Raw genomic sequence first — 222,500 nt, 5'->3', positions numbered from 1 at the left:
TTCAATACAATATTAAAATATTAAGCAGCACAACTGAAACAACATTGTTTCTTGAGCACAAAAATCTGCATATTAGATTATTAATTTAATTTAATTCAAATGGATGATGCTGCATTAAATGAAATTAAATGAAATTATTAATCATTTATTTTATTTAGTAATACTTGATTTGCACTCACTATTTTACTTTATATGTGTGCCATACCTGTGAATTAGAAAAATGTGCATGCCACAAATACTTAATGCAAGCCATAAAACTGTATTTTGCATTATTTTTAGTAATGAAGGGAATATTCCACATATGTTCAAAAGGCAAAAAATAACAACTTTAGGAGTAAAAAAGCATCCTAAATAAACTTGACTATCGTTTTTACTGACATTTTGTGCTTGACGATCTTTTAATTTTAGATGCTGCGCACATCTATGGCACAAATGCTTTTGCAATTAAAATGCATGCCAATAAACCAATAAAGGGAGAGAAAGCACGAGAGATGTTTTGATAATGGCAGAACAGATTAGGCTGCTGTGGTGACATTTTTAAAGAGCATACGAGTGAGGATTAATAAATGGCATTTCGGACTCGGATAAATCCCAAGATATTAGAACTTAAGGTCACTGTGTGCACAAAACACTCTATCAGAACTCACTCTAATCACAGCTGACTTCATGCCATCTTGACAGATCTCTGCTGGTGTGAGTATAGCGTGCACGTGAGACTGACCTTCGGTTAAGCTGCTCCATCTGTTGAATGGAGTTGGATCTCTGTAGGATCTGAGGTGCAGCTGGAGCAGTGGGCCGCTGCCAGGTGGTGGTTCTGTTCACGTGATCCACATAGAAAATCCTGCCGTGGCTGTCAATACGGGCTTCCCAATCTACAACATACATGTTATAATGACCGTGGGCAATTATAATGTTAGTCAAAGGCTTTGTGTTATGCTCATTATAGTATGACTACATAGGACAGTGGTTGGGTGAATCTCACACAAAGACAAAAAATACTCTCTCACTTGGCGGAAGAGGCTCGTCCACTCTCTGATAGCGGCTGATGTCATGACGCGCTGATTGAAGGGAACGCATTGGCTGGAGGCCGTTCACTTGAGCACTGGCTCCTTCAAAAGGGCAAAATGAGTTTATGAATATTAAAAAAAAAATCAATGTAAACATCAATACACAGATAATTCATAAAGTCCTCTATTACTCCGGTAGATTTATTCTGTAAAGCCAAACAGGAAATTAATTAATTATATTTTATATAAAACATACAATAATTCAAAAACATATTGAATTATTATTTTTAATTTTACGCAAAATATTTATTTTTCGTTTTATATTTTTATAATTGATGTTCTGTTACACTATTTTATATTTTAATATTATCAAGATTATTTTAATATTATTATTCATGTTTTTAAATATTTATATAATACATTTTATTTTAATAATAACAACGAATAATGATTTTATTTATTGTAATATACTTATTTTTATATTATCAACAACAAATGAAAATCAGATTAAGTATGTTATATTTTTTAAATAAAATATTATTTGCAATATTATTCATGCTCTTGATATTTATATAATATTATACTTTAATACTAACATAATTAATTATTGTTTTTATGTAGTTATTTTAAAAATAATCTATTTTTTCTTATTATTATCATTCCTGTCAACAAATGTGATATACTATTTAATATTAAAATAGTATTTATTATAATAAAATATTATTGTTATTATTATTCATGTTCTTAAGTGTTAATATTTTAAATGCATTAAATCATAATATAATATTATTTATGATTTATTTTTATTAATGTGCAGTAAAGTTAAAATTGATGGGAAATCTAAAGTAAGTTTGATCTCATCTCTCTCATTAAAGTTTCCCGATGCTGATTTACTTCGTAAATAACATGTATCGTCACACAGTTACCTGTCTCTCCATCTGTTACCGTGGCAGCCTGTGCTGCATCAGCTGGCCTCCTCGCTTCATTGGTTAATTCCATCCCTTCAGCCTGTGATGCGTTCCCTGATGCTTGCAGACTCTGCCTCCTCTGCCAGATTTCAGCATCTTCTTCCTCCTCATTGGCTGCCTCACTGGAGTTCCCCTGCTCTGCTGTGGCTCCGCCCCCTTCACCAGCTTCATCACTGCCAGAAGCCGAGGGCTCTGTGACTGTAGCAGCCTCTGTTGATCCTTCATCAGCCTTCAATGCAACTCCTTCCTCATCCTGTGACAAATGTTTTAGGTAAAATGATACAAAGGAAGGACTACATAACAAAACATATTTTTTGCAAATTATTTATATTAATTAATTACTATCATATTATTATTTTTGTTATTATGCATAACATTATGAGTATATCATAAAATACTATTTATAACATAGTTTAATTGCCTAACTGTAGCTGACAACACATCTATATATATATATATATATATATATATATGTGTATATACATATTACTAAAAATAATATTAATACAAAATATTATTATTAATATTTTTTTACATTTACAAGTTTAATGTTTACAATAAATGTATTGGTAAAACTGTATTTTAGTGTCTTTGTTACACATTACGTGTAGTTATTACTATGGTAATTAATTACTATAAATTGTGCTTAATTAAATGTAACTAACCCTAAACCTAACCCTATAGTAAGTACATATAGTTAATTAATATTACTCAGTACTTAAATGTATAATTGAAGAGTTCAGATGCAAAAGCCTCTAAGTGCCATCTGAAATTTTCTTCTAGAATGATCATTTTTATCAAGCTCGTATATTTGAGTTCAGTAATTTCACTTAAATGGCAATGAAAATTACCTATTAATTGTAATTTAGGTGAAATTACTGAACTTAAATATACGAGCTTGATAAAAATTATCATTCTAGTCTAGAAGAAATTTTCAGATGGCACTTAGAGGCTTTTGCATCTGAACTCTTCAATTACACTGTAACACGGACACCTTATAAATAAAGTGTAACCAATTTATTGAAGTTTACATAAAATTTAACTACATAACTATAAAACTGTACTGCTAACTACTTAAAACCTGCATGCAAACTGCGGTAATACAACATATTTCCATAACAGGTAAAAACAAACAAAAACGGCAAACCCTTCAGACCTGTATTTTGAAAGCTGGCTGGTGAGAGCTTCCCGTGCCTTGTGTTGAGTCTCCAGAGGCAGAAGCTTCTTCTTGGCCACCATCAGCACCTCCATTTTGGCTCTTTATGGTGCCACTGCTTGACCCTGACGCTGTGGCTTCAGTATCTGTGGCGCTGCTTGCAGCTTCCGACTCCAGCCTCTCCCTGGCTTTCACGGGACCCTTCCCTTTGTCCTGTGCAGAGGAGGTGTGTCCATCAGGCCGAGGAGCGCCATTGGTCAATGCCGTATCCCGGGAGGCGTGTCCCTCCTCGTCTTCATCAGAGTCTATATGTAGCATGGCATTGAGCCGCGTGTCAGTGGGGAAACTAGAGCGTAGTTTAGGTGAGGCGGCCCTAAGCAGTCTGTCTCCGGGGCCCTTCGGGGCCTCAATGGCATCCAGGTAGTCGTTAAGCGAGGCCTGGCGATGAGTATGGGCCGGGGTTACTTCGGCCATATCTGGGGCTCCTTCTCTCAAGAGCAGATCCTCATCAGGGTCCATCATGCACTCGTCAGTCCTAAAGGCGTCCCCGTGCAGGGACCCTTCGGAGCCAGTGGGCGAGGGGCCCCGGGCCATGCGGGAGGAAGGATGCAATACGTCCTCGTCGTCTGATGGGCTCCCAGGATCTCCGTTCATAGAGGAGGCTCCCAGCAGAGAGCCCATAGCATCTACAAAATCACATGACACTGCATATTAAAAACAATAAGTCACAAGTGATTTTACCACGATTAATGGATCTTGCAAGGCATGGCAAAACTAACTAAAACGCCCCCAAAAAAACACTAAAACAAGTTATAAGAAATGTTTCTTGAGCAGCAAATCAGCATATTAGAATGATTGCTGAAGGATCATGTGACACTGAAGACTGGAGTAATGATGCTGAAAATTCAGCTTTGAATCACAGGAATAAATTACATTTTAAAATATATTCAAATAGAAAACAAGCTCTTATAAATTGTAATAATGTTTCACAATATGACTGTTTTTACAATTTTTTTGGTGAGCAAAAGAAACCTTTAAAAATCTTAATGGCTTTTGAACGGTAGTGTATGTATTGATAAAGATACTGTGATTGTTACCTTCATGTCCGTTGGAGGTGATCTCCACCCTGAAGAGAAGCTGTCCGCTCACATGGTCTGTCGGTAGACGCCGGCAAAGCGTGTAGCTCACATGTAGATCACTTTTTTCCAAAAACAGTCATACAGAAAACAATAAGTTTAAAGCAAGCAAGTAAGTTTAAAAAAATTAATTTGTAATATATTTGATAAAAAACACATATAATCTTGTGAAGCAGCAAAAAAAGTTTTTTTCCCCCCATTTTATTTTATTCTTTTATTTTTACATTAGTAGTGACTATTATTATTATTGCACAACTTATGTTTCCATAAATGTCAGAGGACAGAAATGAACTGCGAAGTTCCAGGAGGAAATTACTCTGTTGTTAATGGAAGCTCATGTATAATAGATCCTCTCAGGCATATTTAATAGTGAATACTGACCCCGCTGTATGTCTCTCCAGCAGTCTCTGCACCGGCATCGTCAGCTGACCTAAAAAGCGTTTGATGATCGGGCGACTTTTTGCAAATTTGTCCTTGACCTCAATTTCCAAAACGTCCGTCATCAGAGCAACAAAAGTGTACTTCTGCAGGGGGAAACGAACAGGAGTATTAAAGGGGAAGTAAAATAACATTCATTCTTATGTTCAATCTCATATATGGTAACAAAACTTTACTCTTATTTACTTACCATGGCACTGTGATATCATGACGTTCTTTGAAATACAGTGTGTTGGGAGTACCATGTAAATACATTGATATGGCTTATCATTTCTATAATTCACTAGGTTTTTTTTAAATTAAGAAAAATATTTAAGTTTGAGAAATACTACCAACTTCTAGTTCAGTAGTTTCTTGGAAAATCTGAGGTTAAAGCCTTGCTCAAGGACACAAAGCACTCACTGAAAACTAGTTTGAAACTGGTCACCACTACTTGGTTACCTCATTAACTGCCCCAGTCCGAATATGATTTACCTCTCCGTGCCACACAGGGTTAGTGGTGTTGGATATGATGGAGCTTCGTCTCTCTTGGCCGTGGTGGGTGAACGTAGGGAAGCCGTGTCTCTTGCCTGGTTGGATACTCATCTTCAGATAGGGGTCCGGATTAAAAAACATGCCCTTCTTCAGACCCTGAGCCCTGATATCTGCAATATACACACATATATTACTATCCCAGTGTGAGCTCTATCTATCTATCTATCTGCACTAACAGCTCATTACCACAAGAGGGCAGATATATAGCAGTTTTACTTAAGAAGGCAACACAACAATTTATTTGTGAGATTGTATATTCGGGTTAGGATGAGATATTTGAAATCATTGTGAATTAGTCAGCTTGTTCACCTTGAAATAAAAAAAATCTGTCATCGTTTACTCACCCTCATGTCGATCCAAACCTGTATGACTTTCTTCTCTGGAACTTAAAAGAAGATATGTTGGTAATCAAACAGTTTCGGTTCCCATTGACTTCCACTGTATGGACAAAAAATACAATGGAAATCAATGGGAACCAAAACTGTTTGGTTATCAACATTCTTCAAAATATCTTCTTTAATGTTCCACACACACACACACACAAAAAAGTCATAAACGTTTAGAACAACACGAGGATGAGTAAATGATGACAGAATTGTTGTTTTTGGATGGACTATACATTTAAGCCAAATTAACTACGTAAGGAATAATTGACGACAGGCCGTTGAATTATTAGAAAAATAATGCACACCCGAGGTGGTAATGCGGTCACGACGCGAAGCGGAGTGGCCGTTACACCTCGGGTGTGCATTATTTTTCTAATAATTCAACGGCCTGAAGTCAATTATTCCGCTTATACTACAGTTACCACACCTCGAAACATTGTTCAGATTATGTATTTCAAGACGTTTGTAAAGTTTTTGTCATTAAAACGCTCTTGTATGTAGGACTAATTTCTTACGCATCTAATCCCATGCCTCCGTTGCTAATTCCAAAACGTCATTTCAGAGTTAGTAACGGAGGTTTGAGCCGCTGATAGCAGACTAATGCTGAGTTAGGGTTAGGGTTAGGTAGAGTTAGTAACGGAGGTTTGAGCCACTAATGCTGGGGACACACGACTAGCTGACACATTCTCTGACTGTTTTCATCGACTGCAGCAGATTTTAAACACCGACTTTGAACAGACTGAACGCGCTGAACACGCGTTTGGGCATGATCAGTCATATAAGTATCAAATTACATTCATAACCGGCCTTAAAGTGTGTTCCCGGCTTTATGCAGTTATTAATGCAGTTATTAGAGAGAGATGTTGCAATAATGAGACAGAAAAGCATGTGCGTCAATATTATTATTTATTAATTAATTCAATTCGTTTTAATGAATTCGTTAATTCTTTTTTTCTTTCTATTATTGACAGATGACAGTAGACTAGCCAAATAAATGAAACCCAAAGCCCTTTTAACAAGTAGGCCTATCAATAATTATTTATTTGTTAAATTATCTGCAATAAAAATCCGTGCTGCAGGACTATCCATTTATTTAGCCTATATTCAGTTTAATTTTCTATTGATTATAGATAGGACTTTATAGTTTATTTATTCAAATTAAACTGCATGTTTCTATTGATTGTGAAGCTAGACATTGAAAATTGTTGATCAAGCGCATGGGGCGAAATGCTTTTTCTTGTTATGATTTGTATCCGATTTTCCGTTATTACAGTTGACTACGCGAAGTGATATGGAACTGTAATGCGGTCAAGACCTGCCTGGAACTACTTTAGCCGTGCGTTTCCCTGAAAATAATGCACACCTTAGAACGTTCGTCAACCAATCAGATTCAAGCATTCAACGGCCCTGTAGTATAAAGTATATTATTTTGTGCACAAATTGAATATTGTGGCTATTGTTAGTTTAAAAAAAAAAAAACAGCGTTTTTCAGACCAATCCATTGTTTTACTATAGTTTTATTATCTGGTTAAGGAAGGTTTGGGTGTATGGCCTCTCATACAGCTTCTAACATTATATAGAAATCAGTTTCATAATGAAATATTTGGTAAATATCCACTATCCTTACCTGATAGAGTAAAGCTGACCAATTTCCTGCAGTGTTCTGTGACAGACTGTCCATCCACCTGTCCCTCTGTCCCGACCTGCAGAGGACACCATAACACACATTACACATGCCCTAGCAGCCTGCATAATTAATATCCCTACACAAACATAACAAGCACGATTGAATGCCTGAGCTGAAGCAATGGACAGAGAACCAAAAACATTTTCATTTAGAAACTGGATAGGTGATAGGATAAGCTCTAAAATATACCAATAACCAATAACCAATATACACAAACATCAAATTATATGTCCATTTATAAACTGCAGGCAGGTCATTTCTTTTAATGTATATATCATATAGTATACTATATATATATATATATATATATATATATATATATATATATATATATATATATATATATTCAATATCACAGAAATAAGTTGTTCAAACAGTAATAGCAACGCTATGCGAGTGAATCATATTTCTTGAATGAGATCCCATTTTTTATTAATTATTCAATATCCTCAACATATTCAACATATTTATGCCATATATTTATTCAATTTAATATATTTTACAGCAGTATTTTGGTAAAACTAGGGTGGTTATAATGACTTTAGCAGAAGAGATGTTCAGACAGGAGTTTACATTCAGGATCAGGATCATGGTTATGAATCATTTAATCACATTATAATGTTCCTGCTCATTAATGTGGCAGCGTGATTTATGATTATAGACACTTGTTCAGTGGCAGAGCCCCAAAATGATGGCTTTTGAATGACGGTGAGATGTAATAGGCCTATATAATATAATATACATTTCCATATGTCAAACCGATGCACATTTAACTCACATTTTGGTCAAATTTTTGGTGTGTATTCGCTCAAAACATGTCCTGCATCAATCTAAACCATATAAAATAGCAAGAGGAAACAGTAATTATATCAAAACATCAATTTTATAAAAGGTTCAGTTCAGATTGAATCCAGAAAATATTCCATAAGCTTTAAGTATGCAGACCTCAGACCTTAGATCACAGTCACATGATCAGATGTATTAAAGGGGTGGTATAATGCCCTTTTCACAAGATGTAAAATAAGTCTTTGATGTCCCTAGAGTGTGTATGTGAAGTTTTAGCTCAAAATAACCCACAGATATTTTTATTTAGCATGTTAAAGTTGTCACTTTTTGAGGATGAGTGAAAACGCACAGTTTTTGTGTCTATTCCTTTAAATGCAAATGAGCTGCTGCTCCCAGCACAGGGGGCGGAGCTTCAACAGCTTGTGTCATTTTACCTCACACACACATGCACTGAAAATGTCAAAAACTTTTAGCCTTTTATGTTAAAACCAAAGTCAGAAAGATGGAGACTCAAGAAGAAGTGACAACATGTAGACAAAATTTCTGAATGGTTAGTTGGTGAATTTATGTAGCTTATCTTCTAGTCATTGATTAGCATATTCTGTCTTGATAATCTATAAATGTGTTCCCGGGGGCGGGGTTTATGTAAATTTTTGAGTTGGTGATGTCACTAACCCGGGAGGAAGCTCGTGTAGTCCCTACCAGCCGTTTAGGCCTTAAAAAGCAATTTCTTTAAAATAAAATTTCTCCCTTTGCTTTGAACTTTGAGCATTGTAACTTTGCAGATGTTGTTTATGTTCAAACAGCAACATTACACACTAACTAAAGTTAGAAAAGTGAAATCATATTCAACCACCCCTTTAATTAATTTCCATAGCACAAAAAAAACTGTTGTTCAAACAGCAATAGCAACGCTGTGCGTGTGAATCAATCCGTTAACTATGGGTTCAAGTTCAAGCTCATGTCACAGAGGGTGGAGTGTGCCCTTTAGACTAGTTCTGTGGCGTCGTGTCGGCAGCCGGGCGCTAAGCATATCAAAGAGCGCTCTCTACTTCCTGTGCATTCCCTGCATGCCTGTGAACATGATACGTCTCTGTGGAGCTCAGGCAAACTCCAGCGCCTCGTAATGGAGCCTGCAGATACACAGGCAGAGAAAGACCAAGAAACACATGCAGGCAGAGATGATATGAAGCCGATCGTTCGCACATGCTTTTGCTGCTTTTGTGCATAAGGATGAGCTCTGTTCGAATTTACCAATAGCCAATATACACAAAAATCTAATTCATTTCATATTAATGCAATTAATGCATTGCTTGAGAACCATAACAGACTTAAATTGGGCTAGTGAAATATATTACTTGGAATTAAATTACCATTCAAAAGATTGGGGTCAGTAAGAATTAGTTTTTTTTAACATAATTAATATTAAATTAATGACATTCATAATACAGTTCTGTTTCAAATAAATACTGTTCTTTTAAACTTTCTATTCATCAAAGAATTCTGAAAACATGTATCATGTTTTACACATAAATATTAAGCAGCACAACTGTTTTCAACATTGATAATAATAAGAAATGTTTGCAAATCAGCATATTAGAATGATTGCTGAAGGATCATGTGACACTGAAGACTGGAGTAATGATGCTGAAAATTCAGCTTAACCATCACAGGAATAAATTATACTTTAAAACATATTCAAATAGAAAACAGTTCTTTCAAATGCTAATAATGTTTCACAATTTTAAGTTTTTTACTGTATTTTTTATTTTCTTTAAAAGGCAGCCTCTGTGAACGTTACAAAATCATTATAAAATCTGTTTTAAGATCATTTTGAATATAAATGCCTCAGTGTAAACACTTTAAAAGTGCCATTTAAATATTGCATTTAAAATGATTTATCAATGTATTATTTGTTGTAACATTTAACTATAATTTTAAATATGGAAAAATTTGTTTTAAACATTCTATTTATTTGTCAATATGAAAAGTGAATTATTTAAATTTTTCTTTTATTAATAAATAAATTGATATTTCTAAGAGAAACCCCAAGTTCTCTACAACCATTTTTCGACCCTTTTTGTTCTTTGTAGTGGTGACGTGACAATAATGGAAATATGATAGGCATCAATTGAACCTGCGCTTCCCAAATAAGCTCCACATCTCAGTGTGTTGGAATATATGCATTAATCTCTAGTCTAGGCTATGGCTCTGACATATAACATTGACCTAAACTAACTATTGACCTGACCTAACTATTAAAAAAAAGGTTAAAGCGTTGGGGGTACTATTATGAAAATGTAACGTTATGCCATTTTGATGAGAGATGCATTCAGATGTTTCTCTGAAGTTCACGCGTGACAATCACTTTATGAGTGAAAATATTATTTTCAACCACAATTCAAAGATTTACAAAGGGACCCATCTGATGCCAGCAACTCAATGTTTTAAATCCAACACTCAACAGAGTCAGACACTTACTGTAACTCCAGGGTTCTTGACAGTGATGCAGGAGGTTGTGGCCCTCAACGCTCCACTCACTCCATGGTAATATTTGAAACAGATTTTGGTTTCAGCTGAGAAATATAAACACAGGATCATGTTTCTGACAGATCAAAATTTTTAAAATACAAACAGCACATATGGTATCTCCATCATTATTTTCATATTTGATTATTGTTTCAGCCTAAGGCAGGATGCTCACAGACCATCTGACCCATAATGCACACAAAAATGGAAAGAGCTTTCTCAAAAGGGCAAGCTGTAATCTGATTGGCTGTTACACTAAGCGTTTCAAAAAAGAAATCTTGCCAAAATTTGCGAGATTCATTGCATCTAATATTTAAAAGATATTCAAGAGTTTTGTAAGAGACATAGGGCCCTATTTTAACGATCTGAAACGCAAGTATCAAACGTGAAATGCAAGTAACTTTGTGGGCGGATCTCGGGCGCTGTTGCTATTATACCGGTGGGATAAATGACTCTTGCACTCGACGCAAATCTAAAATGGGTTGGTCTGAAGTAGCTTCATTACTCATAGGTGTGGTTTGGGCATAACGTGAAATAAACCAATCAGAGTGTCATCTCACATTCCCTTTAAAAGCAGGCGCGTTTGTTCCATGGCGGATTTCTATAATAATGGCGAATTTGCCAGGCGCGCGCCAGGAGCGGTTCACAGCCGAGGAGACCGACGTTCTCGTCAGGGCCGTAAAAGACAGAGAAGTGACATTGTATGGGGATGGGAGAAACCCACCCAAATTAGCTTCGGTTAAACAGGCGTATAATATTTTGGGTAAATGTGTAAGCTAGATTTATGCCTATTTTTCACATCTTCATGGACACCATAATGATTTCCCTCGTGTGGTAATATTTTTCCTTGTAATTATGTATGGTTTGCAAAAATGTGAACTGCTGCGTCTGTGTAGATTAGAGAAGCAAAGTGTATGCGCGTTGTGCACACGCTACATTATGGCCAAGCATGCGCCCTTAAAATAGCATCTGAATATCGCGCCACTGACTTTAGACTAGGTTTTTCCTGTTCTGTGGCGGATTTGTTTTCTGAAACTGCAAAATAGCACCAGGGAACGTTTACGCTGGAACACTCCTCCACTTTTCGATGAACCGCCCACGGAGCGCAAGTTCATTCCCTAATTTATCGAAGTGCGTCTGTGGAGGTAGAAGTCCGCTGTGCGCGGGTGCAAAATAGGAATGATACATGCGTCGATGTACAAAGTCAATTGCGCTGGGTGCAAGATAGGGCCCAATAAGTAGTAAGTGAGCCAGATATCTGTATATTTATTTAGCTTGTCTCTCAAATGTACATCTCATTTCAGCTTTACTTGGTCCTAAACATCCCAAAAATTCAACACGATAAATATAGAAATATACACTATACAGGACATGTCTGACCAACATGTAAAGCGCTCAAACATTGTTTGTTTTGCTTTTACATACTGAATAGGAGCAGATTTATCGCAAGTTAATAATCACAGGCATAAATGAAAAATTTGTATTTGACAGAATATGCACTTTTGTTCTCTTACATCTAGTTAGTTTGCTACTAAACTAGAAAACTAAGTTTCTACACTACCGTTCAAAAGTTCTAAACATCAGTAATATATTTTTGTGTTCTTGAACGAAGTATCTTATGCCCACCAAGGCTTCACTTATTTGATCAAATATACAGTAAAAACAGTAAAATTGTGAAATATAATTACAATTTAAAATTACTGTTTCCATTTGAATATATTTTAAAATGTAATTTATTCCTGTGATCAAAGCTGAATTTTCAGCATCATTACTCCAGTCTTCAGTCACATGATCCTACAGAAATCATTATAATATGCTGATTTGCTGCTCAAAAAAATTATTTATGATATTATAATACTATATACTGACCCCAAACTTTTGAACGGTAGTATACCAAACATTAGATGCCAGTAAACTTGTAAACTTTACCAGATCCATTGATTAATTAATGCTTTCACAGTACTGTAGCACAATTATTAAATACAACATTTATTTTAAAAGGCACATATGATTTTCAACTCTCTCACTTACGCTCCATGAAGTAAGGTCCGGCCTCAAGCATCCAGACGATCTGCCCCCTCTGAGTGCCGTTCACCCCGCGGTTCTTCGAATCCCAAACGTTAGCGGGACACGTCTCATCTGTGTCGGCACAAAAACGTGTAAATATTTGCCTTATGCATAAATAAATTACTAAGATGAAGGGCCTCCACCAGGAGTCAACAGCTCTCATTATCAACACATGGCTGTGAAACAACAGGATTGGCTGATCGATCGTGCCATGAAGCCGCCACACCTCAGTCACATTCTCTCAAGAGCTTAAAGTCTTTTCTAAGGCTCTGTGTCTGTCCTGAAGGTAAGGAACCGTGTTCTTAGTTGGTGTTTCCTGTTCTTTAACTCCTCAGCTCAACATGGCCCTGATCAAACAAACCTCCAGCCAGCTCCCATCTGTTTGCCTCTTTCATAGATCTCACTCCATGCAGAGAACCGTAATACAGCTTAATGCCCTATCATGCACGCATAATACAGTAAATACATTATAATCAAGGATATATAATATATATATACATATACATATATATATATATATATATATATATATAGAGAGAGAGAGAGAGAGAGAGAGAGAGAGAGAGAGAGAGAGAGAGAGATGTTATTCATTATGTGTTTATATTTACTGAGTAATATATAAATCTATTTTTAAAATGTTAATTATTAAAAAAAGAAACTTAATTTAGAAATTTTTAAAAAGATTAAATTTAAATATTCTAATAATTTATGATTTTTATATTATTAGTAGTATATATATGTGTGATATATATACTGTGTGTATATATATGAATGTACTATCTCTAGATAATTATATAAAATATGAAATTTAAATCTACATAAACAATTTAGCTTCATTTGATTTTAATACAGAAAATTATTTAAAAAATATACATTTTTAATACATTATGTAGAATAATGAATCTTCATTTCAAGTGGCAGAGTTAAAAGAGTGCAGTAATGAAGTGATTGGCCGATTCAGAGCTACAGGATTCAGAGCACTGAGGGTGAACCCATGAGTCCATGAGCACATTAGCTTCAGTTTCCAGTCTGAGCTTGTCTAATCAATACAGCCACATAAACCAGAGACCCAATGACCCACTGATTATCTCTCAGTGAATCTTCTTCTCCTTTCTGCCCTCTGGTTCAGGACAACCCGTCTCCGAACAAAAGAGAGAATAACATCTAATGACAAATCTCCCAATTAAGCAATCAGTCTGAATTAGGTGGAATTAGGCCTTATTAAGACCCGAATGAGTGAGTCAAATCTGTCCAGTTGCCGAAAAAAAATTATAATAATTAAGGAATCTGATTTCAAGCAGACTTGTTCTGACTACTATTGTATGCGATTTGAAAATATAAAATAAGATGTTTGGAAAGGATTTGATTTCAAGTTATTAATTCGGGATGCAGCATACATTTAACGTCAGATGTACTGGGAAAAAATAAACTTTCCGGATCCGATTTCAGCACAGTCTAGACAGTAAATCTAAAGATTGGATTTGACAAGCAAAGCAGAATTGGATGCAGTGTGACCTAATATAAAGATACAAAATCAATTTGACATAAAGTTATACTTTTTGTTTTTTTCACAAATTTTTTTTAATTTCTCTATTATTACAAGAATAAAAGTGCTTGTGAAACTTAATTTTTACTTTTCTAGCTGCAAGCTATATATTTCATGTGTTAAATACAGTTCAAAGAAAGATTCCATCTATGCATTCAGAAAAACTAACAAGCAGCACAATTTGATCCAGAATCCATTTGCACAAATGTCCATAATAGTGTCAGACTCTGAGGTCACATCCAATAAGGAAAGATATACTTAACTTTAACTCCATTGAATCTCCTGAGCTATGAAAGAGAAACCTTTGAGCAAGACAATTGAAAACTAATTGAGTGTATATCAGAGAATGGACCTGCCGGTATGCATTTCCAAACATTAATAAAATGAATCATGAAGAAGAAAGGGGCATTCAGAAGTGAGATTCCTCTGAAGAAAGGTTTACAGCTCGTGTTTGTCTCTCGGTGTGATAGCAGCCTGTGAGCAGTCATTTCGAGAGGCTCTTTATTCAGTCAGACCCTCAGTGAATAGACCAGCCTTGTCTACTGTGATCTACAGCAGCTCATCTGAAACTATATCACAGCGCTGACACTGGGCCTCTGTTCCTGAACGTCTACAAAACCCCACAATTCACCCCGCGTGTCACATGACTCACGTAAAAATCGATCATCTCTGACTCCAGCAGTGCCTTGCATCATCCAGTTTCCCAGAAAAACCAGCTAAATGCTTTACTGTAAAAAATCAGGACATATTCTGAGCACATCATCAACAATAAGACCAGTACATAATGCAATATTTAATGTTAAATGTAATACAGTTAACACACTTAACTAATGTGACAATAAAAGGACAGAAATAACAGACAATTTACAGCTGTCTATGACTCTTGTTTATCTGAAAGTGTTAAAAGTGTTAAAAATAAATGAATTTATAGGAACCTAAATATATACATATACAGTGGGGAGAACAAGTATTTGATACACTGCTGATTTTGCAGGTTTTCCCACTTACAAAGTAGAAGTCTGTCATTTTGAACATAGGTACTCTTCAACTGTGAGTGACAGAATCTAAAACAAAAATCCAGAAAATCACATTGTATGATTTTTAAGTAATTAATTTGCATTTTATTGCATGACATAAGTATTTGATACACCAGAAAAGCAGAACTTAATATTTGGTACAGAAACCTTTGTTTGCAATTACAGAGATCATACGTTTCCTGTAGTTCTTGACCAGGTTTGCACACACTGCAGCAGGGATTTTGGCACACTCCTCCATACAGACCTTCTCCAGATCCTTCAGGTTTCGGGGCTGTCGCTGGGCAATACGGACTTTCAGCTCCCTCCAAAGATTTTCTATTGGGTTCAGGTCTGGAGACTGGCTAGGCCACTCCAGGACCTTGAGATGCTTCTTACGGAGCCACTCCTTAGTTGCCCTGGCTGTGTGTTTCGGGTCGTTGTCATGCTGGAAGACCCAGCCACGACCAATCTTCAATGCTCTTACTGAGGGAAGGAGGTTGTTGGCCAAGATCTCGCGATACATGGCCCCATCCATCCTCCCCTCAATACGGTGCAGTCGTCCTGTCCCCTTTGCAGAAAAGCATCTTCAAAGAATGATGTTTCCACCTCCATGCTTCACGGTTGGGATGGTGTTCTTGGGGTTGTACTCATCCTTCTTCTTCCTCCAAACATGGCGAGTGGAGTTTCGACCTAAAAGCTCTATTTTTGTCTCATCAGACCACATGACCTTCTCCCATTCCTCCTCTGCGCTGGCTTGAGCAGGGGGACCTTGCATGCGCTGCAGGATTTTAATCCATGACGGCGTAGTGTGTTACTAATGGTTTTCTTTGAGACTGTGGTCCCAGCTCTCTTCAGGTCATTGACCAGGTCCTGCCGTGTAGTTCTGGGCTGATCCCTCACCTTCCTCATGATCATTGATGCCCCACGAGGTGAGATCTTACATGGTGCCCCAGACCGAGGGAGATTGACCGTCATCTTGAACTTCTTCCATTTTCTAATAATTGCGGCAACAGTTGTTGCCTTCTCACCAAGCTGCTTGCCCATCCCAGCCTTGTGCAGGTCTAATATTTTATCCCTGATAAAACCCCCTTACACAGCTCTCTGGTCTTGGCCATTGTGGAGAGGTTGAAGTCTGTTTGATTGGACAGGTGTCTTTTATAGAGGTAACGAGTTCAAACAGGTGCAGTTAATACAGGTAATGAGTGGAGAACAGGAGGGCTTCTTAAAGAAAAACGAACAGGTCTGTGAGAGCCGGAATTCTTACTGGTTGGTAGGTGATCAAATACCTATGTCATGCAATAAAATGCTAATTAAATATTTAAAAATTATACAATGTGATTTTCTGGATTTTTGTTTTAGATTCCATCTCTCACAGTTGAAGAGTACCTATGACAAAAATTACAGACCTCTACATGCTTTGTAAGTGGGAAAACCTGCAAAATCGGCAGTGTATCAAATACTTGTTCTCCCCACTGTATACTGTACATAAAATAATATGTTTCATGAAGAAAGGAAAATGTTGTAACGCCATTTTGATTCTTTTTCATTATTTCAGGACATTTTCATGACAATTCAGCACATTTTGCCCTCAAATGATAATTAACGTAACGTGCCTAGACGTTTTACGAAGGACATTTTTTGGACGAACAAATGTTCCTTTTAGTTATTTAAACCAGCATAAAAAAGCAGTAGAACAATTAATATCATATTTATGCACAGTATAAAGAGATTTACTTTGTATTGACATTTACTTGACCTCTTTTTATTTTTGTCCAATTAAGTAAAAGTAAGGAAAATTTGCTTAATTTGCCACGAATGTTGTCATAATGCAAAAAAAATAAAAAAATAAAATACTAATTAAAAACAGGCTTTAATCTCTTAATGGAAAATATATATTTTTTACTTTGGGCTGAGATTTGACCAAGTGTGTTGTTGGTATAGATTTTGTGATGGACATCTTTTTAACAAAAATGACTGAATACATATAAAACTCATGAGATAAATTTTTGTATTACTGTTTTAAAATAAATACATAAAATCAGCCAAATCAAACTATTGGTCATTGTTTGGTCATTTTTTTTTATCATATAAAACATTTCATATTAAGGCAGTTGTTCTGTTAGTGTGTAGCACAGGTCATGAATCAGGCCTTTGGTCAGTCCCACGGGGAACATAAGACTATGAATGAAACTCCAGAGGATCTGAGTGGATCGATGACGGGCACAATCCCTCAGTGGAGGCCTTTCTCTGGGACATTCCCCCTGGCCTGATCGATGGCCCCATGAAGCCGGCTGTAGTAGAGATCGGCTTTCACTGACCAAGACTGTCAAACAGACCTGTGCTCATCCCACATAACAGATTACTTACGCTTGTATATAATAATTTACATCTATCTTTAAGAATAAGCTAGCAAAAAGCAAATTTTTATGTCAACTAAATCATGAAATCTCATATAAACAATATTTTTACTATTTCTAAATAATCCATGAGTAATGATTGCATGCTTTTGTGGGTGCTTGAGGGGTTTTATGATATCAATATTCGATCCCTAGATAACCCGTGCCCCTCCAAGTTACTTTTTGGCTGTTAACCATTTGCAAAACAAAAGACAAAATCACATAAAAGTAACAGCACACGAGCTGCACAATTTAAGGTATCATTGCTGTAACTTGCACCACTAAATTCCCACTTCCAAGAAGCCAAATCTATAGAGATAGTATTACTGAAGCGGTTTTGATCCATTTGATTCAAGCTAATGCTTTTCTTTAGCTGATTAAATTTTATGAAGTATAATTTTTTCTTTCTTGTGCAAGAAAGAAAACTTCAAACATAACTTTAAAAGCATTAGACCCAGAAAGACAGATCCAAATATTTCAAAATTTACAGCACTTTCTGATCATTTAGTCACTGGTGTTATTTAAGAATATGATGCCAAATGGATTTGCCTCTCACACAATATTTAATTTAATTTGTATGGTTAGCTAATTAATTTTAAATAGCTAACCATCACTACACTAATACAGTGGAAAAGGGAAATCAAATGTGTCCACTTTACCTGCAATTATCCAAAATGATAAAAGAGTAATGTCTCCAAACGTAACAAATGTGTGTATAGTTCATTGCAAGTCAGTGAATGGTTAATTGTATTGCAGTTGCTCAGCTAGTCTGTATCTAGGGATACTGGTGGGTTGAGCTTTTTCATGGTTGGTTGGCATCTCATCATTCTCATGGGACGCTAGTCCTCCCACTTCTCCTCTACAAATCAAAACTACGGCGGTTATGGGCTCTCAAAAGCATCTACAATAATGCTGAGTAATTAGATTCAACCATCAGTGCAAGTGCGGAGGAGAAGACGAGATAAAATGTAGCTGATGACATGGTGCAATTAAAGCCAGTGAATAACAGAGTCAGCAGTTTATCTGGTTTCATTTGCTCATTCACTTACAGTCTTTGTGACAGTATTTACCATGCAATGGTAGAAATGTCTGGTTTCTGCTATATTACTTATGGTGTGATACACAGCTTTGTTGATTATAATGGGAGTAGGGATGCTCATAAATAAATAACTAAATACTCATTTAAGGTCATACAGATAAGAGTAAGACAGATAAGAGTTAAATAAATAAAGTCCAAATAAAGCCCCCAAAAAGTAAATCAAATGATATGAAGAAGCATTCATATGTTTAATATTTAATTTACTTGATTACATCTAAAAATACATATAAATATTCATATAAATTGGGGTTGAAATATTGCAATGTACTATACCGTTACTATTATATAAAATTACTCATTTGACACAATAAGAGTTTGGTCATACCGCCCACTTCTGGGTTACAGCCTGTCCAGCTCAATGGAGCGGCAACAGAGAGAATAATCTTTTTCCATCATTCATCCATCTTTTTCAGACCAGATATGGTTTTCTCTCACTCGGCTATTTCCAAACCCTAATAATGTATCTGTCAAAACAGGATTTAAACACAGACAAATCTGACCTTTAACCCAATCAAAATGAACCCCTGATGGAAAAACTTAGAAGCAAATATCTTTAAATGAAGACATAAGATTATCTAGAGAATATTCAAAGCAAATTATGGGCAAATAACGCATTACAAATTATGTAATGTGACTTTAAATCAAAATTAGCACAATTGTGCTTGGTTTTAGTCAGAAATACTTCAGATTATGGAAGTAAAATGTGTTGCAAACAACATTTCATGCTGACTTCAAAATGTACACTATATGTAGTCATGTTGGCCCAAACAGTGTGCATGACATCTAGTCTACACAAATGAGTGGTGCAATGTGTCAAACTAAGGTCTCTTTTGACACAAAACTGTCTAAACTGCAATCACAATGTCTACAGGCTACATTCTCTGCATGAAAAATTAGGCCTGCTATTTTGAGGAGACAAAGCCTTCTCCACATCACTTCACTTCAAGCTGCAATTCTGCAATTTCTGCACTTCTACTGGCAACAAATGGAACAGCAATCTGCTTGTTTGAGCGTCACAACATTAGCTTAACCAATGCCGTTCGTTTTGACCGGAACGACCTGATTGTCTAAAATGATGGAATGAGGGAAGTAACGGTAAGTAAATATAAGTTTACCTTCCTTAAAAGTAATATAATTAAATACTTTCAATAGAGAGTTTCCCCACACCCCAAAACATCTTACCAATTTGGTACAGCCCAATCCAGTCTGTGGCATCCACCTCCTCCTTGATGTCCCAAGAGATGACCAGGTTTTGCCCTCGCCCAAGTGTGAACTGGTACGTAGAGGCGGTTAAAGAGGAACGACTATCCGACGTCACCAGGTCGGTGTCACTGTTGGCCCGCTGCAGGCCCATCGGTTCAGGTGCTCCTCCTCTAGAGCTCGCCCCATTGGCAGAGCCACCATGCGACGAAAGGCTGCGGAGGTTTTCCGGGCTCAACGTGTAGCGCATGTGAGGGGTGCGCCTCCGCACCACTAGGAGATGTTCACGGGCGGTGGTGGTAGTGCCGGTTGCCATGGTGACTTGGGTGGAGGGGTGGGGAGTGTGGTGTGGGGAAGAGGTTGGGTGATGGGGAGTGTGGTGTGGTGAAGAGGTTGGGTGATGGGGAGTGTGGTGTGGTGAAGAGGTTGGGTGATGGGGAGTGTGGTGTGGTGAAGAGGTTGGGTGATGAGGAGGGGGATGGTGGGGGCGGGAACGGGGAGGGAGGACTGCCGTGGCCAGCGAGGGGCGAATGGTGGAGGTCGGGATTAGATGGAGGTAAGAAATAGGAGCCAAATGGCCAAAAAAAGGGGGGAAAGGGGGTGGGATTGGGTTTGGGCTCAAGGCGTGCCAACAAGCCCTAGATGGTGGAAGCTTTCTCCTTCCTTAAGTTCTCTGGAAGTGGTGGTGGCATCTAATATGAAGTAAAGACACAGAATTTAACTTAAGATATTCATAACAAACTTGGGTTTACGACCTCAAGGTATTTTAAGCACATCTAATCCAAAAGATTGAGGGTTTGCTGGGCCACCAAAACTCAACTCAAAGAGCATCTAATGGCAGTCAGATCTCTCAAGTGTTCATTTTCAAAGTCTTTGAGGAATGGTGGAGGTCATACGGAGTTAGTTTCTGGGTGGAAAATGGCCTTAAAACAAGGTTAGATTTGGGTTAGGCCCAAGAAATACCAACAAGCCCTAGTCAGCACAAGTTCTCTTCTTCCTTAAATTCTCTAGAAGCAGCAGTAACAACTAAAATGATGACTATATAAATTTGATTTCCGAAATTCATAACAATCTTGGGTTTGCGACCTTAAACACATCCAATCCAGATGATTGAGGATTTGCTGGGCCTCCAAATCTCAACTCAAAGAGCATTTAATGCCAGTCAGATCTTTCAAAAGTCCACAATCAATGAATGGTGGAGATCATGCAGAGATCGTTTCTGGGTGCCAAATGGCCTTTAAAAAAAAGCTGAGGTTTGGGTTTAGGCCCAAACGGGCCGACAAACCCACTCACAGCACTAGCTGATGATATTTTCTCCTTCTTCAAGTTCTCTGGGGTTTGGCATCTAAAAAGGCGATTACATAACCCACTTCTAAAATACCCAACAGACTTGAGTTTACGCCGTTGAGGTATCAAATAAGCATCCAAACCAGAAAAGAAAAGCTGCCGGATACCAGTCAGGAATCTCAAAGGTCCATATTTAGAGTCTCAGAGGGATTAAAGCATTGAAAAACGAGAATAAACTGAATATATTTCTCAGTATCATAGCAGTTTCCATCCAAATCATCTGCTATGGGCATTACTACTTCCTTTCGTTTAATGCAGGGTGGATTTTTCCTGTCCATTTGTAGTAGCCAAGATGGTAGTAAGAACTGGATTTGTGATGTAAGGAATCTGATCTCCGCTTTGCCTTCAGGTCCAGGAGATGGATTGAGACAGGGTTCGAGTCCACGCTGGGGTTTGGTTAATGGGACATATGCCAGTGGCCGTAAATGGAGGACAAATGATCCCTAAAAGAAAAGGGAAAAAAGCAAGAGGGGTAAATAGGTAGAAAAACAGATTGTGTTTATAAATTATACATTTATCACAATGAAGTTGAGGACAATGATTCATCAGTTTAACATAAGCTAAACATTTGTTGCATGATCTATCACCAAATTGTAACAACTTGCTGTTGCCAAACCCGCTCCTTTTTCACATATAGACCACTTTTCACAATCCGATCAATTTATGATGGACAAAAGACAGGTACATTTGTATTCATAACGAATCTGCTTTCTTAATAGAGAGCCTAAGTCCCGCCCCTCCGCTTCCGGCTCATGGGACCTTATGTCGGAAAAAATATGTATGGTAGTCAATGGCGAGAGACAACTTATCTTTTTATTCCGTCTGAACTGTGCCCTGAATTACACATATGATGTTTGTCAATTTAAAAGATAATTATGAAAGTCAAGAAAGTCGCAGTTTGTCATAAAACAGAAGAGTAACATTTAGTTTTATGTGAAAATCGCTCAATGAACTACATCTCTCGTCTCGCTCTATGTACGTCACCATCCGTTGCTCGTATGTGTGCAGTCTGGTACAAAACACTCAGGCATGACGGCGTAACGTTACGATTATAACGTAAGACTATAGAAAAAATGACAGACGTTAGCTTCAGTAAAGTTAGCTTCATTCATTGAGAAAAAAGGTATGACGTCACATGTGCGCCTTTTGGGTTTGTAGTCTTTGTAATTACGTATTTTCAGAGTCTTATACCTCAACAGTTTTACATCAAACTGCGACTTTCTTGACTTTAAAATGTATCTTTTAAATTGACAAACATCATAAGTGTAATTCAGGGCACAATTCAAACGAGATCAAAATATTTGTTGTCTCTCGCCATTGACTACCATACAATATTTTTCAGAATTAAGGTCCCATGGTGGTCAACCGGAAGGGGAGGGACTTAGGCTCTCAATATCAGCATCAAAAAAACCTACACTACCATTCAAAATTTTGGGATCAGAAATTGATCAGAATTGACAGTAAAGATTTCTATTTCAAATGAATGCTGTTATTTTAAACTTTCTATTCATCAAAGAATCCACAAAAAAATATAAAGCAAGCAGCACAACTGTTTTCAACACTGATAATGATAAGAAATGTTTCCATAGCAGAAAACCCGCATATTAGAATGATTTCTGAAGGATCATGTGACACTGAAGACTGGAGTAATGATGCTGAAAACTTAGCTCAACCATAACAAGAATAAACTGTATTTTAAAATATATTAAAATAGAAATTGTAATAATATTTCACAATATTACGGTTTTAATTGCATTTCTGGTTAAAAAAAAAAAAAACAGTCTTGTTGTGCATAAGATAACTTTCAAAAACAAAACAAAAATCATACAGACCCCAAGTTTTTGAACAGTAGTGTATATTAAATCTGCCAACAATAAATATATTTTAATTTGGTTAAATTTCAAAATCAATGGTAACAGCAAAAAGATTCATATTGATTGACACAAAGAAAAAGAAAAAAATCTAAATACTGCCCATCGGCATCACTGTGTAATCCTTCTGTAAACCTCTTTCTTACTGTATATCACCATTCTTCTCCCATTTTCCCTCACATCATCTCTCTCACAGTCAGCCCTCCTTTCAAGCTTAGATAAGCGTGCAGCTCCTAAATTAGCTCTTTCTGCTTGAGTTGTCTATGCAGGTTTCCATAAGGGTGTGAAACAGCGAGCGATGTGGCATGCCCAGCTTTCCTCAGCACGTCCTGGCCACCGACCAAACACAAGAGCTTTCTATACCACTGCCAAAATCATCCCGTACACAGCCACAAGCGGTCTCGCTGTGTCTGTAGGGCAGTCTACAGACACTGACCCATCACAATACCACGTTTTAAAGTAAATACCATAGTACATAAATGTGGTAATCGATCAGTCTCATGTTATATACTATATATCAATGTACTATGCCATTGCATCTAATGTACACCACTGTATTTTCCTGTAAAAAGAACATTAACAGTAGATGTTGCATATAAAAAGATCACTTAGTGCGAACTTCTGAAAAATGAAAATAAGTTTGCATTTTATGCTTTCAATTTCACCACAAGTGGTTTGCTTTTGACAGAGTAAAGCCGTTTTGTTAAATTGCTGTGCGATGGTTTAATATGGATCCAATTATCAGATGCAGAGAATGGAGAGAAACGAAGACAGATGGAGAAATTAAGAAACAGAAGAGAAAGCGATGAAACTCGGGAGATAAAATATGATCGAGATCAGACGGTACAGTGGAACTTGCATAACTACAGCGCAGACAGACAGCGAGAGAGAGAAGACAAATGAAAACCATATATCAGATACGGCATATGAACACAAGCAAGGCATTGGATCATAAACATCACATTTTAATGACATCTGTAGAGAAATATTGTTAATACGGCTAGGTTTAGAATTGATTGGTGTAGATATTTCCCCAAAAATGGCATCAGTTACTCATCATGCTATTTTAAACCCGTAAGACTATCTTTCTTCTGTGGAACACAAAGGATTTTAGAACATTTAGGATATTATCAAAGCACATGAGGACTGGTGCTGTCAAGCTCCAAAATGAGAACCATAAAAGTATGACACCCTAAAAGTGTCATAAAGGTGGTGTGATATAAGGGAATTTGGTATATCCTAAGTCCCAAGTCTTACAATAGCTTTGTGTGCGAAACAGAGCAAAATTGTCATTATTCACTGGAAATTTTGACGCCCGGGTTTGCTCTCCTTGGTGCATTCATGATCGTTCAAGAAAGATGTAGTAATTCGTGAACAAATCATTCTTTTGAAAGTTCTTTTCTTTCTATGAATGATTGCAGAGGTTAAAAGCTCACTGTAAGGAAAGATTTTCAGTGAAAAATTTCTTAAATTGACAGCAGAAGACTTGAAATATAGCATTTGTGATAGGAAATGTCTATGGTGCTTTTCTGTCTATTCTGAAGCTTGAAAGCTCCAGTCCCATTATATTGTAATTGTACGGCAAACAGCAATGAATACATTCTTCAGGGGGGAAAAAAGGATAGTCATATGGGTTTTGTAAAAGCATGAGTAAATCATGACAAAATTGGTGCACAGCCTTACTAAATACTCTGGAGAGAAACGTTAAAGCTCAGTGATACTGCAGCAATGCTACAAATAGTCACATGTCAGATGCTGTAAACTAAAATATCTCCTGATCTTTTTTTTCGCCTTTCTTTGACGTGTGGTTATGCTTTTTTGATAGTCCACATTAGACATTCTACTAAGTAACTTTGCATCAACATGTCTACTAACTCTCATTAGAGTATTAGTAGACTGTCTGCTTAATATCTGCTAACATTTTATTCTGATGCTCCTCAACAAACATTCTACTGACTATAAGTAACTTTGCAGCAACATATCAATTAACCTCAACCTGACAGTCTACTAACGGTCTAGTAATACTCTGAGAGTTAGTTGACATGTAGTCTCAGCCTCAGACGTCACGCCCACGGACCGTTGGCTGAACGTTCGATGCATATGGCACACTTTTCTGGAAACACTTCAGGAGGTTCGAAGTCGCGATCTGATTGATTGAATTCTGCAGGATGTCTGGGAGACGTTTGTGTCGAGTTCTTTATTGGTCCGCCTGGAAACAAATGGCGTGACGCCTAAACCCCTAGTGGAAGAAGAAAGCCGTTACTTGGGCGGAGTTGCACCTGAGAATCCCTGTGGTGAGGAGCAGAGAGTTCGCTCAGAGTTGGAGTAAATCACTCCGCAGAAGTAGCAGTGCTTCGCCTTCTGAGAATATAGTTCCCAGTATGTATACGGTTAGAAGATGGCTGTGTCTCATGTGACCTTGTTATTTGTACACACTGTGACTATACAAATCACAACATGTAAATATTGGCATTATTTTGTCACTTATTGGGAGCAGTATGCTAGCCGGAGCCGTTTACCTCCAGTCTTTGTGCTAAGCTAGGCTAGCGGTAGTCAGACACAGTTACGGCACGCACGGAGATGAAAAGGGTATGTATGGACTTAAAGGATTAGTTCACCCCAAAATGAAAATTTCCTAATAATTTACTCACCCCAATGCCATCCAAGATATCCATGTCTTTCTTTCCTCAGTGGGAGAGAAATTATGTTTTTTGAGGAAAACATTTCTGGATTTTTCTTCTAACAATGGACTTCATTGGTGACCATCGTTTTTAAGTCCAAATCAATGAAGTTTCAAAAGTATTTGAAGTGTTTAAACGGGCTGTACGCGATCACAGCTGAAGAAGAGGTTGTTATCTAGCGAAACGATAGGTCATTTTCAAAAAATATATATAATTTATAGACTTTTTACCTTCAATAGTTCAGATTGAGCTGATCAACAAACAGACAGGGAACTACGTCATCACGTTGAAAGGTCACGCCGGCGCCGGCAATACTATTTGAACTACTATTCATATTCATCAGAATGTTATTCATATACTATTCATATTCATATTCACTGAATACAATTACTATATATATAATAGCAAACAATACTATTTGAACTATCCTCCTACGTACGGTCGCGTTGTAAACAGTGGGGCGGTACTTCCGCCGGCGCCGGCGCGACCTTTCAACGTGATGACATAGTTCCCTGTCCGTTTGTTGATCAGCTCAATCCAGAAATGTTTTCCTCAAAAAACATAATTTCTCTCCCACTGAGGAAAGAAAGACATGGATATCTTGGATGGCATTGGGGTGAGTAAATTATTAGGAAATTTTCATTTTGGGGTGAACTAATCCTTTAACTCTGGGGGATACGGTGAATAAGCTAAAGTCCCAAAAAGTCGGCGTGTTCCGTTAAAGTATTTTAGCATGACACACATTACCATTAAAATGTTTGGGGTCAGTAAGATTTTTTAAAGAAATTAATACTTCAGCAAGGATCCATTAAATTGATTAAAAGTGACAAATCTTTTGTAACATTATAAATGTCTTTACTGTTTCAAATAAACGCGGTTTCAAAGAATCCCGAATACAAAAGGATTACGGTTTCCACAAAAATATCAAGCAGCACAAGTTTTCAACATTGATAATAATAATAAGAAGAAATGTGTCTTGAGCAGCAAATCAGCATATTAGAATGATTTCTGAAGGATCATGTGACACTGAAGACTGGAGTAATGATGCTGAAAATTCAGCTTTGCCATAACAATAATAAATCATATTTTAAAATACATTCAAAAATAGAAAACAGTTATTTCTAAATTGTAATAATATTTCACAATATTACTATTTTTACTGTATTTTTGATCAAATAAATGCAGCCTTGATGAGCATTGGAGACTTAAAATCCTACCGACCCCAAACTTTTGAACGGTAGTGTACTAATATTTCTGATACCAGTTTAGTTTACCATCTGAACACGCTGCTGAATAAGTGTTAGTGTTAAAAAAAAAGGACAAGTGTGTCTGTTGAGCAGGAGTTGAGAAGGTCCCACTGGGCGGTCTGGTGCTTATGTAACGGCCATGCTGTTCACTCGCTCTCTCCCACACATTTCTGCTGCATTGTTTAAAAGTGTGACAGCAAGGAACTTTCCTGGGAAATGTCACTATCAATAAAAACAGGAAGAAGGGAGGTTGAGGGGTGACAGGTGAAGTATGTTTACCTTTCCGTGAAGCATAAGTGTTTGTAGTCTTACTCTGAAGGGATCGTTCATGCTATGGTTACAGTCCATAAATACTCCATTTTTATTTTATCTCTTTTATTTAAAGCTTTTCTCACCTATTAATCAGTCAATAATGATTCACAGTGATTCATTTCTTAAGTATATTCTACACTTCCATACACTAAAAAAAGCCAGTTTAGTTGTAAAAAGCATTTTCCTCTCTTTCTGTTTGATATACAGATTACATTCACCATGGTTTTTCACACATCATGCCAACTGGTTATGCTCATGACACCATCAGATATTACATTTTTTTCTGTCCTCACCTTTTCTTACTGCTAAAATTAGCCCTCATCACAGTTGCACAAAGCTTCCGATGAAACTTTTCATCATTACTTCAACAGCTCGTCTGTATGCCGCTGTCAGAGCAAATCCTCAGAGGAGCGACTGCTCCATTTTACAACAGCAGACAGTGAGAAGCGTCGTAACACGTTGAGACGAGTGGGCTTTTATACCTGAGAAAATTATCTGGAGCCAGTCAGTTTGGAAACCCAATTTTATACCTCCATGGTTCTGGAGAGCTCATCTAAAAACAGCATTTTAGGAGAACATTCAGCAATTCTCTAGTCTTGCAGAGCCAGATGTTTGAGCATGACTGGTCCACATTTTCACACAATCTGACCAAGAACTGCACAATTAGGATGTGTTCACACTTGTAGTTTGGTTCACTTGGTTTGTTTGGTCTGGACCAAAAACCTTAGCGTTCACATTGCCATTTTAACACTGAATCTAAAGGCATAGGGATATGTTAACAACCTGATTGGTCGGCTTTTATTATGTATATTTCCTGACAGAACTTACCGAACATCCAAAACAATGCTGTGTTCCCTTTAACAACACAAAATCGTTTTCTTTTTTTTTTCACAAAAAGTATTTTTGTCACTTGATAAACTTAAGGTTGAGCCACTGTAGTCACTTGGACTATTTTAACGATGTCTTTACTAACTTTTCTGGGCTGGCAGATATCGATTACCTACCCGGCTCTCAGATTTCATCAAAAATATCTTAATTTGTGTTCCGAAGATGAACGAAAGTCTTACGGGGTTGGAACAACATGAGGGTGAATAATTACTGACAGAGTTTTCATTTTTGGGTGAACTAACCCTTTAACAACACAAAAGCTCTTCTTTACAAATACAAACACTGACGAGAACTACGGAGGTTAAATGAAGAAATACATACAGTGAACCTTCAAAAAATTCCACTCCAATTGCATCGACCCTCCCATTGTGCCTTTCATTTCCTCTTGAACTCACCAATTAGTCTCGGATTGCTCTGAGAGCATCAGGGTAAGTGTTGGTCCTGGTAGCAGGTGAAACTAAATAAGATCAAGAGGAGATTCACACTACCAGTGTTAGATCTCTCTCATTTATTATTCTCCTCTGATGTGATGGTCAGCAGGAGATCTTCACACCAGAGTGCACTCCCTGCTAAGATTGCTGGGATGCCATCAGAAGGGTGAAGTTTTAAGAAAAACTAGGTCAGTAATTTTCCTGATGTCCCACAAATGCCATGAATACACAGAGCAGGACTTTGAATCTATTTAAAAGCAAGCTACATTTACACAGTTTCTGTTTTTGGTTTAAACACGAGAGTCCACCAATGACAAACCAGCAGTGGAAGTGTGTAACTTAACACTACATATGCTACAATGTTAAAATTTCACTATTTAATGTAGTTTAACTTTGTACCCTTTCGTCGGCGCCGATGGCCTCGTGGTCAGCGCGGCGACATGTAGCGCCGTTGCGCTCGGGCGGCCCGAGTTCGAGTCCCGGCTCGTGGACCTTTCCCGATCCCGTCCCCCGTCTCTCTCCCACCTCGTTTCCTGTCAACTCTATACTGTCCTGTCACAATAAAAGGCAAAAATCACCAAAAAAACAATATACCAACAAAAACTAAAAAAACTTTGTACCCTTTTTAGAGAACTACTGTTTTTTTAAAAACAAAATACTATATAATTGTTTTTTATCATTTATAACATTTTCTACTTATAAAAATTATAAGTAGCTTCAGAATCTTGTAACGTAACTACTTTCATCTAAAGGATGGCACTTATCTTATCTCAGATTAGCTACTTTTCTGTAGATTAGAAGCAAAGACTATTTCATAAGGTGGCCATCTTGGAAACACCAACATGAGGTCAACAGTGCTCACACACTTTTTCAGCTTATTTCCAGAAGTATTTTTCCAACAGGGATCTTAAAAAGTCTTAAAGACTTATAAGCCATGAACCAAACAAACCAGCTAAGGTGAATCACAACATTAGACGCAAAAAAAGTCTTCAACGAGCGAAAGCACTGCAGTCCATGAATAGTTGCATATTTATACAAATATTTAAGTAATTTGAGAGCGTAGGGAAACTGACTCTATGCCACTCGCAATAAGAGTTATTTTGGCGCAATTTACTTCTCGTGATTCTCTGAATGATGTAGATTTTTTTGCAGAATCATGGGTAATGTAGTTTCCCACCAGGCTTACCACTGTTAAACATGATTACTATATAAAAAAATAAAATAAAAAGTTTAAACAATGCTGACAGATGGCTTCAACAAAAGCTTTTTCCATCAATTAACAACCACGTCGCTTACAGAAGGTCTGTCTTTAAAGATGAGATAGATAGATAGATAGATAGATAGATAGATAGATAGATAGATAGATAGATAGATAGATAGATAGATAGATAGATAGATAGATAGATAGATAGATAGATAGATAGATAGATAGATAGATAGATAGATAGATAGATAGATAGACAGACAGACAGACAGACAGACAGACAGACAGACAGACAGACAGACAGACAGACAGACAGACAGACAGACAGATAGATAGATAGATAGATAGACAGAGAGACAGACAGAGAGACAGACAGACAGACAGACAGACAGACAGACAGACAGATAGATAGATAGATAGATAGATAGATAGATAGATAGATAGATAGATAGATAGATAGATAGATAGATAGATAGACAGATAGATAGATAGATAGACAGAGAGACAGACAGAGAGACAGACAGACAGACAGATAGACAGATAGATAGATAGATAGACAGACAGACAGACAGACAGACAGACAGATAGATAGATAGACAGAGAGACAGACAGAGAGACAGACAGACAGACAGATAGATAGATAGATAGATAGATAGATAGATAGATAGATAGATAGATAGATAGATAGATAGATAGATAGATAGATAGATAGATAGATAGATAGATAGATAGATACTATACCTAAGTTTTTTCAGTAGGTCAGAAGGTCAATCTCCCCAAACTTTTAATAAACAAATCAATGTATACTTCAGCTCATTGGCAACATGTCTGCTTCCACATCCTACAGGCTAGCACGCTAACTGGCACACATACAGTAGGTGTGCGTCTGATCGCTGGGCGAGGATTAGAGGGTGAATGGGTGGATTTAGCGGTGACAGAATGCTTCTATTAATCCCTGTATTACCGCGCCGGTCTCATCTCATTTCTGTGGCCTGATTGCCCCTCCCTCTCTCTCTCTCTCTCTCTCTCTCTCTCTCTCTCTCTTCACTAACACAAACACAACTGCACAGGCTCCAGTCGGCAGCATCTCACATTTCATCTCTGCCTCCTCCACCTGTCCTACTCATATTTTTCATTACGCTGTAATTTCTTCCTAACATGTTTTTTCCCAAACTACACCGCATATGTCTCTCTTTTCTTTTTGGATTACTGTCATGCACTTTATCTTTCTCAAATGAATAAACAGTTTATCCTCTTTTGTATGCTTTATTTTGTACAAATTAATTATATTTTAGGATTATATGTCTAAATTTATACCCTATGTATCGAAATTGTGATTTGTAATAGCTGACGTTACAAAGCTAGAGACAGTGTTGTTATTGTTAACTAAAACAAAACTATTTTTCAATCATTTAAATAATGATTAAAAAATATATATAAATATTAGATGAAAAAAATCAAGTAAAAAACTTGCAATTAAGCAATTATTACTCAAATTAAACTATAAAATTAAACCTGAAAATATATATGAAAATAAAATATAGCTTTTATACTAATAAATCTAATTATTGGTAAATAAATGATACTTAATAAATACTAAATAATACTAAAATAACACTAAGAATATTCTGGATGGTTGCTAGGTGGTTTCGGAAGAGTTTCTGGTATCGACAATATCCTGGTAGCTACAAGATATATGACCATATACACACATGGATTCCTCCATGCAAGTTTTGTCATCTGCAAGGTGAAAGTCTTTTGTTTTGTGGTCTGTCTGTATCCCTGCAGAACTAATCCAGATTTGACTCAAAATCAAACCTCCAGTCACTCTCAATCGCTGAGAGTAGACAGATTAGTAAATAAGTTATTGGAAATTATTGGAATGATGAATAATAGAACAGATTATTTTCTTTATAAACTCAGTATCAGTTAATGCTTTCAAAAAAGGATGAGTTATTTTTTTTTATTTTAATAATGATAGTGTCAATACAGCTGGCAAAGTCACGCGACACGAGTGACAGAGACTCTTGACAATGCAACAAAGTCTATTCCTATGAACTACGACTGCACAATATATAATAAAATTGATATCACGATATGGCCTAGTGCTATAATAAGGCTTGAAAAAAAATTATTGTTTACAAACAAGTTCACAAACACAGATGCGAATCCCTGCCAGACAATAAGTGTCACACTGATACCTTGTGTTAATGTGTCGATCAATACACAAATGGGGCAACAAAGTTACCTTCAAATGTCTGAGAATCAAACCACAAATGCTACTATTCAAGTAGATATTAATAAACATGATAAAAGTTCGCTCAACAAGATTCTTATCAAACGGTTGCTCCGCCATGACAGTAGTTGACCTGACAGAAAAAGAAAAACGAGTTTTAGTTTAATTTTGTGAAGACATTGTATAAAGCGCTTTGCACTAGTCTAGTACGCATTGTGTTTGAATCATTTTCCGAATTCAACAACATGAACTCAAGCTTGAGCAGTGAATCATACATAAAGAATGTGCATTAGGTGTGTTTTTGCTTTTTTATGTTTTTATTCAATTTATGCAGGTGCTGTAAATTTAATCATTACTAAGGGTGTCACGATTTCGATTTTAAATCGAAATCGATCGAAATTAATGCTCAATCTCGATTATCGAATAAAAAAATTGAATCGTCGAGGCTGCCACGCCCACGCCCCATATGTCACGTCACCTCGGCTTGCCTGTAATAGATAAAACTCCTTTTCTCGAGAATATTGAAGACTTTGTTTTAAAACGCATTGCAGCTGCACAGCGAGAGCATCATAGCTCGTCTGAGCGAGCTGATTGTCTGTGCTGCGGCAACTGCACGAATCTATGGCGAGTTAGCAGTGGCGTGCGGTTCAATGAGAGCGCTTGGCGCCCAGCTAACCTCGAGCGCGCCAATTTGGACGTGGCTGGAGAGTATAAATTCAGAGAAAACTCGCCTTTAGGACTTTAGGTTTAAATCGACTGAAGCGAAGTACCTGATATGAGCGAAATAGCACGCAGGCAACGCAGTACTCATTCCCTTATCTCTAAAGGCCAATTTATACTTCTGCGTCGGGTGCGCGTAGAAGGTACGGCGTAGCATACGCATTGACGTGTACCATACGTCGTACCCTTCGCCGTACCCTGACGCGCACCTCCTCAAAAATGTAACTACGCGTCGCGGCGACGCGGACCGCAAGATCTGTGATTGGTCGGCTGGATAGCATCGCGTTTCCTCCTACGCATTTCCGGAAGGATCTTCTGCACTCTGCACCGCCCGACCGCCATTTTTAAATTCCGAAGATCAGTGAAGAGCCATGGAAATAGACCAAGTGACCGAGAGATTGCTTGAAGAAGTGCGGAAATACAGCCATCTGTATGACTCCTTCAGTCGCCATTGCTCGTAGAAACCTAAACTCAAAACAGCCGCGAGGAATGTAAACACAGTGGAACATTAAAACCCACCCGCGCCAACTAGCGTTTCGGCGGTGTAACTGCAGAGCAACACAGACATTCGCAGAAGTATAAATGCTCACGACGGCGTCGCCTACGTGCGTAGCCTACGACGTACACTACGGCGTACACTCGACGCAGAAGTATAAATTGTTCCCTTACGAGAACGTTCTCTCGTACTGCATTGCAAACGCTGTGGGAACCCAATTTAAAACGCCGTGCTATTCGCCTGTGACTGCTCTGAGGAGTCCAGGGAGCTCCAGGACTATAATAGGTATTAGGTTATATTGTTTAAGTTTCCAATTGACTGAAGATATAAGTTATTCTTACATTATGTTGTTAATAAACTTTTTAAATTTGACAATGTAGTGTGTGGTACATTGCGAACAAAGGTCAGATATTATTATATTGCAAAAAAGTCTAAAAATGGCATAGCTTGTGCTTTCAATTATTTTTTTTTTAAATCGAGAATCGAATCGAACCGTGACTTTAGAATCGAAAATGTAATCGAATCGAGGATTTGGAGAATCGTGACACCCTTAATCATTACGTATTCTATTGTCATTAAACAATTCCGTCATATTTTGTAACTTCGTTTTTTTTTTTTTTTTTTAATAACAAAATAATTTAATTTCAACAAATGTACTGTCAACAGCAACACTGCGTCCCCCATATTTCGTCCCCAAAGTTCAGAGTATCCCAATCGTAATTTTGTCATGTTAAGAACCTTCCCTCTACACATACCTCTAAGCAAAATATAGCCTATAGCTCATCCCAGATCTCTGCTCAGCAACACATGTACAACATACTCTGACTCACAAAATACATTATGAAATTATTATGAAAATGAATAAAGAAAAATAATACAAAAAAATAACATTAAACAGTAAATTTTTTGTCTTCAGTTTGATTTTTCTGACATGACTTGAACGCACAATTGGAATTCATATTCTTCACAATGCACTAGCCTGGATGCCAGCCGAACTTAGCCCCGCCCACAACATTTGAGGTCAGGAAGTTCAGTCTGGACTTGATCCGTTGTGGAGCAACTATGCTCTAACCAGAGCTGTTCGGACCAATCAAATTGTCAGGGCGGGCTTTATACGATGATGGACAGATGATCAACAGTAACGTAATCATCCACGTCACCAAAGAGCGCTTGGGTTGAATTCGTTTACAACAAAGATGGCTGCCGCTGGAGAATTGAGATGTGTAGATTCCGCCATCGCGTCTGTTATAGAAGATATCGACAGCGCATTAATTTTAAAAGAGGAACAGAGAACCGCGATCGAGGCATTTGTCGATCGGAAAGATGAATGAAGAACATACGTCACTACTCCATTGCTCTGATTGGTTGTAGGTCTATCCAATTGAGTGAGGAGGCATTTTCTTTCCTGGTTTGGTTGAAACACGCCCCATAATCACAGCCCAATGGAGCAGTATCAGATTTTTTTTTTATTTTTTTATATATTAATGAAATAAAAGGCTACTTATAAGTACACTTTTAAAAAGTGCACTTTGTAATAAGGTGAAATAAAGTTTCTAAATCATTGTTTAAATGTTCTTTTGTCACGCTTTAAGAAAGTACACTTCAGGCTAACAATGCACAACATAATCAATCAAATGTAGAAATAAAACCTTTCAAAAGCCAAACAAGCACAGAAACAATTAAACACCCAACCATAAACCTTACCCCTCCATCTGTCTAGTTAGTACGGTCCACATAACTTCAACTGCTGGCAACTGGACCGCGCCAACACGCCTAAAGTAATAGGGGAGGGCGATATGTGCTGTCCACAGCGTTTAGCAGGTCTGTCTGTGGCGCTGACGCCTGTGGCTGTTACTCTGCCAGGAACGGTCAGAAGCTCACCTAAGATGCATTAGCTAATGATCTTATATCCTGTCCCCACCTCAAGGCACTTCCTCCCGATGACTGACTCAGCGCTCCCAAATCCTGTCTAATGCCTCCACTGAAAGACTTTACCTTTGAACCCTCAGAGCACTCAGGCTAAACGCCGGCCTGATGGGACGACACATGCCATGACGCTAACTAGATTATTTGGGTAAATGGGAATATCTGAGGTAGAACCTTTCACCTTAACCTTGACAACATAGTATCTAAATGATCCTCATTATGCAAGTCTTCGCTGTATGCATCCTTTCCTTCAACAAGATTAGCTCTTGGCAGGAAAAGGAAATGACCATTTAAACCAAATGTTGTGACTCATTCCAGAAGAATTGTCTGGGCTCTGCATAAACTAATGGCCACAAAAAATTGACCATAGATTGTCCACCAAAATACCTTACTTGCAGTCATCATTATTACAATATAAATTCAATTGGGGGAAAAAACATAAATTTAAAAATAAAATACATTTTCCAGGGAACATGATTAGGAAGTAGATTGTATTTCTGAAAAAAAAAATTTATTTTCTCTATTTTTGTAAAAGGCTCATTGGTGTGCTTAATTGTATTGCGTGTGCACTTGTAGAGTACTTCAAATCTTAAAAGATTTTTTTTTATTTAGATATAATATTAATGAAATAAAAGGCTACTTATAAATACACCGTTAAAAAGTGCACTTTGTAATAAGGTCAAATTAAAAGCTTTTAAATCATTATATTTTGATTTTAAAAAAGTACACTTATTCTGGTGTGCTGACTGACTAACATATACTAAAGCACAGGACTTACAATTTTAACTGTAGCATGTTATTAAATATATACATTCAAGTTAATATATTGTAAATGTACTAAATTGCTAATGTATCATTACAAATGTGTTATATATTTAAAAAAATAAAAATAAATAGAAATTACATTAAAGTATATTTTAGTTTCCCATAAATGCTTATTGGTATACTCTTTAACCATGTATTTCTAAAGGCCAATTTATACTTCTGCGTCGGGTGCGCGTAGAAGGTACGGCGTAGCATACGCATTGACGTGTACCATACGTCGTACCCTTCGCCGTACCCTGACGCGCACCTCCTCAAAAATGTAACTACGCGTCGCGGCGACGCGGACCGCAAGATCTGTGATTGGTCGGCTGGATAGCATCGCGTTTCCTCCTACGCATTTCCGGAATGATCTTCTGCACTCTGCACCACCCGCCCGCCATTTTTAAATTCCGAAGATCAGTGAAGAGCCATGGAAATAGACCAAGTGACCGAGAGATTGCTTGAAGAAGTGCGGAAATACAGCCATCTGTATGACTCCTTCAGTCGCCATTGCTCGTAGAAACCTAAACTAAAAATAGCCGCGAGGAATGTAAACACAGTGGAACTGGAACATTAAAACCCACCCGCGCCAACTAGCGTTTCGGCGGTGTAACTGCAGAGCAACACAGACATTCGCAGAAGTATAAATGCTCACGACGGCGTCGCCTACGTGCGTAGCCTACGACGTACACTACGGCGTACACTCGACGCAGAAGTATAAATTGGCCTTAAGGCAATAGAAGTAATTACAGAGTTCCCACCCCTTGGTTAACTTCAAATTCAAGGACCTTTCAAGGACTTTCCAGGTCCAATAATACCCTCAAATTCAAGGACTTCATGTGGGGACACATTTCAAGTGAGAGCGAGGTGACATCGTGTTATTACAGTTATAACATTGTTACAGTTTTGCACGTGTGAACGTCATGGCAACGTACAACACAAAATACCTCACTCGGGGAACACTTAACGTAACGCGTAAATGCGCGTAACTAGCGTAAATCAAGCAAGCTAATATGCATAGGCCACAAATTGTTGGCGATATAACCCATTAGCGGACCGGAGGGAATAATATGGAATTTTTTTGCACAAAATAAATTCAAGCACTTTCAAGGAGCTGTATCTATGTAGGCCTGTGTTTATTTTCAAAAACTTTCCAGGGCCTTGGCATTTTTTTTTTTTTCAGATTCACAAACTTTCAAGGATTTCAAGGACCCGTGGGAACCATGAGTCCTACTTACTGTAGGCAATTTTGAAAAAGCACTCTGAAGTTCAGCTAATTGCATTTAAAAAATCATTTAAACTATATTACATTTTAATTTAATTGCAATTAACATGCAATTATGTGTCAGAAAACATTACAGTCAGTTTACACGGAAGTATATTATTTCTATAATAAATCGAAAACTCATTTAAAAGCATGCTAAAGTGCACTTCTTTTTCACAAGGGTATGGCATGCACCTACAGCTCAAATACACCAATGAAAAAGAAAATCTTTTAAAATTGTGTTTTCGACCAAAATAACTGCAGGATCAATAAAACGTAAACGTTTTTTAACCGTTAAAATCATATTACAGGTGTAAACAGCAATGAGAGCACTCACTGTATGGTTATTAAACCGAATCCAGCAACAAAAAAAAATGGAAAACCGCTACTGATGCTATATCTTCAGATTTTCTGCCTGTATTTACATTTCTCAGATCAAGAGTAAGTAAACTTGAGTTTTAGGGGCAAACACTCCCTCAAACTAGACTAGCCCCCGCATGCAACACCTCGTATCGCTTCACTGTTTATTTATACAGCGTTGAGGGTGACTCTATTTATAGATGAGCCAGCACATCCCGGCCACTCAGATGCCAAAACACTGACCCATATCTGAGACGGGTTTGTGCATGCCAGCTGGCGTCCACAGCCAAACAATAGGCTAATGTAGCATGTTAACGTGCTTCCTAGCAATACATCGTATGTCCGTCCGTTTATTAACACATGCTGATGTTATGAGTCACGCTACTGCGTGTTTAGCATGACAGAATGGATTTAACTCATTTGTAAGATTTGTAAAGATTTCTATGCTGCTGCTGCTCTGACAAAATCTGACAATAACTGTGGAGTAGCAAAGGACAAAGAATGAGAATAGAGGGAGAAAAAAAAAATGATATCTCTTAATATCTCCAAGAAAGCATGGAATGTCAAAAGGTCTTTTGCTTCTCAGAAGAAAAAATATGTTAATAATCTTACACATTTATCCACCAGTTTCAAAAACAATCTCAAAATCAATCAAATTGTGCTCATATTTGCCAAAATAAAGTCTGCAATCTAAAGTCAGAGATTACAATATTAACTATAAATATATATTGTTTGCATATTCTCCAAAGACAATTATCTGAGAAATATTATTGACATTCATTTTTATAGCTCAATACTTCTAGATCCACAGTCGTCTCCCACACAGGTTTATACTTCACTGAAAGTTACAAAAAACAGACTTTTGAATAACAAAATTTCTCAAGACTGACTTATTGTGCAAAAGTCATCTGGTTGTTTTATCGTCTGTTGTAGAATAATCCCAAAGGCAATGTGACTAGGGTTCGGTATTGTTTTAATTTTAGCAATTCTGATTCCAATTCCGATTCTGCTTATCGATATAAAAAATATTTAAAAAAGCAAACATTTAGATATTAAACAAATGTATTCTGTCTTTTTGCAAAACATTCTGTTGCATATGAATAGCATTGAAAAAAATCAGCAGCCTAAAGAACTAACTAACAAACTAGACTAACAAATATAAATTTCAAACATTATTAAAGTAGGCCTATACAGTTACAATAAGCAAATTAGCAATAGCACAATGAATACAACTGAACAAAGTTCAGAAATTTAAACAAAATAACACTGCATAGTTTTATTTTAATAGATAACATATGGATCAATCCTTATTAAAGTTACAAAAGTTATTCAGTCAAGATTAGAGTGATTTTCTTTTGTTCTTTGATAAGTCCGCAGCAGATTTATTAGGCTGCTGTCACTTTAAGACCTAATGCATGGATCCAATATACTGTTACACATGCATTTTCTTTCTCAACTGCTTACATTCACAACACAGAAAGCTAAAATTATTGCATCTTCTTGCATTTGAATGGTTTAAAACCACATTAAAATGCACACATGGGAATCGATAAGCAAAGTAGAAATGTAAATTTTATAACTAGTATCCGATTCCTGACCTTAAACGTACAATATGTAATTTTTTCGCCGCTAGGGGTCGCTAACCTCTTACAATAACAAATGACGCAACATTTGCTAAGAATTATGGATCTTGTCGTCAACGTCAAGCCGATCGATCTAATAATGTTTATGGATGAGTAAATACATCGATGTTTTTATCATGACTGTGATATGAAGCAGTTCGGGATTGCTAAGAGACAGCTATCAGCTCCACACGCGACGCGAGTCCCGCGGATATAAAAGGAATATGGACATTTCATTCTACCGAACTACACGCAAGTGCAGAATTACAACTCACAGGTCAGTTTATTAGACAAATTAAACTTGTGAGGTAACGCAGTAGGGGTGGGGGAAAAAATCGATTATTCGATGCATCGCGATGCGGACGTGGACGATTCTGAATCGATTCACAAATGTAAAAAAAGCGATTTTCTAAAAAAAAAATATATATATATATTTTCTAATAACGTAATATTGACGGAACGCAAAAGGCGGAACTATACGCGGACGTGCAGTGCGCGGACAGTCTGTGGCGTGCAAATAACAGAGACGCGCATATAACAGAGTCGCGCACATAACAGAGTCATGATGGCTGAGCGCCAAATTCGAACGGCACCTTCTTCGTTAAAAGCTAACGTATGTAAAATTTACAATTTAATTGTTACCTATTTAGTATTTTTGTATGAGAGCTGCTTTCTGTATTGTTTAGTTTTCACATCAGTACACTGTGTAAACCGATCTGTTACGTACGTTATACTGCAATATGTGCAATTTCAGTCACAAAAAGTTACATTTTAACTGTGCTCTCTGCAGATGTTCATTCACTTTTTTTGTATAAGCTGTTTTTGATTGTAGTATACAGCAAACATTTCAAGTCATAACTCTTTATTATTTAGTTGTGTATAAGAGTGGCTTTGTATGTTACTAATTGAAGCTACAGTAAGTTGTTCAAAAATGTTGATTTTGTCTTCTTAATGATTAAATTGGACAATTTTCTTCTAGAAAGACAAGGTGTTCAGGTGGAGAAAAAAACTTTTTCTTTACCTTGACATGTTTCGACTGCAACCTGCAGTCTTCTTCCACCTGAACACCTTGTCTTTCTAGAAGAAAATTGTCCAATTTCTACAGTATGTTGGTTCTGATCTACTTCCTAAAGGAAATAAGCCTTTCATTTATTTGTTATTGTTTAGTTCAACTTGATGAGTCACAACACAATGTGATGTATTAATTTCTGTGTTCTACAGAACATAAGCTACATACAAATAATTCTGAAGTTATAACTACATGACACAGAAAGTGCTTTGAGTTGTTGTTACTCAATAAAAGAGTTAAGTAATTCAGCAGCTGACTTTTTTTAATACTGCAATCACTTTGTAGTGTATTTTCGTTTACTGTTGTGAAATGGAAAATCAATAATCGCTAATCGAGAATCGTTAATAATCGAAAATCGACTGTAATCGAATCGGGACTTCAATAATCGTAATCGAATCGAATCGGGAAATCAGACAGATTAACCACCCCTATAACGCAGCGCTGTTTCACTTGGTCTAACATTACACTATCACACTAAACTGCATTTGAATGTGTTGAAATTTATGTTATTCTATGTGTTAGTTTGTCTGTATGAGACTAGCAGTAAGCTAGATCAACATTAGAATAACATACAGATCATATTCTAACATTTTATCATTGTTGAACTATATAACATTGATTAGTTTTATGTAAATATGCTCACCTGTTTAATAAAGTACATGTAGAAGCGGTCGAAGTCTCAGACGTGGAGCTCTCGGCATCTCGAAAACACCGCGCTGATATTGATTCTCGTTTTAGTTCTCCTTTTTTATCCAAAGTCTGCTTGCCATGGTCCATAATGTTTGAACGAAACAACAACAGCATGCAGATAGACATTACGAACTACACAGTTGTCCACGTCTGTCGCCTTGGTTACTATCAGAGGGCTCTGGTTACTATGGCAGTACGAGCGGAAACCAGGGAGAACGCGGATATGCCGCGAATTAAATTACAAATTTCTCCTGGTTTGAAAGTTGTTGGAAACAGTCGGGATAATGTAAGTACACAAAAAAAAATATATATAACATAGATATAGTGATTTTTGCTATTTTTAAAGCAAAAAAACTTCATATTGTACCTTTAAGTATCCGATTCCAGAATTGATTTTCGATTCCCAACCCTAGTTGTGACTTTTGACTAATATTCAATAGATGTCATCTGGGTTTATCAAACACACTTTTCAGCCTGTATTGACAAATAAGGCTGAGAAATGCCACATCAGTGTAACCGCACTGTTTGGATGAACAATAGGCCATGATGCATATTCTATTTTGGGTACAGAGTGATGTAAGTGTGTGTTTGCACATGCATTTTGCTCAAGGAAACACCAGGAAAGAGCCTTGACTTCTTCCTGCGATTGCTGCGGAAACACAGTCAAAGTTTAAGCTTACATTGTTACCATTATGACACAGGAACGATGACATACGTTCTTCCCATGATTCACCCTCAAACCTGATCATTGTAAACATACCAAAGCACAAAATTAGAAACAAACAATGCATTTGACGCAAGAAATGTCTAACTTACACACACATTCACAGGGATGAAAACCAGACATCCAACCAGACGCACATGCATTTCACTGTCCTGATCTCACAGGAAAACGCAACTATTTTATGAAGTTGCGATTTCATATGAATTTGTACATTGTGAATCGTACAAGTAAGCGGATTGTACAAACAAATACGACTGAGATCTTACAAATTCACACGAATTAGCCACCAGTTTGCCAAAAAGTTACTCATAAATCAATGCACACACTTCCATATATAGAAGATCTGGAATGTCTAAACTTGAGAGACAAATTGATGCGTCAAGTGATGGTGTCCAAAAAAAGCCATCTTTGCAGAACAAACAGGATTAATAAAGTAATAACTAGTTTAAGGAAAGCAACAGAGACCAAAGCACTCTGTCATTAGCACACAATGTAAAATTATTTAAGAAAATGTCAAGTTATTCTGTAGTCTCTCGATATCCATGGCTAAAATGAGCAACAAGTTGTTAGCGGCAGGGTGTTTAATAAGGTTTATGGGTTAGTAACAGTGCAGTAGTGCGGTCCACAGCTTCAGGTCAAATAAACACCACTATATTTATAACACTTAAAGTCCAGAAGACCTCCAGCGATTAGAAGTAACATACTGCTCTAGAACAGGCTACTTATACTGCATAAAACTATTTTAATACTGCAAAATTGTATGTAATATGAAAACAATGTTAATTTATTCCACAAAGATTATGAATTGTACCTCTGTGTTGCATTTTCACTTAAATTGGATTTTTACAAATGCATCATTTGGGACGCATCTTGTGTCTATATATTTGTTCTTCATTCTTCATGCTTCATGTTTTATGGGCCAGTCGTGGCCTAATGGTTAGAGTGTCAGACTGATAACCTGAAGGTTGTGGGTTTGAATCTCAATACCAGGAGGTAATAACTGAGGTTCCCTTGAGCGAGGCACCTAACCCCCCAATCGCTCCCCGGGCGCCGCAGTGAATGGCTGCCCACTGCTGTGGGTGTGTGTGTCCACGGTTTGCAGTGTGTGTGTGTGTTCACTAACTTGGATGGGTTAAATGCAGAGGACAAATTCCCATACTTGGCCTTCACATGTTACTTTCACTTGCGAGTGAAAGTGACCACTTTTACAAAGGTACATACATAGTCAGAACGGCAGTAATGTAGTGCGATTTGCTAAGACAACACAATCTGCACGCAACCGATCATATGCACACTGGCTGCTTGTATGGATGCAGTCAGTTTTGACCACAAAAGATGAGGTAAATTGATTGGATGTTATGTGTTTGACCTTTTACAGCACTACCATTTTCGTGTTTTTAATCTAGAGGAACCATTTTGCCTGTTAGGAATACATGTTCGGTTTTAATGTTATTTTAAGGCGGAGTAGAGTTAAATGAAGGGCAAAACACAGCATTTTGTTCTCGTACTTAACGTACCCCAGTTTGGGAACCACTGCCCTAACCCTAACCAAACATAACACCATCAACAAAACTATTTTACTCACAGAAAAACCACAGAACAAATGGGGACTAACATCATTAACTAAAGACCCTATTTAAGAGTTATACAACTTTGATAAAAAAAAAAAAATTACGCGATATTTAAATGTAATTAGAAACTTGTCGTCTGGCTTAAAGGAACTGTATAATTAAAAGAACAACATTTGTATGAAATAGACATTTTTAAACATTATAAATGTCTTTAATGTCACCTTTGATCAATTTAAAGCGTCCTTGCCTAATAAAAGTATCATTTTCTTATTAAAAACATCTTACCAACCCAAACTTTTGGACGGTATAGGATCAGATTTACCAAACAGGGAAAATTAGCGTGAAAGCACAATTCCAAAAAAGTGCCGATGGGAGTGGAAAGTTTTGCACAGGATCTACTGACGACGCACAAATGAAAGAACACATCCGGACGCATTTCCATAATGATCAACACAATCTACCAGGAGCAGCACAAATTAGCGTCTGGTTTAAGACATGCTTTTTTTGGGGGCGGTAAATAATGGTGCAAATCCCAGTAAATTGACGAGCGTAAACCTTAGTAAATCATCTTGCATGATTCATTTAAATACTCTCCTCACATGCGTCTGAAAGGGAAAAATCCTACAAATGCATATGCAATAATAAGGTCAGCCGCAAAAATAACCCTGTCCACGGCTTTTCAGCACTATAAATGTGTGACAGCATACCTGATGTGATGTCACACACTGATTCTGTAAGATAATAAGGCCAGTTCAGGTCATGCTAATGAAACTCAGGCTGGCTTAGTGGGTGTCACCTTACATGACTTTGACAAAACACTTGGCATGCCAAACACTGCAGAACTGATAGGCAGAGTGATGGAGTTATAATGATGGGAAGTTGCGATGCTTTCATCGCATGCCACAATATGGCTTGTTTGATCAATCAGTCAAATCTTATTTCTGTTCTTCAAGGCCTTGCCATTAAAAAGGTTTTATCAGTGCATGATTTACCAAATAATTTTTTTATCTTTCATTAAAAATGCCTTAAAAAAAAATTTTTAAGAAAAAAAGTCCAGATCGACATTTTTTTTATATAATTATTCTTTTTTTGTACTTATATTATGTAAGTGAAATGGCTTGTGAATTACTTTACCCAAAGTTTTTCATTGAACATAACTTTTAAAATTATTTTACACAAATTCCTCATCAATGGATGTCAATCTCTTAGTGGAGGCATGCAAAATAAACAATGCAAAATGTGAATAACCATATTCGTGCCAACCTAGCCAGAAAAACAAACACATTATCAGTTAATTTGATCATTACCATCTGGACCACCAAAAGTAAATTTTACTATTGTGCGCAATTGTAACTGCTCATGCAATTAAAAAGTAAACATACCCAATTAACTATTTGTCATGCCAAAGTACAAGCCAAATTAATTCCTTCAGACCCTTATTTAAAGCTTTTATTGTCCGCTCATCTCTATAGCCCTAGCTCTCAAACCATATATCTCCACCCTTACTGCCCAATGATGTCAGACTCGATCTGTCTCCACCTAAAGCTTCTGCTATTATTCATCCAAGACCGTCTGATCCGATGTCCAATAACATCCGTTATCCACAGAGATGAATCAAAACTTAAATTAAGATGATTGGATCAGACTTTGCAAGGCCCAGACGGAATCTGCAGACTTTTCCACATTTTAGGTGTTAGATTTAACAGGAAAATCTGAGGAGTCTATAGCAATTTTATTTTATAAATCCAAAAGAGCACTAGGGAATTGAATGCAAAGCACCCAAAACTTGGGCGGCTCTCAGAAATGAATCTGCATGGATATGTAAACAACTGAGCCTTGTAGAGAGGCAAATATTAGACTTAACGAGAACCAGGCCATCCTGAAATTGAGTCTGAGACGAGGCATTAATGACTGAGCCACCCGCTTTAAACTGTGTCATTTAATCCACAGATCACATAGATGGTCTAAATAGTCCTGAAGTGGGATTTTGGAGCTGCTCTTCAAAGCAAAGCTTCATATGACCTCATTACTTGTGAGGAAAACTATAGCCTATAGTCTTGGAAACTTTCTGCTAGGCGTGTCTGAATTACTTTATGGGACATTTTCAACGCATAATACAACTAAAAAAGCATCTGATTCGAAAACAAAAACAATCAATATAGGAAACCAAGATCTCTCACATTCAGATCTATTAACCAAAAAGCGTTTTTACAGCCCAAAGAGGAACCATCTTAAGATATGTTAATTTTCTCTAGAAAACCACGCCATACTTGTGCTTTAAAGAATCAGGAACCTGATCTGGAATAAGGAACAATCAAAAACTGTTTTCATCTCCACAGAATCATATAGACTCAACTCAAGAACCCTATAGCAAATGTTGTTTTAGAACCTTTAAGAAAAAGAACATTTATTTGCTCCTATAGTACAAAATACAGATGATTGCTGCATCAATAAATATTGTTACACATTTGCATGTTTTTAACCACTACAAGGCAATCGATTTTGGCAATAAAACCAAATCAAATACATACATGCATACATACAGTCAAATAAATCTGATGATTACGTGAGGCGAGTCAGTAATTCACTTGACATTTGAATGCAAAATAACGTTTCTACTTAACACAATATATATTTTCACTTATAATATTCATGATTTTATTTTATTTTTTCCCCATATGGATCAATAGTCTAAGGAGTGCTAATTACCGTTTTATTAAAACTATGGACACGCCACATTGGCAATCAATATTTCAGCAATAAATCCAAATCCACACAGAGATAGATTAACATGTGAATGAAAAAACATCTCGTGTATAGCTCATACACTCGCATACATTAGGCGGTCTTTATGACAAATGCATATTTTTTGATGCACCAGGAGAACTTGTAGATTTACATATACGCTACCTTTGAGACAATAAGAGCAACTTTAAATGTATGCCTAACTAGGATTGAATAAAATAAATTGGCCTTCAAATGTCACAGGTTCTGTGGATTTTGTGTTTTAAGGATATATAAAACAGAAACCTGTGGCATCTGGGGGACCGATTGTCTGAAATGCAATTTTCAAGCTTTAAGGTTGTACATGTATAAAATATTTAAGTAAATTAAACTTTAACATACAAATCCTGTTGTTTAGTTCCCACAAGAATCAACAGCCAGCCAATAAATTAATTTTAATGACTACAATATCAATTCAGCTAATTTAAAATGTTGCCAGTAAATCCAAATTAAATCCACATGCAGGTAAACATGTCACCTACCGTCAAATAAAGGTGATGATGAATTGAGAAAGCTCAAATAAGCACACAGGGATGCACGGAACAGCTGATGTGCGCAGCTGAGGGCCTCCGTTCGGCTCCAGCGCGCTTCCTCCTCCTCCTCTTCTGCCTAAACCATCCGTCTCAGAGGAACCACAGCCCAGCCGAACCAGCCCGAACACAGCCCAGCTGATATTTACTGCGCAGTGTCGGTCTGCGTCCGTGCGCTCGGTGTGCCAGTCTGGTTCCAGCCGCGTTCATGTCTTATTCATTTACAAAGAGCCCCGTGTCCGCGCTATGCCACCTCATACCCACTGAAAACACTCGCACCCGAACAAAAACACGCGCCTGGCCGGGCGTACAGCTTCATCTGAACGCGCGAGAGATTCGTTGTGAGGAATGTTGCTTTGCATTAGTGTTGTTGTTGGATTAATTCCACGGGCTTTGCGTCTGCTTTTGTTTTGAGCAGCAGCTCACGAGAGGTAGGCGTTCACTCTCACACTGTTGTGATGTTCGATTCGCGAACGAGTCAACCTGCTGCTGAACCGGTTCTTTGATTCGTTCTAAACGACTCGAAAGCTGTCTATGCTCGAAAGGCGTATGTAGAGGTTCTGTTCAACACAGAACAGATTCTAGACGCTTTTTGAATACTATGAAAGTGTTACCTTAAAAGTCATAAAAAAATGTAGGATATTAATTAAAAATGCAACACCCATGCTAAAAACAGCAATGCCAGCTTCCGAAAAACATGAAAAGAAAATTGTGCAGACAGAATGCAACACATCCTGAGTAAAGGGGCCTATCTTTAAAATAAGTTAAACAGCAGTATTCTAAATATATTTATTTAGCAAGAAATTATAACATTAAAAAGCCATGCAGCATTTTATTAAAGGGATAGTTCACCCACACATTTTAATTATGTCATCAATTATCACCCTCGTGTCTTTCCAAACTCGTAAGACTTTGTTCATCTTCGGAACAAAAATGATGAAGATTTTTTTTTTTTTTGATGAAATCTGAGAGCTTTCTGTACCTCCATTGGCAGCTACGCAACTTTGACGCTTTCATAAAGAGATCGTAAAACTAATCCATTGAGCAGTTTTACGATCTCTTTATGAACTTTTTGAAGCGTCAAAGTGTCTATGGAGGGACAGAAAGATCTCAGATTTCATAAAAAAATATCTTCATTTGTGTTCCAAAGATGAACAAAAGTCTTACAGGTCTGGAACGACATGAGTATGACAGAAATGTTCATGTTTGGGTAAACTATCCCTTTAAGAAACTCTGTCAGTCGAAATGTTTCATAACGGCCAAAGACTCGTCTGAACCCGTCCGGTATGAACACTTGAGCAAACATATTGTTGAGAAACTTTTGAGTGACGGCTGAATAGTTTGAATAGTTAATAGTTATAATTGAATAGTTTGCTTGGACAAAATCCATGGGAAAGAAACACCCAAACGAACTGATTCAATAAGGTGAACTGAAATTCATTTTTCGCACAAATGGGGTGAAGGGGGATTTCTACTGGTGGCAACTACTATCTGTGGTGGCAACTTATAATAATAATAATAATAATAATAATAATCTTGAGTTGCATTCCCCGAAGGAAGGGAAAGTACTTTAATTTGCAAGTTTGCACTTTGCAAGCACTGTAATAAAATAACTACCAGTACAAAAATGTTAGCACACTTAAGTTGCATTACTTATAAAACAAAGTGTGAACGGAGAGACTGCTTGGAGCTGAATTAACTTTAGAAAAGTGTGTAGAAGAATATAACATATTAGAGATTTCTATATAATGCTTACCTTTGTATACCTGCTACCAAAATGCATGTAAATGCTCAGACTTTGGCTATAAAATTCTGCTAAATATAAGACAACTTAATGAACTGCAAATAGGCTTTGGGGCTCCATAAATATTTGACTAAGCTGATAATTGTATTGTAATTTACATATACATATATATAGAGAGAGAGATTTTTTATTCTACACAAACACACAACTCAAAATCAAACACTGCATGAATATTATAAATTAGTTTATTGAAAAGAAAATATAGTAAAAAATATAGTATATTTTACACATTTTAGGAAGCAACTGTAAAAGGCTCACTGAGTCAGACAATACAGTAAGTATAGATGACATGTCGGGCCATCTCCTTATTACCACTGGACTGGTAAATTAGAGATAAGTTGTAGGCAATCTCTCTTCTCAAATCCACTTGATCATCATCAATCCCCTTGAAATGACAAGAGAAATCATTTGCATTTCACAAAGCATTTTAAACAGCCTATTAATGCACAGATAAATATAAATATTTACAGCATAGAGCCTTTGAATGTGTGTCTTGTTTACAATGTTTTGAGAATCTGGGAGATTTCTGTGATGATTTATGCATGTATGTATAGTGGATCACACAGATATTAAACTGAAAGCGTCTTACCTCCAGTTTGAGTGGGGGGAGGCTGAGGGCTTTCTCGTAGTAGTGAATGGCTAAATGACTGAGTCCGAGCTGGTGTAAAGCCCGGCCAAGATTATACAAAGACTCTTGACAATGACCTCTGAGGTCCACATAGCGCCACAGGAATGAGAAACCCTGAGGAACAACCAAAATAGGGTTATCTATGCAGATATCACACAAATTCATCAGAATAGGGACGTCTGAATGACATCTATGGTTTTAAAATGACTACTGCAGCTTTTTAATTTACTATTACTACTATTCTTAAATTGAAAATACTCTAAATGCAAAGGAAAAACAAAAATATACTAACTTTTGCATAACTAAGTTCACACTTGTTCATTTGGTCCAAAAAATGCAAAAAACGCTTAGCGTTCACATTGGCATTTTAACACCGAACCTAAAGATACCGAATCTAAAGGCATGGGGATAGGTTCACAACTTTTTTTATTACGTATACTGTATTAATGTATATTTCGAAACAATGCTGTGTTCTGGGCTAAATGCACTCATTGTATGTGCGAAGCTACATATGATGGTATTTTGACCAGCTGAGAACTCGTGAAGAGCTTATCAAATGTGTAAAGGAGTCAAAACAGAGTCAGGAATCCCTCCGTCACACACACAAAGAAAGATCTGCAGCGAGGAGATATGGTTCTGATGCCTGTGCTGAACTGTGATGGGAAACATCACGACTGTGACGAGAAAAAACAGGTATGCTTGAGCATTGTGTCCTTTTTAGGGTCACATCTTGTGACTGACATCATGGCCTGTTTTTGGTCCATGTTACGTTCATATTTCATTAGATCCGCACCAGAGTTCGTTTGGAAGCGTACTGAGACCCATTTTGTCAGCGTCTCGGTCCACTTGTTTGATGCGCACCAGGGTTCAGACGTTCACACTTATTCAAATGAACCGCACTAACAGAGCAATCCCACCAGGGTTCGTTTTAATCAAACCAAACATGCCAAGTATGAACACACCCTAAAATAAAGCAAATTTTAAGACCATTGTGAGGTATTGTCATTATTTTCATGACAGTTAAGCACATTTGTCCCACAAATTCTCATTACTGCAGCAAGTCTGGGACTTAAATCTGCAATAAAATGCTTTCTAAAATTTTATTACGCAGTAAATGAAAATGTATGAATATTACATACAAAAATGTATGCTAAATCATTTAACATTTATAAATACTATAATATAGAGAATTTTAATTGTCATAATGCAAAACATACTTTTTTCTAGCATGTTCTAGAAAGCCGACCAGAGGGGAAATTTCAGCAACTTTACACTCAAAAGTGGCTAATTTAGAAATAATACACCTCATGCTGTACCTGTATAACGAGAGGATGCCTTTTCATGACGAACCTCTGACAGGCCATATGGAAGAACGTGAGACCTACAACCAAACTATGAAGAGGATGGTCTTGCTGGTTTCTGAAGGCCTGCATGTACTGACCTACTCAGAGAAGAGAAAGTAGAATAAAACAATCATAATAATTTTAATAGTGCAGGTTCCACCAATTATGCACATAAAATCTATATAAACATTTCAACTAGGTGTGACCCACTCATGAACAGAACCTAGCAATAAACACCAGAATTGTGCCATAGGAAATGGTTCAATGTCTAAACCATACCGAGTGCATGTTTGAAAGTCCCAGAAACCAGCGAGGTGTGTCCATTGAGAAGGTAGAGCGCATGGTTATCGGGGTGCTTGAGCATGAGACGCAGACAGAAACGATGATGTCTGGCATCCTGAGAGTGCAGGGTAACCTGATTAAACACGTTCCACAGCTGAGTCCGATCCACATTGTCCATTAACATCAACCTGCAGTAGATGGGGTATATTTACAGTACTTAAAAGACAAGTTCTCTACTGAGAAAGAAGCACAAATGGTCACTAAAGCCACTTCTCAATCAAATAAAAATAAAAAACATTCACCCATTTTATTTTCCACCCTCTGTTCCTCAAGAAGAACAAGTTTATCTTGAGTTTTACACGTTCCTCCCCTTGTGTGTTTGTTTATGCAGTATTTTGGCTATTTTGATCTTGTTTAAAATACAGAATACCACATTTTCCACTAAAATTTTATTTATACATGTGAAAAATGCATGAATCTGTGTTTTAAAACATGAAATTCTGTATTCTGAGTCTTTAACAGATGATTAAATATAAAATCAATAATAAGAAAAACTCAAGATATATAACTGATATATATCAGTTTTTAAAAACAGAGAATATCATGTATAAAACACAGAATCCCATATTTACTACCAAAAGAATAACATTTTGGTGGATAATGCAGCATTCTGTGTTTTAAGCATGTATTTTAAAAACTCTAATTAGCCAAAATACTGCATTAACAAACAAAAACTGATTAAATGTGTAAGATATTTATCAATTTAATCAGTTTTTATAAACACAGAATAAATAATAACATGTTAAAAATCACAGAAAACTGCATTTCCCACCAAAACAAGTGAAAATTGGTGGAAAAATTGTGATTCTGTGTTTTAAACATGGTATAACAATAAATCAAATTAGCCAAAATACCGCATAAACAAACAAAAAAGGAGAGAAACGTGTAGATTTCTAGAAACGTCTAGAATTTAATTTAGGATGTTCATGTAGACAGACTTAGTATCCAACTGACTGACCTTATATAGTCATAAGCCTTGCGGAAGTTGTGGTCGAGGAAGGCGGCGGACAGGCCGAGGTATTCAAGCTCTTTGCGCTTGACGCGGTCGTCGTAGAAGGAGTAGTACTCTAAAGTGGAGTCGACTAATAACTCGGCCTCGGTAAAGCGCTTCAACTCACACAGCACAGCCAAGCAGCGCAGTAACAGCTTCCACCAGTCGTCTCGAGAGAGGACGCTTGTCTTACCTTAGAGAGAAACACACTGTTAAACCTAAGAAGACTTGGAAAAGGTCAAATGAAGAGGTTAGATGTTTCAGAGGAGGAGCCAGTCATTACATTTCGATGCAAGTTTACAAAGGCTTGGAGCTGGTTTAGTTTCAATCGACTGCTGCTGGGTTGTAGTATGCAAATATTATTGATCATGCAATTCATCGTGTGATCTTAAAGTCCTAGGACAGCAGTTTAATGGCACAATGAATAAGTGTTAATGTGGTTCCATGTGATGTGCTTTACCCGTCACATCCAGATAAGCTGCCTCTTGGTCATCAATCTCCATCAGTTTGTTGCGTGACACTTTTAAAAGCTTCAGATGTTTGACACCGGAGGACGTATCAGAGACAACACACACCTGAGCCCTCACCATCGCCACCTTCACAAAACAAGAAAGCACAACAATGTGTAAAATATCAAGTCTCATAAACCTGGTAATCAGAGAGTAGGAATGAACTACTAGTGGTTGACTGATATGGTCACATTAGATGGGTAATCGACTATAGACTGATATAGGCTGATTCAACACATGTAAAATAATAAACTTTTTACCAGAACTAAATAAAATAAGCATTTTCAAACTTGAAATAAAATAAAATAAAACTTATTTTATTTCAGCTAGTTGCTAAGGCAACATTTCTCATTTTCGTTGTTTTAGTTGAAGTACTAAAATAACCACAAAAAAAAACTATTTAGACATTATAAAAGGAAAAAGTAATAAAATGATAAAAACACAATAAAATTACTAATATAAAACAGAAATATAAAAATAAAATCTAATTCAAAACATTAACAAAAACTATAATAGCATATCAATGTTATAACAATCAATACTAAAATTACACTGTTTCAACAGTCAGTTGTTTATGAGAAAGCATGGTGGCCACAGATTAATCTGCCTATATAAAACTGAATCTGGCAATATAGGTTTATAGCCAATGAATTCCTCAATTCAATTTGATGTATGCTAATTAATGAAAAATAGTCTGATTAATCAGATAATATAGATAAATAGACAATGTATCTAGAGCATGGTGGCTACAAATAGACTGATAAAGGTGTGGATTAATCAGATACAGCGAGTATGGTGCAGTAAATACTATGTAAAATACACTACTGTTCAAAAATGTATACTTTTATTCAGCGAGGATGCATTAAATTGGTCAAAAGTGACAGTAAAGACACGTATAATGTTACAGAAGATTTTTATGTCAAATAAATGCTGTTCTTTTAAATGTTCTATTTATTAAAGAATTTAATAGAAAAATCTGCATATTAGAATGATTTCTGACGGATCTTGTGAGTAATGATGCTGAAAATTCAGCTTTGCATCACAGGATCTATTCAAATAGAAAACACTTATTTAGAATTATCATCATATTTCACAATATTACTGTTTTTACGGATCATAAATGCAGCCTTGATGGGCATAAGAGACTTTTCAAAAAAGTGAGCCCTTAGTGACATCTATTTTGAGTACATCTATCAATATACTGTATCATACTGTCCACACAGCTGTCTTCATATCACCATCACACACTGAGCACAGAATCTGACCTTGAGTAGCATGGACAGCATGGTCAATACAGTATCTATGTAATCATCAGTGCGTCCTTGAGCGTGCAGGAGAGTCGAGCGATGCAACAGCAGCTTCAGCTCCTGAAAAACATCACACACATAATTATACACAAGCACTTCACATTTAAACACAGGCCTATGATATGCACACACCTGCTGGGCGGCAGAAGAGTCCTGTGCAAGGGTTTCGGCATCATACATGGGCTCCAGGGCCTCGAGGGCCATGTTGGGTCGGCCCAACTGCTGCTGGAGGGTGGATAGTGCCAGACGGGCGTCTAGATGCAATGGAGCCATTTCAACAACCTTACTGTAGCTCTTCACCGCAACCTCCAAATGACCAAGTGCCTTCAGACACTCTGCAAACAAGTAAATCACAATCAGATGATCATTTCCTGTTTAAGTAGGCAGTTCTTGACCGGAAAAATACATTTTACTGTAATAACAGCAAACTTTTTTCATTGCTTTTCCAAATTTAGTGCGCCAAAAAAAAGGTGTGTAACCTGCGTGTCGGAGCCAAACGACCGCCAGGTTGTATCTCTCCGAGCAGACGAGGGCGGACAGCAGAGGCAGGGCAGAGTTATACTCGCCCTCTTCCATAAAAGCCTCCGCCACGTCCAAATACAAATCACCCAGCTCCTCCGGGCTCTGCTCCATCAGAGACGTCAACATGGGCTGCAGACACAAGGTCACAGGCGAGAAAATCAAACACATTTATTCTATCAGCGGCACGCTTTCATCTGGAAGATTCTTGAGAGTGTTCGCTCATTTGCAATATGTTAAAATGATCCCTTTTGAATGTTAAAATGCCATTTTATTTATGAATGTAAAACAAACACACATTAAACACAAATATGATGCTTAAAGTGGAAGGCAATGCTTTGCAGATAATGCACTTTCATAAACGTCTCGGAGAAAACATGTCTTAAAAAAAACTACAAAAACGTTTAGCAGACACTTCTAATGCAAGGCGACTTAAAATATGTGGAAAATAATCAGAAACCAACAATATTAGCAGTATTTTCAACAGTAACAAAGCAAAATCAGGGGATGTATGATAGAAACAAATTCCGAATCCTATCCTATTTGTTTAGTAACCATGGTAGCTTCACTTAGGAACTTTCTCAAATCTTAAGTCAAGAATTAAAGGGATGGTTCGGGGTTAATTCAACCTAGGGTCCTTTGCACCATGACCTCGAGCCAAACACCCTCCCAGAAGCCACCGTTACACTACATCCTTATGCATCGCTTTCTGCCAGGACTTTTCCCAAATCACGGAAGTGACATCGACATCCGGGTTAGCGGTAGCATGGCAAGTGTATTTAAATAAACTCCTGATGTACTTACAAACTTTCCAATGCCTCATTTTATGAGTACAGAACCTATTTGTACTACTGTAGAAGTTTGGTACCATTCTGGGCATTATTAGTGGAATCATTTATGAGATACAAATTTGGATCCATTAGCGCCTGCACTAAACCATTCAGCTGATATCTCTAAATAAGCTCTAACTTTAATAATGTTCAACCAAGGGAAAAAAGGCTTCTACGGGGGTGTTTGGCTCGAGGTCATGGTGCAAAGGACCCTAGGTTGAATTTACTCCGAACCATCCCTTTAATTCTTGACTTAAGACTTGAAAAAGATCCTAAGTGAAGCTACCATGGTTACTAAACAAATAGGATAGGATTTTGAATTTGTTTCTATCATACATTCCCTGATTTTGCTCTTGTTACTGTTGAAAATACTGTACAACCGTTAGGTTGAAATTACTCCGAACCACCCCTTTAAGATAGGAAGTTTCTGTAATACAGCTACAGTGATACAAATGAGAGCTTGTGTATGTGTAGGAATCTACTTACATCCAGAGGTTTGAAGACTTGCTGGTGGATGAGACACACCATCATCTTCACTCTGATGTCGACGGGAACGTCATCGGGAATCACCACCTCTAAGATTTTCCCTATGCATTTAAAAACATGTTAGCGACATGTTCATAATGCTTTTCTCTGATTAACAATATTATCATCAGCCAAGTCCTATCAAACTAAACTCTACACTGCAAAGGCAGCACAGAATATATACAGTACACCATGAAAAGATGCCTTTCAATACATTTAATTGCAGGAAACATTTTTATTATTATTACTACTATATATTTAGACACCTCTGTGGTACAGCAATACACATTATGACAGAACAATCATCTCTTTTGTCTCACCTTTTTCCTCTTCTGGGATTTCTTTCTTCTCTTCTCCTTCTGTATCTTGTGCAGGCGTCTGGTCACCAGTCTCCGTCTCCGTTTCCTCCTTCTCTTGTCTTTTCAGAACGATGCCACAAAACTTCACCAGTGCCTGCAGACACATACATTTTAGCATTTACATTAACATTAATACAATAGAGGAAAGGGGAGTCACAAAAAAACTCTTAATCTATTACGTAAACAACACTAAAGCGTGGATCCATCATGTCTTGTATCAGTGGTTCAGGCTGCTGGTGTTGTAATGGTGTGGGGGATTTTTCTTGGCACACTTTGGACCCCTTAGTACCGATTGAGCATCGTATAGACGCCACAGCCGGCCTGAGTATTGCTGCTGACCATGTCCATCCCATGTTCTCATCTTCTGATGACTTCCAGCAGGATAACACGCCATGTCACAACACTCAAATAATCTCAAACTGGTTTCTTGAACATGAACTCAAATGGCCTCCACAGTCACCAGATCTCAATTCAATAGAGCACTTTTGGGATGTGGTGGAATGGGAGATTCACATCATGGATGTGCAGCTGATAAATCTGCAGCAACTGTGTGATGCCATCATGACAATATGGAGTAAAAACTCTGAGGAATGTTTCCAGCACCTTGTTGAATCTACGCCACTAAGAATTAAGGCAGTTCTGAAGTTAAAAAGGGTCCAAAGTGGCCGGTAAGTGTGTGTGTGCATGACTTTTCTATATAACGCTGTTATATCAGCCAACTGGTACCCTGTTCTGCTCTATGTATTTTGTGATTGGCCACTGATCATCCTGCTAGTCTTCATCTGGTCTCACCTCTAGAGCTTTGTCATGTTGATGGTTGGCTATGAAGAGTTCAGAAGCCATGTTGACACACTCATGTGAGACTAGTTCAGGATGTCTGTCCAGAGCTTCCTCCATGACCCCTATAGCAGAAGGCAACTCACTGCTCTCATAGTAACTCCTGAAATAAATACATGCACAGTTCAAAATGTGTGGAATTCAGAAATAGTCATGGCATTGATGACACAACCATGCACTCAAACTCCCGATTTAAATAATAAAATCTAATCATAAGAGTCCTCTTACATATGTGAAGTCATGGTGCAGAAGCAGTAGTAGTGTTTATATATTAAGGGTATGATGCAAAAAACCCTTGGTCAACATAAGATTCAGAATATAAGTGGCCACCGTACTTTGCCATGTCTCGTGAGAGCTGCATGAACTGTTCTCCATCGGATGGCGGCAGCAGGCTGAGGATTCGGCGATACCCGTCCATGGCTTGCTTGTGCTCCCCGACCTGCTCATACAGACTGGAGCGCTCCCACAGGTACTGAACATTACTGGGGTCGTATTTAATAGCTGGGAACACAACAGCATGCTTTAGACACATTTCACAAAGGCATCTTAGTAAACAAACATCTGCTGATTTATAGTAAGGTACAGTAACTGACAGTTCAGTGATAATGCGGATTGGAAGCGACACACTTCCTCTCACTTTTTGTCTTAAAATCCAAACCAAATATTTTTTTAATCTCTAAGAGTCAAGAGAGACAGATTTACAACAAGAACTTTATTTGAACAAATAAATCTATATATTTAAAATTATATGCAAAAATTAATTAATCAATAAATTGAGGAATATGAATAAAATACTATATATATACAGTATATATTAGTTTAAAAGTTGTTTCAATGTTTGGGGTCAGTAAGATTATTAGAGTTAAGATTTAACTCTTATTCAGCAAGGATACACTGAATTGATCAAAAGTGACAGTAAAGACATTTATAATGGTACAAAACATCTCAAATTCTACACTTTCTATTCATAAAAGAATCCTGAAAAAATCGCATCATGGTTTCCATAAAAATATTAAGCAGCATAACTGTTTTCAACACTGATATTACTAGTAAATCAGAATTTTAGAATGATTTCTGAAGGATCATGTGACACTAAAGACTGGAGTAATGATGAATAAATCACAGGAATAAATAACATTTTAAACAGATTCAAATTATTAAATTAATTTTAGTTATAATTTAATAATATTCCACATTATTAATGTTTTTGCTCAAATAAATGCAGCCTTGGTGAGCATAAGAAACATTTAAAAAGCTTACCGATCCCACATTTTTGAATGCTAGTGTATGTACTGTGTGTGTACAGACCTTTAGTGTAGCAGATGATGGCTTGTTTGATGTTGTCCTGCTCCAGGGACATGTCCGCCAGCTTGACCCACTCTTCACAGTCACTGGGGTTCAGGTGAGCAGCGATCAGTCCGAACTGAAGCGCTTTCTCCATGTCCCCCTGATCCTCGTAGATCATAGCCAGCGTGGAGAACGGCTCGTATGCCACAGGAGCTGAGAGAGGTGGAAGAGACGAGGTTTATTCTCGGATTAATAAGCAGGCACGACTACAATTAAAGTCGCCATTAAATCAAAATTTACCGTTCTTATTTTCTATGGTATATATTGCAGTGTTTATTGTAAATGCGTGCAGGTCATTATTTTTCATATGCCCTCGTAATCTTAAACCAAAACAACTTCCTCTCCCTATTGCAGTGACATCTCTTCTCTTCTCTGATTATGCGTTTACTGGCGTGAGGGCGGGACAACCTGTCACTCACATGAGATCGACCAATAGCAAACCACAATCATCCAATCAATTCCCCATGGACAAAATCAAGCCCCGCCCTCCATTTTTTCCTTGTTCGAGAAGCCGTTTCACTCTGATATACGTCACACAGGGAATAAAAAACTATCGCAACTTCCGTTTCGTAGGACTTTTAAACACCGTGGCTCTGTTTGTGGCACCAATACACCAAGCCATTTCACACCGCAATTAACCAACGACAAAAACCCACCTTGGCGAATGATCTCCATACACATCAGGATGGCATCCTCCTTGTCTCCTCTAGCGTAGCGGATGTTGGCCTCTCCCATGAGTCCCCTGAGAGCCCGTGGTAACTTACTGCGGGGACGTCTCTCCTAAACAAACAACGAGACCAGTGTGCTTAGAAATAAACTGAAAATGTATCATGATCAATAACAGTGATGTCTAATGTTGACCTAGCAGGACGATCTACTGACCTTCATCATTTTCTTATTCTCACGGTTCAGCTCCATTTCTAAGGCGAACACATCTCCGGGTGTGACTTCATTGCCGTCGTTGTCCTCTTCATCTTCTTCTTCTTCTTCTTCAGCATCATCTTCATCATCGTCGCCGTCCTCTTCTCCAATAACTCTCCACTCCATCTTTCCATCTTCATCCTCTTCCTCCTCATCCACACATTCCTCTAGCTCGTCTCCCATCATGGAGGCAAAGGCTCTCTGAACAGACGGACTGACTCCTTCTTCTGTCGTCTCTGTCAAGACAGCACACAAAACACAGCTTGTGATGTGACGCTCTCACACTGAATATTGATCCCCACATGCCTCATTCAAACGCTCCATACGTTTGCTATACGAGCAAGGATATAAAAACAAAATGATATGATCTGAAAAGTAAGACTAATTAATTACCCTATTTATTTTATTTTAATTCATATACGTGTTAAACATTAACAGAAGGGCAGTCATAATTGAAAGATTTACAAGCAAAACCGAGATTACATTGAATTTTCAAATCACATTCAACACAAGATACTAAACAATAAGAGGGTAAAACAATAAATAACTAAATGTTTCAAAAGAAAATGAAAAGTAGGGGAGTAGTTTTTTATATATATATATTATAAAACCAAAAATCCTCCAATAAAGAATACAAATACTTTGCTTTGGGACTTTTCATCCCTCTCAATGTTTCCAAATATCTTAGAAAATCCTCTTTAAAAACCAATAATCGTGGAGGAATATATATATATGAAGAGTTCAGATGCAAAAGCTTTAAGTGCCATCTGAAAATTTCTTCTAGAATGATCAATTTTATGAAGTTCGTATATTTAAGTTCAGTCATTTCACTTAATTATAAAATAAACAAGCTTAATAAAAATGATCATTCTAGAAGAAAATTTCAGATGGCACTTAAAGGTTTTTGCATCTGAACTCATATATATATATATATATATATATATATATATATATATATATATTGTATGTAAAATTTCAACAAAAGCAACCAATTATAACTGCTAGTAATTAGTTCGGACACAGTCTTAACAAGGTGCTGTGTTGTTTGTGTTGTAACTGGCCCATTAATGACAGGTAAAACCGGTGAGGTTTCATAAAAATGTCAGTATTATTAGTAGCCCTTTCCCCTGTTACCCTGGTACTGTGCTGTAATATCACCTGTTTGGCGTCTCCGTGTTCCTCCAGCACAGAGTTTGGAAGTGGATGGAGCAGAATCCTCCAGTTCAGCAGTTTCATCCTCATCTGACACATTCTGCTCCTGAAACACAACATGCGCTGCTGCATCTCCACACTACTTCAACAACACCATGACGCATTACTACGGTGCATGCCCACGTCACAATCCAAAATGAATGCTTAGTGGATATATGCACTGTAATAAATAAACTGTACATTAAGACACGGATTATATAGAAGCTGAAAGTTGAACATGTACTAATGGAATAAAATCAGTTAACGTTACCTTATTCTTTGCTTTTCTTTCCTCTCTCCGCCTCTCAAACTCCTCGAAAGTAATCTTTCCTTCTAAATACTCGTTCAATTCGGACATTGTAGACAAAATAATTCAGTTTACTGCTTCATGTCATACAGTACAATCATAACACGGCATGAGCGCTGTTGTTACTGCGTTTCTGCCTTTCAGCCAATTAGAAAGCTCAAACTCTTCTTCGACGGTTAGAGAAACACAAACACAGGTGATCTTATCCCAAAAGCCCTACATCGCCATCAAGCGTCCAGACACTGGTAAAGAATGATACTGTATATTACGGAAAATGTATTTTTCAGTATGTTTTACATATATACACGCAGTGGTTAAAGTGGGATTTGGCAGGTGGGGAACCCTCAAATTTTGTGTAGGTACAACAGGGGAAAATAACTCACGGTGGGACAACATATTGAGTGTTATGGTATAGCAATACTTTTTGGGACGAGTGTCACTGTGGCACCAAGTATCACAATACTTATTTAGGCTACTTGATATTAATGGTTTTATTTTAGTCCATCTACACTGATATGATGACGATAGGCCTACTATGTTAAAATTGCTGAACACCACAATATGGAACACAATATTTGTTCAGTTGCATTTTTTTCCCGGTTTTTAATAAATATAATGTTGGTGAACAGAGCAGGTTTTGATATGAAACAAAGTCACATGCTTTCAAATTATATCAATTTTATTACGAAATTCAAACTATAAATATTATAAGGAAACATGGAATTAGTTTCCATTGTTATGCTGATGACACTCAAATATATATTTCATCACGGCCGGATGAAAACGCTACATTTTCCAAATTGACAGAGTTAAAGATATAAAAGATTGGATGACGCGTAATTTTCTTTTATTAAATCCAGACAAGACAGAGGTAATACTTATCGGTTCAAAAAACCGCCCACAAAACCTCGCACAATACAACTTTAACATCAGTCCTGTTACTTTATCCTCTACAGTAAAAGACCTGGGTGTTATACTCGATTGCAACCTGTCTTTTGAAAATCATATTTCATATGTTACAAAAACAGCCTTTTTCCACCTTAGAAACATTGCTAAGCTACGTAATATGCTATCAGTTTCTGATGCAGAAAAGTTAGTTCATGCATTCATGACCTCGAGACTGGATTACTGTAATGCTTTATTAGCTGGTTGTCCTGCATCCTCAATAAACAAGCTACAGTTAGTCCAAAATGCCGCCGCTAGAGTTCTTACGAGATCAAGAAAATATGATCATATAACACCGATTTTATCATCACTGCATTGGTTACCTATAAAGCTCCGTATTAATTACAAGGTATTGCTACTGACTTATAAAGCCCTAAACGGCTTAGCTCCAGTCTATTTAACGGATCTTCTATCGCCCTATAATCCATCGCGCTCTTTAAGATCACTAAATTCAAGGCTTTTGGTCATACCTAGGATATCCAGAACCACCAAAGGAGGGAGAGCATTTTCACATTTGGCTCCAAAACTCTGGAATAGTCTTCCTGATACTGTTCGTTGCTCAGACTCGCTCTCCCAGTTTAAAACTAGATTAAAGTCGCATCTCTTCAGCCAGGCATTCATATAATCCTACAGTTCAAACTACAATCCGGCCTCTAGCTCATAAATGCCAGAGGAGAACTGGCCCCCGACTGAGCCTGGGTTCTCCCAAGGTTTTTTTTTTTTCTCCATTAGGTCACCTGATGGAGTTTTAGGACACCATTAGGTCACTTGATGGAGTTTTTCGGTTCCTTGCCACTGTTGCCTTTGGCTTGCTCAGTTGGGGATATTTTGGGGATATTTAATTTAATTTTATCAATCAATAAATTCCTCTTGAAACAAACTTTGTTGTATTATTTTAATTTAATACTGTGAAGCTGCTTTGATGCAATCTGTATTGTGAAAAGCGCTATACAAATAAACTTGACTTGACTTGACTTGACTATAATGCTCTTTAATATGATGTGACAGATCGCTGTATAGCATCTACGTTCAAGCGGCTCGTGAACTGATCTAAAGCTCTTTAGTTAATGGTAAATAAACTCGAAATAACTATGTTGGAAGATACAGTAGCCTATAACTTGCTGAAATGTATCATGTATCATGTAATTACTCAATCTGAGCTTCAACCAAGGAAATAGGTCAATAACAGCTGGAGATATGTAACATTTACCTCAGAAAAGCCATTTAATGACCACAGCATGCTATAGATAAAAATTAACTAGATGGGTATTTTTGCTAAATATACGCACTGCATTACATATTATATTTTTACTCATATCATTAAAAAAATATTATAACTTTATTATAAAAACTTGTTAATTTTAACCTTTAATAATAATACCAACTCCCTGAATGTTTACAGCATTAGTGAGAGATTTTTCCTTGAGAAAAATTAACATGTAGGCCTAGCTATACAGTAGGCTAGCTGATATTTATAGAAAAATTAATTGATGTAAACATTGTAACATGTTGTTACTAAACTTAAGGAAATTCTGTTTAGTCACCAAATGTTTCACAATACACTTATTGTGATGCAAGTTTTTTTTTTTTTTTTTTTTACAACCACTAATATTTTATAATCCTTTCTAATGATTTACGTTTAGGCTGCCTGCTGAACATGGGTTTGAGCTCTTATATTTCTGAACTCTCCAAATTCAGATTAATGCATTTAACTTTAAAATGTAGAAACTTTTCTTGCCCCCGGATTAGAAGAACTGAGGTCCACCACCCCTCATAGTCTCACAAAATCCTGTGGATCGTCTTGACCATCACTAGTAGTCTAGTGGTAATGGGTATTACAATCTGATTGGACCGGTCATTTCAAGTGCTGATACTAAAATTTGGTTTGACCAGTAAAAAGAGAAAATCTGTCATTTCCAATATACCTATTTAATATGCCTGTTTTATTTGAATGTGCATATTTTACAGTTGTTCAAACAACTGTAGAGTGAAAAGTGATGGGTGTAAGTTTTTACTTTTTACATTTCAAATTTGAAATAATAATACATACTCTATAGCTCTTTCTGGGCCCAGTTTGTTGGATTATTTAGAATTTAGGCAACACAAAATTAGGCAATGTTTAAAAATAGTTTCCCACCTCAACTTAGGAAAAATGGCCAGTTATGCTGTAATAATAAATAGTTATTTTTCCAATACCTTTCACACAAAGAAATAAGTTCAAAGAGTGGTTCAAATCAATATAATCTTAAACAGTAGTTCTATAAGAGGTTTTGGGGCCTTCATATTCATATATGCCAAACATTAACAGAAGTTAGGAGCCCTCATAGTCCAAGTGCCTTGTTAAAGAGGCCTTGTATGGGACACATTACAGCATTAATAAACATTTGTTTCATTGCTTTTTTGAACCAAACTGGATCACGCGGCCTTAAACCAGTCAAGGGCCCCCCGAGCTTCTGGTAGTCAAGGGCCCCTGGGCACTGGCCCCATAAGCCCGGTCAGTAACCCATCCCTGCAGGATAGTGTAGCGAGTGTTGTCATGTTGTGATATGTCCTCCCGTGCTGATGTCCGGGCATGTTAAAGAAACGTGTTTGGACATAGGCTTCCGGGGTTTATTGCCCCTTTATCTGTGGTGATTGGGGTTTGTGTGTTAATGATGTTGTGGGGCATGCCTATATTTAACACTTTTGACCAACCAATGGTACCTGTATAAATTTGGGGTAGGTCACTTCATCAGCAGTTCGTGTCAACGTCTCTGTGGATCATCCTCGTTCTCAAACTACTATTTTTCCACGCCACATTTTGCTATCGAGTGTGCTTCACAAGAAGATGGATGCCTGTCAGTAAGTGTGTTTTATTATTTAATATTATTATTAAGAACCTTTATTTATTTATATGAGAGTCACTGTTCAATTGCGTTATTAAACAGGTTCTCTGCGACCGGTTTGAGTCTTTTTGAGATTGTTGAGGAACTTAATTTCCTGAATCAAGCCAGTGGTAAGTATAATTACGTTTTATATTTGAATGTTGCATGTGTGTGTGTGTGTGTGTGTGTGTGTGTGTGTGTGTGTGTGTGTGTGTGTGTGTGATGCATAATCATGTTTTTTATTACCAGGAGATCCGAATCAGGGGTCTATCGATCAGCACAGTATCAGCCCGTGGAATTTAGTTTAAAAACTTTATTCTGTGTATTTCCAGATGGCTTATCAAACCTTGTGAGCAGGATTGAATTCAAAGTAGCAGAGTATGATAATGTTTTATTGGGCTGTAATAGTGAAATTTCGAGTTTGTGTGTGTGTGTGTGTGTGCGCGTGCGTGCGTGCGTGCGTGCATGCGTAGGCCTAACGTTATACAATGTGACAATGCGTTCGTTTAGAAATGTTGTTAACATACATGTGCAACAAGTTGTTTAAAAAACATAAAACATACGCTTGCATGTCTCTTACTTAAGAGTTTGCATTTACTTATAATTTTAACTGACTGTAATGGAGAACGGTGTGTAAAAGTGTAGACATGAAGATTTTCTCAGCCTATGGCGCCCTCTATAGGTGTGCATTAGTATTACAGGATTCATTTCATAGTCGTTGTTGGTCTGGTCTTATCGTCTTATTTGATTGTTGTCTGTTTATGAAAACTTCATATCTATTAGAGCAGATATAGAGTTTGACATTTGTACCATTAAAGCACTACGAGTAGCACCAGCCTGATTTTTATTTATTTTTATTTAGTCCTAAAAATATAATAATAATATTATTATTAATAACAATATAATATTATTAAATAGTGTAAATCGTGTAACTTTTTTAATTTTTCAAACCCCTTTAGAAATAAGAAACATAAAAAAAACCCATTATATTTTATCTCTCTGTACTGACTTTTTGTTTTCTCCCTTCTTCTTCTTAACAGAGGTTGACAATGCAGTTCCCGATATAAATGATGTTCAGAGCTGGAGTGATGGTCTGATAGTATCGTGGGATGACTGTGTGTTTACACCCGTCCCTAAAGAAACACAGCGGTCTGTTCCATCCAGCGATCGTGTAGAATCCGACCCTGAAGAGCTGCCTTCAAATCAGGAGGCTTACAGACGGGAATCACATCCCAATATAGACAATCAACACATAATCGGACTGATACAGGACTCTGTCAAGACCGCTTTGAACGCCTTCGAGGTGCGTTTTAACGAACGCCTTGATGCTTTTGAGAGACGCTTAGATGCTTATGAGAATAACGCTCTGCGACGGCAGCACAAGAACAGCATGGTATTTGGATTTAACAAGTCATAGCAGCGCAGCGGTTGCATAGTGGGACTATCCAACAAGTAGCCAGAGATCAAAGCCTGACGGTGGAATTGTTAAAGCAGGTCGTGCTCACGCTTAAAGGGGTGGTATAATGCCCTTTTCACAAGATGTAAAATATATCTATGATGTCCCCAGAGTGTGTGTGTGAAGTTTTAGCGCAAAATACCCCACAGATATTTTTATATAGCAAGTTAAAGTTGTCACTTTTTGAGGGTTTGCAAAAACGCACCGTTTTGTGCCTGGCCCTTTAAATGCAAATGAGCTGCTGCAGAGGGCGGGGTTTCAAGAGCTCGTGTGAGTTAGCAGCTGCTGTTACCTCATGCAGACACACTAAAATGACAGAAACTGTTCTGCCTTTAATGTTAAACGGATTCAGATAAGGATGGAGAGACTCAAGAAGAAGTGACAACATGTAGAATGCAACAGGACGTCTCTGAATGGTTAGTTGATGAATTTATGCAGCTGATGTGGAGTTAACTATCTTCAATTAGGATATTCTGTCATGATAAATCTATAAATTGCTCATATATGAACTGTTGTGAGATGCACACAGAGTGACTTTCTATTGCATGTGAAAAGATGGATGCTAAAGTTTGAGCTGACTCACAAATGTACTCTTATACAACAACTTTTCCTCTTCTCAACATGGACTGCGTGTTCCCGGGGGCGGGGTTTATGTAAATTCTAGGGTTAGTGATGTCACAAACCCGAGAGGAATGTCGTGTAGTCCCAACCAGCCGTTTGTTGTAGTCCTTTTCTTTAAAAGCAAATATCTCCCTTTGCTTTGAACTTTGAGCGTTGTAACTTTGCAGATGTTGTTTATGCTCAAACAGCAACATTACACACTAAAGTTAGAAAAGTGAAATCATAATCAACCACCCCTTTAAAAAGAAACTCGATGATGTCGATGGCAGTGTGCTCCCCCTTGAACAGTGCAGTAACACAGAAACATTTGCCCTATTTAATTCAGACAACAGAGGATATGAATAGGTCTAAGTCTACAACTGATACATTGCTAGAATTAATAAACATTATGAGATCGATGTCAGATGAGGATCCTGAACCAAATATTTTGTAAATGCCCAACATGCAGGAGAGGTGTCCTCCAGAACCACATTCTGATTTTGATCATCTTGTATCTTCTCACCAGTCAGGAGAGGGATCGGGTACCCAGTCACACCGCACACTCAATCCCGATGCACCCAACAAGGGTCTCACACATGCGAATCACTTGTAAGAGAGGGTGGCGAATGGCGATGTGAGCGGGTACACTGTACTGCCACAAACTCTGTTCAGTGGTCTGGAAATCCACAGGCTTATAAATCTGCGGGAGACATCTTCTACAGATTTAGCATACACCATGTTTTTACATGACACACTTTCTGAAATAGTGGCGTTTTCCAGACTGTGGTTTAATCGTGTTGGTACCTGACCGAACCACACTACCATATGGCTACTGACATCGGTCATCGAGGGGTGCGAGACTCACCCATTTTCATGTGTGTTAAGTGGTCCTTCTAGCTCAGGAACATTTGTCTGTAAAAATGTTGTTAGAAAATGCTAAAAGTGTGATTTCTAAAAAAACATTGTGTACATTATGATTGAATGTCAACCTTTGTATGATGAATTGTTGAAACTGTATGATATTAAATGCACTGAAGGTATCCCACAGACCCTGAATGACGAGCGTTTGTTCCCCTCCAACAAGACTAATTTTTTGATACTGGATGATGTTATGAAAGATGCTAGTAGCAATCCTGAAGTTGAACGAGTGTTCACCCAGTATGTACACCACAAAAGTGCCTTGTATATTGTACAAAACTTGTTTTTTCAAGGTAAATCCAGCAGAACATCAGCTTGAACACTAATTATTTGGTGTTGTTTAAAAAACCTAGAGAAAATACCCAAATTAGCACGTTGGATGCACCCCAGAAACACACTTTTTTTTTTTTTTTGAAAAAGAAGACCCACCCACAACAGGCCGTGTGAGTGTCCATGACGGTTTAGGTGATTTGCAGATGAGATTTTAAAGAATATTCCGCAGAGGAGCGTGAAAATGTTTGTTACATTTTAAATAAAATGTCTAAAACTAAATATATTACTTCATGTAATATCTGGTTAAAAACAAGTAATCTGGTTAAAATAAGATTATAATCAAATAATCTGGTTAAAAACAAACCAAAAGTGTACTCATTTTTAATTATTGTAAGTAGGTAAGAGTTGTATATGATATGGTAGTGTAGTATGTACATTTTACGGGTAAATTTCATGGGTACATTTTATTGTGTATAAAGGCCCAACAAGGGACAGGAGTTGTTTATATACCATGTTTATATTGTTTTAAATTGAAATAGTGAAGTATGTAAATTCTATTGTGTATAAAGGCCCAACCAGGGACAGGAGTTGTTTATATATCATGTTTATATTGTTTTAAAATTGAAATAGTAAAGTATGTAAATTCTATTGTGTCTAAAAGCCCAACCAGGGACAGGAGTTGAAAATTAGCATTTGCTATAAACTTTATATGCAGCACTTCAGTGACAAGCTTGCTTTGACACTATGTTTGTTTGCATTGTCCCTGTCAAATAAATTAAATAAATTAATTAAATGGACTGAGTCAGGAGAGTTTGTATTAAAAGGCAGAACAATCCCAGTCTTATTTTTCTGAAGTCAAAATATAACCAGATTGAAAAGAAACACTGAAAAAGTCAATCAATCTTTTTTTATTATCAAAAAAGTCAGTGCATATTTATTTATTCATTCTTTCATTATGTTTTTCACTTGGTGTTGGAGGAATACATAACTGTACAAAATTGATATTACACATCAATAAATATGTATCATGAATCCATCTTTTAGTAAGATCAGAATGTCCTTCACACATGAAGGCAAATTAAATACCACAGAAAACTGCTCCCTCAGGAACTGTTAGGAAATTCATTCTGCTTTTGGGATGTTGTTCAGTATTTCCTGCGTTCCAGAGGATTCCTGTGCTGGAAAAATGAGCTTCTGTAGCATCTCAATCTTCTCTTCCTCGGTTTTAGAGTTGAGCTCAATTACAGGAACCTAAAAAGGATGATACATATGAGGAGTATTATTGGAAATACAAAATCGCGAACCAGAGATTGATCTTTTGGTGACATCTCTCCAGTTGTTCATAAGCAGGTTAAGTACTATGTCAGTACTGTGATGTTTACCATATTCATCTGGTATTTTACATGCTACTCCAAGGTATTTCAAAGAACACCTTAATATTACTATGATACACGACTAAAAAAAAAACATGTCTCACATGTACCAAAAATATTGAGTGTCAGGTTTTGGTGGGATTATTAAGTGTGTATCAGAGTTTAACACACTTACCAAAACAGGTTTATAACCAAGTTTTTCGAGATGCCGAAGTTTGATGACCAAGCTGGCTCGAGGATGTGTTGTGCCGAAGCAAAATGACGTAGGTGGAGCGCAGACCACCGCAATCCTGAAATGTAGGACAGAGAAGAGCTTTTTGTCTCTAAACAACCTTCCAATAATCTAGAGTTGGGGGGAAACATCTAAGTATGTGAGATTATCATGTGATTCTTAATATAAACATCACAGCTGTCTTGTGTTTTGCTACCTTTGGGCACATTCGGGCGACCCAGAATCCTCTGCATGGAGGTCGCTGGTTTCTTCTTTTGGACGAGGCAGAGTAATCACACAGTCTAGAGCAAAGATGCAAACAATGTTAAATACAACATAAGATGCCATTCACAACATCCATAATGTGAAACTTTTTGATTGATTGTGCAAAGTAATCTATATGATCTTATATATAATAAAATCATAAAGTAAATGAATATGTAATTAATATAATGTGCACATTAAAAAGCCACTTATTAGTCTGGCTTTTATGTATGCGTCTTTTTTATTATTTAAATTTATGTATTATTATTATCATTATACTTTATTTCTATTCTACTTTGCTTTATGGACATTTCATTGTTGATCAATCTTATTTTATTCTATTCAAACATTTACTGTTTCATTATAAACTTTTGTTTTAAAATGTTCATTGCTTGCATAGCGTGTCATACGCTTGTAAAGCACTTTGCATTGCATTGGATATCTTAATGGTGCTAAAAGTTTTATTTTTATTATGCAAAATATAATTTATTGTTTTTATCCTTTTGATTTTAGAGTAAATTTAACCTGGCCATGTTTTCCTGAAATACATTTTTTGTTGACACTTGTAAACACACATACATTTGTCACAAGCACTTTACATTTATTGGAAGGTGCTATATACATACAGTTTTATTATTTGAAATAATATAATAAATTACATTACATTATTTATATTATATTCATTAATTTAATATAATTATGCTATATTAAATATTCTTAAATTATTATAATAATAATAAAATATATATATATGGTAATAATATGGTAATAATAAATAATTAAATATAGTTACTATTACTTTTATCACCCCAACGCAGTTTTGGTTTCACCAATATAAAAGAAGTATTTTGTAAGAAGGAGAAAATGATACTTATCCGAAAATTTTTGAGCATTTCTGTTTTTTAAATTTTGAGCTGTGGCCTAGCGATTAGCGCATCTGCCTCGACACATTGAGCTTCTGGTGCTCATGTGGTAAATGTGAGTTTGAATCCTGCCACTGTAAATAACACTAAGCTCAAACTCCACAGAAACACGAGATTCATCTCACCAATGAAGTAGATGCTCTGCTCCAGCACACTGTCCTGAACCGCATCATTTCCCACAATGCTCCTGATTGCACTGAGCATTTCCTGGTTGACTGGGACTTTATGAGTAGGAACCATGAAGTGGAAGTCTGGGATAGACCTCAGGGAGTGTGGCAGCTGAGGCTGATCCAGTCGCATACACAGAGCCAACATGTGCAGCCACCTCTGAACCTTATTCGACTGGTTGCCTGCGAGGACATAACGGATGACAGCTGAACTGAGATGCACTTCAGATGAGGAGAGAGAGGAAGTATAGTAGTAAGAGATATTAACCTTTCTGTAGTATTTGGTCCAGGGTTTCCCGGTGTAGCAGTTTATCCAGTAGGGTTTGAGGGACGTGCTCCAGCAATGCCAGATAGTGAATGGCTTTCAGTAGGTCGGTGGAGGACATCTTTGGAAGGTAGGACTCTAAGACCTTCGTTACACTGGCCAGAAACCTAATTAAAAAGCAGCAAGTGTAAGTTTGCTGAAGTCAGAGACATGCCTGTTCTGCAAAAACAACTTTTGCTTTGGGTTTTTGGAGGACTTATATTGTTGAATATTCTGATATATAAGAATATTTATTTTAATTGGAAAATAATTTGACTGAATATACATTACCGTTCAAAAGTTTTAGGTCAGTAAGATTCTTAATTAATTTTTTTAAAGAAATGAATGTTTTATTCAACAAGTATGTACTCAATTCATCGAAAGTGACAGTATTTATAATGTTGTTAATAAAGATTTCTATTTCAAATAAAGTAAGTTCTGTTGAACTTTCCATTCATCAAAAAATCCTGAAAAAAAGTATAGTAGTTTCCACAAAAATATTAAGTTAAAAATATTAAAGTGGTCCTTTCTAGGGATACGCGCGATGACTAATTTAGTTAACGTTTAAACGGAAATATTGCAACCGACTAGTCTAAACTTGTCTTATTCTCTATATCAGTGCGCAGATTCTGAACGCCCTGTAGTCGACTATAGTCTTGAGTTCTTCGGGAACGAACACGTCACAATATTCCTCATTTAAACAATTCCCACCCACGGTATACGCAAAGTAAGTTAGTAGTGTGTTGAAACTCGCGGTTATGGTAAGGGATGTGACATTTCTCAAACACGCTCAAAGTGGTTGTTCAATCATAACACACTGATCCAGCTGACCAATCAGAGTACAGTGTGCTTTTCGGAAGGAGGGGCTTCATAGAGACAGGAACTGAACAGAGCGCGTGCTGCAACAATGTCAAATATGTGAAAAATAATGTGTTTTATATGAACTAATATGAAAACCTATTCTAGTGGACCCCGAAAACCAAAATCAAGACTTTGAAAAAGGACATAACCTTTATCAGCATATTCAAATGATTTCTGAAGAATCATGTAACACAGAGTAATGATGCAGAAAATTCAGCTTTGCCATCACAGGAATAAATGATATGTATTTCAAATAGAAATTTCATTAACATTTCACAATATTACTGTTTTACTGCATTTCTGAACAAATAAATGCAGCCTGGGTGAGCTTTCAAAAACATCTCTACTCTAGCAGGCTGATTGGTGAGCAACAGCCTAACGTGGAGACCTTATACACAAAACAGGTACAGCGCATAACTAGCTCAATTTTAAACGACAGTTCTCATTCACTGCACACAGAGTTCCAGCTTCTACCCTCCGGGCGTAGGTTTATGATCCCCAGGTGTAAAACAAAAAGACACAAGAATAGTTTTGTTCCTGCAGCCATTACATTGAGGAATAAGTTATAGCTATATTTTGCACAAGTGTTCATTCGGTTTGTTGTTTTTTTTTTTTTTTTTTTTACGTATTTTTATGTATTATTTTATTCTTGACCGATAAGAACTTTTTTGATGTATGGTAATGTGATGATGTGTGAAATGTGATGGTGTGTGACTCTACTGCAAACAAAATCTACCTTCGGGTATAAATAAAGTAACTTGAACTTGAACTTGAACTTGAACATCTGAAAATAAAAAATCTTACCGACCCCAAACTTGACAAGTGTAAGTGAATAAGAATTAAAACAATGGCTTACTCTGTTTTTTTCTCTTTCAGGTCATGATTGAGGAGTGAAAAGACTTTTAAAACACTAAGAAGGTCTTTCAGGGTCAGACTGTCAGGGCTCTTGATGATTCTCTCCGCAAATACATCCAACAGGACCACAGGTCTGAACAAGAGATCCTCAAATGATACTAGAATGAGAATAACCTGGAAAACATGGATGTTTTTGAAACATGCTGAATAAGACTGCATTCCTCTTTAAATGTGCAGCGCAGTTTCACTTGGGTCAGCAGATATCGCACCTGTTTGTTGGACCACATATCAAACGTGTTGGCCATGTACTCGGAGACGGAGCTGAAGAGGGTGTAGTTTCTGTAGCGGAGCTCATGGCAGGACTTCAGGACAGACAGAAGCCTACCGAAGGGGAATTCATGCACATTTTCTGCAGGAAACAATGAAAGGTCAAGTGACAGGTCTTGATTCACTGATTCTAGCCGTTTACTGAAGTTCATGGGGATCATGGTCATTCTCACCAGCTATGTTCTTGCTGCAGACATCCAGCAGAGGTTTGAAGTTCAGGCCCATGGAAGCCAGGCTGGAGAACATGTACTGGGTGTTGGGTGGACTAAACTCTTCTGCCAACGACAGAGTCTTTGTCTGAGGAGGGATAAAGAGGAATCGAGCTAGAAACTGATCTAGTGACAAAACACTATTTCAAAAAATAATAATTTCTTGTTAGACAGCTGCATCATGTCAGGATTATTTTATTCCAGAATCATAAGAAAATAAATACTTAATTATATTTTGCATTGAAAAAAAATTTAAATCTATGAAGCAATATGTTTTTTGATATCATTTTCAAGACAATTAAGCACAATTTCCTTCACAAATGATTAATATCATAATGCAAAAAAATCTCATTCTCTTTCCTGTAATGTGAAAGATAACTAATACATTTACATTTCATGGTTGTAAAAAAAAATATATATATCACTATTACAGGAATGAAAATTTAATGAGAACTACTACTAAGGATTGTTATTATTGTTGACTAAAACTAAAACTTATAAAAACAGCCCTGGTAATTGAAATAAAGCTGAAATAAAATAAATATAAATATTCTTAATATAAATATAAATATAAACTTAAACTAAATGAAAATTAGAAATGTTGCCTTGGCAATAAACTGAAATAAGTTGAAGTTGCAGCACTAATATCATTAACAAGAATTAAAAAAAAAATTAAATAAAACTAACAAAAATACATTAAACATAAATGGCAATATTTAAAAAAACGAATATGACAAAGGCACATAATGAAATAAAAAAAAATAATAATAAAAAAAAAATTAGCATGAAAACAAAATTTTAAAAACACTCCTTCAGAATATTAATAAAACTATAATAACCTTTCATATATCATAATATCATTATCGGAAAAAGCTTTATTTTCATTATGCAAAATATAATTTCTTCTTTGTTTAAACATTTTTAGTAGATTCATCCACAGAAATCAATTGATTTGGAAATCCAATTTCTGTGCGAGTGTCAGTAAACAATATAGTTTAGGTGATATACATTTGCTGTGAATAAATCATAAATCTAACCGCCAGCTGTTTCTTCAGATGTATCGGAGAGTTTTTGCCCACCGCACGCATCATGCTCTGCAGGGCAACCACGCTCTGGATCTCAGGAATACGATCCTTCAGCAACAACCTTCAAAACCAGAACACAAAGTCATGAAAACACACACACACACACACACACACACACACACACACACACACACACACACACACACACACACACACACACAATAAGGTCATACTAGGGCTGTATCCATCTTCACACCTTAAAGCCTCTTTTAGGGCCTGAACGTTCCTACAGTCCTCCATCTCCCGTATACAGCCAGCCAACACCGAAAGAGCCCTTATATCAAACTGATTCAGCCGTTCCTGGAATCAGCATAACAGAAGGATCATGTGACACTGAAGACTGGAGTAATAATGCTAAAAATATCAGCTTTGCGTCACAGGAATAAATTATATTCATTCAAATAGAAAACAATTATTTTTAATTATAATATTTCACAACACTACTGTTTTTAATGTATTTTTGATCAAATAAATGGCACCTTGCTGAAGAGACTTCTATCAAAAACATTAAAAAAAAAAAAAATACTATACACAGAAAATCCATTTATTAAATCAAATCTGAATTTAAATATTGTGCAACTATTACAACATTCATGATTGTGATTTAAAGGTGCAGTAAGTGATTTCTGAGAAACACTGTTGATATATATGTGCAATCAGCCTAAACACACATTGCTCCGCTGCCAAAATGCACCAAACGCAATGCAAGAATGGATATCTTTTTACATTTATGCATTTAGCAGATGCTTTTATCCTTTATCATAGCTGAAGAGAATCAAAAGAATACTTCGCGAAAAATAAAGAGAAGATAACGAACAAAAGAGAAGGAAGAACGAAAAATTAGCATACAGACAACAGAAGCCTATAGACCCCTTTTGCGCCGCCGTCACAATTACGTAACGGTGTTAGCTGGAGGCAAAACAAAGGGAAAACTGGAGGTGGCCAATACAAACCAGCACTGATTCGGCTACATAATAAGGAGCTTGAAAAATATTATTATTATAATTAAATGTCATCTTGTTGGGTGCAAGAATCGACGGAGTACAGGCTCCAATTGGAAATTTTATCGCATAATGTTTTTGAAACTATTGTGATTGTGAATCATCTATGATTATATAGCCTACATTGTTGTGTTTGATTGTGACGACTTTTTGAAGAACCTGGTAAGAAAGAATAATCAAATACATAGTTAAAAAATGAATTTGTTGTGTTTTTATTTCTAGAAAATATTATTCACATCATTAAAAATTGCACTGTAATGTCACTCTTTGCATGGTCGCCTTCGGATCGTACCACACAACACAAGTCTTGTACGTTACCATTCAGCACATAGTTATAGGCATCTAAAGATTTATATGCCCTCAGTTTCTCTTTATGCTTGGTTTCTCTATCAGGTAGGTGTAGATGTCAGGCCACTCAACCGAGGTAGTGTTAACGTTAATCCTGTCAGATCGTCCATCCATTGAGTGAGCGTGTACGGATCGGCCAATCTGGTTATGTCCGTTAAAATGAACTTTTGCAAATAACAATCGCGGTCCTGGACAGGGAGTGACCTTACACATTAAGATAAAATCAGATTTTCTCCAGTCATTGTTAAAAAACAAGCTGACAAAACTTGCAAACTAGCGTTAGTGAAGCGGCCAGGGGAAACGTTCTGCCTCCACCTAAGCTTCGCCCACAAAAAAGTCACCATGTTTACTAACTGGAAAGGGGTCTATATACAAGCAATTGTTCGTTCAACAGCTCCAGACCACAATGACACTCAAAACTGTGCTGTTACTCTAGCTAATATTACAACAACAGCATATCTTGGTTCTGTGAAGCATAGCAAAACTAATGTTACTCATGTATGGACGAGAAACAAAGCAACAATGTTTTCATGCCTTCCCGCTTCGGTCTCTCCAGCGCTGGAAAGCCTTTCTAGTATTACCACGGGTCCTAAAGCTCTTGCCTGCTCGTAACCCTTCTTTTTCCAGTGATATTCCTCTGAGCTTCTCTCTTTTGTAATGTCTCTCAGCCAGCTCTCTGTCTACAGTCTTTTTTCAAATCTCCCTCTTGCTCACTCTCTCTCCTCCACATCATGAGTGGACACGCCCCCTACTGCTGCTGATTGGCTACAAGTGTGTTGTGGTACTCTGTCCGATCCACTCTCAACAGCATTTCTCAGAAATTGCATACTGCACCTTTAATGAATATTCACATTTTCAGCCTAGAAGACAAAACCTCCAATGCGATTACATTCACAGGACTCGCCTCACCTGTATAACACGCAGCAGTGTCTGCACAACACGCGTGTTTTGTGAAACTCCCAGGTTGACAATGGCCAGCAGACTGTAGGCCAGATCATCGCTCTTCATGCGCCAGGCTTCGGTCGCAGCCCGTTCACAGACCTCCTCAAACACCGGGTGTTCGTACATCAGCCGCAGCTCACAGCTCCGCTGCTCATCCGTCATTTTCTTTGTGCTCTCCCAGATGCGTGTGAAGATGCTGCTGATGACATGCTGCGACGCTGGGAACTGCTTCAACGTGTCCAGCACATCAGTGGGGCTAAAACAGTTCTGCAAATGGCTGTAGAAAGGAGTCCTTTCTGCTTTATCCAGGGGTTCGCTGGTCTCTGTGGAAGCTGCAGTTTGCTTAATCGGAACATTAAGAGCATCAGGACCACTCAGACTGTAATACCGGACTTGTTTTAATGTGTGTTTCCTTCCCAGCTGAGATGATACAGCAAAGCTTCTCCTTTTATAACATAAAGACATCTGCGTCCATCTAAAAGAGTCACATGTCCACAGCGACGTGGATCTCAGAGCACATCTGAGCATGTCCAAACCTGATTTATACATGCTCATCGTGGGTGATTCTCCAAAGCTTCAGACATGATGTAACCTGTTTCAACAAACGAAAAGGTCAAACAGAAGCCTCTGTACTTACTACTTTTGTTTTTACTAGTGGGTGCAGGACACTATAGTTCATGTATGTAAGTGAGGATAGCAAAATAAAGTAAACTGTGACATTTTATACCTAAATATTCTTCATACAGTGGACTACCAGTAAAATGTATAAAAATTTGGGACCAAAAATTTTTCAGACACTTTGACCTGACCAAGTGTTTTTTTCTTTAATTGATAATTCAAACTTTTTACATCACAGACTGAACAAAATTAAGCATTGCTTGGTAATTGGTTGACCTAAATTGTTATTATCTAATTGTGTACTTAAATTTAACAGCTCACAGCTATTCAACCTAATTAATTTGTGAGACAGTATGACAGAAGGATGGCCAAAACCAGTGAAATATCAACTGATTTGATAACTCTTGAGTTCTTGTCATATTGTATAACCATTTTCTAAACTATATAGCGAATATACTGTGATAATGTGAGAAATGTTGAAGGTGTCTGATCTGAATACATTTTGGTGTGACTGTAGGTCACTTTTTTTTTTTAACTCTTCAATCACACAGTTCTCTTTACCAACTTTCAGTTTGGCACAGCAGTTAATTTCACATTCAAAATGCACTAAAACTACCAAAACACTTCATATGTGTCTCAAATCAGCTAATTCTATCAACACTAGCACATTTAGTTAAACAATGAGCTAAAACACACTGACAACAGGTGCATTTTACAATGTTTTCTATTGTACATTTCTTTACAAGACAAGAATGACACTATCTCTACTAAATGTAATTCACTGCAGAAATGTGTTACATGATCCATGTTTACATTACAGTAAGTTTTCTCCTGTGGTATAGATTAGATTAGATTACTGTATAAATGTTGCAAATTGCTGTTTTAATCAGTTTTAAATTTTTAGGTTTTGAACGTAAGTTTTAACCGTTTTGAAGACACACTATATAAAGATCATGAAATATTACTAGAATCAGAATAACCCAGAAATACATTTATATTTGTACGTATCTGTTTGATTATCCACAATACATTTCAACACGAACAAATAGATAGCCAAATGTTGAATTTACCTAAAAGACATAAATATAATAAAGTGAAAAATGAAAATGGAAAAACCAAGTAAAATAAACAAATACACTTAGAGGACAGCAGCTTTGTGCTTATATTGCATTCATGTCCTTGTACAGAAACCTTGAAGAAATGCCTCACTATAGCTGTAAAACTATTGTATACTAAAACTAAGTATACTATTTACATGTTTGCAGTTAATTATGACACAGTCACATATTTTAATGCGCCCTTGATCTTTAATACTCATAATATAAGGACCTCACCCTTCGGTTGCTGTTGTCTTCACACATGTGTACTGCTCTCACTGTGAGCGCAGCCATGACAGAAACAGGGCGCGCGCGCACGATTGCTGCCGCACGATAGTTCCGCTTGTAGTATCGCGTGGTTTTCACAATGTTACTTTTAAAACCCCGACCAAATAGTGAAATAAACACATATAAAACTTGTTTAATCCATAGTATGCATAACATATTATTTAAAAATCATTAAAAAAATTGATTTGAAAAAAGAAAGCGAAATCCAAAATGTTTCCTCCCCAGGAACATTTTATGCGGAACACACACTGTTACCTAGCAACGGCCAGACGCGCATGTGAATGGACTATGGCGAAATTTGTTCTTGCAGGTTGGTCAGTTTTATGGCTAATTAAACAAAACTACAGAGATCAGTACTTTAATGAAAGCAAACATTAGTCAGCGTTCTATCTATCTATCTATCTATCTATCTATCTATCTATCTATCTATCTATCTATCTATCTATCTATCTATCTATCTATCTATCTATCTATCTATCTGTCTGTCTGTCTGTCTATCTCTCTCTCTCTCTCTCTCTCTCTCTCTCTCTCTCTCTCTCTCTCTCTCTCTCTCTCTCTCTCTCTCTCTCTCTCTCTCTCTCTATATATATATATATATATATATATATATCTGTCTGTCTGTCTGTCTATCTGCCTGTCTGCCCTAAATGTTATGCCACATTATAGCTGTAACTGTAGTTTCTTCTTCAGTATGACTATAGTAAATCATGTCACAGTCAGGAGCATATTTAGTATTATCTATTCATCTGTACAGGAAAAGCTGATTGTCCTTATTATGCAAAAGCTGAGCTTCTTGCTGATGTGCTGCAAAGAAACCTGCCAGATTTTCACATTCACAAGATCAGTGTGCATCCCAGTGACTGGGAGGTAAACCTCTGAGTTCATGTGGAGCTTCAAGAGCTCTTTCACACCGTTCACAATATTTTTAAGTTGAACTAAAGATGTCCTTGACTCATTTATGTCTTGTATTCATATTGAACCATCTTTCTCTGCAGACATGGCTGGAGGAAACCTGTGCATCTAATGGATGGACGCATTCAAGCTGTCCTTTAGTATGGAGGGAGCTGATCGATCGCGGGGGGAAAGGAATGCTCCTCGGAGGCTTCAACGATTTCCTTGAGCATGCTCAGGTTTGCATGATTGGATACCAAAATAAAATAGAGGAATCAAGCAAAAACTGATATAGTCCACATAAATTAATTTTTCCGAGTTGCTTTGGCTCATTTTTTGAAAACGCTTGCAAAATGTAGTCACTCACCAAACACATTTAATTCATGCTTAAAAACTCAGTCATTGTGTAAGCAAAGTGGCCAATGCCACCATTTTTTTTTTTTTTTTTTGTCATCACATAGGCAGCACTGATCAAACATTTAGATGTTTCTTCAACATGGCAGTCAGTCATCCAGGCTTGTGTATCACACTTTCAACAGAATGTAAAAGTCAATACTTATGCACATTTGTATACTAAACTGCATTTTCTTGTAACAATGCGTTACATGTAAACAGAAAACATTCCATGTCATAGATATTTATTGAATATTCAAGTATGTGTCACACAGATTTTGTAATTGAATGAATCGTTTTGCATGTGATGATGATGGCTCACACAATGAAAGAATATTTAGAAGTCAAGAGCATGACAATTTCACGGAGAATCAACTCATCTCTGCAAGCAGTATTTACTCTTTTGCACACAAGTACAAAAACACACGCAAATAATGAGTGAACAAGAAACTTATTGTTCAGAGTTCTGAACTTATTAATTAAATCACATCTGAGAATCGATCTAAAGCAATTGAGAAAAACTGTAGTAGCTGCTGTGCTGTGATTTCTTTGCAAAACAAATGTCAGGTTGTTATGTACTGCGGTTATAAGATCCAAACGCAGCTTTATTAGGGGTAATCTACCATTGTAATTCACATAGCACACAAATGGTCACAACACAGGGCAAACAGGGAAATCCAGGAAACCAGGCAGTAGATCAGAACCATAATACGGGAACCCAGAGAAAGCGCTCAGAAATGCAGTGTAACACAAACAAGACTTCACAAAGTGAGAGTGAATACACAGGGCTTATATAGGCTAACCATAACAAGATGCCTATATCTCTATAACCATAACAAGAAGCCTATAGCTCTATAAGTATAACAAGAGGCCTTTCCTGTAGCTCAGACAGTAGAGCGTTGGTGCTTGCAATGCCAAGGTCATGGGTTCAATTCCCAGGGAAAGCAAGAACTGATAAGAATGTGAATGTGTACCTTGAAATGCAGTGTAAGTTGCTTTGGATAAATGCGTCTGCCAAATGCATAAATGTAAATGTAAGATAATGACACACGGGTGCAAGTGATCAAATAATAATGAGTCCAGGCAATGGGTTATGGAAAATGAAGTTCATGATTGAAAGGCAAAGGAGTCGGGAGGAGTGTCCTCTGGTGGATAAAGATATCAGACTTTATTTTAGCTCTTAAATTACTGCAAGATAAAACTTAAAATTAAACAAATACCTTCCATTTGAACTCACAGTGATCAAAATGACTGAAGAAAGTTCCTTCTGGATCAGAAGCTAATCCAAGATCAGCGACATCCTGTTTCATTTAGATACTGTATGTGAATATCAATACTTTTGTCCTCTCCTGCAGGGTTACTATGGCATGACCTCAGATATGAACTCTGATCTGATGCTAAAAATTGCAGCAGAGAATCAACAAACTAAAGAACTGTGTATGAAGGAGGAAGTTCACCGACTCAAGTCTCTCAGACCTCTGCACATCTGGATCAGCAGGTGGACGTGTTTTATCAGGCCACTTCAGGCCTCTAAAGTGCCCCAATTATATGTTTTCGGCTATATATTACATTTCATGCAGTGTGTAATATAGCTGTTTGTGAATGTTAAAGGGATAGTTCAGCCAAAAAATGAAAATTCTGTCATTAATTACTCATTCCAAACCCCTAAAACTTTTGTTCATCTTCAGAACACAAATGAAGATCTTTTTGATGAAATCTGAGAGATTTCTGTCCCTCCATTGACAGCCTACGCAACTACCACTTTGACACTTCAAAAAGTTCATAAAGAGATCGTAAAACTAATCCATATGAATTGAGATAGGAGGCCTCCAAAACAAAATTAGGATCCTTTAAAATAGCTCCATAATAGGGGCACTTTAAAAGAGTAAAGAATAGTTGTTATTGTCTTTAGATGCATGACGTTTAACCTGAGAAAACCTCTTTCAGCGCTCTGAACCCCATCTGCTACAGCCTCATTCCTCAGTTGTTCACCCCGGGACTGTTTCCAGGTCTCCCCCTTTTCAGCCTTCACCTCATGGACACCTGCGGCTCTGAGGAAATGATGCAAGGACTCAAGATGGAAACAGAAGACCTCACGCTACCTCAGCTCCATGAGGTCACTGTCCATTCAGACCAGACACAGGCGTTTCAGGAAGCCCACTTCATCATCTTTCTGGATGACCTGCAGTCTATATGTGAAAGTAACAATGAGCCGGATGACAAGGACCACATGGTGAGCCGGGTAGCTGAATGTTTCTGTTGCTACGGGCAACTCATCGAGGCGAATGCACGGAAGGACGTAAGAGTGATAGTGGCAGGAGACTCCTTTATTAACCTGAAGTGCTCGCTGTTAATTGAGAACGCACCCTCCGTTGACCCGCACAACTTTGTGGCAATGACGACGCAACTAGAATACGAGGCAAGAACTCAGCTTGCGCAGAAGTTATCGGTGAAAACAGCAGGTAAAATAATACATTTTTGTTCTAATATTAAATTGCAATACAATGATACATTAGAAATTTCATTCAGTTCTGTTTGACTATTTTGATATGATTAATAATTATTTTAGAAAATATTCTGAAGAAACAATACGCCATTTTATACATTCACAAGCTCATGAAGGATATGTATTATTACATACAATTTTATATTAATATAAAAATTGTATTAAAAAAAATGTATAAAAAAAAATTCATTTTAATCAAGAATTATGTTTAAATAATTAAAAAATATATTTATATTAATTATAGATAATTATAATAATATCATATATATATGTATATATATATAATAAATAATACATACATAATATACATAATTTAATTATTAAAATAATTAAAAAAGGAATCTTATTGTCTTATTGTGCTCAAATTTCCCCTTTTTATTATATTCACATATTTCATTTTTATATTAATATACATTTTTGTATATTACATATGTGATATATTATATTAATTTTAATCAATAATTACATTGTTAAAATAATTTAAAAATAAATGCTATTCATTTTAACAAATTAATACCATATATATTATTTTTAATAAATATATAATAAAATAATATTAATAAAATAAATTGTGCTTTTCTTACTGTCTTTCTGTGCATGCTCAATTATTATATTTTTTTTATATTCACAGACATAACTGATGTTGTGGTATGGGGAAACATCAGTGGCAGTTTCCATGTTGACCTGCAGAGGGCGGAGGTTCTCAGATATGATGGTGCAGTTCGGGGACCAGATGGTTTTTCTCAGCGAGTCATGAACATGATTTATGATTGGTAAAGGTCATTGTGGTGCATGACTCAAGCCATATGGCTCTTTTATGAAATCTTTTATTATCAATTTATGAATTATTCTAAAGGGTACCATTTTATCAGTAAGTAAACCAAAAATCTGGCGTAGCCTAACCTGAAATTCCATACATATCTTAAATTGTCTAAATGCATTTGCCAATTATGTAATTATACTCATGTTTTGTTTCATAAGGAAATGGCTGGAGACAGGTTTTATGAGTTTAGTACATAAACATCGTGCCACAGTTTCGTCGAAGACCAACAAAGCCACTGCAATATCATCAACCAATGGAATAATGACCATTTTAAGGGCCTGGAATAATGACGCTTCTCCAGAGAAAGATTTCTCAATGGGTGTACTCAGTACAGGCAAGACCATTCAAATCATTCTCAAACATTAAATAAATATGGCTTACATTATGTAAAAAATAATAATAATAAAAAAAATTTTTTAAAAGACGCAGCCTTAAATTTTTAAGTAGGCTACAATTAACTTGGATGTTTAAGTCATTTCAACTTAAATTACATTAAACTGACTTAAAAAATGAGTTGAACCTTGTATAACTAAAAAAGTTTAAGTTATTTTGATGACTTAAAGCAATGTCATAACTTATTGATCATATACTTTTGCACAGTGCATCTTCTATAGTTACTTTATAGGCTAATCCTTGTAAATGTCTGACCTTTCTAAATCTGCAGGTCAGTTTGGGATTCCAGCTGGTTTGGTGTTTTCCATGCCCGTGAGCTTCAGGGATGGTTGCTGGACAGTGCGCTCAGATGTTACTGTTACAGATGAGCTGAGGGTAAAACTTGATGCTTGTGCTGATGAACTTAAAATGGTGAGTGCAAGAAGTAATAAATATATATATATATATATATAGATTAAACGGGGTTCTAGTACTAAATCAATGAAATTATCCCATGATGGGAACCTTTAAAAGGTTATATGTATGTAAATGCCTGAAAGAACCTTTAAGGTTCTACTGTAAAGTAAAATTTTCTTAGAGTGTAAAGTTTATTAGCCAATCAGAGAATGTTCTCTGCATTTTTGGAGAGTTTTGGAAACCGCAAAGGTTTAGTGAAAGTTTGGTGGCACTTTAAATAACAAATAAATGCATGCTTTTATGTGCTTCTTCCTGATAAGACATGGATAGAGCACTTGATCAGCTTTGATAAGATTGCAGTGGTTAATCAATGTTGTTTTATGTATTTATTTGCTCTAGGAGAAAGACGTTGCTGCTAGAATATTGAAGAAAGATGAATGACGGCTCTCCAAAAGCAGACTTCGATTACTCACTCCTTCAGTAACCTGATCCCTTCATCAAAAAATTGCTGGGTTGTTTCAACCCGACTTTGGGTCAAGTATGGACAAACCCAGCCGTTGGGTTACATTTTTTAATTACATTTTTAACCCAACATTTGGGTTTGTCTATATTTGACCTAAAATTGGGTTAAAACAACCCAGCATTTTGCAACCCAGTGCATTTTTTAAAGTTACTTAGTGTTACACAATCTCAGTGTTTTAAATGTGATGAACTTGGCCTATAAAAATGTTTAGCTCAATTCTTGAGAGACTTTTGTTGATAGGCTTTAATAGTGTCATGCAATTTTACCAAACAAATGTGGGTTGGAAGACTATACAATTTGTTTCAGGTTCTCACTCTTTTCCTAGTAAAACAATTTGTGAACCAATACCAGAAGAACTTTGTGCTTAAGTAATATATGCTCTCATAGTTGCCATTTATTGGTATATGCTATAATTTCCTTAATCTAACTTTGAAAATAAATTTTCCAAAGGGTTAGAGCAGTTTTCAGGAAACTTCTAAGAGGGCTGCAGGATGTCTTGAAAGTATTTAAATTAACCAATTATTATCCATGTATTTAACTAATCTAACTTTAAATTAAAATGCTAAAAAGCACATAAAATAAACATGTAAACTCTCTGAAATCATTAATTTTTTCGTCCCTCAATACACTCACCAGCCACTTTATTAGGTACAACTGCTCTTTAACACAAATATCTAATCAGCCAATCACATGGTTGTTGGTGCTATAGACGTTGGTAACGTCTATAGCACCAACAACCATGTGATTGGCTGATTAAACCAGACAGTTGACGGTATAGCCATTGACTTCCATAACAGGAAAGAAATACTATGGAAGTAAATGGTTACAAACATTCTTCAAAATATCTTCTTTCTAGTTCAACAGAAGAAAGAAACTCGTATAGGTTTGGAACAACATAAGGGTGAGTAAATGGTGACAGTTTTTTTTATTTGTGGCTGAACTTTCCATTTAATACCAAAGACCTCTGTAATGTTTCCATACTTAGAGATTAATCACCCCCAATAATCGAGATTACAGTCACCTCCGACTATAAGCTGTGCAACCATCTGCGTTCGGTTCTGTTGCCAGCTCACCGCAGGCCTGTCAACATGCTAGCCTTACCTCACATGACCTTCTTCATGCCTGGCTTTATCTCTCGCTGTTCCCGAAGCACAGTCAGCAAATATTTCATGCAAAAACATATCAAAACCTGTACTCTTACATCAGGGGTTTTCAATCTTTTAGACACCACAAACCCAGAATTCTTGTGCGAGGGACCCCCGTCCTAAAATTTAAATGTATATTTTAAAGTATAAAGACATGGAATTTCAAGGTAAGGCATCAAGGCACGTCCGAATCCAATGTTAGCTTCCCCTCCTGAGATACCTTCATCTGATCGGTTTTTGAACACAGCATAGATGTACCCTTCGCTGTCTTTGATATCCCACAATCCTGTGCGAGCTAAAAAATAAAGATGGCGTCTGAAAGTTGCAGTTGGTGGTCAGTTTGTGTGTAAATGTACGTTTTTGACCAACGTTTTCCACTTCTGATGTCATTTAGCGAGAAATTACAATTGTAGTAATTAAATAATTCCTCAAAAGCTCTGTCTATTTTACTGTAGATCATTAAACCATTACACTGCCTCAGAAATCAGTTTCGTGAGGTGCATTTGTGCACAAACAATGCTTACAAAATCACTACATTTTCCGACACAGCCATGAACTTCTTCCCTGCCATTGACAGCATTTTCCAGCAATCCATGTTTTCAGTGTTATATGGTAAAGACAGGCAAAGAAAAAGCAGAAACAAGCGATAGAAGCATTATAACGTATATGTAAACTATTGCGATCTTCATACATTAAACAGCATATAAATGAAAACTGCCTAATGTTACTCGATGAAAAGTCAATGTGAAGCTTTGTGGGTGTTGATGATGGTCTCGATCTACTCCATGTTTTGATCATCATTTTGTATCCGATCCGGGCATTGCCTTTGTACAAAGAAGATATGTGAAAGTTTTGTAAAAATGATTTAAAAATAATAATAATGCTGGGACTGGCTGGCACCTTTATTGTAGAAAGAGTTAATACTGTGGAGAATAAATATGTGTAACATTATATTTGGAAAATATTTAGTTTTACTAAATTAGTCTTTTTACACACTATAGTATGGAGGACCAAACCTAAATAAATGCAATGTATGACTTAATAACATGACCAACCCTTCAGAAGATAAAAAATTAAATATGTATGTATAGATTTATTTCTAATTTTAATCCAATCTATTTATTTAAATAAATTTTCATTCGTTTATTATATTAAAGGGGTGGTATAATGCCCTTTTCACAAGATGTAAAATAAGTCTTTGATGTCCCCAGAGTGTGTATGTTAAGTTTTAGCTCAAAATACCCAACAGATATTTTTATATAGCATGTTAAAGTTGTCACTTTTTGAGGGTGAGCAAAAACACACCGTTTTTGTGTCTGTTCCTTTAAATGCAAATGAGCTGCTGCTCGCGGCACAGAGGGCGGAGCTACAAAAGCTCGTGTCGTTTTACCTCACACAGACACTCAGGTCCGGCGCTCCGCACACGCACATCACGCACTGCGCGTAGGGCACCAAGTGCTTGGGGGGGCACCAAAAAATCTGGGTCGTGAAAAATCATCACAATAGGGTACTGGTATAAATAACAAATAAAATATGTCTAAAGCATGTTAATATTGGGTTTAAGTAGTCGTTCAATGAGGCCTATTATATGTTGATCCGACGAAAATTATGTGTGTATTTAAGTGGTCCAGTGGTAGAATTTTTGCCAAGCGTGTCAGAGGTTCTGAGTTCTAATCCGCACTCATATATATATATATATATTTTTTTTATCAAAACCGATTATGTTTTTTAGTGGTTGTATATCAGGCAGGGACACTTTTTGTGCTTTTTGTTTTCTAATTGTACCGGAGCGAATAGAGAGTCTCTCCACAACGGATTGAAACGCGCGTCTGAGTGAAGGCTGTGCGCGAGCCAGAAACAAACATAGTATCCGCGCCACTGATCGCTCGGCAACGAGCACTTTGATCAGTTGATTTAAAAAAACAACACATTTCAGCGCTAGATCGACTCTTATTTAAAAAACGAATGAAATGAATGCTCTGCTGGTTAACTGGAGATGTTTTGTTTGTTTGTATTGGTACATTCGTGCCGCGAGATGTTTCAAAAGTGGTGGGGACATGTCCTACCCGCAAATTACGCCTATGCGTATGCATGTCCAGGGGCGTCGCTATAGTAGTGCAAAAGATCCGGGGCTTTAGCGGATCTTTTTGTGCTTAGGGCACCCAAATGGCTAGCGCCGGCCCTGCAGACACTCACTGGAAATTTCAAAAACTTTTAGCTTTTTATGTTAAAACCAGAGTCAGACAATGATGGAGAGACTCAAGAAGAAGTGACAACATTTCTGAATGGTTAGTTGGTGAGTTTATGTGTAATTATCTTCTAATCATTGATTAGCATATCTAATCAATCTAATCAATCAAAACTTTGCAGATGTTGTTTATGCTCAAACAGCAACATCACACACTAACTAAAGTTAGAAAAGTGAAATCATATTCAACCACCCCTTTAATCATTTATTTAAATCAAATGTATAGATTTTATTATTTTTTTAGTTACTTAGTGTAATATTAGTTTTATTAAACTTTTCCACTTCCTTTTGGATCCGTCTGAAAAACGACTTACATCATGCTCTTTCTCAGTGCCCCAAATGTCCACAAGCGTCCATTTTGGATCCCGTGACGCTGACGGCACAACCAGTGTAAACCAGGCGTGTCCAATCAATCAAGTTCAAATCAATGAGAACGGTCCCCTTTTTTGAAAGTACACAAAGCAGTTGAAAAACAGATATTTGGAGATATTGGAGGTGCAAGTCAGTCAACAAATTGATATTCAACAATACATTTTGTAGTTCAATCCTTTAAGTGCTTTTTTTTATAAATCAAAGCAGTAACAGCATGAGCAAAACACAATCACTATCAAACAAAAGATAATCTCCTTGGATATCTGAAAACACAAATCTGCGGTCTGGGTCAGATGTGTATGCATGAGGGTTATCTACAGGAGAAGGGCTGAAACGCACTCAGTCGTTGCAAAGCAAAACACACTCCTAGCCAACAAGACTGCGATGCGGCAAGCAACTCGTTTGTCCACTTTGAAATGAAAAATAATACAATCACAGCAACACAGAACATGTTTGCAACAACATGGCGCAGAACTTTTGACCAGTCAGCTTTCACAGTTGGCAAAACTCAAAATTATAATGGAAGAAACTTCTGACTGGTCAACATTATGACTAGTTAGGACGCGGTGTAATCCATTTAACTTTCAACTTTAAAGGAATGTTAACTTGTCAGCAAACAATGAACAGTTCTGTAAAAACCGATGTTACAATATACAATGTTTTTTTATATACACACACATTTCCAGTTTAAAAGATAATTTCCCTTTAGTGTAATTAATAATTGAAAATATACATATATATCGGGTCATAAAATCATCTTATATTCATTGTGTCGCGTAAGAAGTCACTCGGACCTTTGACCCTGACATGAAGACCAAAGAATGATCAAATTCTTCAAAAAATAAATCCCAAATTTGCTGTTTGAGCTTTACGTCGTCAATTCTAGAATTAGCTTGATGACATATTTGAGTACATCTTATAAAGATAGATAGAAATAAGGCTCAATCATTCTCTTAGGATTCCCCTCTTATAAATGTTCATTTCAATAAAAAAAAAAGGGGAGATAATTCAGTCAAGCTCATGCATGAACTCCTTCCTAAACTTTGTACAGTAAAGATTTTATCGTTTAAATTATGTTTCAGGCAATCTGTGACCACTTGATGTGATTTTTACAATGTAATACAATGTACGCTCCCATTCAAAAGTTTAGGGTCAGAAATATTTTATTTGATTTATTTTTTTGGAAGAAGTTTCTTATGTTCTGCATTTATTTGATTAAAAATAATTGTACATGCTGCTCAAGTTACAATTCTATTATTAATGTCAAATATTAAGCAGCACAACAGCATGAAAGTTAAAATTTATTTGACTTTTATTTAAACGTTTTTTTTTTTTTAATTATGAATGTCTTTACTATAACATTTGATGACTTGAATAACGCGTCCTTGCTGAAATCTTAACCGACCCCAAACTTTTGAATTTGGGATGGTTATGAAAATCCTGCAAAATTTGAGCATGTACAGACCAACAAAATTTCAAAAGTGCATCCAATTATAATATATTGAACCTGAATATGGGCATATGAAGGTTATTAGACTCCTAATTCTTCTACATGACGTGGAGGGAAAAAAGCACAATGAACTGGGAATTTTTTCTGCCGGCTAAAGTACGCTATGCTGCATTCACGGTCACTTTTGTGCAAAAAAAAAGAAAAAGAAAAAAAAAAAGTGATATATACCTCAACAAAAAAAAATATATATATAGACAATCCAATATTAATTTTTCAAAAAAAAATAAAAAAAATATCAGAAATTGATTTACACTTTTTACTAACTTTTTAAGTTCTGTGTACCAGCAACTTTATTATTTATTCGAGACATATTTAATAGCAAACTATTCTTCACTCTAACCAATTTCAATAAATAAGTCCATCCACTTCATAGGTATATAATATAGAATATATTAGTTTAGCTATTCTTATGAAAAGAAATCTTTGCCACAACCAACTTTTCGTTGAGAATTTTCAGTCATCCCCTGCTCATCCTCTCTCCTTCACCTCTACCAGCCCTACACGCAAATAATACTCGTGTTCTCGTGACCCGATGCATTGAACCCTATTGATAAACCAGAGGGCTCTTGGTCAAAACATACATACGGTAAACCATTAAAACTTGTACGTCTATTTTAAGTCGCTTTTGAAATCCGAGTGGCTTGATTTGAGGCTGAAGGTTATTTGGGGTTACCATCGCGTTTAGGATTTGTCGTACATTTTGCGAGACGAAAAGCACACCAACGATCACAGTGATCTCACTCCCGAAAACAACAAAAAAGGCATAGTTGACTGCGACATTCCCTTTCACAAATCATGTGTGTCAGTAATTTGGTATCTACATGGACTATAAATAAAACAAACAGTTTAGGTGACGGGAAGCTAGGACTCCTGCTGGTCTGCACGCTGATGACTGCTTGGGGGCGTGTCTTCGGAAGCCCCGCCCACTTCCTGTCCATCAACACCAAGGCCCAACACCTCATCCATCTGTTCCAGTTCGCTTTGGTCCAGTAGCTCAAAGTCCTCTTCTTCCGTGGGCACGAGCGTGACATCCGGCTGCTCTTCGGTGCTTGCTTCGGTGACGTCAGCGTCCTCGTCCTCGTCCTGTTCGCTGGCTTCCTGGGCGGACGGCGACTCGAGGGGCGATTCCATCGGGCAAGGAGGCGTTTCGGTGGGAAGGAACGTAGCCATGGACGAGCCTTCGTTGGCCTCCGTAGACCTCAACAGGGCTGAGAGAGTGTTCTGTACTACGGTAGAGATGGCCGTGGTCACTATCTCCTCGCTAAGTGCTTCCAGGGACCTAGCGGGTTCCAGTACCCTTCCCTCTTTCTCAGTACCCACACTGCTTTGGTCTGCCCCCGCTGCTTGTCCGTGTCCGTTGAAGTGCGTGTTGACAAAGTGGAGCGGAGATGCTAAGTGCTGGATGAGGAGGCTGGCCGGAGACAGGGCTTCCTCCTGGAGCTCGGATCCAGACGATCCGGACCGCTCAGACCCCAGAACGCCCAGCGGGAAACGGAAGAGACCCGGTTCAATAGAAGGCATCTCGTCCACTGACGGAAACTCGGCTAGGTCTCTAGTGAACGCCTCCTCCGGTTCGCTGTGCACGCTCTGCTGATCCAGGTCTGCTGATGAAAACAGAGTAACGCCATTAATTATCATTTCAAGGAATTTTCCTGAAAACTATAAACAGCAATTCTCAGTGGCACTTTTAAAAACTATTCAATTACGTTAACCGAACTAAACAATTCGATTATATTTTGTAGGGGTGTAACGATACCCTCATGTCACAATTCAATACATATCACGATGTTAAACTCACAATACGATATTATTGCGATACTCCAAGAAACATGATAAAAGGTTAACAAATTTTTTTACTTTTGATTAAAATGCTAAATTTGGTTTTACATTGTGGGTGTAAATGAGTAGACTTGGACTTTGTGCTGGAAACCCAATGCACAGGACAATAGAGACAGAATAAAAATATTCATGATTCTGAAGCTAAAAATACAGGATTGTTCCAGACGAATATGCTTGCACTCTGTCACTGACTAGATATATTTAAAATAATGTAGACCACTTTTTACTGGTAACATCAGACATTTGGCATTATCATTCAGGACCCACAAATATTCCCCCCATTGCATTACTATACATTATATTCAACATTATATATAGCAGTTTAATTTAGTCCTGACACTGAATCTCTGAAAACTAGAATTCTTCATTTTTATTTTGGATGAACTATACACAATAAATATTGTCACTATCCACGGTATATATTGTAGCATTTTTATATTCATATATATTGTGACACGATATATTGTTACACCCCTAATATTTTGTTTAAATGCACTACATTTACGCCAATTTTTTAAAATTTTTTGTCATACTGAAGAAAGAATGTTTTATAAATGATTTACTCAAATTCAAATTTACATTAAAAAGGTTTATCGGAAGACTAACACAAATTTGAATTTGTGCAAGAATGTTTTTACATATAAATTCAAATTGTATTCGAAAATCTGAATTTACCTGAGAAATTTGTTTCTCATTGTTTTTTTTTCCATGAATGAGTTTTTTATTTGCAGACAGTCTGGACTTGCTGAGAATTTTTCCCTCAAACTTTTTCTCAACATGCCATTTAATATTTCTAATATATATTTGCATACATTTTTTTTTTGCTTAATACTTTCACTGAAACTGTGGCATCGACATTATCTAGGCTAAATTATTTCACATCATTTTACCACTCTTAAGGTATAATTCAACAGAAAATATTCTAAAATATGTTAAATATGTTATTATATACACTACCGTTCAAGTTTTTTTGTTAAAAAAAAAAAAAAAATTATTCAGCAAGGACACAATAAATGATCAAAAGTGACAGTAAAGACATTTATAATGTTACAAAATATTTCTAATTAAAGCTGTAGTCCGTAACTTTTGCCGCTCTAGCGGTGTGTCTTGCGGAAGAACATATGGAAATATGTAGCCGGAACTACTTCTCTGTGTTTATGTGTATGGCGAGTCACGTAGGTACTAGGTTTCTCCGCAGCGGTACGACCAATCAATTTCATTGCTCAATGGCTAGTTTTCAGACTGTACTCGAAGCACTGGTACCTTCAGAGACGTCTGTGAGCTGTGGTGTCGTGGCTCTGGACACAGAGAATCCTCCACTCTCCAGTATAGACGCCTCCTCATCCGACAGCTCCGAGTCTGTGATGGCCATCGCCAGAGCCGTGGTCTTCACATCCACCTGCTCCAACAGAGAACCAATCACTGGCTGGAATCACACTACCCTTCACACGTTTGGGCTCAGCAAGATTTTTAATTAATAATTTTATTCAGCAAAGTGACAGTGAAGACATTTATAATATTGTAAAAGTTTTCTACTTCAAATAAATGCTGTTCTTTTTGAACTTTCCATTCAGCAAAGAATCCTGCAAAAAATGTATCATGGTTTCCACAAAAATGTATTTTAAATTGTAAAAATATTTCACAATATTACAGTTTTTGATCAAATAAATGTGACCCTGCTGAGGATAAGAGACTTCTCTTTCAAAAACATTTTATTAAAAAAATCATTACGAGCCCAAACTGTAATATTAGAGCTGCACGATTTACCGTTGAAAGATCACAATCTCGATTCAGACATGAGAAACACAGTTGTCATGTATAGATATGAAACAGCTTCACAAACCCACTCTTTTCCAACCACACAATTATTCTGTGATAATTCAAATGATCACAGAAGTACTGGGATAAAAGTTTATAGTTGGGATATAAACACTGATGTTTATCGTAGCGATCAAAATACAGTAAATCACCTTTAGAAAGTAAGTTGACACTTCAAATAAAGATTGTATCAATTACATCATTGCACCAGTAGGTGGCGACAGGTGAGTGTTAAAAAGAGGATTTTGTCATTGAATCATTGAATCAAGAGATTTGTTCAAAAATGCCGATTCATCCTAGCCTGGCTAACGTCAGACCAAGTCTCATTTGAGACTTGGTCTGGGAACCACATGTTCATTTTCTCGTATTTGAGGCGTGGTTTACGAATGCCCAGAGCCGTTTATTGGACGCTATGAATGTCTATCAAATGCGCCTGTACGTACCTCATAGCCAATCGCTTCAATTATACCAGATGACGTATGTAGAGCGACAGAAATTCGACGAGGAAAAAGGCGATGGGTCAAAGATTTATTTGTACACGATGGCGTTTAGCGAATATTACCGTTTGTGCAAGATAAACATGAGGGTAGAAGGTAACGTCGAGTCTGATGCCATGTTGGATCCATAGATATAAACAAACTGCTTTGGTGTCGTCATCGTCTTGCTGCTCCCTCCCCGTTCTGTGATTGGTTCCCTTTTTCAGGGGAAAATCTGGTCCATGGTGTCCAGGCGTGAATAAAATCGCGCTGCAAGCAAGGCAACATGGGGAAACCCAGGCTAGATTCATCCAGTAGTGAAGTCTTTATGAGTGAGTCATTGAATCATTCGTTCACACCGATTTAAAAAATTATAATTCTGGTTAATAAATATTTTTTTGTAATTGTTGACTGCAGCAATAAACAATCTGTCAGAACCTAAATTACATATTTTGTTTAGTTGTCTATTCAGAATCATGGGAGAATTGTGATCTCTATTTTACACAAGAAAATCGTGTTTCTCTAATTATTCAGAATAATGCAGATCTATTAACAGTGCTGGGTATAGATTACTTTTAGATTACTTGGTAGATATAAAAACACAAAGAGAAAGAGAAATAGTCCATTCTTTGTTTTCAACAACATATGTGATGCGATCTGGGAAAACCCACGGCCCAGCGCGACATCCGACGGGTTTTCCCAGATCGCATCACATATTACATTACGGTATGTCAGAGTATCCCAGACTGGGGTTCGTGAGTTTAATGAAAAGCTATTAAGTAATTAAACCACAAAAAAAATAAAAATCAAAAGATAAAAAATTTAAATAAAACACTTACTAAAACATAAATTAAAAAAGTTGTATTTGTTTACCTTATGAATGTATATAAGCAGTAGGCTTTTCAAAAAGGAACATTTAAAAGATGAAAAGTAGTATTACCAATAATTTACTGCCATTGTGAGAATTACATGATGTAATCAATTAAAAAGTAACTGTTGTCTGATTACAAGTACTTCATTCTAGGAATCTGATTATGTAATTCAGATTACATGTAATCAGTTACTTCCCAGCACTATCTATTTATTAAATATAGAATAAGACGGGATATAGTGTGAAGGAATGGCCCCTGATCACCACAGGACAGGACACTCACAGTGGGAGCGAAGCAGGAAAGCTCCTCCTCACTCTCGCTCTCCGTCTCTGCCCTCGGCTCATCACCCTCTTCCTGCTCCTTCCTCAGCTCTACACACACACACACACACACACACACACATTTACACACTCCAGGAAGTGAAACACTAACAACCCTCTGTGTAAATAGTCCATAACTGTGATATCAGCAGCGGAAGCACACAATATATCAGCACTTCAACATTCAACAATTTTTCTATATAAACAATAGTGATTATTTAAATGTTTAATTAAAATGTAATTCCTAACCCAACATGCATCTGTGCATAATGTAGCCTCAATAACTTTTATTTTGGGCTTTGAAGAATAAAAAAGGAAACGTTAGCAGCCTAGGTCACTAATTAAAGGCAACGCTCTCACTTCTCTTGTCGTATTTGCGGCGTTGTGTGTCTCCTTTCATGCTGTAGTCGAGTTTCATCAGTATGGGCTCCAGTCCGGTGTACATTTTCTGGATGAGCTCATGGTAGACCACCAGCGGCCACAGCAGCACACTCAGCACTAATGCAGCACAGAGAAACACACAGATAACCTCCACACACACACACACACACACACACACACACACACACACACACACACACACACACACACACACACACACGACCGCGCACATGCCTGGGGGCATCATATTTCTTACGTTGAAAAACATAAAAAAAATATGATTATTTTACATAATAGTACCACTCTTTAGGTAAAAATTAACAGTTAAAGAAAATAATATGTTGTTATATACACTACCATTGAAAATATTGGGATTTCAGTAAGATTTTTTTTTTTTTTTTTTGGAAAAATTTATATTTATAACTTTCAATTGATCAAAAGTGACAGTAAAGACATTTATAATGTTGCAAACGTTTTCGGTTTCAAATGAATGCCGTTCTTTTCTATTCGCCCCAAAAAATTCCAGATTCCACAAAAATATTAATTATTGCTAATAATCAGAAATGTTTCTTGAGCTGCAAATCAGCATATTAGAATGATCTCTGAAGGATCATGTGACACTGAAGACTGGAGTAATGGTGCTGAATATTCAGCTTTGATCACAGGAATAAATTACACTTTAAAATATATTAACAAAGGTAACGGTTATTTTAAATTGCAATATTTCAGTTTCAGTTTTTACTGTTTTTTTTTTTTTACAGTAAATCTCACCAACCCCAACCATTTGAACAGTAGTGTACCTAGAAATGTGACATGATGAAATATATATAATTTTAAGTCTTCAATATTCACCAGTGAACCTGAATTAGTTCTATTAAAATAAAAAAATTAAAAAGCCCTTTTTTCTTAATGCAAATTATTTCTTTTTTTTCCCCCTCCTTTTGATTTCATGGTAAAATACGACCAAGATATGTACTTGAGATTCACTTTAAAAGAGAAAACACACTACTATCACACTTTTTGACACTTGTTTGAGTTGTAGTAGTATAAAGACTACTGTATTTCCGTATTTAATGTGAATGCATTTTATTAACCTTGCCAAGCGGAATTGCTGGATATATCTTCTGGAGTAATAATGATCTTTTTATATTACTTATTCAATATATACAGTAGCAATGCAAAATACAACCCGAGTGTTATGTACAGTGTGGACTTGAATAGTTAGTGTGTTGCATAATTTGAGTAGCTGGTGTAAAATGGCAGCAGTGTGTGTGTGTAAAAGTAATAATATGGAAATAAACAAACACAACAGAGGGAAGTTTGCTCACATATGATGTAGGAGATCATAATCCCGGGAATGTAATGTCCAACCATGGCCAGCATTAAACATCCCGAACACATCATGATGCAGAACTGATGAGATGGGACAGAAAGATTGATCAGTAAACACTTTCTGGACATACAGTACCGACTGAAAGTTTGGGGTCTGCAAGATTTCTCTTAGTCTCTTATGCTCACCAAAGCTGCATTTGTTTTGATGAAAAAATACAGTAAAAACGGTAATATTGTGAAATATTATTACAAGTTAAAATAACTATTTTCTATTTGAATATATTTTAAAATGGAATTTATTCCTGTGATTCAAAGCTGAATTTTCAGCATCATTACTCCAGTCTTCAGTGTCACATGATCCTTCAGAAATCATTCTAATAGGCCGATTTGATTTCGTTAATCTGCTCAACTGCTTTCAAAATTGATATTTTTGTGCAAACCGTGAGATTTTTTATTTTATTTTCAGGATTCTTTGATGAATAGAAAGTTCAAAAGAACATCATTTATTTGAAATTGAATATATTTGTGTCTTTACAGTCACTTTTGATCAGTTGTGCTGAAAAAAAAATTTACACAAATATTTACTTATTGTAAAGAAAGTAATATTTTTTTCAGCACAACTTATAAATACTGACCCCAAACTTTTGAATGGCAGTGTAGACTTGAGAAAATAAGAAATATTTAAATAAAAAAATTTAATTAAAAATAAAAACCCACTACTTCCTTTTTGTGTTCCAACAGAAAAAAGAAAGTAATACGGGTTTTAAATGACATTAGGGTGAAAAAAGCCCATTATTTCAATTATTTTTAAGTTTATCACCTTGCCGTGGTTTTGCCGTTTGTACTGGAGCATTTCTTGGATGTAAAGGCTGAAGGTGAGGAAACTCTCGGCGAGGTGATGGCTGAGTTCCTCCACGCTCAACAGACGTGGCTGCTCACTTAGTGTTTCTCTGTAACACAGTTAGGGCAAACTTATTAAAGAAACAATCTTAACACACAGCAAAGGTGATGTTATGAAAGGGAGCAGTCCACTCTTAAAGAGACGGGGGTGCTGTTGAGACATGCAGAGATTATTCAAGACACATACCGCTCAATGACAGGCGCCTCTGGATGCCACACTGTGGAGAACAGAAGGACAAACATGAGCGAGGACTAAATAAAAGAGGCCCGTGCAACAAACACTGGATGCCTGAGACGCGTGCAAATTCTTATATCGAATAAAAAAACACGTCATTATGTTTTTGCAGGCGATATAAAGTGAAGTAGCATTGTGTAAATTGTGCATTTTAATCAGTCATTAGGCTCCCTAAGACTGTGATTGGACAATCCCTCCTTGTTCGTGAGAACATGACAAGATGTTTTACAGTAATAGTGCCTAAAATAGTTCAAGGGTCGGTCAGTTTTAGGTGCTCTGAATCAAAACAGTGTATAATATCCATGCATTACCAGTGATCTGTGGAAGCTTGTCTTTCCATCTCTCCAGTAGAGTCAGTCCGATGAGAGACACGCTCAGGAGGAACAGGGGTCTCAAAGATGTGGACGTCAGGAGCCTAAAACACACATACATCTATTAAATCTTCACATTCAATTATAAAAACAACATGTGACTCACTCATATGTAACATCCAATATGAAAATGTACCAATGTACCAGGAAAAGGAAGTTTAATTGTTGTTTGATAATTACTATAGTAAGCATACACATATGTGTGTGTTTATGTGTGTATAGACTACCTGTCAAAAGTTTGGATACATTACTATTAATAATATTGTGAAATATTATTGCGATTTAAAATAATGGTTTCCTGTGATGCAAAGCTGAATTGTCAGCATCATTACTCCAGTCTTCAGTGTCACATGATCCTTCAGAAATCATTCTAATATGATGATTTGATACTTATCATTATCAATGTTGGAAACATTTGTGCTGCTTAATATTTTTTTGGAACCTGCGGAACTTTTTTTCAGGATTCATTGATGAAAAAAAGTGTTAAAAAGAACAGCATTTATTAAAAATAGAAATATTTTCTAACAATATAAATCACTACTAAAATTTTTTTTTAAATGACTCACCCCAAATTGTTGAACAGTAGTGCATATTGTAAAAAAAAAAAAAAAAAAAAATTCTGTTCTTTTTTAAAACGTTTTATTCATCAAAAAAAAAAAAATCCTAAAAAAAGTATTGATAATATTATTTAATAACATTGATAATCAATCAACATATTAGAATGATTTCTGAATCATGTGACACTGAAGACTGGAATAATGATGCTGAAAAGTTCTATAATTAATATAATATAATAGATGGTAATACCACAATAAATACCCAAAACAAGCATGGTATGACCCTGGTAATTGTCTAATAAACCATAATCATGGTATTTTTTAACCCCTTACAAACAAGTACAGCATTGTATGATGGTATGGTACCATACATGGTATTACCATGTTTTTTTTGACATTACACAATCACAGTTCTATGAACATATATCATTGTATTCTTAAATCTTTCAGTGCAGTGTAAATACCATATGAATATGGCAAACATTCAATCATGGCATCAAAGTACCATGGTATTACACCAGGTCTCACACCATGACTGTACTATGGTACTGACATATCACTTTTTGTAGTATGTCACAGTAATCATGTGGAAATATGAAGGTACAGGATGACTACCATACTCATGTACCATGTCCATGTGATAATTATAATAAATGTCCAAAACCCATAGTAATACACGAGGTATAATCTGATTAAGTACCATGATATTTACATGGTTCTACAAAAATACCATGGTATTCCGTAATGATAGGAGCACATGTCCATAGAACGGTAATAGTAATACCACGGTAAAAGTAGCGAAGCTGCAACACGGAGCAACTTCGACCTGAAGCATCTGCTAACGGGCAGATTAACCAGATTACTCGGTGATTAACACCGTCCCTTCCAAATGAACACCTTTATTCGCGTGTCTCTCTCACCAGAACAGCGTGTTGAGCGTGAGCGCGCTGATGATGCTGTGCAGCGGCCTCTCCCACACCAGCAGCCGCTGAGCGCAGTTCACCGCGGGCTCGCACTGCGACAGCCAGCCGCGCAGACGCTCCCGCAGACGCCGCAGCTCCGGATCATCCTCGCCGCTCACGCCGCCACCGGGCGCGGGGAACCAGGCCTCCAGACCCGCCGCCGAGGAGGAGGAGCACACCGAGGCCCGTCTGCTCGCCATTGTCTCTTGTCCCGTGTTGTTTGTGTGTGTTGTTGATGATGATGATGACGGGGTTTGGTCAGGAGAGAGTCGTCATGGATTATTAGAAAAAACAGAAACACACAGTGGATCTTACAGGCTCTTACAGTGTCACATGCTCCGTGTTTACTGCGCTCGTGAGTGACATCAGCTGGATCCAGCGCAAACTTCAGCTTGACATTTAACGTTATATTGTTTATTACCAAATATTATTGGTTTTTATTGATGTATTAATAGTACGTATTTATTAATAATTTGATTTAGATTTTTTTAGAAATATAATTTGATTTATACAGTTTAAAATATAAATATTTCAATGTAATTATATATATATATATATATATATATATATATATATATAGTTATTGAATAACGCTAAATCATTTATTTAAAAATAATAATACAATTCAAATATTTTATAATTATTATTAAATACTATTTAATTAAATATGAATTTATTATTTATATTTTAATAAATATTTCAATAAACTTATTATCCAGCACAAACTTCAGCTTGACATTTATATTGTTTATTTACCAAATATTATTTTTAATATTATATGTATATATATAATGTTATTGAGTAACGCTAAATCATTTTTTTTAAATAATACAATTAAAATATCGTTTTATTATTATTAAATACTATTTAATTTAATATTAATTTAATATTTATATTTTAATAAATATTTCAATAACATTATTAATTCATTTATTTTACAAATAATTCATTTAATTTATTAATAGGAGTATTTTATTAATTTAGAAATCAAATAAGCAGCTAAAATGCAACTGATGGTTAGGATTAGCAACATAAATTATTGTATTACAGTGATACAGTATTCACTTTGTGTCCTTGTTTCATAGGAAAGAATAATGGGTGACATTTGATGTCATGTGTGTGTGTGTGTGTGTGTGTGTGTGTGTGTATATATATATATATATATATATTTAAAACATGATATAATAGGATAGAATATAGATGTTAATACCAGGATAAATCCCCCCAAAAACAAACATGGTATGACCCTGTAAATTGTCTAATAACAACCATAATCATACACCATGGTATTTACCCCTTACAAAAAAAGTACCATGGTATGACCATGTTTTTAGACATGTTTTTTTAAAACATATATCATTGTATTCTTAAATCTTTCAGTACAGTCTAAATACCATCTGTATATGAATACGACAAACATTATGGCATATATCAAAGTACCATGTTATTACAGTCTTATACCATGACTGAACTACGGTACTGCCTATTACTTTTTGTAATAGTATGCCACATGTTGTAATATTATGGTACAGGATGAGTGGCATATTCATTCACCATGATATTTATGATAAATGTGCAAAACCCATAGTAAATTAGTAATACCATGGGATTACATGGTTCTCGAAGAATACCATGGTATTCCGTAATGGTAGTATCTTACAGTGTGTTGCAACAGATGTTTTTTCCGGGTTTTAGATTTCATATTTCTTGTTATTTGTGGAGTGGGCAATCAGACAACAACAAAAAACGAGCACAAGGAATTGTTTATTTAAAAAAAAAAAAAAAAACATCAAAAAAAAAAAAACATGATAATCTGACTATACATTTCATAACAGCACAAAAAGGCAAACTAGATGATCAATTTGATCAAAATCCCAGCCCTTGTGTGCTCACAATCATACATAAAAACTTAAAGCAACAATTCTCTTTGTCAGTACTCATCATAAACCATCTCTCAGTTAAATGAGAAATATGTTGTTTAATATATTATACACTCTACATAATCCATGAAATAGTACAATGTAAATGTATCATATAAAAAAGAGATTCTTTCTTCATTCTTGCTCGCTCATATGTTATCCTCTTTGAAAATCTGAAACAGGATAAGAGAATACACTTACAAAAAGAGCAGAATGATATTACCATGCTTTTTGAGCTGTATAAATACCATGGTTTTCCTTCAAATACTTTGTAGAACAACCACAATATCAGCACAGGGAAGTAAGCTGACATTATCCTGTTTCCAAACGCTCTGGTGTTAAATGACCATGACAAAGGGACCCGGGGTCACGAGTCACGACCTACCAGGGTATTCTCAAACACTCACATACTCATACAGCCAACAAAGAGGTCACGCACATGCATAAAGCATGCGGGGAGTACACTATTCATCAGCAATTTTCTATAATTAGTATTGCATATGGGCGTTTACAGTTATTTCCATTGCTCGCTGGTTGTGAATACCCAAAAGTAGAGAGAAAATGCTAATGTTTTAGGAGTGTCTGCCATTCATGGGTGCTGGAGCTTTATATAACAGAAGACAGAACATGATATCATCAGACGATATAATATACAATAATGATTATAAAGAGTATATTAATAAAGAAACATGATACTGTGGTGTAATTTGCCAGTACTAGTAAAACATTTGAACACACCTGTGTTTTTCACACTTTTATGCTTAATGCTTAAATGCAGTAAATGTGTTTTGTAGACAAATATAAATTAGGCGTATGTCTAAATTTCTATATGATAGAAATTCCATATAACAACAAAAATATAAAGAATAATAATTCGTATTATTATTATCATTATATATTTATTCAGAAAAATGAATATAATTGTTTATTTAAATTAGTATTTTATTATTATTTTTATAATAATAACAATTATTACTATTATTAGAAAAAATAAACATTATTATTTGTTATTTTATTGTTATTTTTTATAATAATAATAATTATTATATATTTAGAAAAATAACGATTATTAGTTATTTAGAAAATTGGTTATTTAAATTATTTTTATTTACTACTACTACTACTAATAATAATAATAAACTTATTTTTTAAATAAATAAGCTGGAGTGAATAGTGAAGGAAAAGCATCAACAGGTGAACCCCAGTAATAGTGTGTCAAACAACCCATGATGCACCTCAGATAAAAGAGAATTCTAATTCGTTTAACATTTTTTGATCAATACATAATTCGATGTATGTTATTTTATAGTTTTGATGACTTTAGGTCTAAAATGTAACAAATAGCCCTAATAAAGATTGAGTAGGTGCAGAGCCGATCAGCCCTATACACACACTACGCAAGCTGTGTAGGGCCCCGCAAATTACTCAAGGCCCCGCCTCCACCCTCGTGTCAAAGCGCGTCAATCAAAGAAAATTAAGAGGAACTATCCTTCTGGTCACGAAAAGAGAGGAAAAAAACCACCATGAGAGTGAATTGCGGGAGCAGCAATCAGGCAGACTTGTGTTCTCTCCTCTCCGAGCTTGATGTCAGCAGAGAACAGTAAAGTTAAGTTGATGTGCATCTCTCTCTAGTCTGTCTGTCTGTCTAACCTGGGCAGACACAATGGTCTTTCTGTGTCTTGCTTGCTAATGCCAGCCACTTCCAGGGCTGTGTTCTGTGACTTTGTGCCTGACAAAAAAACTGAGAGTGAAATGCAACTATTTATTAATACAACGGCAGCTCGGAAAAGATAACCGAAATGAAACGCGCCCTTCCCAGCAACACATCTGTGGGGAGTGGGGACCAGTACAATATGGGCGTGATGGCACTCCTCATTATAAAACAATTATCTAGTCTCAAAGTCAAGGTTTAATTTCAACTCTGCAATAAAGCAAGATGGAAAGCAATGTATTGACATTGACTATTGATTTATATGCTATATTGCATTCAAAATGCTGATTGGCTGGACATACTGGTCAATATGGATGCACATCCCTCAGTAAATAATAACCATCAAGAATCAAGAATTGCTTTTATTCATTTAAAAAAAAAAAAAACACAGTGACATGCTACGGCAAGCCATTTTAGCTTTTATTCATTCCCAGGATGCATTTTTTATATCAATAATTAAATTTGTACTATTTCTTGATATTAAAGCTGCCGTCGGCAACATTTTTTTGATCATATTCAGTGTAATCGACACTATAATCCGACAGAACAACATAAATAAGGTGGTTTTAGAAAAAAAACCCGAGCTTCTAACTCCACCTGGAGCGTGTTATTTGTTTTGCAAAAATCCAGCGCTCCCACTTCATCAGGTCCAATCAGCGCAGGGGGGTGTGAGATCTGACTGTCAATCACAGGTCGTGCACACGCCACAGATCCCCTCTCCCTCGCGCAGACGCGCACGTTACAATATCACATGCACACGACACGCCTGAAGTTCGCCTGGAGATTGCATGAAGCGTGATGGCGGAGAGAAAATCTACTAACAAGCTTCCAATTCCTCGGTTATTGCTATCTATGGATAGATTAGCCAGGGCAGCCTACCTCCGAGTCCATGGTGTTGATAGATGCTGAAGAGACGGACGCGTTCACAGAAAATCAGGTACACACGCACAGTGACACACTGACGAGCACGACCTCGATGGGAGGGTGCTTGCTGGTAGTGGGGAGGGGCATGAGAGTTGTAAACATTCAAAATTTTGGCTAATCGACCCAATCTGCCAGACTTGCCGATGGCAGCTTTAAGAATGTACTTTTTCTAGTAACAATGTCTATTTCTGATATCCGGAATTACATTTTCATTAGTACTAGTTAAAGGGGGGAGGATTGTAGTGGGAGCACTGGGGTGTCAGGTGTGACTGTGTGGCACGGGCTAACGGTTTACATGGCTCATGGGTCAGGTAGGAGGGGTCCTTAACAGAATTTTGGTCAGGGTCGGCTCTGAGTAGGTGTGTGCAAACTTTTGACTAGTACTGTATGCAGTAGCAATGCATGTGTTGGCAAAGCTAGGCTAGGAAGGCAGAGTAAAGCCTACCTGGATACTAGTGCTGGTTAGATGAGGGAACAGGAGAAAACATCTCCTCAGGTTAGGAAAACAGAGCATCAATACCTGCTGGAGATAAGACTATAGCCTGCAGCAGGTCTGAGAGAGAGATTATTCCCCGAACCACGTCATCTCTGTCCACAAGCACCAGCCTATGGACCTGGACAGAGCCAAGATAAAACATCTCAGAGAGAACACACACACACGCACGCACACACACACACACACACGCGCGCACACACACACGCGCACACGCGCACACACACACACGCACACAAACTAAAATTAAAACACAAAATTTAACAAAATAAAAGTTAAAGTCACCATGAAATCAAATTTGACAACTCTTTTTTATTTTATGGAATATTGCAGTATTTGTGCACATTATTATTATTTTCATATGCCCTTGTCATCTTTAATAAAAATAAAAATATCATCCTCTCCCTCTAGCAGTGACATCTCTTCTCTTCTCTGATGATGTCGTGTTTACTGGCGTGTGGGCGGGACAACCTGTCACTCACATGAGATCGACCAATAGAAAACCACAACCATCCAATCAATTCCCCATGGACAAAATCAAGTCCCGCCCTCGCACCCTTCATTTTTACTTGTTCGAGAAGCCATTTCACTCGGATATATACGTCACAATAGGGAAGAAAAGACTAGTGCAACTTCTGTTCCAATTAAAGGACACATGACAAACCATGACAAATCTAATTCGGAACAAAACAATAAAATAGTACAACATTTGCAAAAAAAAAAAAAAGTGTGAAAAATTTAAATATATTTCTATTCCAATGTATATATTTATAAAGACAACTCACATTAATTCACATTTCTATAAATGTGCCAGTATTAGCCAACTGGCTGATTTCCAACTGTAGTCCTTTAGCCAAAGTAAACATCTCAGAAATAATGAGAGCAGCCTCAGTTTAGAAGACACATCCTTACCTCTGCCTTGACTATTCTGTCAATAACAGTGTCCAAAGTCTCGTCAGGGTAACATTTAATGACTCCTTCCACATAACAGCGCCTCCTCCGCACTGCCTCCTGCATGCTCATGCTCAGGTTATTGTAGGTTTTCTGAGCTGCAAGATTCTGTGAGAAGAAACAGACACACAATCGTACAAGAGATTGGTAACAAGTTCTCTCAATTAGCCAGTGCTGCTTTTAATATCTGAAATAAAAAAAATAAAAAATAGGAGAAGAGATTCTCACAATCACATCGAATCTGGAATACAGGGCAACCACTTTGCCTACAAAACAAAACAGAAGGAAGGGAATAGGGAAGTATATTTATTTTGTCCTGTAACACATTAATTTCTGAGTTATTTCATTGAGTTAAGCGTACCGTTGTCATCCACCACTGGGAGAGCGGACACACGTCGCTCCACAAACACAGAGAGGGCATCGTACACAGTGGCCGTCTGTGAGACTGTGGCCACTTCTGTGAAAGTTCCTATTCCTGCATCTTTAATCTGCATCTTCAAGAAGCGTGGCTTGGGCACTGCGGCTTCCTAGAGATGAAAAGAAAATCATGTTTATACAAAGAATGTCTTCAAATGGAGCCAAGAACTGGATTGTTTTTTCGTCTCACAAACAAATGAAGGAACTTGAGGATCCTCTTATGGGTCAGTATGTGAAGGACATTTCCAGACTCCGGGTCGATGACCGGCAGCCTGTGGATTTTGTGTTTCAGTAAAGAGTAGACGGCATCAAAGAGGCTGTCAAAAATTTTTAGAAATATAGATTATATAATATATTTTATAAATAGATGCACCACTGTTCAAAGGTTTGGGGTCAGTAAGATTTTTTTTAGCGAAATAACACTTATTCAGAATCAGCAGTCACGCATTAAACTGATCAAAAGTGAGAGTTAAATGCTGTTCTTTTGAACTTTCTATTCATCAAAGAATATTTTTATTATTTTTTTTTATTAAGCAGCACCACTGTTTTAAACATTGATATATTATTAACAAATAAAAAAATATTTAGCAGCCAATCATCATATTAGAATGGATCATGTGACACTGAAGACAATGATGTAATGATGCTGAAAATTCAGCTTTGCATCACAGAAATTTTAAATATATTCAAATATAAAACACGGTTATACTTTATTTGAAGGTGTCTTTGTTACAATGTAATTATACATTTAAGTAATATTAAGTAACTACATGTACTTACTATAGGGTTAGGATTACGGTTTGGTTTAGGGTTAGTTGCATGTAATTATGCATAATTTATAGTTATTACTATAGTAACTATATGTAACATGTAACAATGACACTGTAAAATAAAGTTTTCGGTAACACTTTATATTTAAAATATTAAATATACAACTTTTTTTTTAAACAATTGTACAGACCCCAACATTTTGAATGGTAGTATAAACATGAATATCTATTTTGCATCTTATATACAGTACAGGTCAGAAGTTTGGAAACATTACTATTTTTATTGTTTTTGAAAGAAGTTTCTTCTGCTCATCAAGCCTGCATTTATTTGATCAAAAATACAGAAAAAAAAAAAAGTTATATTGTGATATATTATTACAATTTAAAATAATTGGTTTTCAATTTATTATACTTTAAATTATCATTTATTTCTGTGATGCAAAGCTGAATTTTCAGGATCATTACTCCAGTCTATCACATGATCCTTTAGAAATCATTCTAATATGATGATTCATTATCAAAGTTGGAAACAGTTCTGCTGCTTAATATTTTTTCATAACCTGTGATACTTTTTAAGGATACTCTGATGAATAAAAAGTAAAAAAGTTTTTAAAAAATTAAAAAAATAAGCTAATTTTTTTAAAATAGAAATCTTTTGTAACAACAATATCCACGACTGGTCAGTAATTTGGGGTCAGTCATTTTTTTTCTTTCTTTTTTTGAAATAAATCAATACTTTTATTCAGCAAGGATGTGTTAAATTGATAAAAAGTGATAGTAAAGAAGATTTATATTATTAGAAAATATTTTTTTTATTTTGAATAAATGCAGTTCTTTTTAACCTTTTATTCATCAAATATATTAGGCAGCAGAACTGTTTCCAACACTCATAATAAATCAGAATATTAGAATGATTTCTAAAGGATCATGTGATAGACTGGATGTCACATGTGACACTGAAGACTGGAGTAATGATCCTGAAAATTCAGCTTTGCATCACAGAAATAAATTATTTTTTAAAGTATATTCAAATAGAAAACTATTATTTTAAGTTGTAATAATATTTCACAATATTACAGTTTTTTATGTATTTTTGATCAAATAAACGCAGCCTTGATAAGCATTAGAGACTTCTTTCAAAAATATAAAAAAATCTTAATGTTTCCAAACTTTTGACCTGTACTGTGTAAGTAACGATTACAATTATTATGTATAACAATCATACGGTACGTGGCACCAGGAACCCTGGCACCACTTACATAACTCAAACTGTGTTTTAAATACCTCGCATCAGGCGTGATACTGATGAGATATTGATCGTGATATTGCAGATAGACGTCTACAGAAAGAGAGAGAGCACATGACGAGAGAAACAGAAAAACATTGGAAAAAATCAAATGCAAGTCGTTCATCTCAGGTGACAATGTGCAGTAAATGTGCCCTATAATCACACAATGACAGTCAATGAAAATATATGGAGCCCTGTGGAGATTCAGCCAGCCTGATACTAAATATGTCATCCTAACATCTGAAGTGATGCAAAGAATGGTTATTAATATAAATAAATAAATAGTCCATTTTGATTTCACTCTTTTCTTCTTCCACGAAGGGAAAAAGTGGGCAACTAATGCAACTAATGCTCTTTCTTTTTTGATTCAGCACAACATTTTACATATTAAATAATATTAAGACAGAATTCATTAGATAAAACTGGTAATGTCCGTCCTTATAGCTGTACTAGACAACATCCAAACATCATCTGTGTAGTTCAGATTATTTACTTTGAAATGAATCACCTCTCCATGTCTCGATCTTGTGCTCCTCCAGTTCATAGATCTGAACCTACAAGAAAGAAAGCACCTGTAAAATATATAATATTATACAATATAATATCAATATAATATATAGACTATATTTAAATATAGATTACTGATCAAAGGTTTGGGGGTCAAGTTTTTTTGGGGTGTCTCTTATGCTCACAAAAATACAGTAAAAACATTAATATTGTGAAATATTATTACAATTTAAATTGTGTTTTCGATTTGAATATATTTCCAAAATGTTATTTTGCAAAGCTGAATTTTCAGCATCATTACTCCAGTTTTCAGTGTCACATGATCCTTCTTGTGGAAACATTGATACATTTTTTCAGGTTTCTTTGATGAAACAAAGGTAAAAAAATAACAGAATTTAAAGGAAATCTATTGAAAATACAAATCGTTTGTTACGTTATAAAGGTCTTCACTGTCACTTTCGATCAATGTAATGCTTTTTTATTTTAATGCTGAATAAAAGTATTCATTTCTTTCAAAAGAACTGACCCCAAACTTACTTCTTTACCTGGAAATGTAGTTAAAGCTGATGAGAAGATTTGGTAGCACTTTATTTTAAAGTCCTGTTCCACATGTACATACTATGTACTTATTATAGTAATTACAATAACTGGGTTATATAACTAGGTACTAACCCTGAAGTTATTACCTTCTATTACCAGTACTTTCTTTGGTAACTACACTGTTTACTGTTTCATTTTCTTTTTTTAACTGGGCTGAACTGTTACAGAGACTGATTTTACAAATCAAAAGCTCAAGATATCAGGTTGAGGAAATCATTAGTATGAAAAAAGACTGAGGCCGAATACTATTCCAAGGCATGTTATCAACTAACAAAGAAACAATATCTGTATCATGCAGCATTATGTGGACAGTCAATGCAGAAATCAATATGATTCAAACCATGAAGGACAACACAAGAGAAGAGGCAGGGATCGCAAACCCACCATAGGTGACCTGTAATACCGATGAAGAATATTGATAAAATCTGTGATTGTCAGCATACCTGAGAAAATGGCAAGGAAATGAAGTAAACACGACGAAAGAGAACAATTCATAAAGATAAAAATTATACACAGAGGCTCATCGGGGTCAGTCTTACCCACAAATCTCTGCAGTTTGTTGTCCCAGAGAGGGGCCGCTCTCAGGCCATTCGAAACCAGAGCAAAGAAGGCCTTCTTCACCTGTGTCGATACAATAGATGTGTGTTCACCTCCTCGAAACAAATATTTTGTGTATAAATTAATTATTGATGTCAACCAGAATCACATTTTAAATCATGTTAAACGATAACACCCAGGAAATGTACAGTACTGCATCCCAACCGGCAGAGTGGTGTCAAAAATGACCAGTTTGCAGCTGGTGGGAATCGCATCATAACAACAGTGTTTCTTCATGAAGTTCATATAAGCTTCTGCATTCGGATCGGGGTCTGGAAGGACATGAAAACATTCATCTTCATTTTGAAAATGCCTAAGAACCTAAAGTGCTGGATGCAAATTCTCCATGATTTATGAAATGTGCGTTGCCCTACCTGTGCTGTTCATTATATAGTCCTCATGGCAAACGTCCTGCCAAAAAAAAAAAAAACATGTTGACATTATCATCATGTTGACTATAATTATGCGCTCAGAAATTAAATGAAATCATTTTAATCAGGTGCACTAATAATAATGCATTACATAAATGTTTTATGTGCATCAAAACAGTAGCTAAAAAATGGTATTGCTGCTACATCCCTTACAAAAAGTAATTGGTGTATCAGATCAGATGGTAGTATTATGGTACTTTAATACAGTTTATAGTATAGGCTACCATAGATTATAATTTGTGCATCATTGGACTTCCAAACCACCATGGTTTTGCACACATACAAAAAAGTAATACACAGTAGCACTATGGTATTTTTGTAAATAACGTATAAAACATGATGCTTACGTTGAGCTCAGCTGTCTTGCATTTTTAATTCTCTTCAAGCCTTTATTTTAACGCATGCATCCGACGCTGATTTACACCCTTGAGAGAAGGTTTATTACCTGCTGTCACTTACCTGCGTGTCAGTGTCCATTTGTGCGTGTGCACTACAGTCGAGCTCCTGCGTGCACATCTCCGCGTCCTGCGCATGCCCGCTGATCCCGCTTCACCAGAGCTAATATTAGGATCAACTGAACTGAGGTCGGTTATTTAAGACGGGACGCTGCCTCTAAACGCAGTATGGCCGATGGATGGACAGAGACAAAGGCAAAGCGACGACGCTCTGGTGAAAATAAGAATATCTATTTTAGGATATTGCTGTAGGAGTCCTGTTAAATGTGGCGTAAAGATGTCTGGTTTGACAACACGAAACGAGAGCTGGCATGTAGGAGAGCGCGCGCAGGTTATTCCAAATATAGCGCGTGGCCTGTGTGATATGCGCGCGACCACCCATTCCTTCATGAAGGGTCCAAAATAAACTTTATGCCACACCTCCCAAAAGCCAACTAAGAAATGTCTTTGATATTGCTAGAAATATTTAGTGATTTAACTGGGTTTTAATATAATTTCCGGAAAAAAAAAAAAACCTTTTGATCCTGACACAAGTGGGTCAGTCTTTTGAGTAGTGATGCACGATATCGGAACCATATCGGTATCGGCCGATATGTTTATTTTTAAAGTTATCATCATCCCGATAAGAACATTTGTCCGATATATTAAAGCTAAAAAATAAATAAAAATAAAAAAAATCCTATAAAAATCTGGATTTAGGTGTATCAGCCATTATATCTCTATTGACTTAGAGCCAACAAACTGATTAAGAAAGCTGGCTCTGTTGTGGGGACTGAATTTGACATGGTCCAGCAGGTGGCGGAGCAAAGAATAGCCCACTCTCTAGGCTGAGATCAATAATGGACAATTCCTCACATCCACTCCATGCCCTTGGGGTGATAAACAGATCCTTTAGGAAGTCCTTTCTGCTATCAGATTGTTTAATGTGCTATGAATATTCATCAGCTACTGAATATTCAATATTAATAATCATCAACGACTAGTCGTATGGTATATAGATGAGACTCAGTAGTCTATTTATTTTTGTTATGTATTAACTCTTTTTTTTTTGTTGTATATTGTAGATCGGTACAGAGTCGGAAGTGACTTGTTTGTTAAGTGTGGTGCTGTATCTTTGTGTGTTGAAGCTGCCGTGACAATGCAATTTCCTGTAAAGGATCAATAAAGCATCAACAACAACAATCATCAATATCGGATATCGGTTATCGGCTTTCAAATATAAAGCATTACCCGAATGGGCAGAAATTTTCATATCTGTGCATCCCTACTTTTAAAGAATGAGAAAACTTCATGTTCTAAATGTAAAAGTATTGATCATTTTGTCTGTCTATCTATAAATAATGTATAAAATGATTGAAAAAATAATAATACAGCAATTAAATCATGCCCCCCAAAGTCTCTGAAGTGAAAAATTACAACCGTTTAGTATAAAGTGCTGGTCATTATTCTCTCCGTTCTCAGGCTGTTGTTTTGCTTTCTGTCCCACATGTTAGAACTGAGCTGGGTAAAAAGGCCTTTGTTTATTCTGCTCCCTTTACATGGAATTTGCTGCAGAACAACTTAAAACTTAGTAAATTGATTCCTTTGAGTGTTTTTAAGTTAAGAATGAGATGTTTTGAGTTGGACTCCCTCACATGTCAATGTTTTAATTGAGATTTCATTGTAAGTGCATAATTGGCTTTCAAACTGTTTCTATTAATTTATTTGTTTTTATTTTCATGTTTTTTTGTGTGTGTCTTGTACGTATGTAATGATGTGATGTAATTCTGCTGCCTATCTTGGCCAGGTCTCCCTTGCAAAAGAGATTTTTAATCTTAATGGGCTTTTCCTGGTTAAATAAAGGATAAATAAAAATAAAAATAAAGCAATATGCATTCTACAAATCCATGCTTAAAACATTTTCTATTCCACAAAAATAAATATAAATAGCAATAATAAAAAGACATACAAACCAGGATTGAGATTAAGATGTTTTTATTACTTCCATTGTTGCAGCTATAATATGTTCTTTTTATAATTTCTATACAAAATGTACAAAATGGGACAGAAAATATAAGTCATGAAAATAGTCAAATTTTTGTCATGAACAAATTATGGTGGATATGTAAAAGATCACAAAATCAGGTGTTAAATGGTGCATTTTTATACCCAAGCCCTAATAATATATACTTTACTTTATTATTACATTTAAAGAACATAAAATAAAGCCAAATTAAACTTAACAAAGTCAAGCAATGAACCCAAATAAATCTATTGAATTAGCCCGTTCAGCAATTCCAATATGTTATTACTTTAGGATATCAAAATACTGAGGATTTTTTTACAAAACGGTTGCATTCTATGATGAATGCTTTGTGGATGATGTATGTGGCATCAACTATCTGAACATTAGAAATCTTAGATCTATCTTAAACTAAATTGTATAACTGTAAAACTGATCCCTTTTTGCTTGTCTTCTACCAGTCCTCTCTGAAACCAAGTGAACAAAACCAGGTTTAAATTCAAACAATTTTCCCAACTTGAAAATAAAGGCTTTCACAGGAAGAAACTTCATAACAATACAGCCCTCCTCAGCCAAACAAGCTACTCATAACAAGAGCACGCACTTCCGGCATAAGAGCAGACCCTTTTGTTAACTTATGTAACTACTATAAGCATTATTTTTGTTTGGGTGCTTTTGGAGGTTTCATGTAACAGCTAAAAAAAAAAAAAAAAGAAAAGAAAAGAAACCCGTCCGCCGGAAAAGAAAAGAAAGCCTGTTCATTCATACTGCATTAGTGTGCACTCACTGCATCACACACGTCAAAATTCACTGTCGATCAGCATATGCCACTTCTGTAATAAACCTCCTCACTTCCCTCTATCCAACATACTATCCCACCACAACCCGGTTATAACCAACCTATATCACTGGTTCATTTACTACAAGGAAAACCTAGGGAGTCGACTGCGTATGTAAACTTAGCTGGTTTTATTTTGCTCTAGGACTCATCTTAACCGGGCATTAGAAGAGATGGCAATTTCCCAAATGGCAAAGTAGTCTCTGGGCAACATGGGTGTCTTTGAAATGGTGGCATTGAGCTAACATGGGGGTCTGGAAACATCAGGCCTATGCTAAACTGACCTAACCCGAGCCAATGCGCCGTGAGACGGGCATACCACGGCGAGGAAAGAGTCGTCGAGCCATTGCGGGCGATCGCGAATTGGGGGAAACCGCCCGTGTGACCGTGACAGATCACTTCAGATACCAAACAGTCTTGTGGCTGGATGTCCAACGAGGGGTTTGAGTAGGAAAAGGTAGAGAGGATGGAGCCCCAGAGGCAGAGCACCATGTTCTGATAGGATGAAGAGGTAGGAGGAACCAGCTGCTCTGGCACGACGGTGGGCCGCGGCTTCAAGCTGTCGTTGGTCAGGACGCAGCAATTGAGGTTTAAGGTTGGCCGAGTGTCAGGAAGGACTGCTGGTGTCTGAATGGATGTGTGCTTAATCGGGTCCAAGTAAGTGTGGCTGGTGTTGGGAAGACGACTGAGCTGGTGGATCACAGCGGAAGAAGCGATGAGACCGGCTACGCTAGTCAAGTACAGGAGACCCAACATACAGGTAATCTGAAGGAAGACAAAGAACACGATAACTGATTAAAGATAGGGCTGCACAGTTAATCGTGATATAGCTTAGTGCGGTTATCACATCGCAAAGGATGTGAACAAATATATGCGCTGCAGGTTTTAGAGGGAAGTGTGGCACTGTGTTCGTGGCTCGGTATGCAGCTAATGTTGCTCCACATGAACTCTACAAGTGCTGAGAGTTTGGGGTGCTTATAACGTGCATTTGTAAATGAAACACAAACCATCTTTTCAAACTGATAATAATGAGAAGCACTTTAAGGGCTCCCAACAGATTACCACCAAAACTAAAGCTCAATTGGTTTAACGTTTGAAATAGAAGAAATTACAGCCATACATATTAGTATTGTAATTTTATAATTATTTTTAGCATAATATAAATATATTTTTTCTTAAATACTAATTTTATTTTACAGTGAAATAATACAGTAGTAATATTTATTATTTTAATAATTTAGTTGTACAAATTTTGATATTATACAGTATATATATATATATATATATATATATATATATATATATATATATATATATATATGAATTATTTTATAGTCACATTGATATATAAATACATTTTTGTCCAAATTGTGCCACCCTAAAAAACATGCACATTAAACACTTTAAAAAGCGCAATTTGCACAATTTCTTTTAAAAAGCACAATTCACAATAATAAATATTACGTAGTAATTTAGTTGTACAAATTTTTATATTATACAGTATATTATACAGTATATATACACTAATTATTTTATAGTCACATTGATATATAAATAAATTTTTGTCCAAATTGTGCCACCCTAAAAAACATGCACAGTAAACACTTTAAAAAGCACAATTTTTTTCTCCTCAAATTGTGCAGCCTCTAATTAAACACGATTACAAATATTGTTTCTTAATCCATACAATTGCTTTAGTGTGAGGAACAGACCAAAATTTAATCTGGTATTTGCTCCAAATCTTCTCTCTTGCCCCATTGTGAAATATCACTGATGTCAAAACAGTCTTGATGAACCAAATTTGAATCAAATGAGATGTGAGTGCAAATATGGGGAAGATTTTCAGGCTTTAGATGACTTGGAATACAGTGCACATATTATATGAGCTACTTTTTTGGTGCATTTATGAGCTCATACGGGTTTTAGCTATGATTGTTCACCTTGGTAAAGTGCTGGTAGATAGCTGATAGGGCTTCCCTCCAATTGGTTTGCTCCAACAGGACGCAGAGATCCGTGTAGGTGAACCAGCCTCGCTTCATACCTTGCCGCTCCGCAATGCTGCAGGGACAAAGCACAGTAAAATATTTGATCTTTTTACATTGGAACTCATAATAACACTGTAACAACAAAATGAGCACATGACTCAGTCAGAACTTAAATGCACTGCTCCTCAAAATCACTCTGAGAAACAGATTAGACTAAAAAGGGCAGCTGCATTAAGCCCAAGGGAGCCACTGCCCAGTAAAAGCTATTAAAACAGGTCATGCCATCTAAAATTATCTGTGATCTTTTGAAAAGAACAAAAATGCTGTGACCTCTTAAAGGCCTGTAGGGTTGTTCACTCAAAGCGCATAAGGATGATATTAGATGTACGACACAGTAAGTGCGTGTTAACCAACCTGGTTTCCACCTTACTGAGGACTTTAAAGAAGTCACTGGGCTCGGTGAAGAGGTTCCAGTCCTGTAAATGTGAAAGATCTTGTTTTAAAATCAGTTTCAATAGAAAAATCACAACTAACAATGAAACCTAGTCCAGTATTAGCCTTATAAAATTCTACATAAAAGGACAAAACAAGCCAAACTACTTTAAATAGCTGTGGTTCTTTGCAAAGTCACGCTTACGATCGCATTGAGGAAGTTCATCTCTAGAGTGTTGACAGTCTGAACATCCAGTTTGGCCGCAGTACCCCATTCATCATTGAAAACCTCCTCCTCTTCTCCTTCATCATACAAATACTTACTGGCAACCATCTGGAGACGACAGGAGCAATTCAGAGAAATATGATTATCACCAACAGCATCATTGAAATTGACCAGAATAGCAAACCAGAAAAAAATAAAGCTAATAAAAATGCTTGGATGTGCATACCATGGATATCAAAAAGAGGTCTGAGGATGAGATCTGTTGCAGGTATTCAGGGTTTCTGTGTCGCAGTCTTTCAATGTATATCAAGGCCAACATCATAGCGCAAGGAGATATACATGCTTCCCTGTAACACAAAAAAAGGGTTTGATATTGATACAGTGAATATTTAACATATACAGTAGGGCTGCTCGATTGTGGCAAAAATAATAATCATGATTATTTTTGGTCAATATTGAAATCACGATTATTTAACACGATTATTTGCAGGCGATATGATCTTACTTCGTATGATGAGTAAGTTTTAATATCAGTTAAATTTTACAATTATCAATACTTCAGTAAAAAGTAATACAAGGTTAGGCCTAACTAATGTTAGAAAAAGGTCCTAAAAATTATAAATTGTACAAGTTAACAGTCAACAATACAATAAGAACAAAGAAACTAATTACAAAAAAGAGGTACTAACAGAGGTATTCAGATAATTTAAGATTAGGATATTAATATATTAATATAATTATTAAGATATTAATAATTAAATGTAAAATAACACTGCAGTCTTACTGTACATATTAAATATAGATTAACCTTATTAAAGCTACTTAAGTTATTCTGTCAAGATTTTCCTTTGTCATTTGTTGTTTAATTATCATTAAAGACAGACTACAGCAGGATTATTAGGCTGCTGTCACTTTAAGAGCTAATGCACGGATCCAATACACTGTTACACACGCATTTTCTTTCTCAACTGTGTACAATAACTTAAGACAAAAGAACAGTGTCTCTTTTGCAGCTTAATGCGCTTTTAATAACACTGTTTAATATCAAACACATGATCCCGCAGTTTAGCAACAGTTGACTGCATTTTACAACACTCACTCACAATATTTGGATGTTAACTTTTAGGGAGGAATGAAAGCGCACCGCTGTGAAGGAAAGGAAGATGTGCTGGACGGAATACGGCAGTGGCACAATAATCGGTTTACCTCGATTATCTTGTTTTCATAATCATTGGAAGCCAAAATTGATTGAAATTTTGATTAATCGCACAGCCCTAATATACAGCATGTATTGTAATGAGGTAATCCTACCTGGCCACATGTGCAGCGTATTTCTTGTGAAGTTTCCTTATGGGACTTGGGGCAGATTTCTGGAGCAGTTCCACAGCAATATCTAGAGGAAATACAATTATGAGTGAAGTGTATACTCGATCTAGCAGTAACTATCATATGTATTGAATATATATGTTAAAAACGATCAACCCAAACATGGGCAAATCTAGGAATGCAATGATATACAAACTTTGCTTGACCCCAATCAATTTCATGCAAAGACCAAGGAGTATAATAAAGGTAATAATTAAGTCATAATAAAAATATTCTTAATTATTAACATAATAATCTTATAGTTAATTTAAATCACTTAAATATTTAAACAACATCATGCACATCATTGTAAAAATGTAAAACAAATCTAAAATTATTTAATTTAAATTATTAGATTAAAATATTACGTAATGTTTCAAGAAATATTCCACGTAAACACAGGAGACAAAACAAGCAGTTATATGAAGAAGACAACTTAAATGACATTGCATTAGTTGTACAAAAATGCAACAACAGTGCAAACTACTACAGTAGTCAACATGTGAAGTGGATCAAAACCTTTCATCAAAGTTATAACGTTACTTTGCGAATTTTGAACAATTCCCGCTCTTGTCTTAAGACAACTTTGAGGAACTTTTCTGATCCACTTCAAATGTTGACTACTGTAGTTTGCACTAGTTTTACTAGCCAACTCACCTGTCATGGGACAAGATAAAGCATCCAACGGGCTGTCAGAATCAAGACCATAATACAGTCGTTTCCTTACTCTCTCTGACCAATGCTCGTGTCTAGGCAGGAACTGATCAGGATGACAGAATGCAAAAGATACGTTATATGTCTTAACATCATTAAAGCAATAACAGAAGTACTGGTGTGCGAGTTTCTTCAGACCTAAACATTGGGCCTATTATTATGAAGCCTCGAACTAACAGTTAGAATACTCACAGCAAAAAGTTACTGTCTTACAGTACTAAAAAAGGAGACATTTGCTATATTTACGAGTAATCATTTTCTTCCAGTCTAATATTCTGGGCTTTAAATGAAGGAAGGACATTATTTAAATACACAAGTTCTTGTATCAGTCAGTTTCGCGTGAGTTTCCCGGTCACCCGCCAAAGCAGCGCAACCGGAACAACAACATCCAAGATACTGACCGTAAACTCTTGAAAGTCAGAAAATGTGAACGTCCGCTCATCAAACAAATCGCCGAAATCCATTTTGGGCCTCCAACGTTCATTTAAAGGGGCTGAAAACACAGAAAGGCCGAAGAAAGGCGTCGAGGAGGCGCCCTATCTCTACCGTGACAGATACGTTGCAGCGTATTCAGAATCACAGTTACGCAAGTCAATGCGCTCAGCTGTGTAGAAACAGAGTAAAAGAGCGTAAACAGCAGTTAATGTGTTGTTCTGACAGGGGCGGGACTTTTAATGGACGGAAGTTGGGTCAAACATATTTATGGTTTCTAATATGTCAGGTACAGTGAATATTTTTGTGTGAAATTGTATTCAAAGGCTATTATTAACGTTCCTCGGTGTTATCTATCACGAAACACCGCTGTTGTGAATGGGCCAATCGCAGTCGTTTATGATTACTCGCTAATTGAGGCATTTTTAAAATTATTGTATTTCAGATTGCGAAAGGAAATTTAATTTATATATGTCAAGTAATTCACATTCGGAGTAATATATTTAAAATATGTTTTATTCAATGTAGAAATAGATTTGAGTGGAGTATTTCGTCTTTTTGACCGTAAAGCGCCCACTAGAGGAAAGAAGCATTTGTGTGTGTGTTACTTTTCCAAGTTTTTTCTAGATCGGTATTATGATAGTTTACCTGTCCTATTATGGCAAAAGATTCATGAAGTTCTTCATGCTTCGCATTCAATGTTCGCCTCACTCAGTCAAGCGTCCAATCACGCACGGTATTTCATATTCACGAGCCATAGTTTCCAGCTATTCATACACACCTGTGCTGTGATTGGTGATATTTATGATAACTGGCAGAACTGTTGTTGTTACATTTCTGTAGGTGATCTTTTTTTAATCCAAATAAATAACCTTTTATTCCACATTTCTTTACATTTTCATATATTGTGTAAACAAACTAATCCCAAAACGCCCATGATCAGCACTTGAGATCAATATAACCATACCAATAATTAAACAAACACACACACATGTATTTATGTATGTTTATGTGTGTGTGTGTATGTATATAATGTATATAAAATGGGTATTTTAATTTGTAAACAAAATATAAAGGGACTACACGTATTTGAATTTAATGTACAATACAGAGAATATTTTATGCACAGAATAATGGATTATCAGTAAGCAGAATAAACATTAATATAAACATATGCAAGTTTCTAGCTTTATTGTACAATAAAACACACACAATTTTTTTGACTCAAGCCAGTCACGACTGAATTACTTTATACAAGGCTATTTTCCTTTTTCCATGACTAAAAACACATCACAATGGCTCATTGCAACCTTGTCCCCTGAGTTTAGTCAAAATGCTATAAAGTGAGTGATCTCCTTTGTCCCTTTGATGAACTGAAGTTGTACAGTACAGCAGTTTATTGCACCTAAGTACCACTCCACACACACAGCATAAGAAAATATGATCTTTAACCACACAAACGATCATAAAGACAGTAAAAAAAAAAAAAGTCAGACGAATGTGCATAATGTCAGAAATCAACATTAAAATTGATTGACGAGTGTTTTCCCCTTTGCTTAAAACTTAGTCCTACATTCAAATTGAATAGAAATTCAAATATCAGCATTATTAGTATCTACTGATATACAATGGCACCAGAAATATAATTATCCATTTTCAAATTAAATAAAGCCTCAAAGAATATGAGCATATTTACAACAACAAGCAGTTTTCCTCTTACAAAGAACAGCACATCGGAAGCATCGTCGAATCAATGCAACCACAGAAATTCATTTAAATAACAGAATTTCATCAATATTCATCATAATAATGTGTCAGCAATGTATTGCCTAAAGTTATAGATATGGAGGGATTTATACAATGTACAATAACTCTGTCAGTCTTCTCTCATTGATGGCCATATTATTTATGATTATAAATGCACTTAGAATAAAATGAGTGGAAAGTGAATGCAAAGAAATATATATATATATAAAAAAAAAAAAAAAAAAATGTAAGGACTTAAATATCTTATAAATAAATCCTTAAGCAAAATGGGGCACTTTTGAGAACTGTCAAAAAAACATAAGAAATGTATACTATTAAATAATTATAAATCTAATATGCCACAACAGCATTGGGCGAGCTTAAAAATGCACATAAACCAGGTCCCATCACGCATCTAGTGTCCCTTGTGTCCTGTTCCTGTAGTGGATGTTTGTGGCTGCAGTTTCTCTGATTTCCTGTCTTTAGTCTCGCTGTCAGAGGCGGAGTCTGAATCCTGAACCTGCTGCTGTTTCATCCACATGTCAGAGTACAGCCCTCCCTTCGCCAACAGCTCCTCATGCCTACGACAAGCAGTAATGCTGGACTTTAAACCGCATAGTTCATGTATTAGCGAGTCGGACTTTGTGTTCAGCGCACTAGTGAATAAACTCACCTTCCTCTCTCCACAATGTGCCCATCACGAAGCACAAGAATCACGTCGGCTCCAATGATAGTCGACAATCTACAATAGATGCACATCAGAGTTAAGCCCCTTTCACACGGAGATTCCGGAAAATACACGGATAATGTGATTCGTTTGATTTTGGTTCATTCACACTGCCAGTGATTTTCCGGAATCTGTGAGTGTGTTCACACACATCCCGTAAAGACACGTGGTTATCAAAGTTATCACTACGACACACCCCTTACGGCATTGGCTTTTGTTCACACAGGGCGCGTTCCAAGACTGATCCCGGCATTGTTACTATGGGTGTTTCTCAAAATCAAGAATGCAAAGAACGGACTTGTGTTCTTAGGGAGAACGCTCTTGCTAGTTGTTCTTGGAAGAATTAACTCGCAAGGTGACGAGCACACAGAACGCTGCTGACAGTTTGAGACGATGTGTCGATGTGTACCCAAACATAACGAGAATTATTGACTATAACAGCCAGGCTTTATCGCCCAAGCCTACCCTCAGCTCAAGGGATTACTCTACAACTGTACACTACAATGTAATGTATATTCATAACAATAAAGCAACGCTTATGGAGATTCTCACTTCCGAAAACGTTTGAGCACATTTTCGATTCGCCATAAATTTGAGAAAAATGCCAATATTTGAAATCTACACAGTTGATTTCTCGCATTACAAATGTTCTCAGAAGTGAATTTAGTGATGAAATAGCGTACGAAATTCTAGAAGAACGACTTGCTGTATTGACTATGGTATTGACCTCTCGTTCCTCGAATGCCGAAATGAATGCTGGGATATTTCTGCCGTCAAGTTCACACAAGTTACCAACCTATGCATCCTCGGTAAAATGGGCGTGTCAAGAACACTTCCGGGATTTTTAACCGTTTTAACCTGCAAACTTGTGTATTGGGACAGTCCTTGGGCAGCGATTGATGACGTTTCACAAGTCCACAAGAACACAAGTACAGACAAGAACGCATATTGAGAAACGGCCTATCGATCCCGATTGAGGAATCGATCCCGGCATCCATCCTGGGACGTGTTTGCGTTCACACAAAAGGCACTCTAGCAATTTTACGGCAATTTCCCGGGATCAACGCGCTGTGTGAAAGCGGCCTATAGCGTTATACAATAAGAAATCCTGTAATGTATAAAAGACCTTAATATCATGTTTTATGAATTATGCTTTAACTGTGATAATTGATGGGAGTTGATTTGAGTAAAAACTCTCTTAACCCCTTTAAAAGGCGCCGGATTATTGTTGTTCAACATTCACTGCACGTTAAAACATCATACTCTCATTAATCATTTAAAGGACAAGTTTGGTATTTTACACTTAAAGCCATGTTTACAGATCGTTTCTGATGAAATAGAACGGTTAAGATTTAAAATTCTTTAAATAGAAAGAAACCTAAAATTCTCGGGACAGCAGCATGTGTCCAAATTTCAATCTTAACCGTTCTATTTCATCAGAAACGATCTGTAAACATGGCTTTAAGTGTAAAATACCGAACTTGTCCTTTAATCATGTGGTTACCTGTGTGCCACCACAATGGTGGTTCTGTTGGTGCAGACTTTAGCCAGCGATGCCTGGATATTTCGCTCAGTCTGTGTGTCTAGAGCAGACGTGGCCTATTGGTAGAGGATGAGACAATTAGTCCATGATAATTTTTTTTTTAAAGTACTTGAGTACTGGCCAGAAAACTGGTCCTAACCAAAGTTTTTTGCTCTAATCACAAAAAGACTTATTATTGGGTGCTTGTTCTCTGTTTCTGTCCGTTAAAGCGGAGTTGCCTCTTCCACTGAAATTTCATTGGTTCAGAATTCTTCACTACTGTGAATTTGTTGCTTTTTTTTCCCTTTTTGACACACTAACATTAAACATTTTGGGATTCAATTTGTTTAATGTTGTTTAAAGTCTCTTATGCTCACCAAGGCTGCAGTTATTTGATCAAAAATACTGTGAAATATTATTACAATTGAAATTACTGTTTTCTATTTCAATATATTTTAAAATGTAATTTATTCCTGTGATTCAAAGCTGAATTTTCAGCATCATTACTCCAGTCTTCAGTGTCACATGATCCTTCAGAAATCATACTAATAATATACTGATTTGCTGCTCAAGAAACATTTCTGATTATTATCAATGTTGAAAACAGTTGTGCTGCTTAATATTTTTGTGGAAACCATGATATATTTTTGTTTAGGATTCTTTGATGAATATGAAGTTTTAAAAAAAAAACAGAATTTATTTGAAATAGAAATCTTTTGAAACATAAATATTTTTACTGACACATTTTGTCAAATTAATGTGTCTTTGCTGAATAACAGTATTACTGGTAATAAAACTAATAAATACAACTTTTGAACCTAAACTTGCTAAAACAAGTTTAAAAAAAATCTCCCAACAAGAAATCATGCAAAACAGGGATAATTCCCTCATCCTAAAACGACTGTGTGTGTATTCTCCCATAATGCACTGGTGACGTACCTCATCGAGGAGGATGATCTGAGGCGCTTTGAGGATGGTGCGAGCGATGGCGACTCTCTGCTTCTCTCCTCCGCTCAACTTCAGCCCCCTCTCACCCACCTGAGTGTCATAGCCTACAAATATAAAACAATTATGAATATCAGCTATGAACTCAAACATGATCTAGACTCAACATGAGCCGAATGTATGGCATAAAAACAAAATGATGCTTTCTGTCCTGCACAATGACTCAAAATAATCAGAGCGTGTTTCAGACCTCCTACTTATATTCATTGCTTACAGTTTAATTCTACTTTTTCAATGCCGAAAATGGTTCTCACCGTCCGGGAAAGTTATGATTTTGTCATGGATGTCAGCGGCAATCGCGGCCTCCTCCACCTCCTGGTCAGTAGCAGCAACTCGACCGTAACGGATGTTGTCCCGGATTTTGTCATTAAACAGGACGGTGTCCTGAGGGACGACCCCAATGTGAGCGCGCAGAGAGGACTGCTTCACCTGAGACACAACCAGACGTATGAATTAACACAGCGCACGAGAGCTTCCCAGAAACAAATGTGAAACATAAAATACAAAAGGACAAAATATCCCTCCACATGCTCATGAAGGGACAGGTTTGGGTATTACAAGCCAATGGCAGGTTTGATCTCACATCTCACCTTTGAGATGTCTTGACCGTCTATTTTTATACACCCGCCCTGAACGTCATAAAATCGGAAAAGCAGACGGATGATGGTGCTCTTTCCTGATCCAGACTGTCCGACCTGAAAAAAAACCCAAAGAGTCGTGAGTCACACACACACACACACACACGCGCGCGCGCAAAAGTTTGGGGTCAGTTTAATTTTTTAAAGAAATTAATACTTAGCTTTAAGTTGATCAAAAGTGACAGTAAAGACACTTATATTGTTACAAAGGATTTCTATTTCAAATAAATGTTGTTCTTTTGAAATTTCTATTCAAAGAATAGAAAAAAACATATCAGTTTCCACAAAAATATGAATCAGCACAACTGTTTTCAACATTGATAATCATAATAAATATATTTCTTGAGCAGCAAATCATCATATTAGAATGATTTCTGAAGGATCATGTGACACTGAAGACTGGAGTAATGATGCTGAACATTTGGATTTGTCATAACAGGAATATATTACATTATATTTCACAATATTACAATTTTTATGTATTTTTGATGCAGTCTTGGTGAGCATAAGAGACTTTCAAAATAATTTAAAAAATCGTACCGACCCCAAACTTTTGAACGGCAGTGTATATACCAAGACAAAGCAGAAAAGGCATTAACAGCAGCACGACTTTTAAAGGATGTATAAAACAGAACAGACTTACAAGTGCGACCGTCTGTCCGGGAAGGACGGTGAAAGAGACGTCTTTTAGAATTTCCTTGCTGCAAAAATATCCGATTCAGAGAACACTGGTCATTTGTAATTACTCTAATAATAATAATAATAAAGAATAATAGAAATACATAATTACCCTTGCGTGTAGCTGAAGAAGACATTCTCAAAATCTACTTTCCCATGTCTGTAGTAGAGGCTTCCTGCGTTGACGTCATCCTTCACCTAAACAAAAACCCCAAATAACATGTCATTAATTATTCAAAAGCTTCTCTAAACTGAATTTCAAAGAAAACCCTCCACTCACTTCCTCATCCTCAGTGAAGAGCTTGAACATGCTTTCCATGTCGATGAAGGAGTTCTGGATCATTCTGTTCAAGGAGAAGATACATGCTTACTGTCGTCTTTGTTCTTTTGAAAAACGCATATAAATAGTGATCTATAAACGGATGATGAACTATTAAACAAGACGAAAAAAAGCTCCATACCTGTAGTATGTTCCGAACCAGTTGAGCGGAGTGTAGAGCTGGATGATGTATGTTCCAAACAGCACATAATCTCCAACCTGGAAGACCACCACGAGTTACAAGCAGTTCATGACACAAGATGAAAAAAAAATAAAAAATAATAATTACAATATTGAAATAATATTTAATACAATTAAAATTATATTAATAAAAATTCAAGATATTAATATTTAATTGAAGTATTTTAAATTTGTTCTTTTTTATTTAAGTTTTTATTTAAGTTCTTATTTTATTTTAAAATGTATTAAAAGACATTACAATTATATATTTTTAAAAAATCAATTCTGCACTTCATTAAACTTTTTTTTTTTTTTGCAACTGTTAGATTAATAACTTTTTCTCAAGCCATTAAACCCACCACACTCCAATAAAATATGCTTCAGAGACAGTGAACTCTGACATTAGGCATGTAAATCCTCATGAGTAAGTCTGGAGTGGAAATTCCACATTGGCATTTCAATCACAATCTCAAACTTTAATCAAAATCTTTTAGTGCATTAGCCAAACTGTAGGCTGTTGATTATTGCAAAGCAGCATAAAAGCTTAAGAAAGAAGCATTACAACGGAATTCAATTGATGTGTCTTACAGGTGTGCAATTTAAAATCTGATTGCTAATCCAATCAGATTTTAAAGCCAGAACAATTTTTTTTAAAGCCAGATCTATTTTATTAATGTACATTAGCAATCAAAAGTTTGGGGTCTTATGCTCAAAAAGACTGCATTTATTTGATCTAAAGTACAGCATGCAAATACTGTAATACTGTGTTTTGTAGATTCATATATTTAAAAATGTAATTTATTCCTGTGATGCAAAGCTGAATTTTCAGCATCATTACTCCAGTCTTCAGTGTCACATGATCCTTCAGAAATCATTTTAATATGATGATTTGCTACTCAAAAATAATTTATTTTTATTAACATCAATGTTGAAACCAGTTGTTCTGCTTAATATATATTTTTTTTTACATATATTTATAACCATCACACTTTTTTTCCAGGCTTAACATATAAATAGAAAGATAAAAAAAAAAAAATTTATTTGAAATTGAAATCTTTTTTCAACATTGTATATGTCTTTACTATGACTTTTGGTCAATTTAATGCATCCTTGCTGAATAAAAGTACTACTTTCTTAAAAAATGTATGTTCCTTTTTTATTTGTTTCAAATCTTTTTTTTTCCTACTTTAAACCATTCAGAGGTTTCTAGCAGTGGCCTGATATGATGAGTTGTCCTGACTGTTCGTACCTGAAACTTTCCCTCGGTCACGAAGTACGCACAGAGCAAAGATCCGGTCAGAAGACCCAAACCGATGATGAGGTTTTGCGTTTGGTTTAAAAACGCCAGAGACGCGTTGGTCTTCCATTCCGATACCTGAGCAAAAATAAAATATAATTACGAAAGTGATATTTATGATTTATTCCTGTGTGAGCTATTAATCAATAAACTATAAAATACACGTTATAACAAATCTGGTGTGGAGAGTACGGAAGAGGATTAGGGCCAAGAAATAAAAAAAGAAATAAAACCATCTCGAGATTAAAGTCATTATAATGCGAGATTAAACTCGTTAAAAAAAAGTCGAAATACAATCTTGAGAATAAACTCATTAAATATCGAGAATAAAGTCGTTGTGTTTCGAGAAAAAAAGCGTAAAATTTTGAGAAAAAAAAGTCAAAATACAATCTTGAGAATAAACTCGTTAAATTTCGAGAATAAACTCGTTAAATTTCGAGGAAAAACGCGTAAAATTTTGAGAAAAAACTCGTTAAATTTAGAGAAAAAAATCATTAAATTCCGAGAAAGAACGCGTTCAATTTTTAGATCGATTTGAGGCCACATTCATCCTAACATTCATTGAAATTCCACACCTTGAGGATCAACAAGTTTAATAATGCGTCTTATGGTATCCTGTAAAGCCAGCGATAACCTTGATGAATCGTGCGTAGGTGAAGCCAGCGATAACCTTGATGAATCGCGCGTAGGTGAAGCCAGCGATAACCTTGATGAATCGCGCGTAGGTGAAGCCAGCGATAACCTTGATGAATCGCGCGTAGGTGAAGCCAGCGATAACCTTGCATTTGTCCACTGATTGTCATTTCATGTTGGACAAAAGCGAGTACATCGTGCAAATTGGACTGATTTTTTCTTCTAAAAAGACCTAGCCAATTCTCTGTAAAGTTCATATGCTAATTATTATTCTGTCATAATTAGCTAAAGTTGATAGTATTTCTTTGTTACTGAAAGAAAGTCTAAAATATAGCTTGACTAAGTCATCCATCTCTGCCATGTCCTCTATCAGTAGGCTATGCAATGAACACTGATCGAATGCGTTATTCTCTACATTTCATTTCGACTTTTTTTCTCGAAACACAACGACTTTATTCTCGAAATTGAATGAGTTTATTCTCACGATTATTTCGACTTTTTTCTTGAAATTGAGCGAGTTTTTTTCTCGAAACACAACGACTTTATTCTCGAAATGTAATGAGTTTATTCTCAAGATTGTATTTAGAGTTTTTCTTCTCGAAATTTAACGAGTTTTTTCTCGAAACACAACGACTTTATTCTCGATATTTAATGAGTTTATTCTCAAGATTGTATTTCGACTTTTTTTTCTCGAAATTTAACGAGTTTAATTTCGCATTATAATGACTTTAATCTCGAGACGGTTTTATTTTTTTATTATTGCTTGGCCCTAATCCTCTTCCGTAGGAGAGCAGTCAAAAAACAATCGTAAAAAAAAAAAAATACTACCTGATATTTCAAGATGGCATCCTCAAAGCGACTCGCTTCATAAAGCTCTGCATTGTAATATTTCACCTGTAAACAATATCATAATTAAATTACACCATATGAAATGCACATTACGTGCATTATATTGCACAGCACAATTTTATTTTTATTTTTTTACGACACATATTCTGACACCAACCTTAGCCAAACAAAGAGGGAACAAAGCAAAACCATACCGTCTCAAAGTTCAATAAAGAGTCCACAGCTTTCGATTTGGCATTGTTATCTTGTGTGTTCATGTCTCGTCTGTATTTAGTTCTCCATTCAGTGATGACGATGGTGAGAGCTGAAAGAGACAGTCAATCAATCAAATGCTGATCTGGTATATTTCTCTTCTTCTGCCTTTAGTGACTCCTGAGACGAGGAAAACCAAAACTGCACTCCTGCAGATTGCAGAATGTCGTATGGTGTTAACAACAGTGTGTGAATTTTCTATTTGCACACAATACAAATTAAATTTGCTGAATTGTGCAGCACACTAAAGCACACTGTATCCCACAATGCAATGCACTAGACTACTTGACCATACATTTTCAGTGTAACGAATAAGCCAGAAGTAATATTTACTTCTAATTTACTAATATTTAAGTAGCCAGAACTGTAATTTAAACATAACATTTACAAAGTCATAAATGTGCACCAATTGCAGAATTACAATATTTTAGTATTACTTATCTACTTCTAAAGTATTTATAAAATGTTTAATTAACCTTTATTTAGTTGTTTAATTAGATTTTTGGGGTCTTTTTTTCTATTTTTCTATTTAGCTTTAAGTAATTTTAGTATTTCAACTTAAGTTTTTTTCATTTAGTTGCCAATATATACAAAAAAATTAATCTAATATAGCATAGATGTATGGATACTGCATTCTGTTTCACAAACTACAATTAGTAGGCAGTATATTTCTGTTTCAAACACATCCATTATTCTAATTAATCATCTGAAACAGCCAGACAAGCTCTTCTGGTATAACTTGAAACATAAGTGTAAGAAAACAAAACTCAAAGAAACAAGATCTTTGGGTACGGGACAATCATTCTCTGCATGGTATAAGTTTACCAGCGTATTTGAGACAATCATAGTCTCTGAATGACTTTATGAAACAGTTAAAAACATATTTTCATAGCACTGTGGTCAACTATGTTGTTTTATTATGTGCTTCATAAATTAAGTTGGATTAGATTGGATAAATAAATACATTCAGCACGCAATTATACTTTTAATACTCAAAGGGGCAGCTTTAGTATTTAGTTTTTAGTAAAATACTAAAAACATATTATTACAATATATTTCTCAAGATCTCAAGTGTCACTCAATGCAATTTCTTTCAGTAATGCAATTGTACTTTTAATACTCAGACCTGACAAGGAGCAGCTTTAGTGCTTTAGGTAAAATTACAAATTTCTAATGTAAATCATTTTAAAATGGGGGCAACAATAAGGGAGGACAAATGTGTGTGTGTGTGTGTGTGTGTTCATGTATACACACTGTTAGATACTCACTGAGGTAGAGGGCCATGCAAACGAAGACTATGAGGCCAAACCAGGCATTGAAATTGGATATAAAATAGATAATGGCGATGATAATGTCAGCGATGGTGGGGAAGATGCTGAACACGATGTAGCTGTTGGAATAAACCAAATATATTTCAAGAAAATAGACACTGGGATCACTTTTACTGTAAAAGCACACTATCTGTACACAGGACTGTATGCATCCAAGACTAATATAGGAAAGTTGACCTTGTTTATACTTGCATCCAAATGCAAACACCTCGAGATAAGAAGGTTTGTGGTATCGGGACACAATTTTATCTAAAGCTAATGTCAAAATTTCAAATGATTTTTCAGCTGTACCTCAGCAGGCTGTTGATGGAGGAGGTTCCTCTGTCGATGCTTCTCAGGACGTCTCCGGTGCGGCGGCCCAGGTGCCAGCGCAGAGACAGAGAGTGCAGGTGAGCGAAGAGACGCACCTGCACCACACGGTTAGTGTACTGCTGCACTCGAATCCACAGGAACGAACGCATGTTACTCACAAACCCAGACGCTCCTGCAGAGGGAGGAAGATGAAGAGGAGACTGTGGTCAGATTCAAACTGATATGTAAACTGATATGTAGTCACACTACAAATATATCATTAAATTGGGTGATGTTCCCTCACCAGCTCCACCACCCTGCAGGAACTTCAGAAGCCCGTACACACACACTGTAGTGGCCAGAGTCTTCCAAGAGCTCCCATCTGTCAGCTGGTTCACTGAAAAAGGAGATTAATAATGTACATATGGACCACAAAACCAGTCACATGGGTCAATTTTGGGAAATTGAGCTTTATGCATCATCTGGAAGCTGAATAAATAAGCTTTCCATTGATGTATGGTTTGTTAGGATATAACAATATTTCACCGAGATACAACTATTTGAACATCTGGAAACTGAGGGTGCAAAAAAATCGAAACATTGAGAAAATCACCTTTAAAGTTGTCCATTTATGTTGGCGATTGTGCTGCATTCACTCTCAAAAATAAATATTTTATATATTTACGGTAGGAAATTTACAAAATATCTTCATGGAACATGATCTTTACTTAATATCCTAATGATTTTTGGCATAAAAGAAAAATCGATAATTTTGACCCGTACAATGTATTGTTGGCTTTTGCCACAAATATACCCGTGCGACGTGTGATTCACATATATAAAATATATAATTCCAGAAATTTGTTGCAAAGCCCGCACTAGTGTGGACAAAAAGACTAAGAAAGGGCTACCGACCCGAACGTACAATAATTTCCCATAAATAATGCAATCATGACTGAACAAGACTCTTATTCTGCACCTATGTTCTTGTAGTAGATGGGCACAAACACATTGATGACGCGTTCCACGGCCAGCATCCCGAGACACAGCAGAACCAGCAGCTGAAGCACGGCACTGCCCTTAGGCCACATGTACGGCACCAACAGACGCACCTTCTGCCCAAAGTCTTTCCACGTAGACTGGTTCTCGTCAGAATTACCCAAGAGAGGCTGAAAAGATGCATTAATGAGATTCATGATGTATTGATTTATGCAGATTTGACAACAGCAGAGTGCATCTAATGTCTTACTGCTCCGTGCTCAACATCTCGCTCGTCTTCATTGACCAGGAGCATGTACGGTCGGCGAGGCAAGCCTGGAGCTTTGAGGCCCAACAGGAACAGCAGACCTGAGCTGAAGTATCGCACCAGCCAGAAAGCAAACTCCAACTGCAGTCACAATGAACAATATGCATAAAGCGATTATTATTTGCTATTGTTTGTATCTGCTACAATCATATCATACATATCTCTGATATTGTGTAAAGAGTAAAGACCATCACTATAATGTGTCTCACATTTTGAGATTTTTGGTCGTTCGCATGCAAACAAATTACTTCAAAGTTTTTAGATTTTATGGTTTCTTTTGCTTTAAAAAAAACAATAATAATATTTTGTGGCATGGATTTGACTGCAATTTATCCAGTGTGTCTTACTGAGTTTGTCTTCTCTAATTAATAAGTTACAAATAAAAACAATTGTCTCATTAGCATGGGGTGCCAAATTTAAAGCAAAGCATATACAAAAAACATAAAATATTTAAACATATATAATATTAAAATGTTAAAATTTAGACTTAGTTTTAAGTTTTAGGTCTATTTACATGTATAATTATATACTGTCTATTTAATGATTTTTAAACATATTTATAGTTTAATAATATATAAATATTGATGATGTATTAACGTTTTAATAATAAAAAATAAAAAAATAATAATATATATAGTAAAAGGGGCAAATAAATTAATAACAATTTTATTAAATTTAATGAATATATAAATATATAAATATTTAATTATATATTTTATATTTATAAAAAAAGTTAGCAAATATCTATATGATTTTATTAAATTTAATGTAATATTTTATATATATATATATATATATATATATATATATATATATAAATAAAATATTACATTAAATTTAATCAAATCATATAGATATTTGCTAACTTTTTTTTAGAGACAAATTTGAAAACTGGAATAATTTTGTAAATGCTCTTTTAGTTAAATCTGGCAAAATTGGTTGCCATTTTTATAACATGCATTGTTTTTTTATATAATATGCAATCAACTTTTGCATTCAACATTCAAAGTTTAGAGCAAGACTAGAGTGAGCAGAGTAAAACTGCTACCTCATGGAGTGTCACAAAAACTGTTATCTGATTGGTCAAACCTAAACGGTTGGGGCGTGGCCAATGAGGCCAAAAAAGGAAAGCAGCCAGACATGACCATGACTCAACAATATTGTCACTGACTACTGTTTAAAAGCACAAAATGACTCAACAATACTGTGTTATTAATGACCATCCAAACTTGACAGAATTGCAGAGTCATTCAAAGAATTGCAGAGTCACTCAATATGTATTGTAAATAAAAAATCCTTTCACAAAATCACCATAATGCTGAGTCATGGTGTGTGAGCAGCATTCCTACACCTGCCACCCCTTTCCAATACTTTCACTTTTGCCAGGATATTGGCATCAGTGCCGAAGGATTTGCTACAGACATACATGATAATACAATATAAAACACTAAAAACTACTACAATCTGGTGCATAATAACTCAATATGAGTTGTGTTTATGAGAGCTTTGCCATTACCTTTCACCTAGTGGTAGATAAACAGGTTTAAAAAAAAAAAAGCCCAATTATTTACATTACTGCAACAATTTAGCATATGCAAATCATTTTATTAACAGATTTATTATCAGACAAGAGTTTATTTTTAAACTTATTTATCGTTTAATAATGTATAATTATACAGGTAACACACGTACCTGTTGATCGGGCGTCTCCAGAGTCCACCACCACTGAGGGCTCATCCACGACACAAACGCCAGGTTTTCAGCCGCAAAAGCTATGGCCCAGTACAGCAACAGTACCGAACTGTGTCCTCTGGTTCTGTCCCGCACCAGAACCCTCCTTCTCTCCAGACGCAGAAGAGCCACGGCCCAAAGCCAGCCAATCATGGAGAGACAGCCGTACAGGACCACGTATCCCGGCATCTCTCCGCTGCGAGCGATCCGAAACACCATCCAGCCCAGAGCCTGCAGGACGAGCAGCACCGACAGGCCCACTTGGAGCCGGTAGAGTCGAGAGCGGGGGATGAACTTGGGCTCCATGTCTGTGCCGTAGCGGCTGTACCAAACACACAGAAACGTGCCGAAGAGGAAGAAGAGGGTGAGGAGGACGGACGGCACCAGGGTGAAGTAGAAGCAGAGAGTCAGACCGCCGTCCACCCACACCTGCTGCATGGAGACTCCAGCTTCACAGAAACTCTTCATCTCCACCATGATGATGATGATGATGGATCCACACAAAGAATATCTGGAAAAAATTATATGGTGAGGAGGAACCAAATAAACTTGTGTTTCCCACAACAAAAACATACTGTGGCAGGACCATAATACAGGGACGGTATCAGATATATAAATTTATGTACAAAAATTTTAATTAATAAAAACTATACAGACATATTTAAAAAAAAAAAACTAAAATATATATATTTTTTTTAATTGCTAAACCTTTACAAAAATAAATATTATAATAGTATCTCAACAATACTAAAATAACTGCATGGTACAGTGATAGTTCCAAATCCAGACACTGCTACTATGATATATAACGATTAACATAGTCGTAACGTTATATGGTACAAGGTACTTATAAATAATACCAAAGTATTACCATACATGTACAAAAACATCAACGATCATAAAACTTGATTTTTAAAATGACATATTATTATTTATTATACATTAATATTGATATTAAATGTTCTCATTTTACTAAACATAATAAATAATAATACGTATTTAAAAAGCAAAAAAATAGTTTATTGTTGAGGATGTTCATGAGCCAGTCATTATAATAATACCTTAGATTATAATGCATTATATTATAATATAATACCATTGTTTTATTATGTGTATTTGAATGTGTTGTGACCAACTTACTAATACACTACCATGATAAAACATGCATACATAATACATGATACTGTACCATGTACAAAGAACATGATAATTCCACTTCTTTGTAAGTGTTATTTATAACCACATATACCAAAGTACCTATGCAAAGTACCATAGTATTACCGTGTGAAACCACGTCCACGGGAACTATAAGGCCAGTGAGAATATCAACTAACCTGTTTCCAATGTCAGTGGGATCCTTCTGGTCTTTGGTGTGCGTCCTTGAATAACTACCCCCTCAGATGGATTATGATGATGTTAGCGCTCCTAAAACATGTCATGGTATGTTGTCGCTGTATATGACCTTACACTACAGTCAGAAACTCACGCAGTTCAACTCCAGCATCCATTACACAATAAATAACACCGGGGCAAACAAACGCCTCGTGGTCCTAGCGCCCTCAATACGCAGTCACGTGGTACGTGTGACTTTTCTCAGCGCAAGTAAGAATGGTCCAATCAAAGTCCCTCGTTGATTTATTTCATAATGCCGTTTATTGTAAAATAATAAACTGTGGGATTTATCAATTTAAAACACCATGTTCTTACTTATGTCTACAAAAAGTCAAAAGACATCCTAAGATTTGAATGGGATTCAAAGGAACCCCATTATGTTTCCAAGGTTTCCAATCTGCCATAGATACTGTTGCGTCTTTGCAATTCTCTGTTGTATTGAGAGAGAGAGAGAGAGAGAGAGAGAGAGAGAGAGAGAGAGAGAGAGAGAAACAAAATAAATTTCAACGGCTCTGACCAATTAATTTATATGACTTTTGCATAATAATACTAATAAAATAGTTGAATAGATAATTTATTCAATAATTAAATCAATAATTTAAAGACCCCATGTGGTGAAAATCAAGTTTTTAATGTTGTTTATCTATGGTGTGTTTTTAATATGCTTTAAGACAAACCATAAGCAAATTCATAAGTCAACATCATTAATTGAGTATTTTCTTCTTAAAACTGTAACGTTAGTGAAAAAAGACAGTTTAAAATACGCGTCTTACACCACAAACTACCTTTTCAAAGCGGGAACATGGTTTGTGTAACATTAGCAACACTTTAATAGCTGTTTAATAAAGTAGACAAGAAAAGGGATATTAATTATCATTATTATGTGTCTGACGTTGTAGAGAGCGATAGCCTACATAAAAATAATTATGGTTACCATTCTGATCCTGTCCGAGCCTGTATGAGTGAGTGGAGGCGGGGCTCATTTGTATATTCATGGTTCTGCATATACTTAAATGAAGCAAGGTTGTGGAGTTACATTCAAGCTATTTTAAGGTTTGACTCTTCTTCTTGTTTTTTCACAGGAAAAAAAAACGTTTAAATATTACATTTTGGCGAGCAAAGATACAATTTTAAGGGATTGACAAGGGACTTTAATCATTAATATATTTTTATGTAATTTGCATGATATATGTGTGTGTGTGTGTGTGTGTGTGTGTGTGTGTGTGTGTGTGTGTGTGTGTGTGTGTGTGTGTGTGTGTGTGTGTGTGTGTGTGTGTGTGTGTGTGTGTGTGTGTGTGTGTGTGTGTGTGTGTGTGTGTGTGTGTGTGTGTGTGTGTTCATTCTTATGTCATGTGTAGTTCATGTTTAAGGGTAACGCTGGTGATTCAAAATAATATCAGTTGATAGCACCGAGATCTTTATCATTTAGGTCAATTTGGTGCCCTCTGCTGGTGATTGAATTGATCCTTTATTAAAAATAAAGTCTGCAATCATTTACTAACCCTCAAGTTGTTCCAACCCTGTATAAATGTCTTTGTTCTGCTGTACACAAAGAAGAAAGTATTTTGAAGAATGTTGGTCACCAAACAGATCTTGGGCCCCATTCACTTCCATAGTAGGGGAAAAAAATACTGTGGTAGTCAATGGGGCCCCGAGATCTGTTTGTCTACAAACATTCTTCCAAATATATTCCTTTGTGTTAAGCAGAACAAAGACATTTATAAAGGTTTGGAATAACTTGAGGGTGAGTAAATGGTGACAGACTTTATTTTTAATAAAGGATCGATTCAATCACCAGCAGAGGGCAGCATTATACAGGCTGTGTTGTGCAGCAGAACCGCCTACACTACCCCACTATAGTACCTACTATTTTTAGGTAGTATGTGGACAAACAGCTTGCATTATTACACACTGTCAAAAAAAGAAGTGTTAAAATAATGGCTGACATTACTTGCCTTGCCTTCCAACTGTCAGGTCCATCATGTTGCATTGCACATTATTCTGACTCTTTTGCACGCTTATTTTCATCCGGATATCCCGTGCATACAGACAATTAACTTATTGAGCATAATATAGGCCTACATACTGTAAGTGCAGTGTAGTATAGCAGTAGCATATGCTTTTGCGAACACAGGCTCTGTCTTTGTGTTAAAGATGGTGTTAAAGGCCCAATAAAGTGTCTTGAAACGTGCAGCCTTATTCCATGTGCTGATGTAATTTCCACTGAAACAGAAAGACAGGGCGGGACACATCGAACAGAGCTCCTCCCCTTTTAAAAAAATAGCCAATAGCGTTTCGTTTATATCACAGCTCGGCCAGAGCCATTGAACTCGACAAAGCAGTATTAGCAGTATTTATATCACAGCTCGGCCAGAGCCATTGAGCGTGACAAAGCGCGACAGTATTTGCTTCTAATTAAACATTCGCCCCAATGGAAAGCATATTTACACTGTCTGAATAGTTCCCTATCCCCTACATAGTGCACTTATATAGTGCACTATGTGCCATTCAACAAATAGAAAATAGTAAAAGTGACTGATTTCAGCCGCAGCTTCAGCGTTTATCTGGGGGCGGGACGCTTTATTCTAGATTTGATTGGACAGAAAATCTTCTTTTTTTTTTTTTTTACATGTAAATAGCATTACAGAAAAAAACAGGCATGAGTAACATAAACTCCAAAGATGATTAAATAAAAAGAAAAATAATAAAATAAAATTAAATAAAAAGAGACATTCACAAGACGCCAAATACAGATTCATAATATCTTACAATAGACATAGCTTTTGAATTTTTTTTACAATTTTAAGAGACTTCATTAACAGAGTGAGTTCGTTAGAGAAAACCTTGTATAAAGGAGGAGATTTTGACAATCTACATTTATGAATGAAAAATGTGCCATTCAGGATGATAACATTTACTAAATTGTGAATATTTTTTTGGACAGAAAATCTGATGAGAAGCTAAAGTGCAGAGTGATGTCATCAAAATCATTGATTGGCGGAAGTGAGAGACTTTACATTCTGAATTCTTATATCTAATAAATTAGAATTTTGTCATTGTTTTGGAGCACACTAGCTTATAGATAACCGTAAGGCTAACATTTTCAAACTAAAAGCCAAAAAACTTCCATTTTGATTTCATGGGGACTTTAATTTATTTTACTTATAGGCTACTCCATGTTTCTGCACACATGACATTTAAAAAAAAAAAAAAAAAAACCTTGCTACTCTGTTATTTTTCTTGAATTATATGCGTGCGTGTTTCCAGACGAATTGCACGTTCTCGTCATATTTATTAAACATTTTATTTTATTCTCATTCTGTGGACTGTTTCTATGCATTGGTTCTGCACAGCTGTTTTCTAATAATCTAAAATGGTTCCGTTTGTTAACATTAGTTAACATAGACTAACAATGAAAAATAAAGCATTCATGTTCATTTCAACATTTACTAATATACATCAAAAGCTTCATCAGTTCATATTTTGAAAGAACCAACTTCCCCTGACCAGTCATAAGTCATCCTCACCTCAGAATCCAGTATTAGCCGCTGAAATGACCTCTGTGTTCATTCATTTTACAAAGACAATTACCTCATCATTTCCTGAATACACTGAAGTGAAGTCTGTGATCCGAAGACATCTTATGTGTTATTAATAGAGGAGGTCAGTGAAGCCCAGACTCAGGGCCATTACACAGGCTAAGAGGAACTTAATTGTTTCCTGAGTGTCTGGATCTTGGTCTGCAAGAGAAAGGTAATTAAATCTCCTCCTCCATTATGAACATTTCATTGTTGACGGGGGTCTTAATTAAGGGGGTTAATTATGAGCTCTGACAGGGGTCGTCTCGCTCCATGACGGAGGCCTTTGTCATCTTTATCTTGGTCAGTCTTTACCTTCCTCATTCAAACACAAGAAGAACAGGGTCATTTACAGTGAAAGAGTTCAATAACTGAAGTGCTTCTCATAAAAACACGCTACACAAAAGAAATTACACTGTGCAAATCCAGAAAGACATCATTCACAAGTTGCCAAAAAATACAGAAATATTTTACATACATACATAAATACAGAGTTAAGTGTCAACATGTTCCATGTTTATGCATTTAGATTCTTTTTTTACGTATTCTTTATTATAAGTACATTGATAAACAGACACAAAAAGGCTGTTATACAACCATATAAAACAAATACATGAATAGATTCACTGAGTTATATTATACACAGAAATATGGCCAGTGAAAAAACAAAAAAACATATTCAAGATAAATTACATGAAAAATAATATGTACTTCTTTTTTTATATATATACATTTTAAATACTATATATATTTTACACATGGACACAAAGTTCTTATAAAATTTTTAAATATAGCCTATATGAATATGTATGTATGTACTGTGTGTATTGATATACAGTATATACAGTATATATATATACACACACACAGATTCAAGATATATTATCTTAAAAGTAATATCTCATAACTTTTTAATCCATTTAAATTGATCTTTAAAAAAAATTTTTTTTGACTTTTTAATGGAAAACAGTACAAAATACAGTTTAAAAGTAGGATTTTCTGCCATGTTTGCAGGTGTTTTTACTCCTTTTTATTATGTTTTGGTCATTAATATTTCCAACACAGAAGTAGTGACAAGTAAAGTGTTGCATTCTTTAAAAACATACAAAATAAATAGCATTATATGCATTTGGGTGTCAGCTCATTACGTCCTTAAACTTGATTTCTCTGGTTAAAATTAAACAGAATGATCCTGAAATGAAAAACAAAACAATTGAAAAATGTAATAATTGCGCACCTTATTTGGCTTTACTTCAGTCATTTTGATTTATTATTTTGCAAAATGCATTGTAAGTTTAGTTCCTTTTAACATTTATTTTGGGTACAAATATTTATCGATCACACTCACTCACTCACTCTCTCTCTCTCTCTCTCTCTCTCTCTCTCTCTCTCTCTCTCTCTCTCTCTCTCTCTCTCTCTCTCACTCACTCACTCACTCACTCACTCACTCTCTCTCTCTCTCTCTCTCTCACTCACTCACTCTCTCTCTCTCTCTCTCTCTCTCTCTCTCTCTCTCTCTCTCTCTCTCACTCACTCACTCACTCACTCACTCTCTCTCTCTCTCTCTCTCTCTCACACTCACTCTCTCTCTCTCTCGTTTTGGGTATTTGTAAGGCAGCAAACTGCCACACCATAAACCATGTGGTTTATTACTCATTACTGGGTCACTGCGAGTCAATGGATGTGTTTGTAAAACACACCAATATTACACAACATCAGCTGGCTACAAACACACCATTATACTTCCATACCTCACTTCATTTTAATAAAGCTTCCTATAGCTTTTATGGCCCTTTTAATTACGTCTATTTGTCTTCCTGTTCCCATGAGCCATGTGCAGGGATGCAGTCTGTTTCAGCAAACGCAAGACATGGACCATAAAACTCGGTCGCCAAAATATAAAAGCCATTTTTATGCAAGTGGTTTTATATTAGTCTCATATTCTCTGACGAGAAATGTAATAAAAAAAAACATACATTTTATTCAGGTCCATCAGTCACATTTTTTATTCTTTTAATGCTGATGAAAGATGTCTCTAATGCCAATAAAGGCTGCATTTATTTGATCAAAGACACAGTAAAAACAGCAATTCTGTGAAATATTACAATTTAGAAGAACTTTTCTATTAAAAAAAAATATATATACACACATTTTAAACTGTAATTAATTTCTGTGATGCAAAGCTGAATTTTCAGTCACTCCAGTCTTCAGTGTCACATGATCCTTCAGAAATCATTCTAATGCTGATTTGATTCTCAAGAAACATTTATCAATGTTGAAAACAGTTGTGTTTTTTTATATTTTAATTTAATTTAATAATTTAAATATTTTTTTGTGGAAAGCTCAATGCATTTTTAGGATTCTTTTATTGAATAAAGAGACTTATTAAAATCAAAATCTTTTGTAACATTATAAAAGACTTTCACTTTTGATCAATTGCAAAGTACTCAAAGATCAAAACAAAGTACTAACTTATCAAAACAAATACATATCTTTTTATCACTGTGTAGTCAAACTCTTATCTAAGATTTTGTTGGTTGAGCAGTCAAATCCAAAATCAGATCTACTAGTCCGAAATTCACTTTTTTCCTTTGAAAGCATAGAAGCACACAGACACGAAGCCTATGTCGCTTTAAAAGCGCCAGAAAGCAGTCAATGGCAAATTGTTAGCATGCTCCAAACCAGTAAACAGTGTCGCATCAGCAATTTTAAAAGTTGATGGGTCATTTACTACAGATGGGATTCCCTGAACAGAAACAAGAACCTAATGGGCTTTAACCAACTAACTGCGGGCGACAGCAGACCAAGGAAACAAACACACCCATTAGACAAAACACCTTTTATTGTCATTCACAAGTCAGCGCAGGCACTTTCTGGCGTCTTCGGCAAAACAACGTTCCGAGGATAATGACACACAAAATTCCAGCTGCAACCACCAAAACAGTAATGAGCACCAACTCGATGGAGTACTCTGGAAGAAAGAAGGTAAAGGAGTAAGGGTTATGACATGGATGCAGGACACAGACAAAACTACACTCTAAAAATGCTGGGTTGTGTTAACCCAATGTTGGGTCAAATATGGACTAAGCCAACGTTGGGTTAAAAATTCAATTTAAAAACGGACAAACCCAGCCGTTGGTTTACATTTTTAATGTAACCAATGCAATTTGTCCATTTTTAAATTGCATTTTTGTCCATTTTTGATTGTCCAAAATGCAATTTGTCCATTTTTAAATTGCATTTTTGATTTTGTCCAAAATGCAATTTGTCCATTTTTAAATTGCATTTTTGTCCATTTTTGATTTTGTCCAAAATGCAATTTGTCCATTTTTAAATTGCATTTGTCCATTTTTGATTTTGTCCAAAATGCAATTTGTCCATTTTTAAATTGCATTTTTGTCCATTTTTGATTTTGCCCAAAATGCAATTTGTCCATTTTTAAATTGCATTTTTTAACCCAATGTTGGGTTAGTCCATATTTGACCCAAAATTGGGTTAACACAACCCAGCAGTTTTTAGAGTGTACTGTTATTTTGAGCTTTCGGTTCAAAGAATAAAAAAAAAAAAAAAAAAACACATGACAGTTTCCACAGAAATATTAAGCAGCACATTTGGATAAGAATTAAACCAGCAACATGGATAAGAAATGTTTCTTGAGCGGAAAATCATCAAATCAGAATGATTTCTGAAGGATCATGTGACACTGAAGACTGGAGTAATGATGCTGAAAAATCAGCTTTGATCACAGGAATAAATCAGAGACTCATTTTGCATTTCATTTTTCATTTGCATTTTGGGGGCCACTGTATGCTAAATCCATCATATCAGTCAAGTCAACGGTCAACACCTGCATCTTTTGATGGCTCTTGATAATACTCTTGACTTTGCAGTAAAGTCTCGTTCTCCATTGGTCTCAGCTGCTGGACAAAAATCGGTCCAATAGTAGCCTCATCTTCCAACGTGGAATCTTAAAATGCAAAAAAGATGGAAATAATATTCACGTTGCACAGCAGTAGTTTATAGCTTTCCAAATATATTTGAATGGATTTAAAAGTGGAACGATACCATCAGTGTCCAGACTTCTGGCCTTCCTCATGGCACAGCTGGTGTCACAACAGCCACACACCTGATCGTCTCCGTTTGCAGCCGTCCAGCTGTTAGGATACACGGGGGAAAAAGTCATTGGATGTTTAATGGAGACTCCTGAAATTGCTTCCGACATTACTTCACCCATACCTGTTTGTTTCATGAACAAATGAGCAGGCCTTGTGCGTCATATCAATGGGACTGGATGTTGTAGTAGCCTTTAAATGACAAGTGATGTAGATCTGGGAGAGAAAAACAAAATACGAAACTCAGTCTGATTAATTCAGATTAACAAACAGCTGATCTAGATCAAGTGTGAATGGAACAAACTGTAGGCTACACTCTCAGAAGCAAAAGTGCAAAGCTTTTAGGGGTACAACAACTTGTCACTGGGGCCGTACCCTTAAAGGGTTAGTTCACCCAAAAATGAAAATTCTGTCAGTAATTACTCACCCTCATGTTGTTCCAACCCCGTAAGACCTTCGTTCATCTTCGGAACACAAATTAAGATATTTTTGATTAAATCTGAGAGCTGGATCACTCCTCCATAGGCTTCTAAGGGACTGAAACTTGCTGGCCCAGAAAAGTTATTAAAGAGATCTTTAATATAGTCCAAGTGACTACAGTGGCTCAATCTTAAGTTTATCAAGCGACGAGAATACTTTGTGCGCAAAAAACAAACAAAAATAACGACTTTATTCCACTATTCATTTCCTTCTCTCTGGGCCTCGAGTGAGTTCACGTAGTGTTTTAACGCAGCGCGTCTGTGTTATACGCCACACGCATCACCACATGACCAGCGTCGGCCAATAGTGAGCCTACGTGGTGACGTGCAACAGACGCGCTGCGCTAAAACACTACGTGAACTCACTCGAGGCCCAGAGAGAAGGAAATGAATAGTGGAATAAAGTCTTTATTTTTGTGTTTTTTTTGCGCACAAAAAGTATTCTCGTCGCTTTATAAACTTAAGATTGAGCCACTGTAGTCACTTGGACTATATTAACAAGCTCTTTAATGCATTTTCTGGGCCAGCATGTTATAGTGTCTTAGAAGCCTATGGAGGAGTGAGACAGCTCTCAGATTTAATCAAAAATATCTTAATTTGTGTTCCGAAGATGAACGAAGGTCTTACGGGGTTGGAACAACATGAGGGTAAGTAATTACTGACAGAATTTTCATTTTTGGGTGAACTAACCCTTTAATCGCTGTAGCTCATTTACTCGAAAGTTCACAGTAATACCTCAACGATACACATTACTATTCCAATGGGCACCTTTTAGGGATTGGTAGTGTACAAAGTTGCCCTTTTACCATTGACAAACTGTTCCTTTGCACATTTTTAATAATAGTGTACAGTAATGGACTCACCAATCCACGGGAATCTTGCTTGAATCTGAATGCCTCTATCTGAAACTGTAACTTGTCATCCTGAATCCTGGGCATGAACCTGGATCTGGAATTCGTCAGCTTGGCATCCAACATGCACCTAAAGATTTTACATTATAAAGCAACAATGGTGCAGTAGTAAAGCGTTCAACAGGTCTGTCTAAAACATTCGCTCACCCGCTGTTCTCGATGAACGTGTAGACGGAGTTCGCTTCCCCGCTGGGGCTCAAAGTAGCAGCGCAGCTTTCCACAAACACCCGCAGGGGGACGTGATTGGCACGGACCACTGAGGCTTCCAGGTTTATGAAATCTCCCAGAAAGTAGGCGTTAGAGGGTCGCTCATTCCTCCAGTCATCTGTAGGACAGGTTAAGGCCGTACAATTAAGGCATTCAGGTTAAGAACTAACACAATGCTAAAAGACCACTTACCACTCATGATCTTAAGGGAAAAGTGTAGGTATTCTTCGCCAGCTCTCGCGGCAGCATAGGGAATCCAAGTGGGATGCAATGAATTACTACTTACATTGTGTTTCCTGAAAGATACAAGAAAATGTACAGCCATGTGGAGACACAAAGAAAGTATGACAACTATGTGACCCTGGATCACAAAACCAGTCACAAGTCGCACGGGTATATTTGTGGCAATAGCCAACAATACATTGTATGGGTCAAAATTATAAATTTTTCTTTTATGCCAAAAATCATTAGGATATTATGTAAAGATCTTGTTCCATGAAGATATTTAGTAAATTTCCTACCGTAAATATATAAAACATTTATTTTTGTGAGTGAATGCAGCACAATCGAGAACATAAATGGACAACTTTAATGGCTATTTTCTCAATGTTTCGATTTTTTTTCACCCTCAGTTTCCAGATGTTCAAATATTTGTATCTCGGTCAAATATTGTTATCTCCTAACAAACCATACATCAATGGAAAGCTTATTTATTCAGCTTTCAGATGATGCATAAAGCTCAATTTCCAAAAATTGACCCATGTGACTGGTTTTGTGGTCCATATGACTTAAATTGTAAAATGAGGAGGTTAAAAATGAATGTAAAGTGAATAGATTCAACATTTTAGGAAAAAAGTAAGAAAAAAAGGCCTATTATAAGCTCATTCCCAAAACTATTCTCAAAATCTTAATTTGTTCTGTATGTTTGTATGCTGTCATTAGTTCTTGTAAACTAAAACCTGGTTGTCATGTAGCATTAGTTTTGCAGTAGATTTAAAGAGGTTTACCTTGGGTAGACGCAGTGAATTGCAACCCTAGCTTCATTGGTCTTCACAATGGGTGTGTTTGGAAGAGGTGAAGGTGAATACACCAAAACAAAAGAATAAACAAGCGAATCTTCAGTCATCTGAAAAGAAATAATGGTCCACATAAATACATATTAATTTTATTCATACAAAAAAAAAAAATGTAATGATAAAAGACAAAGAAAAAAAATGCAAAAAATAAGAAATAAATGTAAATAAAAAACAAGACATGATATAAAACAAAATATAGAAAGGATGAAAAGAAATACAAAATAAGATAAGATGATAAATGCTCAATACATTTTTTTTATATTTATATATATTTATATCCATTTAGCTATCTATTTATCTTTATATTTATATATTAATAAAACAAAATACATTTAAAATATAAACATACAAAGACAAAAAAAAAAAAAAATATATATATATATATATATATATAATAATAACATGGCTAAATAAATTTAAAAAATAAATAGTCAACCAATATCCCAATCACATAATTCAAATATTACACATTTAGATTTTTCATGTGGCCATGTTGAGGTCAATGCAAAATTGAAAACACCCAAAGAGCATCTTGTCTAAAAGGTTACAAAAATCCTTAAGTCCCTAATAGCCAGATTACACAACTAAAACAGAAGTAAACAGCTAGAGCACCAATGCTCAGGACATACAGTACCGTTAGTGTGCTTCCACATTCATGTAGAGCTGATTCAAAGGCAACAATCCTGGCATAGTCATCAAATCCAACAGATGGACAACCACCCAGCGTCAGATCAGGAGGGTTGATGAACTGATTGTTCCCCAAGAAATCTTGCTGCACCTCCACTTTGACAGAGACTTCGCCACAATGAACCTCCACAGAGTTTGCTGGCTCTGGCTCTTTGGGTTCGAAATCTGGCTCCATAACCACCTCATCATGGATGTCAGGAATGAGGTTAGGACCTGGAATGGGCTTCTGGTGTCCCTGTTGGGTTTGTGAGAAAGTCTCAACCTTTTGCTCAGGTTTTATCAGTCCAAAATTCACTTGGCTTCGCAAAGGCATGCTAGGATGAAGGGGCACGGGTGCGTAGTTTGTTCTCTGAGATTGTGCTTGCATTGGTAGCTCTTGCGATGAAGGTCCCACCAATGCTGGGTCAGGTCTCCAAGGAGCCACAGGTGAAGGTCCCCTGGATTCAAGAAGGTTTTGAAACATGTTGGATGAAAAGCCTACCGCACTTTGATCAGTTTGTGCAGGCCCTTGTGCTGGCATTGGATATCTGAAGACATAATTTTGACTTGAACCCTGATCTAAAGATTGTTCCCATGCATTCAGTTGTTCAGCACAGCACATTAATCCACATGAAACTGTAAATATAAAATCAATAACCACTGAACTTCTTCCCATTGTTTGTCTCTCAATATATTCCACTGAGTTCTCAAGGGATATAACAACTTCCTATCCGTCTTTAATGTTGATTGGTAGGAAAGGTCAAGTTCAAATTTGACTCCGCCCTTTTAAATTTCCCTCCAGCCCATGCCAATCAAAAAAGTTCCGTTCCACTGCTGACAACTTCACACACATTTCACAATAGGCTTGTTCGACTTGAACCGGCGCTGCACAGACCGATCGGTGAATGACATCAAAGTACCGCGAGAGCGAATAGAAAGTAGACGCCTCCTTATGCTTTTGAATTGCTCTCGCGGTACTTTGATCTCATAAATGATCGGTCTGTGCAGCGCCGGTTCAAGTCGAACAAGCCTATTGTTAATACTTTCAACTGTTGATACTTTTATCACATGACAACGTGAGGAAATGTATTTAAAACTATATTTAACAATAATATCGATTGTCGTATGTAGCCTAATTAAAATATATGAGAATTTTTATAAATATTAAAATAGAATGAATACTTATAATTAAAAAAGGGTACTTTTATACTTAAATAAGGAAATAAGATTAATTTATTTCAAATATAGACATATATTTATAGTTTTGAACTGTAAAACATGGGGTTTCACCAGTAAATGTATTTAAAATATATCTTATATCTTATATATAAATATGATGTTTACCTTGTAAAAAATAAATAAAAAAGACTTAAAAAAAAATCTATTTTTATACTTGCATAAATAAATTAGGCTCACGATAAAGACTTTATATCAACATATTTATGCAGGGCATTTTTAAATGTCCAATAATAAAAATAAAAAAAGTTAATGAAGTCAAGTTGATAACCTTAAAATAAAAAAAATTCTTTGAGGTTTATCTTTGTGAAAAGACACAGAACCATGCTTTTTAGCTCTTCTTTCACTCATTTATACCACTATAACATATGCTAATTATGGGGGAAAACATAATTCTTTGAAAAAACATACCCTAATATTCTCTATATTCAGAGGTTGCAAAAGATTTTCACACTCTGTTCCACAAAACACACTGCAGATTCCCTCACGACTCCGAGCACAAAGCGTGTTTATCGGGTGGTGTGTTGTGTTAGTCTTTCACAGAATTTTATGACATGCTGTGCTTAACACTCTGACACAAGAGGAAGCTGTGAGAGGACAGGTCTCAGATCAGTTGGAGCAGCCTATCAACCCTATTATGCCATTCTGAGTTACTCTATTAATGGCCTCTAATTTGGCCCAGGGGATCTGAATGGGACCGGTGGCGTCTGCGACACCGGTGCCAGAAAGCAAGGGCCATCTGCTGGGGACCGCAGGAAGCAGGTATCCATGACCCCATACTCCCCACAGACACAGACAGGCAGCAGCTGCTCATTATGAAACATGCTAAATGAGCTCTGAGTACTGAGTACTCATACCACTAGAGGGCAGCGGCAGCTGTAATTATGTTGCATTTAGCAGCTGAGAGCTTTGGAAGACTTTCAGGCTGGATGAATTCAGAATAGCATACAACCCTTATCATTTCAGCTTTATATGGCAGAAATTGTAGTGTGATTACGCTGTTCCAAATTCAGCATTTGTTTAGGCTAATTTTGCGGTATGTACCCATACACAAAATAAATATATTTGAAATATATTTTCAGTATATATTTTGGAATATATGCAAATATTTGAAATTGGCCCAATAAATATATTTCACACTTAACATCATATATTTTTGTTATATTTCAGAATATATTTCAATGTATTTTTTTCTCTATGGGTCCCCAAAAGTGTCAAAATATATGTGGCATTTATTCCAAATACATTGAAATATATTCTGAAATATAACAAAAATATATGATGTTAAGTGTGAAATATATTTATTGGGCCAATTTCAAATATTTGCATATATTCCAAAATATATACTGAAAATATATTTCAAATATATTTCTTTTGTGTATGGGTATACTGTGCACAGTATGCATCCTTTCCACATGCATGACCAACTACATTTGTCAAATATGCAGTATAGCTACAACCTTGTAGGAAATAAAAATCACAAAAAAAACATCTATTTAATATCTTACTTGTTTTTTTCCAACAATGAGATTAAATGGAGAGCAAATGCAATGGATACTAATTTCCTCTCTCTCTCTCTCTCTCTCTCTCTCTCTCTCTCTCTCTCTCTCTCTCTCTCTCTCTCTCTGTGTCTCTCTCTCTCTCTCTCTCTGTCTCTCTCTCTCTCTCTCTCTCTCTCTCTCTCTCTCTCTCTGTGTCTCTCTCTCTCTCTCTCTCTGTCTCTCTCTCTCTCTCTCTCACACACACACACACACACACACACACACACACACACACACACACACACACACACACACACACACACACACACATATCAATTTAATAATTAATGAAATCAATAATTGTAGCATTTGTGTCTATTTAAACACACACAAGTTGGGTTTTTATGTTTTATGGGGACTTTCCCTAAACATAATGATTTGTGTAAGGAATAATTGATGACAGGCGTTGAATTATTAGAAAAATAATGCACACCCTAGTTGGTAATCCGGTCACGATGCGAAGCGGAGTTTTAAACACTTTTTTTTTTTAACTCTACATTTGTGCAGTAAAATTAACTTACTATATAGAATATCTACATTTCTCATTTTCATTCATGGAAATAACATGGAAAATATGCCATGTTTTAGATTTCTGTCACCTGGTGGAAAACAAACAAACTTTTAACATGAAAATGACATGAAAGTTCTATTATAACTAGTAGATGGCAGCAGAGGACCTCTCATTAGTTCATCTGACAGTTCTTTTCACGTGTTTTGGCTTCACGTGTTTTCATGTTTTAAAGGGGACTGAGGCGATTTCGAATAAGTGTACATATGACTATTTAAGTGTACATATTACTATTTTTGTGTTTCTTTTATTCCTTGTAAAGCACTTTGGTCAACTTCGGTTGTGTCTTAAACGTGATAAATAAATGATCTATTGATTGATTGATTGATTGATTGATTGATTGATTGATTGATAACGGAGTAAATAGCAAAATGGGCCTTTACGCCCCTGGATGGATGACTTCTGGCCATAGTGCTTTTGATTAAATTGCACCTTAAGGTAACAGTGTTAATTAATTAGTAGTCTTAGGCTACGTTTACACGTGGCCGGTTATTTTCATAAATGGACATTTCACCCTCTCCGTTTTCAGAAAAGTGTTCGTTTACACAAACCCGTGTATATGCCGTCAAGAGCATGCCAAACCTGTAGGTGGCAGTGTAACGAGAAGCTCAAGCCCATGTTAGCCAATCAGAATCCCGAAAATATAGGTCGCACCTTTGACGCAGTGCAAGTTCGGTCGCATATGTGACGTCGACTGCCTAAAACTCAGTTTTTCTCAGTTTACATGCAAACATGCAAACGTGCAAACAGAGTTTTCCAAAGTCTCCACTCTGGCCGGAGTTTTTAGAAAGAATTGTTTTCAGAGGCGATTTCTCCGTTTGTGTGTAAACGAGGGGCACAACTGAAGGGAAATGTCTCAGTTTTTCACAATAACCATGTACGTGTAAACGGGGCCTTAGTATCATTTAACAGCATTGACTTGATTTACCAACAGTTTGACTGTTTTTAGCAGTGACCCCAGAGGAAAACATGATTAATAAACATGAAATAAAAATGATTGCAATGACTTTCATCGCAGACTTTTCTTTTCTATTCCTTTAAGCAAAAGTCTCCATTTGATCTCCATGTAACCTCATATCTGTTTAGGAGAAACAATTGAGACATTAAAAAGATCTCATTTGTGATTCTCCCTTCCTACGGGTCTGCAATCTACATGATGCTTTCAGTGGTGTGTTTCTTTGTGTGGCAGCAACGTGGCGAGAAACGATAAAGAAGCTTGCCAAAAGCTTGGCTCTGAGTGGATGAGGATGACAAATGTTTAACCGCGAGAAGTGAATCGGGCAGCTTTACGTGTCTATTGACTGATCCGAAAGCCTCCTGCTCCCACACATCTGCTTGTCTTTGTTTAACCCGTGCTTTGTTATTTCAGAGCCCGAGCGCTCAGAGAGTCACATGATCACAGGCTCCTCTGAGCCCATCAAATATTTCAGAGGTGCAGCTGGATTTCTCCTCCAGATAAGAGCATTCTGTGGGAGTGAGGTGCTCGAGGACCTCTGCTCGACACAAGCTTCTCTGGGCTGGTTGAGACTTAATCAAGTAATCAGTTTGTTTCTGTTGTTCATATGTTTCGCCTTCAGTTCCTATGAATTTAGAACAAGACAATGGTGGACATACAGTAAGAATATAGACATAAAATACAGTTAATACAGTTAGCAGCTCAGATCATTTAGCTATTGGAAGAATTTGATGAGAAATGTTTGAATTCATATTGAAATCAGTGATTTCAGATATTGGTACAGATTTCCCACATAGAATTAACAGGAAATTTGTAAAAATGTCATTGTGAGGCTTGTAAACATCATGCAAATTTCTATAATTCTAATTATGGTCTCTATTTAATCTATCAGAAACTGCTCTTTATGAGTGCATATAAAAATATTTATTACAGTTTTTCTCGATTGTTTACACACATTTTCTGAAAGCATGCCTCATATTCTCAGAACTCTACACACAAATCCAAAAAAACACACACAATGGGCAAAACCCCTCAATTCTCCTGCAAAATTAAACTTTACATTCAAAACACTGTTATTTCTTCTCAAAATGGTATTTTGTTTTCAAATTACACACACAAACCATCATATGAATAGACATTTATAAGAACCAGTTGAACACTGATGTGCTCAATGTAAAACACTACGATGAATGGAAAACACTTCTTCTCCATTCATCATAATGACTTAGGCCTTTTTTTTTGTTCAGTGTTCACTTACTACAGACAGTACATACATAAGTGTGTTGTAAAATATTTGAGAATATTGTTTTTATACTCAGAACACACAAATACATGGTAACAAATACATTTAATTTTTCCCACAAAAACAATGTACATAGTGTACATCCCAACCAACACAAAGTTGTACATACAGTGGTCTACATACAAAACAACAGAAGAATTTACTGTATACAGTTACAGTAAAAAATTAAAATCCAATGTTGGCAAACATTGCACCATTGAAGAGCTGACCTGTTGCCCTTTTATGCTAAAGCTCTGATTGCTAATTGTAAAACTGTGTGACGGGTGTTTGCCCATGTGATGAGTCAGTGTGCATATTTGAATGGCAGTGTGTTCCTTGTGAAAACAAGAGATTTTCTGCATGAAAATTGTGCCAAAAGCAGAGAATTTTGTGTAGTGTTTTGAAAAAAGTGTGTTTTAGAAGTACAATTTGAGTGTAAAGCAGGAATTGTGCTTGTAGTTTAGCAGAATTGGTTCAGGGGGTTGGTGAATGAGTTACATGTTGTGGTCATTGTGTCTCAAGTACCAGAAAATGTCTGTAAACAATCGAGAAAAACTGTAAATCATATTACACACACACACACACACACACACACACACACACACACACACACACACACACACACACACACACACACACACACACACACACACATATATATATATATATATATATATATTTACTGTATATGTAATTCAAATTACATAAAATATTTAATGAATAAAAAATAAAAAAAATGTGTGATTGAATTAGTGAATAAATGATCTATACAACTATTTTATTATTATTATTATTATGCAAAGTAGAAATTCATTGGTCAGAACCCTTGAAAAATCTTCAATACAACAAAGAATTGCAAAGACCCAACAGTAAAAATGGCAAATTTGGAAACCTTGGATAAATTGGTATTGCTGGACTTTGCATGAAGGAAAAAGAAAGACCATGATCACAATGACAGGCCAAATAATCGAAAAGTCATAAGATGGTTTAACAATATTCTTATTTTATGACCAGCATGTGGTGATGTCAAAATCAAAGCACATTTTGAGACACTCTTCAAACTCATGTGTGAAATGACTCTTGGGTTCGTGGGATTCTGGAGAATAATTCTGAGTTGGAGTTCAGTCTTCATTTGCTGTCCATCTAATCTCATTGCCGTCTAGGAGAAACAATTGAGATGTGTAAGATCTCATTTGTGTTTTTCCTATGAGAAGTGTTGTTTCAGAGAGAGAAAAAACAACAACAACCTGAAGTAAGGGAGTATGAGTAAAAGAAAACCGAGACAAAATCAAATGTGGCGTTAAAGAAACCCAATGCCAGACATATCCAGAGGAAACAGATGGAGTAATAAAAGTGCAGCTTTGATTCACAAACCATCAGCGTTCCTTTCCAGCAGATTAGAAATGCGCTGTTATTGAAGACATGCATCACATGGTGTTCTCCACAGGATATTCCACAAGATGCAATCTAATATAAAAACACATTCAAAACACAAAAGATTAGAAACAGATATGTTAGCAGCATGTCACTAACTTGATTAGTTTTAATTCAAATTAAGTTGTGTTCACCTGTGCAAAACTCATGATGCTTAGCTGTCGTGGGTGGGTCTTCATTGGCATGGTATTTAGCATGTTGCTGGGCTGCTAGTCCAAGGTGGTTGCTTAGGCTATTTAGGTGGTTACTAGGGTGTTTCTATGCAGATGGTAAGGCCTTTGATAGGTGGTTGCAAGGATGCTTTGGGTGACTGTAAGGCGTTTTTGATTCCATGTTGACCGTGTGGTAACATTAGCGAAAATCTGCTAGCAAAAAAGTCCATTGTCTATCTTCAGATGTGTAATGATGTATGAAGCACAGCTCACACAGAAGTCACTTTCAAACTTTCTGTTGCTTCTCCGTGTGACTTGAAGCCGTGAGAAAACCTTTCGCCCTCACTTGAACTTCCTGATCGTGTGAAAACTTACTGAAATGACTGGATTTCACCCACAAAAAATTTACATGAAGAATTTGTGTTTTCGTGAGTTTTAAGGGATACAAGTTTTGACTACATTTAAATTTCATTGAAATCTCAAAAGGTGCATCACATTAGCGAATTTTGTTGATTATTTTTGCAGGCAAGAAAAGGTCCATTGACTATTGTCAATAGTTTAACACTAGCAATGTATAAGCTCACATAAGCCCCTTTCACACAGAGATTCCGGAAAATACACGGATAAAGTGACCCGGGATTTGACCCGGGTTCGTTTGATTTTGGTTCATTCACACTGCCAGTGATTTTACGGAATCAGAGAGTACGTTCACACACAACCCGTAAAAATCCCGTAAAGACACGTGACATCGATGTGACTTGTAATCTCAGCAGCTTCTTAAGTTTGTTAATGAGCTGCGATCTCTCTCTCTCGCTTGTGCATTTTTTTCTCTGATTCGATCATAAACTTGCGCATTACGAACCGTTTCACAGCTGGCTAACGATCCCGGCTTCAGCGTCATCACATACGACACAGCATTATTACGGCTTTTGTTCACACAGCGCGCGTTCCGGGACTGAACACGGCAATGTTACTAGGTCCCGACCCGGCATCGATCCCGGCATAAATCCCGGGTCGAGTTTGCGTTCACACAGAAGGCGCTCTGGCAATTTGCCGGCAATTTCCCGGGTTCAAAGCGCTGTGTGAAAGGGGCTATAGAAGTCCCCTTCAACGTCAACATGCCAAAATTTGCTAGGAAAATATTTCACACTCACACCAAATTCCCAATTGCGTGGATATTAAAACTGGATTTCGCCCGGGAAAATTTGATAACGGTAAATGTGACTGTACATTAAACATGAGCTCATGAGCAAAAGTGATGGCAAATAATAATGATCTCTTTTGAGAAACATTGTGGGTAGAAGGCACAAGTCACCACTGCATTCAAAAGACATATTTACCTTGTTTTGAGGAGGTAATTCAGTCATCTGTCCGATAATAAACTTCATCTCTCTGGTGCCGCAGCACATTGATGGACGTCTATACTGCCTTTATTAGGTTATTCGTATTGACCACACAATATTAGCTCTCTCTTTATTATGCATCTTCATTACCATTTTTCAATCAAGGTAATGCCGTAGAGATGGAAAAATAGACTAATAATGCTTAGTGACAGTGAATGAAATAATGACTGGCGGTAATTTGGTAATTTCGAGTCCGAAAACTGCTCTCACGTGCATCGAAATACTATGCACATTCAGAGGCAATTACACATTCCCTCATTTCACTGCATTACTGTTTGTGAAGTTGCACTCCAAACACATTTAGCAGCCAGTTATCCATCATGTCTGATTGTGTGATTTTTCAGTAATTAAACCCCCCGGGACACACACACAAGATATATTCTCTGGTTTATCTGCATTTGCTTTGGGAAATCTCATTATAACTTTCTCTTTGATAAATCAACACCGGTGTTTGTTAACAAAATGGAAATGCATGAAATGCTGGTGTTATATTCTCAACAATTCCTGTGGTCTGGATGACCGTCTCTGGCATCTGGAATTCACACACATAATGAGACTAGCTAGTCTTACTGAGAAACACTATGTTGTATTGTAGTATGTAGTGTATGTGACACAGTGTAAAACTAAAAGAGGGACCCCATATTTAATGAGCTTGAGCGTTTGGGTCTTTATCCCCACAGAACTACACAGCAGGGGACAGAGGAGGGTAGTTTGTCTTTGTCACATTAGGGAAAGACCAGGGAAAATAGTTAACTAGGCGCAGTCAGATCTCACAAATAATTAGGGGTGTTTACGAAGTCAACCATTAGTATTATTGTGTATACTTACTCTAAGGGTTAGTGATTTGAAAAAATAATTAAAGGAATAGTTCACCCCAAAATTAAAATGATCCAATAATGTACTCACCCTCAACCCATCCTAGGCGTATATGACTTTCTTCTTTCAGCCAAACACAATCAGAGTTATATTAATAATATCCTGGCTCTTCCCAGCTTTGTAATGGTATTGAATAGTGTCCGAGTTTTTGAAGCTACAAAAAGTGCATACATCCATCCATCATAAAAGAAATCCACACAACTCCAGTGAGTTAATAAATGCCTTTTTTTTTTATTTTTTTTTTATTTTAGAAAAACTTAATACAATATAATCACTGCTCCGGCAGTGGCCGTATGTGCTTTCACGAGAGAGTCGAGTTCTGGCAGAAGTGTGACCTCTGACCCAATGTATGACGTAGGACATATGATGTTGGCATAGTGTAAGGAAAGACACCTAAGACTTATATTACCTCTTAAAAATGGGCATAATAAGTTCCCTTTAATTAGAAACCATGTGCATGGACCAAAACGAATGGTCTTATCTGACGGTTCTTTTAATGACTGATCAGTCTGACGAATCCTTCACTGAACTGAATCTGAATATAGTCAAGGGTGGACCACGCAGTAGCCTACATTTTTGCAGTAGCCTTAAAATTTTGTCTCTCATTCTGTCCTCTGTATTTTCCTCCAAATATAAGTGGCAAATGTATTTAATAAATAAATTGAACAGTGTCATAACAGTTCTATGTCTGTGGGTGGCACTGTGTAGCTAAAGCCAAGCACACTGCCTTCAGTGTCAATCTCACACTTCCCTCCTGGGCTTGAAAAAGATGGATATCTGACAATAACGTGCTGTTTGCTCTGAAGCCTTGAAGAGAGGTTTTAGCTTCCTGGCTGTCGAGTGACTGGCTGCTGACCTTTTGAGTTTGTGTTTTCACACACCAGCGCTGTGCGAAACTGTACATCTATTGATTTCCTTTGTAGATGTTGAAACAGGGGCACGATTAATATTAATCAGTGCACTGAGAGTTAAGAGTGTTTAAAATCATGTCTGTGTGGTCTTGGTTGACGTTAATTCCAAAATAGTAATCTTTTCACTTAAGCCAAATTCTTACAATTAATGCACAGAACATACAGTTTATAATGTAATCAGTTAATATTTACAGTTGGATGTAGCCTATTTAGTTAGATTATAGACTTTTGATTTTTGATATATTGAACAAGAGACTTGTGCCAGTGAGTAAACAACATAGAAACCATCCAGAATGCCCTAGCAACTGCATAGCAACACCCTAGCAACGACCCGGCAGTAGGGTGTAGCAACATGTAGCAACGACCCGGCAACACCCTAAAGCATGTGGAGGTGTTTTGCCCTTAAAAATGTAAGAGATTAATTTTTAACATGGGACTTGATGAGGAGTAACAAAAGAATACTAGAAGAGGTCAAATATTACAGACCGCCCTGGGGACATTTGAACAACATTTCAATGCATTCTCTAATAATGAAGTATATGTTCAAAACACATCATTGCATTTGAGATGGAGTTGTTGAACAATTTCATTGGGAGATGTACAGTAAAACACAGCACTAATGCTGCCACCAATGTCAGAATTATAACTTTTTATTGTTCCAACTATTTATGCACTTGTGTAATGTAGTACAATCACTATGAATAAATGCAGGATTGAAAAATTAAGTCTGAAGGATTAAGAAGCTTGAACGATATACCAAAAGTCTCCATTTAATTTCCATTCATTCTCAACACAAAGAAGCACTTGAGATACTACTAAAGAGGTCTCACTTGTGATTTTTATTTCCCACGACATGATCTTCATTTCAAAATGCTTCTTTAGTCTATGGTGACTCCCATTATGATGCAAATAATGCTTATATATATAGACAAAATGGCCTGAGTCTGGCCTGGATCAATTGTGCCTCTGGACTCATGGCATTTATGGAAATTATGATCATAGATCAATACATCCTGCTTACTGCAACTCAATTGTAATTGATCTGTTGTTGGATACAGAGGGCAAGACAGACTTTCTCAGCCTGAGAAAATGAGCTTCTTTGTCTTTGCTGTGGTTTGGAAAGAACTGAAAAACACTTCAAACAGAGACAAAAGAAAAGGTTATTTCTGCCTAGAATTATTTCTGCTTTATGATAAAGAGATTATTTCATAATAGATCTGAATGAACCCGTCTAGGCTGCTTTTTATCTTGCTTTCCACTATTCTATGAGGCAGAGCAATCCTAAAAGGAAGTTATTTTGCCTTTCCTTTGAGTATAATGAGATTCACACACATACTTTGATTACTTGAATTCCCTTTAAGGCAAATCGGTTCACTCTGCTGCCCTTTTGGTAACTTCCCTGTCACACACGTCACACAAGTACAGCTCTCCCATCTAACAGGAAACGTTCTGGCAAGGTTCTCTCAAAGTTATGAACAATGTTCTTCCAGTAATGTTAATAGAATGTTTTAAATGTTACTGCTTGTTTCAGAATGTCCAGAGAACATTAAAAAGTGGCGTTTGTAAAATAGAACGATGAAATGGAATGTTCCCCTAACGTTTGCATAACAAAGAAAACAATTTTTTTTCAAAATATTAAAAAATCTGGAAATTTTGAATGGCCAGAGAACATTCAGAAATAACTCAATGGATACATTGGTGAAACGTCCACATATTTTTGTTAGCTGGGCTATCTTGAATATAAAAAACAGATATCTCTAAAGCTGTTTGTCAGGATTTCATGCCCTTCCTTATGCAACCCAGCACTCTCACACATACTCCGTACTAGGGCCAATTTAACCTGCATGTCCTTGGACTGTGTGGGGGGAAACTGAAGCACTCGGAGGAAACCCACACTGACATATGGAGAACATGCATGTGTCAGCATGCAAACTCCACACAGAAAGGCCTCCTGGATCAGCCCGTGGATATTCTTGCTGTGAGGTGAGGTGAGGTGAGGTGACAGTCCTACCCTCTGAGCCATCATGTACGGTGGCCCAGTAGTGCACAACACAATGAAATTAAAACACAAACATAAGTTCTCAACTCAATGAAATCGATCAGGAAAAGTCACAAAGCAGGACTTGAAATCTGGTCTCCCGAAACACAGCAGCGCTATATGACAGGGTACTACCCGCGAGGCCATTGGGGCCAACTTGCTAGAATAAGTCTTGTAAATATTAGAACCAAATGTTATAAGAAACATAGGGGGAACAGAATCCAACAGCATACAATCAGCTGTCAGAATCCGTTCCCCCACCCATATGATGAGAGATGTTGATGTAGTGGCTTAAAAGTTGCTGACTCTTTTCTGTGAGTGGATGGAGCTTAACCAACATCAGTTTGATAAATATTAGAACCTAATTGTGTAAGAAATATAGAGGGAAGGGAAATCGACGGCAAACAATCAGCTGTCAGAATCCGTTCCCCCATCCAAATGATGACAGATGTTGATGTAGTGGCTTAAAAGTTGCTGATTCTTTTCTGTGCATTGATTAAGTTAAACCAGCATCAGTTTAAATGTTTATTTGTTGCCGTATTTGCCTTTTATAATGATCGGACAGTACGTTAACAGGAAAAGAAGTGGGAGAGAGAGATAGGAGGGGAGGGGGATCAGGTAAAAATATAAAATCGGGACTCAAACTCGGTTTTCCCGAAACACAATAGCATTATATGACAACTGCCTACACCCAATTTTGTAAATATTAGAACCTCGTTTTGGTAAGAAACATAGGGGGAACAGAATCCGACGGCAAGCAAACAGCTGTCAGAATCCGTTCCCCCATCCAAATGATGAGAGATGTTGATGTAGTGGCTTAAAAGTTGCTGACTCTTTTCTGTGAGTGGATGAAGCTAAACCAGCACCAGTTTAAATGTTTATATTTGGGCGTTTTTGCCTTTTCTCATGATAGGACAATACATTGACAGGAAACAAAGTGGGAGAAAGAGGTGGGACGGGATGAGGAAAATGTCACAAACCAGGACTCGATCTCAGGTCTCCTGAAACACAATAGCATTATATGACAGTGTACTACCCACAAGGCCATTGGGGCCAACTGCCTACACCCAATTTTGTAAATAGTAGAGCCTCGTTTGGTAAGAAACATAGGGGGAACAGAATCCGATGGCAAGCAATCAGCTGTCAGAATCCGTTCCTCCACCCCTATGATGAGAGATGTGGATGTAGTGGCTTAAAAGTTGCTGATTCTTTTCTGTGTGTGGATGGAGCTTAACCAGCATCAGTTTAAATGTTTTACATTTGGCGTTTTTGCCTTTTATCATGATAGCACAGTACGTTGACAGGAAACAAAATGGAAGAGTGAGGGGGGACAAGATCAGGAAAAAGTCCAAAAACAGGACTTGAACTCAGGTCTCCTGAAGCACCACAGCAACATGTAACTGTGTACTACCCACAAGGCCATTGGGGCCAACTCCTTTCACACAGTTTTGTAAATATTAGAACCTCGTTTTGTAAGAAACATAGGGGGAATGGAAATCGACGGCAAACAATCAGCTGTCAGAATCCGTTCCCCCACCCCTGTGATGAGAGATGTTGATGTAGTGGCTTCAAAGTTGCTGATTCTTTTCTGTGTATGGATGGAGCTTAACTAACATCAGTTTAAATGTTTATTTTTTGGCGTTTTTGCCTTTTATCATGATAGGACTGTACGTTGACAGGAAATGAAGTGGTAGAGAGAGGAGGGACGGGATCAGGAAAATGTCACAAGCTGGGACTCAAACTCGGGTCTCGCAAAGCATAACAGCATTAAATGACAGTGTGCTGCCCACAAGGCCATTGGGTCCAACTCCATCCACCCACTTTTGTAAATATTAGAACCTAATTGTGTAAGAAACATAGGGGGAACGGAAATCGACGGTAAACAATCAGCTGTCGGAATCTGTTTCCCCACCCCTATGATGACAGATGTTGATGTAGTGACTTACAAGTTGCTGATTCTTTCCTGTGTGTGGATGGAGCTAAACCAGCATCAGTTTAAATTTTTATTTTTGGCGTATTTGCGTTTTATCATGATAGCACAGTACGTTGACAGGAAACAAAGTGGGAGAGAGGACAGGATCAGGAAAAAGTCACAAACCCAGACTTGATCTCAGGTCTCCCAAAGGACAACAGCAACATTTAACAGTGTACTACCCACAAGGCCATTGGGGCCAACTCCCTTCACCCAATTTTGTAAATATTAGAACCTCGTTTTGTAAGAAACATAGGGGGAACAGAAGCCGACGGCGAACAATCAGCTGTCAGAATCCGTTCCCCCATCCAAATGATGAGAGATGTTGATGTAGTGGCTTAAAAGATGCTGATTCTACTCTGTGTGTGAAAGCTTAACTAGCATTAGTTTAAAGATTCATTTTTTGGTGTTCACAATAGGTGATTATGTAGACTAAGTACGTAAGTAAGGAAGTATATAAGTAAGGAAGTAAGCAAGTAAGTAAACAACAAAAAAAAAAAACTTAAAATAAAATATAAAATTAACAAAATGTTTCCTTTGCAAGTTTTTGCACACAGATTTAAGTAAATTTCACATTTGGAATTAAGTAAATTCTACTTAACTAAGTTAAGTAAAAGTAACAAAGAAAAATAAGTAACTTTAACTTGGCCAATTAAAGTTTGTTGAGTAGTTTCTACTCAGTTAAAGTTTACTTTGCAATACTCTTGTTTCAAGTACATTTTACTCAAATAATATAGCTCTGAATTAAGCCACGCTTTTAAAGTGTGTGTTTAGAACATCTAAGTAAATAATACAGTAGATATTGTGTAGACAACATATCTATATAATCTGGTACCCATCCGAGCACAGAGACCTCAATACAGAATAACAGTAACATTCGATGGATCCTTTTTGAACATGAATTTGTCATTTTAGCATTTAGCATCTACAATTCGCCTATGTTTTTGGATTATGGGGGAATCTGGAGCAATATTCCCAATATTCTAATTTCTACAATGTAAAAAGAGTACATTATCATAATAAAACAATAGCATTTGTTGTAATGCCTATATATTGATTTAAAAAACAACAACTTTGTAATAATGAATTAAGCAGTAAAAATATGCAATGATCTAATCTAATCAATCTGAGTATCCACATTGAAAAATAACGGCAGGACGCAAAAGCTCGGGCTTCATTTTCTTTATGCAGAATATAATTGCTGTGCTATTGTATCAATTGTTCTCAGAGCGTACCCTCATACCTGAACAAATTTGTTTTCCTCTGAATAATGAAGCTCAAAACACTTGCAATATGCATCATAATCGGAAACTGTGGGACTAATCGAAATACAACAATTGAAAAGTAAACATGTTAGAAGCAGCTCTCAGCTCCTTTTATCCAGAGTCAGTTTAACAACATCAACCAAAGCATCCTCTGCTCTTTCCTTTCATAATGACTCGTTCAGAACTCTCTCATTCATTGAACCTTTTCTTCCTCTCTTTCCTCCTCATCTCTCTTTGAGACTCCTTTTCTTCCTTTCTCTATAGAAGTCAACCACAATCTTCCATAGCGTTCCTTTGAATGCTCGGCACGTTTAAGGGTCATCTTAGCCAGCACTTCAAAAGACGGAGGCTAGAGTTCGTGCCATGCTAGGGGCTCCTAGATCAGGGATGTGATCCGACTGTTGAAACAAAAAGAAAGAACATGTCAGTCTCATAATCTCTGTCAATACAAATTCTCTTTTGATGAGTCTGAAAGCAGAGGAATTTGTGGGGGCTGAAAAGTTTTGATGGTTTAAGTAGCTTAGCATCATGAATATAAAGTCTTTCAAATTCTTCGAAAGTCTGTCTGTTCTGTTGATATTTACAATCACAAATTTATACAACGCACTGCAGCATATATGATAATTTAGGTATGCTCCTGCAACGTCACAAACTATATTCAGAAATCTAGATATTTCCAGGTTTCTACTTTAAATTACATATTTATAATATCTAGAAATATTAAGATACTTAAAGGGATAGTTCACCCAAAAATGAAAGTCATCTATTCACCCTCAAGTTGTTCCAAACATGTATGAATTTCTTTCTTCTGCAGAACACAAAAGATGATATTTTGAAGAATATGGGTAACCAAACAGTTGATGGACACCATTGACTTCCTTATATAAAAAAATTTATATGGAAGTCAATTCATTTTTGGGTGAACCATTCCTTTAATATCTATGCTACAATAAATGGTGTAGAAACAAATTTAACTCAGAAATTGGCAGTAAACAGAAATGACAAGTAACACATTGAATTAAATGTGCAATTTTAAAGATTGAAATAGCAATCTTTTTCTTTTTACAATGGAATAGAAAGACTGTGCTGGTGGACCAGTTTTTTTTCCGCTTGTTTTTGTTCTCTTCCTCTGGTCACCCTTGACTTTGAGGTCAGAGAGAAAATGACTACAGACCATGAAGACTATGAAGGCTTCTCACAGAGAGAGTGCGTCAGGGTTCATAGACAGCCCTAAGCAACAAAGAAACATATAGCAGAGAAATATGATTGATCTGAATTTAAAACACTTCAATCGCACAAAGTCTCTCATTATCTCATTTTGTTCTCTGCTAACACCTGAGCAATAGTGAGTGACATTATGGAGCGATAGTAGTTTTAGTCATCTACTCTTTGAATACCCTTACGAAAAAGAAGTATACTTCAAGTTCATTTTATGAAGTATACTTAAGTAATGTTCAAGTATATTTTTAAGTATACTTTATGTAGTAAGTATACAAATATCAATGTGTACTTGTAGTAAACTTGTAAGTGTACTATTTTCAATACTGCTTGGGACTAAATTGGCCCACTTTTAGTTTATAAATGTATATGTTTAAGTGTAATATAAGTGTAAGAGTAGTAAACTTTAAGTTCACAACTAGGTTTCTCATTTGTAATGCATCTGTACTACAAGTAAACGTATACTAGTAGTTTACTATTTTTAATACAAGTAGTATTTTTGTTTTGTTTATGAAAGTACACACTGAAGTGTACTCTCAGTAAACTACTAGTTTATACTACAAGTATACTTGTAAGTTTTCTTTAAGTGAACATAACCTTATAGTTTACTACTTATATAAAAGATTGAGAACTTATATAAAAGATTGAGTACAAGTACAGGCCAAATATACTTGGACTTTTCACTCAAGTTTAAGTATATTTCTGAAAAGTAGCCTACATAAAGTATATTTTTGACAAGTATATAAAATGTAGACTGAAAGTATACTTTCTTATTTTTAGTTTAAAAGAGGTATACTAATAGAACACTTGGATAAACTTTTTTGTAAGGGTACCCTGACAGACTTTACAACAAAGCCTCTTAGAACAAGTTCTACAACCAAAATAACCCTCTAAACAGTTCTAAAAGCCATTTAAAGAGAAATTAAGCATTAGTATAATTATATAGGTGTGGTAAATGAATACATTTAGCTACTATGACGGTGTTAAGGATCCAGCTGGCTCCAAAAAGCTGAGGAATGTATTAGCGTAGCGTCGTCAGTGGTCGTGGTGAGCATGTGCTGCACTCTCCAACAGGGTTTTTCACCGTGATAAATGAACAGTGCCATTCAGTCATATTAAACCAGCGAGTTTTCACGCCAGCCAGCTGTTCCCTCGGCTCAACAATCCCGTTCAATTTAAGTTCATCACAACCTCACCAAGCCAATTCCTGTTATTAGCGTTATTACCTGCACCCTGTTTGCTTTTGTTCGAAATGTACCTCATGAATGCCCAAATCGCTGTTAGACATTTGCTGCAATTAGTGGGGAAATTAGGACTGTCGTGCTCACTCCGGAATTGCCATAGTTTTTCATCACAGGATTTGTTCCCTCTTTGCTAAGTGTTAGCATGCATGTCATAATGAACTTTAATTAAGCAGCTCACCAAATGTAGAGTAAATTGCAGTGCGAGCGAGAGACGCCAGCGAGGTGGGGAAAGATTTGTGACAATCCGCTAATTTGATCCATTAGGCACAGGTGTAAGTCTGCGCTAATGCTAGCGCTTCTGTCTTAGCACCTTACAAAGTGTGAAGATTTTAGGTTGTAGCTTCTATTTTTTTCATTTTTAACAGGGCAGGTAAAAAATGTTAAATAAATCGTTTTCATGTAACCTGTAGGGAAATATATATATAAAAAGACCCTTTAGTAATTGAATGTTTAAGCTAAAAATGACAATTCTTTCATTATTTATTCATCGTCACGTCATTTCAAACCTGTATGCTGTTATTTCTTTTCTGAAATATAACAGGAGCATTGCACAGATTTTTAATATGGATCGTTTCATACAACATCAAACTAGTGCAGTTCATCTATCAAACTCAATTTCTCTCATAAAGTTTCCTTACAAGGTCTAGTTTTGCTCTTTATTTGGATTTTCAGAACTGCATCATGAAAACCTATTTTTCTTAGCGTTTTCAACTGGTTACACTGGTGCCAATGGACTTTTGTTTCCAGTGAAGATCAAGGATGATATATTTGGCTATTAAAGTAATGAAGCTCATGGTGCTGTAATTGCTTTTGCAGTCTGGCGTCAAGAATATGAGGCGCCGGACTGGACAAAAGAGAAGCGAACTGCGCGAGCGAGCGACAATGCTCGAGAGAGACCGAAAGTGCGCGAGAGAGACCGAGTGTGTCTGCGCGCGCGAGCGAAAGTGCGCGAGAGAGACCGAGTGTGTCTGCGCGCGCGAGCGAAAGTGCGCGAGAGAGACCGAGTAGTGTCTGCGCGCGAGAGAGACCGAGTGTGTCCGAGCATTAGTTTAGTAGGCTAATTGGTACAAAGTAATATATAATTATTATATAAGATGCATGGACGTTAGATTAATGGACAGCAATAATCAGTAGGCTGCCTACTACACACGTCTTGCTTTGAACTATTTAATAAATATAAATTATTCGAGCAAAAACTTTCATATACGATTGAATTCAGGCAGTAATAGTAAGATTTCATAACCTATATAGTTAATGAACACTGTACCACAACCAGGTTTTACGTTTCTTAAGCGTCAAATAACAATGACTGGATGTTATTCACCGAGATCGAGATCAGTACCACGAGAGCTGTGGAGAGGATAATGGCATCTAGATGGTATATCTGCAAAGACTCCCTTTGATAAGAATGCAGCAAAACATCTAATTGGTCTGATATGTAGCTACAGGAAATAAAGTGTTTTTTTCTTTCTTTTTCTGAGATGTTATCATCTTTAACAAAATGTTTGACATTATTTGACAAGCATACACACATGCACACAAAATACACCAGTGTACATAAACACTATGATTATGATCAGTTAAGTTTGAATTGTATTTTTTAATAAAATATTCGTTAAACTTTCTATTTAGCGTAATGAAATACATTTGCTTTATCAGACTTAAGATAGCAGTGTCAATTTACTGTTAAAAATAAAATGATTTCAGCCGAAATTACCTGTGTTGTTCTATTTTTTTATATTGGCCCATTTTACCTGAAACTTAGTGCCTTTGCTCACGTACTGTATCACCTGTTGATATTCTAACTCATAATTTACTTTTTCGTGCTTAAATACATATGTTTAAGAGACCAATGCTAATTTATAATAATATCATTATGTCATGCAGGGCTTATTTGATATTATTTAAATAATAATAGGTCATATTAATTGCAATAATAATAATTATAACAGAAGATACTATCTCTAGTCTTTCCTAATATTAATTATAAATACAATGCATATAAAAAATAATTACAATATAAAATAATATTTTTTTTTCGAGCAAAATAGTAATGTTTCTCTGAGTCACTTAGAGTAGGCTAAAGAATGACAAATTCAGTGCTGCAAATTGTAGAAAAAATATTCCCTTGTAGTAGGCTACTTGGGACAGACAAAAAAGTTTTTCCATCTTCTATCTGATTCAAATCACAGTCTGCATAGTCTCTGTTCTCTTTCTTGGTATCCATGAGTTTATGTCGTCCGTTCTCCATTTCCAAGTCTTTATCCAAGTCATGGTCACTGAATCGATATTTTGAAAGAAGTTGTCTCTTTTAATTGTGTAATTTATCAGTAATTTGCCAGTTTTGTGGTTCTATTTAGGGACGGGTTACACTGGGGTTTGGTTTATTGAATAATAATATGAATTGAAGACAACAGTCTGTTAAGAGAGAAAGAAAGTATAAGCTACATCCTGCTAATTCAGTGGTAATAATTTAATTCTTGTTTTTATTTTATATTATATTACACTCGGTCTCTCTCGCGCGCAGACACACTCGGTCTCTCTCGCGCGCAGACACTACTCGGTCTCTCTCGCGCACTTTCGCTCGCGCGCGCAGACACACTCGGTCTCTCTCGCGCACTTTCGCTCGCGCGCGCAGACACACTCGGTCTCTCTCGCGCGCAGACACTACTCGGTCTCTCTCGCGCACTTTCGCTCGCGCGCGCAGACACACTCGGTCTCTCTCGCGCACTTTCGCTCGCGCGCGCAGACACACTCGGTCTCTCTCGCGCACTTTCGCTCGCGCGCGCAGACACACTCGGTCTCTCTCGCGCACTTTCGCTCGCGCGCGCAGACACACTCGGTCTCTCTCGCGCACTTTCGGGCTCTCTCGAGCATTGTCGCTCGCTCGCGCAGTTCGCTTCTCTTTTGTCCAGTCCGGCGCCTCATACAAGAAAGTAGGTCTACAGATAACCCAAAATGTACCCCTGCACCTTACCAATCACCTCTTGACTTTCATCAGTCATGAACAGAGAGGGCTTTGTGTTGGCCATCTTTAGACATGGTTGAAGCTGTTTTCATTGCTTAAAGGCTGCTTTGTTCATGAGTAAGTGATTAAAGGAACAGCGCACTGTCACGGCTGCCCACACAAGTTCCTCTCAGAGCCCACAATGGACCTTTAAAAACAAAACACAGTCAAAAGAAAACCTCATAAATAACCTAATAAAACTAAGATAAAGCAAATCAGCATATTAGAATGATTTCTGAAGGATCACATGACACTGAAGACTGGAGTAATGATGCTGAAAATTCAGCTTTGACATTACAGAAAAAAATTGAAATTTTAATAATGAAAATAAATATATATAAAAAATAGAAATTGTATTAATATTTCAAAAATATTACTGTTTTTACTGTGTTTTTGATTACATAAATGCAGCTTTGGTGAACAAAAGTTTTTATTTTTTTTATCTTACTGACCCCAAACTTTTGAACGCTAGAGTATATCCATTTTATGAGGTTATATATTTTAATACAAATTATATTGCAATACAAATTACATTTACCTTATACATTTCATGCTATTTAATATTACTGATAGAATATACATTACAATAAAAATGACATTCATCAAATACATTCTCCTCCATTTAAATCTAATCAAATTCACTGAAATATTAGAAGTATAGAAATAGTGATCAGTAGTTTATACACACACACACACACACACACACACACACACACACACACACACACACACACACACACACACACACACACACACACACACACACACACACACACACACACACACACACAAATACAAATATAAACTCTTGTATTTCATTCAAGTACCAACTTTGTACTATGTTTCTCTTACAAGTAAAAAAAAGAAAAGAAAAAAAGTTAGATAAAAAAGGGAGTTCAATAGGGAACCAACAGATCTTCTTTATATCCCATTTCTGCTTACACCGCTGAATCTAAGCTGTTCTCATTCCAGACATGGTGGGTTCAAGGCAAACAGATCCGGGAACCCCGTCTGCTGTTTGGTTATGAGGTGGAAATTGATTTAGGATTGTTAAAACATCGCTTGGTACCCACCGAAGACCAGATTAGGCAATGAAAACAGATGACACAATCCCGTCTGTAAGCACAAGCCTGTCATATCCTGACAAACCCTGGCCTGCCATAACTGTGCGTAATGAGCATATTCCTCAAAAACAATATGTCTTCTGCTCAGGCAAAGTGAACGGTATCTGTAGGGGTCTGTGATGGATTGAATGGAGGATACTGGGCAGATGTGGAGGAGAGGCTGATGAAGATTATTGAATAAGAGCCAATGTCCGCAAAGATCTTCAGAGGAAAGGTATAACCTCTGAAAATGCAATCAGGTTTGTTTGTTTGTGCTCAAACGTTCTACTCGCACACTAGATGCAAATACACCATAGAGTGCAAAGCAAGTCATGTGCATGCATACTAATGCACGGAATGTGGAGCGCAACCATGCATGAAGAATTTACATGATAAACAAGCATACATCTTGTACTCTAGTACCTCGTAATTTGGTTTCACTGACCTGGGAAGTTTAAAACAGGCCTTGTATTTCATCTCTCACGAGTCTAAATTATCTCTCTTGGTGGTTATATAGATAAGGAGAGCAGAACTGCATCATGGGGGAAGTCATGTCCAGTGAAAATCTCCTCGGCATGAGATAAAATTTAGGAAGCTGTTTTTCTATAAACAGACACACAGTGTATTAAACTGATCTGTTCCCTTTGCTTCACCAGGTTCACAGAGAATAAACCACAAAGTTCCTCCCAAAAAAGGAAGAACTAATGAACGACAGTGCAAAAGGTATTTGATAAATGATCCAAACTACAATACACTTATGTTTGAATTAGCAAACTAGCATACTATACTTAATGTTTTTGCACAATATATAGTATGCATGGAATGCATGTGTACACTGTAATAAATGATTTTTCAAAGTCGTAAATAAGTACGTTTTACCACTTTTTTTTTTTTTTTTGTGAAATGTACTAGTAATTTCTGAGTTAAAATTGTTTCAAACTAAATCCTACACTGTAAATGAAACAAAGATAACTGGAGTATGTTTTACAAGAGAATAATATTTTAGTCTTTCTATACTTTGTGAAATTCACTAGCAATTTCTGTGTGAAAATTACATTTACATTTTAAAAGTAATGTAAAAAAATTATATGATCAATAGGTTATGGCAATATATTTTAACATTGCTTTAACATTAGTAACTTTTTTTAATAAGTTATACAAGATTAACAAAAAAATTCTGTCAGTTTAATGTGATTTAAGTTGAAATGAACTTAAAACTTTAAGGTAGCATTTTTTTTTTTTTTTTTTACAGTTGTACACCAATATTTTTCTACAAAGTAGTATATACTGTACTTTTACATAGCAATATTTTGCATATGAAGCATTTATAAGTTTGATTCATATTACTGAACTGGTTCACTCAGGTTCATTTGACTGAATCATTTATTGAATGATTCAATGATCCATTTGAGTGCCTGGTAAGACGTTTGCATCTTTTTTGTAACAATAAATATTATAATTCTCTGTTTTTATGACAACATTTGTATAAAATAATATCAGGTAATTTCACTATTTGATAGAACTTTAAAGAGCTAAGACACAAATAGTTTTATACAAAATTGGATTAAAAATGCCAAATAACAATTTTTACTTCAAAGAACTGTATATGCCTCTTTTTCCATCAGCAGTATATAATAATCTCTCTTACTTGCAGGCAAACCATGTATATAAAGAACTGAAAACATAAAATAATCATTCGTTTGAACAAGCTATTTTGCGTGCAGGCCTCTATATCCCTCCTCAGCACATTATTTCGCAATAAGGAAAAGATAAACAGCTTTTCTTCAACAAAACCCGTGCCTCGTTCTTTCTCTTGCCCTCTCCATGAACTCATTGAGTGAGCTATGAAATGATGCTCACTGTCATAATTCTTTACTACTTGCCAGTGCAATCGAAATAAGCATTTAATCAAGCCCAATCAATTAAAACACTATAGACGAGGTTATAAGCGTGAAATGAATACTTTGCCGCCACACAAAATGAGAGTGGTAAAATTATATTACGCTCCCGCAACAGTGCCATGAAAACAACATTAGCTTCCTTGTTGTTTTGATCTGTTGCTGCTCATTTCTTTTTTCTTTGTTAGATATTTATAAAAAAATAAGATACTGAGCAAATAATGCTTCCTTTTGACTTTATTATTCAGTGAAGTTTTTTAAACACTGTGAAAATGAATTCCTCCCTCACACAACTGGTCATGACGACACTCAAACACTGTGAGATTTGACATCAGTCTCTTATTTCACTTTAGTGGAATTTTAGCCTCAACAGGACTTATTTCAGTTTTGTTTTTCAGGAACTTCTTGTTTCACTTTTGACTAATTATTCAAATAGTTCCATTTAAGTAACTTGATTATTTCCTCACTGTTGAATTATTGACTTGTTGAATCTCCTTTGCTTCAGTTCAACTTCCAGATGCATGATGGGACGTTTGATTCAGAACGTGCTGGAACAGAGCCAGCCGGAGTTAGGAAAGCATTCCCACATTATGACGCCATCATGAGCTTTGGTTGATGTTGTCGATATGGAATGCAGTGTCTACTTACAATATGTTTCAGACATGTTGTCCAAGACGTACCATTTCTGACTCCCTGAACATCATTTAGTTTTAGTTAGTTTAGCCAAAGTACATTTAAATTAAAATGTATAATTTACTCACATACTAACATTTTGAAATGCATTACAATTAAAGTACTTTAATGACACTTTTTTTTGTCATACAAATACAGTAATGCTGTTTTGGACCCTATTGACTTTCATTATATGAAAAAAAAAATGACATGAATGTGATGACGAAATCTTCATGTACTTTTTTACTAATTCCTTAAAGGGATACTCCACTTTTTTTGGAAATAGGCTCAACTCCCCCAGAGTTAAACAGTTGAGTCTTACCGTTTTCGAATCCATTCAGCCGAACTCCGGGTCTGGCGGTACCACTTTTAGCATAGCTTAGCATAGATCATTGAATCGGACAGGACCATTAGCATCTCTCTCAAAAAAATGACCAAAGAGTTTAGATATTTTTCCTATTTAAAACTTGACTCTTCTGTAGTTACATCGTGTACTAAGACCGACGGAAAATGTAAAGTTGTGATTTTCTAGGCTTATATGGCTAGGAACTATACTCTCATTCCTGCGTAATAATCAAGAAACTTTGCTGCCGTACCATGAGTCCAGCAGGCGTAATGATATGACGCAGCGCCTGAAAATAGTCCCCAGCTCGGTAACTTCCAACGTGATCGGGACTAAGTTTGTCAAACCTATTAGACCTATTTTCAGGCGCTGCGTCATATCATTACGCCTTCTGCACTTGATTATTACGCAGGAATGAGAGTATAGTTCCTCGCCATATCAGCCTAGAAAATCACAACTTTACATTTTCCGTCGGTCTTAGTACACGATGTAACTACAGAAGAGTCAAGTTTTAAATAGGAAAAATATCGAAACTCTTTGGTCATTTTTTTGAGAGAGATGCTAATGGTCCTGTCCGATTCAATGATCTATGCTAAGCTATGCTAAGCTATGCTAGATCGGCTGAATGGATTCGAAAACGGTAAGACTCAACTGTTTAACTCTGGGGGAGTTGTAAAATGAGCCTATCTCCCAAAAAAGTGGAATATCCCTTTAAATTTACCATAAAACGTGACAATTCTTATTTTTTAATCAAATACAGCAGTATTTATTATACTGCTGTATACCATCATTATTATAATTTGTTTTACTGTATGTGCCCTCATAATCTTTAATCAAAATAACTTCCCCTTCCTAGTGTTGTAGTCAAGACCACCTAAACCGAGACCAGGTCAAGACCAAGACCAGGCCAGCGCTCCTCAAATTCACCTAAAAGATCCACATTTACTGCCAGAGAAATGTCTTATATTTAATACAATAATAAATATAAGAAACCATGCTGTTACCAATAAAATAAAATCACTTACAACAAAACTCATTCAGAGATGGCAGAGAAGCTGCAACTGAACTCGTACAATTACAACTGCATAAATAATTTTTCATTTGAGATTAATGTTTTAAATAATACATATATTATGTTTGTGTAGAATCAATGTCACGTTTCAAATTTTGAAAACAGCTCTCCTGCTCTTGTGATATTGCCTATCATATCATAAAAATCAGTTATTGATTGCATTTGAAGCAGGAGTTTTACATTCAGTCACATTAATGATGTTGACATATAAATCAGACAATGTACCGGCAATAAAATCAAGAGTCCTTTTAGTCTGAGACTGAGACGGGGCCGAGCATAAATGTGTTCGAGACTGAGACAAGAGTCAAGACCAAGACTTTTAAAAGAAAAAAACATACAACACTAGCAATATCTCTTCTCTTCTCTGATGACATGTTTACTGGCGTGAGGGCGGGACAACCTGTCACTCACATGAGTTCGACCAATAGCAAACCACAACCATCCAATCAATTCCCAATGGACACAATTAAGTCCTGCTCTTTACAAGCCGTTTCACTCGGACATCCATGACAACAGGGACGAAAAGACTATCACAACTTCCATTTCATGTCGACTTTAAGTTCACAAAGAGACCAAACAACTGACATTTTTAACTGAAAGGCGAGACTTCCTTCCCACAGCTGCCATTTTGAATGTTTTGAATTTCTCCCTTTCTTTTTTTAAAATTTTTTTTTAACAAGATATCCGTCTCCTGCTTTAACACTATCTCGGATAAAGCCCACATTTGCCTTGTAACTATTTTATTTAGCTCTAAAGGCAACTGACGCAATAGAACTCAATTTTCCATTTTCCAAAAAATGTTTCCATTTTTTTCATCTTCATGCCATGCTGGATAATTGTACATGGCCAACCTGGTGAAATGTTGACAGACTGAGCAACCCTGAGAGGATTCACTTCTGTTCCCAATGTTCCTCATTTGGAGAAAGCTGCTCGTTTCGATGGAGTCCCAGAGCCTAAGAATGGCTTCAGACTGACATTTTGACAATCTTTTTTTGGTTTCACAAGTTTTTTTGGGATTTTGGTTTTCTCAAATAGTAATGCCATAGTGGAGATTTATTCACAGTAAGATAAGCTATAGACAGTTGGCGGACCCTCATAATCTCTTCACAGTTATAATTTTTTTTCACACAAATACAGTACTGTGCAAAAGTCTTAGGCATGTTAATATCCCCCACCCCCCGTCCCTTCCCAAAAATGGTTTTAAGTCAGTTATTTATATATTTTGCTGTAGTGTGTCAGTAGGAAATATCAGTTTACATTTCCAAACATTCTTTTTGCCATTAATTGTAATAATCCAGTGAGATTTGTGTATGCACAAGGAGTCTGACAACAGCCGGTATGATCTGATCTCACCATCATCGAGTCCGTCTGTGATTACATGAAGAAACAGAAGAAACTGAGACAGACTAAATCCAGAAGAACTGCGGGAACGTCTCCGAGATGCTTGAAGAAACCTTCCTGCAAAGCTTCCTGAAAAACTATGCGCAAGTGTACCTGGACAAAAGCCGTTTTATACACAAAGGGTTGTTACACCATATATTGATTTGAATTAGTTAATAGAAGTTAAATCATAAATAAATTCAATTTGTGATTTTATTTTTAAAAGCATTCTCACTTTACAGCATTTTAACACGAGTGCCAGTACTTTTCACAGTAGCCTACTGTAGCTTTGCAGGAAGGTTTCTTCAAGCATCTCGGAGACGTTCCCGCAGTTCTTCTGGATTTAGTCTGTCTCAGTTTCTTCTGTTTCTTCATGTAATCACAGACGGACTCGATGATGGTGAGATCAGATCATACCGGCTGTTGTCAGACTCCTTGTGCATACACAAATCTCACTGGATTATTACAATTAATGGCAAAAAGAATGTTTGGAAATGTAAACTGATATTTCCTACTGACACTACAGCAAAATATATAAATAACTGACTTAAAACCATTTTTTTGGGGGGGGGACGGGGGGTGGGGGATATTAACATGCCTAAGACTTTTGCACAGTACTGTATATAAACACAAACATATAGGTTATTAGTTTGCTAATATGTGTTTAGTTAATTTAGAAATATGTATGAACCAGTCTGTAACATGCACACTTTTTCACTGCACAATAATCTAATCTATTTGTAGTTAATTTCAGGCCTCTACTTAATCACCTAGCAGGCATGAAAACAACATGGAATACATAAATGCATATAAATGATATGACACAAATGAAAGCATTTGACTGGCTTGCAAAGTTAATTGGCTGTGAAAGGCTTGTTTATGTTAGAACTTATAGTTGATTTATGTTAGCGCTTCCCGCTGATTGTAGCCATCATGTTAACTAGTAGCTTGATACCCTTGAGATTTATCTAATGCTCTCATGCTTAAACAATTCTGAGCATTTGAGGCATGCTGTTTTATAGTTATAATGGTTACCGGATAGCTCCACCAGCTCCATTAACTCCTCTGTGCTGGCTAAGCAGTATTTTTGATGTCTGACACATCGGTCATACTCTCTTTGAATGTGTGCCTCATAAACCTTATGTGCTGTGAGACCATCTATACCCTTCCTAAACAAATGAGTGTTCCAAAAAAATTTAGCGCTTTGTTTTCCCCATTATACCCATTATATTTTATGGTGAGCAAAGGGATTGTAAACCATAACTTTCTCCAAATGGCTGAGGTAATGCTAGCATTAAATCGGTTGTTGAATTGTGTATTAAAAATTGGATATCAGAAAGAGACAAGTCTGGATTTTGGCTGGCACAGACACTCCTCCAGATGGCAGAGTTTGGCATCTCCTGTAATAATGATGGGACGACCCCGGACTAAAGGAGCAGCGCCAGCTTACTATCAAGTGTTGTCTTATTGGTGTTTATACTGCATTTCAATGCTAATAAGAACTGTTAAGGTTTAAGAGTTCAAAGTTTGTATATATATACTTTTATACCAAATTTAAACAGTACGTCTTCTGGGGAAGTATCAGGGGAGCAATAAAGAATATGTGCATAATTCATCTAAACTAAGAACATGAATGCTATTTAGAATTCATTCAAACTGTGGGAATAATAAAGCTGTACACTTCACTATCTTCATGTATATGGCTGATGAGAAGGGTGTAGAAGAAGGTTGGAGAGGTCGATAGTGTAATTGGGTCAATGAAACACTAGGGACACACAATAGTCCTTTGATAATAGCCCATTGTCATTGGAATATGTAGTTGCAAAGTAAGGCCTGGGGACTGTGCACTAATATTTCAAACAGGAAGTCAGGAAGTCTTCTTTAATTTAGATGCACTTTGTACTGTAATTTAAACCCACAGGCTAGTCATCAATCTTTTTACTTCATGCAGTGAATATTTCTCAGGGTATCTTTCCTTTTAATAATCAATTTCTGCACAAGTACTACCTTAAAGTCTCTGCTGCAAAATAGCTATTTCCACTGCTGTTTCCTAGGGGAAAAAAAGATTATTCATTTATAAATTATTTATTGCCTATGTTCAATAAATATCTATCTATCTATCTATCTATCTATCTATCTATCTATCTATCTATCTATCTATCTATCTATCTATCTATCTATCTATCTATCTACAGTATCTATCAAAGACAGATAATCCCCTCCAAAAGCTCAAGAATGTAACATATTTCATATCTAATTTTGATTTTTTTTCTTCTATTTTGATTATGCAAATATGGCATTATGAGAGTTTATTCTACTGTCAAGTGAGGAGAAACTCACTCTCTATTTCTATTTTCTCTTCGAATATGTGAGATTCCCTATAACTTTAGTACTTATTCATTCTGTGTCAAGTGAGTCATCCCTCAGTGTAAGTACATCTTCCTCTCTCCGCAAGAGTATTCTAAGGGAACTGAGAGTTTAAAGCTGGCTGTCAATCACGATAGTTATGCACTATCTGCCGCTTCCGGTTTCACTCTGGACTACAGCGCGCGCGAACTCGGGAAAAACACATCAGGACTTTTCTCTGTCTTTCAGGATTGTGTCATTCTCTTCAGAGTGTGGTTTGGGAATGTGGTTGCTGGACGATTATTCCGTTCATGGACTTAATATTGCTTTACTGAAGACTTTATTGGTACATTAAAGAGAAGGAGGAACATCACCTGTTACAGTTGACCAATGACACCTGTTGACTCTTCGGCGCTGGGTTTAAGAGAAACTGTGCTATAAACAAACTACGAGGATATCTGAACGTTTGATGAGCAAGATAAGATGAAAGTCACGGTCAATTTCGGGGAAACGAGGGTTGTCGTCCCGTGTAAAGACAGTTGGATGGTACGGGATTTGATCGATCAAGCCACTCAAAGATACAAGAAGATTGTTGAACAGGTAACGTGTTGTTTTTAAGTTTGAAATCGTAACGCAACCCGATAAATATTAATTTATGAGTCCGACTATTCACTATGGATTGTTTAAATATCCTTACTTTGGCATATTTAATCGGAATTATTTTAAAAACTACACCTGTTGGCGAATCCTACTATGGCGAAGGCCTGGTTCATGAATATTAAAGCCTTCACCATACGGCTGTTCACCGGGTGTGCCCTCAAGCTCATATCACGTGATCTTGAGCTGTCAACACTGCTCTTTTTCAGATTTCTGGTTATTGTTTTAAATATTCATTATCTTTAGACATTCCTGCAGTCTGATACTGTAAAGCTTTGTTCTTCGCCTCAAATATGTAAATATGATCTTTAGGTCTACACAGTAGGCTATATGTCTGGGAAATTGACTTAGATTGTTAGTGTTCTGTTACCAGTGACTTTCTCTTCACTTTTGTTTGGATTTATTACCAGATTTAAAACTCTCTCTCACACACTTTTTTTTATTTAGCCAATATAAATACATGCATACATATTACACACAGTACTGGTCAAAAGTTTGAAAACATTACTATTTTTATTATTTTTTAAAAAGTCTCTTTGCTCATCAAGCCTGCCTTTTTTTTTTTATCAAAATACAGAAAGAAACAGCAATATCATGAAATATTGCAATTTAAAATAATGTTATTCTATTTCAATATACTTTCAAATATAAATTATTTTTGTGATGCAAAGCTGAATTTTCAGCATCATTACTCCAGTCTTTCAGAAATCATCTGTATGTATGTGTGTGTGTGTGTGTGTGTGTGTGTGTGTGTGTGTGCATGCGTGCATTATTTACAATTACTTTGGAGTTTGTTATTTGGAGTATTTGACAGCTTGGTGATTGTTCAGATTGATAATTTATGTGAAAGTGTCATGCATTTATTGTGTTCAAATGTTAGAAGTGCACTTCTAATGGGTCAATTATTGCAATACTCCGATCTTCGAATTGTTAATATCATCATTAACTTATACATAAATAAATATGTCCCAACTATATTCCACTTAAAGGGTTTCTTTGATATCAATACATGCTTATATATATCAGTCCTCACTGAGCAACATCACACTTTAATAGTGCAATGCTTGGTCACTGTTAACTATGCTAGTCCTTTTGTATAGTGCATACAGCTTCTGCAGTAAATGCCAGTTGGAATAAAGCAGGACTTATGTGATGAATACAGCCGTGTCATTAATCGCTCCCTATCTCCAAATGCAGGTGGCAGGCTGTGTTTGATTAGTTTGGCCTGGGCTCTCGGGCTGAGATGGCTGGCTTTATGGGAGGTTTTAGTATGGGGTTTTAGACTGATGGACGTTATCGGCTGAGATTGGCTCAGTCGGATGGGATGGGCCGGTGCCAGGCGTGCTGGGGTAGACGTGGGCGCTTTATCCATTCTGTCAACCCACCTCTCGGGTCTCATGCGTCACTGAAGTATTGAGCCCTTCATCTATGATAGCGGTCCGTGATGCACTTCACCTTGCTTAGACATTGTGCATATTCACGTACAACAAGCAGTTAGTGTTGATGTTAGTTGTAATTTTGAAATGCAAATGTGTCTATGGGTGGATGGATGTTTAATTCACATTTACTTTGAGAGATGAGCTGTTATTAGTTTAAATGGCCGATTTACAATCAACAATGAAAACACATTATGCATTATTAATGAAGACCAGGGTCCTGTTTTGCAAATGTGACAGGATGATTATTCAAATGAGCTTCAGGTTATGATTTTTTGACTGCCCATTTAGATCTACTGCAGTTTTATTGAGGATACACTACATTTGCTGCATTTATGCATTGCAATCAACGATGTACATCTCTGTTGTGTGCACTGATGCAATGGAAACTCTAAATGTTCAAGTTTTAAGTGGTCTGGCTGAAATATGCATGTTTTAAATTCAAATTACAACCTAAGATGTCTACTTTAAAGGGGTGGTTGATTATGATTTCACTTTTCTAACATTAGTTAGTGTGTAATGTTGCTGTTTGAGCATAAACAACATCTGCAAAGTTACAATGCTCAAAGTTCAAAGCGAAAGGAGATATTTTCTTTTAAAGAATTTGCTATTTGGCTGGTAGGGACTATTTATTTTTTTATTTAAATTTTTTTTTAGTGAGAATTTTTTTTATTTTTTTATTTTTTTTTTTATTGAGATAAATGACTCAAAAACATATGATTCCAGCAATTCAGCATACATCAACAATGTTTCACAAGACAAATATCACACCGGCTGGTAGGGACTACACGACATTCCTCCAGGGTTAGTGACATCACCAACCCTAAAATTTACATAAACCCCGCCCCCGGGAACGTGATTTATAGATTATCAAGACAGAATATGCAAATCAATGACTAGAAGATAACTACACATAAGCTACATAAATTCACCAACTAACCATTCAGAAACGTCCTGTTGCTTCTACATGTCACTTCTTCTTGAGTCTCTCCATCATTGTCTGACTCCGGTTTGAACATAAAAGGCTAAAAGTGTTTGAAATTTTCAGTGCATGTGTGAGGTAAAAGGACACGAGCTCTTGAAGCTCCGCCCTCTGTGCCGGGAGCAGCAGCTCATTTGCATTTAAAGGAACAGACATAAAACAGTGCGTTTTTGCTCACCCTCTAAGTAAGTAAGTTAAGTAAGTAAAGTAAGTAAGTTAAGTAAGTAAAGTAAGTAAGTAAGTAAAGTAAGTAAAGTAAGTAAAGTAAGTAAGTTAAGTAAGTTAAGTAAGTAAAGTAAGTAAAGTAAGTAAAGTAAGTAAGTAAAGTAAGTAAAGTAAGTAAAGTAAGTAAGTTAAGTAAGTTAAGTAAGTAAGTAAAGTAAGTAAAGTAAGTAAGTAAAGTAAGTAAAGTAAGTAAGTAAAGTAAGTAAAGTAAGTAAAGTAAGTAAAGTAAGTTAAGTAAGTAAAGTAAGTTAAGTAAGTAAAGTAAGTAAAGTAAGTAAGTTAAGTAAGTTAGTAAAGTAAGTAAAGTAAGTAAAGTAAGTAAAGTAAGTAAAGTAAGTTAAGTAAGTAAGTTAAGTAAGTTAGTAAAGTAAGTAAAGTAAGTAAAGTAAGTTAAGTAAGTAAGTTAAGTAAGTTAAGTAAGTAAGTAAAGTAAGTACTTTACTTACTTACTTTACTTACTTAACTTACTTAACTTACTTACTTAACTAGTAAGTAAGTTAAGTAAGTTAAGTAAGTAAGTAAAGTAAGTAAAGTAAGTAAAGTAAGTAAAGTAAGTTAAGTAAGTTAAGTTAAGTAAGTAAAGTAAGTTAAGTAAGTAAAGTAAGTAAGTAAAGTAAGTAAAGTAAGTTAAGTAAGTTAAGTTAAGTAAGTAAAGTAAGTTAAGTAAGTAAAGTAAGTAAAGTAAGTTAAGTAAGTAAAGTAAGTAAAGTAAGTAAAGTAAGTTAAGTAAGTAAAGTAAGTTTAATTTATAAAGCACATTTACACACAGCGCAAAACTGACCAAAGTGCTGTACAATGAATAACTAAAAAGACAAGTAAACATGCTTTATTAAAATGTCATTACATTTTATAAAAGGTTATAAAGACAACATTTTGTTTTCTTTAGGAAAACTGACGTACTGCACTGGTGAATCGTTTTATATTAAGACCAAGAACGTATGTTAAGAAAATGAAATAAAAAGTACATTTTTGTTTCATCATGTTGATGTTGGACAGAGCTGTTGGAAAAAACTGAAAAAACTCTCCAACACTATTTGACAGAGACAAGATATTTTAAGGAGAGTCTTTAAGTATTCACTTGTCTGTACATAAATGTGTTAAATTGCTGCCTGTTGGAAAACATATCAACATTATCATCATTAAGTTGCTGAGCTATGCTTCTGAAAATATAGTTAGTAGTCTGTCTACCCCCAAAATCAATCCTATAAGAATACTGAATTAAAAGTGTCCGTCCCACTCAGTAATGTTTGCGTGTCCAGCAAGATCTGACTGACTGGTTGAGATTAACTCACATCTGAGGAAAACTGCTTTATTATCCTGCCATAGCCGGGCCGGTGCTAACCTCTGAGGGTTGTTGGAGAGCTGACTTGGCAGGCAGCGCTGCTGAGATCACTACACACGGCACACTTCCAAAAGCACAAAGCCATCGGTGTCAGCCGCCATCCCTACAACAAATTGCCTTGGATTTAAATGTCACAATGGGTATGCAATATCGAGTCCAATAGGACCGTTCCTATATGCTGAATACTGACCCTATTTACTTTCTGAAGGGGTCATACTTTCTGAAATGACATGATATTATTATTTTTATTTTACGATGTTCCTTGAGGTTCACTTGTAATGTTAAAGGGTTTTTTTGCACAAAAAGCAAATGTATATGCAGAAAAACTATTTTCATCCTTCATTCTGACCCTCTGATTGATAGGGAAGCTAAAGATTAATCAACGATCGATTAAAGGTGAACTAAGTAACTTTTTTACCTTAACCGAACAGCTTCGGAGTCATTGGAATAGTTAAATGACATTTTTCGGGTTGAATGGTGGTCGTCTCGCACCCACAACCCCCCCCCCCCCCACGCGCCTGTGAGCCGAAAAAACCACCCTTGCAACTTTGAGCCGCCGGCCGCAGCGTCAGGAAGTATCGCGTGATATCAGGTCTCACGATGTAACGAAATTGCTTTACGGCAAAAAAAATCTGCTAAAATTCTGTCATTATTGCGCTCCCTCACGCTGTTCGAACCCGAATGAAGAAGACGTTTTAAAGAATGTCCCATCTGCTTTGATGTCGTTGATCTACTAGCCTCTGGTATCTGAGAGTCGCCAACGAGTTCTTCGACAGTGTTGTCAAATATCTATTCCGAAGCTGTAGGGGGAGCTCTAGAGAGAAACTGTGAGCAAAAAGCGAGAATACAGCGAAGAAACTGCATAGCCCCAGAGAATGTCTAATAGGAAGAGAATTGGCACTCTCTGGTTACTTCCGGTTTCTGGACTGGCTGCAGTAACACGTCTCTGTCCATGCGGGGGCGCTCACAGGCGAGTGCACTATGGCGCTAAACCAAAATCCACTTTTCTCAGGATATAATTTTTTGTCTAGTAATTTGAATGTTGTATTCGAAAGGAGATGCAAAGAAATTACACATTGCTGGGTGTTAGATTTTTTAGAGTCACTTATTTGCTTTAAAAAGTCTTTTATGTCAATGACGTCATACACATCGTACGACCAGAGATACTGCTTTACGGCAATCCTTCAGTCACTTTGGTGCGCTCTGCACTTTCTTTTCTCTCGAGGCATCGACAACACAGCTGACACAGGTAAATACACGTGCTAGAAGAGTTTTTGTTTTGTTTGTTTTCTGGTCCCGCTTCGGATGCCACGATGCCATCAAGCGGCATCTCTGGTCGTAATCAGTCCTTCACTGACCAATCAGCGTTCATTAGCAGAATGCTAGCGTGTTATGGGCAACAACAACTCAACCTGTAAGAAATCGAAAGGACATAAGTACTCGTTCATTCAATTTTCGACCTATAACCCATGTTGAACTTGCAAAACCTACAATAAAATCTTTACAATAAATCTCTACAATAAGATTTCTCAACAGCAATCGGGTGAAAGAGACAAATTTAGCCGTCTAGCCCCATAGACTCCCATTCAGTCTGCACTCGCCCGCGATCACCTCCAGTGGAATTCTACTGGAACTGCAACCAAGATCGATACAATGGGGCTAATAGGAAGTGCCAAGGCTCTCCGTAGACGGGCTCTAATAGCCCTGCTTTAATTGTCGATAATAATTTAATTGATGAAACTGCATGCGGGCGGCTCATGTGCAAAACACGTGCTGCAAACGTGAGCGAATTGAGCGCGCCACATTTATGTACTCTAAATGTTTTAATATCTTCAAGCTATATGCAAACAAACTATATATATATATATATATATATATATATATATATCCAAACAAGTGATTTTACTGAACAAAAACTTCTTACTTGTGTACTTTACACTTTCCCAGTCATTTTCCCTCAACAAAATAAATATCTTAATTAGAAAAGTGTATTTCTTAGTTTCTGCATGTGCTTACGGGTGACATTATTTCAAATCACGGAACAGTGATCATGGTGATCACGTGATCATGGTGTCATGGTGTCACGTATCTTTGGCACAGTTTGCAGTGCAGGGTGCAATATTAATATTAATAATATAATATTACTATATTAATAACATGTTTTGTCTCTTAGAAACGTACTTTTGACAGTAGTAGTAGCAGCTTGAGTTAGGATGCAGATGTATTTATGTTCATTAACAAAAACTGTAAAAATTGTAACAACCTATTTTTTGTTTGGTAAAATTTTTATATTCTGACTGTTTGAGATTTATTAAAATGAACCATAAGCATACATTTAGCAAGCAAGCATCATGATAACATGATAAGATAAGAATAATGATTTAGATCGTGATAACCACACATAAAGGCTAACACCTCACTACCATGGTAAAATGTATGGCTTCTATTGTATTTATATGAAAAACAGTAGTTCATAACTTTTCATAAGATTGGTCTAATTTGATGCTGAAAAGTAAGACTGATTGCCCCTATAACAGCTTGTTAGTCATACTGGTTCTTACAACACAGTCTTAATTTAATGGCTTTGTTTAAGCAACTGGCTTCAGATTATAAAGTTAAAATGGGTTGCAAATTTTAAGGCAGTTATTAGCCATAATTGATCAATGACTTCAAGATCGAAGCAAATGTAAAATACCACTGTTATTGTGCATTCCATGACTGCGAAATGAAAGTCTTTTGGGTTGCTTTATCAATAAGCTGCATGATTTGAGGTATTGTATCACAAAGTACGTGTTGTGGATGAATTACATGCTGACATTTCATACTTTGCATTAGGGGTTTGTTCAGATAGATTATTAACCCTCAGTATAATGCATGTAGAAATGACTTCTCAGTTTTCATAGATGGAGACGCCGATTACTGTGTGTTTGACATTTGAGACCAAACAACTTCCTGCTGTTTAATCACAGGTAAACGGATCTTGTATTTTCTGGATTTCTCACAGTGTTTTATGGGGGATTTGTGGGAGAAAAAACAAAAAGACAATAAGTCACTGGATAATTCACAATTTAGTTTGTTTAAATTAGAGATGGTGATTCTCCCACGATTCTGAATAGAAGGCAACTAAACAAAATAACATGTAATTTATTAGATGTTCTGACAAAATGCTAAACATATTTAATTTAATTGACTATTATTATTATTATTATTATTATTATTATTTCTAAATCGGTTTAAGATGAATGATTCAATGACTCACTCAAAGTCTTCGTTTCATTTTTTTTCTTTTTTTTCTCGAGCCACTTGAATAAATTACAACCATAAAGATGTAATCGATTGCACTTTATTTGAAGTGTCAAGTTATTTTCAAAAGGTCATTTTGCATGTGCCGAATTATAAACTTTTATTGCAGTAGTTCTGCGATAATTCAAATTATTGTAACACAGGAACAACGGTATGATAGTTTCATAACTATACATGATAACTGCATTCTCTGGATCCGCAAATTTGTATGTTCACTGTGATCATACTTGTCAAAGTTTTAATAGACATAGCTGAATTTAGGAATAAGATCGTGTGGGTGTTTAAATCGAGATCACAAACTTTTAACGATTAATCGTGCAGATCCACGAAATAGTCATAGTTTTCTGTACTCCGTATTTATTTGTTTCGTCTTAACATTTCAAGTTTTTGCTGTGGGAGGCTTTAAATGTCTAAAACGGTTTCTTCCAGTGTTTTCGGGAGCTTGTGTGTGTGTGTGTGTGTGTGTGTGTGTGTGTAAAAGGCACCAGGTGTGTTGTTCATCCAAAGCAAATGTTTCTCAGATGGTTTCATGAAAACAGTCCCTGCAGACATATCTGCCTAAACAGCGGGAACACTTTTCCACACCAGCAGGGTGGACGCAAAACTGCCGCTTCCTGTTGAGACTGAAGCAGAGAAAGCGCCTTCACAAAAAATATCAGTGTGTTAATCTGGGTTGAATTGAGAGAGTCACTGTTTCATTCTGGATGGGGGGGGGAACTGCCTTTTTTCAGTAGTTTGATGGTATCAGCTTCCGTTTTAACATGTTTTCGGAGGGTTGAAACTGCGTTTTTGAACAAATATGGAGGTTTGGATGGGTTTTGGATAGATTGAGCAGTGGTTCTCTTTTGAACTTCAGAATATGTGCTTGTTAGTCTGGCTATCAACAGACCAAACTGTATTTTCTACTGCACAAGAGGCGTGATCAACGGGCATAGTTCAAATGACTCTGTACGCAATTGGATAGTCCTTCAACCAATCAGACCAACGATCCACGAAAACTCCAGGCAGGAAACGTGTCAACAAACGTGTTGGTTTGTAGCATTGATCAGTGAAAAAAACATGAAAGTGAGTGGTATTTACACAAACTCGAGCGATTTGTTTGCTAAACTAAAGAAGCCATTGAGCACCGTCGGGAGCTTAAAAGGAATTGGATTGACGGTCGTGCGAGTGCCAATAGCGCGCCAGGTGGATAAGCCAGGTTATGATTGGTCCACCGCAGATTTGTAACGTTATGTCCATGTATTTACGTAAAAAAATGATATGCATGTACAATTTCCCGGGAATATCAAGATTTTCAATTTCCCGGGAATATCAAGCTAGCAAGGGACAAGCCCTGTTTCCATCTGGTGTTAAGATGCGTTTTTGGTGATGCGGTCACAAGTGATCAGCCAAGAAACATTACTGTTTACACCTGGAAAACAATCTTTCTTCCTCCCCATTGAACTGTGACTTGCTTAACAATGTTGAACAACCTCTTTACGTTTTCAATTTACCCAAGAAGACCTGACAAACTACTTAACAAACCTGTCTGAGATTGATACCAGTTATCTAAAAAGATACAAGAAATAAAACACACTTTCTGTGAAAAAATGTAATCTGAATGTTTATTGTACTAAAATCCTACTGAGTGCGGAAACATGTATTCTTAAATATTAGTTTTTATGTAAACTTTTTTTTATTTTTTTTATTTTCTTTGTTTATTCCCAGGTTTAAATAAAGAGAAAATAAATCATATTTTCAGAATAGCCTCAACGTTTTCTTTAAATATCCTATTGGATCCCGTACATATACTATTTCCACTGGCCAAATCTAAAAAAAATATTACATTTATATTTTGTCAGAAAATAAATATTTATATTTTTCATTAAACAATGAGTTTTTATGATTCAAAGACATATTGTACACATAATTTATTAGACATTTTATTAGGTTTTTCATTTGCATTAATGTAACTTCATGGAAGCTATGAATGTGTACACTTTTGGTGCACAAATATACTAGTTAATAAGACTATCACAGATCATTCACAGTTTTGACCAAACTTTTTCTAGGTTTCTATTCAATATTGCACATGTTGAAGTTCACAATGATAGAACATTTAATGCAGTTTTCACAAAGACCTTCATTGAAATAGACTTTCAGTGTATCGAACTGCAACAGTTTAGTTGTCTGCTGTTTAACATTCAGCGTGATTGCATGATTTTAGCATTTATTGTCACGTGTGTCAACAGTTTAATTGAGGTTTCTGCTGAAAAAAAGGCGTTGACCTGGATCTGTGATGTCATCGTGCATTACTAGTCAAACACGTTCTTTTAGACCATTGTAGTATTTTTTTTCTTCCCCAACCCAAGTAGGAAAGTCGTTCAGCGAGTTTGTTTGGTAATGAGCTGATGGTATTCAAACTATGAAAACGTACCCATCTGACTTATCTTATCTGGTTACATGTGTACACATGATAGTTTGCATTCCCACTGTACATTTTTTTCAAGTTCTCATTCGACATGTAACCTGTCTTGTCAAGGTCAATAAAGGACATTCATTGCAGCCATTTGATATGTTTTGTGAAGTATTACTACAGTTTAAAAAAAATTGTTTCTATATATTATAAAATTAAATGTTTTTGTTGTGATGTCAAAGCTGAATTTTCATCATCCATTACTCTAGTCTTCAGTGTCACATGATCCTTCAGAAATCTTTCGAATATGCTGATTTTCTGCTCAAGAAACATGTATTATTATCAATGTTAAAAACAGTCTTTTGTGCAAGCATGATCATTTATTTCTGGATTCTTCGAATAGAAAGTTTGAATGAACGGCATTCATTTAAAATAGAAATCTTTTGTAACATTATACATATCTTTACTGTCACTTTTAATCAATTTACTGCATCCTTGCTGAATAAACGTATTAATTTCATTCTTTATGAAAAATTTTACTGACCCCAAACTTTTGAACAGTAGTGTATTTTTCTTCATTTTTTTGTAAATAGTTTAAGTTGTCACAGTGTGATTAATAGTAGTGATTCTTGCTGTGTTCCTGGCCTTAAAGCAGTACGGCACTAAAGGCCATGCTGAATAAAAGAAAAATGCCTTTTAGCTGTCAATATATTCATACAACCCGGTCACACATAGGGCCCTATTTTAACGATCTGAAACGCAAGTATCAAGCGCGAAACGCAAGTAACTTTGTGGGCGGGTCTCGCCCGACGCAAATCTAAAATGGGTTGGTCTGAAGTAGCTACATTACTCATAGGTGTGGTTTGGGCGTAACGTGAAATAAACCAATCAGAGCGACATCTCACATTCCCTTTAAGAGCAGGCGCGCTTGTTCCATGGCGGTTTGCTATTATAACGGCGGATTTGCCAGGCGCACGCCAGGAGCGGTTCACAGCCGAGGAGACCGACGTTCTCGTCAGGGCCGTAAAGTGACATTGTATGGGGATGGAGAAACCCACCCAAATTAGCTTCGGTTAAACAGGCGTATAAAAATGTGGGTAAATGTGTAAGCTATATTATGCCTATTTTTTCACATCTTCATGGACACAACGATGATTTTCCTCATGTGTTAATATTTTTCCTTGTAATAATGTATGGTTTTCTAAAAATGAGAACTGCTGTGTCTGTGTTTAGATGAGAGAAGCAAAGTGCATGCACAATGCACACGCTACATTGATTATGGCCAAGAATGCGCCCTTAAAATAGCATGCCACTGACTTTAGACTAGGTTTTTCCTGGTCAGTGGCGGAATTGTTTTCTAAACCTGCAAAATAGCACCAGGGAACGTTTGCGCCGGAACACGCCTCCTCTTTGCGCTTAACCGCCCCCGGGAGCGCAAGTTCATTCCCTAATTTACCGACGTGCGTCTGTGGAGGGAAAAGTCCTCTGTGCGCGGGTGCAAAATAGGAATGATACATGCGTCGGTGTACAAAGTCAATTGCGCTGGGTGCATATGATACGCATGGGTAGGTTTAGGGTAGGTTTAGTAGTGGTGTGGGGTACGTGTGTATTATACATTTGATTATGATTAGTGGTGTGGGGTGCGTGTGTATTACACGCAATAAAGTGCGTATCAAATACACGCAAAAACTGCGTATCATTTGCACGTAAAAACTCGTTTTCGCGTATAAAATTGCACGATAAACCCAATGCGTGCTATAGAGACGCATTTTCATGAGATCAGGCTGATTCATAACATTGCATAGCCATATAGTTAATTCCTTAATGCTCTGTGGATCGTAAATGTCAGTCTGTGCTGTAATGTTGTGAATGTGCTGTAAAATTAAACCTTTCAGCAACAGGAAACACACCTTTTATTGTCATCACTTCCTTAGTTTCCATCCATTCATCCACATGGAAACACAGATGGACATAAAAGCTGCTATTGTTTCCTAATCATGACTAAAGGGCTTTCTGGCTAAACAAATGCGAGTTCTTTCAGCTAGCATGTCAAACGAGGGCATATTTTGCATGTGTTATCTTTTTTTTTGTGATGGAGATGTTCTCAAACGTCAATCAAAAAACAATTATTCTGTGGCTTATCCAATCAGATTTCCACGTCAGAACTATCCTAAATCATTTAATAATTATAAGTATAACATGACTTTTCAATCTGCTAATGTGTTTGTATATCCTTTGATTACAGAAATAGTTTTTAATAGTCCAAAACTTCCAAATTCATCTGATTAGCCTCTGGTATTGTTGTTGAACGGGGGACTTCACTGATGGACCTATTGTTTTCAACAGGATGGGGAATTCCTGGTACGGACGCACCATGTGGAGTACGAGGACGGGGGGATCCTGGACCCAGATGACATGCTAACAGACCTGGTGGAGGACAAAGACAAGGTAAGTCTACCGTGGTACCTATACACACAAACACTAGAGCTGGACTGAAGAGTTTTTACTTGCTATGAACATTATCTAGCATGTTTGTCAGGAAAATGTGCGGTAAACACGTTCAAATGTAGTTACGTTTGTCTGGAAGTGGCAAATCACTTTGCTTGTCTGTAGCAGTGGCTTGTGATGGACCCCTGAATTGAGGTTTAGTTCACTGAATTCAACTTTGTTAGACATGTTTAGACAGCTTCCAAGTTCAATCTTTAGTATTTCTAGCAGTTGTTTGGATATTTCTAATAATAATCTCCTTCTTTTCTCCGCATTAGTCGGTGTCGTGATGGTCACAGGCATAGGATGTGGCCAAAAGTGAGTGGGTTGTTTAGTCTGTAATTAGTTTGTCTATTTTTTTTACCAGTTTGACACATTCATGCAGGTTTGTGGACCAGCTATTAGCATTATTGGTGGGCGTTATTGCATTGACAGGGTAATCACCCAATCACAGCAACATGGAGGCTGTACCTTCTTTCGCGAAAAATAAGAGGTTTCCTCCTCCTGAGAGTGTAATCGACTTTATAGATCTCAAAGCTGCAGTTAACTACTGTATTCTCCTTGCAGTCAAGCAGTGGGAACTAGCACAGCAAGTTACTTCATTGTGCTAAACCGACGTTTAGCTCAGACTTGTTTAGCCGGCCCTCCCTGCCTTGAGCGGATTGGTGCACACGCCAATGACATCATCACTATGTCAGTTTAGAACCAGTTTGGCAACATTTACTTATTTTCTGTCCGTCTTTTTGTATAACAAACTGTGAAACAATATAAACGCTCAGCCCTGTCTGAATAATTTCAGCTTGTTGAATAACTACATCTGCCCAGCATAATATGAATGTTAATATTCACACCATTTGTGTGATAAATGTCCATTTTGCATAGCATAATCTCATAAATTGTAATAAATTCAGATGATAAGCGTGATAATAAGTCGCATAAATGGAACAAATGATAAAACCTTAGTCAGTTGGAGCTGAATAATTACTAATAAAATATTCATATGATATTCAGAGCAGCTTATAATGATTAAGTCACTTTCTTTCATTTGAATTTGGATCAGTTTATTAGGAATGTAATTGTTCTGGGGGAAGAAGTTAGTGGCAGAATGTTATTGGGGACATTGGAAAATTATATGATATTTCACTCTGAGCAGCTTTCTAATTTATTTGTTTTATTCATATAAACCCTGTGCTTTTGTTGTATTAAGTATAAAATAACAGCAGATGTTGACACGAGGACACATGAAAATTGAGCACACGTGCATATTATAGGTTGTATAGTCATTCATAATTTATGAAATTACATTAATGTTACTGTTGCCAGGGAGTTGCAATGCAGTTTCTAAGGTGTTGAGTATTGTGTGTGTGTGTGTGTGTGTGTGTGTGTATTTTAAGCATTTTGCTATGCACTTGTTAGGATGTTCTTGGTAGTTGCTAAGTGGTTGCTTTTGTAGTCTCTAGATGTCTCATGTAAACTAGTGGGACTTGTTTACCCATTTTATTGTCCACCTGGTGAAAATAAGTTGGATCACATACAGTAAGTAATAAACCAACTCTCCTTTTATGAGATGTCATTCATGTCTGTAGCACAGATGGTGCTGGCCGAACTGTGTGCTGAGTTTTAATACTTACGGCCAGATTTACTAAACAGGGCATTAGCATGAGAGCGCAATTCCAAAAAAGTTCTGCGCTTGATCTAGGGGTGGGCGGTATGACCAAAATTCTGTTTCACGGTATGACTAATTTTATTTCACGGTAACAATATATTTCACGATATAGTTATTTATATCTGTAGTTATTCTCGAAAAATCGACAAAAAGGGCTTTGTATAATAAATAAACCCAAATACTTTAGAAATGAAAAGTACTTCACTTTGTTTGAATTTATTTTCTTTTTCTTTTATTTGGTAAATTATTTATTTGGTAAACTATTTTTAATAGCTAAATATAGTAAACCAAACACTCAACTTTCAGATAAACTGCCCCCAACTGATTGATATTAAATACAACTCATAGGTGCAATTCGACTTTAAATAAAGTGTTGCTGAATAATTTTTCAATCTCATGTTATTGCTTTACTTCATCAATCAGTTTATAATATCTGAATATTTTATATTGAACTATTCTATTCATAATAACTTAGTTACTTCCTTTTAATTTGGTAGGATATTAGTAGATACTAGTTATGTTTAAATGTTTTCCCGGTACATTTTTGCCATGTCTGCTTTTAAAGGGCTTGTTTTGTTCTTTTTGTGATATCTGGCAACCTAAAGTTTTAATCAAGAGCGGTTCAGAAGTGTCAAGTTCATCAAGCTCATAAGTGACTAGGAGAACAGCAGTATGAAAACCGAACAGCAGCTACTGTTAGTGTTGACAAAGTAGTGTAAATTATACACAGCTTGTAACTGCGCCATTATTTTACATAGCTCGGTGAACACCGACACAGTGCGTGTGAGTTAACCACGCCCACTTATTTACATGTCGCGGTATACACGGAATGAAAAAATCTGTTATGGTAGACATTTTCTACCGCGGTAACAATATATACCGTCATACCGCCCAGCCCTAGCTTGATCTACTGACAAATTAAAAAAAACATATCCGGATACAGCCAGATCATTTCCATAATGAACAACATAATCTACCAAGAGCAGCGCAAATTAGCATCTGGTTTAAGACATGCTTTTTTCGGGCGGTAAATAATGGCGCAAACACAAGTAAATTGACTAGTGCAGACCTTAGTAAATCACCTTGTATGATTAATTTTGCATGGTTTGCATTGACGCAAGCTGTTAGTAAATCTGTAAATGCTTTAGTGTTATGGGTTTGTTCAAATTACTAACCCTAAGTTTGAGCAACAGCGAAAGTGATGCTTGCATTAGTGTTTTTGCTTCATCCTGTTTTCGTATAAAGAGCATTTTGATGCCTAAAATGGTTGTCTAAGCTGGAACAGAGCTGTTTTGGCTCCAATAAAGCAGATTATTGGCAAACTTTCTGGCGTGAGATTTAGGCTTAATAGGAAATGAGAAACTTTGTTCTCTTTAACTCGCTGCTATTGATTCCTGCACGATATTGCATTCTAAACGCATTTTTCTTTTTCTTCCTGAAAGTGTTTTCCTTCCATTTAGACTGAAAAACCATTCTTGCAAACTCATTTTTCACACTGACCGGGCCCATTATTGCCCATTATGCAGTCAAGCGGCTTTCGTCTCTGTTATAATAATCTTTATCATCCTTTGGAAACATTCCACCGAGACGAGGTCTCACCGTTAGTAGCGCATGCTAATCAACTTTAATGCAAAGCCAGTGCGAGGGAGTCACAGCATCTTCATTAGACCGTTCTTCACCTCCAACGGAGGTTGATTAGGGTGAAGTTGCCATGGCGATGGAATCAGATTACGGCCCCACCCCTGCTCTGATGCACATTAACCCCCAGCAGGAAATGATGGCGCTTGGCTTGACCCCCGGGCCCTGCCCATGAATATTCAGCGTGGGATGATGAATGACGTTAATGCGTAGAGTTGCTGTAGTCGGGCCCCCGGTGGACTCTGGGAGACGGAGAGGTCATGCTAGGAGGACTTGCCACACTGTTTCCTTTAGTCAATTAAACGATTAATCACTCTAGTTCTTCTCTTTTAAATGTATTACTCTGTTTTTGTGGCGGTATTATGAACTTGCACACATTTTGAGTTGATTATGATTAGGGTTGGGTATCGTTTGAATTTGAACGATTCCGATTCCGATTCCGATTCCTTGTTTCGATTCCGGTTCCTAACGATTCTCGATTCCGATTCTTTTAAGAGGCAGGGTCAAAAAATTTTAGATCAATTTTAATTCTATGAACTTTTTACTTTTTATGAAATTTACTATGAATTTCTCACAGGGCTGTTTTCAACTACAATATAAATATCAAATCTATTTTAAACAACTTTTTTATGACATTTTAAATGAGCTAGCTAACCAACGGTCTTTCTGAAGGAAATAGTCTGACCTTCTCCATCAATTGAAATATAAAAAAAATTGCATCACAATAAGTGTATTGTATTGTATGTGATTGTCACTAACATTTTAGTTACTAAACTGAATTTTATTAGGTTTAGTGACAACATGTTACAATGTTCACATGGTACAATTTCTGGTAAGCTACGCTTTTTTATTATTTCATTTCAATTCAATTCAGTTATTGTGATTTGATTTAATATTGACTCATTTGGATAAATATTAGGTACTCAAGATAGGCGTTAATTTTTCTCAAGAAAAAAACAACTCACCTAATGCTGTAAACATACAGAGAGCCCTATCAGCTGGCAGTATTATTTAAGGTTAAAAATAACTCAAATTAAATATAATGCGTTTTCTTTATTTATTATAATAACAACTTTATTTAAAGGTAGGGTAGGTAATCCTGTTCAGAAACACTTTTTTTTATACTGGGTGAAATGGTCCTTCCATCCTGATAGTAGTCAATACATTATGTGTTTAGAAAAAGGAATGAAAAAAATCAGACCTCTGTAGCAGCTGCAGGACAGTAAAAACTCTGACCAATCACTGCCATTCGGTGCGAATGTAAAGAACCAATCAGATGCCTTCATGTCTCGTGCCCGCCCCGAGCCCCACTGCGCGCGCTGCCCGGCGTGCACTCATCACATGTCACCGTTCCCGGAAATATTCAGCTCAAAGCACCTGCATATGCAGTCGGCGAAGGCAAACAAGGCAAAAACTACTTCCTCGGACTAGGGATGGCTCGATACCACAATTTTGGTTTCGGTACGATACCAGAACCTAATACCTCGGTATCGATACTAAATCGATACCACAGGTGACAAATAACCGGCCTCAAAATTTAAGTGAATTGAAACTATTTTATTAAAAAACACTGCTTGAAACTCTGCAGTACCGAATATGCAAACAAAAAGTATCAAAATGTAAAAAAAAACAAAAACAAAAAAACAAACAGTCAGGGAACATACAGTAGCCTAGGTTAAATTTTGATTTTGGAAAGAAAAGAAAAAACCTGAAATGATACAATTAAAATAGGTTAATATCTATAATAATAAATTAATATAGAATAATAATAGAATAATGAAATGACATGTTAACCATTAGCTGTCAACAGAGAATTATCAACATTTATAGCATTTATTCATCTTGGTTTGAGTACTGTTTGGGTTCATATTAGTTTAATGCATTGCATAAAGTAGGCTAATGTTAACATGCTAAACATGTATTAGTATATTTAAATAATAATTACTGATTGATCTAGATTAATACATGTTATAATACTGTTAGGTCAGGTTACCTAATGAATGTTGACAAATGTAGCTTAATTGTAAAGTGTTATTCTAACATTCATATTAGTAATATCCATATTACTACTATTACTCTTTCTCTCTCGGCTGATTCCTAGGGGTCGCCACACTAGCAATTTTACTAGCACTAATACTAAAATGAATATTACTAATCTCTTTATTCATTCAAATTCAATTAATATATGATTGTTTGAATGTGCAAAAATTATGAGACCTAAACTTCATTGGTTCTAGCGTGTCATGCAAGCACATTTGAGCTTTCGTGTTTACCGTATCATATTTAATTGATAAGCTCTTATCTTATGTATGTGCGCTGATCAGTGTTGTGAATAGAAGTCTAAATTAAATCAGTTGAATGATGCTCACCTGTCGATCTCTGAACTCTTTGAACAAGTCAGGATGAGCAAGTGACAAGTGCTTAGCCAGACTGTGTTGCCTCCCGTGGCTAATTTAAAGCAGCGTTTGTAGAGTGGTGCATTGAGGTCTGTTGCTTCACCTTTCTCATTACTTTTGTAAGCAAAGTAATGCTATATTTCACTCCTACTGCTCTCTTTATTTATTAATTTCGGGCGTGTAGAATCATAGACAGTATGTGTAGAATGAGCTTCATCTGTTTGATCCATCGTGTTCCTCCGTTGTCACGTTTGCCGGTTTTGCGTGACCCGCGTCAGTTTGGGTAGCGCACTGCCGCCTAGCGGTGAACTTCGAAACAGCAGCGCATCAAATACCGAATTGAGCAAAATTATGATATTGTACCGTTTGAAATATATATATACCGGTATTTTTGCAGTACCGGTATACCGCGCATCCCTACCTCGGACCCTGCCCGCGCTCTTGAACGACCTCCTCTGCTTCGCCCTCAACCCCGGACCTGTCCTCGAGCCGACGATGCGGTACTTGTCTCCGGACTCGGAGTGTACGTTAGTCTTCATTAGAGTCAACAATGTTTTCATCATGGAAACTCTTACATGCAAAACACCGTATATGTTATGAATCTTACACGAAATTCATCTTCATCACAGTGTAACTGATGGTAATGGAAAAACGTGTATCAATGCAACCTGTTTTTAGTTTTGCCTTATAAATATAGCTCGTTACCGAATGAAACTTTACCATTATCGATATGCTAGCTTGATAGTGAGTACTAAAAGAAATCTTATTTGTTTATATTCATAGTGATAAAGTTAGGTATTTTATTACATGTGATTCTGACATGATGTCACTGTATGTACTGCGCTCCTTCCTCTCCACTCGTCTCAGGTAATAAATGCGTCTTGTTCCAGCCTGAGCGTTTGGCGTCGCGCGTTCATGTGTTTTGGGGGCGTGGCTTTGGAAGGAGCTCAGAAGGGAGGGGGTGGAGTGAATGGAAATAATGAGCTGTGTTTATTGCATATTAAAAGGTCTACAGTCACTCGATTTTTAAATGTTCTTTTTCAGAGTACTTACATTTTAATTATGTATTGGTATATAAAGACAGTTTAAACAAATTTGGAATGTTTTTTTTTTTAGAAAAATGATTACCTACCCTACCTTTAATGATATAAGTAGGCTACAAATATAATAAATATGTAATATAGTACACATATTTAGCAAAATACTCTCTATAGCTCTTTTTTTCTTGCCAACTATGTGCTATAGCCTATATGTTCATTAAATGGCTTTCCTGAGGTAAATATGACATAATTGTTCTCCAGCTATGTTATTGACCTCTTCACGCTGATAAAAAACACTGATTGATCGATATTATATATGAGGAATATACAGCCTAGGCTACTGTATCTTTCAACAGTGTTCGTGTTTTTTTACTATTAGCTGCTAGTCGAGATGATCGGTTCACGTGCGCTAGGGATCTGTCACGTCACATTTACAAGCGCCAAAACGGTATTTATTGTTTGAATTTCGTAATAAAATTGACAGAATCTGAGAGCTGAGATTTTTTTTGTATATCATAAAGTAACTGCTCTGTCTAGTCTGTCGGTCTCCGTGTCCTCTTTGCTTCACGATTTTTATTGTGCGTGAGAAAATGGATGTGTGGTGTGAGAACGTGTGAGAAGTGTCAATTGCGTGTGTCTCACGGTAAATGCGTGAAAGTTGGCAGCTCGTATGTGTTTTCATGAATATATATTTTTTTTACGTTTGCCGGCATCGCGCGCAGTTTTCAAACGGACGAGCAGAGGACGAGAGAATATAGTTGCAACTTGCAAGATACCGAAGAATAAGAAAACATCATATGTACGTTTTTAAGGTTTAACGTCAGGGTTGTTTGCTCTGAATAAATTTTATGAGACGCTGTGTGAGTTAATAAGGCAACTCACACAGCGTCTCATAAAATGTGTCGGTTCGCAGTTTAGCATAACAATCAATATAAGCTTACACCTGTGCTAGTACACGCATTTACCATGCCGTGTGTACGTTACAAATGTTTAACTAAAGTGTCAGCGAGTTAACATTTGGCAGTTTGAAATCGATTATGTAGTTACTTCAGTTCAGAATAGGGCTAGAAATGACTTAGACAGCGGTTTTTTCTTCCGGTCGGCGGACTGTGAATCGAAACTAGGAATCGAAATTTAAACTTTTGAACGATTCCGGGAAAATCGCAAAGCTAGTCCCGGTTCCAATCGATACTCGATACCCAAGCCTAATTATGATGTTCTTTGGTGTCTCCTTGTGTGGGTAGAGGTCTGAATGTGATTGTTCATCCAAAATGATTTCCATTTACTTGCCTTCATGTTGGAGTAAATCGGATTGTGTATGATTTTCTTTTTCCAGTGGAATACAAAATGAGTTAACTAGCATAATCTCTGAACTTCAGTTTTTCATAAAAACTAAAAAAATCAAAAAAAAAATCACCATAGAAGTGGTCCATATGACTCGTGCACCACATTTCAAGTCTTCAGAAGTCTTAAGCCGCCTTTTCACAACTTCTGACAAGCGACAGACCGGAAGTCATTAATTTGCAATGGAGAGTAGTAAAATCTAAATATTTCTCTTTTCGACTAGTTCATTTAAGCCATTAGTTGACTAATCGCACGTTTATATTAATTTAATTATATGGAATATATGTTCTGTGCTCAATTGACGCATAAAGCTTGGCAAAAGTAAATATAATGAATGTGTCAGATGATGAAAGATCAGCTGCAAAGATGAAGTTGACGATGCTGACTCGCCATCTCCGCAGTAGTGGATTTTCTTTTAGAGAGAAATGCACCTTTCATACGGATTACATAATCAGAGACAATTCTTTTCTATTTGAAATGGTTTGTTTAAAAGTAGACATTTCAAGCTTTCTATAGATATATTTATCATGTCTGTTAGGCAAGTAGCATATACGCTGAGTTTCGGTTCATTTATGTGATGCGCTGCAGTTCAGGGAGACCGAGACGGCAGAAAGCGCATCCTGTTTGGTTTCTTTAGTTTACAAAAGCACAATGTTTTGTTGTTATTGTTTACACAAATTAAAGTAGACCCTTTACAGTTTCGAATGAGGTCTTTACTCTTATCTGTATGACCAAAAATTATTATTTTAAGTTGAAAAAAATACAAGTGAATGCTCCGCCGCCTCCATGTCATTAATATCACTCCACAACATCTAACTCGAGAACACGCATTAAGACAGTCCAGGGTGACTTTGTTTAACACCATGAATACATTACACTGTCTGTCTTTTGAAGCATTAGTTTTCTCATATTTCCACTTATCTGTGCGCTTTTGTTAACTCAATTTCTCTGCGTGAAAATTTTGGAAATTTATTTATGAACATCTGTTTAAAACATTATGGATTTTAAACAGTCGTGTCATTTCATTTCAATAAAATAAAAAAAAATTGGTGCTTAATTTGGTTTATATTTGCTCATTGCGCTGCAACCTCTTGTGGCCTTAGGATAAAATACATTACTTTATTCCTCTATAAATATGTATTTTAGAATTCAAATATAATTTGAATATTATTATTATTATTATTGAAGTGCCCCTATTATGCTATTTTAAAGTTTCCTAATGTTGTCCTGGAGTCTCCTACAACAAGTTTACATGCATCAAAGGTCAAAAAACTGTTTAATTTCCTCATAATATACATTTGCACATCATCACATTTTCAATAATTCTAAAACGACTCGTCAGATCTCTCTAAATACCTCCTTTCCGCGAGCTACTCTGCTCTGGTTGGCCAGAGAGCTCAGTCTGTTGTGATTGGTTTACAGCGTACAGTGTGCTCGTCGAAAACAAAAACGCCCATTGCCATAACAACATCAGGTCTGTGTGTCCTGAGGCTTCCTACACCGAAAACTAAACATAGTAATGAGCAATGACGTCGATTTTACCATATCAATCCGAGCGCGAGTCCGATGATGAAACACTGGAAGAACTAGTTATTGAACCCGAACCTCCATCACAATCTCAGTGATGCACTACTCAGTTTGAGGCACATTATGAGATGTTGCAACTGTAATTCCTCACCATCAGCATGAACAAGTGCATGTCCATCAACAAACCGATTATTTTACTTGTAAAAAGTATTTTTCTAATGTATTGCGGCGAACACGTGGAAACTGTATCAATAACAGTGCATGTATGCAATGTATACATTAGCCGAGCTCTAGTGTGAATGACTGATGTAACATAAACGTTGGTAAAACAAATCTTGCTCCATGCTTAATCTTTCCTCAAAGAAGTGAGAACGACAGACAATCTGCATTAATAGACACAGTTTTATGTAATGGTGGCCCACAAACTGATTAGCAGATGTATTTAAGTAAGACAGTGATAACGTGAGTTAGCCTGTTAGCAGGAGACCTACACAATATAAAACTCAAAACGAAGTATTTTTAACACCATCTTTCAAGAGCAAGCGGTTTGGGAATCCTGCATTGAACTCCGAGATCTGAGGAGCAGTCGTCAGTGAAATAAAGGGAACACAGCAACAGTTTAGGATTATACTGCTGTGATATCGTGGTAAAGATTAACTTTAACCACTGATTCTTCACATGCTCGTCCTTGGGCAGTAAAAAAACAAAAAACAAACTGGCTTTACCTTCACATTGTAGAGCACAGCGTCTTCTCGACATGATGCTGTCCAGTATCCATAGGAATCAGCTGCCGGTTTGAGGTTTAAGTTTTCCCATGCATTAAACTGCTGTCAGCCTCCAAAGACAAATGTTCAGAGTACAATATGTCAATAATACCTGATATCCTGAGATATTATCACACTGACCATAAAGGATTCCTCACCCACCTTCACGAGCTTATCGTCATGCGTTCAGCCCACTTATCTTTTTGCCTAATGCCCATAATCAGCCACTCCAGATGATGAATGGTGATTATGTGTGTATGTGTGTGTTTCTTTGAGCTTTACAGAGTCACAGATAATGACCTAAATCCCCCACTACACCCTATGATAACAGGGCACTTTACTTTCCCAAGATCCGCATTACCTGTACAGGCCTATCATTCACTTCCACTCACTGTCACTCACTGATGCATTATGGGTCTGTCCCTGTGTGCTAGTGCTGTCATAGAGGCCCATCAGTACGGGCAGGTTAACAGCCATTAGAGAGGAGAGTGTTATTCAGCACCTACTCAGGAAAAACTCCAAATGGAATCAGTACATGATTCCTATTGGAATTTCTATCCTAATTTGGGACCAATAATTTTTCATTCTCAGGATTCTCTAACATCTTACTTGATGAACTGAAATTTCTTCACAGAATTTTATTCTTTTATTTGATTAGTCATGTTCAATTCTTTGTAATGGAATAGTATTGGAATAACGGTATATTAGAATTATGTAAAATTAATGCACTTTTTTGGTGATCAGACATGGTTCATTTTAGTATGAATACAATTTTTTACTCTAGATGAGAATCTTATGGCAGTATTCATAGTTTTTATATACACTACCATTTAAAAGTTTGGGGTTGTTAAGATGTTTTTGTAATAAGTCTTTTGTGGTCAGCAAGGCTGCATTTATTTTATCATAAATACAGTAAAAACAGCAATATTGTGAAATAATATTACAATTTAAAATAACTTATTTTCTATTTTAATACATTTTAAAATGTAATTTATTCCTGTTATGCAAAGCTGAATTTTCAGCATCATTACTCCATGACCCTTCAGAAATCATTCTAATATGCTTATTTTCTGCTCAAGAAACATTTCTGATTATTATCTTCTGTTTTGATTTATGGCATGCTGGTCAGTCTTATTGCCTCTTCTTAATCAAACTAAACAACCTGTTGCTCTTTTAGCCTTTGGGCCCTATCTCACATCTGGCGCAATGCAGCGCCAAGCGCGTGTTTTTTGCTAGTTTCTGTCATGATTCTGCCATCTTGTTCTTGGTTTTCTCTCGTCTTGCGGCAGAATCATGACAGGCCCTTGTTTTCATGTGCAGCACATGGCCATTTGTTTGGCCATGTGCTTGCGTTGTCTCGTCATGTAACCCCGCCCCCTTGTTACCCTTGGTTAGTCATTATTGTTTCATCTGTGTCACCTGCTGTCTTCATTAGTTTCTCCCTATTTAATCCCCTTGTGTTTGCTGTCCTGTGTCGGTTCATTGTTAAACCTGCTATGGTGTTACATGTTATCTGCTATCCTTCATTGTGAGACTTTGCTCATTCCTGTGAGTACCCTGTCAAGAGTGTCATCAAGAGAAAGTTCTGTTTCTGTATTCGTTATTTGTTTGTAGTCAAGTTATGTCAAGTCACAGTCTAGATTAGTCACTCGTTGTCCTGTCTAGTCTTGTTTTGCCTCCTCGTGGGCTTTGTTTTCCCTTTTATTTGTATATAATAAACCTTGTGTGTCCTGCAAACTGTCTGCGATTGGGTTCATCCTTCAACCTCATAACAGTTTCAGCCCGACGCAGTTATCATTTTCACGTCCTGCGCCACGTTGTTTAAATAGCAAATGCATTTGCGCCCATTTGTGCACCCATGGGCGAGCTGCTCTGAAAACGAGTGTGTGTTCTGGCGCGTTGCTATTTTGAGGCAACAGAAATAAACTGCGCCATTGACCAACTGAAACCTGGTCTAAAGTCAATGGCGCAATATATATATATATATATATTTTTGTTATTTAAAGAGCGCGTTAGTAATGTGCGCCTATAGGCGGGTCCACAACGCGTGTACACTCTGCTTATTAAGCGCACAGCAGCACACAAACATGCCAAATATTTAAAATAAAAGGATTACAATGTAAAAGATTATTATTGTGTACATAAAGATACGGTGGAATCCGGCTTGTCCCGTAGATGGTCTTTGCGCTCTGGAGACGCGTTCGGTCTTTCCACTATCAAATTCCATCATGTAAATGGCAAATCTACCATGGCACGAGTGCAACTGGCATTTAAAGGGAATGGGAGATGAGACTCTGATTGGTTTAACGCATTTAAATCCCATAATAATAATAATAATAATAATAATAATACATTTGATTTATAACGCACTTTACATCAATTCAATGACCTCAAAGTGCTACAATGCAAAACAGAGTAAAAACAGAAACATTAAAATAACACTTTTAGCCATAAAAGGCTTTTCTAAAAAGATGGGTTTTAAGGCCTTTTTTTAAAAGAGTCCACAGTCTGAGGGGCCCTTAGATGGACAGGGAGAGCATTACACACACTGGGTGCAACTGAACAGAAGGCGCGGTCACCCATAGTTCGAAGCCTTGTCCTTGCGTGAAGAGGAAAGGGGGGTGATGAGTTGTTTGAGGTATAAGGGGGCAGTGCCATGGAGGCACTGGTGGGACAGAAGGGAAACTTTGAATTCAATCCTGTACTGGACAGGAAGCCAATGGAGCGATTTGAGGATGGGTGTGATGTGGTGGTACTTCCGCACGCCCATCAGGATCCTAGCAGCACAGTTCTGAATGTACTCCAACTGCTGGATGTTCTTGCTTGGGATCCCGATGAGGAGCGCATTGCAGTAGTCCAGCCTGGAGGAGACAAAGGCGTGGACAAGTTTTTCAGCATCGGGGAAAGTGAGTATGGGGCGGAGTTTTGCAATGTTCTTGAGGTGAAAGAAGGAGGTTTTATAAAGATGTTTAGTGTGGGCCTCAAAACACACCCATTACTCATTAAGCCGACCATTTTTCCCGTCGTTAAACTAGCAAAAGTGAATTCAGACACGGCCTAAGTGAACTTGTGCCCTGCGCTTTAGACCATGCGCTTAGATCGTTAAAATAGGGCCTTTTAAGTTCTACAGTCATATAGTGTATTTATCATGCATTTTTACAAACAAACAAACAAACAAGCAAACAAAAAGCTCCCCTAATACTCAATATCTTATTAACAGTTTATCTGTGATGGGAAAACAATGAAATTCGCTATTGAAAAGTAAAGAATGAGCGTGCAAGAGATAAAAGTCAGTTTTGTCAGATGTCTGTTTGTATAATTTTAATGAACTTCAATGATAATTCAGATCCTTCTGTTTTAACGCCTGTAAATTGTGCAATTTATCAGCTCTTGATTCCTTGCATATACTTCTGATGAATTTATAAATATTTTTTCCCCCCCTATTTTAGTTTTTTTCTTTTTTTTTCTTCTCTAACTCACGGTCATCCTTGTGATGTTTTGGACCTTGTAAATAGGCCTTATGAATTTGCCATGCTAATTAGCACATATTTCAAAAGCTAATTCAGAATAAACGACTTCTGAGTAATTGGCGTTATTGTAGACTGCAAATTAATATGCAGATTGTGCTGCGTCTCTGGGCCACAAACATTTAAAATATATAGCGGGCCAGCATGAATGCTAAGTCAATAGTTAGCATCAGTGGCATCCAGCTAATTTTGAAATGCATTTGTCTTTTTTTTTCATTTCACGTCTGGCGTCATTGAGAGAACGATCATGCTTGCTGAATAGAGCCTGATTGCTCAAGCTGAACGTTTAACTACTGCGGTTTTCTCAATTTGCCGGCGTAGTTAAGCACTATTCAGCTAATATGAGCCGCGGGTTCATTCGATTACATTTCAAATGCAGAAGGATGATTCTAATAAAAAAATCTCATAATACATGAAGAATTTGATTGATTAAGGCTATTCAGAAACTGGGGAAATAGCTGTGGGAACTCATTTTCACTGATGAACAAAACACAGCCATGATTTCGTGCCCCGATTTGATGCCGCAAACTCGCAGTTTCAGCTACATGAAGCAGGAGTGAGAAGAATTACTTACACTGATATTCTCTGAAAATATATTCTTGTGAGTTGGTCAATGATCTGATATATGTGACCCTGGACCACAAAACCAGTCACATGGGTCAATTTTTTTAAATTGAGATTTATATATCATCTGAAAGCTGAATAAATAAGCTTTCCATTGATGTATGGTTTATTAGGATATGACAATATTTGAAAATCTGGAATGTGAGGGTGTAAAAAAATCAAAACATTGAGAAAATCGCCTTTGAAGTTGTCCATTTATGTTGCCGATTGTGCAGCATTCACTCACAAAAATATATATTTTTATATATTTATGGTAGGAAATGTACAAAATATCTTCATGGAACAAGATCTTTACTTAATATCCTAATGATTTTTGGCATAAAAGAAAAATCTATAATTTTGACCCATATAATGTATTGTTAGCTATTGCCACTAATATACCCGTGCGACATTATGACTGGTTTTGTGATCCAGGGTCACACTTTTTTTTTTTTTTTTTTTAGCTTTTTTGGCCTTACTTTTTAAAGTTATAATTTAATGTCTTTTGTAATTTGTTTATTATTTTTTTTAATGCTTAGATGTATCTTTTTGTTCCTATTCTGCATTCGCATCTTGTTTTTTCTTTTCTTTTTTCTGATATGTTTCTATAGAGTGCTGCAGTGATGATGTGTTTTTGTAGGCCAAACCAGAAGTGAACAAAAAACCCAGTAGGATTTTCCCCATTGGCTTTGTGTTATTGCAAAAATAAGCTGTGTGACTATCAAAAGTTTATGATTCTTACATGTTTTATTTATCATGCTCACTAATCTTCACAGATGGACGCCACTTTTATGAATTTTGAAGCCTAAATGCAATCGTCAGAAGTCTAAATGTTGGATATAAACTGACTACTCCACGGTCACATGACTTCAACTTTATTCATTATAATTTTTTTTTTAAAGTTCGAGTTATAATAGTTTGCAAGAGCGTGATTATAAACACAATTGCTAAGCAGTGAGTTTCCCATGACACTAAATATTAATATTCATTGTAGTTGTGATGGGTGGGCTGATGCTGTCACTTTGCATTTCTAAGAGCATGAGCTGCTTTTAGTTTTGGCTTCTAATATTAGCAGAAGAAAGGAATCCAGCAGTATGATGCAGGTTGGATCTCATTGGGTAACCATGTATTATGCATTCTCATTTCCATGTGTTTTGCTCTAACCCAGTCTAGGAAATCAATGCCGAGAAGAGGATAATGTTTCTCAACTCTGAGAACAAAAGCTTTGATCAGAGAACTCTGTCCTTTGCCAGTAGTTTAGTTTTGAACACACTGAGAAAAGAAGCACACTGTAATGAACTTCTCTATTTAATCAGATCTTTAGCAACAAACATGAAACGTGCGTCATTTAGAGACTGACCTCTTTCAAAGTACAAATGAACACTCATTCAGTCATTCATTGTTGGGGCTTGAGAACTAGATATTTTGATATCGATATTTTGTTAATTGTATTTATTCTAATTTGCTTGATCATTTGCAACTTGTGTATTGCTATTATATAGCGTTTTTATACAAATAGTACTGTGCAAGACAAGTATATTCATTGATGGTATCAACTGCTAATGCCATTATGCTGTTTGATGATCTTAGGGATGCACGATAAGCACTATATGGTTATTGTTTAACAATATATTGGTACAGATTCGAATATTTAGTTGTTTCTGTTTGTTTTAAAGTTTAGATCTCATATTATAGTAAACAGGATTCCCACAAGTCCTTGAAATCCTTGAAAGTTTGTGAATCAAAAAAAAAAAAAAAATTCAAGGCCCTGGAAAGTTTTTAAAATAAAGATACAGGTCCTTGAAAGTGCTTGAATTTATTTTATGCAATAAGTTTTCTGGAAAAAATTCCATATAATTCCCTCCGGTCCGCTAATGTGTTATTTCGCCAACACTTCGTGGCCTATGCACACTAGCTTGTATGATTTACGTTAGTTACGCGCATTTACGCGTTATGTTAAGTGTTTCCCGCGTGGGGTACTTTGTGTTGAATGTTTCCATGACGTTCACACACTCACAAAACTACTATGATGGTACCTCAGCGTTTGTTGTTGGACACAACAAATGTGTCCCCACATTAAGTCCTTGAATTTGAGGGTATTGGACCTGGAAAGTCCTTGAAAGGTCCTTGAATTTGAAGTTAACCAAGGTGTGGGAACACTGAGTAAAGCTATTTTATTTTATTTTATTTTATTTTATTTTATTTTATTTTATTTTATTTTATTTTATTTTATTTTATTTTATTTTATTTTATTTTATTTTATTTTATTTTATTTTATTTTATTTTATTTTATTTTATTTTATTTTATTTTATTTTATTTTGTTTTGTTTTGTTTTGTTTTGTTTTGTTTTGTTTATCATTTTTATAATCTCTCTGTTGACATTGCCAGTAGAGAGTGAAGTACATCTGGTATTTTTTTTAAAATTTTATTACAATAAATATTGTGTGAAATAATTAATTACATTTTAGCAGTTTTTTTTTTGTTTTGTAAATGATATTTGCCATCATTAAATTACATAATCATCATTTACATATCAGCTACTAGGCCTATGTTTATTTCGGTATCAGTTTTTAAAAGCAGGGTTTTACTGCATTAAAAATATTTGGGCGGCCGCAAAATTAATCTTTGTATCACCAAAGATTGACTTGATCCTTTAATGTGATGATATCTGCCGTTCTGCAGTTCTGGTACTTGCCCATATAGCTTTTAAAAACGCTCCCGTGAGTTTTTGTGTTTACGCTCTGTGAAGAGTGTCAAAGGTTTCTATTTACAACGTGTTTTTGCAGTCTTGAGCTTTGTAGCCAATCACAGATACAGTGCTTAGCATACGTGAACGCACCCATGCTAAAGTTGACTAAAAAGAGGAATAAAAAATAATCTTTTGGAAATTGATCTTAATGCCTTAATTAAAAAAATGAGGAAAACCTTTGAGGAATGAATAATGTATCGTAAATAAATAAATGTTCTTTTTAATTTTATTAATTTAATTTTATCTGTGAGATTGGCATGGGGTACTTTCCATAATAACATCATCTCTCAATGCAAACCAGCTATTAGGCTAACTGACTTATGCACCCTGTATTTCAAGGAAGAACATTTATTTATTTACGATACATTATTCATTCACAAAGAAAATTGGTGTCCTCAAAGGTTGGAGTTTTCCTCATTTTTTTTAATTAAGGCATTAAGATCAATTTCCAAAAGATGATTTTTTTTATTCCTCTTTTTAGTCAACTTTAGCATGGGTGTGTTCACTTATGCTAAGCACTGTATCTATCCGTTGAGTGCGTGAACACAATGGCCGGACAGATGTTTAAGTTAGTCAGAATCCGCTCAACAATGCTCAGAGTTTTTGTTCAGTGTTAGTCCTGCATGCTCGCAAATCCTTTCATTATAACCAACTAAATATAAACGCAATGTCAATTAGAGATTCTTTGCACAACTTCATGATTCTAACAGGACAAGAGTGCAGCTTTGTACCTCACGTTGTAATTGACAGCTTCAGTTATTATAATGGAAGAAATTTTTGCTCTCTTTATATAATATATATTTTCATGCTGCTAACTAACTACACATTACACAATTTCTGGATTGATAAGTGGCCTTGGAGTGTATAGTGTAATTGCAAAATAATAGACCTGCCACTTTTTCTTTGTAATGTGAAATGTTACTTTGTTGTTCATTTTATTACTAACTTTTCAGATTCACTGTGACTTTTTACATATAAATTTACAGATTTTGTTTTAAAAATGTAAAAGTTCTAAGCACTTTGTTTTATGATCTGTCCTTAAAGTGATTTATTTATTTATTTATAATTTCATGAATAAATAGGATATTTCAATATTACAAACAATTTCTTTGCATTTATTTAGGATTTATTGTCAGTACTGCGCTCACAGGTCACATGGGTAGGGTACTTCGTTCTGTGTGTGGATGACCATGTTCATCCGTCATTTTTGACCCTGGAAAAACCCTGAAAAGTCAACCATGAGTGTTAATGTTATGGTAGTGGATTTTTCCTTGACACATTTTTATAGTAATATCATGGTATTTATTTATTTATTTTTTTCTGAGGGTTTCAGTGGATTATTCCCGTCATCTTTCTAGACTGTCTTATCGGTTATACATATGAATAAAAAAATAAAAAAAATGAACGGGGACTTCCTCTGCTCATTTATGATTCCACAACTTTCCACATTTGAAACAGTGAAAGTGTCGGTCAGACTTTGTTTTTCAAGTCTCAAGTCTCTTTGTTTCTCAAGACTTTGCTGATGAGAACAGCGTGTTTAACAGCCATTCTGTGTGTTGAAGATTTCTTTCTTTCAGGTGGTCTGATGGCTTTATATAGTGACCAAACCATCGGTGTGAAGCTCCTTGCACGCTGAGTCTGAAATTTTCACATGCGTTTTTTCGTATTTGTGATTCAGTGGCTGTGAAATGCTTGCTACGGATGGGAAAAACGCAGAAAATCGAACCTGATCCGATTTTTTTTAATGACGGAGGCAGTGTGCAAGCGTGATTGACATAACGTGAGGTCGTATAATTTTTTTTATTAATTAATTCAATTAAATTTTTAATTTAATTAATTTCGGATGCGAATTTCTAGGGATGGGACGATTACCCGTTTCACTATAAACCACGATAAAATGTAATGGCGGTTAGTATTATCGTTTAAAATTTAATTGTCATTAAAACCGTATTTGATTATCGCGATTTTAATAACTCACTGTAAATCCTGTCCAGCCAGCAACAGTCTGACGCTGGCGCAGCGCGCAATGTTTTTTTTTTTTTTATTCGAGAAGGAATGGCGGAAGGCAGTGACCGTGTTCGGGAGATTTTCAGCCTTTTAAGAGGATCAAATCTGAGGTGTGGTCATATTTTGGCTTTTACAAAAGTCCTGAGTGAAACTTAATCGAGGATGGTCACTACAATAGGGGGGGAAACACTTCAAATCTGCCGAGTCGTCTTGTGTGACCATCACCCACTGTTTATATTATAGCGAACGCAAGGCAAGTTAACTTTGACCTCAAAAACCCCAAAACTAACTTACGTCTGGGAAATAATTGGGCACAAAATGTTGTTTTGAGTTGAAATATTTTATCTCACTCACTTGAAATAAACATGAAGCTTCCGCGAATAAAAGTTCGCAGCAAGTGGCTTTGAGCCAAAAGACAAACGATCAAGTTTAAGGGGGTAATAATGTATATCATTGTATACTTATTACACCGTTTTTTATTTTTTTACCACATAATTACGGGGACATATTGAATTGAGATTAATGTTTTAAAACTTACCTGTTTATAAATCCATTTTGGACAGCGTACAAAACAATCGTCCAAAAACGGAGACACAAAATGGCAAACTGTATTTGAATGAAACGAGGATGAAATGGATGGAGATTTGTGGTGTTGTCATTTGTGACATTAGTGTGGTATTTAAAAACATATATATTTTAAGCACCAGTGCTTTAATTAATGTGCTGACATTACGCTTTAGTTTCCTTTCTAAACTGTTAAATCCATATTCCAGGGTGCCAGCGGAGCTCCACGGCGTCTTCATTAAGGCCTCACACACTCAGAAACACTTGACTGACAGCTTGAGAGAACGTTTCTCAAATCTCAGCTCATCCTCTTCACTGATAATTTGCTAACTCTTCACATAAGTGAGAAGTCACACATATCAGCGCTCCTCGTGCACCCCTTCAGAAGAGGTTAGCAAGCCAACCACGGCGAACACAACTAATAAAACACATTGTGCAAAACGCTCGACTGCAATTAAAAAATCGTAAACCCGCACCTGGGTCCCTGCCCCGTCGACCAATCAGCAGTCATCACACCCTTCATTATTATTATTATCAATTTCCACAGGCGTTCGCTACTAATTAATTGTCTTAACGAATGGGCCTTTCTTGATGAGATAGTAATGAGTCTCAATAGCCCTCTTGAAACAGACGTGGTTTGTCTGGGCTGGATACACACGCTTATCAGATACATGCTGTCACCTCCTATTTCTCGGAGAACGTCTCAAAGCGTTGATGGATTGTAATTGTTTGTCTCTCATGGTTTAGCATAAAGTAATGGCTTTTATTAGAGATGCATATATTGCACTGGAACAAGGCTTCTTTTTGAGCTAGGCCACTTAATTTTTTTTATTATGCAAATCGCTTATGTATGTTCTTCTGAAAGGTGTATACTCACGTTTCTAAAGTTTAAGGCATCAGCCTGCCCAAAAGACCACATTTACAAGAATGCATCATGTGATCAGATTTCATTAGAACTTTTCTAGATGAGAATTTTGTTTCACTTATTACATGCAGATGACATGTATACCAAAAAAGTTTCTGTGGACAGTTAAAAGTCCACTTGTTCCTTGTAACCCATTTTACTACATTTCTGTGTGAAACAAGATATATAAGAAAACTATATGGTGGGACTTTTTTTTTTTTTTAAAGAGTTTTAGGATTTAAGAATTATCTCTAAATGATAGGTGGCTTTATCTATATATTTTAACTTTCATATTTCTGTATATCGTGTCTATCCATCTGTCCATCTGTCAAAAGTTTCGGGTGAATACATTTTGAGAGACATTAATACTTTTATTAAGCAAATTAACTTGACCAAAAGTGACGGTAGCCTCTATTTCAATTTTCAAATAAATACCTTTCTTTTTAACCTTTAACCTTTTAAAGAATCCTGTAATAAAAAAATAATAATCCCACACAAAAATTAAGCGGCACTGTTTTCGACATTGATAATAATCAGAAATGTTTCTTGAGCAGCAAATCTGCATATTAGAATGATTTCTGAAGGATCATGTGACACTGAAGACTGGAGTAATGATGCTGAAAATTCAGCTTTACATCACAGGAATAAATTACATTTTATAATATATTAAAAAAGAAAACACTTATTTTACATTGTAATAATATTCCACTATATTAAAGTAATTTTGATCAAATAAATGCCGCTTTGGTGAGCTTAATACTTAAATATCTATCTATATCTATAGGAAACACTGGACGGACATACAGATAGATATAGAAATATAAAGATATACAAGATATGGATAAAAATACCTTTCGTATAGAGAGAATTCCTAATGGATAAAAAAAGTCCCACCATATTTTTTTCCTTATATATCTTGTTTCACTTGGAAATGGGCCACTAGCATGTGGATGTCCTGAACACTGTGCCAGAGGCTGGTAAGGTGTGTGTGTACGTGTGCATGTGTGCCCTCTGCTGGGAGATCAACACCTCCTATAGACCTTATTCAGAGCAGCGCCATGTTTTTTGTCAACTAAAATTTCTTGGAAAGATATTTTTCCACTGTTTCATGAGCAGAACAATCCAAAAACACATTATATAACAGTACAGCCCATTGAAGAGATGCATGTCTGTCCCTCACTGCCTCGCTTTCATTCCCATTAAAAATCAAAGATGGCGCTGCTGTGAATAAGGTCTATGGCTGCTACCAGTCGGGTCTAGTTTAATGCTCTTCATTTTGATTGGTCTGTTTTTCAGTTGCAATTTTAGTGACACGACCAATGAAATTAACATGTTAAACCCTTCACACACACACACACACACACACACACACACACACACACACACACACACACACACACACACACACACACACACACACACACACACACACACACACACACACACACACACACACACACACTTTCGCCTGGATTGGATTTGCATCCCTTAAATATTTTATTGGAATTCCTAGTGGGATTTCTGTCGTAATTGGAGCAAATCCTAAAATATCCCAGTGGGATCATGTTAAATTCTTTAAGATTCAAATACGGTCCTAGTGGACAAACTGTTATTCACACTGGGTTTTATGATTCATATTTGACTCTCAGAGTCCTATTGGCTGTTGTGTTGGAATAACGTCTTCCTAATGGACAGCTAAAGGAAATCCCATGGGAAACTTAAAAAAAGAGGAATTCTTTTTAAATTCTTTGCCATGTTTTACACAGGCATTTTTATTATACCGGGAATCATACTAGTCCTGTTGCTTTCTACAAGATCTAGTTTTTGTTTTGTGGAATGTCAAAAACATAAAGATATTTCCAATTAATATCCTCTAGGATTGGTCCCAAAATAATAAAATATGGAATCTCGTGCATGACCCTTTTGGACTATTTGTGAGGTTATACTAAAACTTTTTTGGAAAATGACAGTATAATGTGTGTGTGGGGAAGGGGGCGTTGGATGGGCGGTTGATCAGGTCTGATTGACCTCTCAGTTTCCGGCTCGTTAGGTCTTGTGAGATGCCTGATTAGTGCTTTTGATTCCTCCTCCGTGCTTTTTTCTGTGCATCCTTCCTTTTCCTGCAGGTCAGGCTTGAGGAACAAAGAGGCCTCACATATAAGTGAGATGGACAACTTGCTTCCAGCTACTGGGATGTCAAACGCCTTGTAGTCAATTTGTCTCAAGCTGTGCTAGTGTGTGTGTGTGTGTGTATGATTACTACCATAGCAAGGCTCTTAAAGCCAGAAAATGAACATCTCTGGCTTTTCTGAGCATCAGCACTGTTCCAAAAAACTGCCTGCTGGTCTCAAAGCAGCACTAATGTGTTTTGGTCTCCATGGTAACTCCCTAGAAACCACGTTCTGCCGACTCCGGAGTGAAACATTTGTTGGTTACACTTTATTTTAAATTGTTCTGCTACAGTGCAATACATTTAAGTACTGAGTAATATTAATTAACTGCATGTACTTACTATAGGGTTAGGTTAGAATTAGGGTTTATCTTGGGGTTAGTTGCATGTAATTATGCATCATTTATATGTAACACATGCAACAATAACACTCTAAAACACAGTGTTACCTATTTGTCCCCCCCCCCCAACCTTCTAAGTGAATGTAATTTTCTTGTCTGATTCTGTCTCTTTCATTTATGCATGGCCATTTTTTGTGTCTGAATCTATTAATAAAAAAAATCAAGTCATAGACAATGCATTTACATTATTATATAAATAGTTATATGAAATGTTGCATTGGTGTAACTGTACATTTATTCATGCATTTATAGTACAATCATCATTTATTTATGCGTTTAGCTATTTAGTTATTTTAGTGACTTTTTTATTTTATTTTATTAGTTTAAAAATAAGAGCTTTAAAAAAAATTGCTATTTGAAAAGTATTGTCTGCCAATGCCAAATATTCTTGACATTCATGATGTTTTAAAAAAGCTTACTAAACCTTGATGTGTTTTTACAAAAAAACAACAATAAAACCAAACATAATGAATGCATTTTTCTTGAACATTTTCATCATCACTTCATCTTGGTGATAATTTTGTCATTGACCTGGCAGCGTGATTCCCCGCCGCTCAAGACGTGCGAACGAAACACCACAGCGAGTTTCAGCTCTGAAATCGAGCTCGCACACATTCAACATGTTTCCAAACGTGTGTCGCAGCCGCGATTCCTCATAAACCCCCCGAAGCACAGATCCGAACGGAGAACAGCCCCCTCCACACACACTCTCACACACACACAGACGCTTTGATTTACTGCAGGTTCCAGTAAAAGGCAGCTGCGCTTGCACAGCGCACCCTGCGACGTGACAGGTCTTATTATTATTTATAAGCATTCATAAAGAGAAAGGGTAAATTTGTCATTAATCTTACACACACACCATATAGGCCCCGGGGGGATTTCGGCACATTGTGCTTCCCATAAAGTAGCTCACGTTAAAAAAGCCCACTCATTCATCAAGAAGCTCATGCAAACACATCCGTCATGTATTTTTCCCCCTTCCAACGGTCTAATAATTAGCTCTCTCTAATGCTAAGCTAATGCCAGCTGCTCTCTTTCACCCTCTCGTAAGAGCCTCGTTCAGTGGCACATTTGCCCCCCTCAGAGGCACCGGAGGGGCTGACGCTCAAATGGAAGGAGTGATTAAAGAGAGGATTACCTGTGGAGCTGTGCCGCCACAATAACCATTTCCTCTTTGACCTGCCATCGCTCTCGCATTCTCACTTTTCCCGTTTCATTCTTTGCTTTATTCCCCTTTGTAATACGTCATTTTCATTTCCATTTCAATTCCTTTACAGCACAACCTTTCAGATTTTTCTCTTTGTTGAAAAATACCCCCTGAGATTTTAATTTTAATATTTTCAATAATTTAGTGACACATTTGTATGTTTGTGGTTCTCTGATATTGGTTAATGTTCACATGGAAGTAAACATAAAATATATGATCTTTTATTACTATGTTGTATTTTGATTGTCTTTCATTTATAATTTTTTTTTTAAATATATAAAATGTCTTGCCACTGCTGAAACATCCAGACACAAGAAAAGACTGTGGCAATAGTTCATTATAGAAATTAATAGAAATATGGAAATACTATAGATTTTAAGATTGTGTGTGTGTGTATGATTTTTTTTTAAGCCGTTTTCCTCATGGGGACCAATAAATGTCCCCACAAGGACAAGAGTCACTCACTCACACTCACTCACTCACTCACACACTCACTCGCTCACACTCACTCACTCACACACTCACTCGCTCACACTCACTCACTCACTCACTTACTCACCCACTTACTCACTCATGCACTCACTCACTCACTCACTCACGCACTCACTCACGCACTCACTCACTCACTCACTCACTCACTCACTCACTCACTCACTCACTCACTCACTCACTCACTCACTCACTCACTCACTCACTCACGCGCTCGCTCGCTCGCTCGCTCACTCACTCACTCACTCACTCACTCACTCAGGCAGTCACTCACTCACTCACTCACGCACGCACTCACGCACTCACTCACTCACGCACTCACGCACTCACGCACTCACGCACTCACTCACTCACTCACTCACTCACTCACGCACTCACGCACTCACTCACTCACTCACTCACTCACGCACTCACGCACTCACGCACTCACTCACTCACTCACTCACTCACTCACTTACTCACTTACTCACTCACTCACTCACTCACTCACTCACTCACTCACTCACGCACTCACGCACTCACTCACACACTTACTCACTCATGCACTCACTCGCTCACACTCACTCACACTCACTCTCTCTCTCTCACACACGCACTCACTCTCACTCACACTCACTCACACACATACACTCACTCACTTTCTCACACTCACTCGCTCTCTCACTCACTCACTCACTCACTCACTCACTCACTCACTCACTCACTCACTCACTCACTCACTCACTCACTCACTCACTCACTCACTCACTCACTCACTCACTCACTCACTCACTCACTCACTCACTCACAGTGTGTGTGTGTGTATATACAAAAAATGTATAGTATTTCTATGATACCATGATTGCACCATGGTACTTCTTTTAGTTTGTCTCTGGTGGCCAGTCAAGTCATGTTCTCTTGTTATCTGACACTTACCACTACATTACTGCAGGTTTCCAGTGCATATGGTAGAATTAGGCGTCTCTCTCACACACAGACTCATGCAGAGCTGTAGGTGTGTTTGATTAGCAGGGGTCAGGCGTCATGTTCTCTTCAAAGACTGGGAATGAGGTGCTTCATTTCCTGAGTGTTCACAGCCTGTCTCTGTGTTTCCAACACTTTGTTAAAGAGGAATTCAACTGAGATTAGAAATGTGTGTGTGAGAGTATGAAGCAAAAAATAAGTGAGAGTAAATAAGGAATAAATTGTTAGGCTGCAATGCCATAAATATGAGACAATAATAATACATCTACTTTTTTTTGTGAACATAGTCATCTTTTATCACACTGCTTTGCATTAAAATGATAAGCCTTATTGCTTTTAGAAAATGGCAGCAGCAGTAATATGCTAAAAAAATATTAAATAAATCCAATAATTATTTTTTTCACTCAGTGATATAGTTTATTAGCATATCTAAAGTATAAATATATACTTTATATAAACGAGTGATTGGCACATTAATATAAAATCCAGTTATTATGCAGTCACATTCATCAGCTTTGAACTAATATGATTTTATTTTTATTTTAAAAAATGTGTGTATGTACACACATTATGCATTCATTCATGCATTTAGTTTTTTATTTACATTTATGTATGCATTTATTTACATATACATTTATTTATTTCAGAATACTTTTTCAAATAATTTTTCTCTACTACAGTATTCTTTTAAAAATGAAGTTTATTTACTCTTTTAATCATTTTATTTATAATTGAATAATTTATAACATGATTTGATTTATTATTTTTATTAGAAAATGTGAGTGCTACTTGCCTTTTTGCCTTAGCAAACACCACCAGTAACATATTAGACATAGTAGACATAAAAGACATAAAAAAAAAACCTTGTTGCCATGTAGACTGATTTCTTTTCTGTGTGTAATGAACACTTGAGCTCTCGAATGTGTGTGTGTGTGTGTTTTAGTAGTTATCCAATACTGCGGTCCAGGTGTTTCTTTTCGAGAGGTAATCTCACACATCTGGAGCCGATGTTCAGCACACACATGGCGGCCGGTCTCAGATTAGTCTGGTCTCCTTCTTAATCCCTTTAATTCCAGGCATGTTTGCACAGCATCACCCGTAATCACATTCCGAGGATTTTTACCTGTGTTTGTGTGTGCCGAGGGTCTGTTTGGGAAGGCCTCGGCGCAGGTCACATGGGTGTGATTGATGTCGATGCCCCTCTGTGGGCGATCACGGCGGGAGATTTAGAGAGACTTTTTGTCAGGTTTATTCGTCATCTAGAGTGAGAAAGGGGAGAGATTGAGAAGATGGAAGACTATACAGTGAACGGGAGCGAAAATTAGGAAAGTGATATAAAGTTTAGGCTCGATGATTTCTGCCATGCAAAAACACTGACAGTCATAAAATCCAGCTATAAAAAAAGGAATTTACGGTATACTGCGGAACGTCAAGGAATTTGGCAAAAAATGTGAAGAATAAATCACGGTGTGGACTTGTGTCTGTGAATATTAAACCACAAAAAGACCAATATTTACATATGATGCCTGCTTGTTACACATTAACATCATCTCCAGATCTGCTGTGAGACTCATTTCATTTGAGAAAACTATCATCAGATACACACAGAAACTCAAAGGTCTTCCCACAGCCCACCAAAATAAAAGTTTGGTTTACCTTGAAGAAATGATTGTCAATAGAATGTACTTCTCACAGTAAAAACGGCAACGATAATTTATTAAAACTTTACTTTTTAAGGAATATCAACATTTTTCAGCCATGTTTTAATATAAGCAGTATTAACAAATTAATGTTTTTGATAATAAATTTGTATAAGATTATAAAATGTGTAATTTCAAAAAATGTAAACAGACACATTTCAGACACATTAAAACACATTTCATAGGGAAGTATTATTGTTAAAGGGATACTCCACTTTTTTTGGAAATAGGCTCATTTTACAACTCCCCCAGAGTTAAACAGTTGAGTTTTACCGTTTTCGAATCCATTCAGCCGAACTCCGGGTCTGGCGGTACCACTTTTAGCATAGCTTAGCATAGATCATTAAATCGGACAAGACCATTAGCTACTCTCTCAAAAAAATGACCAAAGAGTTTCGATATTTTTCCTATTTAAAACTTGACTCTTCTGTAGTTACATCGTGTACGAAGACCAACGGAAAATGTAAAGTTGCAATTTTCTAGGCTGATATGGCGAGGAACTATACTCTCATTCCTGCGTATTAATCAAGAAACTTTGCTGCCGTACCATGAGTCCAGCAGGCGTAATGATGACGCAGCGCCTGAAAATAGGTCTAATAGGTTAGACAAACTTAGTCCCGGTCACGTTGGAAGTTACCGAGCTGGGGACTATTTTCAGGCGCTGCGTCATATCATTACGCCTGCTGCACTCATGGTATGGCAGCAAAGTTTCTTGATTATAGAGAGATGAGATTATATAATATGATTATATTTTGGGAGAGATGCTAATGGTCTTGTCCGATTCAATGATCTATGCTAAGCTATGCTAAAAGTGGTACCGCCAGACCTGGAGATCGGCTGAATGGATTTGAAAACGGTAAAACTCAACTGTTTAACTCTGGGGGAGTTGTAAAATGAGCCTATTTCCAAAAAAAGTGGAGTATCCCTTTAAAAAAATGATAATTTATTAAAATATTAAAGTTTTATGAATTAAATTGATCCCTAAACATCGTTTTAGATTCTTAAAATGGAATTAAAATGAATTAAATTGAAATAATTATTTTTAATAATTTCTGACTGAATTTCATAGGCCCCATAATAAAGGAAGGAGAATTCTGGAAGATAAACTTGAAATGATGATGTTGAGCTCTCAGCTATATTTCAAAACTAGTGACTTGCCTGACGTCTTACATCAGCTGTTTAAAGATGATCCTGCTCTCCACCATAACACTCAAAATCATCATAATTTAGCAATGGCGAATGACCTAGGCGTTGATTGGCAGGTGAGGTTGGCATGGCAACAGGTTCCATCTCTTATTAGCATGCAGGTGGAGAGCAGGTAATGGATTACAAGAGGAAGTGACATTAGTCAGCAGTGTTTGACATCATGTTCCCTCAGGCCGATATCTGCGCTTCCGCCGAGAGAAAAGAGGGCGAGGTGGCTGCTAACTCCAATGCAAATCAATTCACAGGGTTTGTTTCACGAGTGAGAGGAAAGTTTGTGCCAGCTGAGCTGAGTAGTTTTAAGAAGTTGCAGGAAGGTTTCAATATTGGTTCTTCTCTGTGTGTGGCCTGTTTGTCCATCTTTCTTTAAGACTAGTATTCCACTGAACACGTTTGAGATTAAATTGGGTGCCGACAGTGAGCCAGACCCGATCAGCCAACATCTGGATCTGACCTTACTGATGCTCTTGTTTCTCAATGGAAAAAAACTATGATTTTGTCTCACAATTTTGACATTATATGCCACAAAATCAATTGTATATGTCAGAATTGTGACTTCATCTCACAATTATGACTTTATATGCCACAATGACTTTATATATGATAATTGTAACTTTAAATGCCACAATTGACTTTATATCTCACATTTTTTACTTTATATCTCACAATTAAATTATGACTTTTAGGCCTGGTTTCACAGACAGGGTTTAGACAGAGACAAGGGTTTAGATTAAGCCAGGATTAGGCCTCAGTTCAGTTTGGACATTTATGTGACTTTAAATCTCACAATTTTAACTTTATATGCTGCAATGAGATTATATCTTACAGTAACGACTTATTAAATGCCGCAATGAGACTTAAAGGTGCTCTAAGCGATGTTGGGTGACGTCACTTCTTGTTGACGTTCGAAGTATTGTCAAACAAAGCCGAGGCTAGCTCGACCCTCTCTCCTCCTCATCCCGTCCCCTCCCCCTCCCCCTCCCTTCTGTGCTTCCTGAAACAGTCATGAACCATTTAGAAAAAACAAACTGGATTTACCCTCCTGTCCAGCAAAAACAGAGCCACCTGAATGTCGGATTGGAAGCCCTTCTGCTGGCGGAGTTCTCGCCACCTTTTGAAAGCTTTTCCGATGTAAATTCGGGACTTCGCGTTCCTTCTCCTTTTTCCCTATTCTTTGTTATTTGTTCATCGGAACGTCGTCTCTTTGGTCGTGTGTCGGCCATATCAAAATTCTCAAGAATTTACAATTTTAACGTTAGTTGTTGTTAGGACATCTCTCCTCTAGCTAACTTCCCTCTTCATGCTTCTCTCGCCTCCACTCCCCACACCCCCCTTCATGTGCACGCACACTAACCCCCCAAACCCCACCCCCAAATCATTCTGGTTGGTTATTGGCTGGAACACTGTTTGTTATGTTTCGTGGTCCAGGCTGGGCCAGTTTGTTTTTCTTTCCGTTTGTGGAGCCTGGGATGTCTACAGAGACCGCGTTTTTTTACAGTGTGTTCAGGGGACAGGCAGCTAGCGGATAGTGAGGACATGTTTGCTTGATGTGACAAAAAAATGTTGGCCTAAAAACGCGTGACATCGCTAAGAGCACCTTTAATATCTCAATTGTGACTGTATATGGCACAATGAGAATGTATTAGACAGTTTTGACTGGTTATCTCACAATTTTGAATTAATATGCCACAAAAGTGACTTCATTTCTCACTGTGACTGTTTTAAAATAATAATTTTTAGGCTTTTTAAAAGCTGAAAGTGTGTTCATGTTACGGCCCTCACGAGGACATCTGTGTCTTGCCATCCAACATTAATACTATTCCAGGGGTGTTTTAAAGCATTAGGCATCTTATCGCCCAGCTACTGTTATGAAGGAAGGAGTTTTCATTGTTTATGTCCAGTTTGGTGCTCTGTGATTAGCTGAAATTGACATGCGCTCTTTTTTTCTGTGAGTCACACACCTCGACGATCCTTCAGGAATAATGTGCAGTGTGCGTACAGTACAACACAGCTGCGGTGATGAATATCTCAGCTCGCACGCTTCAGGCCCAGAAACAGAGTTTGATCAGGTATGAAACACTTAGAGGAAGACGCACAGAAAGACGTCCATCTATCAAACCCGTGAAGAAGTGATTCCCTGAGATTACTTTTTCCCTCTCTCTCTCTCTCTCTCTCTCTCTCACACACTTTTGCCATCTGATCTGGACGAGTTCGGTTTATTTTTCAGCACGAGAAACGTCAGCCCATCGAATCACACGGACCGGGCTCGGGGAGCGTGGCGCTATATTTCCCCATGATTGATGATGCGTATTCCTGTCGCGTGTCACCAGTTATTGTTTTCCTGAAAAACAGTTACGGATGCAGATGACTTCATATCGAGCTCCCTTAGTTCTCACCCTCCCGCGCTCACTACCTGCCCTCGCCGTTGAGGTTTTTTTTGTCTTTCATTAAGCCATTGTTTCCTCTGCCAGGCCTTTGACGTGATTGGAAAGGCGAGCGCGGGCAAAGAAGGGAAGTGCTAATTCATTATTCCCAGGCGAATGAATTCATCAGCCGCCACGGCTTTATGGCCGCTTGTCAACGTGCCAATCCGAGACGGTCAGAGACCACGGCGGGCGCACACGTATTCTCTCTCATTACCGCCAACTTCCTCTCGGCTCATAACGCTACCGTGACATTATGTTTGACAGCTTCTGATTCCCTTGTCACATCTAATTTGACCATTGATGCTTAACGCACGTGCTCACAAACACAGACACCTGTCAGCTCAGATTTTATTTTTTAATTTCATTTTATATTTGTTTATCACACTGCCTGTCGACACTGTAAGCTAACTCACCCGAATGCATTTCACACACAAGCTCTCAGCCGTTACATTAGAGTCTGATCTATAGACAATTAAAGTATGGTTGCCTGTGTGATGTGTCTAATTATTGTCTGATGGTTGTGTACATTAATTTGTCTGTAATTACTATTTTTTCGCCCCGTTTGAGACACCTGCATGAATAATAGCATCTCTCAGCGAGAGATAAGTGCGTGGGTGTGTATTTTCTGAACAGCATATATTACCATACTCCTTGCAATATATTTGCAGTATGCATAATGTGCACTGTTTGCTAAGTTTCTGAATGCGTGAAATATCAGGATTACCTATATTTGCCAACATGTGAACGGCGAACAGTCCACGGAGCGCTGTATCCCACAATGCAATGCACTCGACTTGACCTTTCCAGTGTGGTGACTGCATCAGCTGTGATTTTTAGCATGTTCTTCTTGATTCACTTAGTAATTGGACTGCCAACATCAAGACATGCTAAATATATTAATGTATTTCTATTTAAATGAATTTATAAATATTTTTAATGTTTAATGCAATTTTAAATGTTTGTATTTTGATTAATGTTTTATTGTTGATTAATGTTAATCTTTAAGATTACTTTATTTATTTTATTTGAAAATATTATTAATTCTATTTAAATAATAAATAAATATATTTTTTTAAGTATTTCTACAATACTTTTGTGAAAAAGTATTTAATTTTAATTTATAACATTATTTTAAATCAAGCTTTCAAACTTATTTTAATATTTGAGATAATAACTGGACACACTCATGGCTGTTACTGACTGAATGTTTGATATCTGTTGTCATCTAATATGATATATTGCATTCAGAGGTTTTTATGTGTGACTGAAGTGTCCAAATATATTTTGGGGCCACAATAACTAATTTTGCTCAGGAGTCTTAGGAGTTTCACATTCACATTCTGCAACCACTGTATTCTTTGCAGTCTCACATTCCCAGTAATTTTGAAACATCTGTTAGTGACATTCCAGTTTTTCATTCAGGGCTTCTCTCCCGAGTGAGAATGAAATATCAGTATTGCATTATGACACAGTATCAGACACATCATCCTCTCTACCTTCCAAAGAAACACCTTTTGCATACCCTTTAGAGCTTTATGAGCTTGAAGAAATATGACAAATTCAATATTAGCAGTCACATGCTGTAGTTCATGTTAGGTATGATTCATGGGATAGATTTTGTTTTAAAACAAACAAGGAAAACCATTTGATCGTTGCACACATAGTATACTAGTACCTGCAGTTCTCTTTGTTTTCAACATTGTGTGTCTCTTGTGATGCCCTCGTAAAATATAAAATATATATTTTCAGCTGTGTGTCTTGTTTGTTAGTTAAGTTTCTTCTTGTCTGTCCTCAGCTGAAGGCTGTGTACGAGAAGATGGAGCTCCAGCAGAGGGCGATGGTGAGTCCCGGGGGGAGTGTGGGGTCGGGTCTCTCCAGCCCTGACCACTCTGAACCCGAGCTCAGCGCCCTACAGCCCGACCTGGGCAGCGAGATCGAGGTCACCACATCTGCCCTCAAATCAAGTACGTATGTCAGCGCTAGAATTCACATGTCCGCATCAATCAAAAACAAAATCCATAATAGAATCATGCTAAACATTTTATTTTATTTTATTTTTATTATTTTTTATTTTTTTTATTTTATTTTTTTTATTGTTGATTTATTGATTTATTGATTTGTTTTGGTTGATTTTTTTTTTTCATTCTATTTTTATTATAAAATTATTCTATTTATTTTACAATAGATAATTCTTCTGTCAAATAGTAAGATCTTAAATCTATTCGTCTTATACTGAATACTTCTACTTTGGTCAAAGAGAGATTTAAAAGGCTGTATATTGAGGTATATTTGTGGGTTCAGTTTGAATCGCTGAAACCTCGAAGGGTTAAACAATACTCTGTTTCCCACATGCACAAGTGTCTTTCATTCCCAGCGACCACAGACCGACTGAATGGAGAAAACATCTGTATGTGCACATCGGCATGAGTGTGTGTGGTGGTTTTAAAGTGTGTGTGTGCGGTATAAAGTTGTAGATTGTTTTCATAGTTATGTGTGAACTTGTGTGCATGTGTGGTTGCATTAGTTGAAGCCTATAATTGAGCTGATTTTGTGTGCATGTTTGTGTGGTTTGGTGTTAACTTGTGTGTTTTGAAACAACATGAGGCTGAATAAATGATGACAATTTGAATTTTTTTGGGTGAACTATCCCTTTAAAAATCCTTAGTGACCACCCATGATGCCCTAGCAACCATCCAGCAACACATTGGTGTCACAGACGACTGTTAAAGTGGCTAACGCTCGCTCAACGTTGGACTGTCACAGCTGTATCAATTCAAATTAATGCAAATGTTACACTTGCCA

General features: G+C 36.6%; 11 protein-coding genes and 1 long non-coding RNA gene across 20 annotated transcripts in view; 4 read left to right on the top strand and 8 right to left on the bottom strand.

The window, feature by feature from the left end:
* The window catches only part of hecw2b (HECT, C2 and WW domain containing E3 ubiquitin protein ligase 2b), a 39,590-nt gene extending 19,315 nt beyond the window's left edge, over nt 1-20,275 (bottom strand). Inside the window, exons 1-11 of the mRNA XM_082163752.1 lie at nt 19,934-20,275; nt 12,659-12,766; nt 10,580-10,674; nt 7,253-7,328; nt 5,180-5,349; nt 4,649-4,791; nt 4,229-4,329; nt 3,132-3,817; nt 1,934-2,228; nt 1,008-1,109; nt 722-872 (exon numbers count right to left, since the gene is read on the bottom strand). Of these exons, the coding sequence (XP_082019878.1) occupies nt 722-872; nt 1,008-1,109; nt 1,934-2,228; nt 3,132-3,817; nt 4,229-4,329; nt 4,649-4,791; nt 5,180-5,349; nt 7,253-7,328; nt 10,580-10,674; nt 12,659-12,766; nt 19,934-20,267 (2,261 nt within the window). The 5' untranslated portion in view covers nt 20,268-20,275. The remainder of the gene's footprint in view (nt 1-721; nt 873-1,007; nt 1,110-1,933; nt 2,229-3,131; nt 3,818-4,228; nt 4,330-4,648; nt 4,792-5,179; nt 5,350-7,252; nt 7,329-10,579; nt 10,675-12,658; nt 12,767-19,933) is intronic.
* Nucleotides 20,276-48,701: 28,426 nt separating this feature from the next.
* gtf3c3 (general transcription factor IIIC, polypeptide 3) lies at nt 48,702-60,632 on the bottom strand. Of its 3 annotated transcripts, none has more exons than XM_082163475.1 (18): nt 60,453-60,632; nt 60,149-60,281; nt 58,952-59,226; nt 58,726-58,849; nt 58,031-58,222; nt 57,058-57,223; nt 56,678-56,825; nt 55,847-55,979; nt 55,488-55,588; nt 54,132-54,303; nt 53,785-53,987; nt 53,611-53,712; nt 52,297-52,432; nt 51,804-52,029; nt 50,783-50,973; nt 50,477-50,601; nt 49,122-49,274; nt 48,702-48,917 (listed from the first exon to the last, which is right to left on the bottom strand). In XM_082163475.1, the coding sequence occupies exons 1-18, from the start codon at nt 60,537-60,539 to the stop codon at nt 48,795-48,797; spliced, it is 2,790 nt and encodes a 929-aa protein (XP_082019601.1). In that variant the 5' UTR covers nt 60,540-60,632; the 3' UTR covers nt 48,702-48,794. The 3 variants fall into 3 exon arrangements, with proteins under 3 accessions (XP_082019601.1, XP_082019602.1, XP_082019603.1); XM_082163476.1 differs by having other exon boundaries at nt 60,149-60,248; XM_082163477.1 differs by having other exon boundaries at nt 60,149-60,284; nt 60,453-60,573.
* Nucleotides 60,633-64,084: 3,452 nt separating this feature from the next.
* LOC309494664 (uncharacterized protein) lies at nt 64,085-65,714 on the top strand (the record flags this gene model as incomplete). The annotated part of the gene is made up of 3 exons (XM_082164078.1): nt 64,085-64,274; nt 64,361-64,428; nt 65,338-65,714. Exons 1-3 carry the CDS (start codon nt 64,261-64,263, stop codon nt 65,712-65,714), a joined length of 459 nt encoding a protein of 152 aa, XP_082020204.1. The 5' UTR covers nt 64,085-64,260.
* Nucleotides 65,715-68,436: 2,722 nt separating this feature from the next.
* On the bottom strand, nt 68,437-78,497 carry fastkd2 (FAST kinase domains 2). The gene is made up of 12 exons (XM_082163540.1): nt 78,367-78,497; nt 76,382-77,006; nt 74,320-74,423; nt 74,076-74,184; nt 73,003-73,126; nt 72,772-72,911; nt 72,504-72,676; nt 70,751-70,914; nt 70,441-70,665; nt 69,346-69,430; nt 69,093-69,207; nt 68,437-68,795 (listed from the first exon to the last, which is right to left on the bottom strand). The coding sequence occupies exons 2-12, from the start codon at nt 76,967-76,969 to the stop codon at nt 68,667-68,669; spliced, it is 1,956 nt and encodes a 651-aa protein (XP_082019666.1). The 5' UTR covers nt 76,970-77,006; nt 78,367-78,497; the 3' UTR covers nt 68,437-68,666.
* A 170-nt stretch (nt 78,498-78,667) lies between these two features.
* Nucleotides 78,668-84,558, top strand: mdh1b (malate dehydrogenase 1B, NAD (soluble)). Its single transcript, XM_082163847.1, has 9 exons — nt 78,668-78,727; nt 79,172-79,284; nt 79,413-79,547; nt 81,057-81,199; nt 81,649-82,163; nt 82,839-82,980; nt 83,189-83,364; nt 83,695-83,834; nt 84,219-84,558. Exons 1-9 carry the CDS (start codon nt 78,706-78,708, stop codon nt 84,258-84,260), a joined length of 1,428 nt encoding a protein of 475 aa, XP_082019973.1. The 5' UTR covers nt 78,668-78,705; the 3' UTR covers nt 84,261-84,558.
* Nucleotides 84,559-88,265: 3,707 nt separating this feature from the next.
* Nucleotides 88,266-100,001, bottom strand: retreg2 (reticulophagy regulator family member 2). 2 transcript variants are annotated; one of them, XM_082164629.1, is made up of 9 exons: nt 99,639-100,001; nt 98,102-98,205; nt 97,743-97,773; nt 97,476-97,605; nt 96,652-96,736; nt 95,303-95,440; nt 94,905-94,993; nt 92,720-92,855; nt 88,266-91,218 (listed from the first exon to the last, which is right to left on the bottom strand). In XM_082164629.1, exons 1-9 carry the CDS (start codon nt 99,878-99,880, stop codon nt 90,479-90,481), a joined length of 1,695 nt encoding a protein of 564 aa, XP_082020755.1. In that variant the 5' UTR covers nt 99,881-100,001; the 3' UTR covers nt 88,266-90,478. The 2 variants fall into 2 exon arrangements, with proteins under 2 accessions (XP_082020755.1, XP_082020754.1); XM_082164628.1 differs by having other exon boundaries at nt 88,266-91,221; nt 99,639-100,000.
* A 1,453-nt stretch (nt 100,002-101,454) lies between these two features.
* Nucleotides 101,455-111,117, bottom strand: prkag3a (protein kinase, AMP-activated, gamma 3a non-catalytic subunit). 4 transcript variants are annotated; one of them, XR_014204329.1, is made up of 13 exons: nt 110,748-111,117; nt 110,232-110,268; nt 110,023-110,129; nt 109,800-109,881; nt 109,645-109,703; nt 108,647-108,707; nt 108,150-108,204; nt 106,286-106,412; nt 106,040-106,205; nt 105,907-105,944; nt 105,640-105,786; nt 104,680-104,848; nt 101,455-102,203 (listed from the first exon to the last, which is right to left on the bottom strand). XR_014204329.1 is itself a non-coding variant. In XM_082163899.1 (13 exons), exons 1-13 carry the CDS (start codon nt 110,802-110,804, stop codon nt 101,756-101,758), a joined length of 1,047 nt encoding a protein of 348 aa, XP_082020025.1. In that variant the 5' UTR covers nt 110,805-111,117; the 3' UTR covers nt 101,455-101,755. The 4 variants fall into 4 exon arrangements, 2 of the variants coding, with proteins under 2 accessions (XP_082020025.1, XP_082020026.1); XR_014204330.1 differs by having other exon boundaries at nt 101,455-101,772; XM_082163899.1 differs by having other exon boundaries at nt 101,455-101,772; nt 104,755-104,848.
* A 1,583-nt stretch (nt 111,118-112,700) lies between these two features.
* Nucleotides 112,701-118,888, bottom strand: cnppd1 (cyclin Pas1/PHO80 domain containing 1). Its single transcript, XM_082163535.1, has 8 exons — nt 118,707-118,888; nt 118,249-118,351; nt 117,538-117,619; nt 116,453-116,573; nt 116,206-116,334; nt 115,983-116,044; nt 115,524-115,641; nt 112,701-114,348 (listed from the first exon to the last, which is right to left on the bottom strand). The coding sequence occupies exons 1-8, from the start codon at nt 118,767-118,769 to the stop codon at nt 113,737-113,739; spliced, it is 1,290 nt and encodes a 429-aa protein (XP_082019661.1). The 5' UTR covers nt 118,770-118,888; the 3' UTR covers nt 112,701-113,736.
* A 1,015-nt stretch (nt 118,889-119,903) lies between these two features.
* Nucleotides 119,904-134,806, bottom strand: abcb6a (ATP binding cassette subfamily B member 6 (LAN blood group) a). Its single transcript, XM_082163734.1, has 20 exons — nt 134,577-134,806; nt 133,204-133,753; nt 131,455-131,592; nt 131,185-131,374; nt 130,510-130,602; nt 130,206-130,398; nt 129,852-129,973; nt 128,526-128,635; nt 128,311-128,376; nt 126,802-126,927; nt 125,515-125,591; nt 125,334-125,397; nt 125,166-125,251; nt 125,019-125,076; nt 124,328-124,432; nt 123,992-124,166; nt 123,672-123,784; nt 122,715-122,809; nt 121,157-121,225; nt 119,904-121,064 (listed from the first exon to the last, which is right to left on the bottom strand). Exons 2-20 carry the CDS (start codon nt 133,717-133,719, stop codon nt 120,899-120,901), a joined length of 2,562 nt encoding a protein of 853 aa, XP_082019860.1. The 5' UTR covers nt 133,720-133,753; nt 134,577-134,806; the 3' UTR covers nt 119,904-120,898.
* Nucleotides 134,807-141,036: 6,230 nt separating this feature from the next.
* Nucleotides 141,037-152,703, bottom strand: LOC309494459 (zona pellucida sperm-binding protein 3-like). Of its 2 annotated transcripts, XM_082163832.1 has the most exons (10): nt 152,620-152,703; nt 145,632-146,121; nt 144,929-145,047; nt 144,114-144,217; nt 143,862-144,039; nt 143,667-143,784; nt 142,449-142,540; nt 142,278-142,366; nt 142,060-142,179; nt 141,037-141,183 (listed from the first exon to the last, which is right to left on the bottom strand). In XM_082163832.1, exons 2-10 carry the CDS (start codon nt 146,049-146,051, stop codon nt 141,059-141,061), a joined length of 1,365 nt encoding a protein of 454 aa, XP_082019958.1. In that variant the 5' UTR covers nt 146,052-146,121; nt 152,620-152,703; the 3' UTR covers nt 141,037-141,058. The 2 variants fall into 2 exon arrangements, with proteins under 2 accessions (XP_082019958.1, XP_082019957.1); XM_082163831.1 differs by lacking the exon at nt 152,620-152,703 and having other exon boundaries at nt 145,632-146,355.
* Nucleotides 152,704-157,473: 4,770 nt separating this feature from the next.
* LOC309494594 lies at nt 157,474-170,432 on the top strand. The gene is made up of 3 exons (XR_014204394.1): nt 157,474-158,004; nt 168,525-168,591; nt 170,272-170,432. It is a non-coding gene; the product is annotated as an uncharacterized lncRNA (long non-coding RNA).
* A 5,294-nt stretch (nt 170,433-175,726) lies between these two features.
* Nucleotides 175,727-222,500, top strand: part of pard3ba (par-3 family cell polarity regulator beta a) — a 176,255-nt gene continuing 129,481 nt past the window's right edge. For both annotated transcript variants that reach the window (XM_082163761.1, XM_082163760.1), the window contains exons 1-3: nt 175,727-176,179; nt 188,266-188,367; nt 221,494-221,662. In XM_082163761.1, coding sequence (XP_082019887.1) covers nt 176,063-176,179; nt 188,266-188,367; nt 221,494-221,662 — 388 coding nt within the window. In that variant the 5' untranslated portion in view covers nt 175,727-176,062. The remainder of the gene's footprint in view (nt 176,180-188,265; nt 188,368-221,493; nt 221,663-222,500) is intronic.

This window comes from Leuciscus leuciscus, assembly GCF_965113295.1.
Source record: "Leuciscus leuciscus genome assembly, chromosome: 3".
Taxonomy (NCBI): Eukaryota; Metazoa; Chordata; class Actinopteri; order Cypriniformes; family Leuciscidae; genus Leuciscus; species Leuciscus leuciscus.
Note: the sequence above shows the minus strand (reverse complement) of the source record. Positions and strands in the feature narration are given on the sequence as shown.

Coding starts and splice junctions, on each gene's coding strand:
- cnppd1 (XM_082163535.1), bottom strand. CDS start 118,769: ATGGATTTCGGCGATTTGTTTGATGAGCGGACGTTCACATTTTCTGAC. Junction 117,620..118,248: donor TTTATCTTGTCCCATGACAG/GTGAGTTGGCTA, acceptor TATTTCCTCTAG/ATATTGCTGTGGAACTGCTC. Junction 114,349..115,523: donor TCTACCAGCACTTTACCAAG/GTGAACAATCAT, acceptor GTCTTCCTTCAG/ATTACCTGTATGTTGGGTCT.
- mdh1b (XM_082163847.1), top strand. CDS start 78,706: ATGGCGAAATTTGTTCTTGCAG. Junction 78,728..79,171: donor GGCGAAATTTGTTCTTGCAG/GTTGGTCAGTTT, acceptor TCATCTGTACAG/GAAAAGCTGATTGTCCTTAT. Junction 82,981..83,188: donor ATGAACATGATTTATGATTG/GTAAAGGTCATT, acceptor TTGTTTCATAAG/GAAATGGCTGGAGACAGGTT.
- LOC309494459 (XM_082163831.1), bottom strand. CDS start 146,339: ATGGGAAGAAGTTCAGTGGTTATTGATTTTATATTTACAGTTTCATGT. Junction 145,048..145,631: donor AATGTGGAAGCACACTAACG/GTACTGTATGTC, acceptor ATTTCTTTTCAG/ATGACTGAAGATTCGCTTGT. Junction 144,218..144,928: donor ATTCACTGCGTCTACCCAAG/GTAAACCTCTTT, acceptor TGTATCTTTCAG/GAAACACAATGTAAGTAGTA.
- gtf3c3 (XM_082163475.1), bottom strand. CDS start 60,539: ATGTCCGAATTGAACGAGTATTTAGAAGGAAAGATTACTTTCGAGGAG. Junction 58,223..58,725: donor TATGGAGATCATTCGCCAAG/GTGGGTTTTTGT, acceptor CACCTCTCTCAG/CTCCTGTGGCATACGAGCCG. Junction 56,826..57,057: donor CTCTCACGAGACATGGCAAA/GTACGGTGGCCA, acceptor TATTTATTTCAG/GAGTTACTATGAGAGCAGTG.
- fastkd2 (XM_082163540.1), bottom strand. CDS start 76,969: ATGAGCATGTATAAATCAGGTTTGGACATGCTCAGATGTGCTCTGAGA. Junction 74,424..76,381: donor CACTGCTGCGTGTTATACAG/GTGAGGCGAGTC, acceptor TGCTGATTCCAG/GAACGGCTGAATCAGTTTGA. Junction 74,185..74,319: donor GCCCTAAAAGAGGCTTTAAG/GTGTGAAGATGG, acceptor CTGGTTTTGAAG/GTTGTTGCTGAAGGATCGTA.
- retreg2 (XM_082164628.1), bottom strand. CDS start 99,880: ATGGCGAGCAGACGGGCCTCGGTGTGCTCCTCCTCCTCGGCGGCGGGT. Junction 97,606..97,742: donor GAGGCGCCTGTCATTGAGCG/GTATGTGTCTTG, acceptor ACTGTGTTACAG/AGAAACACTAAGTGAGCAGC. Junction 94,994..95,302: donor CCGCAAATACGACAAGAGAA/GTGAGAGCGTTG, acceptor GTGTGTGTGTAG/AGCTGAGGAAGGAGCAGGAA.
- prkag3a (XM_082163899.1), bottom strand. CDS start 110,804: ATGTGCACGCAGGAGCTCGACTGTAGTGCACACGCACAAATGGACACT. Junction 105,945..106,039: donor CCCAGTGGTGGATGACAACG/GTACGCTTAACT, acceptor TTTGTTTTGTAG/GCAAAGTGGTTGCCCTGTAT. Junction 104,849..105,639: donor ACAGAATAGTCAAGGCAGAG/GTAAGGATGTGT, acceptor GGCTCTGTCCAG/GTCCATAGGCTGGTGCTTGT.
- abcb6a (XM_082163734.1), bottom strand. CDS start 133,719: ATGGTGGAGATGAAGAGTTTCTGTGAAGCTGGAGTCTCCATGCAGCAG. Junction 128,636..129,851: donor TTGCATGGCCCTCTACCTCA/GTGAGTATCTAA, acceptor TGTCTCTTTCAG/CTCTCACCATCGTCATCACT. Junction 121,226..122,714: donor ACCATTGTGGTGGCACACAG/GTAACCACATGA, acceptor CATCTATTGTAG/ATTGTCGACTATCATTGGAG.